The 288,358-nt window shown below is 38.9% G+C and overlaps 4 protein-coding genes and 4 long non-coding RNA genes across 15 annotated transcripts in view; 5 read left to right on the forward strand and 3 right to left on the reverse strand.

Moving 5' to 3' along the window:
• The window catches only part of PDE4D (phosphodiesterase 4D), a 491,756-nt gene extending 480,325 nt beyond the window's left edge, over positions 1-11,431 (forward strand). For all 7 annotated transcript variants that reach the window (XM_086867128.1, XM_086867130.1, XM_086867129.1 and 4 more), the window contains 5 exons: positions 661-760; positions 4,487-4,641; positions 5,164-5,286; positions 5,752-5,934; positions 6,492-11,431. In XM_086867128.1, the coding sequence (XP_086723254.1) occupies positions 661-760; positions 4,487-4,641; positions 5,164-5,286; positions 5,752-5,934; positions 6,492-6,902 (972 nt within the window). In that variant the 3' untranslated portion in view covers positions 6,903-11,431. The remainder of the gene's footprint in view (positions 1-660; positions 761-4,486; positions 4,642-5,163; positions 5,287-5,751; positions 5,935-6,491) is intronic.
• Positions 11,432-36,915: 25,484 nt separating this feature from the next.
• Positions 36,916-171,349, reverse strand: RAB3C (RAB3C, member RAS oncogene family). The gene is made up of 5 exons (XM_086868285.1): positions 171,224-171,349; positions 161,065-161,292; positions 106,216-106,334; positions 57,138-57,262; positions 36,916-45,117 (listed from the first exon to the last, which is right to left on the reverse strand). The coding sequence occupies exons 1-5, from the start codon at positions 171,245-171,247 to the stop codon at positions 44,930-44,932; spliced, it is 684 nt and encodes a 227-aa protein (XP_086724411.1). The 5' UTR covers positions 171,248-171,349; the 3' UTR covers positions 36,916-44,929.
• On the forward strand, positions 103,571-106,966 carry LOC111941498 (uncharacterized). Its single transcript, XR_002870051.2, has 3 exons — positions 103,571-103,643; positions 106,409-106,571; positions 106,762-106,966. It is a non-coding gene; the product is annotated as an uncharacterized LOC111941498 (long non-coding RNA).
• A 43,097-nt stretch (positions 171,350-214,446) lies between the features above and the next one.
• Positions 214,447-218,380, forward strand: LOC147648511 (uncharacterized). The gene is made up of 2 exons (XR_015280646.1): positions 214,447-214,892; positions 215,021-218,380. It is a non-coding gene; the product is annotated as an uncharacterized LOC147648511 (long non-coding RNA).
• A 13,724-nt stretch (positions 218,381-232,104) lies between these two features.
• PLK2 (polo like kinase 2) lies at positions 232,105-238,565 on the forward strand. The gene is made up of 14 exons (XM_086868290.1): positions 232,105-232,925; positions 233,358-233,465; positions 233,636-233,752; positions 233,943-234,072; positions 234,368-234,455; positions 234,731-234,826; positions 235,051-235,249; positions 235,347-235,494; positions 235,912-236,009; positions 236,645-236,768; positions 237,016-237,256; positions 237,358-237,487; positions 237,576-237,686; positions 237,802-238,565. Exons 1-14 carry the CDS (start codon positions 232,701-232,703, stop codon positions 237,991-237,993), a joined length of 2,007 nt encoding a protein of 668 aa, XP_086724416.1. The 5' UTR covers positions 232,105-232,700; the 3' UTR covers positions 237,994-238,565.
• Positions 237,108-242,217, reverse strand: LOC111941347 (uncharacterized). The gene is made up of 3 exons (XR_002869969.2): positions 242,128-242,217; positions 237,867-237,939; positions 237,108-237,242 (listed from the first exon to the last, which is right to left on the reverse strand). It is a non-coding gene; the product is annotated as an uncharacterized LOC111941347 (long non-coding RNA).
• A 1,145-nt stretch (positions 242,218-243,362) lies between these two features.
• Positions 243,363-243,926, reverse strand: LOC147648512 (uncharacterized). Its single transcript, XR_015280647.1, has 2 exons — positions 243,870-243,926; positions 243,363-243,430 (listed from the first exon to the last, which is right to left on the reverse strand). It is a non-coding gene; the product is annotated as an uncharacterized LOC147648512 (long non-coding RNA).
• LOC147648513 (uncharacterized) lies at positions 243,910-267,379 on the forward strand. Of its 2 annotated transcripts, XR_015280640.1 has the most exons (6): positions 244,030-244,763; positions 245,497-245,589; positions 248,565-248,778; positions 251,009-251,078; positions 260,232-260,267; positions 264,544-267,379. XR_015280640.1 is itself a non-coding variant. In XM_086868320.1 (4 exons), exons 1-4 carry the CDS (start codon positions 244,578-244,580, stop codon positions 264,759-264,761), a joined length of 510 nt encoding a protein of 169 aa, XP_086724446.1. In that variant the 5' UTR covers positions 243,910-244,577; the 3' UTR covers positions 264,762-267,379. The 2 variants fall into 2 exon arrangements, 1 of the variants encoding a protein (XP_086724446.1); XM_086868320.1 differs by lacking the exons at positions 245,497-245,589; positions 248,565-248,778 and having other exon boundaries at positions 243,910-244,763.
• The last annotated feature ends 20,979 nt before the right edge of the window (positions 267,380-288,358 follow it).

Here is a 288,358-nt window from a genome sequence, read left to right on the forward strand (position 1 = left end):
TATCAGCAGAGCTTTAGCCAGTGAAATGGCAATATCTGCCCAGTGCCACTGCTGGTCTGTGCACTTCTGAGCCATTCTTGATCAGTTTTGAAAGCATTTGCATCTTGTGGGTGCTTCTGAAAACAGGGCACTGGGCTCAGTGACATTGCAAGTCCATTGCAGTCCTCTTTTCCTGTCTTCCAAATAATCTCATCCAAGTGGAAAATCAGTAAATGCTAAGTGAGATTTGTGTAGTCTGTCACTATTTCCTTTAGCATTATGTAGGAGATTTGCATCTTTTGAGTACAGGACAATACACAGGAGTCAAGGTGAAATATTTAACTTTATCTTGTGCTATAAGTTAGAAATCTGTACTTAATTGTCTAATAAAGGTGGATTTATTTACAGACTGAAGCTGAAAATACTTCAGCAGTGACAGAATTTAGTGATGCTCTCTGTATGAAGTACGAATCAGTTTATTTTGGCCAAACTTGAAATATTTATGAAATTCTACATAATGATTTCACAAAGGGTTTGATAGCTTGTGTGTAAAGTCACTAGAGATCATGGTATATTTCAAATGTGTTTTGTTTGCTCACATCCAGATTCAAAGTAGAGTCCTTTTTATTGAAAACACTTTTTCACTGGTTGGTGATTCATTTCTGTTTCATTATATTCTAGGCGGTATTCACTGATTTGGAGATTCTTGCAGCAATTTTTGCCAGTGCTATACATGATGTAGATCATCCTGGGGTTTCAAACCAGTTTCTTATCAACACAAGTAAGTTTGATGTTTAGTGGTTTTCTCAAAAATTTGTTGTGAGGTTTGCACATAGCAACTGAAAAATACACAGTTCATTCCTTGCTTGCTTCTAGTTCTAATTTTTTTCTCAATAAATACATACATGTTTATATTTAAAACCTGATATTACTTTGCAGTTTTTGTAACCTTAGAAATAACTTACATTGTACACTCTAGCAGGAATTACTAAGGTATGAACTATAAACCTGGCATTGTTTCAATGTATTGCATGTTGTCTCTCCTGGAAATACAGTTGCTTTACATTAAATAGATAAAGTTTTAGGAAGAGAATGAAGGAAGATTCAAAAAAACTAAACAAACAACAAGACAAGAGTTTATGTGTTTATACTGGAAACGTATGAAATGACCAAGGATAGATATTCAGAAAGCAGAAAAGCAAGTTTCTTTTTAGCAAACACAGTCAGGACAATCTCTTCCCAGATCCTGTACTTGGCTTTTGATTTCTCATGCCTTGTAGACTGAATTTCCTCTCCATGTTTCTGAAGCTATGATAAACCTGTTCATTTTTTTTCTGACCTCAATGTCATCTCCAAATTTGAAACCCAGTGTACTTCTGCATTCCTCAAGGCTGTTGTCTGCAAAATTGCTGAACGTCTATCCACTCCTTATTCATCTACTGAAAGAAAAACACTGTTAACTTTATTAAACCTGATCATGACATATTTACTCAATGGTTTGTTGTCCCAGTGGCAACCTGCTTGGGTTTTGTTGACTTATGGCGCTATTATCAGTGGATAGCACTTTGTAGGTCAGTACAAGTTCCATCATACTATGTTATTTCTTCTGCACTCTGACAACTTCTCCTTTTATGGTAAGTGACCCAGAAGTACAGGGTTTAAATAATACTAATATTCCAAGCAGAGAAGAAGAAAAAGCAACAGAAATGGAAGCATACCCAGTGCTGTGTATTTGACCCATCTGGTTGCACATTTATAGATACTGTCACTTCTGCATATGGGTGAATCTATTTCACAATGTTAAAATAGAATGACCTCAAATCAGCAGTAGAATTTGAAAAAGGAAGCTCCTCCTCTGACTCATTGCTGCTGTTCAAATTCAAATAATATTCAAATAAGACATGCACTTCAGTTTAGCCTGCACTTTGTTTTGTTTGTCTCAATGGCCTAAGGGCCACCCTATAATAAAATTGAATTTGATGACTCATCCACATGGAAGAGGATTAATATTGACTGGATTTTTTTGTCCCTTACTGGGGACCAGTACAATTCAGCAGTGCAATAAAGGCAGAGAGTGAATCAAACTTTGTGCAAAAAAATGTTGATAATACCTGAATTCTTAAGAGTGGGCATATGTAAGTAAAGCCTTTTTTTTACTTGTTAAGTCAGAAATTGAGTACCAGTTTATATTGATGGCTCCAAGGTTTTATGAGCAAATCAATGTATTGTTCAGGTTTAAGAGGGTTGGCTTAGTTGAAGGGACAAGTAGTGGTGCATAAAGCTTTTACTTCTAGTTAGATAGATTGAAATTCAGCTAATACAGGAGTCATACTCATGCTCATAATTACCAGCTCAGAAAATATATCATGTTTTTCTCCATTCAGCTTTTGATAAAGGAGGCTTATGTGCCAGTCAAGTAACAACACTAATTGAAACTGCTGTTGCAAGGCTGAAAGAAGGAAAAAGATTTTGTTTCTTTTAAATTGTTCTGTGTACAAGGAATAAACTGCAGGAACAGAGACAGAAAAGGAGAATTTAATGTGTGTTTCTCAAATCAGAAATTTTCCTAATCTCTAGAAGATTCACTTCCATCTAATTTTGTTTTTCCAGTGAACCAAACAATGTATTAAGATTTCACTAAATACATATTTCACTAAATATAAGAAATTTACATTTCACCAAATATAAGAATGCATTTTTAAAAAAACCATTATTGACTTAGTTACTTAAAGTATGTACATACTTGCCATATTTTCATCTTATTTTTTACAATAAGTCTTGGGATTTTTCTATTCTATTCCTATTTAAAGTCTATTACAGAGTTGTTACCTAAACTCTTGCATGCTATTAAAGAACAAACAAATATAAAGTGTTTTGGCATCAGAGGAGATGCTTATTTTACCACTGTAACTCCGTCCTTGCAGAAAAATATTCTTGAATCTTATAATATGTAACCCAGATTACCAAGGGGGAGCTTTCTTCCATTTTTACATCAATTTTGAAGTTGAGTGAATTTTAGCTGTGTCTAGCTCCAGCTCTTCCGAAGTATTTTGGCAATGTGGAGTGTTTTGCAGTTGCAGTGAATCAGAAGGCTGTTAGAAAGGAAAATAAACTAGTGCCTGTTTTCTGCATAGGAAAGACAAGTATGCAAGCTTTGTATGTGTCCTGAGAAAGACAATAGAGAGATCATTTTACAAACTTGCATTCTTTCTACTTCTGTTGTTACCAAAGGTTTTGCTGCCTTTGGGAGAAGGAAAGGCAGAGGAATGCTTTCCTGATTCAACAGATTGATTTATTCAAGACAGGAGAGGAAGACAGAAGGAGAATAGATAATGAGATTAATGAAACCTGAGGATCAAAGCTTTTAGAGGTCTCCCATTGAACCAGAGACATTTTAAAACATTTCTGCTGCAAAAGAAGAAAAGAGGACAAAGAGTGGAATAGACTGATGTGTGTCTAGACTTAGGCTAGAACAGCTGTAATAAACAGAAGTTAATGTAGCACATGAAAAGTATGATTGCTTAAAATTATTTGAGTTTTCTTTGTGATAGATTTATTTACAAGTTATATCTTAAAGCATATGCAAGCTGACTGTGCAGTGTTCCTGGGTTAAAGCTAAAGCTGTGCAGAAAGTTTCATACCTGCTTCGATTTTTCAGAGCTGTCTGTTCAGCAGGTCTAAGCTGACCTTACAGGTGAGCCTTAGCACAGGCATGGCTGGGAAAGCCTGTGTTTCTCTCACGGCCACATGGGGTGACTGAGGTAAGGATAATTCCATTGGTCAAGACAGCATTGCAGGCAGCATCAGGGACTGACCAGGCTCAAACACAAGGCAGCAGGCAAGGCCACTGCCTGCAGTTTCACACCATGTGACATTACATGAGAAAGACAGAAGGGTGGCTGTTCCCATCCTACCAGCCCTCAGTTGTCATGGACTAATGACTGTACGCCTAGTTCACTAGGCATCTGAGCGTCTTAGATAACTGCAGAAGGACATGATTTGAAAACCAAGAAGCGTGTGCTCTGCAGCAGACCTGCAGAAAAGCCTCAGCAGAGTATTCCCAGGTCAAAGTGCTGAAAAGCTGGGAATATTGAAACAATAGAATTTTAGGTATTTTCGAAATTTAGGATGGAGAGAAGCATGAAAAAGACACCGCATCGGAGGGTGATTTAGTTGAGGTGTGTTTATGCATATATTATGCATATAATATTTTCTAAGTTACCTCATGCAGATATAAAAAATTTATTCTGAAAATCACCTTTGTTGTATTTTTTCAAACTTGCCACATGTGTACATGCATCATTGCAAAGCCTTTTCTTTGTTTTGCTCAACATACTTTGCCTTGACCTAGTAAGATATTCAGTCAATAATTCTGTAACTTTCAGGGCTGTTATTAAAAGTTTATCTGTAAATCTTGTTATGCATGTAATGAATTAGAAAAAGACCTTAAGGGATGTGTTAGAAGCCTAGGCTTAAGTAACATTCTGCCCTGCAATTGTTATTGCAGATTCTGAACTCGCCTTGATGTACAATGACTCATCAGTACTGGAGAATCATCACTTAGCTGTGGGTTTCAAGCTGCTACAGGAAGAAAATTGTGACATTTTCCAAAATTTGACCAAAAAACAGAGACAATCATTGAGGAAAATGGTCATTGACATTGTGAGTTTTGAGACTTCTTCTTCCATAGAGCTAGTACATTGAATAATAAAGCACAGAAGCATTTTATGATAACATTTACACGTTATCCAGCCCGTAAACAATGAAGTGGAAGTTTGAAGTTTTGTCATGACTTACCCAAACATGCATAGTGGATTCTTTTAAGATTCAATAACTTCCAATAACATTTCTAGAAAGTATACAATTCTTTCTCAAGCTGGTTTTGTACTGACATGTATGCCATTCTACCATCACAGTTAGAAATTTGCTACTGAATTAATAATGAATTTGAGCTAATCAGTCCATTCTGAACAATGCTGAGCAATGATTTTTTCATATTCTTAAAATAACTGCTATGAGAATGTACTGTTATGAACCTACAGGACTCATACCTGTATCATGGATTCAGACACAGAAGCTATGGATTCCTTCCAAAACTTTTGATTTATACGTTTAATTATTTTTCAAAGAAACTCCAGTAGTACCATTTGCATAGTGTTCATTTTTTGTTTGTTTTTTTTCTAGGTACTTGCAACAGATATGTCTAAGCATATGAATCTACTGGCTGATTTAAAAACTATGGTTGAAACTAAAAAAGTGACCAGTTCTGGTGTCCTGCTTCTTGATAACTATTCAGACAGGATTCAGGTAAGGAAATGATTTCTGAAGATGATCACTTGTATTCCATATGAACATTGTCATCCCCATTCTCCAGCATGGATTTGAGCTGTCTCTTTCGCACCACGATTCGCTGCTTCCCTCTGTTTCCTCCCAGGTCTAAGTGACATGGTCTGAGTGACTCCCTGGGAGACTAACAAAGTGCTAGGGTAGTTCAGGGCTAAATGAGGCTTCGGCCTTCCCTTCAAATTACCAAAATGTGATTCCTTTTCTCACAAGGATTTTGTGACCGTTAGAGTAGCAGAAGCCACATAGTTCCTGGCTCTTACTGCAAGTCTGAGAAGCACACAAGCACTTAAGTTTTGGCTGTTTGGAATAAATCTTACATTACATGTATTTTCAAGCTTTCGTTTCACAGTCACCAGAAATGTAAAGAAAAAAAAAGAGCTGCTTTTCTTCAATGTAATAACACCACAAGTGTTCAATCTGTTCTAGGTTCTTCAGAACATGGTGCACTGTGCAGATCTGAGCAACCCTACCAAGCCACTGCATCTCTACCGCCAATGGACAGACAGAATAATGGAGGAATTTTTCCGTCAGGGAGACCGGGAAAGAGAGAGGGGAATGGAGATAAGCCCCATGTGTGATAAGCACAATGCATCTGTAGAAAAGTCACAGGTAACTGATTTGATAAGGCAGTTAAATCTTTTAGAAGAAAAGGATGGTACATAGTTTTGTTTGGAATGATTTCTGAATTAACTTTTTCCTTTTCTTCCCCTTGAGTTGATTAATTCAGCTCCTCAGTAGTAAGTGAGCCAAACTGAGACTTTTACTATGAAAACATAGTGCATGGCAGTATGTTTGCTGAAGGGATTCCATTACTATCCTGACCTGAAAAGCAGCATACATGCCAAAAGAGATTATTGTACATTGGGGTTTCCTTCAAAAACAGAATTAAACATCAAGCAGGCATGTGGCTCACTAGATGCAGTGGAATTGTTTGGAATGAGCTGTTCACTTGAAAACAAATCCCTTTCCATGCTCTTATCCAATATCCTGAATCAGACTTTTGAAAAGTAAGAGACCTTATCTATTATGCAAACTAGTATGGTTTCCTTTCAGCCACCTTTAAGGGTAATGTATCCTGTGTCCTTTCCTAGTGTTAAATTCCTCGTACTTCGCATGACTTACTCATTTCTCTGTGAATAATCATATTCTTGTATTATTTGAAACAGGTGGGTTTTATAGATTACATTGTTCATCCTCTGTGGGAGACATGGGCAGATCTCGTTCATCCAGATGCCCAGGATATCTTAGATACACTGGAGGACAATCGAGAATGGTACCAGAGCACAATCCCTCGAAGTCCCTCTCCTGCACCTGAAGAAAAGGAAGCGGGAAAGCAGGGTCAAACTGAAAAATTCCAGTTTGAGCTAACACTGGAGGAAGATGGGGAGTCAGACACCGAAAAAGACAGTGGAAGTCAAGTGGAAGAAGACGCCAGCTTCAGTGACTCCAAGACTCTTTGTACCCAGGATTCAGAATCCACTGAAATTCCTCTAGATGAGCAAGTAGGGGAAGTGGAAGAGGAGGATAACCAAGCAGCAGAGCCTTGTGTGGTAGAAGAACATTCTTCTGACACATAACAATGAAAACACAGTCTCTTTCTCTCTTGCTCTCTCTTTCTTTTCCTCTTCTCTGTTTTATTTTGTTTTGTTTTGTTTTGTTTTGTTGGTTTTTTTTTTGTTTGTTTTGTTTTGTTTTTTGTGGGGGGTAGAGCTGGGAAAATTTCACTTTCTTTTTAGGGGGGGTTGGTTTTTTTTTTAAATGTAGGTAATGATTTCCAAAGTATATATCACATACTACAACAACGTGGTCAGAACTTGGTGTTGTCTGCCAGGATGATTGTTGATCAAAACTGAAGTTGATGACTCAGTTTGGCACTCAGGAATATTGTAACCAGAATTTGCACCTCCATGGTGTCAGAAAGCAGGGGGAGAGCATCCATAAATTACATTTTAAAGAGGTCTCTATTTGGCAGATTCCACTAAAGAAAGCAAATGCTTTCAGAGGAGTACCACCTGCCAAATGAATGTTGTTATGCTTTGATAGTTTTTGAATTCATTGTATTGTATTGTAAGATACTGGATAATGTTCATCTTTGGAGGAAACAGAAAGAAAAAACATTGAGGTTCTGACTGAAAAACAAATTCACAAAAATGTTGGGACACAAATGGGTTCTGTTATCAACATGAAGATAAGCTGTGAAAATTGCATAATTTTCTAATTTCTAATCTTCTGAGACATGACTGAAAAAAATGTGACCCAGTGGGTTGCACTAACCTCTCCATTTTGTATAATATGCGAGAGAGATCTTTTTTAGAGCTTACTTTTATTAAATAAACCAAGGTATTATATTTAAAAAGAACCACTTTTATCCACCACTGGTTATTTTTTTCCAAAGAGTAACTTACAAGTTTTCAGTACAAAATCTGTACTACACTGGATAATACTTCTAGGGTTTTTTTTCTTTAATTCTCTCTCTTTTTTTCTCTTTTTTTTCTTTTTTTTTTCTTTCTTTTTTTTTTTAATTTTTTAATTTTTTTTTTGGCACCTTAGAATGTCATGGTAATATTGAGCTGTAAAGGTATATTATTTTATATATTAGTGAGTTCCATGAATATTTTTTTGTGTTGCATAAAACTTTGTCAGTATGATAGTTTTTATTGTTTATTTTTTTTTTTTATCACAATTTTCCCAGATGTGTTAGTGGACTTATATAGTGATTTTTCCCTCCTAGTGGCCTGATCCTGCCAACTCTGTCTTATTGAAAGAAGTGGTCCCAGTGATACCACCTGGGACCTCTAACACTGGGATTTACAGGACCAGAGCCTGTAAAAAGAGTAATGAATTGTCATCACTACAAAAGCACCTCTTTTGGTATTCTAACAAAATTTTTTCCTCTGAAACATGGTTTTTCTGACTGCTTTTGTCTGGGAGCTACAGACTGCTAAATCAGAACAGACTAATACAATGTATGAAATATTTGTTCTGGTAAAAAAAAAAACGTTAGTGTAGTATTTCCAGTTTATGACTCCCAGTAACTTTTAATCTGGGTAGCTATCTAGTTAAACCATTTGCTAATCTGAGAGGTGTACAACATAAAAATAATGATTAGTGTTATTTTTTCATGTCTTTGTTGCAAGAAGAGCCAGACCAGTCTTGTCTTTTTATATTGTTATATAAATGAGCAGTGCATCATTGGAGTTGCAGTTTTCTCCACACTATTTCAATCTTAGATCTTTTCATCCTTTATCCAGTTTGTGCTAAGGGAATCCTACCTTTCAGTTTGATTGGTACTGAAAGCTTCCATAACTTGGAAAGCTAAAGGGAGGTAGGAGTTCATATTTGTCATTTTTCAGCTGTTTGGCGACGTGGAAGAAGAGATTTTATTTTCTCCACTTTACTCTTCATTAGATTTGTAGTTTTGAGTGTAGAAGATGGGAAATAGTTGCCTAGCTAGCTCAGGAGGCTAGCAGACTCCCAGGCTGTAAAATTCTGTTAAAATGACAAGGTAATTTCTTAATAAAAGGTGACAGCAGCAGCCATTATTTTCCCCTTGGATTTTTTTGTAGCAAATGTGCAGATATGAATGCAGGTACTTTTAAATTAACAGAGATCTGTAATAAAACCTGTTTTAAACCTGAAACTTATAATTGGCTAATCATTCAACTTTTAAATAAAATTTGCATTCTTCTATATCCAGGCCATATTTTTTTTTACCATTAGACTCACAGGGCCTTAGCACAGAACATGCAGAAGGAGTAAAAGAATGAAGATAACTCATGGGGTTTTTTTATGTTTTGACTTTTTTTTAATTCTTTTTTTTTTTTTTTTTTCACCATTTCTTGCTGAACCTGATCCATCTAAAAGTCCTTTCAGCCCCCAAGAGTGCCTGGAACCTCAGTAGCGGAAAAGCAATATAAATTCCAGAATAATCAGTAGGACCTGGAAGGTTGTTTCTGCACTAATTGAAAGTAAATAAACATAAAACCATATTGTGAGATATCCACCTGTACATGTGGACAATCAAATCATATGATATCGTTTCTTAGAGTTGGGGATATAATGCACTGTACAATCTTTTTTTTCCTCTTTTGCCAAAGTGTGTTTTAGCATTGTACACTGCTTTAAAACAATACAATTTACAAGTGGCTTTATGTGTTGTGAATATTTTTGCCATAAAAAAATGCAGTGAGTGCATATTGAGTGGGAGGAAAACAGAAAAATCATCTTGTTTATAAAAGTACACTTTAGCTTGCAAGTTGCTGTACTCCGTAATGCTGTATTTAAATTCTTAAATTGTTTTGTGTCACTAAAAAAAAGATAGTGAAAGAATATAGATAGAACAAATAGCATTCAGAAGTTTAAAAACTTGAATGAAGTGGATTTTATAGAAAGCTTTGACAGCTCTTTTCAAATGCATTATTTATTTTTTGTGCCATGCATTTTTCTCACCAAATGACCTTACCTGTAATACAGTCTTGTTTGTCTCTGTTTACAACCATGTATTTATTGTAATGTACATACTGTAATGTTTATTGTAAATTATCCGTTCTTATTATAACATCACCCTTGTCAGGGTGGTGTTGCTGTATCTGGAAACTCTTGGTGAGAGAATGACTATTGTGTATACATATTCCTTGTACATTTCTTCTCCTGTAATATATTCAGTGTCACCACAGAGCTCGTTTATGGAAGATTCAAGAAAAGTATAAAATACATAAAGATATATCGATTTAAAAAGCTGCAGGTCTTTGGTCCCAGGGCTGTGCCTTAACTTTAAACAATATTTTCTTGTTTAGCTGCATTTGAAAAGTAAGGTAGCCTTGGGGCTGGGGCTGGGCATTTATACCATATTTTTAGTTGCTAACCGATGGGGGATACTCTTATGAGCTAATACGTGTAATACTACAATAAATTTTCATTCTTGACCCTGCTGGAAGTTCAAGCTTTTGCGGACTTCTGGTAATGTAATTGTATTATCTCTGAATATCTTTTTACAGCCTGTAATTGGGGATTATTGCAGCCATTTTTTGTTCCTAAAAAAGATAAATAATTGATGCTGCATTTCAGTGCTGAAATGCACTGAAACAGCTTTGGAAAGCATCTCTAATAAACATTTGATTTTAATGCATATTGTGAAATGGAATGATCAGAAATAAGAGGGTGTAACTCATACACTTTTACAATTGTCTGTAATGTCTCTTCTTTAGTAGCACAAATGATCACTGTATAAGTAGAATCCATAGTAGGATATACAACTTCAGTCTTGGAAATGCTTTCCAATATTAGTGTTACAAGTAGCCAAAGTTTATTTTATATAGGTGTAGCTAAAGCTTTGTGCAGGTGTGTGTAGCATAGTGCACTAGCTCTACAGAAGAGCAGTAAACTGTTAGATGTTTTAATAACACTTCTATTAGGTTTGCAGGTTGGACTGAGCAGCTCTTGCTGTTTGACTTGTCACATTGCTCCAAATAACTCAGAGCTGGTATCACTGAATTTGCCAGAGTGAGGTAAATACCTCTTCTGCTTTTCAGTGATGCATAGCCCCAGTAACTTGCGACTTATTAGTGAAAGGAGAGATTCTTTTCCAACAAAAAAAAAATGGAATCTCCTTTTTGACACAAACTGTAGATTTTAGCAGCCCTGGCCCAAAGGAATTCGAATGCTTTTGTTTTATATGGTCTAAAAGGGACACTAAAACAACAGAAATCCTGAACAATTTCTTGCTACTGTTTTAATTCGGTATTTTCTTTGGGGATGTCTTGAGAGTGGCAACTTGTGTGAACATTGCACATGGCTATTCTTTCACTGGTTTCTTAGCCTCTCTTACAGCCTATGGGTTAGTACTGTACATCAATACCTTCATATGAGATTTTATATGCAATGGAAATAAAAGCATGTGTTGTTTCTGCCTAGTTACTGTATTTTATTTTTTTTTGAATGTTAACTTTTTTTACATGCATCCCATCGTTTTGAAAGCTTAAGAGAAAATACATTTCCAGAATAATTTGATTACTGTATTTTGTCAGAATAGTGTTTCTCATGGATAATAAAAAATAAATGTGAGCCAGAAAAGTCAATAAAATATGGTGTTTCTTAAGGAACCTGATCCACAAACTTGTGATGTGTAGTTATAATGGAAAGGCGTGCAATCGTGGTTTTCAGGAAATTATGCCACTGGATCGAATGGCTTTAAAGAAACTAGATGTCTAAGGTTGTCCAAAGGAGCAATATGCTGGGATACCACAAAGAAACATAACCAAACCAAACCAAACCGAAAAAAGTGTGCCACAGTTAAACGTTGCCACAATCTCTGTTCCAAATGGATGATTTAAAAAAAAAAAAAATTCTCTTAAAAATAAAATTCATAAACTATAGTGTTTCTTTGAGGAAGAAATATGGTCTTAGCATGAGTCTAAATCTTAAAGTGGATTTCAGGCACCTTTTAGGTGCCTGGTTTTTGCGATCAGTGTGAGATTTTGTGGGACTCTGCTTACATGAAAATAGTTCCTGGTTGAATAAAAAACAAACAAAAAAAGTCTATGTTAATTTTTTTCCTTAAGTCTCTTAGATCCTTCTTTGGGTTTAGGGGTTAGTTTGCAAGGAGAATGAATTCTTAGGGCTCCATTTTATTTGCACCTTTGTGTCAGAAAATGCTGCTTAGTGGTATGTGTGGAAGATGAAGGATGCTACAATGGGTGGGTAAGTTAGATGATGTCTGTCACTCCTGTCAGGCTCCTCCTTGCATGTTTCCAGCTGCCCTAATGAAAAAAAAATGGCTATTATTTTACGGAGGAAGGAGTCTCAAATTATTGTTGGCAGTACTAAAACCTTTTCAGTAAGCAGATCAGCTACCAAAGCTGTGCATAAGCCTGAAGCTGTCAGCAGTAGCTCACGGCTTCCTTCCTGCATCCTCTGGCACTACTTTGTCAGTGTCTGCACATGGAAATAATGGATCAGAATAGAGAAGTTTTAGAGCAAAACCAAAATGTATCCCCTGCTTCAGTGCAGACAGCTGCTGCTGTAGCAGTTCAGTGTTATTTATGAACAAATGACTCTTCTATTTCCTAACGAGACAAATAGTCTAAATAGCTGCAGCTTTGTTTGCTTAATCTCTCTGCAACGTGGAAAATGAAAGTCACAGCTACTAGCACACGTAGTGTTTACTGGAATGATCAGTCCAATTTCTCTCCAGCTGTGATTAATTTAGCTTAGGTTTTTCCAGGAAAAAAAAAAAAAAAAAAGTTCAAAGATGTTATAGGAACCTTTAGTTAGTTCAATTTAGTTTAGTCTGAAGAATAAAGAAAATCTCTAGCTTCCTCCTGTCAAACTGGTTGAGAAATCTACTAAAATAATAAAGGGGAATAGGAAGTCCAAACAGAAATCAGAATGACAAATTGGGAGCAAAACCTGAGCAGGGAGAAATAGTCACCAACTAAAATAATCTCATCAGAGATATCCCATAGTTTCCATATGGACATTAGGAGAGCTGAGTTTGATTTTTGTCTCAATGCCCTGGGTACAAAGCCACCTTTTTGCCTTTGTGCAAAGCAAATATTTTGAGTTCTTTGAAGTTACTGTGGCTATAGTAAAAACTGTTTATGTAGTTAAGATGTATATATACAAATTTAAAAATTGCTCAATGCAATGCAAAGCTAATCTCAGCTTTAAAAATGTGGGATGACTGTCTCTGATAAACAAGCCCTTAGTATGGGAGATGTCACACCTGAGTAAACAGCCCTTAGTGAAAGCAACAGGGAGAAGACATGGGACTCCAGATAGTGTTAATTATCTAGTGCTGATGAGCTGGGCAGACAGCAAATACTGAGATCAGAAACTCATCATTCGTATTACTTCCATTCGTACCCCTGTCCTCTGAAATCCATTGAGTTCAGATGCCTTCAACATAAGCATCTCTAATATGCAGCAAAGACCATTTTTTGTTTATCTGAAGAAGTCTGGAAAAAAGAGGTTTTGCAGCATGCAGTAGTCAAACTACAGTGGCATGTTTGGTACATGTGTAGGACTTGGCTAGCAGCAAATGCCTACGAGCTTTCATTGCATGGGGCTAGGCACAGACAGTTAAAGTCAGCTTAAAATCCTCAGAATCCTCTAAAAGTTGAGACTCCAGAAATCTAATTGCCAAATCTCTTAAGAACTTAAGTTAAATTTGTTATTTTAACATGTGCTGGTTTTTTCTGGGGTAGAGTTAATTGTCTTCACAGGGGGCTGTGTTTTGGATTTAAGCTGAACACAGGGTTGACAATACAGAGATGTTTTTGTTATTGCTGAGCAGAGCTCACACAGACCCAAAGCCTTTTCTGCTTCTCGTATTGCCATGGTGCTGAGGGGGCTGGGGGTGCCTGGGAGGTTGGGAGCAGACACAGCCAGGACAGGTGACCTCAACTGAGCAGAGGGAGATTTCAGACCATGTGACATAGTGGGGGAAGAAGGAGGAAGTGGGGATGTTTGGAGTGATGGAGTTTGTCTTCCCAAGTCACTGCTGTGTGTGATGGGGCCCTGCTTTTACCCTTCTAATTCCCTCCCAGTCCCATTTATGGGGAAGCAGCTCTGTAGATCTTGGTTGATGGCTGGGGTTAACCAAGACAAGATCTCACTGGAACCTATCAAAAGTGGTCTGTCTCAGGTTGCCTTGAAGTGCAGTATGAAACCCAGGGAAACATGTAAGTGAGGAGAGAGAAGGAGGAAATGTTCTAAGGAAATGTAGTGGGGGAAAAGGACAAAAAAAATGTTTGGAAAAGAGATTATTACAATCTGGCTCAGGGTTTTGACATTTCTTAGTGGGGATGCAACCTCCAACTGTGTCCTCTGAAGTTCTCCTGTGCAGCAGGCATATGGGCCTCCACACTGAGAAGCAGTGCACGGGCTGGTGAAGTGAGGGCAGAGAGGGAGAAACATGAGGAAAGCAAGAAAGAAACCCTCACTCAAGGAGTGGCTCAACCAAACCCACTGCTGCTCTGGGGAAGATTGATGAGCTACAAGTCACAACCAAAACCCATCACTGAACTATGTCTGCTACACACTGATGTTCTGTGCAGTTGCTCCTTGCCCATGTAGTGGTGCAGCCAGAGTCACGGCTTAGTGCTCATTGCTCAATGTGGCACGCAGGCTGTGGTGTCAGCTGCTCTAAAGTCATTGTAGAAGCAGATATCCCTGAAAACTGCCAGTGCCCTGAGGCTGAAATGCACCCCCAAAACTCTCACAGGTGCTGTCGAGAGCAGGTGCCCCAGAGAGCCAACTCCTGTGGGGTGCCTTGGAGTATGGCTGCCCCCTTGCTTGGGGCCTGCCAGCAGTAGCTGGCACAGTCTGTAGATTTCAAAGGCTTTTAAATCATGTTTTCCCAAATGGGAGTGGGGTGCTAACATCATTTGGAGCCCCTGATCTGCAGCACTCAACAGCATAGCAAGGTCAGGAAAGATGTGATCCACAGATAGTGTCCTCAGCAGGGGCACAGGATACAAGCTGTCTTCTAGCACCCTCCTCCACAGTCAGTAATTAGTAATAATGAACACCATTATTATTCAATTTATTCATTATTCTGTCCAAGCTGAAAAAGCCTTCAGTAGCATGACTTCCAACTGAACTAGTTATAGTTTGGTGTCTTTTCCCTGCAGGTAAGTAAAATAACTCTCAAGTTCATGCTTCATTAGAAATGTTTGATATCATTGTCCATTTTTTCCTCACCAGAATTCCCTCCATAAATATTAATACCTTCTGGTGCTTCTCCCAGGCCTGCTGCTGTCCAGGGAGACTAGTGGGGACTCCCTTTAAAAATATGTTGTTGCAGAACCATTCATCCTTTGTGTCTGAGTAAGTTGGCAACGAGCCTCAGATCCCCTGGTCTGCCAGGTTTGCTGGTTCCAGTCTCCACCAGCCAGGAGGAGTGTGAGCCCTCAGCACTGTTTCCTTGTGGGATGGCTGCAGCAGCAGTCCTGGAGCTCCTCTGCTGCTGACAGGCTTGCACAAGCTGCCAGGCTGGAGGAACTGTGCATAGTGGTGCAGGATTTTTCTCTGACAGTTTTGATGTGCTGCAGAATCCTCAGGGCTTTGTGCTTGGAGAGTGGTGGGAATCACAGCCAAGAGCAATGGCACTGTTTTGTGGGGATGAGTCGGGGGGGTGTGGCACAGCAGCCAGGGTGATGTGTTGGGGTATCCCTACTGTTGTTTCCCGCAGATAGCCTAAAAACTTGGATGGTCTTTTTTAGATAAATTTGAACAATTTTATGATGCATTTCTGCAGAGTCCTGCAGCTCTCCTTGTAGCTGCAGCTCTCCCTGGCATCACTAATGGTGTTTATTTCCCTAGGGAGCAGACATTAGAATTTGGCTCCTTTTAGCAAAAGGTATCCTCGTGGTGGTACCCAAATTTTCCTCTGGTGCACAGGATTCAGGAGGAATGGAGATGAAATCCCAGTGCCCTCCCCTCCCCTTTCAGTAGCTACCCAGCAGCAGGCAGTGCATTCCCACTGCTTTCTGGGGGGACAGGCGGTGCCCCCGCAGGGACCCTCCATGCAGGGGTGCTGCCACCTGCATGCCACAACCCCAGGCTGCACATCCTGCTGCTGTGCTGCTGCCACGGCACTGCACAGGAGCAGCTTAGATAGTCACTGACCAATGCAACGGGACTTTTTTGTACTTGTAATGGGAGGAAAACACTGCTTTGGGCATATGCTAATTTTTACACACTCATTTCAGTACAGAACAGCATGCTATTGTGAAAAATAGATCAGAAAACATTTTGAAATAGATTTCCTATCCAAAACCCCATGCTGTATTTCCAGGTTTTGTTATTGGACTGTTTTGTATGTGACTTGATGGTGTTATATAGAGACCACTGTGCCTCTGATAAATTGAAATTTCCTCTAGCTGGATAGAGCTTTGTATGATTTAGAAAGGAAAAGGGAGGGAATGGGGATTTAATTTTAGGCCACTGAAAATCCAGCAGATCTGAAAGCACTAGCAAGGGTATGAATCATTCCTTTCTTCTCTGTGCTACTTCAGATGAACTGCTCTTATGTTCAGCTTCATTAATAATTAATAGAGTGGGGAAGCAGGGCCGGGCCGCATTATCTTCTGTCAAAGCCAAAGGGCATGTCTGCAGATCCACAGCTGCTCTTACACCAAAGCTCTGGAAAGGACAGCTCAGTGTGCAAGAGCAGTGAACACAAAATGTGCTTCTTGCTGTAGCTAACAGTGGTAGTTGACAGAAGGTGAAGGCACCATACAAGGTGAAGTGAAGGTGACATGAAGGCTCTCCAGGAAGAGAAAACAAACACACAATAGGGAACACAACCTTGACATCTGCAGCACAGCTGGCACAGCAAGACAGCCAGGCTTCTTAGAGGAGAGAGAAACATGAGATTTCCGAGAATCTCTTAAATAACAGATAAAAAAGCCTGACTTTTTTCATGAGGCAGGTTGCAACAAAATAAGGACTGTCTGTGTCTTGGTGTCCTGCAGCCTCCTGGACTCACTCTGCAAAGGTACCTGGCTCTGCTGCCTGCCTGGTCCCAAAGTCCCACTCAGATCTATCTCAGGAATGGCTGATGCAAGGAAGTGCACGAGGGCATAGTCCTGGCTGAGGAATTACATTACAGTGCCTGAGCACAGAGGGAAACGGTGGATAAAGGGATGCTGGGAACACCTCTAGGACAGCAGTAAAGCTGCACATCCAGCAATCATTGAGAGAGAGGGGCCACAGCATAATTAGAGGGTGAGGGAGGAGCCTGAGAGTGCTGTCACACTCCTGGCGCAAGGAGGAAAAGAGTCCTTGGAGGGACGTCTACAGGATAGCTTGTGTGGAGTAAGTCATGCCCTGGAAAACAGCTGTAGTGAACACTGGCATGGCAGATCAGGATCCTATTTTAGTCCCTCTACAACTTATTTTATCATCTCTTCTTACCAAGATAAAGTAGCAACTTCCTCCAGTACTGAGGGAAATTAATGTCTGATTACTTTGAGCAATTATCCATGTCAGGATGGTGGGTTGGTTGCTTGCCATCAGTTAACAAGCTTTATTTCAGTAGAGGTGGTTGCACATATCTGCAAGTTATGGCTTTCTGAAAAGCTTTTCCAGTACAGAAATCACTAATACTTAAGTGAGCTTTTGAAACTAGTTCCTTAAGGAGAACTATTGTGTTTCTAATCTATGCTTGGTGTGAAAAAGCATATAAATGCACACAGATAAATATAGATATAGATATAGATATAGATATAGATATAGATATAGATATAGATATAGATATATATACAGATACAGATACAGATACAGATACAGATACAGATACAGATACAAATACAGACACAGATACAGATACAGATACAGGTACAGATACAGATACAGATACAGATATAGATAGAAATTAGTTGAAGAGAGGAAATTCTGTGTGAATGTATGGATGATTATGTTTCTCTAGTGCAGCAGCTGTGCTCTGCAGAAAACAGAAGCCCTCCATAGCCCATTAGTGGGTCTGCCCTTGAGCCATTCCAGCAGTAACCAGGAGTGAATGTCTGGTCAGACTGCCTATAAGAAAGGACATCCCTTGCAAAAACGTCAGCAAGAGGGAACCTGTGAATGTTTATTGACAGATGCAATACAAGTCCTGCAGGCTCTGACTGACCTGACCTTTGCCAGGAGTAGAGGCTGCAGAGAGGAGCTGTGCACTGATGTGGATGGTCCCACAGCTCCAGCTCTGCTGCAGGGGGGCAGAGGGCTGGGGCATGAGCACAATCCTGAGGCACCATCCCCCTTGCTTTGGATATAAGCAGCAAAGTGCACATGGCTTAGAAGGAAGACTTAAGACAGTTCTGTCGCTAAGCACAATTAGTAACAAACACACACAGAGGCATGTACAAGCTCAGATGTTCCACAGATATCTATATCTGTGTTACACGTGAGGAACACAGCTGACATGTTCCTTAAGAGGGCTCACAGTAACAGAACCACGGGGAAATCATGCAACAGATTGAACTCTGCCTGCACTTTAAAAGCATGCTGTGTACTCCTACATTGGGGTAGACAGGAAAGTCTCAAGGCTCAAACAGGTAGTGACATTTCAATTATTAAAATAATTGAATTTAAAATTGACACTTAGTTAGAAAAATAGAGTAATTTCACACTGCCATTGGCTCAGGGCTCACTGTAGCTGCAAAAAAAAGTGAGATGGCCAAGTGGTCACAGAGGTTGGCTGTGTAGGCTAGAGTGGGTGATAAAATACTGCCTCCTCTTTTTATTTTTTTTTTTTTTTGCTTTTTTAAATTTTTTTTTCTTTTTTTAAAAAAATCTAAATGTAGAGAGAAAACAGAGCTGTCTCTTGTATAAAAACAGAACAAAATTGCAGAATTCTGTCGCTATTTATCTGTGGGTTTTGTTAATGACAAATTTACAGTAAGATTTGCTAGGGCCATCTTAAAAACTCTAAGTCAAAACACGAAATCTGCATCTGTTCATCTCTGTTCCTTTGCAATGGTCAGTAATTTTCTTGGAGATCCGTGGGTGTCCTGTATAAGCCTGGAGCTTGCAGCACCAACTGTGGTAAAGAGACTGGCACCCCTATCCTACCCTTCTCCAGGGACTTACTACCAACATTGCTGCCCAAAGCCATGTTTACCCCAACCCACTTTGGCTCAGATAATGCATATTAGCTGTGGCACCTATAACAGAGTGCTTTTTTGTCCTGCCAATCCTGTGCTATGAGCAGAGGGCAAAGGCCTGCCACTGTGGCTGCTTTAGCAAGATATTAATCTTTCTAGCTTACACACTCCCATTCACAGAACTGTTACCTCCTTTTCCTGCCAGACACTGAAAAAGAGATTAAAAATCTCCTCCTCTTCCAGTAGCTGCGCTGCAACGAAACTCACTTCCCAAAGTGATTCTCAGCCTCCAGGAGGAGGGGAGGAACTGGAAGAGGTTGCAGTCAGAGGGTCTACAGCCTGAGTCTGACCACCCTCCAAATCCACTTCTGTCAGTTCTACAGAACCAAGCCACTTGCCAACTGTATTATAAGTGCAGTTCATAATTTTCACCACATTTTATTATCACTTCTCACATCCTTCCTCTCAGTAACTCTTTGCACTCACAGCTTGGCAGAACACCTGGGTCCTTTCCTCTTAGACTGGAGCATTCACTATTGTTTATCCCTGTTCCCATGAGGCTTCTTTCTTTGTACTTATACGTCACCGTCTCGATAGTCTCACACTATCATCTTCCTTGGTTAAGCACTGTGAAGGTTGTTCTGCTCTCTTTGCTGTTGCTAGGGTGGGACAACTCACCTCTGCCACATTATGTTGTTTGGAATGGATAACTGAAGTGAGAGTTACTGGTGTGTAACAGACAAACATTCTTCACTTGGCTCTGATTTTCCCAAAAACAACCTTCTCAGATGCTCCTTCTTGATGGATATCTTTCAACAACAGGTATTTTCAATCATAAAGTGCATCTTTAATGCTGCATTAAAAATAAACCCTTGCAACATTTAAGCAAAAGGATTTTGGCCCCATTCTCTCATCAAAGCATAAGCTGTTTCACTGCAGATTGCAGGAAGTGCTTGGTTCCTTCTGATGACTCTGGATGAAGTACACACAGAGCATGTGGGATCTCTGACCTGCCTCCTGCACCCCTTGGGAGGGTACTCTCTCCCAGAGCACAGTCTCCCACAGGGAACATTGCCCATGACTCAACCACTGCTACACAAAGCCCAGCATCACCGATGACACTGACGCTGCAGGTGGAGTTGTGTGAAGACACAGAAATGTGCGCTGAAGCAACTCATGTTTGGTGCCTGCTCCCTTCCTGTGTCACTGCACAGGAAAGGCCTCTTCACAAACAGCAGAGATGACGCTCATCAGAGAGTGTAGCAGCCAGCCCAGTGTGAATGGTGTGCTGTCATCACACACTCACACCCTCCCTCCCAGGTAGATGCTGCATTCACACTGAATCTATCCACATCTTTGTTCAGGATGGAGAGGGAAGGGTCACTGTGCATGTATGCAGGCTCCCTGCTGTTCAGAGAGCAGGAGGCCGTGGTCCATCAGACCGAGGAAGACATCTTGCACTGAACCACCCAGCAGAGTTTTCCTCTGCTTGGAGAAATGTGATAAAAGCAACAACCGAAAAAAGAAGGCAAAAAGCTGAGCTCGACAGAGGTCAGCACAGTAGAAAAGTTAAACAAACTCAAGTGCCCAGGTACAACCATGGGATGGGTCAAGGAAGCCCAGCAGTGTAAAAATTTTTTAAAGCCTGGTTCTCAGTGCCTGGTAATCCAATTGATAAAGGATAAACCTGGCCTCAAACTCATGTTTTGAGCTGCATCTGTGTAAAGAACATCTGCCTGCAATGAAACTATTTGCATTTTTCTGGAAGAGACAGGGCAGAAGTTTACTACTCACTGCAAATATACCTGTTAAATCTAAGATTATAGGATTTGGACCATGCTTTGAAGTCCTGTTTGATTCTACCTCTCCTCACACTGCACTTGGAGAGATAGCCACAACCAGAAGTGGGCTGAGTGGGTAAAATCAAGTTTTGATGCCCACATGATGCCTTACTGTGGGCTGTCCAGGTGGGAGTGGAGAGGCTTCCCCAGAACCAGGCCTGCAAGAGTGACTAAGGTGAGTGGTTTGTTCTCTTTCTAGAGGGAAGTTTGTGTCTGCAGGCAGTCAATTCAGGCTCACCCTCTAGCCTGGCTAAGGGGTCCGTTGTCTGGGTCTGAGCAAGTGATTTCATGTGGCACCAAAATGTAGGTGGGGCCACTGAATTGCTTCCGAGAGCTCTTTACAGGAATGTTTCAAGCAGAGAACAATGTCTGAGGGCAGTGGGTGACCTGGACACAGGGCATCAGGCCCTGACCAAAGCCTTGGTCTGCGCTCCAAGGGGAGGGGTCCTGAAAAGCAATAGAAAAGTAAACAAAAATTGAAGGGCACTGCTGTGCAAGCTGTCTTCCTCTGGCTCCTGGATAAAGCCCAGGGCTTTGCCCTATCCTGTAGAGGGATCTCCCAGCCAAAGGAATTTCCACTGCAGACTGAGAAGTACCTGGAACATGGGGAAATGTGGTAGTAGCCATATTGTGTCTGAGAGTCTTAGTGCTAGTCCTGGTCATCTTTCCAGGATTTAATTAGAGACAGTGTTGAAAACAGCATGCAGTTCTTTGCTGCTGAAATGAACAGGCAGCTGCTGAGCTGGTGGAGATCACTCCACCAGGTCCCCAGGACACTCAAAACTCACACCTGATACAGAGCAAGGCACTCCTTCGGGAATCCTGTCTCTGAGAGGATTCTGTCTGCCACACAGGAGAAGAAAGCAGAAAAGATAGAGGATGGCAGAGAGACAAGATATTCCATTTTCCAACAGGGATGTAGAAAAACACTGACTGCAAGGCACAAAGTTCTTCCCATAGTGTCTGTCAGCTACCACTGTAACAAAAAAGTTTGCTGACCTAGATCAGAGTCCAAGTATTAGGATGGGAATTGTGCAGCACAAACCATTGAAAAAGCTCTTGTGTATCTGTTCAGTGAGCCACAGCTGTGTGAACATGGATGTTCCTCCTGGGACACTGCACACTGTGCCCTTCAGTGTCCGGTGTGCAGCCATTCAAAACTGCCTGAGGGCCATTTCAGGGAGCTGCAGCATGTGGAGGCTCTACTCCAACAGCCAAACCCAGATTCAGCCTTGACAAATCCCCATCTCACTTGCATGATACACAAAATCCAATCAGCAAACACACTACCTGAACCAGGCATGTAAAAAAGCACAGATGCTGGCTGTGAGTCACCAGCTATTCCTGACTTTGATGAAACCCCTGATACGCTGGCAACTTGTTAATGCCAAACCATTGGAAGCAATAACTGATACCTCCCATCCTCTTTTCTCACCTCCAACTTCTGAAAGGGTATATGTAGCATGCCAAAAAAAGGGAAAATGAAACAAAGCTAATGAGCTCATGTCTTTTTATAGGTAGGAAAAACAAAGTAGTGATGTTTTCAGCTTTCTCATTGTGACATCAGATGATTATGGATATCTGTATAGAATCAGCAGTGGCAGGGCAAGGCAAACAGGCATAAGATTGTTTGCCTGCACAGGTCATGCACAGCTCTCAGGTGATTGTGTGTGATTCCCATTAAAGCAGTGTGAACCAGCTGGTCCCAGGAAAAACTGCAGCATCTCCTTTCCCCTTTTTTCCACAGCGTATGGCTATCAGTCTGACCATGGCAGAGTTTTGCCTTGGGCTGTTCATGTCCAGGCCACTTGGTGCTGGCCAGACCCAGCTTCCCTCTGCTGTGGAGAAAAGATGATTCCCAAAGCCCCTTGTAGCTGACATGCATTGACCAACCTCACAAACCCTTTTTTCACAACAAACTTGGACTACACTTCCCATAGCAGTAAGTACATCTTGACCCAGGCTTTTAATTCAGCCACACAGAAGGTACCCCAGTATGACAGCAAAAATTCTGCCAAAGACTATTTATTTCACAACTTTTCCTTACAACTCTGGAAAGTTTTGAATAGATGGAGAATATACAAAGGGATGAGGTTAACACACAGATTTAAGTTCCTGCTTCTTTCATGACTTGATCCTATGAACAAGCATAACCAAGAAGATATTTTGTTTTGATGTGTCCATTTTTCTTGATACCCTGCAAAAGTTTGAAGTCTCTAGCTTGGCCACAATCCTGTGCTCCACCCAGCAATTTAAGAGGTTTGGAACAGAACAGGGAGATGAAGCTGACCTCTTTGCCCCATTCAAGAGCAGGACATGGTTAGGTCTGAATCTGTGCTGTCACCTGGCAGAACCACTGTAAACCAACGTGTGTGCAGTGGCTTTTCCTTCTTCAAAAACAGGTGTGATTCTTTCCAAGAATCATTACAAACTAGTAAGCTGTTCAAAACACTGCTTAAAAGTGAGACGTAAGCAGAGCACTGTTCTTCCTGTACCTCCTACGCAGGTGCAAATTGCATCTAGCTCTCCTATAACTAGAATCATAAATGTACGTTGGAAATTTAGGCTCCTAATGAGAACAACAGGAACCAGAGAGTGCGTGCTGTAATTTTAGCTCATTGCCTCTATTGAATCACCTCCGACGCAATCAGCATCACATGTTGCATTAAGGAATGGCAGTGCCACCTGGTCATAACATAATTTAGTCAATTGAAAGTAAAAATCTTGCTATGTAGACGTCATGGGGCATGTGCAGTTACATGCCTAAAGGGTGTTTTTTTCTTCTACATGAAGCTATGCAGGCTTAGAAACATGAAGAGTTTTAAATGCCTGCCACGGAGAACTGATTAAAGCTTGCTTTCAGGAAGCTGATGGCTGTAAATTCATTTATGAAAGAAATTATTTTCTCTAAGAACTGAAAACATGTGCTCTAATGTAAAAACAAGCTGAAAGCCAAAAATATGTGCATTTGTGGGCTTGAGAGGCTTTTTTCTTCTTCCCTTTTTTTCTCTGTTGATATCTCCACCTTTTAGCAGCTCCTGAAGCAGGAAGACATGTAAGGTTTTCCAGCCCAGCAGTCAGCAGTGGGAAGCTGGGCGCATTGCCTTGAGATGTGATTTGTGCTTCCTGATGTACTGGTCAATGTTGTCATGCTGAGGAATATAAAATAGCCCTGACCCATGTTTGGATGTGCTTGTGGTGATAAAACTAGCCTGTACTGCTCCAGGAACTTTAGCATTTTCAACTTGAGAATGATAGTGTCAGAGAAAATTATTCAGTGTTTTAAGAGTGTTTCATGCCCTTATTCAAACTGTAGTTTTTTGATAGCATAGCTGGATAGCAAGTGAATCATAAATGCCTGTTTAAAGAAAGTCTCTAGTTAGCATGTCACATATGAACCAGACAACATGTGAATCCAAATGCTGAAAGCCAGTGACGTGATTTGGTGGGGAAGGAAGCTGTCAGTCCTGGTGAGAGAAGCACTCTAGATACCAAAATTGGAGGCAGGAACTCTTTGTGGCTTTGGTCATTAAGATAAGAAGAGACAGAATCTGCCACTCTCCCCTCATTTGCTTACATGTAGTTACTCACAGCAGTTTGATTGAAAATAGAGTATCTTCCAGTATTATATTCAAGTAGTTGGATATTTTTCTTTTAGCTCTTATTCCAAACTGCTTTATCCTTCTTTTGGAGAAACTGCCTCTCCTGAAGAGACTTCTTTCTCTAGAGGGCAATTTTTGCCAGAGCTGGACTGATAGGCTTTCCAGCTGCAATATAATCTAAATAATATAATCTAAATTAATCATCATCTTCAAAAGTGAAATTTGCTTATATGCAGGAGCTCTTTCTGAGCTGGCAAGAAAGGAAAGCCCTCAGGTGTCTGAGTAAGGGCACAAAGGTGCTACTGAGGACAAGGAAGTCTCAAGTCTCTGTACTAGACATTGTCCAGGTTTCCATGCTGAGTGAGGAATCAGTCAGTGCAGATGTCACAGTGCTGCTTAGCAGCCTATTAGAGCAGAATTTATTTGTATAAAGAGTATATGAGCATGGCTAACACCCCCCTAAATCTGAGAGAGAAGAGATCTCTGAGGACCCTAAACTAAGTAACAGCACAGTGACAGTGTGGTCTCCTAGAAAGCCTTGCTGGAGTGTGCAGGAGGGTCACAGCTAAGCATATACAGGTAATGCTTTGTTGTAAATGCAAAATGGTCTTGAGGAAAAATGTGGGTGGTGCACGTACCATTTGATGCAGCAAATAGACCTTTGAAAAGTAATACAAATGTGGTCGCTCCTGGTTGACCAGAGACATAATATAAGACCACCAATTGCTTCAGCTTTTTAAAAAATAGTCATGGACACCATGTACATGGACACCTGTCTGGAAAGCTGCTGACATGATACTCATGTCTTGGTCAACACAAGAGTAGCTGAAGACTGAATAGGTAAAGGAGCATGAGGTACACGAATTACTTCTTGCAGTCATTCCTTGCTGTTACTGAAGTCCTTCTCTTCCTCTAAACCAAGCTAAAATGAACCTGATTGCATCAAACCCACCTGCAATTGTCCCTCTTTGCTTTGGCACAGTTTGGAGAGCTTCTTCAGAGTTCAGCTTTTGATCTCCTCTCCTCGCCTCTCCTCTGCTCGCCTCTCCTCGCCTCGCCTCTCCTAAATCTTAAACAAAAATGCCCCCCAGGCACACCCACAGATCTCAGTGCATAAAAATAGCAGACTGAGAATTTCAATGAATAAGGATTTTATGGTTAGCCATTGCATCACTACCGTGTTCTGAAGCAGGAAACACACCTACTGGCCTGTACATGCTGGACTTTGCTCTACATGCAGCAGCACTAAAATGCTATTTTTGAAAATAACACACTGTGAACATTGCAGTAGAGAGTTTTGAAGTTTTATTGAGATACTCATGTCTAACATTGATTAAAAGGTAAACCAGGCTTCACACATTTAGTAAGTACTCTTATGTGTGCTGTACTGTGCTAATTGCTATTACTTGTTGAACACATCTATTTATACAGGCTGCTGCTTTTCTCTTCCTTTTGTGTAAATTCTGACCTTTTTGCAGGAGCAAGGTAACCTTTGTTAGCACATTGTAACAGCAGACTTTAATTTCTATTGCTCTGCTGATCCAAAACTATTTAAAGAACCCCAAAACTAGCTGGGAAAAAAATCATGTAGGAATGTAAAAAAAAGGGGAGTGCTTGGCATTCAACAAATACTTCATTAAATCATGTTAAATTATATCATTAGGTTATATTATATATTGCTTTTTTGTTTCCACTGTGGCCCTATGAAAAGCGTTTGATGGGCCAGAGGAGCACAGCATAACAGAATCTGGTTCTTCTGGAAGGCTCTTCTGCATTGCTGAAAGGTGAAAATGTGACACACTGAGAACTTGTTCTGGAGATATTAATCACAGTAACTTTAAAACAGGAATTCCTCCTGTTTTAAACCTGAAAATAGTGGCATTTTGATGAGAACTAATTAGCTTTAATACAGGTATAACTTTATTCTCCAAAAGCCTAAAATACAAATTGAGAAAGAGGCTTCAGCCTGGAGACTGAAGAATCAAAGAGACTGTAGAATATTTGTAAGATTGCAAGCAGATACTTGAAATTACTTGTATTTGGAGAGTCATAGCCTTGTTTTCATTAGACAATTGCTACTTGAAATTCTATCTGATGGAAGCTGGGAGCGGGGAGCAGGAGTGGGGGATCTGCTTGTCCATCTAGAAGGATCCAGAACAAGAATCAGCATTAGCTCTTCTATCTATGGAAATATTCATGGCCAGCTTGGATAGGGTTTTAAGCACCCTGGTCTAGTGGAAGGTGTCCCTGCCCATGATTGGGCAGGGATGACACTAGATGATCTTTAAGGTCCCTCTCAATTCAAACCATTCCATGATCTCCATGGAAAGTCTAAGATATTTATTTTTCCTCCAATATGTCAGTGTGTGATTTAATGTTGACAAAATTTGGGGGAGCTAAGAGTAAAACCCATGAGTCCAAGGATGTGATTTTCCACTAAAATGACAAGAAATGTCTCTCACTCTGTAAGGCTCCTTTCCATCCAGGATTTTGCTGGGGGGGACTGCTGGCTGAAGACTTTCTATCAGTGCCCTCTGGCCATCAACAAAGGCATTGCTGCAGAAGCAGATTACAGAGATCCTGCTCCCATTGCAGATGTTACCAAGTCCAGCATATGTGTATGTCTCTCCAAATTCTCTGTACCACTGGACCATGTTGCAGTATTCTGTACATTCTCATGATCTTCTACATTTCTGGTTCTGCACCAAAGTAGTCTTCACCCAGAATTAGGACAGGCAGCAGGGGAGCAACTTACCCCATAAGAGCACTGGTGCTGTCCCTGGGACTGGTCTGCTGTACCAGCAGGCTTACAAGGTCCCTCATCAAACACAGGTGCAGAAGAATATGGACATGAATGACTACAGGTCACACAACATTGAACTCTGATCAGCCTGCCCTCCCCGTCCTACAAAGCTTGACTTCCCCTTGAGAAGGGCACAAGGGCAACATCTTCTCTTGTTCAAAAAGAAGCAGCAGCAGAACTTCCTGGTAGGAAAGATAAGAGGCTTTCATGGTCTGAAATTGCATCCATGTTCTCTGTCTCAGCTTTTCTTACTGATTTCACTTTTCAGTCAATGTCTGCAAATTTTCATTATCTCTTCTGAACCTGATATTTCTTAATTCTTATATGCCATTTCTTCCATCCAACCACTTTATAAATGGCTTTATTCCCTTCCGGAGGTCTCAGTAAGGTCTAAGTTCCAACCTCTGCCATGCAGCCTCATACAGTTGAAAACTCCTATTCCCTCTGACACTCAGGACCCTGCTCTGCTGTGGGACCTCCTCAGTCAGTTTAAACTGAGAAAGTGAGAGAGGGTGGGAGCTGTAGGAGACACGAGAACCAGGGTCTGTTTGGAGCAGGGATGAGTTTTCCCAGGCTGCTCTTGTCCTGCTAGGAAAGTGTGATTTTCAAAACACCACTCTTTCTCTGTCAGACACTCCAATCAGAGACAAAGCCTTGGCCAGCAGAGCAAGCAAATGACAGCCAAGACAAGCAGGGGCATAAGAGAGAGAACACGGGCATGGCAAGTCCCTTGGCAGGTCACAGCAGCCCTCCACATAAAAAGCCACTGCAGAGACAACTCATGCCTCAAATGAGTTGCTCTGCCTCCATTTCTGGGTTTTTATTTTCCTGGTTTTAATGCTTCATGCTTTTGTGAGCAGTGATTACTGCCATTGCTATATAAATTAGAGCTGAAGTACTTCTCCTAATTGCTTTCTGCAGGCATATTAAGGCAGAATACTGTGACCTGAGAATACAGACCCTGCACAGCAGAGCTGTCTGAGGGCTCTATGCTGTGCCAGGATGTCTCCCTTGGGAAAAAAAGGATTATAGAAGGAGTCACATCTTTAAATGAGAAGTGATAGGAAAGATTGGGAGGGAGAAACTCATGGCTTTAGTAGGTTTTGCATGGAACATAAATTCTGCCCACCACGCTCCCTCCACGAGCAAATTTTTGGGTACCAGTACTGGCAATGCCCTTCCCCTCAGCCATCCTTCTCTTCCACTTAGCCACAAAGGACAAGAACACATATTCCTCCCCCAAATCCCCCTGAAATCAGATTGGCATTATTTCCAGAGGTGATGGCTCTGTAAGGCAACACTGGGATTCAGGCTTTGCGTGTGGCTCTGTCAAGAGATGTTTCTGCATTGTATGCAAGAGAGGTTAAGAGGGCACAGCACCAGGTACCACATGAAGGGAGCCTTTCTGTTCTTAGCCACCCTTCCTGCTGAGCCATGAGACTGGGGCTGGAAAACCTGCATGGCTCACTAGTGAGGGCAGGAGAATTGTGTATCGTCTGTCTGAACTGATTGTCATCTCACCTTGCCTTCTAGCTGCTTGGGGCACATTTTAGGTGTGGGGAATGAGAGCAGAGGATCAGTCACTTCTCCCATGGAGGAATGGGGCAGGAGCCCCCAGTATTTTAGGAGGTGTTCAGTTGAGATTTTGCAGCCAGCTCTGTTCTCTCTCTCTCAAAGCTATAAACTTCTATTTAATGTAAATGCCTGCCCAGGGCCTCCAGACCTAGTGGCCTCCATATCTGAGATCTCCACAGTCTGCGCTTGGTGAAGCCTTGGGCCATCCTGTCCCTAATCTCTCCACATCCCCATGCAGTGTGCTGCCCAGGTGGAGGAGCTCAAGTCAGGAGCAGGCCCACTTCTCCTGGGCAATGAATTAATAAGAAACACTTTTGGTGTCCCTGTTCTTTCACTAATTGTGTGCTATCCTTTAAAACTGAGATTTGGGAACTTAGCTGCATAACAAATGTTTGGGAAAATGTCAACATTTTTTCAGCGTTCTGAGGAGCTAGTGCTAGAGCTAGGGTTTTAAAAGAAACTTTAGAAAGTATGAATTGCAGTAACATCAAGTGAACTAGCTGTAGAATACATCATTTTAATAGACTGTAGCCTCATGTACCTCATGCCTGCCATATGGCAAAGCAAAGGTAGTTCATAGTGTGCTAAACCAATACACTGAGTAGAATTTCCTTGTTTTGCTACCTTGGTGAATTCTCTTCCCATGTTATGTCAGGACACCTTTTCCACTAGAAAATGAGATGCTTTAAGTTGCAAAGAAGGGCAAAAGGTGTTTTCTGTTTCACCACTGGAACCAGCTCTTCCCTACTGCTATCCTGGGATCAGAAGTTAGGGACAAAGAATGTTAGGGAGAGACATGAAACCTCTGCTCACACAACCAGTACAATGTGCATTAGGGGGCTCCCATTAAAGCTGTGTGTTTCACCCTCTCTGTGGCTGCTGTGGGTGACCCTTTCTGCCTGAGAGAAGGAAAGCCCCGTGCCCAGGCCACAACAGGCTGTGTGTCCTGTGCAGCAGCAGCTCCTGCTTCTGGCTGAAGTGCAGGACCTGAGCAGGACAGCCTGTTAGGGTGGCCCTTTGAACCCATCGGGAAGTGCTGGCAAATGCAAGACTAATCTTTTGCCTGAAAAAATGGAGAATTTGAGTAAGCTTCAAGCCTATCAATGCTCAGTTGTTTCTGGCAATGGAACTATAATTTCTTGCCTTAGATTTGGTAAGAAACGATTAAAGAGTCTCTTGGCACAAATCCTCCAGGGAGTTTCTAGCCCTTGGTGTCTGTAGAAAGGCTGATAATGTGGGAGGTGTCATAAGCAGATGCAGCACTGTGGTGCTGAGCTGAAATGGGAAGTTGCAGACCAGCTTGCCCACAAGGGATAAAGGGAGACTATCTTTGACTCCTTTTCTTTAGAGACTTTTTTTTCCTTTCTCTTGAGAGCTGACAGCACAAAGTATTTAAGGTATTTCTCCTTCTTGTGCTTTCTGTCCTCCACCTAAGCAGCAACTCATAACACACTAAATGCACATTTCATGCATATTTCTTGGAGCACAGACAAGAAACCCTGTGCACCAGACAATAGAAGGGATGAAGCCAATATATTATATGGTTTTTGGGCGCCTATTTCACAGCTTTCCCGGAGTCAGACTCATGTTTTGCGAAATTGCAAGTATGACAATACTGAAGTCTTTAATTAAATGCAGAGTTGAAAAGTGTTAGCAGCTGCCACCAAAATGTGTGCTGCGGGGGGAGCAGGATGGGGCACGTGTGGGGAAAAAAAAAAGCAAAAAAAACAAAAAACAAAACTGGAGTGGAGCAGAAATCTTTCCCACGTTTGGACCCTCGAAGGAAGGTTGAAAGCACCAGATAAGTACACCTGCCAGGGATCCATCAGCCTGCAGCGAGCGAAGAGAAAAGCCTTGTCGCCACATCGTGGCCAAGCGATTTCTGGCGTCGGTAACACAGCCCTCCTGCGTCTCTTTCTGAGCAGGAGAACGGGGAAAGCTAGGCACACGTGTAAAGGCAAGCTGCAGGGAAGGAGCTAAGGAGACGCTTGCTGAGTGTGAAGGAGCACGGCAGCCGCAGCTGCGGGGCTCAGGGAGCTGGGGAACAGCTCCCTCTGCTCCTCCGGGACTCACTCATCCCTCTGTCCTCCCGGACTCACTCACTCATCCCTCTGCTCCTCCCGGACTCACTCATCCCTCTGCTCCTCCGGGACTCACTCACTCATCCCTCTGTCCTCCCGGACTCACTCATCCCTCTGTCCTCCGGGACTCACTCACTCATCCCTCTGTCCTCCCGGACTCACTCACTCATCCCTCTGTCCTCCCGGACTCACTCATCCCGGCTGCTCCCCGGGACTTGTCCCGGCTGCTGCTCCCGGATTGGGAACCGCCGGGATGAGCTTGGCCAACGCGCGTGTTTATCGGGCATGGTCCCTTTTGTTTTCAGAGCCGCCCTGTCCCCAGGATATGGTGACACTCATCTGTACCGCCTGCACACGGCTGTGGTGGAGTAAGGCACAGGAATCATAAAATAGTCATAGCATCAGTTAGGCTGGGAAAGATGCTTAAAGTCAAGTCTAATCCTTAACACAGCAGTGCCTTGTTGACAATAAACCTTGTCCTCAAGTGCCATATCTACACGTCTTTTGCAGACTTTTTGCACTTTGCTGGTGCTTCCACCACTTCCCTGAGCAGCCTGTTCCAATGCCTAATCACCCTTTCAGTAAAGAAATCTTTCCTACTGCCCAATCTAAACCTCCCCTGCACAACCTGAGGCCATTTCTTTTTGCCTTGTTGCATGTGACGTGTAAGAAGGGGTTGACCCCCACCTTCCTAAAAGCTCCTCTCATGTACTTATGGAGAGCAATGGGGTCACTTCCTTTTCTCCAGGCTAAACACCCCCAGCTCCCTCAGCTGCTCCTCACAGCACTTGTGCTCCAGAGCCTGCCCCAGCTCCCCTGCCCTTCTCTGGACTCACTCCAGCCCCTCAGTGTCTTTCCTGCAGTCAGGGCCCAGAACTGGACACAGCACTCCAGGTGTGGCCTCACCAGTGCCCAGGACAGGGGGACAATCCCTGCCCTGCTCCTGCTGGCCACACTATTGCTGAGCCAGGCCAGGATGCCATTGGCCTTCTTGGCCACCTGGGCACAGCCTGGCTCATGTTCAGCTGCTGTCAACCAGGGGTCAGGAAGACAGTCAAAGTGCCTGTGCACAGTCACTGTACACAGACTGTACACAATGCTGCCTGTGCATTGCAAGCTCTCTGAGCCCTCACTTTAGCTCTTGTCCTGAACTGGAGAGCAGCTTCTAGGGATCAACCCCTCTTGTACTTTGACTGTTGCTTTGCAGGGGAGGAATGGGATAATGCATAGCCAGAAAATGCAGGCAGGCTTAGTTCAAGCCTGACATTCAACTATAGAGAAAAAGGTAATGATAAAAGTGGACTCGTAAGATGGGGTAGCTCAACCTGTTTACCAAGCTGAACAGCAGCCTGGGGTTAAGTGAGTGGTTTAAAAACTGAAACTATTTCCCCAAGAAAACTGAAATGACAAAAGACTGCTCCCAAGGCCAAGTGCTCTGCTGTGTGACAGGTGACAGGTGACAGGACAGGTCCCTGGCAGGTGGTGGGGAGCAGCTGCACTGCACAGCACGGTGTGGCTGCAGCATACACACATTAGAGGGCTATCGAATGCAATCATGAGCTGCACAGAGAGGCACCCACCGCTCCTTCCCAAGGGGTGGAGGGAAAGGGGACTGGAAGGCAGCTGGGGGAGATTTTAGCCTGTAGCATCTGTTAAAATAACACAAAGGAAGGTACTTGCTGTGAGACCAGAAAAGATGGTGAATTGAAAGATATTTCTGGCATCTGATTTTCATTTAAGTGCAAAGAAAAGGAAAAAAGAAGGAAGAAAAGCAAGATTTTTAGATGAGCCTGTCATTACCAGCAGTTGAAAGTTATGCTGAAATAACACAGCTAGTTTGAAAACTGGCCACGGATCACAGAAGTGGATCACTGGCATGGATCACAGCAGAGTGAGGCTTCAGCAGCAAGTTCTTCTGACCAGCCCCTGGGATCTCTGTTCCTAGGTAGGCACAGCCCAGGGTATAGGACTCACAGCAAGGTTTGCAAAGTGCTTGTATCAGGGCTCTGACTAGACAAAAACCCTTGGACCCCTAAAATGGACAAAAGGACTAGGTCATTGTTGATTTATTAACTTCATTGCTATTCTTGAAGAGTATTGCCTTTACACCAAGACTGTGCAACTCTCATAGACACACCCTTGTTTTTCCCTTTTCCCATACCTTCTTTTAGCACTGCAAGACCATTTGCTGTGTGATTCCCCAATGTTGCACTGAAGCAGCACCTTTGAGAAAATGCATTTCTCAGAAACCTCATGGCTGGATCATGAAGGGTGGCTGAAGGCAAACAGACAGCCAGAAATTTGACTGTCCACAAAATCATAATTTCCATTGCTCATATTTGGAAGTAGCTTTGGATGGTGTCTGTGGTCCCCCAAACCATCCAGGCCCAGCTCCTTTTCCCTGTGGCTTGTCTGTCATGATCATCATGCATGTATGCTGTGGCATTGAATTGTTCTGGTTATGTGACCTCATTTAAAAAAAAGTTAAAAAAAGAAAAGAAGAAGAAAAAAAAGAAGACTCACTTCCCAGAATCCCAGCACCAAAAAGTGAGTTTATCTTTCCTTTTTTCTTTGGAATATAAGTGGTGAATGGAGCAGAAAGAGTCTGGTTAGCACTGAGACACGAGGGTGTCTTACCCAACCCACCAACGAGCCCAGGAGTACAGGAGAAATGTCTGTTGCCAGCACATCTTCAAAATGTAATTCTGTGATTTCTACCTTTTTTTTTTGTTAGCAGTTGCCAGGCATCTGCCATTCTGAGTTAGTGATTTGTGCATTGTGGGACTGTGCAGATACGAATTATCTTTAGCCAAGATTGGTAAGGCAAGAGAGAAGGTTTGGTAGACTAAGAAATTGTTTCTGGCTTCTTTGAAATGTAATAACAAAAATATTATCTGCTAGGGAAATAGGAAGAAATCCCTCATCTAATGGTTTGGGAATCTCTATTACTACATTTCTAGAAAACAATTAGTAGAAACCTGAGAGTCACACGAAGAAGAGGAATTAGACAATTTTCAGACAGAAATTTTCATCCCAGGACCAGATACTTATGTCCCCTAATACCATGGTACAGAAAGTGTTCATGTAATAAAAGCAGGTAGCAGCCAGACTATTGACCAAAGGCATAGGACTCCTGAAATGAATGAATGGCTGTGTCTGAAATCCTGTGTTTGCTCAAGGTTAAATGACCTCTTGTAGACTTGACATGTACTTGACACCAAGTACCTCCATCCTGGTAGATGATCCCCATTCCCTGCAAGATAAAAGGAAGCTATTTTACCAGCTTGTCAGTAGTAGTAGTGGAGATGTTTTTAAGCTGCATAGACACAAAGCAACATTTGTTCTGTTTACAGAGTAACTGTTACAGAGTAGAACTTGGTGTTTTTCTGCTATGCCAGGTGGCATGTGGATGATGATGTGCCCTCATACAGCAAAGATTCCAGAAACTCATCTCCCCATTGTTAATTACTGAAGTAATTATGAATGAAGAGAAACTTCAGTTTGAAGTGGACTTCATTTTCCACACAATTTATGGTGTTGTTTCCCAATAGAAATAAAAGAGATGGCCCAAAGGCAGGTTCCACCTAACACTGAGCAGATGCTGACGGAGCTGATGGCTGCAGGGTATGGCTGGCTGGGCTGTGTGCATTGTGCTGCTGGCCTGAACCAGGGCTGCTGCTGCTGGGGTCAGGGTCTAAGCTTTCTCCTGCTTGGATAGGTATTAAAGAAAACAGTAAAAATGAAGATACATCTCTTAGGGCAAATCTTCTTGAAGGAAAAGCAGGGCAGAGTTTTTTAGTCCTAGAACCTTATCTTAAATAAAATCCCTGGAGTCTGGTTAGAGGCAGATATTCTGTGTGACACCCCCTGATATTCTATAGCTATTCACAGGTTTATTTTCTAACCACAGCCATTGATTTGAAACAAGAGAGTGTAGACTTGCTGGGGCCTCAGAACTCCTGTAGGGGCCCCAGAGTGAGACTGCTCTGCTGTGAGCATGCTGATTGTCTGCACCTGGCCAAATTGTTTTGTGTTAGCTGCACTGCCTCAACAGGGGTGATAATTTGGCAGTCCAAGGCCACTCTTCACATGTGCTTGAACATGAGGAAAAGGCTGTATCTCCTCAGGAAACCATGATGCTGCTTGTGGAGGCCCCAGATAGCCTCCCCAGGGGCAGCTGTTGGGAAGTGAAGAGTGTAATACCAGAGTTTATAATTCTCCAAGACAATGTGTTTTGTCTTCCTAAGAACTGTGAGTCTGGGTGGGCTTTGGACCTTCCACACCATTTTTCCACAGGTGGAATGGTCTCTGGTCTCATTTTCCATCACATTGCAGTGGGCTGCAGAACAGTCTGGGCTAACTCTTAGGCTTAGCCAGGGCTGCAGTGACTTTTCATCCTGCTGCTTCTTCAGCACCTCCAGCTTCTCCAACCCCAGTGGAGTGTTAGGACCAGACCAAATCCCTCTGGCTGGGATATCATGGAGAACAGGACCTCATACCAGCTTCCTACTGTCTGTGGCTGCTGCTGATGGCCTGTGTTCACCATGGTTTAAAGCAGATCCCTTTCTTACATGAAAGAGTTAAGCTGTAAATCTTCTGTTTTACAGTTAATTTCTTCAGGATCTTGCATCAGTGCCAACAGATAAACAGATGTACAAAGAGACTTCAGATTTTTGAAGGCACCGCTGTTCTTCACTTTGCAGCTCAAGAGCTGCACAGATCTACACAAAAAACAACTAACCCTCAGTTTCCCATTACCTTGCTGAGTCCCCTTAGTTGGGTGTAAGCCAGAGTTTGTCTTTCTCAGCTTTGGTGGATCACATTGCTAAGTCACCCACTTTTCCCTCACTGGAATATTCTGCCCGTTTGACCTCTTACACAAAGCTGGGAATCTTTTCTCCCCCTTTCCAGCATATTTTCCTTCTTCTTTTGTTTTTTGTTGGTTTTTGGGGTTTTTTTAAGTTTCAGCATGTTCAAAATAAAATCAATTCAAAAATTCTCTCTTTCCAAGGCATCCGTCAGAAATTGCCTGCTTTTTCCCTGCTGTCCTTCCCCTCTTAGACCTCATTTTCTTGTCTTCACTCTCCCTAATACACAGAGTAAGTATGTTAGGGCCATTCTCAGAGAGCAATGGAATGAGAGAGGTAGATGGAAAAGACACAGCATATACCAATATCTGGAAGGATTTTCATTCTCAGACATGATCTGAGGACAAGAGTCTGTGCTACAAAGAGATGCTCTATGAGTGAGGGCAGTGAGCTGCACAAATAGACACTTCAGGAAAAACCTGTCCAGATATAGGATCACAAACAGTAAGCAAGGAAGCACTCCTTGTGCTTAGGGAAAATTAAGCAATTACCATGAGATATTTTGCAGATGAGATGTAAATATACTAGAAAAAACAGGGGGGCTTGGCTAGAACACAGTAGAACAGTGAGAAGGGACATATGCTAAAGGAGTTTCTAGGTGGACACCTGCTGGCAGGAGCTGGGGAGGACAGGGGATGGTGCAACCTGATCAACAGATTAGGATTCATGTCAAAGGAAAATAAATTCAGGAGTCACAGCAGGGTTCAAACTAGCACAAATGTGTGTGTAAGTGCTGGAAAAAGCAATAACTGGACAGTGATACGTCATAGTTTGTGTGAAATAACCATTCACCAGAACTGAGATGGACCAAGAACATTTGGACTAAGATTACATGATCAACTAAGAACAGCATCCATGAAGCCTATATAAGGTTTACAAGTTTAGATAGTGAAAAATCAAAAGAAAAAACTTTGCCCTATTTTAAAGGGTCAGCACAGAAGCAGTGAGTTTTTGCTAGGGAAATGTCTAAAAAATCTTTCTCCTTCAGACTGTTAAGGGAAAGCCTCCAGTGAATTCTGGAGAATTTATGCAGAGCTACAGTCACCGGTGCTACTGAGGGGATATTAGTGAAATGAGTTATTGCAGATGTGGTATCTTCATTGATCATTTAGTCAAAAATGAAGGTATTCTTTTCCAGTTTTAGTAAGTAAAAGGAAATAAATGAGGAGAGGGGAGTGGGATGTAAGACCATGTCACTACAACTGAGATATTCGTGAATATAGTCTCTTGAATATTTATTTTAATTGCAAAAGGAAAAAAAAAAACTTTCAGCAAAAAAATTAAACAAACTCCACTTGGTATACAGAAGTCACATACAAACAGAATATCCAATGGAATACACATGGTCATTACATTTGCACAGAATTAAAACTCTCCATGTGGATAAAACTTGTACTGAACATTCAGACAAGAGCTTCCATGGATTTATGGAAAAGATTCACAAAATTTATCACCCAGCAGCATTTTTAGCTAACATAATTTTTTAAAACCACAGTAGCTATATTGCAGTAAGAGTCAGGGGAGAAGGCACAGATTGAGTCTCACCCCCTCCTGAAGGTATCCTAAACACGTACTTCAATTTTTCTTCAAGAACAGTTCAGAAAACAAGTTGGTTTGAGAGAACCAAAACAGCTATATGTTATCAAGGTAAGCATTTATTTTCATGCATGCAATCACATGTCTATGAGGAATTATAAAAAAGCTAGGTAAAATTATCTTCCAGCCCTTGAACTGTCAGGTCACTTAACAATAAAAAGTTTAGGGAGTCCTGTAGCAGACTGTGTATTTCCATTTTAGTGGTACCCCATATTCCGACTCTTACTTTGTTGCTCAGCAATAATAATGCCAATAATTTCCTTTTAATGTTAAGCAATCCCAAATTTCTACCTACATACATTTCCATTTCACTCTGGTCTATATAATTTTGCAGAAGTTTTAACGGCATTAGGTACAAAAAAATTTTTTTAAGGACTTTTCAGGTCATTGCAAGTACTGTCATGTGCTACTTAATGCAATTTGGCTACTTTGCTTTCTCAGAGAATGTATTTGATGATATCACAAAGGAAACCCTTGATACTGGTTTCCAGTAGGCCTTAGAATTTCATTCTTTTACAGATCTAGCAAATAAATAGAAAACAAAACAACACAACGACCAACCATAACTTATTCAACCTCTTAACATTGTCACAAAAATGCATCAGATCAAACTAAAAATCTACTTATGTACTTTTTAGTGTGGTACTAACGAATATACTCTTTTAGGAAAATTATCTGGCAAAAACAATTCCCCAATTCCTCCTCATGGCCCAGACTCAGTGGCCTGTCTCTGTTCAGAAAATTCTCAGTGCAGATGACACATGCCTTTCAAACTGAAGATTTAGCAAGAATTAACAGAATGAGCTTTTCTTCAAGGTCTGTGGGCACAGCTGGGAACCCATGGCAGATCAGTGATTCAGAGTTTAAGGTCCCAAATGTATGCAAAGATATTGCTGAGTGCTGATGGCCTTGCTTATGGTCTTAGTGAATTAGAACTATGCAAGGAAGCAGGAATAAATAAATTACTGGATGTCTAATTTTAATTTAGATTAGGTTAGACTCTGGCCTGCAATTTTTTTTCCATTTGTACCTCACTTTATTCCTAATACTGAAATTGTTGAACTTTGAAAGCCATGTGAAAATGAAGTGAAGAATGTGGATCAGTATCTTTAAAGGGGTATCTTCCACTTTTAGTATCTAGAGAAGTTAAGAAACTTAATTGTCAAAAGCGACCAATTAAGGTCACTACTCTGCTGTGCTGCTGACTGTGACCTTGAAGTTGTTTGCAAACATGTTAAACCAGGGCACCAACCAAAGTTTGACAAGTCATCTTCAAGAATATTGGATATCCCTATTTATTACTTCAGGTAAATATTATGAGTTAACTGTATCAGATTAAAGAAAACTTGTCCACATGATATTATGCAATATAGGCAGACAGAGCACTTAACAGACTCTAAGAATAAATAATTAACTCACCATAAATGCTGAGCTCTACAAGGTTCTTTTAATGCTTCTAGAGAACATGCTTTAAAAAATATAGGCAGGCAGTTTATAAATGGTTTTAAGTATTTTCTGACTGAAGGCCTGTCAAAGTAGTGTTGGTGTAACATGACAATTCCCAAAAAAGGACATTCAGAACTCTAAAAGTAAAATTGACATGCACTTGCAGTAAACATACAAATATCTTTAACCATAGTCTTATATATGAAAAATAGTTTAGGTTACTTAAGAATATTCTTACACTACACTGGTAAAGTGTTTACTATATAATATTTCTACAAGACGTGTACATTTACTAAAAATCTTAAGCCACACAGGCATCATCAACAGCTTATCACACAAACATGATGCTTCTCCCTTTCACACAAGTTTATATACACTGAGTAAATAATTAAATATTGCACTTATTGGCCCATGATTCCTCAGTCTTGAGGTATTAGAAAATAGAAAAAATATCAATTTTTATAACTTTTTTCTTCATGCAACATGTAAGACATTTGAAATTCACAAACGCTAGTACATAGGTTACACATGGTGACGATCCAACTGAGTCACAACACATCTGACATTACTGACAAAATACCAAACAGGACTTACAGCACAAACATTTCATATATCACTAGTTGCAGGTACATGTCAGAATTACTCAAGGAAATTTATCACCAGATGTGGTAAACAATTTCTATCTAACTTTCATTTCTGTGTGTTATAGGTGAACGTGAAGTTATGTGAAAATCAGGACTTTTGCTTTCCCCCAGATCAGATAACAAGTACCTTATTGTACAAATGACAAGCCATCCACCTCTGCTGGAACCATGGTTACTAAACCTATGGTCTTCAAATTTAACACATTTGATTTCCAGCAGAAATGACAATTTAAGGATAAATTTGGGCAAGGTGGCACAGAATATAAACAAGTTACAGGGGAAAATGAATGAGTGTCAAAGATGTACAATCATATATATGTGCATATAATATGTGTGTAGTCACAAATTCTGCTTCACTGAGCACCCATGGATAAACAAAAGGAAAGCAAAAAGAAAGCTTAATTTGCAAAGGTGAACTACATTTACTCCTAAATAAAACTGATAGAGTTCATTCAAATAATTGAAGTGCACTGCCTTTTTAAATGAGACTGGACAAGTGATCAGCCTTGGAGAATCTGGAATCAGAATGTATGGATTAATAGTGTGAATTAACACAACTTTTTCCCCTGTTGGCATAAGTGAAGATATGATGCTAAACCCCCTGGGGATGTATCTATGAGGCTTCAAACTCATGGTTTCACATTGCTAAATCTGTCATGCTAAAAAAGAACTAAGCTCACACATTGTGAGTCTATATGAAACAGGCCAAGGAGGAATCAGTCTGTCATCAGAACTGAAATTTAGCTGATGCCCATAAAAATGTAAATAATAAAAATTACTTCTTAAAAATAAATACAGAAAAGAGTAGCTCAGGAGGGGTGGACTTCGTAAGGGGGTTTCTCTTGGAATGCAATTGCAACATCACTAGTCTGCTCTGAAGAAACAAACACATAACCACAAAATTCAGAATTTTTGCTACTTTTTTTTCCTAAAAATAGCAAATTTAAAGCATTCTCAAAGTTAGGATCAAATTTCAGCAATTTTATGCATCCTGAAATCACTTCATTTTTGAAATGAAGATGCAGGTGTTACAGCTGAATATACAGAGCTGAGCAGACTGGGAAGAAAATTTAATCTTTCAGATTCGTGCTCTGGGAAAGGCCACACAGATGTAGTTGCTCAGGTAATTTCTGTAGGCGTTGCATTAAGTATAAGCACAAAGGAACAAACAATTCCAGGTAACAGTCACTTACAAAGCTGTTCAGTGAGAAAAAGTACTTTTTGACAGAAAATTAGGCTGGTTTATATTTATTTTAAACACCAAATGAACAAGTCTAAATAAACTAACCACCACCACCAAAAATAACAGACACAGTATTAAGTCAGTTGCACTTGTAACCTGTGAGCATGAACTCTTGAAAGAATCAAAACCGTGCACCTGACTGTTCAACCCAGCAGGGCTGGATAGCTGTTTGGCAGGTTGGTGCCAGAGGCACCTCAGGAACCAGTCAATCCCCATGTTCCTGGGTGCTCCCTAGGTATTTTCTGACCAGTAGCTTGAAGATGCAACAAGCAACACATTGTCAGAGCATGATAAGGCTAGTGCCCATGCACAGGATTAGCCTGCTGCTATTAGCTTTAGTCTAGATCACAACACGAAGAAAGGATTGTGTACTATTAGTTCGGCTTCAGCTGGCACTATGGAGCTCAGGACTCTGCCTAAAGGCATCTCATCTCTCAGAAATTTAACATACTCTCTGTATCAACTGCTGTATCTCACCAAGTGGGTAAATCTCAGCTGAAGGGGGTATCTATGGCTGGACCAATGACTTGCTGTGACATTCAGTCTTATTTCTATGTTGAAAGTGACAACAAATTAATGCAAGGTGTGCAAGAACTTTTTCACTAATATTTGTGATGAGGCTGAAAGTAGTTTTGTTTCTGCTATCCCAGTTTTCATCTAAGCCTTCCCCTCTTCCAACACAAAATATCATGCTTTGTATCCTGGTACCTGAAGGGATTGTGCCACACTACTGGAGAGATCAGGAATATAACCAAAACCTGCTTGTCTCCTCCAGGAACTCATAATCAGTGACTACTGGATATATGTGAAAAACAAGGCATTGATTGTTTAAATTTAAGCCCTTGATCAAGTTGTGAAAACTACAGTTCTATCATGTAAGTCAAGAGGAGTTGAACCAGATTGACACCGGCTGCTATTGGATATTCTATTCCATAGGAGGCCAAGGCATAATTTTAGATAGAATAAAAATTCTAACACTGCTAGTCCCCTTCAGAATTCTTGGAATATTTAGGGAAGGCACAGTAAGTTACTTCTCAAAAGCTTTTCTACCTTTACACTTTGTCTATGAAAGGCAAGTTCTAGTTGAGAGAGGTACTAGATCATGATGCTCATGATCTAAATGTGACCAACTTTATAGCAGAAAACTCAATATTACTGTGAAGCATGGGACTGCAAAAACCAACCTGTGATGGAAAAATCAAAGCCTACTTTTCCAATGGTGGGTAACCCAGACTGAAAAGAAAAAGCCTTCTTGAACTTGTACACATTTTCAGTTTCAGAGAAAGTCATGACAGGACAAATTTGGTTTAATGGGACCACAGCAGGTCATCCTTTCCAACCTTATACTCAAAACAGTGTCAGCTGAGAAGGCTGAGTGGTTTTCCCAGGGTTTTAGACAGTCTGATCTTTAAAAACTCCAAGGATTTTATTTGAACCTTTTAAAAATTAATTTAACTCTCAACTCTATGACAATGCCTGAGTGTTAGTACAAAGTTCCAAGGAGATTTTAGATAACGACTCATTCTGCTGCTGTATTTCAGATGAGCTTTTTCCTTTTAACACATTTTTAGCACTCAAGGAGCAACACTACTCTGACAGCTGCTTCCTCCAGCCACCCTATCTCATGCAGAAGGCCAGATATGTCTGGAGGCCTAGCAGGTTAGTTGCCTCAGAAACTTTAAGCAGAGGTTCTCCTTAGATTTTGCTGTTACTCTTCTGCCCAGACTCCTTATGCAAAATGAAAAGCAATTAATTAATCCCATTTACATAAAGAACTATTTATCTACCACTCAATTTGTTTAAAAAGATATATGCCAATAATGTATTTCTACCACTTATTAGAGTCTAAATGGTCATAGACACAGACAGGGAGGGTCTTAAATTCATTGTAATAGGATACAAGCAAAGTGTGGCTGCTTGTTTTTCAAGGGACACCTTGAAGTCTTTTTTCCTTATTGCACTGTGCACAGGAGATGACCATTTCACATCAAACATCTCAGAGCAAAGCTGGAAGAATACTTGCACTTCTAGCCAAGCTGCATGATTCAGGATATGCCCACGATCCTTGACAACGTGATTATGTCTCTCCCCTCCTTGCCTGAGATGGTTCAGATGAATAATACAACCTAAGATTTGTCTTAAGAACTTGAGAGCTGAAGCTGGATTCTGTCTCAAGGTTTTCCTGCTCCTTCTTCTGGAGCAAGAATCACTGACATAACAAGATAAGCATGTAAAACTGCCCAGCAGACATCTCAAATGAAGTATGCCTAACTTTGTATCGCTTTTGTTTTTTCCAATCAGCTGGCACCAAGTGGGTGAAAGGGTACTAGTGAAAGTCTCTTAGCACACATAGCATTAAGACACGATGTCTTAAATGGGGGAGGGAAAAAAACAAACATCCTGGAGAGAGACAGGATCATGGTTTGGATACCACATACCACTTCTACCTGGATGGTCCTCCACTCTAAAAAAGGAGGGTGCTTTCTCTTCATAGAGGGAAATCAGCCTCCATGTCTACTAGGGGGAAAAGTACTTAAATAAACTAGCTAAGAGGACAGACATGGCTTTAAAACCCAGACTGAAGACAGCAGACAGCATTGATTCATTTAAATTAGGCATCCCAGGTAGTACCCTTCTAGAATATCTATTTTACATGTGTCTATATGCCTTGTTTGGAAGTAACTTTTATTGTGTCAAAGTGTATTCAGATTATTTAATCAATTTTTAAAAAGCGGCCATTTTTCTCTTAGTGTATATCAGGAGTTATATAAATTACCTCCAAAAAACATAAACTGTAAAGAAGGATTTCTTTGCAGTTGTTGAGACATTCAATATACTATGTGTTAATTCCTTTTATTTTTCAGATTTTCCTCATTGCTGACAGTTTAAAAAATGCCAGCCTTGTCTTAAATTCTGTATAATTGGAAAAATAAAATAATTGGTGCTTCTTCAATTATGTTGTTTAGTTAAAAAAAAGTCACTGTGATGCAAGTAAAGCGGTTGTACAAAGTACTTCAGGATATTCAGGAAGAAACTTCCACCAGTTTCTAGCGGAGTAAAAACTGTGAAATACAACTATTTCAACACTTTATTATAAATGAATTTCTGTACTTTATTCTGCTATCTTCACATTCTTTTGATGATCTTTTCAATGTATTCAGCCTAAGATTAGAAATGTTGACAGTTTTTTATTACTCCTAAAGTTTTAAAAATCCCAATTCTCTTGCCAAAATAAATAGAAAAAAATGAGTTCAAACTTCAGTTCACCGACACCATCAACATTTCTGCAATAGTTCTGAGCAAAATGCAGATATTGGAAGCCACTGTGGTGGTAGCTGTCTAGTGACTGAATGGGAGATGAAATTCCTGAAAACTGAAGCACACAGATTTGACAACAACGTGACAAGGCAGCTTTTGGCTATGAACAACCAAACAAAATGGATTTGGCTCTGTCAGACATAATATAGGATTGAGTGGTTAATGTCTCATGCAGGCAGAAATGGAAAGAGCTAACTAGCATTCTACTACAGGGATAGGTAAGACTAGGATCTCCATAATAATGGATTGAGAAATTAAGTCCAGTTTCAGAAAATTATTAGCTAGACATGCAGACTATTTAAAAATAAATACACTAGCTGTCCCTACAGGATGAGGTACCTAATATCTCTGAGACTCTGGACTGAATATCCATATCCAGTTGGAAATTCACAGGGCATTTTGATGGCTTTGGGCCCAGGATCTATCTTCCTTCAAATTTTGCAGTTTTCAGTCAGACAGGACGTGTAATATAGTGAGTGTAGATTTGCCAAGGCAATGTGCTCCAAGAAGTGTCCCTTGTACAAGTGATCTGGACAGAATGAGGGATTAGCTCACTACAGAAATACTTCTAAATTAATTTTCAATCATGAAAATACACAAATGGCATCAGGAAGTTAACTCAAAACACCCTGACCACTACCCTAAAGTTTCAACTATATAACTTAAAACCAATGAAGTGAGAGACAATTATAGGCAAACATGGTCTGAGGACATGGTACCAGCTGAAGTGTGACATAAAAGAGTAAAAAGAAAAGAGAAATGAATATATACCCTGCATGCAAAAGCCAGGTTCTAAAATATAGATAATCCTTTCAGATTTAAAACTGCTCCATCCCCATATGCATATCCAAACAGCTGATGATGTAGAACAAGAATGTTCTCCCAAACAAATCAGTAAGACAGTATAAATAAACACATATAGACCATTCATAAATACTCTGTTGGCAATAGAACACACTGGAGCTGCCTTTGCTGCATTAGCAGCTGCAGTTGGGCTGCTGTGGAGGAGGGGTGTCCTTTAGCTGTGTGTTCTGGTTGCTGGCAGCAATGGTGGGATTCGTCTCCAGACTTTCTGACATTTTGTCACAGATGATATCCACAAGTCGCTCAAACGTCTGCTTGACATTAATGTTCTCCTTGGCACTTGTTTCAAAAAATTCAAATCCTAAGAAAATAAACAACATATTTATGTTCTAGGGATATTTCGGTATCTCAAATAAATATACAAATTTCTCTTGAGCAAAAGACATTCAGAAAGGAAGCATGTGAGGGCACAAATATGAAAAAAGAGCAGTTAAAATTGTAATACAATCAGAGTAAGTACACTAGTGCTGCTGGCTTTATACAAGGCTGGATAAAGTCAGGACCACTCCAAATATATTCCCTTAGAAAAATTCTACTTTAATGCAGTTTAATCTGTTTCAGAGTATTATTTTAGGAATGCCCTATATATACAGCCATTGGGAACAAGTAATCTGCTGCTCCATCTCTAAATATTACATCCCTCTGAGCATTATTCAGCTGGAAACACCAATTTCCATTGTGTTATTAAGGTGGTGCGAAAATACAAAATAATACTTGGAAAAGTACAGATAAAGAACCAAGCAAAACAAGAAAAGATTTTTTTGCAATTTTGTAATTACTAAAGACAAACAGGAATCCATGGGACCAAAGGAATTCCTAACTCCTCAAACAGAACTGATAAAAAACCCCAGAAATGCACATAAGGAAGAAAACATCATAATTTATACAGAAGGACTTTTTATCTGTTCATTCCCAGTGATTATCCCAAAGGCAAAAACCAGAGTTATCCTTAGCCCTTAAGGGACACTGGAAGTTTTTATGGAGCAGAGACAGCTGTTCGAAGCTCTCCAGTTTTCCTAAGTTCTCTTCTCTGCTCCCATTTGTACCATGTCTCACCTCCCAGATGTGTCTCATTCATCTAGGCCAGGCTTGCAGCTTGGCAGTCAGGCTACAACCTAGAAGGCTTCTGCCAGAGCTGGGTCTTTCCTCATGCTTGTTTCCTTTGCAAAGCATTTGTGTTCTTTAATTTATTTTGTTGTAGGACTTTTCCCACATTTTTCCCCAGTTATGACATTGCTGACCCGTTCTCTGATAACTCACAATTTTCTTCCATTCCTGTCTTTCCACTACCTATGGATTTAATATTGAAACAATTGCCTTTGCATAACTATTTTTTTTTCTTCTGATTAAATCTGAATATTAATGTGCAACTACCACTGTCATTAATTATGAGAAAAATCCCTGTCAGAAAATTTAAATTACTTGAAACTTCTGGTAGAAGGACAGAAATCTGGTAGAAGGAGAGATATTTGTGGGTCTGGTGGTTTGGTTTGTGTTTTTTAATGTTTTGTTTTATTCTGTTTTGAAAGGCCATGTGAAATTTAAATGCAAGTACTTTGGTCACACTAGTTTTATGTATCCAGTATGCTATCAAAACAGAATGCAATCTACACATTCAGTCCTATAACTGCTTTCCATGCAGCTTTTGTAATATGAGTTCTACCTTAGATTTACTGCAGATAATTATATTTAGCTTGGCATGATAACCCAGCAAGAAGTAATAAGATACGTGCAAACTCAACTCTGCTCTGAATTTTTTTTCATATTTTAAATTTATGTAATGTGCTGGACTGAAGTGTCACGAAGTACTAAAATATCTAAATGTATAGGAGCTAAGCACCAACAAAAGCTAGGTGCTTTCATGGGGAGTTGTGTTCATAGGGAGTTTAGATAACAAGAGTTACAAATACTATACAGGGATTTGTTTGGTCATATGACTTCTGTTAGTATCAGGAAGAAGTGTAAGAGTGAGAGTAAGCTCACCAGTATGAGAATACATTGGCATAAAAACCTTTCCATTCCACATTTCTCCACAAAGCAGGAAAACTGTGAATAGTAAAAGACCTTCTACAAAAATTACATACAGGGATACAGTTTGAATCTCTATGATATTGCTTTAGTTGAGCTTTGCTCACACATTCCTTTGTTCTAAACTAGAAAAAAAATGGGGAAAGCCAGTGTAGCATCACTTGCTCATGGCTTTGGCCCTCCTGCAGACCTCCATAGAGGAGAAAGCTGTTCAGATAATTTGAGAGTTTCTTGGGGAAAGGAAGATCCTCCAAAATTTCAGTATGCTGTGTTGAAACCCTGATGCAACTCTAGCCCCACAACACAGTCAAGAATCTTCCACAACTCTTAGTGTCTTCTCCACAGGAAGGAGGAGGAAAGAAGCTGTTCCCCACAAGCAGAACCACAGGGCAGAAGAGCTGAGTGACAACAGGGGAATGGTACACCAGAGCTTTGGAGATGATAGGAAGAACACTGAATCCTAAGGACATTTAGGAGTGGAAGAGTTTTTGCAGTTATAAAGATGGAATAATGAGCATAATCATGAAATAGCAGATATGATATCTAGGTAAGAGATCTGTACAGAGAAAAGCAGAAAATGAAAGGAAAAGAGTCACAAAGAAGAGAGGAGGTGCATGTCAAGAAATACTGTAACAAGTATCTTAAATATAATCAAGAAAACAGACCCACTATTATAGTGAGGATGTTTTGCCATAAGAACATCATGAAAAACTTACAAAGCACCCATTCTCCAGGTCAAATGGAAAGTTACAGTGTCAAGCACAACATAATTGATTCAAATAAAATACAGCTGTGGTGATTTCTGTGAAATTTTAGATATGATTTTGATATAAGAAGGAAATAGCAGTCTTAGCAGTGGTGTAGTTGCATATCATGCTATGATTCCATCACCTTAGATATTAATTGCCTCAACCTTCTAGGCTAGGCTTTGCTGCATAAATGAGACAATGATCAGACCTGAGAGAAAGTGGCTGAGCACCCAAATCCAGTTATTTACTGGAACAGTACAGGTGGGAATTTTGGACAGTCTTGGAAATCAGTCCAAACAGCTCCTGCTGTGTGTAGGCCTATGATAGGTGCTATTTATACGCTCGAATGTGCAAATAAACATCCATCTTCCCAAGAAGAGAATGGGGCATATATGTGAGCTCCTTCCAGGCAGTTTCTGCTGTAAAACAGATGCAGCTGCACATAGGTAAGATGGAAACTGTTCTAACAGGTGCAGAAATGGTAACACAGAAGAGTCTTTTGAAGTCAACTAAGACAGTTAAGAAAAGGTTTGTGCAGTTTCTGATAATTGCCATCAAAGCACTGTGGTATGTACAGAACAAGTAGGACCCACTGGATTACAAAAATTCAGCAGAATAGGAGTTCAGAACCTCATCTGATGCAGCCAAAAACACCATTACAAAGACCCGTGCAAGAGAGGCTCCTGTAGCCACCCAAAAAGCAACTGACTGTCCTGGGCAAGGGATTCAATTTCTCATGTGAGTGTTACCTTGTGAAAGATACCCAAACAAATTAGATTGGTTCGTTTGGCTGGTTTGTTTGTTCAACCAAAACCCTGACTGTGAAACAGTTTCAAGGAGTTATGCAGCACTTTTCCTAGCAGAGTGTGCCCGGAGTCAGAACTTGAACTCTGTTTGTTTTCATTCTGTTACAGAATATTTTGTAGATCTTTTTTCCCCATGACACCTCCTTCTCTCCTGACTCATCTTGTAATTATTTTGCTAATGGCTCTTAGACACCCTAAGCTTCATTAATCCCTATGTATGACAGCCTAAGTTCTATGACTTTAAGTACTTTCTTCAGGGCTTTTTTCCACTGCTTACTATTAACGGAGAGGAAACATTTTCCATGAGGGTATAAGTGTGAAGCAAGGCAGCTATCTGATGATGCCCAGGGAAGCAGACCTCAAAGAACACCATGCTCCCACCACCTGTGATGATCTGTACTGCTGATGTGGATGAAGCCAGGCAGGGGAGATTATTGCAAAGACATGACAAGCCCAAGAGGTAAGTGGGTAGGTAAGGCAGAGCAGAGTTGAAACTCAAAAATCCAAAACATAGAAGTGTTGCCTGAACATACGTACAAAGTGTGTGGTGCATGCAATACGATATTTAAATGCCTATTTTGTGTTTAATTTTATTTTCCTTTGATGATTCTTTCCCGCTTTCCCTACCACTGACTCAAAGAAAGCTGGCAAGCTCTTGGCAGCTCCTACAGAGCACTACAGCAGCAGAGCTAGACAAGGCACTGCCACGGTGCTGTTGTTCACCTGGTGATCTACAATGAATACAGAGCAGTTAGATGGCTTATCTGAATCACACAGCCAGAATTAGTGACTTTGTACCCTCTCTGTCTCACATGTGAGCTGGCTCTGTAGAGGCTCCTTCATGACTGCTCATTAACACTTGCTTATGTCTGCTTTCAAAACAGAGGGAAGAAAAAACACCCAGAAAGCAGAGTCATATGCAAAGAGAACATTCTGCACCCTCTCATCTTCCTGCGAAAATGTGACATCAAGAGCCCAGGCTAGACAGCAAATTTTAAGCACATTTCCACAATCAATACAGACAAGACCTATGCTGATGTTTCACCAGTTGATCAGGAAGGCATTTTGGTTTCAGTGTTTGACTACAACAAAGACAATTTAATTTATCACCCCTGATGTTATGTTTTACAGATGCCCATGAGGGAATGTTCTCTCAATAATTATCCTTCTAAACTTTCATGAAGACAAGCTTGAACTGTGGTCCTTAGTGCTGCTTTTGTAGTTGTCTTGTTCAATCCAGAATTGTGAAGAGTAGTAGGAGACTGCAGCATAAGAGCATGAAATGGCTGCAGGAAGCTGCTGCCTTTGTAAGAGTGGGATGTAAAAAGCAAACTCCAGGAAGCCATGGGAATTAATAATTTAACAATATCACTTTATATAAAGGAGTTAGTAAGGCCTTATTTTCTTGGAATTGCATCCTGTGGGCAGTTCTGAGGGGGCAGTGACAGGCACTTACCTTCTTGCCTGCTATAAATAGTGCCTAATAAGTTTTGCATTCACATTGCCTTGGCTGTCAGTCAAGGCAACTGCAAGATCTTTCTCCCCTGCTCAAACATCCACTTCCTCAGAACTGTCAATATCTTCTAGTCAAAGAGAGGAAGGACACACATGACATGACTGCAAAGGTCATCCCTCCTAGGAAACAGGGCTGAAAGCAGCTGGAGACCATTGCTGTTTTTCAAAGTATCTCCTACATCAGCAGCTATCTGGGTATGGCAGCAGTTCTGGTTTGCAATGCTTTGCTCTCTAGATCAGTAGCATGGGATTTCTCCTGTCTTAAAAAGCTCAGGTGCTGGACTGTGACAAGAAAATTATTGAAACAACATTAAGCCTCAGAACAGGACTCTGTTATCTCAATGAAGAGCAGTGCTTTATCACCATTCAAGACAGTGAATTAAAAAGAAGACATAGATTATTAATAGAAATGTTAAGGTATTTATCCACTCTTTAGCATGGATGAATTTATTAACAACAAAGGTAAAGGTGGCAAAATGTCAGCTGTGCCAAAATGGACAGATCCAAGGAGCAGTTACTGGTCATGCTTTAGCTAACATCTCATTTTCCAGTCTTTCAGAACAGAAGGTTTCATATAAATTCCAGTTGTACTGATTTCCATTGCACTTTCCGTAAACTTTTTTTAATGAATGAATTTGGGCAATAAATTAGATTTCTGGCAAAGATTTTTTTTTGTGTGTTTGCAGGAGACATGGGTTGAGCAAACTCTTGCTCCTCATTAAATAACTTTGCTGTAATGCAGCTTTCTGTATGTGAAGGCAATGGCAGGTTGGCTTTTCCCGCAGTAAAAGAACATCCAGGGAGACATAAGCCTGTAATTGTTCTGCCAATACCCTGTCTGCGTTGTAACTAAACAAAAGACAGGTATTTGTCAGTGCCGTCAGTCTGTCTCTTTCTCCTGGAACTAACATTTGACCATTAAAAAGAGCTAAAAACCAGTGAAGGATGGAAGTTTGAGCAGGCATATTGCAGCAGATCCCAATTATTTTCATTTTTAATGCAAAGTTAGATGCAGCCATATGTTCGTGCTCTCTAAGCTGTGGGTGACCCTGCCTTGTGCACCACAGCCTCCAGTCAGGCACAGAGGCAAAAGAGAACTTGCTGTTCTAGCAAACTGTGTGCTGAGGTGTCAGTTCCCACTTGGTTCTTGATTTACATGCCAAAATTACAGCACTAAAAATGCCTCTTCAGTTCAGTGCCTAAACTCACAGCTGCCTAGTACCCTCCACATGCCCACAGATGCCTAATGCGAGCGTTACCCCTGGGCTCATACTCAAGGCAAGTGAAGGTGTGCCCCAGTCCTGCTGCTGGGGAGCTGCTGCCTTGTGCCCCAGCCCTGGAAGGATTGGAGAAACACTCATGTTCCTGTTCCATTCAGCAGCAGGGCTGCTCTTGCAGGCTGGGTCAAGACCACATACAATTGCACCCTCTGTAAGCCCTGACAACAACACTGACAAATGTCCCACTTTCAGACTTACTGGCATGCTAAATAGTTTAATTTCAAGAAAGGCAATCACAGCTCAATCATGTCTCTGTTGTCTCCCTGGAAAAAACATTACCTACATAAAAATATGAGCCAAGAACAAAATGGAAACCAAATAGTCAGGGAAAGATGAAGTAAGAATTTTTCTTCTTGTTTTTGGTGGAAATTATTTTCAAAGCGCTGGGAATCAAGAGGAGAGAGAGAAAAAACATAAAGTAGGAATATGAGAAAAAGAAAGAAAAATAAAATGAAGATTGGGAGGGGTGGGGAGGGAGGGAGGGAGGGAGGGAAGGAAGGCAGGAAGGCAGGAAGGCAGGAAGGCAGGCAGGAAGGCAGGCAGGAAGGCAGGCAGGAAGGCAGGCAGGAAGGCAGGAAGGCAGGAAGGCAGGAAGGCAGGAAGGAAGGCAGGAAGGCAGGCAGGAAGGCAGGCAGGAAGGCAGGCAGGAAGGCAGGAAGGCAGGAAGGCAGGAAGGCAGGAAGGCAGGAAGGCAGGAAGGCAGGCAGGAAGGCAGGCAGGCAGGCAGGCAGGCAGGCAGGCAGGCAGGCAGGAAGGAAGGCAGGAAGGCAGGCAGGAAGGCAGGCAGGAAGGAAGGCAGGAAGGAAGGCAGGAAGGCAGGAAGGCAGGAAGGCAGGAAGGCAGGCAGGCAGGAAGGCAGGAAGGCAGGCAGGAAGGAAGGAAGGAAGGAAGGCAGGAAGGCAGGAAGGCAGGAAGGCAGGAAGGCAGGCAGGGAGGAAGGGAGGAAGGGAGGGAGGGAGGGAGGGAGGGAGGGAGGGAGGGAGGGAGGAAGGAAGGAAGGAAGGAAGGAAGGAAGGAAGGAAGGAAGGAAGGAAGGAAGGAAGGAAGGAAGGAAGGAAGGAAGGAAGGAAGGAAGGAAGGAAGGAAGGAAGGAAGGAAGGAAGGAAGGAAGGAAGGAAGGAAGGAAGGAAGGAAGGAAGGAAGGAAGGAAGGAAGGAAGGAAGGAAGGAAGGAAGGAAGGAAGGAAGGAAGGAAGGAAGGAAGGAAGGAAGGAAGGAAGGAAGGAAGGAAGGAAGGAAGGAAGGAAGGAAGGAAGGAAGGAAGGAAGGAAGGAAGGAAGGAAGGAAGGAAGGAAGGAAGGAAGGAAGGAAGGAAGGAAGGAAGGAAGGAAGGAAGGAAGGAAGGAAGGAAGGAAGGAAGGAAGGAAGGAAGGAAGGTCTTAATGGAAGAGATTGCACAAATGAGAAGAAAAAATATGGAGATAAGGTGTGTAGTTACACCTCTGAGGGGTAAAATTACTATCTCTCTGAATGGTAAGATGTGGAGGCACACTGAAGTCACAGTCACTGCTGACCATGACACATAAAATATTCAGAGGCCTTTGCAGGTTCCCTGAATACTGTGAGGGCTGGTTTCTGCTTCCCCTTGCAGAAGAGAATGTGAGAGCTCACACAGAAAGGCCTGTTTAATTTTGTTTTCTGACATTGAATGTTGGCTTCTAGGAGAAATAACATGCCAGGATAAATTTAGAAAGCAGGCAAGTGAAACCTAGGGCATGCTTAGACATGATGAGTGCCCCTAGCCATAGTTGATCCTGGATGGCAAAGCATATGGAGAACCTGAGAAATCAAAGAACACATAATAAGTTATGTCTCTAATTAGCAGGCATGGCAGAATGTCCCAAATAAATGGAAAAACTATGTAAAACTGCATATGCAACTATCCATTTGCCTATGCAGTTACTCATACTCTATTCAAAGGTCTGTGCACACCTCTACCTGTTAATCCTTAGCTGGAATATAGATAACAATATCAATGTATCATACACACCGTGAATAGAAGAACGAAGACATCAAGTCATCAAGTGACATGTGAGTCACTTGTTTTATTTCTCTTCTGACAATTGATACCAAACTTTTGTGAATGTATGAGTTTTGCTGAAAGGCACGAGAGCAATGTCTCAGAAAACTGTGTGAGTAATTCAGCCAGCAAGACTGCATACATTTTGCTTGTAAGAAATTCCAACTCTGTTTTACTAAAATGCTTTAAAGCATGTAAGTGCTGACTATATTTCTATTCACCCCATAGCCAATCCATGTATTGCTCAGAGCAAATATTTGTGAAGACAAAAAATATCATAAGAATTAAATCCCATACCTTTTTTTGGTAATAATTTGTGAATTATTTGAAACTTCTTTATATGTGATTGCCATGATTACCAAATCAATACTAATCTTGCATTAATTATTTCTCTCTATTGGCTGGTTTGTGACATTCCTACACATTCTTGGAATGATATTTATATGAGGAAAAGTTATGTGACTTTATTTGGTCTCATCTCTTTTAATTTCATTTTAACCTTAATCTTTTAATAATGCTATTGTGTTAAACAATCATGAACTGATTTCTGAGTAAAACACTTTAAAATAGTACTGAATAGGTTGATAAGGAATGACTAATGTATGTCTTTGTGTCTTTATGCCTGGAACAATTAAATATTCTGGGAATTACAATATGGAGAAAAAAGGAGTATGACAGAGCTCTCTGAAACCCAGAGAGGTACAGAGCAGATAACAGCAAACAATTTTACACTTTAAGAATATAACAGTGAAGAAAAGCCAAATAAAACTATCAGGGAGTCAGTTCAAAGGATATGTATATAACAAATAGACTGCATATTTAAAGGATGTTATGGGTGGTATGATTCTATATGGCTTTAAAGACATTATTCTACAAATCCACAGAAAAAATCAGAAAAAGCCTATTGAATATATATGTATTGCATATATACAATATCCAACAAATGTAATTTGCTATGGTCAGAGAAAGTATCATTGCCTGTTTGCCAGTATACGTCTTTCACAAAAGAGCTACTACACTGCTTTTAGCTATGATCCATGATGGTATTGCCAGTGTCATGCTATTAACAATAAATATTAAAAAAAAATCTTCAAACAAACAAGACGGATTCTGACCTCATAAACATTCTGTAATTTTCCTTCAAGGTCAGGTCTGGGTTCCTAACTATTCCTTCATTCTTTTATGAACTTTGAGTAGTGCCATGAGGAAAAGTATGCAGGGGTACCACAGGATACTTGAGCAGTTGAGCAGAACTCCTCCTACAGTAATGAGACCTATTGCTTGTTCATTTAAACCCCTTGTTTGGCTTACACTTGAGAAATAAGCCAGCACAGAGATTTAAATAAATTAATGATTACACCTTTTAATAAACTTTAAGGCCACACTTTTCAGAGTGGTCAGGAGCCAAAAGAAGGCCCCACTTTCCAATAACACTGTTCTCAACAGAACACCATGTTTCCCAGAGGGTTAAACGCCCAGTGCTCTTTTAGATCTCTTGAATATTCACCCCAGAAGGTGCATGTGTTCATTTTCTCAGTGACTTCAAATAAACAAGAGCTGAAAATAAAACCACACTTGAGAACAGAGGGTGTCACAGTGTAGTTTTTGTACAGCACTCATGAATTGTATTTGCTTGTGTCTGTGATCAACATTGAGTTCAAAGGGCCCACAGTTTTAAAATGTCTGGCTGGACAGAAAAATCTATATTGTTATTTCTAAAACTTGTCTGTAAGAGATGTTATCAACTCACTGCTAGATAAACAAAAGACAGTCCCATGTCTGTAACACAATGGGTGCCCTCCAAACCAGCCAGCAAGGCCAGTTCACTTACTGCAGTTAAGGGAAAGGCTTTCTTTTGCTCTTCCTGACACCACCTCACCCCCGTCTCTGGGCAGATTTAAGAAATGATTGCAGCTGTACATGTAAACATTTGTGTGTGCAGTCTGACTACAGTAAATGACTGGATGAGAGACACAAGTTATCTAATACAATAATCTGCCCTTGAGATAGCCACAGGATATATATCTGAGAGAAGAAACCCCCTGAGTAGATAAATATGGAAATAGAGGATAATCTTCTTCCATAAAGATTGAATTTTAAACCCCAGGAGTTAGAATTTGCTTTAAAGCCTGAAACATGAGTTTTGATATCTATCTCATTACTCTTTTTTTTCTTTTTGTCAAGCATTGGTTATTACATCTGGGGATTATTGACTGCATGACATGCAGAATTCCTTCTTGTCTTGATAAATTCATGACCTTGGGGATGCCTTGTCAATTCACTGCATTAATTTTTTTTTTTTTTTTTTTTAATAGGCATATGGTTCAAGGAATAGAAATTCAGATTTGTTATGTGACTTTAAAAAAATCTTCAAATTCTATAGTGAAAATTTATGGTTGTTGCTAAGCGTTTCAGCACCTTGTCAAAATCTGTAGTAAAAGTATACAGTTATGGTTTTGGGGTCCATTTGTGCCATGAATGCATTTTCCTATCTCCCACTACAATGAGTAAATATTAGAAACGGGAATAACAGATAGAGAAAAAAATATATAAAAATATGACATGGTATTTGTGCAAAGATAAAGATCTGCTGTTAATCGTTTTGTTGTAAGCACTTGGAGAAACTCAGTTCTTCAAAAATATTGAAAAATTTTCTGGATATAACCTTCCATTAAATATTTCCTTTCCTAAATCTTTCAAGGACTAACTCATAAAATAAGTAATAATATAAATTATATATTAGCGATATATTATAATTAATTATAATAATCATATTAATTATATACTATATCATTTTAATTTATTATTGATAATTTATTATAATTAACACTAATTATTACATATTATAATATATATCATATTATATATAAATAATAAAAAGTAATATTTAATGTATTCTTTCAAGGAGTTCTTTTACACATATGCAACACTTATTAAGATAGGTGCAAAAGGAAGGTATGTTAGTCTGATAAAATTTTTTAGCAGGAAAGGTATAAGTACAAAAATGTATGTTTCAAAAAACAAGGCCACTGACCTATGAATATGTATGACTTAAGAACCACCAGCATGAGATTAGATCTTCTCTTAAAACATCCTTTAATCTAACTACCTATATAGCAATCGTGACAAGGAGATCTTGGTTACACGTATTTTGACCAGACTGCACTTTTACCACACATATTTTTAAAAACAATAACAAATCCATGCCCATAATTTACGATTCCCTGTACATAAATTGACCTCTAACAATGCCAGAGTTTGATTTACACATCTGCTGAGCTTACTATCCAGAGATCAGAAAATTTGAAGGAAAAAAGAGGCTGCGTAGTAGTACTAAAATGATGCTCTTGAGATTTTCCATTAAAGTTTGGCCAGTGTCAGTTCAAAAACATTTCATGGTATGAAAAGATAACACTATTGTGTAGAAACAGAAACAGCAAAGGTGCTCACAGCTTGGCAATTTTCTGTGTGTACAGAATTTGCTTCCCAGAGGGAGACTTTATGAAACAAGTTCATATCTACAGTTCTGTGAATGCGCAGTCGATCAGTGGATGAAGTGTTAGCAGTGGGAGTTGAGTGGGTCAGCAGCACATTTCTGATTTGGATTATTGGTATTGCTAATCATAACCCAAATCTACTCAAGTTGCAAAAAGGTCTAGTAAGCTTTTTCTGCAATTTCTCTCTTTTTTTTTTTTTAATTTCCTTTTCGTTTTCCCTTTTCCTTTTTTTTTCTTTCTTATTTACTTTTATTTACTTGTTTCCTTGCTCCATATCAGAAAAGGCTGTAGAAATAAAAGGGAAGCAGTGTGTGACTATTCCTTTACAATGAGTGTGTCATGTATTTACAAGTACGGTAGCAATTAATGAAATTAATTTGTGCGTTCTCACAAGCAATCACAAATCTTTTGATGTGTCTTTTCTTACCAAGTTGCTCTGCTAAATGTTTTCCCCTCTCAGTGAAGATTACCCGCTCATCCTCCATGTCACATTTGTTGCCAACCAAAATAACCTGGGCATTATCCCAAGAGTACGTTTTGATTTGAGTTGACCTTAAAAGAGAAAGGGAGAGAGAGGAGTCAAAGCAAAGCAAATTCCCCTTAAGTCAATTTCAAACATAGTTGCAAAAAGGCAAAAGAGACAATACTTACTTTGACAACTAGGATAACATGATTCTGTTTAATCACAGATTTCAAATAAACTAAGCACTATCTGTCAGGTATTATTATTACAAAGACAATATCAACACAGGTTTTACTTCTGCTTGCTAAGAGTACTATTTTACCCTGCCATCTACATTCTTTCTATACTTTTAGAAAGAAGAGATGGCTTTCTCTCATTCTCACATTTTGATACAAAGCTTATAATCCGAAAACAGCTCTGAAAGAAAATCAGCAACATATTCATTTCTTATCTCTTACTTTATGATCAGAATGTAAATTTAGCAGCAAAACTTAAAAAAATTTCAGAGCTAGTCTGTCCTCCTTCTGCTGTTTCTCTCCAGCACATTCCTCTGCAGGTCTTTGATCTACCTTTTTTTAATGCAGTTGTGCATTAAACCATGGGAAGGGGCTGAGTTTGAACTCTGATTCTCCTTCCATTTAAATTATACAAGACTTAACCATAACTGCAGCTGAATGGAAGTACCTCAGGCCTTGAAACACCATAAGGAACGTGAGTCCTGGTGGTAAAACAGCTTACAATGCTCTCTTTGAATGTGAGCAGATAATGGGTGACTTAGAACCATACTCGTGGTACCTCTCAGTTGCTGCCTGCCACTATTCTCAGATCTGCTCTGTAGAAAGAAAGCTGGTTACCACCTTCTGACTGGGAGCAGCACCTACCCTTGAAGGTAACACAGGATGCAGGAAACTTACTCCAAGCACTTATGCTTTCTTTGTATTGGACTTGTGACTATGTCTGGCTCTAGGGTCATATTTTTTGCTGGGATATGGATATCTCTTCTGTCTCCATAGGATCAGTGGAAAGAGAAAAACACAGAGAGAATGCCTCTTTCTGCCAGCCTTTCCCACATCATTTCCTCCTTCCCTTCCTCCCTCTTTCCTTGGACAGTACAGGGTGCTTAGGAAAATGGCAATAGAATAGAAACTAACTTTAGAATAGAAACTAACTTCTATAACTACACATTTATGGCAAGATGTCTTGGAAGCTGGTCTGCATAGGTACTGCATGGGTACATTCACTAGTGACCCCTTCTCATAACAAAATCATCATTCTACATATTGAGGCCCTGCCTGCAAACTCTTCTGTTCAAAAAAAAGATCATGATCTACTCTGACAATGGATTCTAGTGAAAGACAGAAAATGGATCAAATCTCTCCAACTAGCTTTGCTTACTGCAAAACCAGAGGGATGACCATGGGCAAAAACTTCTATAGCTATCATTGTGACCCTGGGTCCAATGCCATTGCCTACAGGTTCCCTGCATGAGTCAATGAACCTCTAGGCCATGTCTGATGGGTTTGCAGTGCCAAGCAGAGAAATTTAAAGAGAAGGATCACTGCCTTTAGGAATGTTTCACTTTATCACAGTGACCAAAAAGAACATGATGCAAGTAAGTCCCAGACATTTTGTGCTACAGATTGTTCCCTTGGGCCTGTCCTGATCTTTTCTTCAAGAAGTGGACACTGTGCTATTTTAAATCTGTTTTAATAGTAATTTGAGTAGGTGTAAGGTACTGTGATCAAAGAGAAGTCAGAGTTGCCCATACACTTATATTTTACTAAAGATACCATTTCTCAGAATAAAAGGACAACATGCATTCACTTTGGCAGAAATATCCTTTTGGAATCATGCTGAGTGGTTAAGCAAAGTGGTATTATTATTGTGTTTTTTAACCAGAACTACATTTGTCACCACAGCAACTTTGCAAGTATGAGTACTTCAAATGTCAGAGTATGTTAGTCCATTAAGGACTCTCAAAGGGCTTAGCTCTGAACAATTATTAGTTGGGAGCCAATTTACTCCCCTTATGTCAGCAGGAAATCAAATACATTTCAAAAGCAAAATATACAGTAAAGATATTAAGCTTTACAGAAGGAATTACTTACATAATCTGTAAAGTTGAAATAAACTGGTAAAGAAATACAGCCTGAAGAAATATCATCACACAACCCTAAAGAACATTCATTCAGCCATGTTTTGCAGACTGCTTATAGAACTTTACACAAGTTTCTTTCATTAACAATATAAGGTCCCTTCATTTTACTGCAGCCAGATGTGATTGTTTTTTTATTCTACAACTACAAATGTCAGCATTCAAATTCTTCTCATTACCAAACCGACTTATTTTATCCATAGACATTTTTTAATCTGTCTTGCTTTTGTCTCATCTTCTAGTTATATTTTTTTAAGTAACAAGAAGAGATCTTACAAACAAACCCAAAGGTTTACATTTTGCAAAAGACTCTGTAGCGCAAAAATATAACTGTCTGAAAATTACTCAAATGTATTCACACCAAACACCACACCAGCAGAAGCTTGATTCAAAGGATATAATGGGCTTATCACTGATATGTTTTCTTTTAGACATATGGTATCACTATTGGCTTCTGTAGGTTTTGATTACCACAACTCTCCACTAAAGCAAACACCTAGGTTACTTGGAAAAAAGTTTTGCTTGCATATATGGCCTATGAGACTTGTGATTAATCCAAAACACAAACAATGGTCCTTGTAAAGAACTTCAGCCTCAGGAAGACTGAAGACATGAAAAGGCAAAGATGATGTTTGCAGTAAGCTGAAAAGGACAGTTCTTGTTCACTCTCAGCGACTTGGTGTATGTCAATAGTAATTCACCCTGTAAATCTTTCCCTTTCTAGTTTTATGGTAGGCAGGCAATCTGCACCATGCTTGAATTTTTATCATGTATAGACTCCAGAGGGGCAGATTAATGGAGGAGTGCAATGATCCATTACTTTACATGATCAACACCATGCTTTTTCTCCCTGTACTGCAATTCTACCCTATCCCTTGTTAGAAAAGAGCACTTGCTGAATGCAAATAAAAGCAATTCTATTGGCTTATCTTAAAATGGTGACATCTTCAAAGAACTTCCCAGGCAATAGTGGCAGGGGGCCTGTGTGTGCTCTTGGTCAGCTTGCAAGGAATTCTGCACAGTGTGACAGAGTGGGGTTAAGGAACACACAGCCCCAGCTGGCTGAGGCAGCTGAGATGCTGGAAGCCAAGGTAGATAGCACAGAGCAATATGGGGGAGCTGCTCTTGATGTTACTGCTGTGGAGACCAGACTGTGCACATTAGATCTGGTGATAAAAGCTTATCTGTACATCCAAAACAAGCACAGAGAGATTATGGCAAGAGAGAGAGAGCCCAAATAATATCCTGGCACTGGCTGTTCTCAGGCCTATTGCAGGAAACATCAGATTATCCAAAGCCTATGTCTACTAGCCTGGTGGAGCAGGAGTGCACTAAAGAAGGTTACCAAATTAAGACTTAGAAAAAGACCTGGACACCACATCCAGTTCCCTTCCAGGGTTGTTCTAAGAAAGTCCCATTCCCACTGTACAACATGAAATCCATCCCTTCAAGTCAACACTGGAGGCTTATTCTGGCCCAGCTGCCAGAAACTGAGGAGACTGGGATCCAGGGGCAGCTACTGGGATCCAGGGGCAGGTGGAGTTTATGGGCACAGGTGATGGAGGGAGCCACAATGTGTACATCTGCACAGACACATATTCTCATGAGTGGACCTTGATGCTGCGCTGCTTCAGGGGAGCAGTGTAAGGATGATGATGCACTTGGTGTTTGTGGGAGTGCTCTGGATGGTCCTGGGTGTTTTGGCTGCAATAAGTGTGTATATGGTCATGTGTACATGCATATATTTGTGTTGTAACTTTTTGAGTTATGTGTACATGGCCTGCTGGGAGTAGATCTTCAGCCTAACTACTGGTTAGATCTCGGGTACAGAGCTGCAGCAGCCTCTCTCCTCTTAGTCAGATCCAGCAGGATATATTTTCCCCTGAGTTCAGGCTTAATTTGGCTGTGCCTGGGTAACACTGCACTGCATCCTGGAGAAACTCCTACAGAAGACAAACCTATTTGCTGCATTCAATATATTTCAGGTTGTACCCACTGCTGGCATACCTTGAGTTTACTCCGAATATCTCTTCAGATGATCCCTTTTAACTAAAAATCATCTATGTCCAGGAAAAATATTCAAATAACCTGCAATAATCTCTAGAATATTTCTACCCACAGACTGCATGGAAGGCAAGCAAATATACCTAGTAAAGACATGTCCATAGGGTAAGCATACCAGGAATATGAACTGTTACAGACAGTCTCAATCTATTCTCCACTCTTTGGACTTCCAAAGTCCTCCAAGGATACTTCCCTACCATAGAGAGGCTTGTTTCTACAGGCTTTTTAGATTAATTATGTAGTAAGCCACATGCACAAACAGCAAGAGAAGCACCCTAACAAAAATGCTCCAGAGGGGGCTATGTAAAATATTTATTCCAGCAAGTTTGGGAAACATGTACTTCTTATATTTTGATTCATGAAAGGAGTACTCAATGAACTAGGGTGCATCATCTTGCCAGAGAAAAAAAAAAATTAAAATCTAAACCTATGGAAAAAACTTCATACAAACCAAAACCAAATTAAAGAAACCTCTAGCAAATTGGGGAGAGTGGTGTGTGTGTGTATGTTAAAGTTACTGTTATACTGAGTCCACTGATTAACACTTAAAATTCTCCCATCTCTGTCTACAGCATGGTGACTGCAAACTCCATTAGCTGAATTATTTGAGGTCACAGTGCAGTGGTGGGATCTGAGGTGGAGCCCATGTTATCTATTCTTTCTGTTTATTTGGTGAGAGACAGTATTAGAGAAGCAATTGTGAGTTTAAAAAGGTTTCCAAAAGTTTTTGGTGTTCCCAGATGAACGTCCTGTCTTTATTTGCTAGTGTGCCAAGTGTCCATGCCTCTATGAGCAGGAAGGGTTGCTCTCCAGCTTTGTCAGGAGACATCATTTTCCTTCTGTAATTGAAGCAAGGAAAGGTCTCTTTCCCCCTTTTCCCAGTCTCCATCCTGTGATGTGGGAAGACACACCACTGCCCTCTCCAACACCTTATACAGACAGGCATGGTAAGGGGAAACTGTCATTCACATACTTTCAGAAGATGGGATCATGCCACGAATCCTTTCCCACCCTCCTTGTCTGTGAGGAGCTCTGACACACCTCCCATTCAGGCCTTTTACACAGTCTAAAGTCTCCTTCATATACAACCAAGTGTTTATTCTACACTTCAGTGTACACCACAGGCTCCTTTCTTTTTCCCATGCCCTCCGTGTCTCCTAAATATGTCTCCTCTTACTATCCCCAGAAATACTGATAGGTTATGTGCCTTAAGAATACCCCAGCATCTTGCAGTTTACCTATTTCCCCTCTCTCTCATGCTTATCTTTCGGATGTGATGAAGATGGGGTATATGTAGGATTAATTCTGTACGGCACATTACATGACTGCAATGCTCAGTCTTGATGGCCATTTGGAATCTGGCTCTGTACCAGCTGCTCTGCACTGGGTGCTTAGACCTTGCTGCAGGCAGGGCAGGGAGACAGGTGGCCTCAGGCTTTTCATCTGTTCTCCAGTAAATAATCTAGTATTAGTGGGAGACAAGCCATTCAAAATACATAAACCTACCAATCAAAACCCCAACTCAGCTCTCTGTCTGGGATTATGAAGTTAGTACTAAGGTTAAAAATTTGAAGCTGTCTTAGCAAAAACAAGACAAAGGGTCTTGGTGTGCTTGAATACTAAACTTTTTGTGGCCACAGTTATTTACATAGCAGGAATAGACTAGAAATTAATAGTAATAATGTCAGTAATAATAAAAAGAAAATGTTAAAATTTGCCAGATTTTAATAAAACTGATGGATAACTAAAGCCATACACATAAATAGAACTATCTTTAAGAAACAGCTCGGGATCTTTCCTCCTCTACTGACAAAAAAAATCTGGAGATTTGCAACTTTTGAAATTTCTCTACGTGTTTCATCTTTCTGGTGTGCTCTACCCGTAAGCCATAAAATCACCATGATTGTAGCTAATACAAATACTTTCATCTCCTGCATTTATGGACCCCTTAATAATTATTGGAGCCATTACTGAAAACGGTGGAAAGCAATGGATAAGATAAATATTTATCAAAATAAAAAGCTGATGTAGATGAACATGTGACCAGAATGAGGAAATTGCACCTCAGTCATTCTCAAGGAGCGTTTCTATCCAGAATTCATGATATATTGGATTTGTGATGTTTATTTTCAGTGATGGCGCCGGCATCCACTGACTGCAAGTGCTTACGAACATATGATAGAGAATAGGCAAAGACATCCCAGAAACACAGAAGTATTGAAAATCGATGAAAAAGGAAAATGAAAGGGGGACAAAAGTGGGAAAAATAAATTTACTCCACCCTTAATATTACAAAAGAGCAAGAGGAAAAGCATCTAGGGAAAAGTGAATGTGCTAAGGATATATTTAGTATGGGTAGCCAGGTAAGCAGAGTAGTTTGAGCTAAAGATTGGACTCTGGGTGGCAGGATGCCCAAGAAAAGTAAACCTGAGCTACTCTTTTCATATCAAAAGGCCCAGGAACCTGTGGTGTAAGGCAGGTGACTGGACAATCAGACACAGCAGGAACTGATGGCCCCAGACTTTTGAGAGCTTAGACTCCGAGGGTATAAAAGCCCAGAACATCTTTATTAGGAGTTCCTCCTCAAGGGCACCAGCTCAAGCTGTTAATTTTTACTGAAACATGATTAAATTATTTCAAGGATACAGATGTCTGAGACTCTGTTAAGGGAAAGGTAAGAGAGCCAATGAAGAAACCTGGTCTGACTGTGCAAGTGTGGGGTGTGTAGGGAGTCAAATGGGGCACCTGCAGGGTCAGTGGAGACACCTGCTGTGAAGAGGCTTTGGTCCCAGCCCAGGTGGGGCGGGTGTAGCTCCTGGGTGGTTGGACAGGAAAGTTTCCTTTACATAAATAATAGCAAAAATGGGATACATCAACCCTTCCATGCTTACAACAGAGCAGGATATATGAATATTGCTTAAGACAGACTGCATTTGATGTGTCATTTGTTGTTTATACAATACTGTGTTTTCTGTCTGGATTGAAGGGCAAATGAAGAAAAATGGCTTATGATTGTGAAAAAACCACTGATATTGAAGTAACCAGAACAATGCCAATTATTCACCACTTCTTCTGACAGGCTTTATCTTCCTTCTGCAGAGCCAAAGAGTGCACATTGTGCAAAGAGAGGCTACATGTTTAACCTTTCCTTGGAGGAAGACAGACTGATGATGCAAAAGCTTCATGACAGGTACGACACTAACAAATCTCTGGTTCATTATCAGCCAGAAAGTTAGTCAAAATGCACATTACCCAGAGCATCACAGGTTTTTATTGTTCTGGTAAGAACTGCTTCTACTTTTTAATGAGAAAAACCTTCACTACAAACTTCTGAGGCTACAACTTCATTTTAGAAAACCACACGTTCCTTTTCAGTTTTGACAGGCTGTAAAGATACTCAAAATTAGTCCGGTTCTTTTGGAGAGAAAACCAAGCTGATCTTTAATATGTGCATTTTTATAACCTTATGCAAGGAAATATGACATTCTGTAAAAGGTTTAGACCCCTAAAAACAAAAAAGAAGATAGAAAGCAGGGATAACATCTAAAGATGTAAGAGCTGATGTTCTTTGTATGTTTATGACATTTTTTCTTATTTATTCTTGGTGACATTTCATTACTATAACTGTAATGTGGAAGTATATGCTTACCCAGTGATGTCCACTGTGGGTCTGAATTTAGTAGAATGCAATAGGAACTAACATAGCATTATAATTACACAATTCTGTGTGGTAATTAGGATGAAAGGTAAGGCATTGTAAATATTCATCAATCAGAATTGTCTTTCTAGTCAGCCATCTCTAGCTGTTCCTACTCTGCCCATGGAAGTGCCTTCCCATACCGTGTTCTCTACTGAATACTTTATTCAGTTGCATTTCACCTTTCATGTAATATATAAATAGTTTTTGGAAGAGTCCATGTATTAGCTTTGGTGCCTTTTCTGTAAAGTGTTATTTCAAACAAGAGTGCCAAGTGTCTATTATTGTCTGAAAATTATTTTCTGACATTAAAATGAAAATCCATTGGATAATGGTCTGTGATAGCAAATTAATATGTTGTTGGCAACAGACATTAATTTTAAACTCTAATTTTTATGTACTCCTCTTTAGCTGGCGTTACAATGAAGGACCAGAAGCCAACAGGGAATACTCAATTCGTGTTAATCAGACTGTAGATGTCCTTAGCTTTTGCATCTTCGGCACAATCTTCACAAACTGCTCTGTTGGCAGCTGTCAGATACTGTCAGCTTTCCAAGTGTAGTAAGAGACCAGTATGAAATTACTGCATTAATACAAATTAAAAAGACTGTGCTCTAAGTTAGTATTATACTCCGTATCCTTCCTCCCCAGTACCTCCTGTGCTTGAGTTCTGATGGTCGTTTCTTCAGCGAAAAAGCCCTGCAGGTGGGGTGTTTTCCTGAACCTGCACAGCCAGCACACCCCGGCCCTAGGCAGAGTAAGGTCACTACACACAGTACACCTGACACTGCACACACTAGAGATTGTTTTGTCACAGACAAAGGGAATTTGGGGGGGAGCTCACAACCTAACCCAAGGCAAGGTGGGCTTTGGCTGAAAGCATGCAGAATTCATAAAAGAGAGTAAATTCCGTGTCAGTCCATCACATTTCTTCTTTTTCTGGTGTGTAGTATATACGGGTTTTCCAGGTTTTATTGTTTAGAAAAGTAGAAGGGATCTTTACAAAAACATAAATAATAGATTAAAATAGTGTGTTAGACACTAAAGGCAAAGAGATCTTCCAAGCAACTTCATTGTATTTTTTTTTCAGGATAAAACAATCTAAAGTACATCTCAATATTTAATTCTTATTCACAGGAGTACAAAAACCTCTTATACAGGAAGGTTTACTTATGGGCAGACCAACTAATATAGCACATTTTTCACAGTAGGACACATGTTAATGAAGAGTTTTTATGTCATGTATAATGCCACAAGCTGTGTCATATTGTGGGAAGTGATTTAACAACTCGCCACACAGACAAAAGGCTGTACATTTTAATTTTCTCCCCACTGAGAAACCCACCATTAAATTATCATCCTTCAAAGCTGCTACCACACATGCACAGTGAAAACAATCCAAAAAAAACAGGGGTTTGAAAAGAGATGGAAAAAAGTCTTTATAGGAAAATAATATTCATGGAAACAATAAAAGGCAAAATACAGACTGCACTTGCACATCTTTTGATTATCCCCTTGTTTTCATGTTCCAGATGCTTCCATATAAATGATTCTGTTTATCACCAATTTATGTTGATTGCCCAGTCTGTCGCTGGAATTCCAAGTAATGACCCTAATCAATCCAGCTGATCCTAACTCTGGTATTTGAAAAACAGAGCTATAAAACAAGGGACTTAGGAAGAAATTTACTAAAACAACTTCAGTATCTGCTTGAGTATATTGCACTTTAAAATAAATGAGCAATTTTCTGTCACTTAAAATATTTTTCCTTGGCATTTTGTATTCTTATATACAAGAATATATATATATATATATATATATATATATATATATATATATATATAAGAAACCAGATACAGACAGATACATATGGGTACTCATTTTCTCCTTTTCATTCTCTTAGTGATGGGCTTTTGATAATTTAAAAAAAAATATAGTTAAGCAAGCAATACTGATGCGATCTTTTGGTCCTAGATTCTTATATCTAACACCTTCCTCTTCACCTACAACAGTCCCCTAACCCTGGACTGCACTGCCTATCAAACAGCCTACTGCACTAGGATTACTGACTAGTCTCTCATCTCTAGCCCCAAAGAGCACCTACCCAACAGTGGCATTTTGGGAGCAGTGAAGTTCTTAAAGGCATGGTCAAGTTCTTTTAGTTTCATACCAATATTGGGAGTTCTATAGCAAACATTGACATGGATCACACATGGTTATTTATTTTTTCCTCTTTTCTTTTAAATGGAAAATCCAGATTCATATTTACAATATATAAGGCAAGCATCCACAAACAGGACATCCCTATTTTAAGGAACTTCTGATTAAACAATCCTCAGGAAGCCTGAGTTGACCCTGACTTTTTGCTGTCAAATCTCATTATGAAATGCATTGCACATTTGTTATCCTTAACCCCTTTCTACCTATTTCTTGAGGAATGACTTCCAAGTTTCTCTCACTTATCAAATTCACTTCTTTAGGTTCATTTCCTCTGTTGTTTTGGCTTTCACTTTTTTCAAGTTTAAATGAACTCTGCTATTACTTCTCTTCCATCCAGGTGTTTTAGATAATTTCAGGTTATATTTCTCATTTGGTATTTTGCAAGAACTCTTTCAGAAACAACTCTGTGTAATATACACATAAATTGAGTCCTGAAATGATTGTGTTTAAGTATTAGAGATGGTGTTGAAACAAATCATACCTAATTGTAATTACTGAAAAATCTTGTCAGGTTATTGAAGCCACCTGTGATAAATCATCATGACCTATCCTTGTAAAGGATTCATGTAGCCTGCAAGTATCAGGGCAATTATTGAAAAGAGAGAAAGCATTGTTTTACTAAAACATCAATGATATGTTTCTTCCATTAATATTCTTTTACAAAATTGATATAAATCCTAGCAGCATTTTGTCTTTAAGGTTATTTAGCCTGTTATCCTGGAAGCGGAGCAATAGAAACATTCAGAACTATACTGAGACATTAAATTTTGATTCTCCCACTGTATCCTTACAACCGTATCTCTTTGGAAGTAATTTCCCTCTCTTGCTATACACTTGCAAACACAAGGGATTTGAGGTCCGAAATTTTGAAATGTAGCCTAGTTTTCAGTTGAACACGTGAGTCTCTGATTTTGTCACAGATATCTGGAACTGAATTGGCAAAATAGCAACTATCTAGCAAATATCACTGTTAATTGATGCTAACTGATTAACTAGTGGAGGATGAGTTACACAGTTCTACTGGGGTGTTGTTGGGTTGTAGTTGGGTGTTTTTTTCCTTCAAGGTCATGAGTGTAAATTTTTAATTTGTCCGATCACATTTTTCTGTTGGAGTACTACTGACCACAATTCATTCTGTGAGGGCTGCCAGTGGCCAAAGAAAACAGTAAAAACCATTTCCCTGTCGACATCCTGTCTGGCACAGGGTGGCAGGATTGTCCTGCTGACTCACACTGCTAGCAAGTAAACTGCAGGTTTATTGCTGCTGACTCACAGAAGATGGAGGGAGATATTAGACTTCAGATTTTATTTCTAGGATAAAAAGTAATATTTTTTTTTTTAAGGGGAAAAAAGGGTTGTGTATTCATTTAGAATGTTGGTAGTGCTGCTACGTGATTAACAAATGAAAAGATTGGGTTTATAGATACATATGGGTACATACATATGTATCTCTTTGCCTCTTAAGCCCTAGATAGTATATATTTGAATTTTCCCCTCCATCACAGTTATGCAAACAAAAATATAGTACTTCTCCCTGATCGCAAAAATCAGATTTTAAAATCAAATCCTGAGTATTGCAGAAGTTAACAGCAAGACATGCAGGTATAAACACAACATTCTAGTAAAACAAGGAGATTAGATGTAAAACTTTTTAATACTCTTGAAAACTGAACACTGGCATTTCAACAAGCTAGAGCCCTCTCCTAGGGCTCATACTGAACTTTCAAAAATTAAAGTTTATTTCACTTTGCCTGTGAGGTGTTTAAAGCGTACTGTTTGAAGCATGTTCACTAACATATTTCAAAGGTTACAGCTTCTTTCTGGTAAAAAAAAAAAAGAACAGTTTAGTTATTTTATTGGGACTTTATAATTGACTTCAGTGGGTAAACACCCCTCTCAGAGGACACAACCATGTTCATTAAATAGGTGTTTGGGTAGACAGTAATTTTGTATGGAAAGATTACAGGACAAACATCAGAAAGTCATCATCAGTGGAATTGCTCTGTATTGTGGAGTAGGGTGAAGTAACATACTGAAGAAAAAAAGAATAAAAGATTTCCTATCCATGGCCAGAAATGAAAGTCTGCAATTTCAAACAAGTAATTGTGAATGAGTTGGTCACTAGGTCTTTATAAGGTATGGAGAAAAGGAAGAAGATAAAATGCAGGGCTTGGTTTGTGGCAGACTCCAAGGTCAGTTGAGTACAGCACTGTGTTTGTGGCTGAACTGTTGAAGGGTTAGCACCTTCTGCCATCCAGCCTCCCTTCATCACTTGATCCCTTTGTCCAAAATGGTGCCTCAATCACAGTGAGTGTGTCTGGGGGAATAACCCTGTGTTTTCCTACACTTAGCAGCAGAAAGATTGAAAGGAAAAAGCAACAAATCTGAAAAGCCTGATGGTATTAACCACCAGGTCCCACAACAAAGAGAGGCTTTGGCTGATTTAATCCAGAAAAATTCCTGTATTTCAATGAAGCTAAAATCTGCATAGCAACATTTGAAAATGAGGTCTCTGTTGTTCACAGATGAATGGGAGGTTACAGCAAACCTGGCTTCATTTATACATGCCTTTGTATGCATCTGCTGGGATTAGAGTAAGAAATCATTTGGTATAAAACATTTACATCTCAGAAACTTTAGATAGCCCTCACTGTCTTTTTAGCAATGTGTGCTGCTCTGAGCTCATTTAACCCTGTAAACATGGGGGTCACAGAAGACAGACACTGACTGAACTGGTTACTTCCTGGCTCTGCCAAATTTTACTGTGGTCTGAGGGTAGATTTCAAGATTTAACCAAGACAGCTAAAAGGTCACCTCTAGATTGTCCTCTGAAACAAGGGTTTAGTTGATAGCTTTGCTCACAGACACAAGGTGCCCTCCATGAGTAGGCTTTTGTTCAATGGATTGTGGATTTACAGACAGGAGAATTGCCAGTGGGACACATCAAGGCATGAAGAAAAGATCAGTGGTGCTCTTTTAACACACACACACACACAAAAAAAAATATCAAAAAAAGAGAAGAAATTTCAAGCAGGGTGTACAGTCTCATCAAGGCTTGTGTTCAAAGACACAAATGATGACTACTGCTCTGAGACAGACAGTCCATATAAATGAATTGACGCAATCCAAGGCTAACCTGAAACACAGATGTGGGAGGTTTGGTAGGGGAAGCATAATGCAACTGAACTACTACTTCAATTGCAATGCAATTGAACTACTCTCTTTTCTTGAGAGCCACAGAGGCCCTGGGGGAGATGCAGAGTACATTCAGAGAAACAGAGCTGGTCTTCTGAATCTAATGCTTCTCATGGCAGCCCCCTGACCTCCAGGTGAGCATTGATAGCTTCAGTCTTCCACTTGGAAAAAGAAAAGATAATTTAAACAACAAGGTTTAAATCAATATCATCCTTTCCCATTTGTCACAGAATGCTGAATAGATCAATCATTCCATAAGCAAATTTTAACTTCTTTCTCTGGACATCTGGCAGGGGAAGGACTTAGAATGGAAGAGAGGATGTGACTGAAGAAAATTATGAGTTATCTGAAAGCCATTCAGTTGAGTAAAAAGGGATGAAGAGATACTAAGTGATAATCAAATACCTTTTCTAACATTTGTGGTAGATAATTTCCAAAGGCTCTGAAGTGCCTTACTGCATTTAAGCAATTTCAAAAATGAAGGTAAACCACATTAAAAAAAATAGACTACTGAAAGTGACACAAAAGGTCCTATTAATTTTCTGAAAATTACAAGTTACATATTTATGTATCATGTGTGAGTGAGCCTGAGAGAAAAAATAGATAGCCTTAATCTTACTACATCATGGAACAAATATGCTGTATTTTTTCTTAATATAATATGATTTCTAAATTAGAAAATATTTCCTCCCTCTCCGCAGTTTTTCTTCAAAGGTTTTTCTAAAATTTTTGTATAGCATTAGAAAATCCTCATTGCACTCTAAACAATGGCTGCTTAAAGAGAAATCTGATGAATTACCAGTAATAAGCAAAATGAAAGATCTAAAGGTAGAAGACACCACCTAAAAATTATATAAATTCTTAATATAACCAAAACTCAGTTTGCTGATTCACTTCCCACTTAGTCACACAGTGCAAAGATAAATATATAAAAGCAAGATAAAGTAAGAACGTGCTCTCAGTCAGGAAGAAGAAAAAAAAAAAAAAAAAAAAAAAAAGCAACCTTGAATATAAACAACTCACCTGAAAAGAAGGGAGATACAAGAAGGAAGTAGCCGCTACATTGCACACCAAAAAGGAGTTAGGCCTATGGCATATATATAAGCAATATGCACAAAGCCATCTTTGGCTGCTTGCAGAAGAGAGGCAGGGGTGCTGCAGGAAGATACCACAGAATCCTTATATGGCAAGAAGACAGTGTGGCACAGCATGCAAAGCAGGATGAATTAAATGTGCTGATTAAACGAACAGCTTGCTTCTTTTACTTCACTGAAGTTCAAAGCTTTCTAGCCAACCATTTTAAGCATACCTAGCAATCAAATAAGTGACTTATGTTATAAAAGCCTCATGCAGAGAAACAATAGGTAATGCACAATTGATCCCTACAGGCCTCTATCCCTCACCTTTGTTCAGGGTTTTAAAAAGAACACGTAATACTTTTAATGCAGGTATAAAGGCTGAAAGGCTGAGAGAAGAAGAGAAGAGAGACTGTCCACCACATCAGTGTAAAAGGAAATTGAGGACAATGCCCTCTATCTTGATCCTGAAAGATGGTACAAACAGCTTTTCTCCCAGATTATACCTCAGGTACATGCACACTCATTCCTTGAATTCCTCTTTTCATAATTGAAAGATTAAGCTAAAAGATTAATGGTGAAACAGTCAGTGTTGCTTGCCCTATTAAGTGTCAGTCTGCAAGCATCAGGACACCTGGGCTCTTATCCTGTAAGTAACAGGGTCTTACTGCTTCCTGCAAATTCATGTCAGGGAGTAAGCTGGCCCAGATAGTCCCTAGCCCTCACTGTGAGGAGCAGGAGGTCTAACAGTTTTGATCAGAGACGTCAAAGAAAAAGCAGACAAATCATAACTCTTCATTCTCAGACCGGGGAAAAGAGGAAGAGAAGTATTTTTGTTTATAATCTGAAGTATTACTATATAAATCACTGACAGATGTTAACTGTAGTATCCTAATAGGATTTGGTTTGGTTGCAATGTATATTGTGCTGCAATACTTCAAAGTTGATGACATTTCCAAAAGAAAGGACATCTAGAATCTGGAGTCATACTGTCCTGAGCTGTGAATTTTGATGCTGAGTTCTGCTAAACTAGCTTGGTTCTTCAGTTGTCTCAATATGGATTTACGAATCCATCTTTGAACTACCAATTAAAATATCATATAACAGTTAGAGCTATGCTCTGCTAAACCTCTCACAGATGGAGATGACATTAGATGGATTCAAAGAGTAAATCATCCCTCCTTTTAATCTTGCCCACAAGCCATGAGAAGAACTGCAAGCCCCTCATTTTCACACCTTCCTGAGGGTCTTCAGCATAGTGTGTGATGATATCTGGACATGAAATTTCCACGTATTTGACCTTGAAATGATCTTGACATGATCTGGCTCAGTCTTTAAGTAGAAAAGAAACCAAAAAATTTTGGGTTTTAATCTGTGATAGGGGTTGGGTTTCTCTTTCATACTTACAGATTTTTTTTCCCATAAGTTACTAAGGAGCTAACTATTGGGTACTTAAGAAAAACAAAAGAGTAGCCAAACTCAGGGGAGAGGGGAGGGATACCTGGAGACTTAGGCAGGCAAAAAGGATGAGGCCTTGGGAGCTGCTAAGGCTCTTGCTCTGAGTGTCAGAGAAGGATGGGCAAGCTGTTGTTTATTACGAAGCGAGTTCGCTGTCACTGCAAGAGTCCAGTCCTGTACTGCCTCATCCTTTCTGTGGGAGCCGGGCTGCTGCTGCCACCTCTTCGGCTCTGCTCCAAGATTTCTCTGCGCTGCGCCCCTGCACCACCTGCCTGCCGACATATCCTGCCGTTCCAGCCACAGCTACGGAGCTTCTCATACATCTTGCTAACACCCCGGGATTATTGCTCATTCCTGCCGGCCCAGCTTCTTGTTTCTGTAAGTCCTGCAGGGGCTCGGGGATCGATGCCCTAGGGGTTTGTGCAGCAGAGCCTCTCCCCCGTCCCTTCCCCACTGGGCCGAGGCGCCATTATCGCCATTTTCCGAGGGGGCCATTATCGCCGTGCCCCCCGCGCCCGAGGCACAGCGCCCCCTGCCGGCGCGGCGGAACCCCCGCGGGAGCAGCAGCGCCCCCTGCCGGCCGTGCCCGGAGCTGCAGCAGCCTAGCAAGCTGTCAGAGTTCCTGCTCTGTTTGGTGTTAGTGCTGTAGCTGTTGTTTGTTTGCTTTATTATACACACTAGTAGAGAACTGTTATCCCTAGTCCCATATCTTTTCCTGAGAGCTCCTTAATTACAAAATTATACTAATTCAGAGAGAAGAGACCATTTCCATTACAAAAGAGAGTCCTGCCTTCCCTAGCAGACACCTGTATTTCAAACTAAGACACTCTGAAATCCCAAATAACTGCTAGTTTGGAATATTTCTGTTATAATATTTCAAAACCCCTCACATTTCTTATATGTCAAAATCTCTCCAAACCTCACATCTGATGTGAGTCAGAAGCCTGGATTTGCAACACGTTTCATTATTCTAATAGTAACCTCCACACATTTTCCCAATCTGTCTTTTGTGAAAAAGCAGCATTATATTATCCACCTTTAAATCTCTGCAGATAAATAACCCATGTTCCTTTATGTTCCTTTTCAATGAATAGCCAATTAGCACGCTAGGACTGAATCTATTACACTAATTCTTACTGTTTTACTGGCATCCTGTGTTTTTCCTGTATCTTGTGTATGCTAGTGTGCATGTTTCACTCAGACTCTAAGGTAGAAATTTTAATTCTTTTTTTTTATACTAATGTGCAGTGATTAACATAATGGTATGTCACACACTCCATCAAACCTGATAATGACAAAGAGAGCTGCAAACACTGAAGAAAAGGCCAAGGACTAAGCCAGACTGCAGGTTACAGCAAAGCACATGAGAATGCAATATAATGTTGGTTTGTAGCTGTCTCATTATTAGGGGCAAATAGGAATAAGAGGGGTAACCAGATGGAGGGAGCAGGAGGGATATGGGAGAATTTGCTGTACTGACGCACATGAAGAACTTTGGCTCTTGTTCACTTCTATTGTGTTTATGGAAACAGGACACTTAATGAGTATTTGTAAATGAAATAGTTATTACACCTGAATAGGAAACAAATCTCTGCATCACAGAGAAAGAGTTGTGCTAAAGGCTGAATATAAGCTATGTAGGGTGCTTATGCAGGCATCATAAAATGCATAAAATAATACATACACACACACACCCCAATTCATAGCATTCTAAAGTGCTGGTAATAAAATAAAAGTAGAATGTAAACTCTTGATATTTATTGTACTTTCAAGGATGCTATGTCTGGTTCTGCAATAGAATAAGAAATATTATTTATTAGGTCCAATAGAATAAGATTTCTTTTGTACAAAAACCATGATGAAAAATTTATATGCAGTTGAAGTAGTCTAAAGAAATTTATAATGTTCAGTAATTGCTTTCCTATTAGTTGTGAACCACTTGGTTGACACAGTTTCTTTGGACTGCTAAAATACGTAAGCTTTTAAAAGAAGTTCAAGGATTTGGACACATGAAACCCCAATCACCTAGCCACTTTTTTCTGCCGGAGGTTTAGTCTAAGAGACTAAACATTACAGATATTTTCTCAGATATTTTCACTCACAGCCATATATAAACTTAACTGAGAATGAACTATGGATCTGGGCTATAAGCTGGTTGAGCTGCTGTGTGGTCCTGCTGAATTGTGTATAGCAACAATATAAAAGAAGAGCAACTAAAGATAGGTGATGCCGGGAAGTAACATCTCATGCTACTACAGATGTTTGTGCAGTAAACCCAAGCAAATCAGTAAAGTACAAGCCCTAAAATGCTGTTATTGAATAAGAGCTGGATAGGAAACAAAAGATGAAAGGAAAATCAACATTTAATTTGGTGAAAAAAGAGCAGCAATGTCTCCTATTTTACTGTGAAACAGTAAAAATAACATTGTGAAAAACAACATAAAATGAGAGCACATGGAAAGTCCCTGTTGGACCGTCAGGATGGAAAATGATTGAGACATATCTGCATGAGTGAAGGAACCAAAATGAATGGACAGTCACAGGTTACTAAAATTGAGTGTATATAAATTTAAAACATGCACATTAGAAGGGATAATCTGTACTACTAATCTTCTCTAATGAAGGCTAAATGAACTACAATCACTTAGGAAAAACCTCATTGCAAGGTGTCTAAAAAAACCTAGTGTTAAATGTGCTGCAATAGTTAAATGACCAAGCAAGATTCTGGCTTAACACAATTCTGCATAACACAATTGAGAATACTAAAAAAAATCCTCTTGCCCAAGGCCATTAGCCAATTTCATGGGTTTGTCGGCAGTGTTCCTTTGGATGTTTTCTGTTGGTTTATTTATTTTTTTAATTTTTGTAGGAGAGAGCCACTTGTATCTTTGATAGTTTCTTTACATACAAAAAGTGTGCTCAAAGCTGAGGTCACAATAAAAATTAAATAGGAGATATTATTTTTTCTCACAGTTCCCAAATGTCATAAACCCAATCTATTCCCAAAAGTCCTTACACAAAGAACTCCTTGCATTTTCTTGGAGGTCAAATCTTCATATTTGGAGGCGAGGGGAATGTTTGTTTTGGCTGTTTCTCTGTCTTCTATCTTTAAATATATAGAATAGGCTTCATCTTGCCTAAACTGAGATATTTAAAATGTAAAAGCCCAGTAATTCCAATACATAAACTTTCTTGCAGAAACTTGCTCAGAACAAGTTGCTCAGTTCCAGTCCCTCTAGCACAGAAAATTATAAATAAAAACAGCCTTGAGATAGAAACAAGACTCGAAAAAAAGTACACTGTATGACAGATATGGAAATGGGAATTTTTCTGTCCTGTGAACTGTTAATGTCCTATGTGCCTATAACAAATGATTGCAACATTTGCATTTACTTTTGGTTAGAAGAAATTAATTTTACAGTTTCACTGACAGAAATATGCCATATTCATTCTGAAAACTGTTCATCTATTTTTCAAGTTTTCAAAATGTACCAAAAAAAACTATTCTGTTGCTTTACAGTGGAATGATTAACTAAGTAAAATGCAGCTGTCTGGTACTTGGATGAAAGACTGGTCTGGGATTTCAGGTGACTTAGCTGCAAGCCAGAAATATGTCCAGTTTAGGGCATGTGAGCACAAGCCAAAAGTCTTAATTAAGCTTGTTGTAACTGATAGATGGAAATAACAAAAGAATAATATTTAAATGTAGAAGATGAAAGCCAAAACCCAATAATTTTATCCAAGACCAGCACATAAATTTGTAGGCCTCAAAAAAAAAGAGGATTTAATTTTTTTTTTTTCCAGACTTCAGCATTTTACATGGAATTAATACTTTTATTCATGCTCAACATGTAATTTTCCCATTAAATCTGATACCAGTTGCCATACAAAAAGTGAGGATGTCTACTTGGGTACATAATTAAGTAAATCAAGGTTTTTCTGACAAAAATAGATAATAATAGATGTTTTCAACCCTTCCATAGCCAATTAGTTCTTACAAAAACCCAAAACACTGAAGGTACAATTTTGCAAATAACTAGATTAATAGAAAAGTATATTTAATAGTCTTTGAATCCATACATGACTGAAACATCATGTTCTCTGAAGATGTTAGGAGGGAGAGCTTGAGCAACTCATGAGGTTGGTCAGTGTCTTCTTTATCTATTTCTCACAGGTAACTATGGGGTCAGAGAAACACAGCAAAATACATCCTGCAGGGACTTGTTCAGTGTCAGAACACTTTTAGGGTGCTTTAAAACAAAAAACAAATGTAGTGGGAAAAGGTCCTTCTGATCCAATTGTCGTGTAAGCAGACAAAGTACATTTTGGGTTTTTTGAGCTCAACAACCCTTGCCTATATAAATATTTGTAACAATATTGTGCATTTTAAACATATCAGTTTGTATCCTACCTTACTGTGGCTTGACTTCCGACTATTCAAGGCATCCAAGGTCTTCTCTGTATTTTTTTAAATACACTGACTCAATAAAATTAACATATGGATGTTTCTCTACTTATGACTTTAGATCATCACAATTACAATACTATTTGCACCACCCCCTGTGCATGCTGGCAATTTTGGTATTTGATTTTTATATAAAAATGAATTATTTGGTCAGATGTCCATGTTTTTCAGTTTGGATAATACAAATTATTCTACTAATTATGCAAAAAATCATGGTATCATGGATTGGTTTGAGTTGGAAGGGGCCTTAAAAATCTTCTAGTTGCAACTGCTCTGCCATGGGCAGGGACACCTTTCACTACATCAGGTCGCTCAAAAGCTGATCCAGCACTTCCAGGAATAGAACATCCACAGTCTTTCTAAGCAACCTGTTTCAGTGTCTCACCATGTTCATGGTGAAGTATTTCCACCTAATATCTCAATCTTCCCTCTTTTATTCTAGATTAATTTCCCCTTGTGTAGTCACTATACACCCATTTGAAAAGTTGCTCTCCTGGTTTTTTATTAGCTCTCTTTATGTACAGGGAAGTTGCTGAAGGGTCTCGCTAGAGCCTTCTCTTCTCGAGGATCAATAAGCCCAGCTCTCAGCCTGTCCTTGTAGGAGAGATGCTTCAGCCTTGTGGGTCTTTATGGTCCTCCTCTGGGCTGTTCCATGGTTTCTTATGTTGAGGGCTCCAAAGGTGGATTCAGCATTCAAAGTGGGGTCTCACCAGAGCAGAGGGGCAGAATCCCCTTGTTGTAGTCCACATCTGCATGATTCTTCTGTTCATGAAGCCATTTATTCAGCATGGGAACAAATTCAGATCCAGAACAGAGAGCCCCGAACAGAGGCCAAGCAGGGGTTTTTGAGGGACAGAACTCTTGGGGGTCTCCACCTTTGAGGGTGGAGTTCAGGGTCAGAGACCACTAGAAACACAGCAAGGGAGAAATCCCCAGGGACTGAAACCCAATCGGAGCACCTGGGCCAGCCTTCACAAGGGGTTTGGGGTGGGACAACATCATCCAGGTCTCACATGCCCATCCCCCAACACAGGGGGTCAAAATTCACCCATGGCTTACAGCCATGCCTCTCCTTTCACAATGCTTATCTGAAACTCTTTGCCTCCCTGAGGCACTTCACAACATCCCCTCCCTTGCCCTGTTAGCCACACTGCTCTGGATGCAGCCCAGGATACAATTGGCTTTCTGGGCTACAAATGGATATTTCAGGGTCATCCAGCTTTTGGATGACCAGCTTTTCAGCCACAAGAATCCAAATGTCCTTCTCAGGGCTGCTCTCAATCAGTTCTTCTCCACTCTCTACTCATGGCTGGAATTGCCCTGACTTAGGTGCAGCAGCTTGCACTTGGCCTCGTTGAACTTTATGAGGTCCTTGTGGGTCCACTTCTCTGGAATATCAGCCTGTCTTTCTGTGTCACCTGCACTGTTTAGCTTCTGTCACCTGCAAACTTGCTGAGGGTGCACTTGATCCCATTGTCCGTGTCACTGATAAAGACATTAAAGGGTCCTGGTCCCAAGACAGCCCTGAGGGATACCACCCATCATGGGCCACCACCCGGACATAGAGCCATTGACTGCAACTCTTTGGCTCTGTCCAACCAGCCAAATCCTTATCCATGAAGTAAGTCACCCTTCAGACCCATATGTCTCCAGTTTGAAGATCAGGATATTGCATGTGACTGTGTCAAAGGACTTACAGAAGGCTAGGGAGATGACATCTGTCAGTCTTTAGTTGTTGACCATTGCAGTCACTCCATCATAGAAGGCCCCCAAATTTGTCAGACACAATTCTCCCTTAGTGAAGTGGTGTTGGCTGTGTCAGATCTCTGCATTGTTCAGTATGTTCCTTAACACTGCTTCCATGGAGATCTGCTTCATGATCTTCCCAAGTACTGAGTTTAAGTTCACTGCTCTGTAGTTCCCTGGATTTTCTTCATTTTTTTAAAACATTTTTTCCTTATTCTGGTCCCCAGAGATATACTTTGAGTGCTGTGACTTTTCAAGTGTGATGGAGAGTAGCTTGGCAACAACATCAACTAGATTACCGGAGTTGCCTCAGAACTCTGGGATGCAGGACCTGTGTCCTTGTAGTCATTCAGTTTTATCAACTGGAACCAAAGCCGTCTTTCACTTAGAGTGAGAGGGACTTCACTCCCCCAGTTCAGGGACTTGAGAGACATAGGAAGCCTGACGGTCAGTGAAGACTGAGGTGAAGAACTCACTGTCTCAGCCTCCTCCATATCTGTAATCAGCTCTCTTCTTGTTTATCAGAGGGAGTACAGTCTCCTTGGTCTTTCTCTTCTGACCTGTGTAGTCATAAAATCCCTCGTTATTCTCACATTCTTTGCCAAGTTCTGTTCCAGCGGCAACTCAGCTTTCCTTGTCCCCTCCCTACACATCTGAACCATATCCCTGTACTCTGCCCTGGTCACCTGTCCCTGCTTTCACTGGCTGTGCATATCTTTCCTATTCCTCAGTCTGAGAAGCAGGTTCTTACTCAGCTATGACTGTTTCCTGCTTCTCCACTTGATTTAGGGAACAGATAAATGCATAAATAAAAAATATCATCAGTAGGAGGACTACAATATTTTGAAATTAATATTTTGATATAATATATGCAGACTTTTTCCCAAATTAATTTTTAAGGATATTTCTGTCTAGATCATAACATTGCTACACAGAGAAACTTGTGAAGGCAAAACTGATAGAATGATGAGTGATGTGGCACCAATGTCAAGTCTGTCATAACTGGTATGTAAAATTCTTTCAGCATTTTGTTCAAATTATCTTTGTTAAATCATGAAGTTTTGCAGACCTAAAGAGTATTGCTCAGAGAAATACACACTAGTCCAGGTATTGTTGTCCTGCCCACATTCATCACACATCATTGTTTTATGATATCCCTTGGTAAAAGCCTTTGAAATCAGTCACCTCAAAGGTTTAACATTTTACCAAGAATTTATGTACAAAGTATGACCATTTTATCTAGTCTCAGTCAAAATCTATTTTTATCAATGCATTTAACCCATTCATATCTTTCTGCGAAGAATATTTGCTAATAAAAAATATGTCTCTCTAAATTGAATAGATTTGAGGAGCAAACTGTTAGATGGATAAGAAATTGGTTGGATGGTCACATCCAGAGGGTCATGGACAAGGAGTCCAAATACTCATCAGTGACAAGTGGTTCCCCCAGGTGTCTGTACTGGGACCAGAGTTATTTAATATCTTTATCAGCAGCATAGAAAAAGGGATTGAGTGCACCCTCGGAAGATTGGCAGATGACCCCAAGCTCAGCGGTGCTCTTGACACATCTGAAGGATGAGATGCCATCTAGAGGGACCTGGACAAGCTGGAGAAGTGGGCCCATGTACAAGACCAAGTACAAAATAGTGCACCTGGGCTGGGTCAGTAGCTGGTATCAGCATAGGCTGGGGATGAACAGATCAAGAGCAGCCCTGAGAAGACCTGGGGGTGCTGGTGGGTGTGAGGCTGGACATGACCCAGCCATGGGCACTCACAGCCCAGAGAGCCAAACGTGTCCTGGGCTGCATCCAGAGCAGCGTGGGCAACAGGGTAGGAAAGGATTCTGAATTAATTAATTAATTAATTAGAAATTAAATTTAGAACTTAAAACTTGCTCTCAGGTTAGCTAGGAATGATTACTGACACTAGAAAGGCACTCTGAAAATGGGGTGTCAATTCCGTTTGTTGTTGTATTAATGATCTGGATGACAAAACAGGAAATACACTGATTAATTCTGTAGGGGCCATGCTGGAGGGAAGTACCTGCAGGAGTTTCAGTGAATGGGATCAGAATGATAAGGGTTTTGTTAGACTGATGGAGCGATCTGAAATCAATGAGGTGGAATTGAATACAAGTGAGTGCAAAGTGCTACCTTCTGGAAAAAGAGAGAAAATGCATAAATATGAGCTTTGAGATAACTGACTAGATGGTGTTTCTAAAGAGAAGGAGACTGGGGCAGCAGTGATCGAAATCTGAGTGTGGGTTACAGTGTGACAAAATAAATCTAATGCCTGACAGAATTAAGAGGTATTATAGAACAAGGATTATTCATGCTACTCAGCATTTTCTGGACTTTTGCTACATTTTAATGCCAGTCTTGGGACAAATTAGGAGATTATAGAGGATAGAAATGAGATAGAACAAAGGACTGGAATCTTGGGAAATAAGAATAATAAAGTATTATAATCTTAGATTATAATCTGAATTTAGAAATTATGATAGATTAATAACAGTTGACAGTTTTAAGACATTTTAAAAAAACTCCAATCAGATACAAAAAGAAAAAAAGTAAGCTCAGAAGGATATTTTTATCCTGAATGTCTACAGTTGTTTTGGGTTTTTTTTAGATGGAGCTGTGAGCGATCCTAAATCCAAACCAAGTATGGCAAGGCTAGAATTCACTACTTTTAACTATAGCATCTGAAAGCCTAGACATCCAGTGTTATCCAGGTTCTTTGAGTCCTTCCTCAGTCAAAGCAAAGGCACAGTGCAATCCTCAGTCAAAGCAAAGACAGCAGTTCAATCCATTGTATAATCACCATAAACCCTCCCAGGTTCTTATTTTTCTTACTTGATTATCATAGAGACTTGGTGACATGCTTGGACTAAAGCCTAAATTAAGAGAGATTCAAAGTTAAGAGAGATTGATTCTATTATTAAAAAAACCCAGCACATTATATTGATTAATCATCTAAATTTACACAGATCTGGAGGGTCAAAGACAAATGAATGTTGATTAATATGCAGAAAGTAATAATTTAGAAAGTAAATACATTTTTAAGAGTTTGAAGATATTAGATATGAGCAGAGAAAAAATTAACTTTGGACTAGAAATATAAATAGAGATGAAAAGTGAAAAAAAACCCCATCCCGTAGTGACCTAGTACTTACCACTGGAAATTGTTTACTGGTAAGCAGCAAAACTTTTCTAAAAGAGGAATTTACTGAACATAAAGTGCATTTTTCTGTATGACCAAGATAATAAGCAGTTTTTAAAATAACACAATGATTCCTGTGGCCAAAATGTGTAAAGCCAATACAAGACCTAAAGAGGCCCAATGAAATAGGCAGAAAAGTTTCATGCTGATTGGTAAAAGACGTAAAATGTTGGATTTTGCATTCATGATGAAATAGGCAGAAAAGTTTCATGCTGGTTGGTAAAAGACATTTTACAGAAGAGGCAGAGAAAAAAATGTGATTTTTTTATAAAATGAACATGAATTAACTTCACTGCTTCTCCTTGAACTGTGCACCTTGCACTGAAATTCTGCACATCTTCCATTACAGAGGTAGATGCTTCTGAAGGTCACCTTCATTAGAGTTACCAGAGTGATATCAGGTCTTTATGTTTACTTATGGCAGTGGCTTTCTGCTCCTAATTCTGTCAATAGAAAAGTAGTCATAACTTCCTCCCTGCTGTGGTTTAGGTTCAGTGCCCTCAATGAGACTCTCCAAAACTACACACCACTGTCTCTTGCATCCCTTCACCTCCTGCTTCCTTCTGCAGTGGGATGGAGTTGGGAACTAGAGGCACAAAAGGCAAAGGTTACAGGGTGAGATAAGAACAATTTACTGGAAACAGAAATGAGGTGAGAAAGTTAACAGGAAAAACAATACTAATGACAGAGAGTATAAGAAAAGAAACAAATTCCCTGGGAAGAAACAAAACTGTAGCAAATAATAAACAATACTGGTCAGCTACCTCCACCATGTTTTCTTAACCAGATGGAATCTCTTCTCCCCAGAAGAGACTCCCTCAGCAATGACCTGAGCTCATACAGAATAAATTCCATGTCTCAGCTTTGCCCCTCCTGGATACTGCAAAAAAACACCACAAAAAAACCTTTGTCCTGGCTGGAACCAGGACACTTTCAAACTGAAGCTTAAGATCATCTTGGTGTTACAAACTAAATGCAAGGCATGGAAGAACAGTGCATTCACTCATTATTGAATTGAATGTAGCTGTAGAATTGAATTTAGTGAATTGCCTGTTTCCTTCATTTGAGACTCTCTGTCACGGGGAGTCTAAGCTTATTTATATAGGTGGTACAATTGGTCACATTTCAGATAACAAATTAAATTTCCAAAAGCTAAACCAAAAGTGTGTATCACGCTTCAGGGAAGTGTATTAGCAATAACTGAAGACAGATAGACATTCTTTGATTAATACTAGTATAGGATATGATTAATAGATTAGTAGACCAACAATGCTGTAGACCATTATTAAGTCCTCCATTAAAAATCAGCTGTAGAGTTGATATATTTTCTATTGATCAGAGCAGGAGCAGTTTTCATATTGCAGCAATTATTTTGTTTTACTTTAGTCTGTCATCCATTTAGGAAACTCTAAACTGCCCGTGTGGTAAATATGTAAATAAATAAGGCAAAAGGAAAATAAAGTTGAACATGCTTTCTTTAAAATAGTGGGAATATTCAGAGTGTCCTCAGCCAGGTATAATGTTCATGGTTTTTTTCCAGATACAAGAAGATATTTTTGCAAGAAGTTTTTTTAGTGCCTGACACATCTCCTTTACTTTATACTCTTCTATGTTCTACTGCCATGTATTTTGTGTTCCAACCCTCTCAAAGACTTACTGTCTCAGAAGAAAATATAGCTTTACGACAAAAAATGATCTTTTGTAACTTTTGCAGAAAATGTTTTAATGTTTGTAGATGTACTTGTAATGTGCAGAGAAAACTTGCTAAAATAAGTGTTCTGTCTTTACATGCAGATGTGTGGAGCAACTACATAATGCAATAGAGACACAGCAGTTTATGCACTAAACAATATTACTGAATATCATTTGCCTCTATTGACATATCCCCACCGCTCTCCACGGGCTAGAGAATCCTTCCTAGTATGTGTAGAGAGCAGAGAACAAAGGAGACAATAATGACCTGACGCCCAGGTACCCAGAAATTCATCCAAAATTAATCTGCCATTCCTGTAAAAGCTGTTTGTTCAGGAGCTGCTTGGCACCACTTAAAAAAGCTCTATGAATGTGCTACTGAGACACCTGTATTAAAAGTTTAAATATTAACCAACTCCTATTTACTTTTGTTGTCTCTTTCATCACAGTGGAAACAAAGCAGCATGTGGTGTCTGTGTACATGTGCGTGTTCAAGTTCAAGCTATACCTCAGGAAATGAAAAAAGCATTCAGCTTCACAAAACAGGTAGAAGCGCAGCAGAGATTTGAAAAGGATGGGATTGGTTACCTTGGAAACAGGTTTGAATACTTTCATCAAACAACAAGATGCTCAGTGTTGACCTATTTCCAACTGCTGTATGGATTTAAGGTGGAACTACATATGCAAAGTTTATAGAAAAAGGTCTTCCTCTCAACACTGAATCTTTATTTACTGATTAAATGCATTACTTTGCTTCCTCTATACCTCCAAGCCTTTGAAGTGAGAAAAATAGTTGAGAACAGAAAAGCAGAAGTGAAGAAGAACAGCATCATCTCCTCAACAAGAGTTTGTTTCCAATGTATGTGAAGCACTTGTGAACACTAAAAACCTTTTGGTCAAGATATTATCTTCTTTCAAATAACTACTTAATTAATATAGGTAAAAAAATTTTTTATGGAAACAGCCACTCCCCACTGCATTACAAAACTTTAAGCTACAGATAGAATTCCTGAGATACATGCAGATGTTTAGCATAAGTTTGTCTTCCACCATTTTAGCTCCAAAAGCATATTTTATTTTTGTGAGAACTGACATTTTAGATGACATTTTTTCATGAAGCCAAATACAACTGGCAGTCAGATCTGTGAAGACCTTGAGTGCAGTGCATTAACAGCAGAAGGATAACTGTAACTAAATCAATCTACCTTCCTCATCATATTCTATTAAACTTCAGGATATAGGAAAACAGAAAAAGGATCATTATTGTAGGGTTGATAAACACACAAATACAGATGGAGAGCATGTGTATGGCACCGTGTGTTACTAATTTAGACCCTCCTAGATAGTCTGGATATCTAAATAATACAGTGCAATGCAGCATCACACAGAGACATGACAGTGAATCCCAGAAGCAGTTATATTGCCTACCTGGTGCGTATATCAATTACCTGTTCCAAACTATTTTTGGTACATTTACTCTATACTCCTTGGCATCACAGAATGCCCAAGCTTTCCAAGCAAGGCAAGGAGCAGAAAGAAAGTAAAGCAAAAGAACTCACCAAGTTAAATTCAACTGGACCTGTTGAATGAAGGAAATAATTGCAAACTACACAAAGTAACTTCATATCATCATACCTAATGATAAGACAATCCTAAGAGTCATTGCTAAGGTCATCATATATATCATATTTTCTGAAGCCATACAATTTTAAGTAATTTCCAGGGAGAACAATGGATTTGTGGTAGGCTATGTTTCTTGCTAGGAAATACGTTAAAGGTTATATTTTTGCACATTCTCTTTAAAAATATCATAAACCTCACCATTTCCTTCTAAATACTTGTTCTTGAGACTGTGATATTGCATGCAACTTTTTAAAAAGGGGGATACCTTGGCTGTTAAGGTAAAGGTCTGAAAACATTTAAAATGCAAAAAAAGATATTTCTGAACCTCAGCCTATGGAAACAAAACAAAATGGAGTCCTTTGCAAGCCACACAATCCCTTTCACCAAAAAGTGTTTTCAGTTTTAAGTGAGAATAAAATACTTAATTCTGATATTTCACACCAACTCCTCCTCCCTCTTCGCTTCAGATCTTACTCAGGTAATAATATTCTTTTGGAGGTATAAAGACTCTCAGACAGATTAAATTTGAATTTTTTTTTAGTTTGACCACAGATTCAGAACTTTCCCAGCCCAGTGATGCACCCAGCTGCTGGTCTAATAGGATGTGTCCCTATCTGTGCACAGGGACCCACCTGTCTTTAAAACACTGGGCACGTATCTGGCAGAGCACAGTTTAAGATTATTATCTTAATAATTTATTTTATAGAGCATTTATTTCTTTGTCCTTTTTCCATATTTACTGGGTTCAGACCAGATAATTATTGATACTCTTTCTCAAAAGGTTTGAAAATCCATCATAAAAATCATTCATATGGATAAAGTGTCAGCAATTAGGCTATAATTTCCTTGCAGTTCATAACGACCCAAAGTTCAATTGTCTGGTCTGCTTTTCCTGTTATATATTGACATATAAGCAAAAGTACTATATTTTAAAGCCCTCATGGTCATATGCATCTATTACTCTAATTAAATGTTTCACTGAAGATTAGCACTTTCTTTCTGGGAACATCTATCAGTGCTGTATACATGTATGTAAAACAGAATTTTTTCAGGCTCTGAACCCACTCTGCCCTAGACTATTTTTTTTTCTCATAGCTCAGTACAGATTAGCAACATCAAAAATTATGTTGAAATATATCAAGGAAAAGTGATACTGCACAGGCTGCACATCAAAAGCATAGTTACTTCAGCTGAAGAGATTAAACCAAATTATTTCTTCAATTCTAGACAGCGAAAAATTCCACTGCTAATTTCCCAAGTACTCCTTGAAAGCCATACATTATTTCAAAATAACAGGAAGCACTCTTCATGCATTCCTTACATCATTCACATCACACTCACAACAGTGAGGTATGCCCAAAAAAATTGAACAATACTGGTGCTGATCTACAAAAGACCCAAGTCTTAAGCTTGTGGAAGGAAAGTGGCCACATCCTTTTGATTACCATGAAAAGCAACATGCTGGCTGCAGTTTTCTTAGATGCTTTAAAACCCAGTGTCTCTTTAATGTGTGTAAGACACCACATGTTTGGATGTGCTTTGCTCAACACACTCTCCAGTGATTGTTGTGTTGCAAGCTTATATTTGCTAACTGTTTACTAAGTTACAGACACATGATTACATATTGTGGTTAACTAAGTGAATATTCACTGCTGCTACAATGAATAAATACATGGAGCAAAGGAATAAATGTCTGGAGAAAGAAAACAGGCTCAGCCCCACTGTATTTTATCTTTCTTTTTCATCTCCATAGTTTTATATGTCAGGAGGCATATATTTTGACTTTTTTCCCTTTGAAAATTACATTTTTCTTTATACCTTTTCTGGAATTCATCTACACCTTGATTTAGTATTGAGCCTTATTCCATTGAAATCTAAAGTTATGGTGGTGGCCTCAAGGATGCTGCCAGTCCAGCAAGCTTGGCCAGTCTTGGCATTGCCCTGGCTGAGCAAAAGAACTCTTGCAGCTTCTAAATATGACAGCTTGCTCTGGCTTAAAATTGTCCCTGGTCTTCAGGCTGAGCAGCACTGCCCTTTTGCATCACCATGAGCAAAAGGTGCACAAAATGTGCACTGCTTGTCAGACATCCATGGGGACATGGGAGTTTCACAAAATGGGGAGTGTCTGGAATTAGAACAGGCAGTGTTTCTGCCCACCAGAACTTTATTTCTCAATTCTCTTTCTCCAGAAGAGTGATTCTTACTATGTTTTTCCTATCCTTCTTAAATACAGTCTCACTATTCTCTCTTAACTCACATGCCATCCCCTACCCACATTCTTCAGACATTTAATTTGAGCCTCTGATTTTGTAGTCAGGCTTCTTTTTTATATAGCCATTTTACCAAAAGCCAGAGCCCAACCAACCAATCTCCAGCCACCAAATATCCTGGTTTACACCTTTACGTGAGTAGGAATTAACCAGAAAAAAACCACAACAAAATTGTCACCTGATAAAACAGCAAAGATTCCACCTAAATTTTTTCATGTCTTTTGCTTCCCCTCACCCCACCCCAATTTCTCCCTTTCTTTAGGTGCTAAACAAAACCAGAGGATATTCCCAGTATACTTCATTGCTTGGGCTTAGAAGCAAATGAAATACTTCATGGTAAGGTATTTACACATTCTTTACAGATATTCTCTCATTTCCTTAGATTCCTGAGATTTTTTTATGAATGCAGAATTCAATTAAACGTAATAAATCATGAAATGGCAAACAAAGGAAATGCTAAGAATGCTGATTAAATGTTAATTATTAAACAAAAAATACTCCAAGCATTCATATTTTGCAGGCACTCATTTAAGAAGGATTGGCTGATTCCATCCTTGATGGCCCTAGTTATAGCTGAAAAAGTAAAAGCAAAAGATATTTAAGATCTGATTTTTAAGTCTGGAGGACTTCAGCTCTCTCTACACCAGGCTTTTATGTGTATGGAACTGGCCATGACTGTGAAAAAGAAAAAATAAAAAAGGAGAGCAACCAATGTAATGAATCAATAGTTTTCAATTAAGTCAACCTAGGAAAGTGCAACAACGCCTTCAGCATAAACAAAAAACTCCAGAAACCAATACAATGAAAAATGAAGGTTATGAAATCTGTATTGAATGATTGACTTAATAATGCTGAAAAGTGAATCTAAACATTTTTGTTGTTAAGTTCTTCCCTTCCCAGGATTCTCAAGCAGAATGTACTAAGTTTGTTCTTCTGTTGAAATATTACCACATAAGAAAGCAGTGTCACTTTTCTGGGAGTTTTTAATTAGTACTAATATAAGTAATCCCTAATAAAAAACACTTAGATGTATTCAAATATCAGAATGGTTACTTTATCATGCCATTCACATTCTTATGGATTTTACTGCTAGAAAATTACTCTTTTTTTGAAAAATTGAGGTCAAGATTTTAGTCCAAGCTAGTCCAAGTCTAGAAGAGATCACTGTTGACTCTGCTTGACTATTAAAAAGTGAATAAGCATAGAAAATACAGAAACATACTATACATGTATATACATCACAGAATAAGGTAATCATTTGAGTATTCTACTGAACAATAATCAGTCTACATTTTAATTCACCTTGACAGGTCTTGCAGCTTGTAAAGCTTAATTTTTATTCATTTTCTCCAATATCTTTATTAAATAAATCTATAAACCGGTTTCAATATATTGTATATTGGTGAGAATGCTGCACACCAGCAGATTTTTGCCTTTAGAAAGGCAAAGATCACCTGCAGGAAATAAAATTGTGACAGGCATCTGTGCAATCTGTGGGGTACTACAATAACATCTTAATCCAACATGTGCATACAGTGCAACTTACACTACAAAACACAACATGAGTTCTTTCTGTCTGGGTCAACTGCAAGAGAAGCTAGCAAACTCTGTTCTGGGGAATAAGGTAGCTCCAGATGAGGAAGCTTTAGTCTGGAAGCCATAAAAGCAAACTTAAACATTTCCTCTGTAATAGGACAATGGGTTAGAGAAGACAGTGTCCAGCTGTCCTCACTTTGGATTTTTTTTTATATTTCCTCATGGAAATATAAACTGCAGTAAGCTACACACTATTTAACACAAGCCTTTGCGTTCATCACCTTTCAGTAACTCATGGGATGAACACTAGTACATGAAGCTGTTCCCTCAAAGCAGTGTGTGTTATTATTGCCCAAGGAGAAGAGCTGACAATGTTCTTACAGCAGGGAGCTGCCCAGACAAGTGGGGATAGCTGTGCTTTTCCTGCACTTCTCGGATAACACAGTTCTCTGTTGTTTAGAGTTGTGCTTTGAAAGTGCCTAATAGCTGTCCACACTCAGGAAACACTTTTGTGGAGAAAGGACTGCCATTATCAGCTTCTGCCTCGTGGTATGAATGTACCAGATCAATATTGAAATATTCTAGTCTTTTGTTGCATTGTTTTCAAGATAACCTTCACACTTAGAAAAGCAAACTCCAGAGATTTATTATTTAAAAAAAACAGACTGAAATGCAAAAAGTTTGTATCAGAAACTTTCCAACAGTACAAGTGTTCACAAGTGGGCTCTGGCAGACATTAAGGAAAACAGAACAATTTCAAGACTTGTTTAAACATATTTTACAAATCTACTTCTACTTTATGAAGTGTTCACAGCCTTCAGAATTCTTCTTCCTAGCAAAAGCCTTTTTCCTTCCACCTTTGCCCTTTCCCACAAAGTCTTTCACCAGTTAATTGAGGAGGGGATAAAACCCATTTTTGGAAGATGCTTCTCAAGATGTTGGTGTTCTGGACTCAGGAGAAAAACTAACACCAACAAAAACAGAGGATATGGAAGATAGCCAGAAAACAGTGAAAAATTATTTTTAAAGTGATATTATAGAGACCAAGGAGGGAAATCAGCGTGAGGGCATGTATGAATTATATAAAGATCAATAACAGAAATACCAAACAAAGACAAGCTTCCAGCAACCATTCCACCGTGATTTTAGTGTGTGAGCCTGCCTGCTTCATCCCAGTCACAGTGGGTGCTCAAACTGCCTCATTCCACAGCTCTCACTCAGCTCTCTCTGATTAATAGCATTTTCTGCTTCCCACAGGTCCCTGCAATATCTCCCGCAGATCTGTGATCTCCATTCCACTGCAAGTACTGTGACCCTCAGCAAGAATTTCTGCCCTTTACCTGCTGCAGAATCTGGCTTGGGGAAAGCTCAGAAGGATGTCTGATTGCATTCCAGTTCTTCTCTACAAAAAAAGCCAAATAAGCCTACTCTTCAGCGTTAAATACCAATCTGGACTAACATCTTTGCTTCTCCTTGGTTGACTTAAAGGGCCTATTTCTTTTTTCAGATGCCTTCTTTAAAAACTTATTTTCTGTTCATTTGGGATTTTTCCATCTCCTCCAAAAATGAGATAGGGCCTCAGACCATTCACTTTCTCTGTCTGCACTCCCTCTTTGCTGAGTAGATCAGCATCACTTTTTGGAATCTTAGAGAGAATCACAGTTTTGTCACTCTCTTCCACAATTCCCTTCTTCCTCCTCCTGGCACACTTCAAATCAAGCTGACAGGACTTGTAAGCTCTTGTAAGCTCTGAATAGATTTCCTTGCATGACTTTATTGGGAAAGAGAGAATTGAACTGGAAATAAAACAAACTCAGCTTTAGCTCAAAGCTTGCAGTTTAGATAGTCTCATAACACAGCTTGTAACACATCCCAAACTTCTTGAAAATATGAGTCCTGAGAGTTCTCACTTTTGGGAAAGCAAATCGAAGACACCTAATTAACTATTTATAGTTTAAAACCTTAACTTAAATGTGAGGAAAAGATTAGGTTTTGGATTTTTAATAGCCCATTGGATTGGAAGATTGGTTTACTATGGTAGATACTATGAAAAGCCCTTTAACTGCCACAGATAAATGCAGACTTTCCCTCTAGCCATCATACCCTTGCTTTTGTTTATATATCTAAGCTGTGACTGCAGTAACTAATTCAGTAGAGTTTCCATGGAGACTAGAAAGTCATTTTAAACACCCATGACTTTCAGAATATAAATCTCTCTTAACAGATATTGTATTAGTTGCTAGAGGCAACATTTCCTAATCATTCCCACTTACTTCTCTATATTTTGTAGTCTACTCACTCAAATATGCATAGACAACAAAACTCTGAGAAGATTATAAAAACCAAAAAAGCATTTGTATTTTAGATGAACTACCAATACTGATTTCCCTTGATCTACGAAGGAAATGTCTTTAAATCTGCTCAGAATTGTGACTTTAGCTTCTATGCAAAGAATTGAGCATTTCTAGCTTAAAAGCTTAGAAAATATGAAGATTAAAAAAGGATGTGCTAAATAAGGAGAGAGGCAAAAATGGATAATTTCAATTTATGCATCTAAAAATACAATACAAAAGTTATATACTATATATATTTGACTTCTACATATATATATATGTCACATATAATAAGGTAAATGCTTATTATTTTTCTCAACTTTACCACAGCTTACATAAACAATTTTAATCTATTTATTTTCCTTTTTTTTTTTAATTGCAAGTGCAGAATTCTTGTCATTGAGTCTTAATGGTGTGTTTGCTGATCCTCTCCAAGCAAGCAAAACTGAAAGGACTGATACTAAATATTACATCAAAGGAAGGTTTGCACTGCCGTCCATTCTGGCTGGCTCATATTTTGTTCTCTCCCTTTCTCCCAGAGGCCGTAACACTCAGCTCTGTTATACTGAAAGGACTAATGCTAAATATTACATCAAAGGAGGGTCTGCATTCCCGTCCATTCTGCCTGGCTCATATTTTGTTCTCTCCCTTTCTCCCAGAGGCTGTAACAGTCAGTTCTGCTACTTCCTCACTTGTAACAAGTGAGCCGTAATGCACAGGCTCCTCTCACTGACCAGCACAAGAAACTGCTAGAGTCTTGCTCTTTTTTCAGAATTGTTTTGAAGCAGAATGTGCTTCATGCTTTTCCTTAATTTTTGCTTTCTCTAGTACACTTTGCCTCTGCTAATGTACAAGAATTTAATATGTTCAATTAATAAGGATTTGTTAAAGAGTTTTTCCCTCCAGGAACAATAGGAAAAAAACCCCACCTCATGACACATGAGGTAGTGACAGATGCTAATTCTCTTGCTTAGTCTACATCTTCATGCTTTAAGATTTTAGCTTCTATATTTTTCAGATACTGTATTGCATTAGTGTGTAACTCTGAGCTCCATATAGAGTGTTTGTAAGACCTCTTTGCATTTTGGACAGACAAAACAATCCTTGTAATCCTGAGAACCAAGAACAACCTCTGCCTCAGGCCCCAAAAGTATAAACAAAAGTGAATTTGGGAAGTGGGGGGAGTTAACTGGGGATATATGACTTCATTACCTGAAGCTATAATTGGAGAATTAACCCCTGGTATGCAAATAGACCAAATTATATCTGACTGAAAAACTCATGACCATTGTCCATCTTGGGTGTAGCCCCTTGGAGAGGCTTTGTGTCTCCTTAAAAGTACCTGAAGGCCCTTCATTAAATATAACTGCTTTTAACTTTTTAACTTTGGCATCTGTCTCTAGGTAAGCCTGTTCCAGGCATCATCTAAATGGCCCATTTTAAAAAAAAAATTGGGGATATCATGAAGATATGGAAAAATTGAAGATGTCATGCAGATTTGTCTGTCCAATTTTGCCTGAGATCAGTTTTGTCAGTATTATGGTTTTCCAAGGGAACTGTTCTGTCTGAATTGCTTCTTAATTGATATAACATTTTCTTTTCTCTTGCTGTGTACAAAGCACTGTAAATAGAGATGTATCATACGAGTGGGAGAAGGCAATTGAAGATAAAAAAACATTGATTTTTTCTTCTCCTTAGAGTTCTTCATGATGCGAACTTATGGCAGAGCATGTTTGCTACAAGTAGAGGGAAGCGAAGAGCTCAGGAAAGCCTTCCCTGCTGTGAACAATGGACAGGTACAGCTTTTCTCATGTTGTCATGGGGAATCAACTTTTAGTTTGAATTTTTAAAATCACAATGGTATCAAGAAAGAAGAAAGGATAAAGTCACTACTGCCCTTGGCAGAGTTAATACTAATCTGCTGTGCAGCAGTATCTGCTCTTCCAAGTTTCCTTGCTGCTTCCCAGAGTTGTGCACAAACCAATGCCTTCTACTTCCCTCTTCCCAACTCCAATAAAACTATACCTGTTAGCCTCCTGCTGAAGTAATGATGTAGAGATTAAATACTTCACTCGTGTTATCACTGAGCTGTCACTGCCTGAACCTAGCCCTAAATTGCTGAAGCAATGCATGCTGCGTCTAATCTCAGGGACAACTGCATAACTTTGCAAGAAAAAATTGAATGCAGAACTGAGCACTGCACCTTGATATGGAGGTATGGATGAGGCAATTTAATTTATGTATTGGAAACATTGTTATTCCAGACTCTCCCTGGGACATCTCAGATTGGTCACAGGTTTCTGTGGTGCTGCACTATTATCCAAAGGCAACTGCAACATATTCAACCACTGAGGTATTTGGTGGCCAGCAACAGAGAAGGATTAAAGCAGAAAGACACTCCCTTCTCTGGTCTCTATGGGGTATTTTAACACCATTTTGTTACCTTGAAGGTGCAGTTTCTGTTGCGCATTCTGTAAATGTATCTCAAAATATCTGGATAAATTCAGCTTTTAAAGTATGTTTTCTGCTAAAGCATATTTAATAAACATCCAAAATCTTGGCCCAAACAGCAGGCAGGTTTTTTTGTCCTACTTAAAGAGAATGTAATGCCTCTTGTATTGTGGGAAATACGAGCAAGCATCAGGTAGAAGTAGAAATTTTAACTTGGAATGAAAAGATTTTTTCCCTTCCTTTTGCTTATTTTATAATGACTTTAAATTCATAAATCTACCAATTGAAATGTTTCTTTGTCTTTAACATGCTTTCACCTGACACTAAGAGGACAGACAAGTTTTTTTAGGGATCCTTGGCAGAATGATGATGGTACTAAACTGTAGTTACAATTAAAGCTTTATTTTCTTAATATTTTATTAATTAAGAATGTTATGACTAGCATAACACAGCACTACAAATGAAATTAGGAAAAAATCTACTTAAAAAGGGGGCTGAAAACCTTCATTATTAAGCATTCATTACAAATGCCTTAGTTTAATGGTCAAAGCCTTGCAATGTTCTGATGAAAGACAATCTCAATCACCTAACTAGCATTTGGATATGCTTTGAAAATAACCACTACCAGCAGGTTACGTTGTTGTGTCACTTTGTAGTTTATGTTTCATAACAAGAAATTAACAGCACTTTTTGACCAGGGGGAAAAATTTCAATAGAAGTTGTTGTACCCCCCCACATATACACTGTATCTCATATAGCTAATTTACTTGCACAACTGCCAGGGCTTGACACTTGAAACAGGGCATCTTGAAATCATGTGCAGAGGAAAGGAGGGGAGAGAGGGGCAGAGGTGAGAAAGTTCATAAGGGAGAAGGACTCAGTTAAACTTCATACTGCCCACAAAATTGTACACTGCTTTACTACTGACTCACACAGTCTTGTTTCTTTGAGATTTTGTACAAAAATCATCCTGGCTGCATGAATGAAACTGCAGTCTTAATGATACTGAGATATCCCAACCCACAGAAGATATCTGCAAAATTTAAACCCCAAAGCAACAGCTCCATCAGCAAATCTCAAGCTTTGACTGTGGTAGAGGGATCATGATATGTCTCTGAAGAGTAACAGATTCAGAACATTAGAGTACTGAGAAAAGTGGATAATCTGCAGCATCAGATGAGAGTGGAAACTGTTCAGACACATTACTAAGTCACTGATTGGACTCCTGTTGTTGGCTGGAAGGAGAGTTTTCATTTGGGAATGCTGAGCAACTGTATAACTCTGTCAACATATATTCACAAGGAGATAAGAAGAGTGTATTAGTTACTGCTCAGCCAATAAAAATATTATTGCCACAAGATTTTATTACTTTTATTACTAACAAAAGTAAATATTGTGAGTGGATTATAATATACTAGGGTTTGTTTCTTTTACTATTGGCAGTTTGTAACTATAAACTGGACAGACTTGCTAAATATTAAACTCAGCATTTCATATACCTTCTTTAGCATACTATTATATTCTACCAACCCTAAGTTTGTTTATCTTTCTGATAAATGCTAGTAGCTCACCACTAGCCTGTCAAAGGTATTTTCCACTTTAACATTTTGAAAAATAAAATCATTATCATAGGAAAAAACAGATAAAACTGAAAATCTCATTAAGAATACCTTAGCATAATCTAATTAATGGATGGAAGTTCAGCACAGCATCGTTCAGATACTTATCTGATCATCTGGTTTGCTTTTATTCACCTCAGTGATCATATCTGAAGTAGAGCAGGATGTGGTACAGATTGGAAGACACCTCCTTTATTGAATAACAATTCTCTGAATGGCTGAATATTTACGTTACCTCATCAACCGCACAATAAATCTTCACAGTGAAATTTCCAGTCCAACAAAACAAGTTTATGGGGATAGTTAAGCCAGAGCTCTCCTCTTGCCACATGTACGAGAGAGAGGCATAATTTCCTAGTTTGCCATGTTTTCCTAGATAATCAGACAGACCACCACATTTCTATGACTGAGGAAAAGGGTCTTAGGAAAGGAGTGATGCAGCTATCTTTACCACAGACCAGGTACAAAAGAGAGAATAAATCAATCCCCAGAACTTCAGCCCTTATCTGCAGGGGTGGTAGGTATAGAGAAGGTGCAGCCACACTCATAATGTAGCAGCAAGTCTGCAGCTGGTGCTAACAAGGAGACTGCAATGTGGTGGTAATTGCTCATGTCTAGTTATGGCCAACAGCTGCCCTAATCAACTAGCAAGCCAGCTGACACATAGAGGTATGGATATACAAAAAGTTATTTAAGCAAATTAGGTCCAGTGTAAGTCAAGGGTGACTTAATCCTGAAGCATGTTGCTGAGACAAGCTGCATTGAGGAGCTGCACTCACCAGTTGGTGACTGAGTAGAACCTGTGTGTGTGATTGCTGTCAGTAACTTACTGACTGTAATGCCTGAGCTCATATTAGAGGGAAAAGAAAGACACAGTACACCCTGAGGGAACTCTGTCAGTATTTACTCCTCTTTCTCAGAAGAATTCCCACTGGCAGCATTTGTAGGGTTTGATGCACCTGAGGACAGCTGAATGGACACCCTGATACGGGACAGCTGTCTAGTATCTAAGAAAATGTCACGTCTACAGTGAAGGAGGTTCAAGGGAGCAGTGCTTCTACAGAAGCCTTTAGTCCCACAACAAAATGAATGAAAGGAGCAAGTGTGAGTAAGAGCTAATAAGACCAAGGACCACATCCAAAAAATTTCTGTTCCACAAATGTGTTCTTTCTATGGTTTAAGAGTATAGAAATAGAAAAGAATGAGGAATGCCATAAAAACATCTGTCTTTCCTGATCTACTGTTATAACTCATGAATTAGTTTTTGGACAGTAAACCTACAGAAAATATTTTCTCACGAGGTTTGTACTTTTAAGTCAAAGGTTTGCTATTTTCAGACACAAACCACCTTGATAAGCATTTGCAGAAATTGCTATTTGTAACATGCATGTTTAAATTCAGGGTTTAGTAGGATGCAAAATAAAAGTATCTTTATCAAAGCAAGTAGTTCAGGCTAGAATGATGTTTAATCCTAACATCAAATGTTATAAAAACCTTTAGAAAAAAGCCTTTAGAAAAAGAGGTGTTTGTCCCTTTTCATGGAGAGTTTTCCTAAAGCCATGCATTGGCAGAGTCAGTGATAAGAGAGGACAATACTTTACGGCATGTACAAAACTTTGAGTCAGCAGTGCCCTGGCAGCCCTGGGTGCATCAGGCACAGCATCGCCAGCTGGGCATGGGAGGGGATTGTCCTGCTCTGCTCTGCTCTGCTCTGCTCTGCTCTGCTCTGCTCTGCTCTGCTCTGGGGCAGCCTCTTCTCAAGTGTGGGAGCCACAATATAAGACAGGTATCAACCTATTAGAGAACATCCAAAGGAGGGACAAGAGGATGGAAGTGAAGCCATATGAGGAGCAACTGAGGTAATTTGGTCTGTTCAGCCTGGAGAAGACTGAGGGGAGACCTCGTTGTGGTCTTCAATATCTTCATGTGAGGAAGATGAGGGGCAGACACTGATCTCTTCACCACTGTCACCAGTAACAGGACCCAAGGAAACATCATGACACTTAATCAGGGGAAGATTAGTTTATCAGGAACAGGTTCTTCACACAGAGGGTGGCAGAGCTTTGGAACAGGATCCCTGGGGAAGTGGTCGTAGCACCAAGCCTTACAGAATTGAAGTGTTTGGACAATTCTGTCAAGCACAGGGTTTTATTCTTGGGGTGTCCTGCACAGGGCCAGGAGAAGGACTTGATGATCCTAAGTGGTCTCTTCCAATTGAACATATTCTATGATTCTATGACTTTATGAAATATTTGGGATGACACAATGTTTTTCTTTGGTCTACCATGAATAATCTTCTGAAAATTACAGAACTGCTGCGGTGCATTTTTGTTCATTATATATGATTCAATTACATCCTTTATTGTTAAGTTGTACCCCACGCCCCCCATGTTAATACTTCGGTCCCAGTTGTGCCCTCCTACCCCAGTTGCCAATCCACCCTGACACCTGCCCCTTGTTCCCGAATGTTCCCTGTTCCCCCTCCCACTGTCAGTCCTCCCTTGTGTCAACGCCTGCCTGGACTGTCCCCTTTGGAATTCCCCTATTCCTCCAAGCCCCATTGGCCCATGTGCCCCACTCTCCCCCACTTGTGTTCCCCATTGGGTTATGTATTCTGTAACCCCACCTTGTGCTCCTCCCCTAAGTCTTCCCTATCGGTTTATTATTGGTGCACTGCCCTTGCTCCTTCCCCACACATAAGTTGCTGTACCCCTGTATCTTTTGTCTTTACTTCCTGGAACCTTCAAGAGAGTAAATCCCTTTTGGAGGCCACATGGAAGACCTCTCCCTCATCCTTGTTCCTGCCCTCGACGCTGTACAGCCAGTGCCGTAGAGCATAAACCCTAAGTTACCCTGCTTTCGAGGAGCAGCCCACTCTTGGCTCGGTGCCGGGAGCTGGCTGGGGAAAAAAATCCAGCTTTGTGTAGAACCGTAAAAAAATCCCCAAATTATCTGTTTTCAAGATTTTCTCTCCTTTCCATACTAAATACATGCTTCTTTTCTCTGTTAGGAAAACTGAATTGCAGTATGTACTCCTCTTCAAATATCCAGGGCTGTGCCCTGTCCTTCCATTTGAAATGTGGGGATCCTATTTTTTTGGTATCTTGGGAAGCACACTGTGGAAGACACTGGAATAGGTCTTAAAACTGGAAAGCATGTGGGCAGTTTGAGCTAGCACCAGTTTAGCATTTGTGAAAAAAAATTTGATGACAGACTTGAGGGACAAGATGTCACCCTAGAGAACTGTTTGATGTATGCAATTTCCTACAACAGGAATTCTGTAGCAAATTATGAGTGAAAAATGGCTAAGAAAACTGATCTGGAATACAGAGTTCCAAAACATTTCTTCCACAAATACTAACTTTTTCACAGTTTTTTTTAATAATATTTTTAAATTTGAAAATTTATTTTTCAGAAAAAAAACCATTTAGTTTTCCACTGGTCTTTGTACTAGTGAAGATAAAAGTGAAAAGAATTTTAGAGTTATTTTATGCATAACAAAAGTGCATTTTCAATAGAAAGCATTAAAAAACAAAATGGTAAATTTCATGTAATTGCAACTACTATCAATACTTCAAATGGCAAAACCCATTTTTGTTATATTTTGTCATAAGTAACACCATTTCTCTTGCCCCTTACCCATTGTGCCCAGATGAAAGGAATGAAAGGATAATATCAAACTGTGACAAATTTCACTCTGTTTTCCATAGCATATAATTTGCATGTATCTTGTTTTAAGTAGGAGAATGACATGAAATTATCCACCAGCGTGCAACTCCTTGCTCCTCAGTGGCTGAAAACTATGAATATGTCAAAAGCAACTGAAGGGAATCTGCTTAAATACATGTTGGTATCAAGCACAAGTTATTTTATATCTATGTGTGTGTGTGTGTGTGTGTGTGTGTGTGTGTGTGTGTTTCAATACAAGTTGTATATACATTTAACACTGTCTGCTCCATCTGAGTATTTTTTCCCAGCTGGCTCTCAGCTGTGTGGCTGTGCTGAGGTTGCTGGCAGCCCCATGGCAGACACTCAGCCTGTGTGTAGGTCACAGTGGGCACAGTGCCGCCGTGTCCAGGCAGTGTCCCCAGGGACAGGACTCCCGAGGACACGCGTGGGCGCTGAACGCATGGCACGTGTCTGCCCTCTGTGCTGCAGGACCCCATCAGCTGCTGCAGGCAGCTCATGCTTTGGCAAAGAGAGGTGGAGGCTAAATTTGCCTAAAGGAACCTTCCAGATTTGTTCCCTGGTATACAGCAGAGAATGGGTTTTTCTTAAATGATAGAACTAGGTTCAGTATCGAGAGGTAAAAGAAAAGTAGTCTGTCTGTATATCAAACTTATGTGAAGCATTAACATTAGACTGAAGTTTTAGATGTAGAAGGAAGAAGTTTTGAACATATGCCCTTTAGAAATGTGTGCAGCAGTGCTGACATTAGCTTAATGGCTTAGTTTGCTTTGAGGACTCCTTACATTTGCCCGTAACATGCTAACATCCTTTCCAGTTTGTTTTTTTCTTTTCTCCAAGTGACTATGAAAAAAAATGCCATCATGTCTCCCATTATGACAGAATACATAAATACCCAATTTCTAATGCACTGTAGCAGTAACTGCCAACTTCTAGTTCAGTTGAGGTGTTGAATGGACAGAAAAAGTTCAAAGAAATGAAAGAATTTTTTCACTCTGTTGTTGCAGAATGACAACTACTACTGACATATCTGGTAAATCCAGTAACCAAATGCCATGTGAAAGTGAAAACTTTTGTATTTTTCATGCTTTAATTCTCAGTGGTATCTTGAATTGATAGTAGCATAGACTCTGTAAGGTTCTATTTTAAAGCCATCAAAATGATACCTTGAATAATTTAATCAAGATATGTATATCACAAGAACACAGCCCTTCACACCCCACATACATTTCTAGTAATGGCTAAAGTAATACTGTACAGCTCAGGATGTGCTCTGGTGTTATCTTACGACATTCCTATGGTCTTTGCCTAGACCTACTTTTCAATAACTACCTCCCATGTGTTATGGGCACAGATGAAGAACACAAAATCAGTATTTAATTCTGTTTTTAATTTTAAATTAGATTAGTTTTCATGCTGTTCTGAGTATATTGGTCAGTACTAAATTCTGCAAATAATTTTTGTCAAAATAAAGAAGTAAACACAGTGATAAGGTTCTTAAAATCACTAATTGTCTGCTGGGAACTGAGGCTCTGTCAAGTCATAAAACAGTATCCTCTGACAGATGATTTCTTCTCAGAGATAATGGTCTTGAGCAGTCTGCAGCAGGGGAGAAGGGGGCAGTTAAAATGACACTTTAGAAAAAGAAAAAAAAACAGTAAGAGAAGTACCTTTCATGGAAGACCCTGTGAACTCTTTAAGATGTGTAACCATAATCTTTCCAACAGGGACGTTAAAAAAACATACATCATATTATTTTTCACAAATGCTGATTTTTTAAAGGGTGAGGGTAATCAAAGTGTTTCCTAGCATACTTTCCTCCCTGCTCCCATAGCCAAAAATGCAGGAAAAACTGATACTGTACGCCTTGACAGGTTTACAAAACATAGATCATCAAGAGCTCAAAGCCTCTTAGACTCCTTCAGCCTTATGTGTTTCCTGAGGAAGCATCCCTGAATCTGAGATTTCAGCAGTGTGAAATTCTCAGATGTTAAATTCATGCACAAGGGACCCCTCTACATCAGTGTCTTCAGCAGTCACCAGACTGTGATAAAGATATTTCTGGACAAACATTTGAAGCTGGGACATTTTCAGGTGCAGAGGAGCAACTCAGAGTGAGTGTAAAAAACTATAATACACCATGTGCTCTATCCCCATCCATCCTTCAGACCTAGAGAAGTTTCACATCTAGGCTTTCAACCTGGAACATAAAATTTCTGCCTTTTAGATCATGTTTTAGATACCTGCTGTTTCTGACCTAAGTAAGATACTGCATAAGAAACATGCTGAGTATAAGGTTATTTCAATTCCTTCAAATTAAGTCATTAGATGTCTAGAAAAGGATTTGTAAAAACAGGTTTAACTTCAACTCAGAGACATTTATTTCCCTGGAACTTCTAGAACACTGTGACACTACAGCTGAACTAAAAAATATTCATTAAGGGGGCTTTGAGCCACTCTCAACTTTCACCTATTTCCCCTTAAAATTTAATTAGAAGGAATTTCTAAAGAAAATAGATCCCATTAAGTCACTTTCTTGAAACATTTGGATGCTGTCTTAAGAATTGAGCTAAATGGAAAGATCTGGTTATTTGGTTATACCCTTTTTCTACTTTAAAACCCAGGCAAGCAGAAAATGATGCCCTACATCTGATTCCTGTTTAAAGGAAATACATCCATTCCCAAAATCTTCACCTTTTTAGGATGGCATGACCAAAGTGCATTAAGCTATTTTAAGGTAAACATCTTGCAGCATTAGCTGCATTGCTGAAAGTAAAAGCCTCTTAGTAAAGGCAGCTTCCGACTCTGAGGAGAGTTCCGTAGGAGAACTGCTGACTCAAAGCCTGCTTGATTTGCTGTTTTTGCTAGCAGACAGACTTTCAGCACAAATGCACTCTCTCTGAAATCATGGCTACATACTACATATATAGGTGCTAATTAGATAAAATTATGGATACTAAATTTTTAATGTAAAATGTTAATAGTAACATTTGTTATAGAATTTTTCACAGCTGAGTAGATTTATGCTGACTTAGATATGAATCTAGAGGTACAACCATTATTCATCTCTATCTGTAGTTAAAAAGGAAAAATGTCAGTCATATTTCAGGCTGCAAAAAAATACCTTTTAATACAAAAAATCTTCCCAACATACATTTTAAACCAGTCCTTTATCCAAGCCTAAAAGGTACCTGTAGATTTATTGTTCTGACTACAGTGCAGTTTCTAGATCAAGTCTTGAAGCTGATGTGATGTGATTTGAACTTGGATTTGACCTGTTGTGCATATATGTGAAATGGCTCTACTGCTTAGAGAGGCATATTTATCACAGAGAAAAGCACTTTCAGCCCCAAAAGGACTTAAAATCTCCTGATCTCTCCTCCCATAACTTTCAGAAAGACACAGATACCTGCACATAGCCATGCTTGCTTTTCTGCAGCATTGGTAATTGCAAGTTTTCTTTAACTTTTCTCACATTCAGAAGCAAGCTGTGCAATTACTATCAAAATTGAAGCCAGGGCTGATCAAAATTAATTATGAGCTGTGAGATGGGAGTAATGAAAAAAAGGAAGAACAGAAGAGCAGCAACTGGGCTTTGACATTAAAAATACAAATAACAGGCAAATCTATGTCTTATCCTGACAAGTGAGGCACTCAGCATATCTGTCATTCCTTTCATCATGCAGATGACTTCTCAGTAGCTCTCGACGCATAATACTGCAATCCCATCTTTCCACCAAATTTCTGTAAAAGCTGTCAACTCTTTGTAAAATGCCTAGATAAAAATGATTGAAAAATCATATTTCATAATGACTCTACTTAAGAACTCCATAGCTTTTAAATATTTTCTTGCTTCATTTTACGGTGACTTTCTTCTTTTTAATTAGCATGAAGCCTAGTTACTTTTTACCACGAGACAAAGAGTGCCAAACATAACAGATCTAGGAGACTGGAAAACAAACAGGTGGGAAAATTAATAATAAGTACTTATATTTACACTTGCTATAAAAGAAGTCTTTGTGTTAAGGAAAGAGAGATAATACATGGCATGCCATCTGGTTTGCCTGGAGATGGGACAATGAAATTTTCAGATCACAGCTGGTCCTAGACAAGGCATTATCAACCCAGTGCTAGAACAGAATCAGCCCATGGACGATGAAAAGCAGGGCAAAGCAAGAAAGTGCTTCATCTGGCAGGGCCAGGAAGCAGTGCCATTGGCAGTCACATCTGCAGGTTCAGCTGGAAGACTGGTGTACTCCTTGATTCCCTGTTTTTGTTAAACTTCTGCAGCAGCATCTATGAATTAACACTTCCAGCTACCTCCTGTTAGGTAGGAGACTGCTTCACACTGTTGAACAGAGCAGTACTCAAAAATGTGTGACAGCAGGTACTTACACAATGTTTCCAGCTTGTACAACATGGGCAAAACATCTCTTTGTCATAACAACTCACAGGGAGAAAAGGTTCCTTCCTCTTGGAGTATCAAACTCTACTCGGACACGTCCAACTGTCTGAAGATAGTTATCCAATTTATACTACTCATGCAAGCTTATAGATTCTCTTAAAAATTGAAGGAGTTGCTCATAAGAGCAATTTGGTGTACAGGAATATAGACAACTCGATGGAGAAAAGATGGGACACAGTCTGGAGTTGCCGCTTTCCCCTGGAGAGCTATGAATGACTACATCCCTGGTGCTTACATGCTAGGCAACCCAAGATCCTATTTTACTGCAGTGGCGTCAAGCTAAGGTTTTCAGTTATTATTTTCAGAGTGGTAAATGATGAATCTCATCTTACACAGACTGCAAAAAATTCCAGGTGTTGAGAGGGAAAGTGCTCCATGGGTTCTGTGACACCTTCTACCACAATAGTAAGTAGAAGAGTATGGCTAAACAGTGCCAGTACTGAAGGTGGGGATACTGGTATCAGCAGCTGAACATGAGCCAGCAGTGTGCCAGGTGGCCAAGAAGGCCAATGGCATCCTGGCCTGGCTCAGCAATAGTGTGGCCAGCAGGAGCAGGGCAGGGATTGTCCCCCTGTCCTGGGCACTAGTGAGGCCACACCTGGAGTGCTGTGTCCAGTTCTGGGCCCTCAGTTCAGGAAGGATGTTCAGCACACTCAGAGGAGGCAATGAGGCTGGTGAGGGGCTTGGAACACAAACCCTGTGAGGAACAGCTGAGGCAGCTGGGGTTGTTCAGTCTGGAGAAAAGGAGATTAAGAGGTGACCTTATCACTCTCTACAACTTCCTGAAAGGTGGGTGTAGTCAAGTGGGGGTTGGTCTCTTTCTCCAGGCAGCACCTGACAGAATGAGGGTACACAGTGTTTAGCTCTGCCAAGGGAAATACAGGCTGGATATTAGGAAAAGGTTCTTTATAGAAAGGGAGATAAAATACTGGAATGGTCTACCCAGGGAGGTGGTGGAGTCACCATCCCTGGATGTGTTTATAAAAAGATTGCACTCAGTGCCATGGTTTATGCACCATGGCACCGAGTGCATGGTTGAGGTGTTAGGGCTGGGTTGGATTTGATGGTCATAAATGTCTCTTCCAACCTAGTGATTCTGTGATTCTGTGAAAGAGAGAAAATTCTTTCTCTTGGATGATTTAATGCTGTGGAACAATTTCTGTTAAAAACAGGCAGTGCAGCATCACTACTTTTTAAGTTTGAAACATGTTTTTGACCTTTTCTGTCCTGAGAAGAGTACACACCAGAACATATCTTAAAATAAATTTTAAAAAGCCAAACAAATATAATGAACAAATTACACAAACTCTGAACAAAATCCTCTTTCAAACACAGTTGTCCTGTGGATACTACATGCAAGAGAGCATGTGGAGCACACATGACAAATGTTATTTGTAACACTCAGAAAACTGCTAGAAGGCTCCTGTATATTAAAATAACTCTTAAAGGGTAAAAAATATCACTGAGGGAAACTCTGGCTTTCCTTTTATTTTAGCATTATTTAAAAAAGCTTTAGATTGTCTGGATGCTGACCGACCCATGGGTGATTAAAATGCTATCTCCGCTTTTTTGGAGACATCTGGACATTCACATAACAGTAGGTAAATCAAGTTCCAGCCATTCCAGGGGTTCTGCTGTTCTGACAGAGTTTGCTCATTTTAACATTTGATTTGCAGGACTGACAGAAGAATGTATATCCAGCTACAGATAAAAAATTAAAAAATGACCCTCAAACATGGTATCAAATTTTTTTCCATAAAGTATGGGAACATTTTCTGGTATCTTAGCCATTAGTCTCCACATTAGCATGTTTCTGGTTTTAGTAGCATCAATAATGTACATGAACTGAAATTACGGAAAACACAATGGTTACAATTAATTATATGCACAAAAAATTTAAATATTCATTGTCTTTCCTGACTGAGAAACCACCCACTACCATATATTCAGGTAGAGGAAGCTTGAGCATTTTATCTGAAAGTAAGTTTTCCAATACACTGTCACAGGAGATAAGTGATATCACACATACTCTCTGAGCATTTATTTAATGTAAATTCCAATTTTTACTTACCAATCCTGCACAGCATTGAAAGAGTCTTCATTTGTGATGTCATACATTAAAATGAAACCCATTGCACCCCGGTAGTAAGCTGTGGTAATTGTTCTGTACCTCTCCTGGCCTGCTGTGTCCTGAAACAAAAATAAACAAAAATTTTACACTGCACATAAATTGACAATTTTTTCTTTTTTTTTTACTTTTACAGAAAGAAAGCTCTGGAAATAGGAGAACTCTGCATTGGATCATAATAGGAGGGACATATCAATTCTGTCATGAGGGGAGAGTGGAGAGCAGCAGAAAGCTTGGCCCCCTGTCAGTGCACATATCCTGGCTCATTAGTGATTCATTTTATTCACCCTGAGAGCTGGGTAAGAACTTTCTCTTCTGCTCCTGCCTTGTACCTTCCCAGTGGGACAGAAGTAAAATCTGGATAAAATTCTGGAACAAAACAGCATCTTAAGACCTTCATTAAAAAAACAGAATGGTTCCTGAAGCCAGGAATTATCTTGAACAAAAAGCAATGTCTAATTGTTCTTCTCTTGTGATTTTAATCTACAGGTGCTTATGTCAACAAGCATCAACACACCTTTCTGCTGACAGGGGGAAAAAAAAAAAAATAAAAAGACTGTGTGGCAGTGCTTTAAAAACAAGGATCATATCTGGCAATAAAAAAGAAATTTGCTATCAGTCCCTTACCTCAACCAGTTTTCTACCTAATCTTAGTTAACTGTCTTTAAAGCAATAAATGTAGAAATATAAATCTTATCTCCTACTCCTTGCTTTCCTTATTTCTATTCAACTTTTCAGGGTAGCAACTAGCTTTTAATATATTTAATGCAGTGTCTAGGATGGTGTTTAGTCTAGAGAAAAGAAGACTAGCAGCAAATCTCATTAATACTTTTATAATTATAATATAAATATTTCATGACAGGTGCCAAGAGGACGGTACCAGACTCTTTTCAGTGGTGCCCAATGATAGGATAAGGAACAATGGCCATAAACTAAAACACAAAAAGTACTACCTCAGCTTGAGGAGGAACTTTACACTGAGGGTGGCACTGGAACAGGCTGCCCAGCAAGGTTGTAGAGTCTCCTTCTCTGAAGACACTCAACACCCACTTGGATGTGCTCCTGTGTCACCTGCTCTGGGTGACTCCGCCTTGGCAGGCGTTTGGACGACATGATCTCAACGGGTCCTTTCCAACACTAAGTATTCTCTGATTCTGTGATACAACCACCTATGTCTGCACTAAAATTGAGACACAACAGCAATAACTGAAATACAGGAAATGCATAACTATTTCATGTTCTGGCATAGCTGTTAAATATTTTTAAGCCATTAATAGCATTACAGGAGACATACGTCAGTGCAATCCTGTAATTAATGGGTCATCTGGACATATTTAATTTTAACAAACTTTGAAAATTAATATAATTATTTGCAATTTTTTTAATAGCTAGGAAATAGATTAGTTTTTATCCTTAGATTACAGATAAATCTGTTTCATTTACCTTCCCACAAAGAAGACTAACTAGTAACAAACATACTTGATACGTTTTCTGAAATAGTTTCTAGGCTATAAGTACTTCCTTCAAACAAAAGGACTCTGAACTCCTGTGAATGTGGGCCTCCATTTCTGCATATGTATTCATTTCATAAACTAATAAAATAGGAAAAGGAGATTTTACTTGCAACAGAAGACACGTTTAGATTTTAAAAAAAGGAAAAATCCAAGGTTGTAATGGTTTAGGTTTGTCAATTTGTGTTTCCTGGCCAATGTACCAAACAATGTAGTGGGTTTTAGCACTGGCTAAAATTACTAGCGCACTTACTCATTTCCTGCTGTGAGATATGAATTAGGAGGAGGAAAATCAATGAGCAGGTGGATCAGGCTGCAAAGATAGAAGTGTCAAAGACAGATTGGCAGCACAAGGGAGAGTTGTTCCTAGCTCGATGGGCCCATGACACCTCAGGTCATCAGAGTAGAGATGCCACCTATAAGTGGGCACGAGACCGAGGGGTGGATCTAACCATGGACAGTATTTCCCAGGTCATCCATGACTGTGAGACGTGTGCCACGATCAAGCACGCCAAGCGGTTGAAGCCGCTGTGGTACGGTGGGCGTTGGTCCAAATATAGATATGGGGAAGCCTGGCAGATTGACTACATCACACTGCCCCAAACCCGCCAAGGCAAGCGCTACGTGCTCACAATGGTAGAAGCCACCACAGGATGGTTGGAAACCTACCCTGTGTCTCATGCTACAGCCCAGAACACCATCTTGGGACTTGAAAAGCAGGTCCTTTGGAGGCATGGTACCCCTGCGAGGACTGAGTCAGACAATGGGACTCATTTCCAGAACAGCCTTATAAACAGCTGGGCTAGGGAACATGGCATTGAGTGGGTGTACCATATCCCTTACCATGCACCCGCTGCTGGAAAAGGGGAGAGCTACAATGGACTGTTAAAACTACCTTGAGAGCATTGGGTGGGGGATCTTTCAAAAGTTGGGAGCAACATCTAGCAAAGGCCACCTGGATAGTTAACCAACCAACTGAGCATGCCCTGCCTCGTCTGAACCCCTGTAGATGGAGACAAAGTCCCAGTGGTACATGTCAGGGGTTTTCTAGGGAAGACAGTCCAGATCAATTCTACCTTGAGTACAGACAAACCCATCTGTGGAGCTGACTGCTCAGGGACCAGCGTGCACATGGATGGAACAACATGATGTGCACCTCAGGGAGATCAGATTGTTGGGTGAGAACTATGTGTAAACATCACTGTTCACTGAATGTCACTGCCCTTGTCTGTATATATGTATATATGTGTATATATATGTATATGTTTACTGTATGTGTTTGTAGAGTTAGAATATTTATTAGTTTTGGTAATAAGTTGACAATATGGGGATAAGGTATGGAATGTCCTGGGGTGACTTTATGATGCCGGTATCTCCAATTGTCTGTTCTGCTTATGCTGGATGTTAAGTTCTGCATAGGACTGCTTCTGAGAGTGAAGGGGGGGAAAGAAGCTGCAGTTTGTTTTTAGAAATGGCACTCACTGCCCTGCATGCTGCTCTGTTTGCTCAGTCTCTAGTCAGTCCCTCCAGGGCTGGAAAGTGCCAAAGCCCAGACCCTGTGGGACACAGGTGTGAGCTCCCAGGGCTTTTCTGGGTTTTCAGTCCAGAGCAGTTTTAAACAGATCTAAGGAAAAAAGAAAAAAACAGTTTGGGAAACTTCTCTGCCTCAGCTGGCTAAAAACTAACAAAAAGCAAAGGAGAGCTCTGTCCCTCTGTCTGTCCATGCTGCAGACAGAGCAGTGCAGAGCAGCATGTGGGGCAGTGAGTGCTGTGTCAGAACACAAACTGCAGCTTCTTCTTCCCCGTCTTTGCTCTCAGAACCAGTCTTGAAGGTGCAGAACTTAACATCCAGCATAAACAGAACAGACAGCTGGGGATACAAACATCATAAAGTCACACTGGAACAAAAGTCATTACTGAAACTAACAACATTAGGTGGAATATATGATTCCTGTTCATCCTGGATTACAGTAGCTGCTGCTTTGATGTAGTTTCAGTGATTTAGGATGGAAAGCTAAAGTGGTTAAACTATAGCAGGTCTCATATGAAGTTAGAAGTTATGAAGTTAGGTTACGTCCTTGTGGGAAAGGCCAGACAGACCTAAACTTTTTCTGCTTATGCAGAAACTGCGTAAGCAGTTGAACTGGCTGAGCCTCTGCCAGCTGTGGTCTGGAACTTGGAAAACTGCTCCCAGATTTTCTGGTATGCCTCAATATTAAGATACTAAGATATTAAGATGTGCACTAAGCCTGTGCATCTTTCATTGGTGAAAAAAAAAAAAAGCCTTACTTTCTTTTTTTTTTTTTTTGTTTGTTGGTTTCATGTTTGGTTTTGTGGGGGGTTTTGTTGTTGGTTTCATTTATTTGATTTATTATTAGACAAAATATCTCCGAGAGACAGAAGCAAAATATGGCCCACAGCAAGCATTCAGCCTGTACAGAAGAGAAAGGATTTTCAAACAAATTTTATCAGTCTATCTCCTTGGTTTTTAGTCAAAGACATGCTTGATTAGTATGTATCATAGTATGACAAGCAGGAGGCCACTCTTACTGAAGACAATCTTATTTTGCTCTGAGGGGTTTCCACTGGAGCCCACCTGCAGATAAGAGTGAAAAGCCCTAGCAATAAAGCCATTAGTCAATGATGCTTTCTGTCCAAGACACCAACTATTTTCTGTGCAGTGTAAAGCCACATAGGGTAGGCTTAGGAACTCTCTATTACAAAAATAAAGAATGAAAATAAAAAATAAGTTTAAAGGATCAAAAATCAAAATGAAAGTTCTTAAATAATTTTACACAAAAGAGCAGGAAACTGCAGATAAAGATCCAAACACAGATTTTGGGACAGAAAATGTTTGTCTAGACCCAAGCAATGGATTTGTGTCAGTCAGGGAAGGAACCAGGTACTTGGAGGTGTTCTCAAATTCTTATTCATAATTCTAAAGTCATAGCTAATGCTATGCTAATAGGATGATAAAGAAAAGATTTTCTAAAGTGATATTTCAGTATACATGACATAGACTGATGACCATTTCATTAGTTCCAAATATAGATAATCACATTCCTCTTGGTATTATTTTATAATTACTTGCTATGAGGAATCAATTAAAAATTTAATAGGCCTAATGCAAAAGTTATGCAGTAAATTGTTTATGATTATGTAAGAAATTAACCCAAATATAAATAACCAATATGTCAAAACTTCTGTGTTCCACACATTCATAAGCATGTTCTTTGTATGCAGACAAGAATATCTTCATAAGTGCCCTAATAGGTCCTTTCATGTGGCCATTAAGGAACTTAAATACCTTTTGACAGGAGAGATAGCACACTGGTAAAATCAGCTACTTTAATATTAAATATTATATTTTATTACACTCATTTTGTTTATTTGAAATGGATAATACAACAGTGTACATGGTCTTTCTGTTTATTAGCTTTTATTCCTATGGAAGAACTAAGCAGAAAATCACTGATTTCCATATTTTATCATATTTATAGTTGTACATCACTATGATTGTATCCTCAGGTACTGTTACATACTTGTACTGGAAGTAAACCTTTTCCAGTTCAGCTAGGGCTACTGTCTGCTGCTATGTTATCTTAGTCTACTTGTTAAGACCACAGAATTAATCTGTCTTCTTAGATTTAAATTCTAAAATATATGTGTATTTGTATTGCCTGATGTTTATTTCTAAGCAAACTAAACAAAATAAGGCTGAAGAATAATAAATTTTGGCCTATTACTGACTGGCATTTTAAGCAAGGCAGTTCATTTTTATCTTTGCTGAACAGAAAACAAGACACATAGATCATGCTGGCGACTTCCTCATTCAAGTAGCTAATGTCTGGTAAGAGCAGATGATTTTTCATTAAACGAGTGGAAATGCACATGGGAATGAATGAGGGTGAGGGAATGCTTTATGAAAACTACCACACACAAAAGACAAAAAGAGATATAAAACTACCACACACAAAAATCTCAGCATCTACAAGAAGTATTTACAAATATTACGTTCGCTTGCATAAATTCAATTTTTAATACAGCTATGCTATTCCATTAGCTTCTGGTTAGCTGATCCTATTTTTGTGAATCTTTTTTAGTAGACATCAGATTTTAATTATTAAATGACATTATTATATGGTTTAGTGGTCACTGTACTTTAGAAATTGTCCATTTTCTGAGCACTGTACATAGCACACTGGCTAGTAGACCACAGTCTTGAATTTTTGGAAGACTGATACTTGCACAGATTTCCTTTTTTGTGTTTTAATGCCTCTAGTATACTTTGTTGGGCTTATTTTCTTAACTATTTTTTTCACAGAAAATAGGAATTAGTCATCTGCAAATATTTTCATGTTCCAGATCCTGATACGTATGATTTCATATTAGAAAAAATAATTGTTTTTTGCGAGTGATTCAATAGCTAAATGGATGAGTAATGTTCTTCAGTGATCTAATGATAAGTAAAGGTCTTGAAGAGAGCACCTACATCTGTAAACAGGGCAAGAAAAATGGTAACGGTATGGATAGAATGCAAAATATCTGGTTCTACCTCTCGGAGAAGATAGCAATCTGGTAACAGCCATCTGTGAAAGTAGAAACACTTGAGGACAGGAAATAGCTGACTAAAGAGGAATCACATGTTTCACACGAATTTAAGAGTTTAGTGGGCTGGAAAGTCTCAAAATACAAACCAAGGTTCTGATAGTAATCCTAGAGATACTACTTAGTATCTAAATTGCAAAGTACAGTTATCTAACTCTACAGAAGTAAACCCCTCCTACTGTCAAATCCTGCTAAGCTAGACTTAATCAAGAACAAGCCATACCAGCTTAGACTACAGCGGTATTTTTGCAATGGGTTAAATCAGACATTTGAATTCACCTGCTGTGTGCCCCTCCCTCATCCTCTCCTAGCACTGCACCACTGACAGAAACAGTACTTTATGCAAATAACTTGCAAGTGGGGTTGCTCATTATTAATATAGGCAGTTCTGAAGGTGAAAACAAAAAAGCATTTGGCAGCAAGAACTTTTAATGAGCCTGTCATGAGAGTTCAGCCTGAAAAACAAAAATTTATTTTTTAGCATGCTTGAGTGACTCGACTCTGTGCCTCTATATTTCTGTTCTGTATGCCAAACATACAAATATCTTTTTGACATCCACTTCCTCCCCACAAGCTTTACTCCTATCATAATAAAGCTTGTTCTATGTGCCATAAACCTGGCAAGAGTAGAGGAGGATTTCTTGGATGGTGTTTATATCTCTGCTTCACATCCACACCATTTGAAGGCAAGGCAAATAGAAAGATAAAACTAGAAATGTGAGTTGGGTGAATCCTCATTTTGCTGGCCAGATTTTTCTGTTAAGGTAAACAAAACTGGCCAAGCAATCAAGAACCTCAGCTGCCTAATGAGTTTCATTTTTTCTTTCCTGCTGTTGCTATGCAGAGGTTATTTATATACTCAATCAAAGAGACTCTGTATTTCTCTAATTTTTCTGATCTCCCCTCAGGTATTTCTGAGGTCTCAGGAAAAAAAAGGATAACAATTAAAGTATGACAAACCATAAACCCCCTACCAACCAACTGACAAACAACAAAAAAAACCCCAAACCCCAAATATTCACCCCCTTCAGAACTAACAAACATAAAATGAACAGAAAAAAAAAAAAAAACCAAAAAAACAAAGAAGTTATTCAAGGAGGGGTAAGAGATGACCTCTGTAAAAATCCTCTTAAGATGAGAAGAAAACCCAAAGCCTGCTGTTAACCACCCAAGAAGAGCAGCTGTGGGTTTATATCAGAAGCAACTGGGCAGGGCACAGACAAAGAGGACAGGGAAAAAGGCTGCTGGAGCAGGAGGAGCTGATTATCCTGGGAGCACTGTTTCTCAACAAAAAGCACTTTCAGCAAAAAAGTGTTAGGCACATAGAAGCACAGACGGATGAGCACTAACAACAAGGAAAAGAAAACACAGTTCAAAACACTTATTTTAGCTAATGTATGCACAAAAGATGTAACACAGTGTATTGCCAATTCAGTCTTTGCTTATGTACCTCTTCTCTGTCAGCAGCTCTTTCCAAATTTCTCATGGCTTTGGTTTCCCTGGAAGTCTGTCTTTTATATTTATATATATATATATATACATATTTATAAGTGTATAAGTATATGAGTATATCTGTGAATGCATACATGTGTTTGTAGAAATATATATATATGTGTGTGTGTGTATATATATATATATATGCACATAATATACATACACGTATGTAGGCATTTGGAAAAGCCAGCTACTGAGTTTGCCAATACACACCTTCTAACCTTATGTGCTAGTCCATAGAATTCACCTCAAAATCACAGCTGCCAATTTCTTCCTCAAACAGGAGAAATGCAGGAACATGGCAGGGCTAGTTGGAAATATCTGGGGTTAGAGCAGTGGGAAGAGGCATTATTTCAAATGTGGCCAGCAAAAAGGGGCTTGGAGGGGCTGACCTGGCTGGACAAAGTTACAGTAGAGCCTGCACTGAGACACTGGCTCCTAGAAAGGTCTGGGCTGGCAGTGGAAAGGTATTTTACTGCCAGATTAACCTTCTCTCACTCCATCTATGAAGCTGCTCATTGCCCCTGAATTTAATGTAATTTACAATTATCTGCTCTTCTCCTTTCCTGTTCTTTCTTGTCTCCTCTTTATTTTTAAGATTCACATAATATGGCCATTCTCTGCAGTTCAGCCATCATGCCTTCCTAATGCACAAAGTTTAGGAAAGCAGGTAGCACTGACTTGTTTCTAGTCCAGTGGAACTTGATCAGAGTTGCCATCAGTTCTGGCCTCAATTTTTGAGCCCTGCTGCCATTTCAGTGCATTCCCCCCTCTTTTTCCACCACAGGCTATAGCTTTCTCCTGGTCCTGTCTTCATTTTGACTGTCATCTGTCTTAATTTGCTGGATGTGAGGATCAGTTCCTCTTGTCCTTCTTCCCCAGTCTTTGGACACATGTTGAATTAGTAGAAGTTGGCATTATCCTCAAAAGTAAAACAAATTAAATTAGTCCTTCATATTTTAACTAAACTTCATGTTAAATCTTTAGAAGAATTTCTTTCTGGAAAGGCTCAGATTTTGCTTTCAAGATCTTTTTTTTTATGTTTTATGAAAAGTGTTACAGCATCCAAGGTTATATACTGCTACCAAAACCACATAGTGGAAATAATGAATTTATAAAATCTAATTTTCACTTCATGTAGGATTGATTGCAAGTATATTTTGGGAGTCACATTAAATGGCAAATGAATTTTGGAGTGCAGCTTGTCACTACATCTACAGAAAAAAATGAGATAATAACTTTCTATGTGTTATATTTTGTAATATTTGTAAATCAGACTGTAAAAATTTCCTCACATTTTTCAGAAAAATAATGAAACAATGAGAAACCCATTCTGAAAAAAATTAGTTCTATATAATATACAATAGTTCCATAAAATCTGTGACAAGTATCTTTGTTTTACAGGCAGTAATTAGCATATGGGAAGCAGCACCTGAAAAAATTGGTATCCTTAGTTTTGTCATTTCTTGTTTTTTAAAGCTTCTGCTCCCAGTCCTGAGATCATACAAGAACAGCAATGGGGTTTTTTTTTCCTTCTTTTTAAATTTTATATTTAGGGACCAAAATGTGTCCTGGTGCATAATGGAAAAGAAAAACAACAAAAAATCCTTTTAATATAGACCAGAATTAATGTATTATCAATAATTTTTTACTAACACCAAAATAATTTCAGAATGCTGAATTCTGGAAAAGCTTGAGAGGATCAGAACAACCTGCATTTCAACAAAAAGAGGAATAAATATCTATGAAAACATTACAAGGAACAGTAATCTTAGAAATCACATACTTAGCTGCAGACAACCTTCAGACTTGAGAGAAAGTGTCCTTAAGCTCCAGAAGTGTACTTGGTAATTTGGACACTAAACACTAGGCATCACTAGTGGGATGAGTGTATTTTGGAAAGGCCGTTCCTAATGCCATGAGACCTATGCCTATTCCTATTAGGAAAATAAGAAGTAGAGCTGTTTCATCCACAAATGAAACGGGCAGAGGCATAGATGCCGTTCATTTAGCAGCAAGCAGAAAGAAACACTGATCTCTATTAGAAGTTAACAGACTTAGAGTTAAGTTGAATCCTATCATATAAACAAAGAACAATGTTGAGGGATAGTGGAATGCCAGAGTACACACCTCGTTTCTGTACTTTGATGATATAAATCTTTTTCATTAACTGCTTCTCTCTAGAACTTTTTGTTCACAAAATAATAACCTTTCATCTTTCTCTTCCCCTTGTTATTCAGTGCTATTCTGCATCTCTAACAGCTTTCTCTATTAATATTCATTACTCATATTTAATTAACTTACCCTTGTTATTCAGGATGAATTGGGATCCACAGATAAAAAAAAAGTTTGACCAACCATTTTGATAACAGCTCTATCTTAGTGGCTCATTTCACTAAAAAATTTGCATAATAGTGCCATCATATTACAATATTATGCAAATCTTTGTCCAGTGATTAGCTAACAGTACCTCTTGGCTAATGAGAGCTATGAAAATAACTCTTTCCTCATGACAACAGTGAGCTTAGCACATTTTGTTCTGGGCCTTTTTTAGAAGCACAGTATTATAACACTCTAACTCAATGAGAAAAATGACCTCATAGTGAAAAAGATATTTTAAAACTATAAACCAAGCACTCTTGCCAGAAAATCTCTCCCCACCTCTACTTTTTCTTGTGATAAACCTCTGTGTTTAAATCTGCAGTGAAATTTCTCTAATTTGGAAAAAATTACAGAAACATTCCTATTAAATATTAATAACCTTCCAAATCTCCCCAGGAGTAAATGAATGCACTTCTAGTCAGAATATTAAGCTTAAAAAACATATTTAAAGGCTCACTGGAATTACTATGAACTTGTACTTTTCTCTTTTTTTTTTTTTTTTAATTTAAAATGTATTAATAAAAAAGAAGACAACTTGCAACACAGAACCAGATACATTTTACCTACTTTAAGTAAGAAACTATAATGCAATATTTCTGGAAGGGCTCAGGCATGGCAGATCCATCATCACCAATCCAGAACTTATATGAGGGCTGGTAAAAGAGAGATCTTTAGAACACATGCTGAATAAAAGCACTGCACTACAGTGTGGTCAGCACTACAACAGTTTCTTTCTACCTTGGCAGCAAAATGCTGCTTTAGAGCTGTCTGGAAGATTCCTTGTAGGAGGATATATAGGTAACTTCTGTATGCTCTTTCTATGTCTGTGGCACCAGTGTTTCCTGGGACAGGCATAAAGATTCCTAAGGATAATCCTGGAAGTTCCCCATTCATCACACCTTAGGCAGGTATTTTATATTCTAAGGCTCAGCTGAAAAAGCACTTAGTATTTTCTGGAGAACTTCACCAGTGATGTATCAAAAGCACAGAATGCACCATTCTCTCTCCACCAAGAGTTCTTCCATGTATTTCCTAGGACTGTTCCCTCCACTGACACAGAGCTATTGAGAGATGTATTTTCAGAACAGTCTCCACCAATCTCTTTCTTCCACTTTTAACTCCTTTTGTTTACCCTTTGTTTTTTATCCCTTTTTTACTGCACAGGACTCTACTGTGGCTTTCAGACAATTATTGACACAAAGGTGATTCAAGGAAGACCAAGAATCTGGCTCCAAGTCTTTTGGACTTAGTTCTAGTTCTTTCAAAGCCAGTCTTGAATTACCAAATCTTGCAAGATGCTGGAAAACACCCTTTCCTTACCCTTAATTAAAATAACCTTAATGTTAGTTTCCTTGTGGAAGAATTAAGAGGACACATTCTCTATTAAAAGAAAAGATACTTGTGTTATCAATATGCTGCTAGAATTATCTATTCATTTGGGGAAACTAGATTGAAGTTACAATAAAAAAGTCTCATCAAAGCAAGATGGAATTCTTTGATACACTATAAGCACTCCTAAAATCTTCACTAAGGAAAGGAAATTTAAAGATGCCAAATAGAACCAACAATTTAATCTACTACACTATGTGAGAGTGGGGTTTTGTCCAAAAGTATGTTATTTACATCCAAAACAAAAGGACGTGTTCTCTTGCTTGTCAATAAATACGTCTGAACTATGGCTGCATATCAAAGGGTCATGCTTAGAACACTTCTCTGTTGTCCTGGTATTTTATGAAAGACATGTAATTGAAGACCGCACAGGTTATTCTAACAAGAAAATAGTTATTTAGCATGAAAACATGTCAGCAGCTGACAGTGTTTAATGCACACCCACCAATCATGTTTGTTATTTTGTTATGGTTTAAAACCCTAAATTATTAAAGAGTGAGTTGTAAAAAAGAAGTTAAATATGTCAGGTGTGATTAATCTATGAATCTTGCATTATTTCAAGTACAGTACCCTTACATTTGCATTCTCTTTGTAGGGAATTCTGGCATAAAGTGGCTTAATTAAATCAGATATCATCTAAATTGCTGTTTAATTTGGCCCTTGGTCTCTCTTTTTCTTTTAGGTCAGACTGTTTGAGAGCTGTGTGCCTAGCATATGCATAAGCATAATTAGCAATTTTCTAATGACTTTGTTATTTTAAAATCAAACTGGAGAAAAAACACAGTCTTTCCAGAAAGCATAACTGCCAAGCCTAGGAATGGAAGGAAAGGGGAAAGAAAAAGGCAAAGGCAAAAGGAATTTCATTCAGAAGGGACTGTCCCTTGAAAATTTCAGTTGGAAGAGACTGTCCAACTGTCTGACCACTTCAGGGCTGACTATAATCTACAGCATATTTTATGAGCATTGTCCAAATGACTCTTAAACACCAACAGGTTTGGGGGTATGGACCTCATCTCTAGGAGATAGAAATATTCAAGTCTCCTTTTCTAGGAGAAAGAAATATTCAAGATTTTCTTCAATAAACAGCAGTAAGTGAAGCAAAGAACAGGTATCAAAGGTATAAAGGTTATTAACTAGGAAATTCTCCTCCTATATTTATATTTCAAAAAGCACCAGGCAAACAAAACAGCAGCAAGATCTCTACACTTCAAGGAATAGCCTTTGAAGTTTTAGAAGTGTCCATGGAACCTGGCAAGAGAATATAGACTGATTCTTAACAAAAAAGTATGTCACAAACAAAAAAGTATGCCACAAATGCATAGGCAGGCTTATGCACTTTGATAAAGAGACATTTGCAGAAATCTTGATGAAGAGAAGTAACTTTTATAAGGAATTCAAGTTTCAGGTACTTTGCTGGATAATGACTAGAACAGTAATCACATTCTGGAATCAAATACTAGATGAGCAAACATTTCTCCTTGGATTTCTAAGAAAATCTAATTTTTTAGACATAGGTATAAAAACAGAATTGAGGGTTATACAAATTTATAAAATTAATATTTTGCATTTAGAACTTCAGAAAAAAATGCAAAGCTGCTAATTCTTTATAAGTGATGAACCTTTTTACCTTTTATATATGAATAATGAATAATAGTTTGCTGTGACTCAGGCGGTAAATAACAAGACCCTATGGAAAGAAAAAGATCATATAAAAAGTTCATTATGTTACTGCTAAATTAAGTGAAGAAATAACAATAGCACTTGGAATTTTTTACGCAAGCTTATTTCACTGGGAAATGCTAGACTACTCAAATCAACTTTTGCTAAAGTTTATGTGTATGTGAAAAATTTCATTACAGCAGGTAATTGGATCAAAGTGCATCAAGGAATTACTAGCCAAAACCTTATAATAACTCCCTCCATAAATAGGGCATATACTGTAGACAGGGAGCAGCAGAATCATAAAAACATTTCCATGTTGCATATAGAAAACATGGCTATCCCAGTCTGGTTTTGGGCTTATATTTACAGGCTTATGAAGCGCAACATCCACAAAGGCCTGAGATGCTGTGTCACTTTACACCTGAGAATTTATGCAATTATTTTGATGACTCACTTCTAATGTTTCACCCAAAAATTAGAGATCAATTACAAATTACAATTTTAGAATCCAAGCAGGTAGATTTCTCAGTTTTCTGAGGAACTCACAGTGGTTTTAATTTCACAGTGCTAATTTTATCTTCCTTTGCCTTATTTTTTAAGCAAGTGAAACAGTTAATTATGGAATCAATTAACATGAAATTTTCAAGCAGAACACAATTAGAGAAAAAAGTCTCCTTATTTTGTAGATACATAGTTACATCATATCCATTCTTAATTTCATTTTTGGTAACAGAATGTATATTTAAAGACAGAAAAACCGGATCCTTAGTACAGAATGAATTAAGCTTTTAGAAAAATCCAAAACCATTTATGCTGATATAAGTAAAGGGGTAGAGTCCTATTCATACTGAAACTGCAATGTCACCACAAGAGTTCAAATCAAATACTAAATCAAAACAGTGAGGAGATTTATACTTGTCAGGGTAGAAGACCTGAGTGAAATGCACAGTTCCTTCCTAAATATTCTATAATTCTTATATTTATTATCAGGCAGAATGATTATGATAGTATATTTGAAGTCTGGAATGCAAATATTTCAATAAAATAAGATGTGCTGGTAAAAATAACCTCTAGAGGTAGGATTTAGATCATATATGATGAATTATAATTAGTGTTATTCTTCAGCTGTGATTTTTGAATGACAGGTGTTCTTTCAGAAATCAGAATTATTCTGTCTTAATGCAACATAAAGGAATAGGAAATTACTGTCTAATGGAAGCAGAAAAATGACCAGCTGTGAAATCTGTAGCAAGTATAATTATAATCAGAGCTACATTAAAGCACTAGCTACTTCAAAACCAGGCATTGGGCTTATATACAGCCAAAGAACATACTAAAAGCAAACTGAGAGTATATAACTATCAAAGGGCTTTGCTGCCTGCAGTGCACCACTGACTACACTGCAGTAGTGGATGTCTGATCACAAGAATTCTGCTTTAATTTACACATTGTGATATTTATTATGTAATTTAAAAAATCAGCAAAATTTAGGGACACCTTTCTGAAAGCCACCATATTCTACTACAGCTCTATCCCATTCTTCCCAAGAATAACTCTTATAGCTCTCACATAATAAGTGATTTTAGAATAGCAGTAGTAGTAGTAGAAGCAGTAGTAGGGTTTCCTAATTTCTTAACAATATAGGCCCAAAGGTGAGTGTTGTTGTGTACAAACAGCAATTTTTAAGTATATATGTGTATAATATGACCAAATGTGTGTAATACAAATCATACATATTTCACTACTCCTATTGTGATATAAAGAGATGTGGGTTTTTTTTTGTAAAGTTGCCCTATGTATTATGCCTTTATATTGGGGAAGAAGAAAGAAATCTTTTCATATTGCAAATTTGTGCCTACAGTCACAGAATTCTTACTGACCTCCTCAAAGCATGAGGAGAAGGAAATATACTTCACCATAATTGTTCCTTTATACATTTGCATTTCATTAATTATAAACAAAGAGAGGAATTACCTAACAGGAGAGCTAAATTCAGGAGCGTGAATCAGATCTGCAAGCATACTAAAATACTGGAATTATTTTGGATTCATATATTATTTACCAATGAAAATCAAATATAAAGTTAAATGTAAATGATAGCAAATTAAATGAATCTTTTTCAAATACAGATTAGACTAAATTATTTGAAAAGCCATGTCAGTGAATCCCCTGATAGAGCAGCTTTTAAGTACACTGCAGAGAACACAATCCAGGTTCCTTAATGATATCTGTCCAGGCTTATTTCACTGTAAAAGACACCTTTTTTGGGTGGACTTGTATTTTTCCTTGATGCAAACGCCTTCTTTGCTGCAACCTGAGTAGAATGTCCAGTAATATGTTCATTGAATATAGCACTGACCAGCATATAACTGGAAATTGCATTATTAGACATTAAACCACGTGTTCTTTGATCCTAGATAAAACCTGGAGATTTTTTTCTACCCAAATTTGATTAAATTGTGGGACATGTTATTTCATTGTGCAGACATAACTGAATTATCATCCATCAGCTGACAAAATGCTTCTGTGACTGAAAAGGCAGACTGACAGCCAAAGGGGAGACTTGAATAAAGATCAAAGTGAGAAACAATCCCAGAAAGGAGGGTAGGGGCCTTTTCCTAATATATAGTTTCTACTATACTGTGATGGGGGAAAAAAGTGCTCATTTCACATGTAAGCATACTCAGAGTGCTGCTTTGAAGATAATTTGCCAGGGCTGTTTATTAGGGGGCTCCATACAGGCTCCCACGGGTCTGTGGTTCAGCCTACAGCATACACAGCTCAAACAGAAGTTATTAGTTTTCCTAAACCTAACTGCTTTGGATTTCACAGTCACATTTACTGATGAGCAGAGGCAACAAATTAATATAAGGAGCACATTATTTTTTTCCCTTTTAATCTTCAGTGAGACGCAAATGTGATCTTTGAGACACATGATTTTGTCTAAGATGGATGTACTACAATCTTTTAGTTTCATGTCACATTTTCTTTGATGCCAGGTACCATCAAAGTTACTGGAAGCTGCAGGAAGTATATGTTCACCAAAATTACGTAACTAAAATTCTCTAATGTACAGGAGCTCCTGAGTACTTTAAGTGCTAAGCCTTCAAAACTGTGAATGAGGACAGCTCTGTAATTCATCATTAGATGTTCAAGAAGATTGGACAGGTTCAGGTGGTTCCAGCATGGATGTTTCAGAATAAAGTACATGTACTTTATTATGTAATATACAGAAGATATAGCAGATTCAATCAATAACTAATTAATACTAATTAATACTTTCAAATCACAAATTCAAACAAAATACAATTTAGTCACTTCATACATGCAAGAAGGATCTTCATCTCACAGAACAATTTAACTGAACTTGGAGCAAAATTACCAACCACAAAAATTACTCTCTGCCCTCAGATCTTTTATTGGACTTGCCGTATGCTTATCAAAAATAAAACTGGAACATCAGAGTCACCCTGTATTTTATCAGAACATCTTGTGAATTAACAAGTCTTTGGAAACACTGCTGAAAACAACCCATGAAATCCATTTCAATAACGTGTACCACAGAAGTGTTTAGTAACAAATCTATTATATATAACTATACATTATATATAAACCCTCCTTTAAAAAAAAAAACATATACAGATTCAAGCATAAAAATGTCAATTCCATTTTTTATAGGATAATTTAGACTAAATCTTACCAAAGAAAGCATACAGGGCAGAAATACAGTGTTTAAGATGTTTCAATCTATGACACCTAAACAGGTATCTCTCTACTCTGCTGAGCATCACCCCAGGATCCAGGCAGCATGATCAGGGCTAGTGAGTGAAGTCTGAACTGACTGAAGTGTGGCAGGAAGCATGAACAAGGGTCATGACGTACTAGTGACAATAAATGAACCTGGGTCCTGACTGGTGACATAAGATCATTCATACTCCATCATGGTCTCTTATTAAATCCTCATTAACTAACTAATCTAACTTAATTTACAAAGTTCAGTATTGTTTTGAGGTTGGTTTGTTATGTATTTTGTTCTTTAATTTGTATAACAGAATGCTGAAGACTAAAGCTAGAAAAATATCTTTAGGCTGCATTTTTTCTTTCTCAGTGCCCAATACAACTCCTATACTCTGCATTTTAAACATGCTATGTTTCCCCCTCTGCCTTCTCTTTGACTCTTAAAGCTCCTTTGTGTATTTATAACCTGTTCATCTGCACAGAACAAAGAAAGAGGCAAACTGCATCCAGGTGGAATGTTTGAAACACGGAATATCTTGAAAGAATTATCTATGTAGAGTGACATAGAATATTAAATCCAAGTCCTCTTTTAACTGTTCCAGTTTTTCTCTTTTCTTCCAATTTTCTTTCTCAGAAGTGACTATAACCTTATATAACATTCATTTGCCCTTAAAACAATAAAATCTGCTGTATAGTGTCATTCTATGTCTTTCCTCATAAAGAATTCGCGACACAATGCCTGATGGCAGGGAAAAAAAAAAAAAAGGATGCCTCACACTATTATATTACTTATATTAATTCTTAGAGATGCATAATGGGTATTTCATTAGTACAAAAAAAATTCTAGTATTATTAAAAATTAATTGACATAGGGATAAGGACTAGATTTTATGAAAGATACAGTTAAAAGTGTTTACTTCTGTAAATATAGATAACTTTTCTAATCAGTATCTTGTATTACCCTGTGTTTTGTATTTTATCTACCACACAGAAAAAACTTTAAATTGGATCTGTGTCATTAGGACACAACAGCATAGATACTGTCCTCTGACATTTAGTATATAAAAATGCACTCTATATCAATTCAATCTATAACTTCACCAAAAATTTATATTAAGATTATATTATATTACATTTCAAAATTTTTAAGAATCAATCATGACATCTTTTCCAATTAAAAACCTATCCCATTCAAACAGCTTTTTTTAAAGTAGGAAGAGGGATCATAAATGCTGCATATTTTTAGGGGGATTCTCGTGTGTTTCAATGAAAATCAAAAGAACCATTTACCCAAGTTGCTGAAAATTGAAAATTTAGCATGAAAATTGGTATCTTCAGAAAGTAATTGCCAGCCGCAGTAGTGACGATGCGTTGCAGAATGAATTCAAGACCTATCAGCAGAAGGGGAGTCTGTAAACATCTTACTGCTGAGGCTTTCTGGTTCAGCTCCAGTGCAGTATCTTAGACCTTCAGGCCTGCTGGAAGTTACCCTCTTCATTTTCAGTACCTATTGACCCAGCTGGCAGCCACTGCTCCCATGTGACAATGCAGCATTTTTCAGTTTGGGTATGGCCAGCTGGGTGCTCACTCTGGCTGTTCACCACACATCACTGCACTGAGAGAAGAGCTGTGCCTTGCACATCATCAGAGCATAGCCAGCTTCTGTTTACCAGACACTGCACTGCATCCACTCCCTTGTGCATACTACTCTGCTCTCATCTCTTTTTTCCTGTGTCTGCTTGTACTGTGCATGAGGCAGCTTCCTTAGCTCTGCCTTTAGCCCTATCCCACCTGCGTTTTTTTGCTACACCCTTCTGCTATACTGCTTGCAGTTAGTCATTGACCTCCCATAATCACCCGCTGTGAAGTGTCCTGTTACCACCTCTGACAGCATCACACTGAACTGCTTATAGCCAGAGCTGGGCACACCCCTGGAAAACAGGAAACACAGTACGGCAACTACTGCAAACAAAGAGCAATACTATAATTATGATTCACATTTTCTGTGAAAATGTGTACAATATGAGTCATATGAAGTGGTGCTCTGAAAGTGATCTAATTGTGAGTTGTATGCTCTCTCCAGCCCCTGCTGAATGCTGCCAGAAGGCAATCTATAAATTACATTAACATACGTAATGTATACGTACACAATGCGTAGCTGAACACAAAAAAGGTGGTTTTATTTGAACAAATTCTCCACATTCATTAAGAGCTGTGGATATAGCTAATAGGTAGTTGGATATTCAAATACATGTTCATGTGCTTTGTGGTAATTTAGTTAATACTTCAGTATTTGCTATTACCCCTTTTTTTTAATTTTTTTTATTTTATTTTTTGTAGCTGCATCACATAGATACATGATTATGACCTCTCTCCTAAAACCCAGGGACTATCAAATATCTCTTCAGTTGTACCTCTGCTGTGTGGACATGTATGAGAGTGAATTCAAATGTCATTCAAATCCAGACCTTTCTTGCCTGGCTAACAACATATGTGCCCACTTTACCATTTTTAATACTTCTCCTAGTGATGTAATTATACCTGTGTAAAACTTGCCCCTACTGTCTAGGTCAAGCATACTTCTTGTTATTGTAAATATATTTGGAAATCACAAACCAGGAATGCAGGTAATTAAACCCCAAGGAGTTTCCCATAACAACAGCTTTTCACGTGCTGACAGTATTGAGATAAGCACAAAACACTGCAGCTACTGCCACTTTTCTCACAAAAGCCTCAGTTTTGTGATGGTTGTGGTGTCAGTCACCATTTTATATGGTAACCTCACAGACACAGCTCTGATCCAGGCAGGACATAAAGGAGATCAAAGCCTGGACAGTCCAATGGCTGAAGACTGTTTCCACCTTTCAGGAAAGACTTCTTATCTCTTGACTCTCTTCACCCAGTGAATGTCCTCTCTTGTCTATGGCCATAGGTATGCAGACAGACATTGAAGGAGACTTATGTCTTCCACAGATAAACACAAGACTTTTCTCCAGAACCTACAGGTTAGAATTTTTGCATGAAGAGAACAGTGGCACTGACTCCTGGCAGCAATGAGCACTGAATTTGACTCCCATAGATTAGTAGTAAGCTGCTTATTCAACCTATAGATAAAGAACATAGAAGCCACTTAAATCTAGCAATGTTTTAATGCATTTTTTTGAGTTAGAATAATAGATTTCTGAGCTAGACTTTGCTTACATCTGCTTTTTAAAAAATCTGTTGCCAATACTGGTACTATTTTATATAGCCCACAGAGAATTCTGGGAATCAAGGAAAAAATGAAATATAATAAATATAATAAAATTATTTTGCATGTCCAATCCTTCAATTTATTTTTAACCATTTAATACCTTTTTTTTACCAAATCTATGCTCTCCTCTCCATGAAAGATTGGACTAGATGACCTTTTGAGGGTTCTATGTTTCTATGCTATGACCTGTGTAATAAATTCATATAAATACAAACACTAAATAAAATGGTGATCGACCTCTCTGCTGCAGATTAACAATACACAGCACGTCCCATTATCTACATGCTGGTGAATTGCCACTGAGTTTTGCATAGAGTTCTTTCATAATCTCTTTATGAAATTTGCAATGTTTTCCCCACAGCTCACATGTGCTACTGTGCCATGGCTATTTAAATTTAGAATAAAAGCAGAAGGAGCCAGTCCCTAGTTTAATCAGGAAAAAAAAAAAAAAAAACAAACAGAGTAGATCTTGAATATTTGACAGTGCCACTAGCTTACAAAAATAAAAAAATAAAAATTAAAAAAAATTAAAGGAGACCAAGATTTTAACTGTTTACAAAGACATGAGTTACTGGAACTACTGTGTTGTAATAGGACATTTGAACTTCCAGTTCCAGATAAGTGTTGAAATTCTCAATTTATTCTTTAAATATACTAACTTCTGAGCTGAACCTCTTCGTAAATTATAGAAATATGAGTAGCTCATAAAATACCTATTTGATTTTTAACACTAGGAATAAAAAAGCCCCAAAACCTGTATAAAAGGTAAACTCTTAATTCTGTCCTTTTTCTTATTATTTTGTGTAGGATTTGTATTGTTTTCTGACCTGTGGTGGAAAACCACTTCATTAACACACCAAGTACTGCATTGCAAGTTTAGCCTGAGCTAAAGTTTCTTGTCTGTATACTTGTTCTAACAGTTACTAAAAGATTTATTTCCCATTTAGAAAAAAGTGAAAATTCTGTGATTTAAACCATACAGCCAGCATATGTCTAAGAAGCACTGACCAAGTCTGCTGCAACTGACCAGGTTAAAAAAGAATACTTACCTCTGTTGAGAGTCTACTATTTTTCTCTTTGTGGAGGCCCTAGGCACTCAGAGAATTTTTAATTATTTTTGTTTATAAACATGGCACAGGCAGACATCTTATAATTTAATTTCCTTCTTGTCATGAGTTTTATATTTATATTTGCAAGGTTTTATATTTATATGGATTTCTAGGAAGATTCTCCTCAAGCCTGTTGCAACAGATGGATCATTTTGTAAGGGCTGTAGAATTAGGCTTACAGTACCTCCAGAATAATATTGATGACAAAATGAAGCAACACCAACTCCTTTGCACCTCTTATTCTTTTCAGATAATTTAATTTCTCAAAGGACACATCAAATTAATGTGAATTCTAGCAGAAATGCACACATTTATTTTAACTTTACTTTCCTAATGAATTTTTGTAAAGGGGATAATGCATAAAAAATTTGCATTTACATTTGCATTGGTCCAACTACAAGGTCCAACTACATATTTTAATTAAAATTTTAATAAATCAATTAAATTTAATTTAATTTTAAGTAATTTAATTAAAAGTGTCGAGTACCACTTATTTAGTGTCTATTGTGTAAATCACTAAAGAAATTATCTTAACACCAAACACTTAAAGAAAGAGCCTTTCATGTCCATTAAACTAGCCATATATGATAGGACAGACATCAGAGAAATTACTACTATTTGTAGCCATATTCTCACATTATCTATCCTGAGAAATTCATCTGACAAGAAAAACAGAAGGCACCTTTCCAGGAAGAAATTAATATATCTGTATCCTGAACTAATACAAAAATGAGGTCAGGGTGAGCAGAGACAAGAACCAATTTCTTCATGCTTCAAGGTATCTACACAGAGCTTCCTGCTAAGGAGGAGGAAATTATTTAGACAGTCTCCTTTAAATATGGGTGATTTATTCCAATTCATCACTTCCTCAAAAGCTCATAGGTAAAAATCTGAAAAATTCATGAAATTGTCATGCTTCAATTTCATGAAAAAACACATCAACACAATTCTCAGCTTTAATATTAGGGTAATTTAACTGAAATATCAGAAGTTCTATATTTCATTTTATGAATGAAATCGTTATCTAAGGAATATTAAGATAACAATATGCATGTTAAACTTTTTTATTTTTTTTTTGCTTTGAGGGTTTTGGCATTTTTTGTTTGTTTGCTTGTTTATGGAGGGGGTTGTTGTTTTCGTTTTAGACAAAACCCCTGAAGGTGATAAACAATTTCCATTATACCTCAGTATGGAAAATATTCATCTGCTCTGCACCTGTCTGTGTCTCAAGGATAGTGACAAATTAATACATTTCCACTGCTTTCCTTAATAAACTTAAATACCGAAAAGGTAGTCTTTTGGCATATTATAGTTTGATGTTTAAATGAAGTATGTTTAATCAAGACTTGTGGAAAATACATGAAGTTATCAGAGGAACTGGATTCTGATAGAAATTTTTGTCTTTTTCCGCTACGTTTTAGGAACTTCTGAGTTATTTGCTAATGACATTTATGCTTCTACAACTATAAGAGAACACATAGAAGTATAAAATTGATCCAGACTCAGAACAGGCACCTAGGCAAATTTTCACTCAATTACCTAGAATGTACCTTTATAGAAAGTAATTTGACATCATGATTATACCTAACTTGCAGAATAGCAGACATTATTGATTTAAGATGAGAGTAACTTGGGTAAATATGATATAAAGCTGTTGCATGCAATGGGATCTCAAATATTTATCAATTTAACAATATTTGATATTATGAAAGTTTATACAAGATCAGTGCTTTCTATATGCAGTGGTGTGGTCAATACTCATTGCTGTGCACAGAATACATTGTATTCTCAGAAATCCACAGTGCCTGAAGTATTTCCCCTATGCAGAAGAATTATATGTTCCATTTGAAGTTGGTCTAAAATAAGATCTGAAGTGTACTGATAATGCTTAAGAGCTCATCCATATTAAAAGACTGTCTTGCACAGGTCCTGCTGGGCCTGAAAAACAGAGCTGTAGAAGAAATATTAAGAACACTTATGGCCTTGCTGCTATGAGAATACAAAGGCCTGAAGGTCTCATGAATAGGTAGTCAATTCATAGATATACCAATGTAAACACTCCTCCACACAAATTTGATATACTTCTTGTTTTACCTCTTAAACACTGACATCCTCTGATTTTCATCCTCAGTTACTGTTTGAATTTGGACTTGGAGGCTAGCTAAAAACACAAATTAAGCTGGCACTTGGGGATGGGAAACTTTGAGTGTCATTTTCCTCCAACTTGAGCAGAGGTTGTAGGAAGAAGAAGCAAGAGTAAAAGTGTGGCCAGATCAGAAAGAAAACCTAGAAGGTCAAGCAAAAGAGTTATGAAAGGTCTGGCTAGGTGCACAAGCAGAAGTAAACACATGCTCTAAGGCAAGACAGAGTTTGAAGACAGGTAAAACAAGAGGAATGCCAGCCACAGAATAACACAGGTTCCCCAGATTGAAGCAGACATGGCAGAAGAAAGGCTATGCAGTCACCCAGAGAATATGCTGCAGAAGCCAATATACATGTCAGGACAGAGCCAAAGATGGGAACAATAAAATAAAATCTGAAAAGACTATCAACTGACAGAATAACAGTAGAGAACCACTGAGATTCCCTTATACATTAGCAGGGAAACAAAGTCAGGGGTACACGCTTGTCTAGACTGTCAGCTGCTTAGGATGCCAACTGAAGCTATCTGAAAGGCTGACAGTGTCGCCCTGAAAACTTAGCTTTTTGAGCTTGTTGACATAGTTTCTAAAGACTTTCCTAGGACAGTAACTGTAAACATAGAGAAGTATACATTCTTTCTGATACACATCTTATGATGGATGTCTCTCACGGCCAGTGCAGTGAGAAAGTGTTATCCTGACCATCCAATCCCTGGCCGTGGTCAGAAATCTATAAATTGTGAGAGAAGAAATAAAGTTTCTCTTTCCTTCATCATACTTTGAGCTGTGTCTGTGTGACTTAGTTTGTATCCAACAGCAACATGACAGCTGAGTTAAAGCCTGATGGGCAGTCTTTAAATGGCACACAGCTCCACAAAGTGTTGTAAAATTATTCTTCTGAGAGCTTATTTTTATTACTGTAATAGAACAAGGATGTTCTCTTTATAGAGAACATCATATCCTACTATTACATTTACTTCAAGGAATGATGCTGCTTCCTCTTAAGGTCCATACACTGGCTTTCTTATGGAAAAAGAATGCCCCATATTAATTAGTCATTCAAAAAGACCTCTGGGCCATCAGATGCAAAAGATTAAGGGCAAAGAAGCTACTGGTTCATTGGGACAGCTGGCAGCACAAAGTCTGCAGAGAAGTCTGGTCCACAGAAATAAAGGCAAAGTTTCCACTAACTTTAAAGTTAGCATATGCCTTGATGATAAACTCTATGAAGCAAGAATTGCATATGTCATGATGTTATTGCAAAATTGGTAGACAGAAAATGCCCAAGTAGTATTGTACATTATAGGTTCACAGTAGGTAAAGTTATGGCAGTCAGGTAGTAGCCTAGAGAAGCAACACTTCAGTCCATATGTTAACCAGCTAAGTTAGTAGAATTCATTATGAAGAAAAGCAAGGAAAAACTGTCACAACTCTCATGTGATTAATCCCAGCTAAAAAAGTCTGTTACTTGCCTTAAATCATCAACTATAAAATACAGTTAATTGTGAGAGTTACACTCCTTAGTTATGATCTTCTTGTTTCATGTACCATTTAGAAGTTGCAACATTAAAATTCTGAGATTATAGAAGTATAGAGATTAAAAGTGTTTTATAAATCTAGATTCTCATTCTTCCTGTCCTGTGGGACTGTAAGAAGTGAAGAAATCTAATAAATACTGTATTTCTAAAATGCAGGCTTTTAAGATCTTATCTAAGTCATATCCCCTTTATATGCTCAAAAGAGAAACCTAAATTTAACACAGAAACAGAATGAAAGTATCTACTGAAGGGTTCTGTAGTATTTTCTGCCTAGGATTCAAGGGAACATGACAGACAAAACAGAGTATGGAAATTCTGATACAAATATGTCAATAGGGACCTATGATTTATTAAATCTCAGTAGTTACTCTGTGGTTTGAATCAGATTTGCTGTCTTGATAGAGTAGTGAGTTATTTCACCTGAAATATTTTCCTTCTTAATCTTCTAGCTATAACCCAGCTGATACATGATCCTCCTCCTACTGCCTCCAGCAGGAAGTCATGACTGTGAGAGAAAGCCCTTCCTTCTCCCTGCTGCCCAGGAAGGAGGTCTTGGCACTTCTGTGTCAAACCCACCAGTATGAGACTGTTGCGCTCTACACCAAGTTAGGAAATCCAAACTTGTTCACTTTGTGGGTTTGCAAAGTAAGGCAAACAAAACCATCAAATGATCTTTGAGACTTTCAGTCTTGGGTATCCAAAGAATTTTCAGGATCTGCTGCTTCCTGTTAATCTCAGCCACTCACAGGACATGAATAATTAGTTTTACCTTCCTTTATGCCAGAAAGACAACTATTGTAATCTCACTGTCCACAGAGACATTAATATTCTAGTAGAGTTATTCTCTATTTTTCCATTTAAACTAAAGCATAACAGTTCACAATGGGGATGGCCATCTGCACATGCAGAGTTAGTATTCAATTCTGTAATATATTCATATATTAATTAAAAGATTAGGAATTTCCTCAGTTTTTAATTACTGATGAGCAGATCTGGAACAATAGTGAAAAGAGTTACTTATAAACAAGTTACATTTAATCTGGTTGGCATGCAATTGCTCCTGTTCTCCTTTTACTGCTTCTTCCACAAATGCCCTTGAACTACTTTTTTGGGGGAAAGAAATGTCATTGCTATGAAAAAATGCAGAACCATAGGAATATGTGTAGGGAAAGTTTACTTATATATGAACTATGATGCTGTTCTCTTAGCTATGTTTGTATCTTCAGTCAAGTCTTGATTACAAAATAACCATTTAAGGAAAGCAGAACTGGAAAAAACAAAACAAAACCAACAAAAACACAAAACAAAACCCAAAAAAAACAAGGTGAAACAGAAACAAGCCTACAAAAGACTCCCCAAAAGTCCCAAAACCCCAAAACCTCAACAAAACCAAAACAAAGTAAAACAAAAAAAAACCCCAAAACAAACAAACAAAAATCAAACAAATAAGATACCACCCCCAAAAAAAACCAAACCAAAAAATAAACAAACCACAAAAAACCACACCAAGAAAATTCCAAAATCTAAGAAAAAAAAAAAAATGCTCAGAAAGAGAACATGCACAAGATTACTAACTTCAATAACTTCAAGCACTGATGTGGACAGGCTGGATCAATGGGCTGAGGCCAGTGGTGTGAGGTTCAACAAGGCCCAGAGCTGGGTCCTGCCCTTGGGTCACAACAACCCCAGGCAGTGCCACAGGCTGGGGCAGAGTGGCTGGAAAGGAGCTGGGGGTGCTGGTGGCAGCAGCTGAACATGAGCCAGGCTGTGCCCAGCTGGCCAAGAAGGCCAATGGCATCCTGGCCTGGCTCAGCAATAGTGTGGCCAGCAGGAGCAGGGCAGGGATTGTCCCCCTGTCCTGGGCACTGGTGAGGCCACACCTGGAGTGCTGTGTCCAGTTCTGGGCCCTGACTGCAGGAAAGACACTGAGGGGCTGGAGTGAGTCCAGAGAAGGGCAGGGGAGCTGGGGCAGGCTCTGGAGCACAAGTGCTGTGAGGAGCAGCTGAGGGAGCTGGGGGTGTTTAGTCTGGAGAAAAGGAGGCTCAGGGGTGACCTTACCACAGGAACAACCTAAGAGAAGGTGGTAGCCAGGTGGGGGTCACTCTCTTCTCCTAGGTTAACTAGGAACAGGAGAAAAAACATCCTCAAGTTGTGATGTGGAGGTTTAGACTGGATATTAGGAAAAAATTCTTCATGGAAAGGTTGTCAAACATTGAAGCAGATTTCCCACTGAGCAGATTGAATCAGCACCTCTGAGGATATTTAAAGGACATATAGATGTGGCCCTAGGGGTTTAGTTGTTGACTTGGCAGTCCTGGGTTAGTTGTCTCAATGATCTTTCCAGCCTAAATGATTTTATGACTCTGTGACCCTAAAAGAAGGGGCCAGAATTACACTGACAATTATTTAGGAATTCAAGTCAATTTTTGAGGTTTTTTTTCTAGCGGTGATGCCTCACACAATGTTTGCCAAACAGAGAGTGAAGGTCACTAAGAATATACCTGAAATGTTTGAAAAGCAGATAGTGTCAGTCAAGGAATTAGATTTAATGTAGCCCACAGCACATCTGCTCATAGTGATTTAGGAACATCAGTTTCACTAAGTATCCAGAATGCATTCCACCTGTTTACAGACAGGGTTTATGCAGAATATATTTCTGGATGAAAAAATACACACAGATTGCAGCTTTTGAAAGACATCACTGGTCTGGTTAGTGTTCTTGAGAACGTTTGGCATTTTAAAATGGGGGATTTGCCTTCTGTCCCCAAAAGACCTTTTTTGCAGCATTATCATCATTAAATGCCTCTACCTCAAAACTAACTAGCATAGATGAATCAGCATGAATAATGCTGCCTTGATGAAAAGCACTTTTTGCATCCACTAGTAAAGGGGAAACCTTTTAAAAGTTTCAGAAAAAGAAAAAATAATAGTTTGCCACCAATATAAAGATAATATAGAAAAACATCTAGAGTGAAAAAATGAGGTAAGAAAGCTGAATACTTTTAATTCAAAGAATCCCTTGTACAGTGGAAAGGGAAGACAAAGACCATTTTTAACTGCTTTCAAATCAACTAAAAATTATTCTGATAGTGTGAAGAAAAAAAAGCCCTTTTAATCAGAATAACTATTTTTTTCAACAATTAAAGTGCTTTTTATTTCTGGGCCAGTGATGCAATCAGAGATCTAGAATACAATTTTGACTGATTGCACTGATTGCTCCTTGCTCTATACATGCTACCACAGAAAAGTTTGCTGACACACTGGGAGAGGTTTGGAAAATATTTTATATGAAATCATATTTTCAGTTGTAATAATTAAATAGTGGCATTTTCAACTACATAAGCCACTACGAAAGACAATGTGAATCTAATTTTAAAATACCCTAACCTGAAATAAGTCTACAGGTAATCCTTGTTAAATAAGGAGTCAAGAAAGGGAAGTAAATGGAATCTTAGCAGGTCTTCAACAGCCAGGGCAGGTGGCTTAAACTTTCTCTGCTACTGCCTGTACATTTACAACTCTTGTGTTGAATCCCTGACTTCTGAAGTCTTTGGGAATTCTGTTCCTCTTACCTGGTCCTCTTTTCTTTAAACACATAACCAACATAAGTATTGTAAAGAGGGACTGGGTTTTAAAATAAAAATCACGATTGCTGCAGTTGAACAAGCACCTTCCCAAAAATGTTTTTGAAACTTGTGAAATAGATTCAAGTGTTTAATCTAAGTGAAGATGAGAAGAGAAAAAGTATTCCAATTTTCACGTCCACATCAGGTAATGGAAGAAGCAGTATCAGAACACTTGCTGGGGAGGGATGCAGGGGACAGTGCTCCCACAGATTCTTTGAAACTGCCATTATCTGCACTCTATATTCAATATGCATATATGCACTCTATATGCATAATATAGATATATAAGTGTATATAGATATATAAGTATATATAGCACTAATATAAGTGCTATAAATAGCACATCATTAAACTTTCAGGTAAATGCAAAACATGTTAGAAAGCTTTTCATCTCACATTACAGAAATGTTGAACTTAGAAAGAAACCTCCAGACAGAAACCAAGTGAAAAGAAAATCACTTCTACTTCAAATTCTGATGGAATGGGGCAATATAACACCCAGTTGATATTTTTTTTAATTCTTTAGCTCCTGTGCAAAAGAACATTAATAGAATTATAAAATATCATCCATATTTCACTTTGAGTAGAGAATAAATTTTTGTTCACCTCCACTAAGATTCTCCCGAGTACTAAACCCCAAATCCAAACACGATTAATTAAAATACAACAAAAAATGTCCTTCTGGAAAGAGGTCTTCTCTACTCTGTAAGGACAAGTCAGTTCAAAAGGTTAAAAGACCTACCTACTGCATCAAGCAGACAGCTGGAAGATCATTGCTAAAGAAAGCCTTACGCACAGGACGAACAAGCAGGTGGACAGCTGCTTCTCAAAAGGAAGTGACAAAGCAGTACCAGGCTTTCTGACCTTCTAGCTAATGAGCCTTATCTGACAGATCCTTGTGTCTAAGCTTGTCTCTTTCTATTATTTTATTCTGATATTGCTTACCAATACAGTGACATCATAGTGTTTCAGCATGAGTGACATGGTGATCTGAGAAGGTACTTAGATTTTTATCTAATTTTCAAATAAATAAGACCAAGTTAGTTACTAAGAATTGAGTGTCTCTGTATGACATACATCATATAGGACATACCTCTGACTCTTACAAATTTCGGCTCCCACAACTCTTTCTACTCTTCTTCTTTATCGGTTTTCCTGTCACAAGCTGCTTTCTATCCTTCTATCTGCTGGCAGAGTGCCACATGCTCCCCACTCAGAGGTTATTAGTCCATCAGCCTTGACTACTGCTAGTGCTTCCTGGGTCCTCCTTTCATCTCAAAAGGAAAATGAAGGAGTGAGACAAGAACTGCTGGTGAAGTCAAGCTCTTCAGTACTGCAGCACACAGCAGAGGTTTTCTCAGGACAACCTGGACTAAGTTGGCTGACTCTCTGGATGCTATGTACCATCCATACAGGACACACATCTTGGCAACAAATCTGTGATTTAATCTTAGGAACCTCAGATATTGGTGGGTATACAGAAGAATTCCTGCAATAGTGTTGAGTCAGAGTTCAGAGAGTAGCTAGCAATTCTGTACTGTTACGGCCAAATTCAGTATTTGCTGAATTTGTTAAATTCAGAGCACATTTTGCTGAACACATTGCACCCACTCTTTGCTGAACACTTTTGTTTTTCATATGATTAGGCACACCACTATTACTACTGCTCCCTGTACACATAACCATGGCAGCCGAAAATCAGAGTATTTCATTTTAATATGCACTTAAGTCATGCAGCAAAGAAATGGAAGTGGTACTAATGTCTTGTTAGTGTAAACCAACTGATGGAGCTTACATTGATAATATTGGCTTTATTTTATCAATTTTATTTTGTTGTTTTTATGTAACCTTTTGAAAAACTACTGTTTTCCTGCAGTGTAAAATCAACTTCTGTTGATAATATTGATTTTATTTTTTTTTACCGTAACAATTAGTGATGTAGTACATCTCACTTATAATACCCCAAAAGATTCATAAAGTTCATAAGACTCATCTCCAGTGTACTTATTACACAGATGTCAGAAGTATATGCAGGAGTATAGCCACAGAAAGCAAAATTTAATCTCTCTGTGTGTATCATGTCACTACAAACCTAACTGGACCCATCAGAGAGTGAAAGAAACAGAGCTTACTCCTCCCACATAACAATTTTGATCTGATTTGCAGAGTGAAAATATCATGGCTTTACAGGACATGGCACATAAGAATCCAAGAGACTGATCTGCTGGCATACCTGTACTTTATCCACAGGAAAACTGTCTGTATAGCATAGCTAGAACCAAGACAAAGGTACGTCTTAGGATATTGTTATTACCTAGCAGCATGATCATACATAATTCATTTCTCTTTAATCAACAAAACTATACCAAGTAGTTCTTATAAATCTTTAGTCAAGTGTAAATAATATACTACCCATAATTAGTCTTCCAATTTTACACAAATTTATTACAAAATTCTAAGCACCACAAGAATTTAAAGTCCAGAGCAGCAACTATTTTGCAGTAAATCACAGCTGCAGATTGATCAATTAAATTATCTTCTGTGGTTAATTGTAGGGCCATAAACTATTTCAGATTGGAAGGCTCCTTGAAAGATCATCTAACCCAGCCTTCACCTCTATGAAGGGTCATCTCTAAGAACAGATCAGGTTGCTTAGAGCTGTAATCAATTGGATACTGAAAAACCTCAAAAAATAAGGTTGCACAGGCTCTCAGAGAAATCTCTTTCACTACTTTACTGTTGCTTTTGTGGAGAAACACCTTCCCTTATACAGAGAGATCTATTTCCTCCTGGTGGAATGTTGATGGCTGGACTTAATGATCATAAAGGTCTTTTCCAACCTTAACAATTCTATGATTATGTGACATACAGCCTGATACCTCCTTACAAGTATGGGAAGGATGCTCTGAAGTCCTTCTGAAACCTACCACATTCCAACTAGCTCAGATCACTCAGTTTCTTCCTACAATGGAAGAGGTCCAGCTTCCTGGGCAGTCTGGAGACCCTCTGCTGAACTTGCTCCAGTGCGTCATCCATGGGGAAGATGGGAAAACACAGTATCATGAGTGCAGGTTAATGAAGAGGGTTCTGCTCCTGCTACTAAATTCCCCAATGCTACAGAATTCTTCTATAAATTTTCTAGCAGCATCAATGGTGAATATAGTACATATATTATTAAAGATCACACAGCATGTATGTGTACATATGTGCTTTGTATAAAGGAATTTAAATTAACCAAGAGATAAAATTAATTTTAGCTGTTAAAAAGATACAATTAATTAAAGATAGCTAAGGAAACCAGTTCCACTTGAACCTAAAGGACTTTCTTAACCACTGAAAGGCAATCCATACTAGATGAGGCTCATTCAGCACCATACTCAGCAGCACTATCCCTTGATTTTGCTGTTTCAGGTGATAAAAACAACTACTTCCCAGTTATCAGCAGCCTTGCACTAATCTCTGTACATTGCTGTCCCAAGCTCAACAGTGCCATGAAATGTCCTGGGGCACATACCACTGAAGCATCTGCACACCAGGTTTGTTTCAGATGCTGCCTCCTTGAAGACAGTGAATACATAAATTTACCTGTGTCATTCACAGTTCACACAAACCATCATTCCATACCCCAATGAGAGGCTTAATAGAAAAACCAAAGAAAACTGTGCTTAAAAATTGAAATAATTTTAATATGACTATCTGTGGCCTTTTACCTGTGTTAAGTTCCCTATTTAAAATCCAGACTCTGCAAATGCAGAGATCCAATGAATATCAGAAGTGATAGGAGGAGGAAAGTAATGAGCTAATTACTGAAAAGGGAGCAGACTAAATCAGCTACTCCTAGTATCCATCCAAGGGGGATGATTATTGCTGTTCATTCCAGTTAATTCCTACCACTGCGGAGTGTGGCCTTTAAGAAGGAAAAACATGAGGCACAACAATCATGCTTAGCTTAGAGTGACGTGCCAAACTAAATTGAATCACACACCAAGAAGTCTTGAAAGCCAGAAGGGAAAGAAACACATGAAAACAAAGCAAAACATATGAATGCAAAATTACTGTTTTCTAGAAAGAATGAGCTTTTCCAGTTTAGTAGCTGCCCTTTTCCACAAGTATAGGCAGAGACTTTTTTTTTTTTTAAAAGCATGGACCCAGTTAAATTACTTCTACTCTATGGGATATCTTTGGGAATTTTGCTAGAAATTTTTTACTATTTAAATAGTCCCTTAATATGATGTGGCATCAAACTGTGATTTTAAGATACAAGAATGATATTTATCCCTATGCAACAAGCTAGCACAAAACCTACACACAGTTTTGCTACTCCAAACTTCTACAGGATCCATTGTTTTACTGTTAGGATTGCCATTTAGGATTTCTCTACAGCAAAGATCTGGGAAGAAACGTTACTTTAAGTAAAAGTTATCCAATTTTTTTGTTAAGCTAGGTACACCCTGCTCACTGAATTCCCCATTTTAAAATAACATTAGATAATAACACTGCAAAGTTATTAAGTTATGAAATACTGCAATTAAAAGCCCAGTGTAAAGTAAGGCAAAAATCACAACTAATTTTGTGCTGAAACTTTTAATAAATTTATTTGCAAGCATATAGGAAGGCCATATATGCTGATTTCTTCACAGATATTCTGGGAGCTTGTGGTAAGAAACAAGGAAACTCAAGAAGCAAGAGGAAAGCTGAAGAATTGCACTCTTCCTCTGTAATCCTGATGCAAGTTATGGACATTCGTTTGTTGTTTGTCAATATTCTGGGGAAGACACCACTATTCACATTATTGCCCAAAGTACATTTGCAGCAACCACAAGGATAATTTCTCCTTATCCAGTGTAAAAAGAAGTTACATTCATAGAAAGAAATAGTAACAAGAGAGGGGTCACTTAAATATTTAAGGATATTCTAAGAGGAGGAAAAACTCCAACGTAAGCTTCTAACCCTAATTTTTTTCCTCTCTTATGTCATCCTACTGTAGCTCCTATTTCAACTTTTTTTACCTCTTTTTGTGAAAAAAGAATGTCTCACCTCAGCCCACACTACAAAAATAGGTGATGTGTGTACAAACAAGAAGACTAACAAGTCCTGGAGACATGACACTCAGCTGTGAAAAGCAGGAGGTTTCTTTAGCCTGTAAGTACACCCTTCACCTAATTGTATTCCTCTTCCTTCCATCCTCAAAAACTCTGTAGGGAACCCAAAGAGCAATAACACTCCTCACTAATAATGGCAATTTTTTATGGCAAGGTAATTTTTTATAACAACAAGATAGGAACACATGCACTCATCTAACATCAGTATTCAGATATTCCACCACAAATCAGACACTCCCAAAATATCAATAAGAAATTTTCTCCTATTTTTGAAGGTCCTTAGGCAGTATTATCCTTATCAGAGTAAAATGTAGATGTTTTCTTTCTACATGTTAATTCTCATGATTTTTTCTCTATGGAGACTCAACAGTACACAGATGATACTCAGTGCCCAAAGTAACCAATCACAGGTATCCCTGCACACAATTAATGAGGGTTTCTGAGTGGTTGGACTCTAATAACATTTCCAGGGCCTTTGTCATAATTAACTACATGTGTTACAGGCACATGGGTACAAAATGCGATTTGAGAACAGGCAGCTGCCACTAGGAATTAGTTGCTACTAGAGAGAGATATATTTAGCCATGAGATGAACTGATGGTAACATTTGAAGCTGAATGATTTTAAATGTGGGCCTCTTTAGGGGGTAAATAATATAGTGTTGTCTTTCAGTCTGTATTTACCCAAGTGAACTATTTTGTCATAGTATTATTTGTGTGAGCAGGAGGTTGCAGAACTGAGAGCTAAAGCTGAAAATTAAGATTTTCACTTGAAAGTGATTTCAGTTCTGGAAGTTCCTGACAACAGGAAGGAGCACAAAGAACTGAGTTTCTTCTGAACACATTCTTGTGATTGGTAGAGGGACGCATCCTATTTTTGTGCAGATAAGCAGCATACTGGCATGGAAGCCAAATCACAAAAATTACTTATGACTCCCCTCTTTGAAGAACCCCAGAAATAATTTTGAAAAGGGATGGAAAAGTACAGATTTGTGCAAAAGCCTGTTAAGAGACTGAAAGAGACAAAGGCAAAAAAAGATTAGGATCACATGAAGCTCATTTACTTAAGTCATATGCTGCAAAATCTTGGCTTGGGTTCAAGGGAAATGCCTGGCTTTTAGGAAATAAACGATTTAAAATTTATAATGCAGAACACTACAGAGGACAATTAAATTACAGTCCAGATAATTAACAGTAAGAGGAATGGCAGTAAGCATTACACAGTGTTCTCTGACAAATACAAACAAATGAGAAAATGGATGGATGAGCAGAATTCTATTGAGAAAACTAATTACATATCTTTTTCCTATGCTATGATTATGAAGCACAGATTCCTGCCCCCATAAATAACAGGAGAAAACAAAGAAATTCTTGCCATTTTGGTCTAAAGTTCTTTCCTGATTTAATGTATTGCCCCAGGAGACCTTTTGCTGCCTGGCCCATGTCCCATTGGGATCCATGTTGTCCTTTTCCAAATATGAAAACATACACATTTGTAGAATATTTTGGGAAAAGAAGGCAACTTTTAAAAACATTATAAAAATGGCCAATCAAAAAGTCTAAGAGATTTAAAAAATCATGCAAACTCCTCAGCAAGTTGTTTATAAGGCACTGGGTCACTGATTATAAAGTAGCTTTTGCTTATGAAAAATCATGCTCAGAAATACTCATAAAATATCAAATTTGAAGAAGTACAGCCTCTTTCTCCATAGGAAGAATTAATCACAAACACGTAGTGGCATGGGCATTGGGATCAAGTCAGCCTTCTGCAGACAGCACCTAGCTGAATGGTGCTTTTGACACACCTGAATGATGGGATGCCATCCAGAGGTATTACTTGGACAGGCTTGGAAGGAAGGCCCATGGGAATCTCACAAAGTTCAGTAAGGCTAAGTGCAAAATCCTTCACATGGGCCAGGACAATTCCAACAAATACAGCCTGGGCAGTGAATGGATTAAGAGCAGCCCTGAGGAGAAGGACTCGGGGGTGCTGGTGGGTGAGAGGCTGGACATGACCCAGCCATGGGCACTCCCAGCCCAGAGAGCCAAACGTGTCCTGGGCTGTATCCAAAGAAGTGTGGCCAGCAGGTCCCAGCTGGGGCCACCAACATAAGAAGAATTTGGATCTGTAGAAGTAAGTATGGATGAGGGAAAATGATCAGGGGTCTTGAGCACCAGTTTGTGAGGAAAGGCTGAGAGAGCTGGGGTTGTTCAGCCTGAAAAAGAGAAGGCTTTGGTGTCTCCTTATTGCACCTTCCAGTACCTAAAGGGAAGGCATAGGTCACATAGTGATAGGACAAGGGGGAATGGCTTTAAACTGAAAAAGGGCATATTTAGATTAGACATAGGAAATTCTTTACTTTGGAGAGAGGATGTTGAGGTACTGGAATAGGTTGCCCAGAAAAGCTGTGAATGACCAAACCCTGAAAGTGTTCAAAACCAGGGTGGATGGAGCTTTAAGCAGCTTGGGCTTCTTAAAGGTATTCCTCTCCATGGCAGAGGTGCTGAAAACAGATAATCTTTAAGGTCTCTTCCTATACACTCAACCCAAAACATTCATGACTCTATAAACACTTTTGGAAACAATAAGTCATCTACAGAAGATTTTAAACCTATCAGCCTGAAACAGGTATTACAACCTATCTTCAAAGGATTGGAAAATACAACCTCACACCAAAACAAATTGGTGTGTATTTGTAAAAATATAGCATCAGCACCATTTCCTGGACCAAAAAGCATAGATTTCTTAGAATATTCTGCATTCTGCTGCAAAGGCTTCCCAATAAAAATCAATTATTAAAATAAAATTCAGACAATCTTTTAGTCTCCATAGAGACATCAGATCAAATAATCAATATACCTCTATTTTTTCCCTAAAATGGATACAAGCATCTATACATACACAGTGGGATTAGGATTTATTATTTCACATGAAATTTCTGCCTTGATGGCTGTGCTTTTTCTCAAACCAATTCTGAAAAATTAACAAACAGAATTAGTCTATCCACATCATTAGCTCTAAACTTTCCTGAGTGATACTTATTACCATTATTATCCATCCTAGTATTACTTCTGCAAAAAATCATTTTTTTCACCACAGAGTGAAATTCAGAATGTGAACAAAGGCACCTGGTTCTAATAAACAAAACAAAACAAAAAAATCCATAATATTACTAACTATTGGCATCATCTCAGCAATGGCATCCAGCTAAAGGAGGCTTCTGCATGCATAACACTGATTTGTTGGTTCATGTGTATCTCCTTAATATCATTTGTAATATTCATAATCTTCCCAGAGTGCTCTAGTGGTCATTAATCTACAGCACACTGATTTTTACAAAAATTCTGAAATTAATTTCAAAACTAAAATTAATCTCTCATCCATTAGCTGTTCTTGTTGTAAAAAGCCTCCTTTTTTTTTTTTCCAGCTGATAAATGTGTGATTCAGACATCAAAAATATAAGCATATATTTTACTGTATTTATGACCACTTCTTTCTCTGTATAATAGAACACATATTTCCAGAGGAGAAAATTTTAGATGGAACTTTTGCTGTAGAGATGTATTTTAGTACAGAACAAAGCATCTTCTGAAGATAGTTATTTCTGGCTACCAGTCAGAGAGCCATTTTAGACTACTAACTTCAGACAGTTACCTAAATTTTAGCTTATTAAGACCTTGAGTTTCTGATTTCACATCTACATTACCTCCCTTTCCCCGGCTTTCTAATCTTATACCTGGATCTCCCTCTAAGGAAGCTTGTTTGTTAACTTGGTTCTTTTCACTTTGGGGGAACACAGAATCAACTGTGTACCCAATGAAAACCTGTCCCTTTGTGTAAGTTACAACTTTAGAACAGATTAAATGAGAACTTGCTACTGTATACTTTTCTGATGGATTTTTTGTTTGAATTACTCAGAAGTGAACATCCTCAGGTTTGGAAGTTCTGTCCATAAATTTATCAGATTTAGAAATATGAGTAGAAATCTCATCATAGGTTCAGGAAACAATTTAGTTGTGTAAGAGAAAATTTATCTGATATAATAGTTATAAGTCAACTTTGATATAAGGTGGCTGTTGACTTAATCACAATAGTGACAGCACTAATGGCTAAGTTAGATTTACAGGTGATTTGGTTCTAGATGAAGTACAGTCAATCACTTGAATTAAGACTTCCAAGGACATTAAAAGCTATTAAATTTATTTTGTTTCTCCCTAACCTACTCAAATACCAGCTACAAAATCCCTTTCAGAAACAGAAAACAGAGCCTATTAATCTTCTAAATGCTAAGAGTCTGGCAGGCCTTGAGATACAATTTGGGTTTCCAAGGGGATGAATCACAGTGATCCAACATTATCTCTCTCAGTCTTGGAAATGATTGCCATTGAGGAAGATTTTTTCTGTTATTAAAAGCTGTATTTGAACCAAACCGTATGAAAGAGTCAACTACATTTAAAACCTTTGTACTGACAAAATCCACAAGACATTCAGAAAAAAAAAATCATGTAATACTTAGGCTTGTAGTTATAGTTAGTGACACTAAACAATGGAAAATATACTAATGGACATTTTATACGGATAAAAATTTGTAGAATAAAAGAAACTTCCATCATTTAAATTTCCATTCTAGACAGGCTATGTTCATATCTACACTAAAGAAGATATTTCAATATAATTGGATTTAACTGTATGCTTCCAAGAAAAATACCATAATAGAAAGTGAGCACTGCTTTTGAAAACCAGAGTTCCCACACAAGAGACATACACTCATTTTTGTCTGTTGAAAGCTATATTTGGGCAATTCACAAAATCAGACTTTCTTTTACATGATCAGAAAAAAAAATCTGTAAGGAAGTGAGTTCCCCTGGCATACAGAATCCCATTTTTGAAGACCTTATGTACAAAAGGGAAAAAACCCCCAAATTTACTTTTGCATTCAGCAATTTATCTGCATTAGTCTATAAATTAGGGGAAAACTACTGGGTACTCTGCATGTTCTCACTGTATTGCATGTAAGTAAATCAAGTAAAAACCCCAAAGGTCAGATTAGAAACTCCCCAAACTTAAAAATGCAAGGATGGTCATGCTGTACCCTGGTGTCACTTTGTCATTTTTGAGACCTTTGGTGTGTAGTATACTGTGTGCTGGCAACACTGCTTTGCACAGTGATTGAACTAAGGCAAAATTGTCTAAGATGAATGTATGTAGATCATTGTCAACAGAGACAGCCCCTAGCATCTTGCCAGAATATATTTAAAATACAACAGTCTCCTTCCTGATCTACACTTAACTCAATCTTGCCTGAATATCTCCCACTCTTATAGAAGGTATTAATATATGTGTGTGTGTGTGTGTGTATACATATATATATATATATATTACACTCATTTATTATGTTTGGAAATATGAAAGGAAAGTCATGCAATATTATTTCACTTACTAACTGGCAACACAAAATGAAAAATATCACAGTACTAGGTCCCAAGGGCTGCACAGTGTTCAGAGTGAACCCAATAGCTTATACAATGGAAGAAAAACTAAGAGCTCAAGAGAGAATGATCATTGCAAGTTGGGTGGGAGGCAGTAATGCTTCTAAGTTTTCACAGGGAAAATAGGGCTTTCCAAGTAAGGTTTAGCCAACTTATTTTTCTAAGAGGCCCCACAAGAGTTTTTATTTCTAGCCAAGTGCACTAGGCTAGTGTATTACTGTATTTGTGTACTAGCTGAGGTAATCATGTAAACTACTACTTTCCCTCATTTTCCTTCCTTACTTACATGTGTGAGACTGTATTTTGTATCTGCATTCTTTCCACAGACCCTGTCTGATTGTCCTACAGGATACCACTGGCCCAAACAGGAATGGCAAAGAACCACTGCACTGGAGCCAAGAATTTCTAAAGGAATATCTGAAGGAAGTGTGTAATATCTTACACTTCAAAAGAAGAAAAAAAATGTAATAATTTAGCAAAAGAAAGCTAGCATGGAATCTATCAGACACTACAAAATAAAAATCTAGCTCTTGGCAGTATTTAAAAATGAGAATCAAAGCACAAGTATGACCAGAACATTTCCTGGAATCCATCCAGTTCCTGATTCTGCATCCTTCACCACAGTGAAACAAGAAGACTGCAGTCCTGCTCTGCCTTACCTTCAACCTCTTCTGTGATCACTTGTGAACTACTACCACACAGCTCTTAAAAATCCTTGTTGTAAGGGACAGTCAGTCAAATTTCCTATTTCTATGGATCCCGTAGTTTTTGACGTATTGAGACTCATTTGTATATAACAGAGGCCTGAGCACTAAAATAACCATGACTGAATTATCTTGCACTTGTCTAGCTAGGAAATACAGCTTCATATAAAGCAGGGAATCTTTTCCTGAGAGAAGGCAAAGAATGATGTGTTTTGTGGACAATACACCTGTACATATGGCTAGTCTAGCTGGGTCAAATGAAAAATATTATAGCTAGTTGGTATCTTCTCTAATCTAGTGTTTATTAAATGTTTAGGGAAAATTGCAACAAGGTGGATAGTCCTTTTTAATATGCCTCCAATCTCCAACCACACACAGCTCTCCCATTTCCTGAGCCACAAGTAGTTTCTGTGTCTATAAATACTTTCAGTGAGTATCTCTTAACATGAGTTTTCTCAGCCTTCTTTTAATTTAAGTAAACTTTTACCAAGGACTGCTATTACTTATCTTGGTATATGGGACTGACAAAATTTTTATGAATTTCGGGTTTTCTTCTTTCTATCCATTTAAAATCACAGGCTCATTCTTCTCATGCAGACTGGCTATTATGATGTCTGGTTTTAAATAGGATAATTCTTTAGAGTGCCTTAGCCTTCCAATTAGAGCAAGAAAAAATAATTTAGCTCTAAGTATATATAATTTTATTCTCCAGAGCTGAAGTCCAGTTAAGAATGTTATGTACAAATGCCTTCTATCATTCCTTCTTCCATGCACAAATGCCATCTTCTATGATTGCCTCTTCCACTTAGCTTTAAGGTTCCTGTTTCTGCACAGTCATAATGGCATTCAGAATGTTCAGCATAGAGGCATTTTCCTGGACTATCTGACTTTTCTCTAAGGTCTTATCATCCTTCAGGCTGCTAATTACGATCTTGCTTCAATTTTGACATTCATTTTCACAGGAATCCTCATATACGCTTCCATCACATCTTTCATTTTGTTTTCTCGCTTCTCCTCTAATTAGCACAATACGGGCTATTCCAGCATTTCCATTTCCCTTCCAAAGCCACTATAACCCCCCTTGCCATTATATGATTTTTTTTAAATGTTTTTCTGCCTTGATAGATTCCATACTACCTGCATCATGGCAAAAGACATGTTCACCCTCAGCAGCTCTTTACTGAGTTTGTCTACCAGACACATCATGTCCAAAGATCAAACTGATTTCCTATTGATCACTTTAGCTTCTGTTGTGATTCTGCTACATGCCACCAGCTCTACCTTATGGGATGCAGTTAGCTACTGACACTATTTTGAACCCCTTGTCATGGGGTAGCTTTACCTTTAAGATAGCTTTGGGAGCTAGGGAAGTTGAAGCTGCTGGGGCTGATGGGAGTCTTTTCTCCTGACCAATTATCGATCATTTCTGAGAATTGGCAGTGGTTTTAACCACTGAGAAATGAGATCAACTTGTGAACACCACCTTAAGATGTAAAGCCAGAGGCCTCTTGTTTTCTCTGGGTTTCCTGCCTCTGACAAGGTAACAATGCTCTGTCTCGGCCTCCTCCCCCCTCTCCAGGCCGGACAAGGCCGCAGAGGGCGGCGGGGGGGAGAAACGGAGCCGGAGCCGGCCGGCCTGACTGGGTTTCAGTTTCTGCTGCTGGACTGAAACCTGACACTATGAACATCTGCAGCTTTCCAAGACTTTAACTCTTTTACTACTTGGATGAGACTTAGAGATTACTCCTTTTTCCCAGAGAGACAGAGATAGAGAGAGAGAGACAATCAACATGAAGAAGACATCATAAAACCATCAAAGACAGTGAAGAAAAAAGTTAAGTTTTAGATGGGGAAGAGAGAATAAGGAGATGCTTTATAAGCTTAAATATTTTTCTGTTAAAGCTATGGAGATGGACAATAGTGGTTTGAAAAAACTCCTTTAATTCATGACAGAGTATATTGGGAGGAATGGAGTGTTCAAAGTGTGGATTTTGAGCAAAAGGTGGAGTAATTGTGATACAGTGAGGAGCTGGAACAGAGAGGGGAGAAGTAATAGCTGAAGATTTGAGGCCACTTGAGGCAAAGAGAAAACTTCTGTTTCCAGGAAGCTCACAGAGACAGATGAAGAGGACTTTTGCCTTTGAATAACTCATTCTTAAAATGACATCCCTAGACTCATGGCCCATAACACACCTCAGAGTGATGTGAAATGGGAGGAGTGAACTCTGATGACAGATTTCCGGGCAGCTGACAGTAGAAAAATAGAAAGCTTTAACAGAAATAGTTTTCTTGTGAGAAACTTCCATAGATTAGCAGAAGAGAACTTCTGTTTCTCTACAGAGACTGATGAAAAGATTCTAGCAGGAATTGGAGACTGTTTAAACACCAAAGTTTATTATCTCTATGTTGTCATGTAAACAAAAGGATGGTTGAGTAGTGGGAGAAAAAAGCGTTTTCTGGAAGTTTTATTTTAATTTTCTTATTCTTGTAGTTTTGTTAATAAACTTCCTTTATTCCTTTTAAGTTTTAAGCCTGTTTTGCTCTTGTTCTAATCCACATCTCACAGCCAGAAATAAGTAAGTATTCTAGTAATTTTTTAGTTACTGCTTTAAAACCACGACACCCCTCAATAAATTCAACTGCCAGAAGAAGAGTGCTATGAAAAGAAAGCATTATTAATATCTGACAGATGAACATTCTGAAAGGGAGTTGGTCTAAATAAGAGCAGAAAAAACATTGTGTCATGAAGGAAGAGAAGCAAGACAAATACCCACCTGATTCCTTTAGGTACTCTATACGAGACTGCTACCCTATTCAAAATATCATTCAAGCATACCATCAGGGAAGTAGCAATTGTGAGCATTCAGAAAGGTCCAAGTTCCACTTTTCAGTCAAAAGCCTCAGAATCTTTCTAAGTCAAACCATGAATGCCTCTGTCTGTTATACAGATGACCAGTGTTCACTTGTTACAGGTTTTCTTTAGCACATTGACATCATGTAAATAATGGGCCTGCTTACACATTTTTTTTCTTATCTAAACTGTTTCTCAATGGAGGATTGTGCATTTTGGACAAAATTAAATGTATTAGTGGAAAAAACCCAAACCAAACCACAAGCTTTATAAAAAACTATAGTACGAGTCTTGCCTTTGTTTCCTGGAGTAAAAAAAAACATTATTTGTCTATTTCCTTCAGTTCCTCTATGCAACAGGGTACAGTACAACAGTACAACAGGGTTTTTTCTTTACCTGTTGTCAGTTTGAACTTCTTTTTCCATATGAATTATCTCCATTGCAGTAGATAATGAAACAGTCCCATTTCCTCTGGAAATAATTCACTAGGCACATGCAAAAACCATATTAACTTTCCTTGGATGGTTAGTAGTAATCCCTTTGTTTTCTCATATACCCAGATCATGCCTTTATTCCATCGCTGTTAACTAAATAGCTTGTATTTTAAAAATACTTTCTTATTCTTGTTCCTGAAGTATCCAATTTGATATTGTTACATTAAATTCCAATTCTATTACCTGACACTTGAAAGCTAGTGTGGGGATTTTTTATGTATGATATACTGATCCTCTTCTGTACTGATAACTTGTTCTAACTTCCCATCACTTACAATCAGCATATACCTACTATGTATTAAGTTTACTAGCTATTTGCATCCTAAAACCTTTACACAATGCATTTTAAGTCTGATGTCCTGTCCTGTCAAAACAGCTTCTCATTAGCTTCTCAACCACTCTTCTTTCCAGTACTGAAGTCAGTGCTCTCCAGGAAATGACCTTGATTCCTTTTGTTCATACAAGTACAGAATCTTACATTTACACCCAGCCAGCTGAGATGCTCTCACACTTCAGCTCTCACATTTTTAGTTCACTGTTAGCATACGTGATGTTAGCATAACAAAATGTAGAATTCAGAACTCTACAAAGAAATTGCACCTTAAGTAAATTGCACCAATAGCTGTTAAGAAGTCTTGTAAGATGGCTAGAATTTTAATAACTTTTGGAGAAGAGGTCAGAAATAAGCAGTCCCAAAAGACTCCAGGACATTGCAGAAAGTAGTGTCCTAATTTTAGGTGAATATAGAATTCTGAGACATTACATATCCAGGTGTTTTTTATTTAGCTCAGCTGATTCTGGAATGCTTCATTATGATGAACAAATATAGGCCTTGGTAGTCAGCATCACAAACCAAACCATCCATAAAGGAAAACCAGAAACCCCTATGAGAGTTTACTTCATATTTGTTTTTCTAGAGTGTGTTTTATTTCCAAATAAAATAAACTAAACTCAATAGTATCTAATCTATATGGAGCAACAATGCCCACCTAGTATCATTCTTGCTGTCACAAGAGAAAAATTACTTTTCCTGTGGCAGATCGACATTCATTTTTCTTTTTATAAATACACATAAATAATAACCTGATGGCCAGAAAAGTAAGAATTTTCTGTTTATATATATAGCTACCATCATATATATATAGTGTGTGAGAGAGAGAGAGAGAGAGAGAGAGAGGGAGAGAGAGAGAGAGAGAGATGCCATACTAATTTTTGAGTAAACAAGTCAGCAAATTACACCATTGACAACTTCCATCTGAGTTATTGACTGAGTTCATTGAGGTAAAATTCTCTGTATTTATCAAACTGCAGTTAGTGAATAAATAAAGTCGTAAGCAGTAAAAACTGAGGAAAGAATTTATTTATGAAAAGTGAGTAATAAAACAATCTGGGTTAAACCAGAAAAATAACAAGACTATTACAAAAGAACAATATGTTTACTCAGGAAAGATTAAAGGAGATTATCCTTCAATTACACTGAAAAGAAAGAAAAGTGGAAGAAACAGTTTCTCTAATACAAAAAAAATGCACCCAATATACTGTTTTTCCTTATCTCACCAAGAAATAGCGATGTAAATACAGAGCTAAATTCTCCAGAGTTGCTGTTTAGTTTGAGATCATAATTTCACATATAAAACCTGCATGCATTGCCCGTTATATATATAAGCTACTACAAACATCCTCTTGTGACACAGAGACCCTGAAGGCTCTGTGTTCTTACAAAATGCACCTAAGCTTACTTCCTGAACAAAATTCAAATTGACTAGCATTAAATAAAAATTAGTTCCTTCTGTGTGACCCCTGTATCCTCCCTCAGTCACTTGTGTCCCTTTCAACCCAGTAAAATTTCAGAATAACTTCAAGATGTTCTAACACAGCACGGGGAAACAGCTTGCACTGAGCAGCAGGAGAGGGCAAAAGTGAGCTTTAAATACTAACTCTACATTTGCATTTCCATGGTACTTACATTATGGCTCCTGTCCAAGGCTGTGGTCCTGTGATTTCAAAGCACAACTGCACAGCAAGAGGGAAAACATTTTGCTCTAATCTATAACATGAATCTTATTAAAATTCAGTGAAGAGTCTGCATTGGCCTTTTTTTTTTTTTTTTTTTTTTTTTCTTTGTAGATTCACTGCAACTGTATAGATGTTATAAATTTTCTGCTAAAGTGGTTCATGGGACCTCAAAGCATAGTTGATTTTTAGAAATGCTGTCAACATTAACTTAATTTTAGAAACAGGCCTAGTTTTACTGATTACAATGATAACTTAGTATAAGTTATATTGACAGTTTAAAGTATACTGTCAGATTTCTCTGAATTCTGTTGAAATCTGCAAATTCTGTAGAATTAAAATAGCTGATTTGTTTTTTAAATTTAGTCTAATGTAACTGTTATTGATCCAGATCCCTGTCTCAGCAAAATCATTCCTTTCATTATTTTTTTTCCCACCTGGGCTCCTCTCTTGAAAACAAAAACAAAACAAAACAAAACAAAACAACCAAACAAAAAAAAACCTAAACAAAAGAAACCCCCAAAAATCTTGATATTCTGATACACATCTATGAAATACTCTCCTATCTTCTCTTTCCTTTTCTCATCACCAGCTTTTAGGGAGCCTATGTAACATTTATATGATATTTGCATGTGTGCAAATGCTGGTTCATGACAGTTCTTCCACTGGTATATGCTTCCTGACAGTCCCAGGCTGGTGACTTGCAGATCATTATGTGGAAGGCAAAGGCAGCTTAAAAAATATTATACCAGAAGGTGTATATATATACAGGTTAGGGGGAGCTGCAATTCCTTGAAGTGTGGCAGTTTGATGATTTTTTGGCCTAAAACATGGCAGGATGCAGTTCCCTGGAATCCAATGAAGAAAACTGTGTAAGACACACTATAAAAGTGTTCTGGAAAGGATCTTACACTAGTTCAAGTTTCTCTTAAAGAATTCCAACATAAGCTTCAACTTAAACAGTAAGATAAACCTTATTTGGAATAATTATGCAAAATGACACCTTTTCTTTTCAATTAATATATGCCTTTGAATACAGATGTAAAATTTTTCTAATAACAGAAGTCTTCCTCAAAGAATATTTAAAGTCCAGCAATGTGAATTAAGCATTGGATGGTTTTGTTAAGCACGGGACTTTAAAAAAGAGTGAAATTCTTTACTCAAGACTCTACAGAAGACTTTTTAAAAACTGTTGGAATATTGAGAAAAATAGTGGAACATAACACAGGTTGCAGTTGCAGAACTGGTATTTGCCTCACATTTCCTCTCCAAACTATTTGAGGCCAGGAATTTGCAACCAACTTTGATATACATTTTTGAACAAACATGCAGCATCAGGACACAGGGCTGCCTAGACACAGTGCTGTACTTATAGTCACCATCCTTTTTATTGAGTTGGGTTTAAAGACAGTGCTTAAAACCCTCAAGACAGGCACTTTTTAATAGTGATAAAAATGCCATGCCTCATAAATATTTGAAGAGCCAGTACTGCATTTTAAATAAATGGCATATGAATTTTTAGAAGTACAATCACTGGCCAATGTGGCCTGTCCCACAAGAAGTATACAGCATGTGTTCTTTGCACTGAAGTCTGAACTGAATATGCCTTTTACATTGCTGCTACGGAAGATTGAATCCTGGCTCCATAGCAGAAATGAAATTATTGTTGCAAGCTGTCGTTTTTAATGGATGCATCTGTATTTTTGCACATTGAGTACTTCCCAAGGCAGCATGTATTGCAAAAAAAAATTTAACGAGTACAGTTCTGGATTTTCCAGTAAAGGACCGTAGTATCACATCTAGCACTTCTGTAGTGTGATTTTGTAGTGTATTGTAGTGTGTGAAGAAATAATACCAACCATCACATACAGTATGTCATTTTGCCCACCATTTATGGTTCCTTAATTCACAAATTCTTGGTCCCATTTTCACTCAGATTTTTGGTGTTTTCTATCACATTCTGCCTCATAGTATAAGCAGTGGCAAACTTCAAATATCTTTCCAGTCTCTGCTTGTATTTCCCTCTGCTCTGATGCCTTTAACATTTAATACATACTAATTTTTTTTTATTTTTATAATTCTATAGATTATTTAAATTACCAGTATGTAGTAAAGTTTAGAGAAAAGACAAACTGTCTTGTCTCCTTTTGGGTAAGCAGTATCTCCCCTTCCTAGTGTTCATTACCACTTGAATGGCTGAAAGTGAACTATTCAACAATTTCTTTCTTGGCTACCTACCTGATGGAAAATTGTAGTTGAATTGGATCCATGGGTGCAACTTTAATATAAACAGAAAAACGAATACAGAATAAGCAGGGCAAGGTAAAGACGGCACTAAAAATCCTAAAATTCAGGAAATATACAACTTCTGAAATTAACTAAGACTTCTTTAAAGCTATACAGAGATTAAAAACTCTTGGTGCATCTCTGATAGATCTGAATACAATAATTCTCTCTGTTCTGTAATAGGCTTCCTTTGACTGCACCAATTTTCAATATCTGTTGTTGGCAGCTCCAAAAGCTATGAAAAATAAGGGTAAAAAATTAAGCAAAAATAATGACTAATAAATTTCACAACTATTTCTGAGAAATAAAGTAGACCAAATATAACTTGTACATAAGTGGAAGTACTCTCAATGAATATGTAAGAAGCATCATTTGAAATAATATTGCAGTATGAAAATAGGGGCCTACCCTAAAACTTTCAGGCTCTTCAGTGATTTATATTGTATAGAAATAAGCAAAAGAGGAGAAAAAAAACAGTTCAGGCAAACCATATCCAACTACAACTGGATAACATTTACATGTTGAAGGACATCTTAAGATGAAACAAAAGCTTCCCACAATTTCCCCTTGTTTAAGATAACAGGAAAAGTCCAGAGATTGCATTCTAACTGTCAAAATTACATTACATCATTAACCATCTTTTCTTGGGACGGGTTCCTTTAAGACCTTTTAAGAGACCAATATTTGTGAACATATTGCATTGCTTATCACAGTGGACAGGTCAGCCCCATCCATGTCTGCCTGGAGCTGCTGCCCTCTCAAGCCATGTCTGCAACAGCAACTTAAGTTATGACATCAAATATTTCAAGGCTATCAAATTTGTCTATTCCATGAAACTGCCAGCATGTTTTGTCACATGCTTTTGACCCAGGCAAGCACCAACAGTTCCTGGCCAGAGTCCAGGGCTTAGCAAAGGACTAAGAGAAAAAGAACGGACTAAAGAGAACTTTGCCAATACCAGATCTGGATGTGTCCATTCTTATTCAGAGACTGAAAGAATTTAAACATATGGACAAAAACTATTCCATACCAGCTGAATACTAGTGCCAAAGGACAGTCTTAGAATGTTTCATTTACTAAAACAGCTGAATCCATAGAAATCACAAATTCCAACACTGGAACAGTGCCCCATGGAAGTGGTAACTCCACCATTTGGACAATGGTCTCAAGAACATGGTGTAACTCTTGGGGTGTCCTGTACAGGGCCAAGAGTTGGACTTGATAATCCTGATGGGTCCTTTCCAACTCAGCACATTCTATGATTCTACATCACTCTCTTCAAATCACTTTGTCTGATGTATTGCAGTATACACACTTGATTTTCACGTTGAGATGAGGAAGTTTCATTTTCAATATTAGATTTACTATCCTCATCTTAAAAGATTGTGTATTCAAAGCAGCAGCTACACATTGTCACCAGCAACTGAGAAAGGAAGAATAAAATATAGTTTGCAATGGCTATCATAGGAATTAAAAACACTCAGATGAGACAGACATAAGAAAGTCAGGATCTGAAAATCCTGTGATGAAATACTTGCATAATTGCTATCCTCTTTCTCCACATGCTACTCCTACCTCCAACTTTTATTGCTTCAGCTTTCATTATTTTTGTACTGGACTAGTGTATTTAGTGATTATTGAACTGACTGATTCTTATAGCCCCAGTCAGTTTTTCTGGGTATTTCTGCAATATTGCACTGCCTCTACACTTTTAAGTTATTGCAGGATACCCCAAAGACTTCACTATCAAGGCAATTCTCATGCATGTTGGTGCTCCTACAGACCCTTCTACCCCCCTCCCCTGCCCCCAGCCTATTGGTTTTTTATGTGAATTCTATTTGCTGCTAAAAGACTGATAGAAAGCTTGTAGAGAAAAAAATCAGGTGCCAACTATTTATCGATTTTTTAACAGTTACAATAGTTTTAGTTATTGAATGATGACGTTGCATTTTCTCAGTCAGCTTATAAAACCTAGTCCTCACTTAGTCCCTAAGCCCTGTGATGATTTATAGAAGCTATTGATGTGAAGGAAGTAACATTTTGGGTATCAAATGAAACAGTCACAGGCATTTCTGAGAACAATATGCTGACACAAGCAGCTCTTCTCTTCTCTAGGGGGTTATCTTTCTATGTGATTATTGCACCTAGTCCTTGAAGCCTATGGCTAGTCCCAGGGAAAAGCCATCTAAGCAGCAAAAGGCAGTGCAGTGTTCCTTTTTGATATTTGCTCCAAAGTGTACAATCAGATATGGCTGTATGAATGAAGCTGTAACTCTTGTGCAATAAATCGATCAGAGAGGAAAAACTTGATACTTTATTCCTCAGACAAAATTTGTACTGAAATCAATTTGAAATCACTGAGACTTCTGGTCAAGTAAATTTTAAAAATGAGATGAAGATGAGGTATGGATAAACTGTCACTTAGATGTGTTGACCTGACTTTGCTAATTTTATGCTTTCTTCTAAGAGCCAGTATCTGGAATTTATTTTTCCTTATTTTTTTCTCCCTATTCTGTGGTTTATTTTGACATGTTAGCTAACAAATTCTACTGTCCAAGTAAGCCTATAATTTGTCCATAAACTCTTACTGGCTGTTATTTGTATTATACCATTGACAAAAGAATGCAAAGCTTTGTAGCACCTCAGCTGCAGATAGATTTCAAAGCTTCTTATTTTTATTTTCTGATTTTCAGACCTTTGAGCTTTTAATAATTTAAGTTACAATGTATTTTTGTCTGAATTAATAGAGAAAACATTTTTTAAAAATTCAATCTAAGTTTGAAAGTAAGAAAAATTTATAGCCTTCTGGTTTCAGCTCCTTCCTTTAATATTACTCAATCAAACCAAATGGAGGAAAAATATATTAATTTTTATTATTTTACACTTCAAAACATCCTAAAACCCTTTAATAGGTTTTATGCTGAGTCTGTATGTGCTGCATACAAACTTCTCTTTACAAAATTTTTGTATCATTTCAATGGAGAAATCAATACCTTTTTAGGTAAAGTACATTTTTTTTTTTATTCCTGTCTTCTAAAAAGTAAGAGACATGTTAATATTCTGTCTTTCTAATGTCCATAGCAGATTGTCACACTTATAATGTGCTGTGAAACAAAATTTCAGGGCCAGATGGTGGTCCTATGACAGGGTAATGTGCTACCACTAATCAATATACCACTTGAACTCTGAACTGCTTTCAATTCCAGTGGTAAATATTGTGGAAAGAAGACGTTTGGTTCAGAAGGAAAAGAAGCAAATGTTACAGTGGTCCCAGCAAGGTCTTTCTGACCATTTTAAAATGACATTACAGCAGGAACTAGATGGAGCACCATCCTTCCTGAAAAATTCTCACTTGAAAAATGAAAGAAGACAGTTCAAGAATAAGACAGTATTGCCTCCAAGCAAGAAAAACCTTAAGACTTGCAGGGCATCCCATTATGTAAAGACCAGCTACCTCAATCTGATAACTCTTCCTAGTTCATCTGTGATAATACACTGTGAATTTTATTATTAAATAATGACCCTGCTTCCTTGAGTGCCCACGTTGACTTTAAACAAACTTGTAGCCTTCACTGGTAAGCATGTGAGAATCTTCTTCTGGTGGAATCTGCAAGCTCCAACAGGTTTCAAGTTGAACACAAAGAATCTTGTTGAAAGTACTATTAAACAGGAACATTAACCTAGAAGAATATGTACAAAATTCTAACAGGAAAAACTGTATTGGATTGATTGTGTGTCTAGATAGGGAATTTAAGTGACTTAACAGCATTACTATTTACATTGTTCTGCATTTTATTGTCAAGCAAGAATAGCAGAGCAGCATTATTCCATGTATTTCTTCACATAAGTGCATGACAAAGTAATTCAGTTCTGATTTTGTCATTCAAAATACATTTTAAAGTTGCATTTCCAGTCTACTGAGTTTACAAAACTGTGAGATTTTCAGTAATATTTTATTTCAGATATACTGAACATCAGTTATCACATGATGCCACCAAATAGTTGGTCACTGATTTTGAGGGAAGTGTTATAATTTCATGCAAGTACTATAACCTCATGATTCTACTCAGATTTAACATCAAATCACAACTCACTATGATTCACTCAGTATGATTTTATATTCTATCTAATATAACCTTTCATAAATTAATAAATGAATAAATATGAAATGGAAAGAATATTGCAAGAGAACAATTCATTTTAGAAACTTATTTGCATTACCAATAAAAATAACAAATTATAATATAGACACAAGTCACATATACAGACAATGCCTATTAAGAACAATTCTGCTCTGGTTATAACTTAGGAGACAGGGTAATAGTGCTCTATTTCAGATTTTATGTGCTAGAATAACTTTCTGAGATTCCTTACTGATTTTATTGAAGGTCTCAGAGGTGCAACAATCAAAGGATTTACTAGCAAGCTTAACTGCAACACAATGCTCCAACACAGAACACTCCATCTAAAAAGCACAGACAGCTATAAGTGAGCTGTTGCAATTTGACTTACTTTGGCAATGACAAGGCCTTTTAAGAATTGGCATTAGAAATTCAGTGAAAAAAACAAACAAACAAAAAAAATCCAACCACCAACAAAATAAAGATGCAGTGCTGGCTTGGATAAAACCCTTTTCTATGAAAGTGTAATCTGAAGTCTTGTCTCTATTCCTACATCCTGGCACATGACTCTTCACAAAGCAGGAAGGTCTCTTCTATGCTCTGAGCCTCTGCTTCCTCTTTCCTGAGGAGCACTGGGTTTGTTTCAATCACTTTGGTTGCAAGTTTTTTTGAAAAGAACTGTTCGGACAGTTTGTTCTTAACTTCAGAGCCTGCTTGAAGTCTGATATTAATGCCATGCAAATTTTACTAGAACTGGAAGGAATGCAGCTGCTACATCCCATCTATGGCAGTGACCTGAACACATATAGATCACTGGACAGCTTTGAGCTAAGCACGTTTTTGTGACATGGAGCGGCAAAAGATATACCGGTGTCAAACTAACATGACAACCTTGTAAACTAACATTGCTGCTTTTGCTAGGAAAGATATGAACAATAAAATCTACTGCAATGGTTACTTGTTGATTAAAGGAAGAACTGTAAAAACTGTAATATGAACACAGTATTATTGCTCCATTATAAAAAAAATAATAAGGTTATGTCAATGAGATCTCCAGCATTAAACTACTAAAATGAAACCAGCATGTTATTGAGGTGATATTTTTATGTAATATTCATGTGATATATAGGTACCTCGCATTTACCACTGTTATACTAATCACAATAGCTTAAAATAAATAAGCTTAAAAAGGTTGAGAGGCAAGAAGAAAAAGCTTATGTTTTAGTTCCTAGAGGGGGAGATACCAAGGGCTGAAGCCTAATGAGATAAAGTCTAGAGAACCCTGGGAAATTCTCCACTGTACTATATTAAGAAAATATTCAATTTATTTGATGAACTGGTCAGATTTGAACCAAGATTTTCTGAGATTTAATGGCTGTCCATCATTAAACAAATTTTAAATTATTTGTATTCATAAGAAAAAAAAAAAGAAAATCTGAGGTTTAAGGCTCCTACAAATGTCTAACAGAGGCAACACTGCTCAGAGTCCTCAAGCACGCCAGGAAGTGCTGAAGCTTTAGCTCCACATTACTAAAGGTCTTGCTATTCTTCCCTCTCCTTTTAGTATCACCCTCTCACCCAGGAATGAGGGGTGTAAGCATCAGTGAATCTGTCCTAAATCCAACTGTATCCTGGGGTGCACCAGGCACAGCCAAGCAAGGGAAGGGATTGTCCTGCTCTGCTCTGCATTCCTCTGGCCTAGAGGAATTGTGGCTTCGGAGGGAATAATGCCTTAGAATTGTAGCTTTCATATTTTTCAAATTGTATACTGCTTTAGTGTATAACTCTAAAACTCTTTATATAGAATGTTAGCTATTGTCTTCACATTTTGGTCAGACAAAACAATTCCCTTAGGCCTGAAGCTCAAGGGCACCAAAAGAATAAGCAAAAGTGAGTTGGGGGAGAGGAAATTGGGGGTATATGACTTCATTACCTGAATCTGTAATTGGAGGATTAATTCCTGATATGTAAATGGACCAAACTTGTATCTGAAAAAAATCATGACCATCATCCATCTTGGGTGTGGCCTCTTGGGAGGCTTTTGTCTGCCCAAGATGCACCTTTTGAAGGCCTTTAATAAACACCAGCTTTATCTCTCCTAACCTTGTCTAGCCTCTGTTCTAGGTAGCCACTCCGTGGCATCATGCCCTGGGCAGCTTCACCTCAAGTCCTGTGTGTGGTTTTGGGCACCACAAAAAGGACACAAAGGTTTTAGAAAGCATCCAAAGAAGCACAAGGGTCGTGAGAGGTCTTGAGGGGAAGCCAGATGAGGTGAGGTCACTTGGTCTGTTCAGCCTGGAGGAGACTGAGGGGGGGATCTCATTGCAGTTATAGCTTCCTTGTGAGGGCAAGAGGGGCAGGCACTGATATGTTGTCTCTATGATCGGTGACAGAGCCCAAGAGAATGGCATGAAGCTGTGTCATGGGAGCTTTAGGCTGAAAATTAAGAAAAGGTTCCTCACCCAGATGGTGGTTGGGTGTTAGAAGAGGCTCCCCAAGGCCTCATGGGTGGTCATGGCAGCAAGTCTGCCAGAATTCAAGAAGTTTTTGACAGGACTGTCAGGCTCATGAAGTGATTGTTGTGTTGGTCCTGTGCAGGGCCAGAAGTGAGGTCCCTCCCAGCTCAGGATATTTTATGATTCTATGAAATAAGTTTTGGCTATCATTTCATTTTGATGAGAGGTTGTGAAAAAGGAAACCTATTCCCTGGCATCTCATTTTTCCCACTGGGCATTTTTCTACTGACTCTAAGGTATAGACAAGGAATGAGGGAGTTTTTATGCCTGGGTAGAACTATCTCTTTGCACAAGTTTCCTTCTTCAGCAGAAGATGGAAGATGTTTCAGGTGATCAGGATGACAAAACAAAAAATTACACCTTCTATTATGCATCCATTGTTATAGCTCCTATATGAATTTATAACTTTTTAAGGGAAGACACCAGACCCTAAAATTTGTATTTCAAGGTACTTTGATATAGCATGTATCACTTTCAATAGTCTTTAATAGCTCACTGCATAGATATTAATATGTTTCAACCTGTATTATTTCCAAAAGGAATTGAATTAATGGTAAAGAACTGTAATTCAATACCTTTAAAATACTGTTTACATTCTAATATTCAAAATAGAAAACTATACAAGAAATTATTAACTGCTATTTCATTCCTATGCTCTCTCTGAATATGTAAAGGTTATGGCATTCAATGCAAACCTTCAGTTGTATAAATGCTATCAAAACTACTACAGTTTGCTTAATTCACAGAATTATTTTTTTAGCTTACCCAAATCTGTAGCTTAATTCTTTTCTCATTTTTGAAAACTGTTTTTACTTTGAAGTCGATCCCAACCGTGCTTACAAATGCAGATGTAAAGGAATCATCAGCATATCGGAACAAAAAGGAGGTTTTTCCAACACTGCTGTTGCCGATAATGAGCAGTTTGAACATGTAATCAAAGTTCTGGTCAGATGTATCTTTCTGGCCATATCTGGAATCTTGAACGGATGCCATCTGTAATTCAAAATAAAAAAGAAATATCTTATTGTCTCTTTTATCTTAAAAAGATAGATTTTATTGGAGTTTTTCATACCTGGTATCAATGAAACTCAAGAAGAATATCTTCTTGAAAGATTAGTCATGTGTATGCTTCAATGTGAACTTCAAGAAATTCACAGAGATCTAATTTTTTTGTGATTCTTGTATCTAGTAGTAGTTCTGGTAGCAACAGAGGATGTAAAAATGACTGGTAATTGTTACTAAAATAACAACAAAAAATAATTCTAAAAATCCAGGACAGCTCTTGAATATATCTCTAAGAATATTTGTTTTCAGAAAATGTGATGAATAGATGGTGAAAATGCAGTGAAAGTTCATTTGTATGAGAGAAGAGACCAGTTCTTCATTTTGACACAGCAGGTATATTTCCAAACAGAAGCTTAGTAAGTTTTACATCTAATAAAATTCTTGAACCATTTATTTTACTGTAAATATGTTGCTATCTTTTGCCATGCCTATAAACTTACTCAAAGCATTTTTCATTTACCATCTTTTAGTTCTCATACCATTAAATAGTGAGTATATACACCTCTGAAATACTGTCTTGATTTTTTTCCAATACTAGTACATTTGTTATGTTAATGCAACATCATCATAATTGGCAGTTAGAGTAATAGAATATTAAGGTTTGGAAGGGGTGTTAAAGATCATCTAGTCCAAATCCTGCTGCCAGGGACACCTCCCACTAGATCAGGTTGTTCAAGGCCTTATCTTCTTGGTTTTGAACATCACCAGGGCGGGGGCATCCGGATACAACCTCTCTGGGCAATCTGTGCCACTGTCTCACCACTCTCACAGTAAATATTTTTTTTCTAGTATCTAATATAAATGTCCCCCCTTTTAGTGTGTGCCCATTCCTCCTTGCCCTGTCACTCCAGTTCCTGTCAGAGAGTCCCTCTCCAGCTTCCCTGTGGGCCCTTCAGATACCAGAAGGTGTCTGTGAGGTCCCCACAGCCTTCTCTTCTCCAGGCTGAACAGCCCCAACTCGCTCAGCCTATCCTCACAGGGAGGTGCTCCAGTCCCCTCAGCAACCTGCTGGCCCTCCTCTGCCTTGCTCTAACAACTCCTTGTCCTCCTGCTGGGGACCCCAGAGCTGGATGCCGTGCTCCAGGTGGGGTCTCAGCAGAGCAGAGGAGCAGAATCCCCTCCCTCAATCTGCTGGCCAATGCTGCTTTGGATGCAGCCCAGGATTTCCTTGTGAAAAAGGACTGTGGGCTCATGGTGAGTTTTTCACCAGCCACCACCCCCAGGTCCTTCCCCCCAGGGCTGCTCTCAATCACTTCTCTGCCCAGCCTGTGGGTGTGGCTGGGATTGCCCCAGCGCAAGGTCTAAGACCTTGTACTTGGCTTTGCTGATGTTTGGAGTGGCCCATCTCCCAACTGTGGTCCTGGTGGATGACATCAACGTTTTGAAATTTGAGTCCTTAAAATACAGTTTTGAATCCATATAAAACACCTGAATAAACACAGATTACTGAATACTGTTAAAGAGCAACCTATTTTGATCTAGAGACTTCAAAGATCGCAGATTCCAGTTATAAAAAGTACACCTTAGGCTTTCATGAAAATTGCAGAGATTAGGGTGAAAACCTGACCAAAGTTCTACCTAGGTTGCTCAAAAACAAATGGCAAAGATAAAGAACTTAGAATGTCTCAGCTGAGTTTTTAACAAAAATGATCAAGTATTTTGAGAGCCTGTGAAAGTTTTTTGAATATGATTACTGTAAGAACAACACTTTTGCATGCTCATTTAAGACGAAAAGATAGACACCATAACCTAACATAAAGGCTTACAGAAAAGCAGCTCATGTAAAAGCTTTCTAATTTAGGCATCTCAGAATGCATTTGGGCAATCAGAAAGGACAACTGGAACCAAGGTGACAGCTGTGCACTAACCCACACTCTCAGCAAAACTCCAGTTACTGTATAATTGGTTTAGATAATTCTGCTATCTCATAGCACCAAAAACATGACAGCTTCTTTGGGCTACTGAAGAGGCATATAGGAGTGGGGACAAAAAGTTCTGAAAAAGACATTGGAAGTAGCAAGTTTTTACTAGAAAATTTAGTGTCAGATTTATATTTATATATTAAATATATTTGATTTTATATTTTATATAAATTTGATTTATAGCAAAAACTCAGTAGGGAGTGTTTGATTTCAGAATTTTATTTCAGAATTACCTTCTTCATTAAATTTAGTATTGGGTACCTACACGTTTGCAACCTGAATGTTGGTATTGGGCTTAATATTTATTCACTTATTCAACAGGTATGCAAGAAAGAAGCTTTAGAATGAAAAGCTGGATAGTATCAAGCATACACATTACTAATCTTTCAGCTTTATTATCTCTGTTGAAAAGACAGAAACTTTCATTACTGTCCCGTATTGTATAACTATTTGGGGGTATTTTGCTTCTTAGAAAACAAGAAAAAGGAAATCAAATATTGATTTAATTAGTCTTACTCACAAGTCACTACAAAGCAATATAACACAGGACATGCTGATATTGCATAGAGTTTGCAACAACAAGTCAATAAGTTCTATCAGACCAAAGGCTGCAGTGCCTGTGGGTGTCATATGTGTGACCACTATGTCTTGCTACAGCTGCCTGTTCCACTGCCCCTCTGGCTCCCCTCTGTTGTGCTGCAGCTGAAAGCAGTAGTTACCCCTTGTAGCAAGGAGGAATATCATATTCTTTCCTGACTTTATCTCCTAGGAAGCCTTTCACATAGCTTCTTCAACCAGCTTAAGATTTACAAAAAGAGGTTTAAGCTTTCATCCATTTGCTGCTCTAAGTTCTATGAAGCTTCCAACTCATCCCCATGTACTTTAGTGCCTAACACTTCAGAAACAGCGTGATTCAATGAGCAGAGAAACCAGGAGACCTGGATTCTAATAATAGTCCTGCTAAACCACGTACATTGTGTAGCCTTCCTGAGTAATAATGTGTTTCCTGTGGATAGTTTTAAATACAGACTTTACCCACAGAAATTTCAGTGTTCCTCTAAATTATGTGCAGTTATATGCATTACTCATGCAGCAGTTTCCTTAACATTTCTGAAAACAAAAAAAAGTAAAAAGCCCAACACCTTCACTGTGCCATAAACTTATGGAGTCATTACTTGCAGTATCATAGGCAGAATTACAGGCATGCTGAACATAGACTCAAAGCTGTTTTTATTTCAGGGGCAGGAGTACGTCTGCTTATTACAGGATGATAAAAAATGCCTAGGAAGGGCATAGGAAGGGACTGATTTCTCCAAGAGGATTAGTGAGGTAATAATTGAAACTGTTTGGAGAGACTAGCTTAGCAAACCAGTCTCCTAGACTACTGATAGTGATCCTTTCTCCTATCCAAAACCCAAATGAGCCCACACTAGTGTAAAAAAACTCTGTGGAGTTGCTGAGTGTTTGCCATTCTGCATTTTGCATTTGCTAAGACTCCCCAAACTCACTCCTTCTGTGGCAAGCAAGGAGACAAATTCTTCCAAGCACAATCCAAATTATGCTCACAATCTAAATGATACACTAAAGGAATATCTGTATTTCTGCTGACTGTAAGGGAAATACAGATGCTTGGATCTCTTGAACTTTTTGAATAAGCCTGTAATGCCTCTCTTTCTTAAATGCAAGCTGCTGACTTAAAAATTAAGTATGGAATGCACTGTAATCCATTTCCCAAGGTATTAATATGTCAGTTCACTCCTGACAGTACTTGTCCCTACAATTGGAGGTCTTTGTAAAATATGAAGAAGATCATGATGATGCTATGTTCTGCCTTTGGAAATTATGCTGGAAGCAATCACTAGTAATACTGTGTTCCCACCTATATCTAAACACTTCATACATGGATGAGAACCACATAAACCTCACAAACGTTAAGATATTTTGTTTCCAGTAAAGTAAAATGCATACCTTTATTTTGACAAGATATCTTATCTCAAAGGTTAAATGGATATATTAAACAAGCATTTGTTTTCAACAAAACACACTGAGTTTTCTCTTCAGTACAATTTTGCCCTTATTTACTAAAATTGAAGAGAAAATCCACAGTGTTATTTTCATTAGCATCAAAAGCAGACTCAAGCCATTTCCTAGAGGACTTAGGACAGACTTGAGAGTCGACTGAGAAGTCTAAGCTCAAGACAATGAACAGAAAGCCTATACACAGGAGATCTCAGATGCTAGCTCCTCATCAAAGCCAGGAGTTATGTTGCCAATTTGAATATAGTGCAAAGACAAACAAAGGATTGCTTTGTATGCTTCCCTGCTTACAGCACATCTCTAAACTCCTTAAACATGGATTATTTAAGGGCACAGGCAAGTTTAATAATTAAGCAGAATTTTCTATTCAGACCCATGTGCTTTCTAAGTTTCATGCTTAGCTATTTCCTTGATTCCAAAAGAAGAGGTGAACATAGAGCAGGGTTAAGAACAAATGCCAGAACACTGTGTTTGAAACTGTGTCACCTTCATGATCATAACAAAACATTTGCCAATGTGATTCTTTAGGCCTTGGCAGGCCTCATTCTTTGGCAGAATCAATTTGAACAGCTTTTTTACTTCAGCAGCGCAGGGTGCTGTGACCTCCCTGGCCTGCACGCAATTTTAGTTTGTACTTACACGCATACCCCATTCTGCATGCTTAGTGCAGGATGATTTTTCCCCTGGAAAATATGGTGCAAAAGGCAAGAAAACCTGACATTAAAAACACTGAGATTCATTCCTTCCCACCTTTAGCAAATTTGTTGTTTTCTTTTAAAAATTCTGTTAACAGACATGTCTTAAAGGAGAAAATTGGCATTAAGTCCAAAGAAAATGTCTTGCTTCTATTTACAGTGATGATAGATAGAGACTGATCAGCGAACTTAAAGCTGTTTCAAAGTGCAACACTCTCTTTCTGTCTAGTGTTGTTACAGCCCTCCCTGAAAAGGACCTCAGTTACCCCTGAAAGTGGGGTAACTGAGGTCCTTTTTAATAGATCACTTCAGTCAGATGAGAGTGAAACAGCACTGACTGACCAGTGTTTATACACACATAGTTCCAGTGGAAAGAAAAATGTTTCTTTCCTATATATAGGGTATAAATATTCTTCTATTTATTCTTCTATCACTTCTATTTCTTTCTATACTGCAGCTGACTTTAGCTGATGTCTTAGTAAAAATGGAGTTTCCCGCATATACAGTCTTTTGCAAGGTGATCTTTCTGTCTTTTGTAAAATATATTGAAACAGTAGAATACAATGGAAAAATCAATGACTGTAACTTATTAAACTGTATGAAGGATGTTCAAGTGAGTGACACTCACTGCACATAATTGTCCTTCAAGTATAGATCAACTTACATCATCAGAGTAGTTAAAATGTTACCAAAATCCTTATGTATAAGAACACTGTGACCCAATCATGAAGAATTTAATTACTTTTGAGGTAAAATATCAGACTAACCTAGGGACTGGATTTTAATCTTCTCTTTTAGAGGCATCCTATGACTTTTATTTTCTTCTTTTCTACATCTTGGGCAAGCTGCTTACTCTCTTGTATTTTTGGTGTGATCTCAACAAACACATTGATATCCAAAGATGAAGACCACAGCTGATTCTCACAAATCTTTATCATTTATTTTTTAACCAATTAATAAGAATTTACAGAGTTCAATAGACAATGCACTGGCCACTTATTTGGAATTTACTGATTGCCAGCCATCTGCAGAGCACAGCTTGTAAACTAATGTACTTGGCAGCATCAGGAAAGGCTTATCTGCTTCAAGGTATTATGAGGTCAGAATCATGTATATGTGTAAATGTATCACAGCCCAATTAGAAACATGTAGCTAAAAATGCAAAGGGTTTTTTTAAGCAGAACACTGAAATGTGAACTTGGGGAATACCAAGAAGATACTGAGATGTGAGGTCTAAAACACTTCAAGAAGCTCTACTTGCTTCATATCAGCAAAACCAGCACGTATATGGCCACACTGCCAGGAGCTGCCCAGGACAGTAGAATGTAACATGAGTAAAAAAGAGTTTTGGCAAGGCTCTAACACCTGGATTCTTGTGTTGAGCAAGCAAACTATCCCTCATTTCTCTTTTTTTAACGTAAATTTACTTTGTCTATGAAAAGGGTAGCTTAAGAAACATATTTCTAATTCCCACTCTAGGTATCATGCAAAACACCCCTTCTTCAAATAGTGGTAAAACCTAAGATAGAACTGAAAGTGGGTTAGTATAAAACAGGATGTTAGGAGGCCACCAAAATAGTGCAGCTATGAAAAGAAAAAATAAAAGCTGTGTCAGCCAAGGTACTCCAGGAGAAATAAATTCGGATTTACCAGGGAATATGAAAGAATGAAAATGAGATGGCTAAAGCCTTCTGCCATTTACTCTATTTAGTACAGCACGCAGGGTCATGAGACTAGGAAAGACTGTGTACCTTTGTGTTTGCCAGAGAAGCTGCATTAGGCTAAGACACTAAGTAAAATACTAATGCCACTGTCTAGGGCACTGGTGAGACAGCATTAATGACAATTCTGATCAAGTGTGTTCCCAAGTTCAAATGGAAAAACACCTGGAAAGGTTAACAGGAAGATCAGAAGAAAGAAGAGTTTATCTCATGGCAGAAATAAAAATTAAACAAAATCAAACAAAACAAAAAAAACACAGTAAACAAAACATGAGTTGTTTCTCTGGCTAGTAATGTGGTCATGATGCAATGAGAACTATTTGGACTGATGTATACAGAAGCATTGGATGTTATCAATAGTATAAACTAGCCATGAGTGCCTCTAAGCTGGAGGTCAGTAAGTATCTAACCAGCAAGGGATCAAGCTTCCACAAGGGGGAAGTGACAGAAGAAGGACTACAGACTCCAGATGCGGCTAGACCGGTTAACTAAAAGGTGTATATAAGTTTCTCTGTGGACTTAGTGGCTTGGCAGGCTCTAATACTCCAGTGCTTGTCACTGAATGAACTAACACTGACTTATTTAGTCATTTATGTCTAAGTGTCATTTAGTCATTTATGAGTGATAAGAGCTGAATTGCCATGAAAACTCCTGTATCTAATAGCTTTGATTGTCCATTTTTCATCAGAATTTTATCATAACTTCTTTATCATAACTATATATCTGTAAGCAGCATTTTGGCTTGTTATTGCCCTTCTCCATTGTGTTTGGATGTCTAGACATACCTATTGTAAGTGACAACAGGATATGAAAAACTAGCAATTTTGTTTTTCATTTCTTTCCTTGGAAAAGGAGATAATTTACAAATTATTTCCCACTTCCTAATTTTTTCTCCCCTCAGCCACCATTGAAATGATCTGATGTCCTGGCAAGTGGAAGAAAGTATCTCTAGAGATCTAGCATTTTCTACAATCTGCCACCCACCCTTAATGTCCATATGCTCTAATAAACACTAAAAACAGGTTATCCAAACTGCAGTTCTTTTTGTAATTTGGCAAAGTGCAGCTGCATTGAAGATCTGCATTCTACAATCAGACAAGGAGTGAAACTAGAAGCGAGTGAATTGGTGCATGAATCCCTGAGAATTTCCCACTGAACCTGCACTTTTGAAAGTATCATGAAAGCCTTAGGGACATTACTGAGAAAGATATACAGACCTCTCAAGTAATTCAGACCAATTCTTAAAACAATATGCAGAAACTACACAGAATTCAGTGTTTCACAGTAAAGAAAGTTCATCACTTTTGAACTAAAAATCCCTCCATACCCATAGGCACTCCTAAAAAATTTTTCTCTTCGAAAACATGGCTAAAATAATGAAAAATAGTAAAATAATGAAAAAATTGTGATCCAGATTCAGTTACATGCAGCAGATGACAGCAGCAAACTTTTACACTAGGCAACTCTTTCCTGGAAGGACTGTTTTCCTGGTACTTGTTGGCCTTTCCTGTCTTCAGAGATATTACATGAGCTTGAGATTGAAACAAAGAACTCACCAACGTAGAAAGATGGCAACAGGACTCAGGCCCTTTTTTTCATCCTGCTAAACTGTTTTAATACTTTAGATTTCTTTTAAATTATTGCATGATGGAAATGTAAAAAATTAAAAGCTTTTACTCTCTTCCGAGTTGTTTTTGATGGGATCAAAAGACATGCACTTTCACTCTTACTCTTGCTCTACAATTCAGAGATGGTAGCTCTGTAACACTGTTACAAATTGGTGTGCGGAAAGAAGCAACAGAAGATTCGTTTCATGTAATAGAAAATCACATAGCTAAAAAAAACAAATCTAGCAATTAGTTCAGCCAGTCTAAACCCTGTTTGAACATGGTTCAACCGTCCTAATGTGGGAAAACAAAGGATTCTGCAGAAGAAGAATCCACAATAGAAAATTGTTTTACTGGAACCACTAATAAGAATAATATACAGGTATGCTGGGAATAATGTAAGTAGAAGAAAATTCAAAAAAAACCAAAACCTGCAGAAACTACAACTGAGAAACAAACTCAGTGTTCCAGACTGCATTTTCATATATTGGAAAAATACAGATGTGTATTATTATAATTTTGAATGTGATACGCTTGTAGACACTGTTTGACCATGTCAGCAGTCTTGAAAAAATGGAATTTATTTGGGGTTTTATAGCTTTCTGCTGTCTCTCTTCATTTTGAGGCTGCATTTCTGCTGACTTTTACTCAATTATGTTCAACAATAATTCCATTTGTTCTGACAATCTGGATAAAAACCAAGAAGCTGTTCTCTGATTGTCATGTAAAGATTTATTCTTGTTATTGTTTTTTTAATTTCTGAACTCTCCTTTCTTTAGATTCTGTTTTAATGTTGCATTACTATTTTGTTTCCACAATTATTTAAGAACTTTGGTGAATTTAATAACCTGTCAGATATGTCAAATATAGTGGAAACCACTCTACAGTTATCTCCCTTTACTAGCAAAATTTCCTTTAATGAAATGTTCTCCAAAGCCAATAGATAATAAATGTGTCTTCAGTAGACCAACAAACGTGAATAAATGGAAAATACCGCATAAACATTTCTGACACATACATGTAGCAGGCAAAAGGTTGTAGATCTTCCCTTAGCCTGAATTGTATTACTGCCCAAGTAGATACCCAGCATGAAAAACATTAGCTAACAGAGTTGCAGTTCATAACTTAAATCATAACAGACTGAAAAAGTGCTCTTTGCGCTTGATTGTTAAATGATTGTTACCAATACGCTTTTCTACTGAAAAACGAATCATATATTCAAATGCATTCTGGGGTCTCCAGAGCTCCTGTGTGGGATTACAAAACAGGCCACAATTAATAACTGAATACAGTTCACCAGCAAAAAATGTTTTGAGACAACAACCCAGAAACTGCTAAAAACTCTGCATAACATAACTTGTATCTGTCTGGCATCTGCTGATGCAGTGCTATTACATCTTTCCCTACATAATAACTGCTGAAAAGGGGCCCCTCTTTGCTACCCCCAGCTCTAGCCACGAGCCACCTCTCCCCGATGTCGGCGGACAACTGCTCCATGACTACACAGGCATCGTGCCAACTTCCTGCGCACCTGGGCAGCACTCGGTACAGCTCATCATCCAGCACCCGACAGCCAGTCACTCCCCGGAGGGCTGCGACCGGCGCTCCAGGGGCACTATCTGAAAAACGCCGTTCGATGTGCCCGAGTGTGACTCGGACCCGCCCGCGGCCCGGCTGCCCCCCGACGTGCGCTCCCTCCCGGGGACACGACCCGCCGCACACGGCCCAGTCCCTCATACGCACGGGGAGTCCTCACCCTCCACCCGCAGCAGCAGAGCCGGCCCGGCGGCCCGGGCGAAGGGGCTCCTGCCCCGTCCCGGCTCTCAGCTGCACCGCGCCCGCCTCACCCCTCGCCCGGCTCCGGCCTGGGGACCGACCTGCATGGGCGCTTCGTGCCTCATCGCCGGGCGCGGCCCCGCCGCCCGCCCGCTGCCGCTCGCTCCCGCACGCCGACAGCCGCCGCCGCCCGCCCGGGCTCTGCCGGCAAACCCGCGTCGAGATCAGCACCGGAGCTGTCCCCGCTCCGCCCCCGGCCCGCCCCGCCCTCGCTCGCGTGTCCTCCCGGGAGTCGTAGTCCTTCTGTCCGGGTCCCCCGCCCTCGGCTCTGAGAGAAGGGACTACAGCTCCCGGGGTGCTCGGCGCCAGGCCGCGAGTGGGCGGGGCCGGAGCGGGCAGCGCGGCGAGCGTGGAGCTCCGCGGTCTCTTACCGGGGCCGCAGAGGGCGGCGGGGCCGGGGAGAGGGGGCGCCCTGGTGGGGCGGGGGCGCGGCGCGCTGTGCTCGTGCTGAGGCGGAAAGCAGAGACGGAGCGGGCGGAGCAGGCACCGTCGACTCGGCGGATGCGCTGCCGTCCCGGCCCGACCGCCCGCAGCCAGGAGCAGCAGCGCCGGCCCGGGGAGCGCAAGCGGCGCTCGGGGAGCCGCTGGGTGGAGCGGAGCGGGCACACGCGGGCACGGCGGAGCACAGCGCCCTCTGCGGGCAGGGGGAGGACGCGCCGGCATGCTCCGCGCCGCGGGGCCGCCCCCGCCCCGTTATCCCGCTCCCTCCCCGTTATCCCGCTCTCGCCCAGTTATCCCGCTCCCTCCCCGTTATCCCGCTCTCGCCCCGTTATCCCGCTCCCTCCCCGTTATCCCGCTCCCACCCCGTCATCCCGGTCCCGCATTCGGGCTGGTCCTGTTCTCACGGCCGGGCCCCGTGGCCCACAGCCAGCGCTGGGGCTGAGTGGCCGAGCGCCCTTCAGCTTGGGGACTGCTGGTCAGCACAGCACAGCACTTGCTGTGCACAGTGACAGTTCCTGGGCTGTCTCCTCACCTTATCCCGCTGTCCTCCTTTCTCCTGGCTTGCTTGGCTTTTGTCCGATCGTTGACAAACAGGGTCGGGCAGCTCCGCGTTGTGCTGCTGAGCCATGGCCATAGGCCCACGTGGACATGGGGACATAACTTCTGAATGGTGGCAGCCGTTTTTGATGTCTGTACTGGTGTCATTATGAGGTGGTGCTTCATCACTCAAGAAGTTTCAAATACCTGTCTCAGCACTTTTTGCATAACTTCATCCTCTAATGCAGAGTCCATATTTACCTTGGGCCCAAATGGACAGGTCTATAGAGGGTAGAAAAACGTATAAAGGGTGCTTGAACCAGATTTAAAATATGGCAATTCTGCTCTAATGAAAGTGTGAAAATGGGTGACTCTGGGAATGTCTGCCCAGGGTTTGATACATCCCAGGCAGATAAAAGGGCAGGAGAAGGCAGCAGTGTTGGCTGAGGCAGCTGTTCTGCAGTTTGCCCTGTGGGTTATTCACTTTACATATGTGGTATACACTGCATCAAGTGGAGCACCCATAGGAGCTGTGACACAAACAAATCGTGTCACAGAGACATGAATATGCATTAAAGTGTATGTCAGAAGAAATTTCATTCTAGCTTTGCAAGTTTTTAATTTCATTTGCAGCTTTTTATACGTACCCCACTATAACATGAAGATAGGAAGTAAGTACTTTTCAAAGACATCGTGCATTTTTTGGAGCTCACCCTTCTTTCCTGCATGAAACAGAATGTTGCTCTTTCTGCCATTGTAGATATCTTGAATTTGCTTAGTATTTTAGACCCACCTGCATGGGTAGGTCTAAAAGAGTCACTTTTGGGTTTTTTTTAATGCATGCAATTTATTCTTAATTAATGCAAGCAATTTTGTCAAAATTACTATTGATTTGAGGTGAATACCTACCAAAAATCATGAGTAACAACCCATTTCCCTCTAAAAACAGGGCACATTATACGTGTTATCAATTGCAATTAGGGAAAAAGCAGAGAGCATTTTTCTTCTATGAAAGCTTTGTTTCATGGGGTTTTGCTTTTAGAAGATATTATAAATACATCACATAATCCTGAATATATATTAAACTATAGTTTACCATGAAACATTTCTCATTCTGAAATGTCACTTTAAATCCTAGCTGAATAGATATTTGAAACAGTAGATTCAAGAATTCAGAGAAGTTTTTGATTATGGAATTTAGAAAATAGATACAATGGATTTACTATTATATTAAACTTTTAAAGTAGATTTACTGCACATACATTAGAAATTTTAGACTTAAATGATGCCAGGTTCCTAAATTTATCCCAAGATGAAGATCCTCCACAGCTTTCCATTTTATTTGCATTTATCTTAGCAATGAAGTCTTGAAGCTGTCTTTCACCCAAAAACTCCATACAGGCAACTACTAATGGAATATAAAGCTGTTACTTCTACGTCATCATACATCACTTTGTAAAGCATGGGGATTTTTTTCTTCTAGTGCAAATGTTAAAGTCAACAGATATATGCATAACAATAATTTTTCTTATTTTCAAATGCTTAAAAATGCAGAAATAACACTGATTTTGTACAGTCATAGAGTGGTTTGTGTTGGAAAGGATCATCTGGTTCTAACTCTCCTGCGCTGATCAGGTACTCCATCTGGTACACCAGGCTGTTCAGAGCTCCACCCAGCCTGGCCTTGTCATTTTGCATTGTGTGTTGGTTGAAGAGATGATACCGAGGTAATTTTTTATTTCTCCATTTTTGTTTTTATGTTGTCTGGCAGAAATTTCATCTTTTTCATTCTGTCTTCTTCAGAGGCTTTTGAAGATGGGTATCGGAGAGAAATGGACCAGAATGAAATAGTATAGTGCTAGACACAAGCAAGCTTTCTTATCTCAAGCATGGTAGTCCAGTGGCCTGCTGTGATGATAGTCCTAAATACTCTTGTCCACAGAGCAGTGTATTCATGGGTCAACAGTTTCTGTTGATTAGTAATCACTGAGTCATAATATATTAACATTTTTGAAGCACAGTGTACGTGAAGCTCCCTTTTAAACCTAATTTTTATGAACTAGGTATTTTCACCTAGGTGAAATAACCTAGGTTAACCAGGTGTTAACATAGAGGGGATCCAGTTTAGTAAAATACCTTATTCTTTTAGACAGGTGAAGTAGAAACATCAGAGAAGTAGTCATGAATATCAATTCAGATTTTCAGGTATACTGATTAAGCTACTTCCTTTTCATTTTTTCTTCCAACAATTACATTATTTTTTATTTTGCTCATACCAAATGAGATTCACAGAAAATTGAAACTAAATTCATGCTAATTGAAGCTAAAGGAAGTAAAAGAAGTATTAGTTTTCCTTAGGCTATGGCAAAAAAAGTCATTCAAATAACATAAGTCATCACAAAAACTAACCCATGAACACCAATGAACATGCTGCATGTAAGATAGTTCATGGAGTCAATCTGACTTATGTGGATGTAGAACACTGTGATTTTAGGACACTTTTTAATCTTTATAACACAGCTTGGGTTTTGCCCAAAACACTATTCTATAGCACATACAAGATAAACAATAACTTTCAGATCTACATATGCAACGTAGGAAAACTTGAAATAATGAATACAAATAAATATACCAGGAGTCAGATGGTTTGTAACCAAGTCAGTTGTTTTGAATGCATGAACTCTGAAATGTTGGACACATTAACAAAGCTGTTTCTCAATTTTGCACTAGAGGTCTACATACGTAAAGATAACACAGATGCGATGTAACTTCACAAGTTCAGTGCATCTATTGGGAGCAAATATTCTCTGTGCTTTCAAAACTTTCAAAATGTAGGCCATGCTTGAGATGTGAGATTCAGAAGAGAAGAAATCCGAGTTAATATGGAGAACAATAAGGTAAAGACAGTTAACTGATTATCATAGTTCCTTTCTTGTAATTCTTAGATCACCATACAAATCTTTTCAATTTTTGATTTCAGAAAATAAAGGTTCTTACAAGGTACATAATTCTAGCCATTATGAAAGATCACTACCACTTGACAATGTTTTCTGTCATGTTCTCTTCCATAAGGTCAAACAGCTATCTTTTTTTGCCCTGACCTTTTAGAAAACAGTATTTCTTCTACTGCAGCATGCAATTTGACTTATCCTAGGATTGGACTTTGGATGCAGAGAAGAGAAAAAAAGAGAAACACAAGTATTTCACAAAGCAATAAAGGTCGTTCACTCTCACTCAGTTTGTCATGTCTTCAAATTTGCCTTATGATTGTAAAATGTAAATCTTGGGGTATGTCTTCTTTAGATATTTCTTTTTTAAAAAAATAGTATGAGTTCTTTTGAATAGGTAAACAGGAAACACAGAAAGCAAGAATATGGTAATTAGAGGCATCAGAAATGTTTCTTTCCCATTTTTCACATTATTTCATCAAGAAGGCGAGCATAAATTAACAAATTACAGTTCTGAAATTAAGCTAGAAACTGATAGTGGATTTGGCACTCAGACAAGATCTGTCTCACACACAGATCTCCAATACACAGCCATTGAAAAAAGTCTGTGGGGAGTTCTTGTCAGGCTAGAAGACAGATAAAGTACATAGAATCTTGTCATGGGGTAAACCATGTTGTATTTGCAACAGATGAAGATTCTGCACTGCTGTATAGATGCTTGGGTTTGTGACCTTGGCAGACTCTGCAAATACTTAAAATCCCAACAGACCAGACTCACACGTCAGGCTGCATGGCAGCACACTGCTGATGCATGAACTGGAGATGCCACAGTAGGGAATGAGAAAGCAGTTGCTAAAAGAACAGGTTTGATGCTCATCACATGAGACTTGACAAGCCTGCATTACAATGAAAGACAAGTGAAGAGTTCTGTAAGGGATTTTTTTTTTTTCTTCGTATTCTTATTCTCAGAACAGAAGTTACTGTTGGTCTATTCACTATTAAACTTTGCAACCACTAGAACTGCAACATAGAACTGAAATGCAATTTTCATCTTGTGGATAAAGGACCAGCATAAATCACCACAGTTTTGCTGATGTTGATGTTTGTTGATGGAAAAGAGCATTGGGTTAATCTGTCTTTCCACTGTTGTTGCCATGGCTATTGGGTCACAGCATCACAAACACCGTCATATTTCATGCATCCTCATAGTCTGCGTGCAATGGTTTCATTGCTGTGTAGAAAAGGGAGAACTTGTCATTTTCACTTTCTATTCACAGCACCATGGTCTTGTCTGCAGTAAGGTCACTCAGGTCAAACAGGCATTTCACACTTCTCCCTTTAAAGGCATCTCCCTATGCTGTGTGTCCCGGGGGAAGAATGGAAACATCTGATTCTTGACTCACCACCACCTAATGTAAGCACTCTTACCACTATGCATCTGCATGTCCAGTGACCTGCCCAGGCAGGGGAGAAAAATTCCACCTGCAGCTGAAGGTGGCAGTAACTTGTCTTCTGGCACAGATTTTGGTACCAACTCTAACTTCAAAAATCTTAAAAATATCTGCTCAGCTATTTCATGAAAAAGGGACTTAACACTCTGCAAAACATTCAAGAGGAATTCAAAGTGATTTATATTCATCATCATGGGCAGATTGTGGTTAAAGATTATAGAAATTATGGAACTAAAGTCCATGCTTGGAATTGTGCATATACCTGTAGAGATATTTACTAGCAGTGCATGCACAGTCAAATTTAAAAATGCATTTGAATTACATGCCAAATATATTGCTTATGTAATGCTTTTGCAACAGGACTTCTATTCATGGTGAAATGTCATCAGCATAAAATTTCTGTATGTCAGAAGAATGGTTCTTGTATTGAGGATGCAATTATATACCTTTATTCAGAAGATCTGACCTAGACAAGAGGAAGCTCTGACAGCAGAATAGAGCATACATCAATTTCCATAAGGCAGAGAAATTCTTAAATATGGCCAACAAAATAGTTTTGTCAGTGCCACATCACCAATCTGAATGACCACTGGATGGCATAGATGGCTCAGTGCTGACAATAGCTTAGATCAATCAGATGATCAAGAAAGAGGGGTTCTGGGACTACAGCTCTGGTAGGAATTTTCACAGAGTTTGTCCTGTCAAACAATTTCTGCATTTCCAAAAGAGTTGCTAAAGCAGCACAGCAGCAAATGCTGTGTAATGAATTTACATGTTTAAGGTTTTGCAGGTGGTCAAGGGAAGTAGCAGCCATAAACAATGGGGTTAGGCTCTCAAACCAAGTAGTATGATTTTTTTTCCTACTCTTAATGACAGGTTGATCGGTTAAAGAAAGAATCTGACCAATTTTATCAGATATGCACACATTCAGTGAGATGTGCGGATGCTGTGTTCATTCATTTTGCATCTGACTTGTCTGTCTTCCCTCAGTATGGTGTTAGCATAAAGTTCCCAGTAATTAATGAAAATTACAGAAATAGATACAGTTCATGAATTCTTCTACACTTTACTAGATTTTATTTTGAAAGTTCCTGCTATAATAACAATAGACAAGTAAAAAAAAAGGTGAAAAGAAGAAACAGTTGAAAGAACTACATATAGTCAGCTTGTCTATTTTTCAGCCAGAAATATAAAAATTAATGAGGAAACAAATATATTCACATCTAGTTCTAATATAATTTAATTTTTCTTGCTTTTTCTTCTCTGATAAGCATTTCAAGACAGAAACACAGTTGCTGCTAATGATATCATGGTGATTTTATCAAGTACTTCCCATGAATACTCTGCAGCTGTGTTAGAAGAGGCTGTTGTGGCAGGAAACAACCTAATAGCTATTTTTGGGTCCCTTAGCTATGCATGACTCAGGAAGAAAAAAATCATTGCTTGATTTTCTATTCTGCATAGGTACTTAAAACACCAATCATCAGACTACTCAGACATCAGTCCTCTTTCATCAGGGATATTAAGAATAAGCCTCTAGAGGTCAAATGTGAGGATGTAATTTTGTGAGATGCTGATCCCCTGTAGGTCTCATTAGCTTTCAGTTAGAGGCATCCACCTTCTCTCAGATTTGAACACTTAGGCTGAAAATCAAAACCAAGGAAGGAGCTCCAACTCAGCCTTTAATGTCAGATCAACTTCATAATCATTTTGAGTCTTTAAAAGCAGGTAGTAATTTGTTCACCAGGGTAGAGATGTTGAGTGGTTGGCAGATTCCATACATGATTAATGACATATTGTCTATCTCCATTTTACTCCATATTTCCAAGTTAAATGCTTCCAACAGTTCCCTGTCCTCCTTGTTATACATGCAATATATTATCATGCTAGGGAGCTGACAGTAGCCTCTAGCATTAGGTCATCATTAGTTCCATTAAAGGGGAGCATTTCCATTGTTTCAGAGAAATCATCACATCCCATCTCAAATATCTGCAACTGCCTCTTAATCTATTTGGTATATTCATATTTTGGATGTCTCTTGCTTTTACACATAGCAAAATTGTACACATCTCAACAAAATGACAATTGAACACTAAGGGAAAGTTCAGCCATATTATCTTGGTTTAGCTCACTGTGCCTGGAACTCCTATTGGCATGCTCATTTGGTATGCAGGGCTGAGGGTGCAGAGGAATTAATCAGGAAGGGAATTAATCAGTGTGTTTTCATAGTCTGTCCCAAGTGCTCTGGAACTTGCAAATTGTGCAGAAAATGAGAACATAAAGGCAGGTAGATAAAGACAGGATGTGTTGGATTAATGTTTGCAAATGAACCCAGATCTGTCATCATGACTTTTGCATAAGGTACTGAGAAAAATTCTGGCAGCTGGCCATAGAGTGCACAGTTAGATATTCACTGTGGAAACCATTGTGTCATTTTAAGACATTAAACAGGGCAGGCCAGTTTCCAGTTTGATGATGGGTCACAAGTAATTTGATTAGCTGTTCCTCTGCAGTAGCATTTTCTAGAAAGGAGTAACAGACAGTCCTCAGGGAAGGATCCCTTACCCTGCCACAATGCAGAGAAACTCTCACTGCAGCCAGCTTCCACACTTCTCATTTTTAACCTGCCTAACTGAAGTCAAATCTGCATGCATTCTCACAAGTGCAATCAAAATGCCAAGCTGCTTGTTATGGAACTGTAAGCACGGCCAGAAATTCACTTGTAAGTAGGCTTGGATTCTGCCTTTCCCACTGACTCATTGTTGGCTTAAGAAAGTCCCTCAGCCCCTGTTTCTTTTCTTGTAAAAAAAGATAATATTGTTATCTCATCATAGTTGCTGTTCTGATAGGAATGCTAGGAACAGAAAAAAAAAAAAAAAAAGTTGGAAGAAAAAACTATGACAAAATTCATTAGATTGTATTTTTTGAAAACTGAGTATATTATGATCCATCAAAAGTGAGATACTTAAAAATAATGACAGAAAAATAAGTGGACAATTACTTCTAAAGAATATATGTCTATATATGATTAAGAAGAGAAATTAATTATTCAGTTGAAACTATTCTCTGAGAAACTTCTGCCCATGTTTCTGATAACTGTAACGAAATGCAGAGGAATGACAATTAATGCTGTGCTGGCAATAAATTTTAATCTTTCTTTGGATTCTCTAGCATTCACTGGTATAGCTTTTCAGACAGCGTTTTGCCTGCTACAAGTAAAAATATTACTTAAAAAATTCAAGACTCTAGAGAATATTATATTGTTTAATATTTATCGAAGTCTAGCTATTTGCTCTGCATAGCAGAAGGAAAATTAATGTCTTTATGACTCACACAGTTCAAAAATTACCACTGAGATGATCTGGTTTTAGCAGGCCTGATGGTTTGTGTTTACATTTTCTTCTAACTTAAGAACCACTCTTTATGTTCTTGGTTTAGGTACACTCAGAAGGAAGGATTTACTTTAGGCAATACCTGCTTCCTTGGATTTTAGCTGAATCCTGCATTTTGGTCACAATAACCCCCTGCAACGTTTTAGGCTGGGAACGGTGTGGTGGACAATGCCCAGGCAGAAAGGGACCTGGGGGTGCTGGTGGCAGGAGCTGAACATGAGCCATGGTGTGCCCAGGTGGCCAAGAAGGCCAATGGCCCCTGGCCTGGCTCAGCAATAGTGTGGCCAGCAGGAGCAGGGGGGTCATTCTACCCCTGTCCTGAGCACTGGTGAGGCCACACCTGGACTTGTGTGTCCAGTTCTGGCCCCTCAGTTCAGGAAGGATGTTCAGCACGTCCAGAGGAGGCAATGAGGCTGGTGAGGGGCTTGGAACACAAACCCTGTGAGGAACAGGTGAGGGAGCTGGGGTTGTTTAGTCTGGAGAAAAGGAGACTCAGAGGTGACCTTATCACTCTCTACAGCTCCTGAAAGGTAGTTGTAGTTGGGTGGGAATTGGTCTCTTTCACCAGGCAACAACTGACAGAATGAGAGGACACAGTCTTAAACTGCATCAAAGGAAACATAGGCTGGGATATTAGGAGGAAGTTTTTTACAGAAAGGGTGATAAAGTACTGGAATAGGCTGCCCAGGGAGGTGGTGGAGTCACCATCCCTGGATGTGTTAAAAAAGACTGGATGTGGCACTCAGTGCCATGGTCTAGTTGAGGTGTCAGGGCATGGGCTGGACTCAATGATCTTGAAGGTCTCTTCCAACCTAGTGATTCTCTGATTCTGTGATTCATCTGGTTAGAAACACAAAACAAGGTCATATGGCTCGAGTTTCAAGAATATGAAATGCAGGTTTGTGCATGATTGTCACACTGTTTTAGGAACAGCAGAAGCACGACACTGACTCTCTCAGACGGGTTGCACAAGAGAGCAAGTTTTGTTATTCCAGATCTTTTATAGAGAGGTCCGAGAAGGTCCAAGAGGTAAAACTCTCATTGGTCATTAAACCAACACATCACCATCATTGTACAGTTGGGAACAATATGCCTTGACTGTTTCTTACAAATAAACAGCAAGGATCCAAACAACACCTGCCAAAGTTGTTTTCCGTCTCTAAGACCTGTTTGGATTCCTCCTTATGATTTCCCAGGCCACACTTCTCAAGGCAGTCTGAAAAAGTCATGTGACTTGGTTTCACAGAGCTTCACACTAATGCCTGAAGCCTAAAAATCTCTTATTTGACCATTGTCAGTTCCCACACATGATAATCTAATTTACCATTAGGATGGCCTTCATAATTACTCACCCTGTGAAATTACTCAGCCTTGTAAAGCAAAAACATAAGGAATGTGGTAATGTCAATTTTATTGTATTCATCCAGTGTACCAGATCTTTCCAGCCCTATGACAGCTACCCTTAAATATATTATAAGTTCTGTCAACCAACAATAGCAATGAATACTCTGTTATGGGCATGCAGGCAAAGCATTACATCAAGAGCTATACTGTTCAAATATGTATTTTTAGGGTGGTCAGAGTGCAGTGTCAGACATCAATATACAGGAAGGAAAAACGCATTCATGGGACAAACAGATGCTTTTATGCACTGGTCTTTTGAAATCGTTCCTCTGAGCTCTAATGGCTTTCAAGAAGACAGTGCAAAGACTCCCTCTGAACAGAGCTGGAGAAAGAAGTCACCTGTTAGATCCAGATGGCCTTTATTTTTTACCTAAAGAAATATGACAAAAAAGCCATATATTTTATATTTTATTCTAAAACTCTAGTGTCAATAAGCTTGGAGTGTAACTAAGCAGGAAACTTGTTTTCCATGTATTTTTAAGCCTTTTAATTTCACTTCTACTGGAAATAATTAGAAGACTGTGCTGGTTTTGCATTAATTGACATTTGGTGAGGAGAGAAGAAGCCACCCACGGAGATGATTTTTCTGAGAGGGGCTGCTAAGAGATTTCTCTGTGCCTAGCAAAAACTAATAGCTGGCTAGCTCTGAGAATTGACAATCTATTGAACCACTTAGACTGGGTCTACCTCTGTGAAATTCACATTTTAAAGACAGGCAAGCCCGGGAAATCTCTCTTGGCTTCCAGCTTTTGAAGAAGCCCATGTGGCCTGGCTGAGATTTTCTGCCCCCTGAGGGGTGGTGAGCAGGCTTGCTGAGCCCCTTACTGGGGAGCCCACCGGGCCCCTTCCAGTGGGGCCAGGCCCCTTCCCAGCAGAACCCATTGGTCCTTTTTCCATGGCCCTGAGGACAGGAGGAGCTGGGGGCCAGGAGCAGCCACTGCTGGCCCAGCCCGGGAGCGGCCACATGGCCAGGACTGTGGGGCCAAAAAATCAGCATGACCAGAACAATGGCATGTGGCTGTTGCTACCTCGGCATGGCTCACAATGAACTTCTCTTATTTAGCTGCTTTTAGCCAGCTGTGCTGCTGAGGGAAGGACAAAAACAGCAGCAACACCTTTTCTTCTTTCTGGCGCTCCACATGAAGAAAAGCACTGAGTGGAGCTGGTGGCCAGCACAGCTCGCACAGGGTCAGCAGAGACTGTGAGACCAGCAGTGAGAGACACGGGGAACAATCTTCCCAGTGCACAGCCTGGATGAAGATCAACCTTGCAGCACTGCAGGACTCTAACAAACTGTTTCAGTTGATAAAGCCTGAGAACAAATGAACCTATGAACACCAATTCTCTCCTGAATCAGGAAAAGGAAAGGGTGAAGACATATAAGGAAAACATGGGCCACTGAGTAAAGGAGGAGTCAAATTCTAGTTAGGAGGGGATTGAGGAGATGCCTTTGTCTTGGGCTGAAATTCTCTTTGTAAGGTTGTGGTGAAGATATATCTTTGATATATCAGACTTTGTTTTTTCCTTGTAATTCATGAAGTGCATGAGGGGATGCAGTATCCACCCACAGCCCATGGGAAAAGGGCTCTCGTGCTGGAGTGTGTGGATGCTGAAAAGCTGTAATCCAATGAGAAACATGAACACTGAGAGATGAGATACTTTGCCCCAGGGATAGAAGAAAAGCCTCTGTTCACAAGATAAGAGAACTCTTGGGATTTTTTATGCTAGAACAGATCATCCTTAAAATAGTACCCCATAAGTTGACAAGTCCCATGAAAGCAGCTTTGGGAAAGCTGCAAAGCATGGGAGGGACTTTCACACTATGAACAGGTTTTCCTTTCCTGGGTGGCTAATTTGCTATATACAGCATTATATATAATGCTGTAGCATTCAAGCCACGGGAGAACTGTTTCTTGTGAGGAAGTCTCCATGGCATGGTGAGAGAAACTCCTCTCCCTTTAAGAATTCATGAAAGACTCCTGTAGAGGTGGTAACTGATAGAAAAATCCCAGGTTTTGTCTCTGTGTTGTCAGTGGGAAGGAAAAGAGGTTGTGGGCAGGGGCGGAGAAATGTTCTGAAGGTTTCATTCTGATTCTTCTTATTTTTTTCTTAGTTCTGCTGTAATAAATGGAAGTGATTCATGCTAACTAAATTGTAACTATTTGGAAAGTTATTATTAGAAGCAATCAAAAGAATCAATGTTACAAGGCAGATGCACCCCTTTACAGATGTTACATGTTAAAATTGAAGTACAGGATGCAGTTTGGAAGATAGGTGATGTCCTAAGGTGAAATCGGCCTTGAGATGGACAAAATTAGAACGACTTTAGGCATAGGGCCTAAAAATCAGTAAATATAAGACTGATTAGTAGACTTACATAACACAACGCTTAGTACGCACGTGCAAACCTGTGAGGTTATTTGTCCTCACAAATAACCTTTGTCCAAAAGACCACCAAAAGAAGACTGAAGACCCGCTAACAAGAAGTGAAGTGTGTGCTGTGAAGAATAGTGACATAAAATCAGAAAAGTCTGAAATAGGAGGAAACTTACAGGAAACATTAATGAATATGTATAAGTATACAATATATAAGTTTAGATTGAAGTGCTTTGTTTTGTATGTGAGGCAGGGTGGGGAACCCTTTCCATACCCTGGTCGGTTTTGTACGTGAGGTGGGGTAACAAGCCCTCCTTGTACCCCAGTCAATTTTGATTATGCTTCTATCATACTTAATTTCTGGTAAATTATATATATAAATTGTATTTTTTTGCTAAATTTTGCTACATTGTATTCTTTTACTAAACTATAGTCTTTCATACTGTGTTATTATTCAATTTACTAAATTGTATTCATTTTTAATTAAACTGCTGTTAACTCAAGAGACCTAGCTGTCAAAATTCTGATTTCATTTATAACACTGCTAATAAAGTTTTCTTTATACCTTTTACATCTTGAGCCTGCTTTACCCTCCTCATAATTCATATCTTGCAGCAGGAAATGAGTATATACTTCTAGTAGGTGCACTGGCAGCTACTAGATCTTTGCTACCGCTAAACACACTACAAAGGCTAAACCTATTATTCTGCCTGGGACCTACATCCATGTAAATTCTGTCATGGGTACTTGGTGACTTTTGCAACATTTGCTTCTCAAATGGGAATAGTTCCACTGAACAGTAGGTTTTACACAGGGAATAAACATAATGGTGTTTTCTAAAAGCAATGCATCAGGAAGTGAAAATTAGAGCAAACAGAAGCTCCTATTCTACCGAGGAAAAGCAGGTATATCAGTCAATACACTGCATGTATGTAGCAGCTCTTGAGTCAGCCATGCCAAAAAGCATTTAAGAAACTGGCTTTTCTGACTTTAGAGTCAAGATTTATCACAGAGATAAATCTTCTCCTGCTCCTCTTCTTCAGTAGGAAGTTGCTATATAGTCCATTTGATTTGCAGCAACAATATTTACTGAAAGAGGTGGTGGTCATAGGGAAGAATTTCAAGAAGCCTCTCTGAGCTGCCTCCACAGCTCAGGAAAGTACACTGGTGCAGTGCCCAGACTCTGAATAGCAATGAGACTGAGAAACATGTATTTCAGCATCATGAGCAACTGAGGCACTGGAAATTCATGTAAAAATGGACAATCAGGGGAAACTGATTTTCTGCAATGACTTCAGGCAGGAGCTGATTGTATTTGCCTTTGTGTATGTGGATGAGAGATGGAGGAATAATAATAATAATAAAAAAAAATAAAAATAAGAAACTTCCTTTCCCAGAGATTGGTGAGCAATTACACATATTTTCAGAAGAGCTCTTACAAACTTTTCATGACCACAGGGTTATTCCTTAGAAGAATCTTTAATGCTTTCTGGAACAAAAAAATACCAGTTGAAACTCACAACAAACATAGTTTATAAGTACCACACATCATAAGTAAAACCATGTCAGGTTCAAATTCAAATACTTACACTAATGTCCCATGCTTCATAAGACCTTCCCGTAAGAGAACAAATATGCATATGTTCTTCTTTGTTCCTGCAAAGCTATTTCAGACTACTTCAGCTACCTGAAGTAGTCTGCTTTTCCAAAGATCCTGGCTACACACTCCAGGGTTTTAACATGCAGTCTATACCAATATTTCACGCTCTAGGCAGTGCAGACAATCTTGTTGAGGGCTGAGCAATAAAACATACTTAGTAGTGGAGCATAGTTGGCAAAGGCAGAATGAGTAACTACTTTCCTTCAGCAGCTTTGGCCTAAATAGTAAACTCCAGCTACAGTCTCTAGGCTTTCCTCATGAATCTTCCAGGTCATCTCTTCCTGACAACTACCTTCAGTAAATCCTTGGTAAAAGCACTGAATACAGTCAGAATTAAATTCTAAAGGTATATTCAATATGGGAGATTTTTCTCTGTGCTAACCAATTGCATATAGACCACATATATGTTGTTTTGAACAGACACAGTAGAAGTTTTAATTTTTATTTTTATTTCATATCTGACTACTGCAGTTACCAATTTAAGTGACAGAAGTCAGAGTTGGCAGCTCTATGTTATACAAAACTAGAAGTTGTGCAGTATTTATCCTTTTTTTAGCAGAAGCTAAATTCAAAAGTAGAAAAGAAGATCCGTAACATTGAACTGTTTATAGCTATTTTTCCTGTATGATAATAATATAGGTGTATTGTGTACCTATTACAATCTCAACTGCTTGAAGACAAGAAGATTAAGCTGTAGAGAACATCAAAAATCTTCCATTGCACACACAAGAAAAAGCCATAAAAGAAGTCTGTTTTAAGGTAATAAATTAATGCTTATGCTAGATTAGTAAAAATATTGATTACTATTAGTATAAAGCCAGAAATATATTTCAAAATATATATGTAGGCATCACACAATTTTTTTCTGAAATTTTTGATAAAACAAAGACAATAAAAGTAACTATATATCATTTAAACTGACTTCACTTAAAGAAGGAACAACTGGGTACACAAATAAAATCTATGTTTCATTTCTTCTAGAACTGCTTTGACTAAGGTTATAATTATAGATGACTAAGGAAAAGGGGTGCTCATTTTGGGTAAGAGCCAAGCCATTACACCATGATAAACATGTGAGTGGTGCCAGCATATTTTTGTCACGTAAAACCTAGTTGTTTTGAGGAAAGAAAGACTGGAGTTTATTTGAGCCTCATGGAGCAACTGCAGGAAAATTGAGTTTCTTTAGAACACTTTAAAACTCAGTCTTTATCCTCCACATTCCTTTCCTGCCTGCTTCTTCCTAGAACTCTGGTAAGGGCTGATGTCACATCTGAGCTGGCTTATGTCATGATACAACTGTTTCATATTGCTCACAGACTTTTCTTACTCCTTTTCCTCTACCATCTCTTTCTGCATTTGTGTGGTGGGTTTTAGCGCTGGCTAAAATCACCAGGGCACTTACTCATTTCTCACTATGAGATATGGATTAGAAGAAGAGCAAAACAGGCTTAAAACTTAAAAGGATTAAAGAAACTTTATTAACTACAAGGACTACAAGAATAAAAAAAAGCCAGAATAAACCCTCCAGAAAGCTTTCCTCCCTCTGCCCAACTTTTTCCTTTCCCAACTGACAACGTAGAGAGAAAACCTGAGAAACAATTTTCTTGTGGCTTTTCATTTCTATGAATAGCAGCCGCCCAGGCAAAAATTCTGCCATTGTGACATTTCCTCCCATGTTCACGGCCCTCCTAGAGGTGTGTCCATGGGCCATGCACTCAAGGGGTATTTTAAGGATTCAAAGGCAAAGGTTCTTTGCAACTGTCTCTACAATCATCTCCGGGATCAGAGGTTTGCTTCTTCTCTCCCTGGGGGCAAGGGGTCTTCATTAACTCTCATCTCTCTCTCTCTCTCTGTTCATGCATCTCATGGGATCACAGCTACTCCAACATCTGCTTAGCTTCATCGATGGATACCTCTGCTCAGACCTACAGCTTGAACACTTCATCCCCCCAATACTCTTTCATTAATTAAGGAGATATTTTCAGGATATTATTGTCCATCTCCATGGCCCTACCAAAAGAATATTTTAGCATCATTCGGCATCTCCTCACCCCTCTTCCATCTGACTTGACTCCCTCTTTTACTGACCTTGGTGTTTTCATGTTGTCTCTCTGTGTGTTGATCACTGTCTTTTTCTCTCCCTTGAGAGAGGATCGAGGTCTACAGGTCTATTCTGTAGTGAAAGGGTTAAATCTTGCCCTTTGGCAGGCAGTCACAGTGTTGGATTTCAGGCCTCGCTGGTGCCTCCCTCAGCCTGGCAGCCGATGGGAGGGGTGGACAGTCCTTGGTCTGAAGCCGTCAGTGGGGACTGGGGTGGGGGTTTGGGTGTTGGCGAGCGTCAGTGGGGACCAGGGTGGGGGTTTGGGTGTTGGTGAGCATCAGCAGCCATGGCCCAGCCCAGCCTGGGGCTGGGGCCCCCCCATGACCTCCATCCCCTGCCCAGGAGCCGCTGGGGCCCAGCCTGGCCCCACCTCCAGGCCACACAGAGGGGGAACAGGGCTGGCCTCATTAGAGCTCTGCTACCTTTCAAGGCTGGAAAGAAAAAGAAAGAGGTTCACAGGCTTGGGTTTTTAAAAGGTGGTACTCACAGAAGTGAACCTAATTTTCAATGGTGTGAAATGCTGTCAGTTCTCAGAACTGGCTGGCCATTGGCCTGTCTCAGACACAGAGGAAGCTCCCAGCAGTTTCTCCAAGAGAAACCACTTCTGTGGGTGTTTCCCACTTCTTTCCCTAAATGTCAAACCAACGCAATTTTCTAACAGGAATCATTTGCATATACTTTCAAATGGATACTGGAAAAGCTGGCAAGTCCCTTCTCAATGATTTCCTCTGAGGAAACAGTGTCAACAGCATAGATCTCATGTATTAAAAAAAAAAAAAAAAAAAAAAGAATTAAACAGTACTGGATTATAAGTGCTGCTTCTTTAAATGTTCTTCTTTAAATGTTCTCTCCCAGCATGAAGTGAAAACGTAGCTTAATTTAATATGCTTGAACACTATGAAATACTTTTCTTTATATGCATTACCTTAATTCTCAGAAAGTTAGCAAGCAAGATCATTAATATATCCACCTATCATTTACCCCATGCAGTCAGAACTGACTCCTCATATGTAATTATGTCCAGCAAATATATTTATCTGTTGTCTGCCTTGGATGGCTGAAACTTACCTTCTAATGCTGTATCTCCTTTAGCAGACTCTCATAACTGCCAAAGGGAAATTAGTTGGAGCAGTGAACAAGAACATATTACGCAGGTAAGTAAGCTCTTGGCTTGTGCTAACAAATATAATTTATGGCACTATAAAATGTTCTCTGCTGAAGATATTTCCTCCAGAAACTGAGACAACCTGAGGAAAAAATCCATGAGTATTTGAATCTTACTATCCTTCAATGATGGCCTGCTCCAATTTCTTCTTTCTAGGATCCTGAATATGGTGTTCAAATACTGTAAAGCACTGATTTTCAGAACCCAGTTTGACAGTCTGCTTTGTTTGCACATTTTCACCCAAGAAATCTTGTCTGTATAAGGTGAGTGAATGCTTAGTTTATATACTATGTATAAACTATATCAGCTTGCCTATCTAGTGATGGAACAGTGGAACAGGTTGCGCAGAGAGCTGGATGGATGTCTCCTAGAATCATAGATTAACAGAATATACTGAGTTGGAGGAGACCCACAAGGATCATCTATTCCTGGCCCTGCACAGCATCATCTCCAGGAGTCACACCATGTGTCTGAGAGCATTTTCCAAATGCTTCTTGAGCTCTGTCAGGCTGGTGCTGTGACCACTTCCCTGGGGAACCTGTTGCAGTGCCCACTCACCTCTCTTCCTAATATCCAGCCTAAACCTTCCAACACAACTTCAGGCCATTCCCCAGGACCTGTCACTGCTTACCACAGAGGAGAGATCAGTGCCTGCTTCTCCTTTGGGCATTCTCTAATAATTTAATATCTTTCTCATACTATGATACCCAAAACTTCCTCCAGCACTCCAGGTGAGGCCATCCTAATGCAGAGCAGAACAGGACACTCTGAGATAAAGTATTGAAAGCTTTAGTGAAATTCAGATCACATCAACTGTCTTCTCTTGAAAAGCTAGGTGGATTATCTTCTCAGAAAAGGAAATAAGATTTGATGAGCAGGACTTTCCTTTCATGAAGCTCTGACCAATGACTTCTTTGTCTTTCAGGTGTTTCTCAATACCTCCCAGGATGATTTTTTCCATGGTTTTACAGGGCACTGAACTGAGACTAACAGAACTGTAATTTCCAGGGTTCTGTTTCTTGCCCTTCTTGAAAACCAAGTTCTGCTCTGGTTATGAGCTTCCAGTCAGCTGGGATCTATCCAGATTCCCAAAACCACACAAAAATCATTAAGAAAGGTTTAGCAATGACATCAGCTAGGTCTTCAAGGATTCATGGATGAATCCTATCAGACCCACATATTTGTAAAGATCCAGTCAGAACAGCAGATCTTGCACTGTTTCAGGGTCAGCTGGGACCATTCTCACAGTCATGGTCCTCCAGCTCAGGGTGCTGAGACCCCATTGCTCTTTCATCCATGTTGAAGAAAGAGGCAAAGAATGTGTCAAACACCTCTGTCTTGTCCATGCCCCTGTTTCTGAGGTGACCATCCTCATCCTGTAATGATCTTTACACTGTCTTTTGCCATTCAACTCCAATTGAGATTTGACTGCATGAATTTTCTCCCTACAGTGGTGAGCACTCTCTATTATTCCCATGTCACCTGACCTTGCTTCCATTGGGCAGACAACTTCCTTAATTGCCTTATTTCCAGGAGAACATTGCTGCTCAGCCAAGCTGGCCTGCTGCCTCACCTGCTTGACTTCTGACATTTGGGAATTTCCTGCTCCTGTGCACTAAGGGGGTGATGTTTAAGAAGTGATCAGCGCTGACAGACCCCCACACCAGAGAAACTTCTTCCCAGGAGGACCTTATTAATTCCCTGGGCAGCCTGAAGTCTGCTTTCCTCATGTCTAGAGTTAAGGTTTTGCTGGCACTTTTCCTCAGGTCAACAGAGATTTTAATCACGTTGTGGTTGTTGTGGACAAGATGGTACCTGTCTCCACTTTTTTCACATATCCACCCTGTTGACAAGCAGCAGATCAAGGACATCATCTTTCTGCGTCAGCTACCTTAGGACTTGTTCCATAAATAAAGTTGTCTTCCAGTTTTTTTGGAACCTTTTAGCTCAGGTTGTGTCACCTGTATGACACTCCTAGTTGATTTCTGGCAAGTTGAATTCCCCCAAAGGGACAAGGGCCTTTAACATGGAAGCATCACTTATTTCCTCAAAGAATAATTCATTAGTGCCTTTGTCCTGGTCAGGAGGTCTATAGTAGACTCCCTTGATGACATCCAGATTCTTTGTTTGCACCTTGATTTCTATCCAGCAGTTCTCAACAGTGCTGTTGCCACCTGTGAGCTCCATACATTCTACCCCTTCCATTACATACAGTGCAACTTCCATGCATCTTCTGCCCTGTCTATCCCTCCTGAAGAGCCTGTAACCATCCAACAGGGCACTCCAGTCACAGGACTCATCCCACCGGGTTTCACTTATATCAGATCTCTGGGAGTGGTCCAAAGTCTCAAGCTCCTCTTCTTTGCTTGTCTCTTGGATGCATTAGTGTAGAAACATTTCCACATGTGGTGCTTTGTAGCCAAAACACAGTGAAGCAAATTGAGGTTTACCATTAGTGCTCATTTCCTCAAGATTTGGCACATTTCTCATCACTGGTGAGCCTGGTTTTGTCTTTTTCTCCCTTCCAAGCTAGATAGAGCTCTGTTGATGAGCCTCTCTAGCTCCTGTGCTAGCGTCACATACTTAAATGAAACCATGACTTTCCACTTCAACTAAGCTTTTCTAGACACTAAAAATAATTTGTACTGCTTCCTCATGCTACTTGATCCTTCTTTGGTCAGAGACTCTTGAAGGCTAGAAATACTTTTTGGACAAGATTTCTCAGAATCTTAATCATCAGCGTCAATGGCTGTGAAGATGCCTTTGGCATAATTGGTCCCTTGACTTCTCATATGCTTCAGTTACTTTGGTTTGCTTGTTATGAAGAGATTATTCTCTTTACAAGGAGAGTTAAAAAGCATATGGCACTCCGATTTTGAGCTACTTCATTCATTTCTTCAGATAGGTGGCTGATAACTTCATTTCATGTTCATAAAAGTCGATAGTTTTTCCACCAGTTTCCACAAGCCCTGCATGTTATTGTTTCTGAACAGCATATTTTTAAATGGACTCAGGACTTGTTTTCTTTTACTTCTAATCAGCACTGAAGAATAATTTTACAGAATTCATGTTATTCACATTGCTTTCCCTTTGAAACCAGAGATCTCTTTCACAAGGGATTCATATTTAACTCATTCTGTGGCTTTATTTGAGTTAGCTTCCACTTAGAAATCCCCAAATGCACAGAAAAGAAAATAAGAGCTTCCCACAGCCTTCCATTATATTTGACTCAAGCTCGATGTCCAACTTGTTTACATTGTTTCAAATTAAACACTTGCTAAACCAAAGCCTAATCTTCAATACAATTTTAATTTATCTGCTAACTTTCACTGCATTTTAGCTACACAGCAAATCTTTTTATCTTGAAAATATACCCTCAAAATACTCAGGTCTCATGGCAATTAAGATCAAAAATAGTGCTATTTACACCCTTAAGTTGCCATATGTTACTTTCAAATACTCATGTTGCTCTCTTCACCAGTACTTACTTTAGAACATTTTCCTATTTCATATTCAGAGTTCTGTTGGGGTCAGAGGTACAGAAAGTAGGACCTTATCTGTGGTGCCTGTCTCTGGCACCCAAGAGAGCACTGAGTTTAGCATAACACCATGGAGACAGCTTTTAAAGTTAAGTAGAGAAACTGGGAATGTGAGTGTGTGAGGTAGATAGAGTTTTCTTTAGTCACTGGGTGAGAAAATTAGAGTTTAGAGTTTAAGCTATTTTAGAAAACAAGGACAAGATGGAGGACTTAGCGTGTTGTCACTTTCTTCTTCTTCTTACTTCTTCATCCTCTTCTAAGGGTTTTTGGGTAATAATGAGTGATTGGATAAAGAATGCAGCAGTGCAGCACACAGGTATTGGGTCATTGGATCACTAAGAAAAATAACTTACTTTTACATCTGATTATCGGATAAATAGATATATAAAGACCTTGAAGTTACCTTTGTTATCCATTTTGCACCTCTCTATCTTAGTGTATGTAGCTCCTTGTGTTCTGTGTATATGTAATATAGATAAGGAAAGAATAAACAACCAAGTCCAAACAAGAGAAAACTGCCCCTCTCATCAATCTCAGTCCTGAGGAAAAGAACCCAACCACGAGTGTCACCACAATAAAGGTCTTTGTTATGAGTTTATGAAAAGATCAATATTAGTACTGTGGCACCACATTATATTTTAAATACACAGTGAGGTAGCTTTCTAACTTTCCTTTAATACCACAGTTTCTTCTAAGCTTGGTGGTGAAAAGGCCCAAGTAGCAGCTCTTCTTCCATCCCATGCTATGCAGCCAGGTAGACATCAAAGGGAGTGGACATCTGTGCCTCTTGCATCTTTGATCTCTTTGAGATATTAATATTTCACTTGAAGTTCTTATTTGTAGATATTTCATGCCATAATATTGTCTCAAGAGTCAAGAGTTATTGGGGTTTTGTGCATGTCTATGCCCTGTGACCAATTTGGGAGTGCTTTTCAGCTCTCCTTTCCAATAGCTATGTTGCTGTAGCTGAATGGGATCAAGAAAGGAATTTCAACACAGAAATTTGTTGTTCATGGAAAATCAATGGCATTAAACTCTAAATTTGGAAAATACATTAATATATCATCCAAGGCTATACTCGCTGGGTTTCTACTTTTCTTTACATGTTTTAACTGACTAGTTTAGCAGCAACCTAATACCTAACTACCTGTCTTCTATTTCTTCTCTTGTAGTTGGTGTGGTGCCTCTTTTCTCCTTTGTGAGTAATTACTGTTCTAGTGAATCTTAGGAAATTGATTTTTCACAAATGCATTAGCAAATGTTTTCTGGGTTTATTGATTTCTTACTGGAAGTTAAATGTGCACAGGGAGTTTTACCAGTACAATACTTGTTACTCCATCTCCTGGATTAATCACTAACAAAGAATTGAAGTTTGGTTTGGAAAAACAATGTTTTGGAAGAATGTTTTTCCCACACCCATGTATTCACATATGTTGTCATGCAAGCAGCTCCCCCTCCCTTCATCATTATTTCTTCACAAACACAAGGACATTCTTCATGCACTGATAACAGTTATATTTTTTATTTCTGTTAACTTTGACAAACTCATCTTTCTACTGTCTATTGTGCCTTAAAAGAAGGTAAGTACACCTTTTATTAAAATTTTTTATCCTAATTTTCTCATCACAATTAATTTCATAACTTTAAAAATGCCAATCCTGCCTAGTCCATTCTATCTTTATTCTTTTTCAGTTATTGATTTACTTTCTTTAATTAAACACTGATTCTTGCCCTTGCAGCTCAAGCTTCTACATAGTTCTGTGCTCTCCATACTTATTACTTTCTTCCCTTGACTTTCTTCTGACCACAAACCCTGACACAACTTCAGCTCCCTCCTAGCTGAATTTCAGATCTGAGTCTTTGATTCTGCCTCTCCCTTGTGCCCTTTGTAAGCCTCTCAGGCTTCTGGGCCTGTGACTGAATTAGCCACATTATCCAAAGGTGTGTGACACAGTAAAACTTTTGAATAATTTCTCACTGCAGGAAAATCTAGGAATTCAATTACAGAGGAACAGGCAAAATGGTGTGCACAGTGTTTTCTCGGAAACACTCAGCCAAAATAGTTCAGTACAAGCATTATGCAACAGGACATTAATCACATTGTAGCTCAAAATATGCTTACCAGGAAAACACTTAGTGCATGTTTTTCAACCTGAAGTGTATCTCAACAATTCTTGGAAAAGAGAGTCTCTTTAAAAAAGCTTAATTTACATCAGATTCTAACTCTCTGTAAGGCAGTTTGACCATCCATTAAACAATGCTGAAGTGGTCTGAAACATAAAAAATTTGAAAGGTAAAGATGATCAGCTCCATTCTGTATGGATAATCCCTTTATCTTTTTCCTTACACTGATCAATAATTTCTAATATAAGACAAGGAATTTGTTTACAATAGAAAACCATTAACACTTCAGAACCTATCATTTTAGCAAGCTAAAAGACTTAGAAAATTAAAAGATAGGCTAAAAAGATTATATTCATTTGATCATAAAGAATTTAAACCAAACTCATTTCCTACCGTTTTTCAGAGCACTGCCTGGTTTTGTTTTCCAACTTGCATCCTGGCAACAACAAATACACCATCATTTACTTAACAGCTTTTGTTGATCTTTAGGGACTTTGTACAATGGTTTGGGATTTGGTGGGTTTTTTTAACTGTTCATTAAATATGTTGCTTAAAAGACTGTTCAATTAAATGATAGCTTTATCAACAAAGAGTAGGCATAATATTGCTAGTGAATGCAAGAATACAGTTGTGTATGAAGCCATTCTCAGTAATTGTTAATTTATGTAAATTTGAGCCCTTGGGGAAAGAATATTAAGGAAAATTAACTTCTAAAAGAAGTACCTTAAAGATGAGATGTCAACATAAGTTGAAGAGTCTGACATGAATTATAAAAGTTCAGTTCTAGCAGTGCTGCAGTAATTTGAAGAGATAAAGACTGGGAGCTTGTAAATAAAAACCTTTCTATTCTTTCCTTCCTAACAACCATGGACTTCACAACACGCAGTAAGTTTTAAACTGCAATTTACACTGAAAGGGTCTAGCAAGATTATCATAAAAGAGTAATCAATTTTTTTATCACTCTTTTAATTTTTTTCTCCTTTTGTAGTATTTTGTTTACTTACAATAACATTAAAAAAAACCAAAAAGAAAAATAATAAGGGAAGTTAAGCTACCCTCATTGCTTCACAGCAAGTTCTGCACTTGCAGGAAATGGGACTAACAGCTTATTCTGGCACTGCCAGACACCCACATTTTAGGACAGCTGTCAGCAGCTTCTAATTTTTTGTGAAATTCTGCTAAATTTTTAAGTTTTTGTGGGCAGGAAGTATCTCAAAATAATGTTACACTTTCCTATTGAAATGTATTAAAAAGCTGGTGTCCCCCAGTAACACTGTGATGTTGTCAAAATTGAATGTTATCTAATAACAGAGTTATCTGTAAAGTTCATGAATACAGAATATGCTTAGCAGCAGCATTGTGTCTAGAGGAAACTATCTAGGTCACAAGAATTGAATAGTTCTACTTTAATTTATATCTAAGAGATCTAAAATTAGTTATAAAAGAAAACAAAAAAGAAACAAACAAAAAAACCAAACAAACAAACAAAAAAAGAAAGTGTGTGCCCTTTTATCTGGGCCTTTGTCCTACTAGCTATAAAATGGGAATGGAGTGGCTAAATTCTGCCAGACTCTTTTTAAGGGTTTTTGTTTGGCTGGTTTTGGTTTTTGTTTTCTTTTGGTTTTTTTGGTAATTTTCTCAGGTTCATGTAATTTGACAAAAACAAGAACTATTGAAAAGCAAGAAGAAAATTCATTATATGGTCTTCAGGGCAGACTAACTTGTGTGCTATAATTACTGCTTGAAAGATCATTAACTGAGTGCTGCCTACACCTATCCTATGCAAAGAAAGTGGAAAATACACATGCAGTCTGAAACAGAGAAGGTTATCATAAAAACAGCTACACAAAGAGATTGGATGATATTGTAGAAACAGCCTTAATTTTTCCATTTTGGGGTATATGACATGTATGTATTATGTTTTCTGGTACTCATTCCATGCAATTTGGTGTTGTAAATATTCCCATATATATACATTTGTACAAACTGATTTAGAAAAATAAAAATCCATTATGATAATGGATCCCCAAAAAGACTTTTATTTACAGAGAGTGAATCTTGGTCCTTTCCTCTTGTCCACAATGACAACCATGCAGCAAATATTTTGTGCAAGTGTTATATGAGATACTGACACCCCTCTTCTAGGAGAGCTTGTCAGACCAAGATTGGTATGTTTCCTAGTTTATGTGCCCACCATTAACATGCATCACCTCAACTTGTCTTAAAAAAAGAATCCAAAGGAAAAAAGGAAATTTGCCCAAAACTTCAAACATCCTTAAGCTGTACTCATTCTTCCATAGGTTGGACTTATACAGAAACACTCAGGGCAGGGATAAGGACCTAAATGGAAAGGGATGGAGAAAATTATCTCAGGCTTTCTTTCACAGCACCATGTCTCCCTGCAGTGGAAAATCACAGCAGAGGCAAGACACAGATGGATTTTATAATGATATAGAAAGAATGAATAGTCCACTCCATCACCTAGGGGCCTGAATTTTCATCAGGCCACATTGACTCGATTTTCCAGGAAAATGTCCCTCAGAAGGTCACAGACTGATAAAGCAAAGAAAAAAACACAAGAGCCGCCTCCGCCTTCATTGAGGTATGAACCTCAGGAACTCTGTGTCGATCTGCTGACTTCCCTCCAGGCACCAAAACTTTTGAGCTCACAACAAGTTTCACACATGGGTTTTCCACATCTGATCATCAAAGCTGATGTGCCAAAGCTCCTGCACTGAGTGGCCAAGGATTTTGTGTTGACCGGCAGGGCTGAGGCAGGAGCACTCATAATCCTCCAACTCTTTCATGCCCTCCGTCCAACTATGCCCTGTCATAGTAATCTGGGAGAAAAACAGGAGAGCAGCCCAGATATTTCAAAAATGTTTTCCCTCCCCTTTTGCAAATTCATATATGCAAAGAGAAACATAATAAAAGGAAGGGAAAAGAAAGATTAGGGTAGAGCTGCACTGCACAGATGTACATTGCAGTGAAATCAAAACACTGATAAATATCCTGGACCATCATTTTTTCTTGTGCAATTAGGAAGTTTGAAAGTATCAAAAGCCTTTTCTCTGTTTTTCTTTTCTCCCCACAGATAAGCATTTTCACTGACACTCTGCTTTCTGTTCAGTCAGTGAGTATGTCTGAGCAAGTCAGTTCATTTTGTGGTTTCAGTTTTCTTCCTATCACTCTGCGAAAGTAGTAAACATTTTATCTTCCTTGCTAATCACCCAGTATATGGTGCATCACATTAATAGGTGAGTAGAACAAAAGGTTCTCTTTAAAATACACGCTTTTGAAAAGTGTAAATAAGGACTATAGACTAATGAAAAACAAAGCTGGGCACACAAGCACAGAACAGTTTGTTTGTTTGTTACAAAGCTCTAAAGCTGGTAATCTCTAAGAGGCTCTCCACATTAATCACTCTGTTTACAGCTCACAGTCTGTACACCCTAGACAGGATCCTTGATTCATTACATCTTCTTAGAGTGTACTGAATAATGTGTTTCTTGTCCTTCTGAAACTTAGTGTCCTTCTTTCACACAGATCTGGTTTCTTCTGTGGTGGTGTTAGCACAGAGAGAACTGATTCCATTGTTCATACATTACAACATTCCAAATAACACATAGCTCTTCTGCTTCTTTTTGTTCATCTGAGTAGCTCAAGAGCTCCTCTGATCTTACCAGCCTTTCAAGGTTTTGCTAGGCTATTTCAAAGGGATATTTTGATCCCTTTTGAGCAAGGTGTGAGTTGTCATTAATTCTTCAGTTGGGATCCTATTATTTTAATTTTTGTGTGACTGTTATAACATCATAGACCACAGCAGTGATAAATAACTTCAAGAGAGACAAACACATTTAAAGAACCCCACAGGTGACAGCACCAGGTTTTCCTAATTGTCCTGTGTGGTGTTGTGAAAGAGGCAACAGGCCAGGAGTCACAGCTGCTCTCCAGGAAGCAGATCTGCAGAATATATGAGACTTTTTACAAGGCAAAGGATCATATTTCTTCTGGCAACCACTTTTCTCAATATATCAGTGTATCTCAAGTCCTTCTTTCTAAGGGCTGAGAGCTGGAGCAGCATCATATGCTGACAATACAACTTATTATTTGAAAAGAATCAAGCACAAAAAAACTCTGATTCCTACTGGAGCTCCGGCAAAGTAGTAACATAAATAATTGTAAATCACATTGTGAATCCTCTTTCCTGGGAAGACATCAGAAAGAGGCATGAAATTACTGTTACACTTCCATCTAAGTACAAACAACAAATATTTTCAATTCTGAGTTCTCTTTTGTGGCAGATCTAAATTTACTTTGTCTGTTTGAACTGGGGAGGCACATACATACAACAGTGTGGCCTATGTTGCCCTGTTGAGGCTTCTGCCACCTGGGTCCCAGGGTCTCCTGCTTTTTAGACAAGGTGCCTTCAGCACTAAAACCAGTAGCAGTAAAAAAGATCAATTTCAGGATTTCAATTTAAGCAACTGAGAAAATCAGATGAAGATAAGGGAATGAAAATACATACCTGAGTGAAGGGACTTTAATTTCAAGGGTTTTTTTGAGTAACACACCAGCTGAGAAGTGACCAAATCCTCTCACAGGTACATAATAGTGGCAGTCTGTACGTTGCTTCTCAGCTGGGTGGTTTATAATTTCCCCCCTAGGTGTACTAAATCTAACCAGAGGGATACTTTATGGTTTCTCAGCTCAGCCAGTTTCCTAGACGTGAAGGGCCTCTAGTGGCTGATGCTCTCCTTATTTTAAAACTAACTCATAACTCAGGCTTTTAAGGTATTAAAACATCAGGCATTTAAGATTATGCTTTGTCATCTTTTATGCAGTCTTAATAAATTATGGTAAAAAGATACTGAACCATAGGATGCTGATGCTATTCTGCATGTGACAGAGCACTATGGAAGGTCACAGTCTTGCCATTTAAAATCATCACAGTATTTTTATATATGCGTCTCCCTTATATATTCTTCCTGTGTCCTTAACATCTGTCGATCACACAGAGTTGTAAGACGTTTCTTTTCAGAAAGGTCAGAAAAAATGAGGCTTTTTCTTTTAAGAGTTGACAGATTCCTAATTGAGCTAGCTTGTGAGAAACAGAGTAAGAATGCTTTACTTGCACTCTGCAGACATTGCTAAAAGACAGTTGATAGCACTTTATTTCAGTATAGCAGAGAAAGGCAAGACATAGGAAGTTTGAAGCTCAGGTCAGCAAGGCTCAAACTGAGAATAATTAACAGAAAGAAAAAATAAACTTATTAAATTTAATTTAATTTAACTAATTAAAATTTAAGGACATAATGGGAAACAGAGAATTCCAGGTGGTGAAAAACAAGCATCGACACTGCTTGACTTTCCGCATTATACACATTAAGCAGCTCAAGGAGAAGTTAGTTAAGGCTAAAAGTATCATCACTAGGTGGAATTCTCTGATCCATATTTCTAGGACAGAGGAGACTAGATGACTTCCTCTGGACTAAAAAATCATAAGGAAATGGCTAGTGTTGTTTGAGATGCGAGGTCAGTAGTAGAAAGAGAGGAAGAAAATGAAAACACTGGGGACACAAAACAGATAAACCATCTGTCTGAGAAAGGCTTCAGGATGTTGTTACTGGATGGTAGACACTGTTATATGAAGTGAAGGGCATTCATTTCATTTTGAGACAGCCCATAGGACTCATCATCCCGAGATACCAAAGTCAACAGATCTGATGTTAGTGTGTTGTAGGTCAAAGAACTCATCTCTTGCCATTACAATTGACATTAAGATAAGAGATATAAGCTCAGCATTTCACACATTATGATCTTTCTTGACAGCTGCTCTGGGGCAGCCTTTGAATGAGTTGAAAGTGTATGAAGAAACCAGAAGCAACAAGAAACCAGTAACTGGCTCTGTTAGCCTTGTTTTAAATGTTCCCTTATTTGCAAAAGGCTTTTTAGTTGAAAGCTGTATTGGGTTTGTATGTCAGGGTTTTGGTTGTGGTAGGGGGCTACAGGGGTGGCTTCTGTGAAATCTTCCTCCATTTCCCCTGATTCAAAGCCAGCTGACTCCAGGACAGACATGTCACTGGCCAAGTCTGAGCCCATCAGAAATGGTGGTAAAGTCCCTGTGATGACACATTTCAGAATTTTTTAAAAAATGTTATTGCACAGATGTAATCGTGGCCAGAGAGGAACAGGGTAACAATATATGAGAGGAACAGCCCTGCAGACACCAAGGTCAGTGCAGAAGGAAGGGCAGGAGATGCTCTGGGGCCAGAGCTAAGGTTCCCCTGCAGCCCGTGGTACAATGATGAGCAGCTGTGGCCCTGCAGCCCAAAGAGATGCAGAGATCCACCTGCAGCCCACAGAGGAGATCTACATTGGAACAGGAGGATGCCTGAAAGGAGGCTGTGACCCTGTAGGAGGCCTGTGCTGGAGCAGGGTTCTGGCAGGGACCTGCCCACCCATGGAGAGAGGAGCCCACACTGGACGACATATCCTAGTAGGAATTGGGGTAAATTATGACCCCAGGGCACCCACACCAGGGCAGGCTGTGCCTGAAGGTCTGCACCCTGTGGAAGAAAGACCCAGATTGCAGCAGTTTGTGGAGAACTGTTGACCATGGGAAGGATTCATACCGAGGAAGTACATGGAGAACTGTCTCCCATGGGAGGGACCCCATATTGCAGCGGGGGAAGGACTCCTTCCTGAGCAGAGGCAGGGAAATGTGATGAACCGACCACAACCCCCATTCCCTGTCTCCCTCCACCACTGGGTGGGAATAGAGCTGGAAGGGAGGGAGGGAGGAAGGAGTGGGAGGAAGGTGTTATTAAGGTCTTATTTTATTCTAATTATCCTGGTCCAATTTTGTTACTAATAAATTCAATTAATATGTATAGTCTTTTTTGCTGGTGACAGCATTTGGTGAGTGATTTCTTCCCAACCTTGTCTCAAATTACAAACCTTTTGTTATATTTTCTCTCCCCTGTTCAGCTGCAGAGGAGAGTGATAGGCTTTGGTGGATGCCTGGTGTCCAAACAGGGTCAACCCACAACAAAAGGGCAGGTGAATTTTAACCATTATTACTTGTTTCTGATCAAATGTTTCGGTCATTCCAGTACAGGATTGCTCTTTTCTTCTTAAAATGAGAAATAATCCTGTTGGATACAGTACCTGCTAAGAAACAGTATGTGCTTTACAGATGACAAAGGTATTATGGTAGCCACGATGTGAAATCCTGAAGGTTTCAGTAAAATTCTCTTATTCTTAAATACAATTTCTTTCCAATAAGCACAATCAAAATGACATGTTGGACTTACATGTATATACACATTCAGATAAATTCTCTTTTTCTAATCTGGTAGCTGTTTGTTGTGACATTTTTGTCATTTCAGCATGGACATTTTCCTGTCCTTTTCTGCATGTCTGCTGAATTAGCAGTGTTCTTTATAGAAACTAAATTACTAGCATGGCTCTTAGTAGGAAACACAGCAATTGGCGGAATATAGGGGATATATTAATCCTATACCTATTTCTGGGATTTTAAATGGCTAATGCTCGCTAAGTGCACTGTTAAAGCAAGCCACTCTGGCTTTCCCTTGCAAATGCAAGGAAAATAATGTCTTGTAATAGTCTGGTTCCAGGGAAATTGATGTTGCATCTTCAAACTGATCCAGAGGGGTCCAGACAGCAAATACTGTCAGGGACATAGAAATTGTGAGGAAAATTGTGAGGAAAAACAAAAAAATATATATTCATTTAACCAAGAAAAGAGTGGAAGACAATTCAATATTCTTAAAATATTTGAAAAGCAAAAATTATAAATACTTCTCTGTATTCACCAGAAAAGGGCTTGGGAATGATGGGTTTATACTGCAGCAAACTTCTGAGCACAACAAAAGCTCTAATAGAAAGGCTAATGAAGCATTAGTAATACCTATCTGTAATAACCTGTAAAGAATAGCCTTGATGTCATTGATTCTCTTCCTAATAGCAACAGATCCTTGTTTAATGTTACCAGCTACATCTTTGCCATAAAGTAAAAGTTTGAAATGCACCCTACAAATGACACTGTAGACACACATTAAAAACATCACTATTTCTCTCTTGATATCTTATTTTCACCCTTAGGAGACATTTGCAGTATTCCACACCCAAGACATCTCTGTATTCCTCCAAAGGGTGACTTACTAGTTGAGACTGGAAGGGAAGAACCCTGAAGGTGCAGTGTTCAACCAGGATTAATCTTGTCATGGAGTGAGAGATACTGTGAAAGATAAGCAGTAATTGACCATCCTTTCAATCCCTGATCTTTAGGCTAAAATCCCATATTTTGTGATTTCTATGCTATACCTACTTTTCCTGGAACCAGAAAGCTATAGTGGATGTTTATTTAATTTGTCTCATTTTAGTATATAAGGGGGGAAGAATACAAATTTATATTTGCTTTTGGTAGTCAGACACATTTATTTTTTAAATTTAATTTCTAACCCAGTTTAACTCTGTTGGTTTTATTTTAGCATTATAACCTCCCACTGAAATGAGATGTTTGCCTGAGTACTCTTTGCCTATGATCTGAAAGCTTGAAAAACTCTGCTTATTAAAGTGGGTTTTCATCAGTGTTGAGATTTTTGAAGCTTTAACAAACTCACTCCATTTTTCCCTTACCCTAAAGGAAGGCACATACAAAAGGAACAGTTGGAGCCCCACAGCTGAAGTACCCAATCTAGGATAGAGGTCAAGCTATATATCACATTTTGACATAGAATATGAGCAGATAATTTTAACTCTGAGTCACTTTGTAACCTTTTTAAAAATTGAGAAAAACAAAGTTTGAACTGTCTTCAAATGCTCTATTGAAATTTCTATCCAACAAAAACAACTAATACTCTTTTGTCCAATATTTCCACAAGAGGAGGAGATTAAAATTTTATTTATGTCTTTCAGCAGCAAACAAACATGTACCATCTGTAGATGTAAATGTAGGGAAGTCTGGGGAATATGCAAAATTTAATTCAGGGTGAATTAATGGGAGCCCATTTTAATATCACTGCCTCTTCTCCATATGCCGAACAAAACCAAAGAATGTAATTGGCACAGTTGTCCTGCCCACTATTCATAACAGTGCTCCTGCAAGAGGCTGGAATTCTTTTAAACATCTAGAATCAGGGCAAAGGGCTCATGATCTGCACTGAACAGTTGTAGCTGTTATTCCAGCTCTCAGGCAACAAAAGCAAACGTAAATCTGATGAGGAATCTGGGTCATTGCTGGGTTTAGTTAAAAAAGAAAAAATCCCAATGGAAATAAAAGATTTGAATATTTCATATACTCTCTAATTGTGTTTCATAGTTGCCAATGACTTCAAAGTAATCAGAGACTTGGAAGCTGCTTGTGAATAAACAACTTAGCCATTGCAAGCCACAGAGCTCTGCATCAGGAGTCCATCTTGTATCAGCAAATCCACCAGTTCTTCTGGGCTGAGTTTTCCCTGCTGGGAGCTTTTCCTTTCAAAGCAAGCTCAGACATAAATATTTGCAACAATTCACTTTTTTTTTTTAGGAGAAAATAAGGAACTTTTTTCTTGAGAGCTGCAGATCAGCCTGCTAAGTATAAGCCAAAGTAATGTCAGAAAATAGATATGGTGTTTGCACCAAGGATGTTTTGGGAGGATGGGCAGGGATTGATAAACAGTGAATTCCTGCCATTAGAAAAGGACTAACAATAGAGGTACCACTAATGATGCACCTGTCTGATGTTGGGAGGTAGCTGAATCACGACACACTGTAAAAGAAGATCTAGCTTTCTTTTTTAAACTGATTGGCAGTGTGAAAATGCCTGTGAATGGCTGATAATTGGCAAGACTAGGGTGCTGAGAAATGTTAGAAACAGGAATTGGGAGGCTGTTGAGGCCCAGGAAAGGTTATGGTGCTCTTAAGAGAGAGATCAGTTGCAATTGAAGGCCTTCTCAAGTATCAACTCCTAAAAAAGGGGCATGTGGGAGACCTGCAGCATTTGAAAGGGTTTCAAAAGGATATGTATTCTACTCTTTAATTTTCCAGTTAACAGCATATTTTGAAATAGATTAGACTTCAGAATCTTCTAGCAGCTCTTTCCTGATTATTTACCTATTTCTTTAATTTAATCAAGCTTAGTAAGGCACTAATTCTGCTAAATGAAACAATGCATGACGAACATACACTGCATCATCTGTAATAATCCGATGATAAAACTTTCATTTCCTACCTAATTAAGACCATGCAGGTAGCCTGGTTTTCCCAACCAAAGATTTCTGTGTTTGGATATCTTCTGTTCCATATGTGGCAGAGGAGGTGGAGGCATTATGAACACAAGCTCAGCATCTTTTTATCTGGGACCTAAATTTTTAGGCACTGTAGAATTTTTAGGCACTCTGGCAAAATACTGAACTAGCTAATAAAATAATGGCATCATACTGAAAGTTAAGTTTCCATATTAATTTATTGGGTCTTTCTTCTCTCCCCTGATTTGTTTATTGCATGCAGACAGCATGCTTTACTATGTACAAAGTTTGTTTAGACAATCCCTTTTTCTTTCCTTCAGGCTTAGCTGCCCATTTTTTGAAGTAAACACTGGACTACATCATACAATTTGACCCTAAAAGCCCCAGGTTGAGCAAATTTCACCTATACAGGATGAAAGCACCAAATCAAGGTGTAGGTAAGGATCCAGTATGAAACAGTGGATTATTTATAAGTGATTTTTTTCAGAGGTCAGCTGGAAACAAGATATCAGATAAATGCTGCCAAGTATGAAAGTTGCTACTCAAACCACTTCTATCGAGAAGATTAGGTAACTGCCTGAAATGGCATGAAGACCTTCCTTACAACTTGTTCCTTCAGGATAACCACGAAATAGAAGTATGAGAAGGCTATATGGCACAGAGCCTGTCATGGTCAAGTGGGAAGGGGCCCAACTTCTGTCATTGGATCCTTGATGGTCCCTGCACACATCCAATCTCTCCCCTTGGGAAAATATCCAATACTTCACAAACTTCCATTTCACTCTCAAACCCGTCCAAGTGGTCCTCAGTCATATGCCTGTTGTTTTTGTGAGGAAGTGCTCAGAACAGCAAAAATCAATGCCAAACACTCCTCAGTAACACTGGGGGAGTATAAACTCACATCCACGGGGCCCTGAATGCTCACAAGCTGTAAAATCCTATTGAGAGAATTCACTGTATTATGACAACAAAAATAAACCCTACACAGCTGAGTGTTACAAGTGTTACTCTTGTTAGACACTGACCTTCTTTGATTATATATCTTCTGCTCTGTAATACGGCTTCAAAACCTCTCTTTTCCTTGTGCTCTCCTGCCAACTGCTGTTTCAGGTGTTTGCCACTTTCAGCAAGTGATCTGTGAGGCAAGTGCTCCCCTCTCTGCCTCCTTCCTCTGGTAGCTTTTGTACTAAAAATCAGCATTCTCTGACAACTCCCCAAAGCATTTACTTTCTGCATTCCGTGCCCCATGTGGAATACAAACAAGGCACCATACCCTACCTGAATGGCAGAGCTGTTTGCCCACCAAATGTTTAGTTCTTCAAAGGAGAGAGTTTGGAGCAGTTCTGAATAAGATTTCCAGCTAGTAAAGACACTTTAAAAAAAAAAAAAAAAAAAAGTAAAAAATAAAAAAAAAAAAAGTAAAAAAAGTAAAGAAAAGCTAGTAAAGTCGCATGTGGTGGGTCCTCTCCCAGCATTTAAATCATTTAAAGTTTGATAAAAATAAAAAAAAAAAAATCAGCTGTAGGTTATGTGCTGCTTTCTTAACATGTGAAGACAGCACAAGCATCACAATGTAAGACTGACACAGTAACAGTGACATCTGACATTCTAGTTATACCTGAACTATATATGACATATTTTGATAGAAGAAATTGCTCAATTTGGAAACTGGTTTCACTAAGTCTACTTAAAATAAGAGACAGTTCCTCAAGGAGTATTTGTATCAGAAAACCAGGGAAATATTTTGAATTTATCCATGTCTTTCTTAACTAGTTTCAACTACAACATAAATTAATAAAATACATTGTACTAGTTATTATTCAAAATGGAGGTTGTCTAATTCACAGGAAGACCAGTAGAAAGACAAAGTGCAAGCCTGGCACTTGTGAGATACAGATTTATTCTCTTGCTTTGCTACACACTTCCTTTCTACAGTTTGGAAAGTCACATTCAGCCTTGCCTTTGCACCAAAAAGAAAAATGAATTAATGTAATATCTCTATCTTTGGTGTTGGCTTTTGGGGCTTGGGTTTGAATTTTTTTAATACTGAAATACAACAAAATGCACAAACTTCTCAGGACAGAAGAATATGCAGTTCAAAACATAAATATAGTGTTTTCAGTTGTGAAGTATCAATATTCATGCTTTAATTTATTGTCCATATAGGAGAAATATGATCTCCCTCTGTTACCATGCTATGAGAGCACTGAAAATTCATACCATGATTACCATCTTAGAGAAACAACCTGCAAGAATAGAGTGAAGGAACCCTGTGAACAGGATAAAAGGCAGGAATGTGAGCACTCCAGTTGAACTAGAAACCTCAATGTAATGCTGTTTCTTCCCTGAGAAGATGAGCTGGTGCAAAGGCAGTGAATCCATAAATCAACATCTGTAGCATGGAGATATCTTCTGAAGCACTAAGCAAACCAAGGCTTCTCACATGATTGAAAGCTGTCTTAAACAAAGCCATTTGTGTTAAGTCAGCTGTTCCTGCCATCCAGAGAGATGAGCAAGCTTGAGAAGTAGGCCCATGTGAACCAATTTACACTGAGCAAGGCCAAGTGCAAGGTTCTGCACCAGGGTCAGAACCCTGGTATCAATATAGATTGGGGGAATAAGGGATTGAAAGCAGCCCTGTAGAAAAGGACTAGAAGGACACTGGTAGACAAAAAACTGGATATGACCTAGCAATGTCTGCTTGCACACAGAAAGCCAACTGTATCTTAGATTGCAGAGAAAGGGAGGGGATTCTGCCCCTCTGCAGTGCTCTCATGAGACCCCACCTGCAGTGCTGCATCAGCTCTGGGGTCCCAGCACAGGAAGAAAATGGACCTATTGGAGCAAGCCTGGAGAAAGCCATAAAGATGATTACTGGGAAGAAGCATCTCTCCTAGGAGGAAAGTCCAAGAGCACTGGGATTATTCAGCCTGGAAAAGAGGAGGCTTGAGGGAAACCTTGTTAAAGTTTCTCATTACTTACAAGGGGCTGCTAAGAAAGATGGAGATTCACTTTTTAGTAAAGCCTGTTGTGATAGGACAGAATGTAATAGTTTTGAAATAAATAGGGTAGATCCAGACTAGGATATTAGGAAGACATTTTTCACTGTGAGGGTGATGAAGCACCCTCAATGGGACTTTGCCCAGAAAGGTGTTAGATGCCTGGCAGTGTTAAGGATCAGGCTGGACTAGGCTCTGAGTATTTGAAGGTGTCCCTGCTCATTCCAGGGCAGTTGGACTAGACAATCTTTAAAGGTCTCTTCTAACACAAGTTGCTTTATGATTCTGTGCCCAACTACTACCCTGCCACAAAACACCATTAAAAAAAATATTCTTGGATTCAACATCATCCTGCAGAGACAATCAACAATTCATCATGGTGCTGGACAGTGTGAAAAAAAACCACTGTTTTTGCAACTCCCAGACAGTCTGGAAAAACTTTCTGAATGTTATTGCCATGTTAAGGAAACTTTCCTGTCTGACCATCCAGGAGCCACTTTAGCTCCCTACACACCCTGCTTTCACATCAGACAGTTTTGTCACTCAGCCTCAGCTTTCCAATAGCAGAATTTTATGTGTCTGGGTCTTTAAAGTAATTTAACCACGGTGCAACAGCACGATAACCTCCCAACCTGGTATTTCCAAGGAGGAGCCCTGAACAAAGGAGACCCTCAGCTTTTACCCTCACAGTCTAAGTGTGTAACAATCTGGGATCCTAGGCTCCTGCTGTGCCTCTGAGTGTCCAGTCACCTGGCTGGTCCCGTTGCCCTTTGTTCTGCAAAGGGTCAGTACCTCTTCCCTCAGGCTCTGGCCACCCAGAGCTCAATCTGCAGCCCACACTGCAGCTGCACACCGAGCTACCTGCATTAGATGTATTCCACAAAAGGCAGCATGGCAATATTGATGCAAGAATAAAACCAGTGCTGTTTATGCTCAAAGCTAGATTTATATTTTCCTCACAGCAAGATTCATTCATTCCAAACCTCTAGGCTCATCTTGAGAACAGAGAGTGCTGTTGGCTATAAGTACCATTCTAAGTTTTTGGCTTCTGGGAACTAGGCTTCGGGAGAAGGCAACAGATAAACCAGTTTTGAGACATATAACCTTCCTGATAGGTGCTGCTGGTAGTTAGAAAAGTCTGCTTCCCTCTTCCCACAATCTCATTTAGATAGATGCTACAAAGTCTTTGACCCAGTCACTTTGAGATATGGTAAATACAATCTCATTGTATCTTTGATTTTTCTTAGTATTATCAAGATAATCAACTTATGTACTTGGGCTGCAACAGTAAAAACAATCAAGCTACTCTGGAACAGTCACTGATACAGCCTGTATCTTTCTCTCTGTGCTTCCTTCATTACACATAGTCTATACAGAAGACAAATAGAAAGCTTATTTTACCATGTTTATTTCCATGCAGGGTACACACTAATACTGCGAACACAAACATCATCTCGTCTTAAAGATTATGAGTCACTTCTGCGTCAAAAGAAGAAAAAAACCCATGTATTAGCACATTCTGAGAAACAAAGCACTTTAGAAATTGTTAGATTAGGATTTAGATGTAACCAGAAGTACTTTCCTTTTTTTTCTCCAAGGTTCACTTGCCTGAGGAAAATATTACAATCCTTCTTTCCTTCTTCAAAGTTTTTATCAGCCCAAAGTTCTTCTTTCCTTCTTCAAAGTTTTAGTAGCCCAATCTAACCGAGACTGCACACCACTATGTTGCTAAAAAAAATACCCTCCCCCAAAAAACAACCCCCCCCTTTCTGTAGCAGATACCACCTTCCAACTTATCTGCTCACCACCTCTCTTTCTCTATATGCCTACTTTGCATGCATGTAGTAATTATTAAGTTGCTAATTGAAAAAAATATTAATTGTACTAATTGACAAACATATAAAATACCCTTAATAGGCTCCATATAGAATTATTATATTGGAGGCATGTTGGGAAGGATGAAAATTTAACAGAAAAGTATTACAGATATGAATACTTAGCAGAAAGTTCTCTAGAAATGAAAGCAAGCTTCAATATATAAAATATGTTTTTAGGGCCAGTTGCTGCTGCAACAGCTGAGAGAACAAAGGTTTAGTCGAGTTGGAAGGTTTAGAACAAAGATTTAGTTGAGTTGGAAGGAGGTTTTTATGGCTAAGGTCCAACAGGTTCAGTAGTCTTCAAACAAAGCATGTTTTCTACCAAGTAAAAATGCATAGGCAGAGAAAAAGATGTTTTTTACCAAAGCAAGAAGAATTTTCCACTGCAAAATGAGTTTCAAAGTTTAGCATGTAACTACTAATGATGATTGATTAGTCACTAACATAGTATGGTAATTTTAGCAGTTTTGATAGGTTATATGTAAATTTAAAGGTATTGTGTATGATGCTGATTGGTTGCTATGTATTAAGATGCTCAGCAAAGAAAAATATATAATGCATTGTAACCAGAACTAAAGGGGTTTCAGGACACATGGCTTGCCTATAGCCAGCAGCTATAGGCTGACCCACCACCCCCAACTGCTGTAACCTTGTCTATGCAATAAACAGCATTTTAAAGAAGAGCTATCTGAAGCCTCCATCTCTCTGTCAGGCTCTCACAGAGGCATGCTGGTGGGTAAGTCTATGTTACTGTTAAATATTATATCAGCTCTATATTTAATCAAGATTATTTATCCCTTACTAAATAAACTTAATTTATTAAAAGATGAAGTTGCAAAAGACAGGTCTGTATGTTTCAGCTGGCAATCAGTAGAAAAACACAAGTGAGCTTAGCAAGCCCAGGAAGAGCACCTGCCTGAGATGCCTCCTAAGGCCAGTGTCATGTGGCAAATGACGAAACATGCTTGCATCTAAATCTTTAATGCTTGCACAGAAAAATCCTTGATTTAAATTATGTATTGCATTTAAGAGACTAAAAGGAGCAGGAGGCTTGCATGGATGAAAAGAAGCTCCTGTCAAAACTCAGACATAAACATGGGATATATATGAAGGGGAAGCAGGGACATGCCACCTGGGATGAATATAGAGATATGGTCAGAATATGCAGAAATGCAATGAAGAAGACCAAGACCCACCTGGAATTAAATCTGGCAAAGAAAATCAAGGATCACAAGCAGGGTTTCTTCAAATTGAATTATAAAGTGGTTTGGGTTACAGGAGAGCATAAAGAACAGCTAGTTCTAACCCTCCTGCCATGGGCAGAGATATCTTCCACTAGACCAGGATGGTGAAAGTCCCATCCATCTTTGTCTGAACACTCCCAAGATGGGACATCCACAACTTTTCTCAGCAACTTGTTCCAGTCCATCATCATCCTTGCAGTAAAAACTGTCTTTCTAATATCGAATCTAAGCTGACCTATTTCAGTTTAAAGCTATTCCGCCTTGTCCTGTCACTACACTACACTGCATGCCCTTGTAAAACACTGCTTCCCATCTTTGTTGTAGATTCCCTTCAAGTTCTGAATATTACAATTGGATCACACTGAAGCTTTCTCTTTTTCCAGGCTGAACAATTACAACCCTCACTCAGTTTTTCCTCATAGGAGAGTTGTTCCACCTCTCTGATTTTTTTGCAGGCCCTCCTCTGGACTCGCTCCAACAGGTCCATGTCCTTCCTGTGCTGGGGACCCCAGAGCTGGACGCAGCACTGCAGGTGGGGTCTCATGAGAGCAGAGGGGCAGAATTCCCTCCCTTGTCCTGTTGGCCACATTGCTTTGGATGTACCCTTTTTAAATATGGGTACAAATGTTTCATCTTTTCCACTCACCTGGGACTTCACCATTGGACTGTCATAAATTTTCAGATGTGGAGAGTGGCTTGGCACCTACATCAGCTGTTTCCCTCAGGGCTTTGGGATACATCTAATGGGGTCCCAATCTTGATGTACGTTCAGGTTCTTCATATGGTCATGAACCTGATCATTACTTACAGTGGGAGGGACTTTGCTCCCCCAGTCTCTATCCTTCTGTCCATCTACTTGAGAAGTGTGGGAAGAGAGGTTATCACTGAAGCCTGAGGCAAAAATATTGTTGAGTATCTCAGCCTTTTCCTCAACCTTGTTACCAGTTTTATGGCCTTGTTCAACATGACTCCTTCTGTGACCTTCCTTTTCTGGTTAACATACCAATAGAAGCCCTTCCTGGTATTCTTTCTGTTCCTTGCCAAGTTCAGCTCCAGCTTTGCCTTCGTCTTTCTGACTCCATCCCTACACAACTGTACTTCATGTCTATACTTTTCCCAGGACATCTCTCCTAGCTTCAAGTGCCTGTGCCTTTGCTTCTTTCATTTTAGTTTCTCCAGCAGGTCCCTACTCAGCCATACTGGTCTCTTTCCTTCCTTGCCCAATTTGCTCCTGGGGATTGTTAGCTCTTGCACTCCATGCATTGCCACCTCTGTTCCACTCCCTTATCTGAGGGCAGTCTCCCAGGAGATCCCACTGACTATCTCCCTGGAAAGCTGGAAGCCTGCCTTCCTAAGGTTCAGGGACCTCATTTTACACCTTACCTGACCCACATCCCTCAGGACTGCGGACTCCACCAGTGCATGATCGCTGCAGCCCAGCCTGCCTCCAGTCTTGATGTCCTCAGCTGGCTCACTGGCACTGGTGACCATCAGGTCCAGAAATGCAGCTCCTCCAGTAGAGCTGTCAAGAAGCTGTGTTCCATGCATTCCAGCAGTCCCTTGGACTGCCTACTGCTCACAATGCTGCTTTTCCAGCAGATGTTGGGGTAGTTGAAGTCCCCCAGCAGAACAACGTGAATATGATGCCTCCTGTCACTGGAGCAGGAAGGCTTCATCCAGAGGCTCCCCTTGGACAGGCAGCCCATAGTGGATGCTGGCCACAAGGCTTCCTTTTTTACTTTGGTCTCTGATTCTTACCACAGGCTTTCAATCTGCTCATGGCTGCTCTTCAGACTTTCCACACTCAATCCCACTCTTGATGTAGCGGGCAACCCTTCTGCCTCCCTGTCAGGATGAACATTAAAGTTATTATTAATTATCAACAATAAAGTTATTATTAATTCCTAATAATGCCTCTGCCTGAAAGAAGACCATATGCCAGTGACAATAGTGTGGGGTTTATTTGTTAGTAAATATGAGAGAGAGAGAGAGAGAGAGGGAAAGAGAGAGAGAGAGAGAGAGAGAGAGAGAGAGAGAGAAATAGAAAATAGGTGGGGGGAGGGAGGTAGGTACAGAAAGAGGTTGACAAAGACAGAATAAGGAAAATATCAGTACTCCATGAATCCCAGTGATGTTCCATTAATCCTCTCCAGCTGGTCTTCTTGGTAATGAAGGTCCCCCCAAAAAGCATAGAATCTGTGGGTTAATATACACTCAGGCCAAGTAGGAAAATCCAGGCACCTCCCTGGGGGGCAGGGGAGTTTGCTATGGTCTCTTACAACAGGCTCTGGGTGTTTCGCATCACATGCAGTCCTGTGGTGCAAGGCCTCAGGAATGACTCTGGGAGGCACTTTGGGGGGTCTTTGATGGATTAAGGCACGCACTCACTTGTCTCTCACCTGAATGTCCCTGGCCTTCCTAGGGTTGGGGGTTCCACAGCCAGTTTATGTAAGGGAGGATGGGCTCACAGCCCATGAGCAGAGTAACAACACACCCAAACTTCCTCCCCCCACCTCACTTGGGGCCCAATCTGTGCAAACCCGCTCCCAGCAAATGGGTCTGTGGCCTACGGCCTTCCCCACCCCAAAGCAAGCCAAAGATGATTCTTAGCACGACTGCTAAGAGTTTGGCTGGCATCCTTTTCCTTGTTTACTTGTTTGTTTCAGGTGACTGAAGAATGCGTTTTCCCTTTATCTAATCTCAGCAGTTTGACTTTCAGTCCAATGTCCCAGACATTCTTCAGGGAGGCATCTTTGGTTGTAGCTTCTTGTCGTGGTTTTAAACCACTAACTAAGAAAATTACTTACGTCTTGCTGTGAGATACAGATTAGAATAAGAGCAAAACAGGCATACAACTTAAAAGGGAAAAAAAAAAGAAAGTTTATTGACAAACCGCAATAATAAGAACACCAGAATAAACTTCTAGAAAAACCTTTCCATCCCCTATCTACCCACTATTCCCTTGTTCACATGACAACAGAGACAAAAACTCTGGAACGCTGATGGTTAAAACAGTCCCAATTCTTGCTAGTCTTTTTACCAATCTTTATAGAGAAACAGAAGTTTCTTCCTGTTAATTTATGGAGTTTCTCACAAGAAAACTATTTTTGTTATAGTTTTCTATTGCCCTAATGTTAGCTGCTCAGAGCTGCTATTATTAGAGTTCACTCTTCCCATTTTCACATCACTCTGAAGTGTGTGTATGGGCCATGAGTCTAGAGATAGCATTTTTAAGGATAAGTTATTCAAAGGCAAAAAAAAAAAGTCTTCTTCATCTGTTTCTGTGAGCTTCACCAGAAAACAGTTTTCTCATTGCCTCTCAAGGCTTCAAATCTCTCAACAGTTTTCTCATTGCCTCTCAAGGCTTTTAATCTCCCAGCACTTCACTATACTATAATTACTCTTTACTCAAATTTACACTTTGAACACTATTCCTCTCTAGATCCTATATCATGAATTAAAGGAGTTCTTTTCAGGACTTCATTGTCCATCTCCATAGTTTTAACAGGGAGATATTTCAGCTTAATTAAAGCATCTTCTTAATTCTCTACTTTTCCTGAAGCTTCTTTTGTTTCTTGTCACTGGTAGTTTATAAAGTCTCTTTTCATGTTGATCTTTCTTTCTCTCTCTCTCTGGATAAAAAGATTAATCCACAAGTCTCATCTGGGTAATGAAAGAGTTAAAATCTTGCCCAGGCTTTTGTAGATGGTTCTGTGATCTCTGCCGAACAGGAGCTGGAGCCGTCTGCGATGGGAAGTTCCTCATGGCTGCTCTGGAGCGTGTGGTCGCTGCTCTAACCCGCTGCAAGTCCAGGGCTTCTCTCTTTCTTCACTGGGCAGTTTCTAGTGAATTAGTTACAGCAAAACCTGCAGCCGAGCCAGAGATCGGCTCGGCCCGGGCCCGAGGAAAACCTTCCCCAGGCCCCCCCATCTCCCGGCCGGGAGACGGGGCAGGCCCGGCCCCATCCCCGCCCGGCCGCATGGCCTGGGCAGGGACGGGAGGCCTGGAGCTCCGCCACCCTCCACAGCCAGAAAACAAAGAGAGCCCAGAGAGCTCTGCTTTTACATTTTAAGGTAGGGTTCACAAGTTGATCCCACTTTTCAATGGCCTAAACTGCTGTCAATTCCCAGCAATGACCGATAATTGGTCAGAGAAAAGACTCCAAGCACTTCCCAGCAACTCCAACTCCCTTAAAGGTAAAGTAACTCCATGACACTTCTTTATACAGTTTTTGTTATAATGAGCAAAACTTTATATCACTGTTTGAGGCATGAACTATTTCAGTCTCTGAAAATCTCTTTCCTCTTCTATTTCTTCTAAACAGCCTGTACTCATTGATAGTCACACTCCAGTCATGGGATTCACCCCCTCAAGATTCAGTAATGGCAAGAAGATCATAGCTTTCTAGCAACATGATGTCTTCCAGCTTGCATTGGCAACTGCACCTCAGTTGGGCTTCTCAACCTCAGCTGGGCTGTCAACCATGTCACCTTCCTAGAGGAACATCTTTTAATCCCTTTAATATGTTTTCCTGATCTTTCCCTGTTGGTTTCTGTTAACTTGGGAGTCCTTGGCTCATCTCCATAAGTGTCTTCCTGTGTGGCCAGCACATTTCAGAGTCACTAGGAAGGAGACTCCCTAGTACCCTATCTCTCTAACCTTTGCATATCATCCCACAGATTGCCAGCGACAAGTCTGATATTGTCCCTTTCCCCCATCACGCTTGGTTTAAAGCTCTGCCAGTGAGCTCTGCTAGTTCCTGAGCAAAGACTCTCCTCTCTTACTGAGGAAAATGAGTTCAGTCAGAAAAACAGCATGCATGGTGCTGCATAGCCCATGCTATTGTTGAGAAACTCAAAATGTTTCCAGTGACATTTATTAATAGATTAATATTAATATCCAGGAGCCATTTATTAATAGATTCAGCCCATGTTTCTTTCTGTGTAGCTGCTTTCAAATGGAAATACAGAAGAGAGTATAACTGGTGTTCCAGATTCCCTTACCAACCCAACAATGACATAAGGAATAACAAGGAAAGTGTGGACTGGAAATTGAATGGAACATGGTCCCTCTCAACAGAGGTTGCAGAGAAGGCTGAGATACTGAATACATTCCTTCTTTCAGTCTTCATTGCCAAGGCCAGCCCTTGGTAATCCATGCCTCAGAAGACCAGGGAGAAGGTTTGGAGCAAGAGGAGGAAACCTCATTTAGCTCTGCAGGACAGGGTTAGATACCATTTAGTCAGACTTGATATCTACAAGTCCATGGGCCCTAATGGAATGCATTCAGGGGTGTCATTGACCACTCTCAATCATTATTGACAGGTCATAGCAGTCAGGAGAGGTACCTGAAGATTACAAGAAAGAAAATGTCACCCCAGTCTTAAAAAATGGCAAGTCGGAAGACCTGGGTACTACTGGCCAGTCAGTCTCACCTCAGTCTCTGGAAAATGATGGAATGGTTCATCCTAGCAGCCATCTCTAAGCACAGGGAAGACAAGAAGGTGGTCAGGAATAGTTCACCTGAACTTGTGGGAGTCCTTCTTTACTGTGAGGGTGACTGAGCACTGGGACAGATTGCCCCAAGAGGCTATGGAGACTCCTTCCCTGTAGATACTCCAAAGACATCTGGATGCATTTCTGAGCCATGTTCTCTAGGAAACCCCATTTGAGAAGGGAGGTTGGTACAGGTGACCTGCAGTAGTCCCTTCCAACCTTGCCCCTTTTGTGAATCTGTAGAGAGAAAACAGATTCTTTCTTTCTTTCTTAACAAGGCAAGCTGTAGTCTTCAGTAATAAGATATTGTTCATGTTTAAGCCTGCTTTATTTCTTATTTCTGTGGAGCAGCAATCTGCTGGACATCACATGACAGCTATGCAATATAGGGGGAATGTTGTTACTAGGAGTGTGGTTGACTACTGGAAAGTGTTCTTTGTGCTGTTAAGCTTTTATCGCTTCCAATTGTAATTGATAACAGATAAAAATTGGGAAGGAAAGAGCTGAGTAAACAAGCTGGAAACTGTTATTTTAAAATGCAGATGTTAAACAATATGAAGCCTGATAAGGAGCATTGTACTATGAATATTAGAGTATATCTCCTAACAACAGGTTCTTATGTCAGTGTCCAAATGTTTGCCTGATAAAAATAGTCTCTCTTCCACCTTAGCTTTCTTATAATGAATAGGATGTTTACTTTAGCTTTACTTTCATCTCCTGCCACTGATGTAGCAGAAAATTTCCTTCACAGGTATGCCATCTCAACTGCCTCTGTGCTGGCTGCTTCCAGGAGGAAAAGATGGGGGTGACAGACAGTTCCCAGAAAGTTCTGAAATCACTGAGCTCATTCTCCCAGGAAAGATGTACTTCTTAGTGGATCTGTCATGCTGGGATAAGTAGAATATTTTTTTTAAAATGGCATCATTTTGCTGCTAAGTTTTCAATCAAAACACAAAGAAACAAGCACAAAAAACAAACAAACAAACAAAAACCACATCAGGGTACTGGAGCTTTGACTAATGTTTGTATGAGGCAAAACATTGGATTCAATAGCTCACCAAAACTGGACACCCAAAAGCAGATGGTTATGCTCCAGTCCTCATTCTCATTCATAATCCACCTCAATAAACAGGACTGCACACGTCAAACTGTGATTATCTCCTCAGATAACACCTGTTTAATAACATGCATTAAAACTGCTCTGTTTTGACAAACAAGGGATATTGCATGAATATCACAAGCTTACGTTAGACAAATTTTGCCAATTTTACCTTTGTTAAGGTCATTACATGTAGAAATAGTTGTTGTGACTGCTGTGATTGTCTTGGGCCCAGATTAAAAGGTAATCCCTTTTAATGTCACCTACTCCAGTTTCACATGGAGACTCAAGACATGGAGTCCCTTAATCCACTATCCCTCTCCATCTGTCCATTTCCATCCTGATGCCAATATTCAAATATTGTGTCAGGTCCTCTAAGTCTTGCATGTATTTTTTTTCTCCTGGTATATCTTAAGCCAGATGAGATCTATTGGAGCACCAAATATGTTTAGAAAGATAGATACTCAGAACAGAACTAGAAGTTTGTCCTGCTACTGTATTTTGTGTATTAAGGAACTTAAGTGTGGTCAATTATGAGATGAAAGTACAGCTGTAACACCAAGCTACACCTTTTAATACCGATTTTTGTAAAAACTTCCTTTAGTATTCCCTTGTCCACATAATCCTTACTAAGAAAAGACAGTAATAAGTCTCAGTTTACATAGTTCATGTAAAGAGATGGATAACATCAGTTGAAGTCTTTAGAGGCACTACAGTTAGAGACGTATCTGACCCATGGGCACTGGGACTATTAACTGCATGAGAATGAGCCACATCTTGAGAGTAGAAATATACCTTTATTCCTCAGACCTGCCAACAAGTAGCTGGAAAGGCACTACCTGCTTTAGTGGGAAGCACAGTGTGTTTTGCCTCTCAGTGCAATGTTCCACTTGAATGTATACAGGTAGAACTGAGAAAAAATTAGAATAAAAGGTATTTATTCATGCCTTGAAATGGATTTGAATTCAGGAAGTTAAAGATGATACTTTGACTACTGTTAGTCATGAATGAGTGATCTCGTAAAGAATTACTGGCAAAGGTGTCAGCAAAAGGGGGCTTAATAAAGATTTAAAACCTGTGACAAAGTTAAGTGGAAAGGTTCACTGTATTACTTCACAGATGAAGAACACAAGGGAAAATATGAGTAGAATCAATTTAGAACAATTTTCACAGAGACCAGGGATGCAAAGGCTGAGGCATCAGCCTTTGGATTTAGCAGCACTTAATCATTGACTAATTTAACATTTATGAAAAGATTCAACAGGATTTACTATAAGCATAGCAGTAATGATAAAAATCTTTGATTATGATAATCATACTAGACTTACCATCTGGCATTGAAATCAAGTCATACATGCATGCACACAGACACAGAGAGATATGTATGTATACATCTATATGTACAAAGATACCTATTAAAAATTCCTATCGAGTTTAGTGAAATACTTAAAAAGCCTGTGCATTTCTCAGCTAGCAAGGGTTGAGCTTTGAGGACTGGGGAAGTGTCAGACCAGGCCTCACCATCAGCTTTGGCAACATCCTCCGAGTACCACAACACTGAGAGCTGGTAAGCTCTGAGAGGCATCCCAGAAAGACTGGCTACAGTCCTCTGTGGCCCAAGAGAGTTTGAGGTGCCTTGTAAAATTTCTTGCAATTCTTTTCCTCAGAGTCAGGATTAATGAGCAAGAGACAGTATTTTTGTTCAGACTCAGAGTTTTTTATCATTTCTTATCTATGTTACATTCTCACAGACTGTGAGTTCTTCAACACACTGAGCTAACAAACTAAAAGTGGAGCCTCAGTTCTCTCTTTGCAAGGCCTTTTGAGTGTAAATTACCCAATTAAAAAATGCCAACTAATTTATTTTTACTTTTAACCCAATAACCAAACACCTCTGTTCTGCACTGTGGACTTTATCACCCAATCACACAATATCACCCAAACCCACGAAGAAGGTGAAAAAGCAAGACAAGCTCAAGCCCTAAAACCTCCATCTTGCTACATATATATTACTATATCCCAAAACTTTAATTATATAGCTATTATATATATTATATACTTTAATAATCTGTATTTTCCACCACGTGATATAACACACTTCTATTCAAACTACACACCCACAATCTCAATTCTATCACTCAGTTTTGGAAGCCTTTCCCACAGCCTCAGGTCAAATAGAGTGTTCTCCTGTGAGTCAGTGCCTGTCAGCACAGAAAGCCTGAAATTCTCTGTGCCCAGGGTTCCAACAGTGCCTCAGTCAGAACCCCTGCCTACGAGGTTGTGAGATAACTGGCTTTAGTCATCAGTCAATCTGTACCCTGGCTGCAACCAAAGCCAACAATTTTACTTAGAAGTCAAATAACAGTAGTATTGTCCAACTCAGGCTACCATTCAGACAAAAATAATATTCCAAGGCTATCTGTTGGAAAACAGGAGTTTGTTAGGCAACAGAAATTCCCGTTCAGAATAGACAGCTTCTGATGAGCTCAAGGTGAGCAACCTGTCCAGGAGCTATTAATGAGGGAAGGCCTTACATGCAGTCCTGAAATCACAGAGTGGCCTGGGGGAGAATAAGTACCAGCACACTGTCAAAGGAACAGGGTGGGCTAACAGAGGTAATCAACATCTCTTTGGAACAAATAATGACAAGACAGGTTTTAGAAAATTAGTGGTAGCTCTGCCCTGTGTACTTACCCCCATGGAAAAAAAATAAAGAAGTATATTTGTCACATTGGTGGGAGAAGAAATATTGGTTCACATTTGCAGTCATGGCTTTCAAAAGAATTTGTATATTCTTTGGAACTCAGCACAGATTAAATTAATGTGCCTGGGTGAGTTTATGCAAATGTAGAGTTTTGTGGCATGCTTTAATGGCTTTTTAGCTACATGTTAAGGGTAATGTTAATGCTGAGCTTTTAAATGGTAGCTGGATGTATTTATGATGAATGCAGTACTTTTTAGGAAACAGAATTGCCAAGATTTATACACCTAGAGCTGGAGGTGAGCTGTCATACATTCCTCTTAGGAAACACTTAAAAGACATGGCAGATCAGCTGATTTTAAAGCCATTAAGTCCAACATGGGAGATTACTGGTAGGAGGCAATCTGCAGAAACATCAGTATGAATCACTATCTTGGGGAGTGGGAACTACTCTTTTGGAGATTTTCATACCCCAAAAGGGTGGGAGTAAAAATTACAACTATTTACCTTTAGATAAAAACCACAAGCAGCATCTCTTGCTATTCTTTTCTTCTCTTTCCCTTTGCATTACACTTCTTTTATATTTTTCTGGAAAAGCATTTTTCATTGTGCTTTAAGCAGGCTCTTGAGAGTTGCTGGCCACAGGTTGTTGAATTAGGAGGGAATGGAGCTGTGAGGAACCAGCCAAATGGTGCCAGTGTACATCAGTTCAGTTGCAGGGAGACGATGGGGGTGGGTCATACCTGTGGACCTGGAAGAAGCAATGCCTGAAGGAAAGACCAGAAGTTTACCTGGTCTGGAGCTCAACACAGCTATGGAAAGAGCATATATTATTAGTTATTCCTGACTCATACTGTTTGAAAGAGGGTCCTATTTAATGTCAAAAAAGAATATTTTGCACCCAGCCAGATGATCTGTCCTATACTTCCACTGCTCAGCAAAAGAACTCAGCCAATGTTAACTCCAAACAGTGAGAAGTTTCATGATTAATTATTTTATACCCTCCATGTCTGGTGAGCTGTGCCCCAGTTGCACTGAACATACTCTCTGGTGCAATGTAACTCAGATGTCCTAAGCAGATTGGTCAGCAGAACTCTGAAGGCACAAAGATTTCTCAATAGTTTGAGAGGAAAATACTTCTTTAAGTCACAAAGCACACATACAACAAAATGAAACTATAGATAAGCACCTTAGAACTTTAATTTCTAACAGAAACTGTCATTTGCTGTCCCTAAGAATGGACCTGTTCTTAATTCTCATAAGATCATAAAGTAGGTGACAGATTTTATTACCCCTGTAACTAATTTTAACATTAACAATTTTAAAACGTTGAGAGAAAGTGCAGCTGGTGAGCATTGTCATAGCTGTTATTTGGAGAGTCTCAATTCCCTCACAGGCACTGCTTTGCTTCCTTGATGAAATGGCTGTTCTATGAGGAACAGGATGATGCCTATAGACAAAGCAGCTGCGTATTTAGGGTTCACAGAACAAAAGGTTTGCCTGCTCCTGAGCCTGTTGCTGCTCATTGAGATGTGTCCTCTCTCACATCGTAATATTCTAAATTAGAATATAGAATAGTATATTCTATGCTATTCTGTAACTCATAGAATATTCTAGAGAATATTCTATTCTCCTTCTAAATCCATTGTAATTCAATAAATTCTGGTTGACACAGTTTAACAGGAGGACCATTGAAAATATTGTTCCTTCTCAAACAGCAGTGAGGGAGAAAACTTTTAGGAGTTACTTCAGGGAAGATGACTGATCAACCATTTGATCCCAAACTTAAAATGCATCTAGCTTAATATTTGGCATCACGTTCTTGCGAAGCAACAACTTTTCATACAGTCTCTCTTCTGTATTTATTGCATTGTTTTGCTCTTTCCACTGGCCATACTATTTGTTACTCTCCCTTCCTCTCACCATAAGTTTAATTTGCTGTTTGTTTCCGCATGTTCTGTTTCCTGATGTTTTAGAAGTCAGTTTTGATCTTTTCCTTCCACTCTTCTGTTACTTTCTCTCCAGTAAAAGATGGTAGTGCTTTTCAAACTTTGTCTCAGAGCAAAGTGAACAGATTGATGAAAGCAGGAGAGACCCCAAGGCTCTCGGGAAAGGTTTAGGCTGTGGAGGACGGTTTGAGAGCTGTCCAAGAGGCTGAGACAGGGAGACCATCTTAACCTAAGAAATCAGTGAAGCAGAGGATACCCAACCAAAAATCATGAGAGAAACACAGTGACTAAGAGCGGGTAAGACAAAGAGAAGAGGAAGAAAAAGGGAAAGGCATTGAATTTACATGAGAGAGACAAGTCTGGATCTAATGAAGTCCAACAAAGTCTCCAGTTCTTAATGCATATAGACTGGGGCATTTTCAGTTCCTGATCAGAGAAACTTGGAAACCTGCTTTGTTTCTTTCTGTGCAAAGACATGCTTGGGGACTAGTCTTACTGAAATCAGAACAACTCTGAATCATTGAGTCATCAGTGTTTGAAGAGACATTCAAGATCTTTCAGTCAATTGTTAACCCAGTAGTCCTGCTGGTAATCTCCAAACCACTAAACTTCTCTCACTACCAGATCCTGATGCCTCTTGAACACCTCCAGGGATGGTGACTCCACTGCCTCCCTGTGCAGCCTGTTCCAGTGCCTGACCACTCTAATAATGAAAAAATAGTTTCTAATACCTAACCTAAATATCCTCTGTCTCAGTTTAAGGCCATTTCCTCTTGTCTTCTTCCTGTAAGCACAGTTGAAGAGCCAGGACCCTACCTTACTACCAACTACCTTTCAGGAAGTTGTAGAGGGCAATGATGATTCCCCTGAGCCTCCACTTCTCCAGGATAAACACCCCCAGCTCCTTATGTTTCTCATAAGACATGATTTCTAGATGTTTCATGAGCCTTGCTGTCCAGCACTTTTTGAGGTGAAGGGCCCAGAACTGGACACAGCACTCCAGGTGTGGCCTCACCAGTGCCCAGGACAGGGGGACAATCCCTGCCCTGCTCCTGCTGGCCACACCATTGCTGAGCCAGGCCAGGATGCCATTGGCCTTCTTGGCCACCTGGGCACAGCCTGGCTCATGTTCAGCTGCTGTCACCAGCACCCCCAGGTCCCTTGCTGCTGACCTCTCAAGCCACTCCTGCTCAAGCCTGTAGGGCTGCATGGGGTTTGAAAACATTTGTTCCAACCACAAAGGCACTTTTTAAAGCACTCTAAGGTACTTAAAAAATAACTCTCACCACATTGTTTTCCACTTTGGCGTCCACTTTTGTGTTCCACTAGATGACCTCTTCCTGTTTTCTTGAGAAGCAAGTGTGAACTTCTTATCTTACTGCTGAAATAATAGTAACCAGAGTTTCTCATGACTGCTCACACTCTGCCTCTCTAAACCAGGATTTCCCTTCTAGAAGCAGCTATGTTTCCTTAACTACCATACATCTAACCAGAAGCACCATTACCAAGGAGCTCACTGGCAGTAAGACAAAATTCTGATTTTTTAAAAACAGGTATGTTTTATGCAAGTATATATTGGCTGATGTCCTTCATACATCTCAATTATCAGCTGGGTATTATTTGGAAAGCTGATCATGACTCTCTGTCATGACCATGACTCCACTTGACAATTAAGTGAAAACTGTCCATGTCTCTTTAAGTCAGGAGTTGGCTGATTCTATGAGTCTTAAATCTGTCATCTAACGCTAACAGTAATGAGATAACTAAGAAAAAATCAGGAAGCTTCTAGTGGTAGAATCTCTGCCATAAGAATCTAAATATATAAACCAGACAAGGGAGAGGTAATATTTTTCATAAACTTGAGTTGACATATCTAAAAAGAGGGATAGTACTTTTAGCACACCAGCCCTTCTAAAAGTCAAAAATAGAAGCAGAAGTTTTTAAAGCTAAATGCAGACTTCGATAGAAGAAACCTCACAGTTCACTGTGAAGGTCACTGCTATACCTTCACTGAAGGAAGTGATCTGCTTTACTGGAAATGAAAGTTAAAATTAGCTCAGACCCATCTCAAAAATCCAATAATCTATGTTGTGGGCCAAGCAAACACATCCTGTTTCTAAACTTGTATTTGCAATGTTCTACTTCCTTTCCAAAGACTCACCCTTTGCCAGATGCCAAACTTCTCTTTGCATTGCAGAACTGCAATAACTGCATGTATTCTTGTTTTTACCTTGTTGTAAGTTCTGTTGAGTTATCTTTCTGCATTATTTTGCATTTCCTCTGGGGCATTACTATGCACTTCAGACATGAAAGTGGGGTGTATGAGTTATACAATAAATTTGCTATGGATTATCTGGGCCAATAATAACTGCCTTCAAAACTCAAAAACTTCCCTATGTCAATTAATACAGAACATTAAAGGCTGACTGAGAACCCTCAACCCAAACCAGCATAAAATGTCAATTCAAAATAAAACTAAAGATTTGATAGAACTAAAATTTCCTCCAAATGTCCCCTGTGTTGGAAAAAAATGGTTGTGTCAGTCTGTAACCATGGAACTGAATTTTTGTGTTCCCTTTGGGCAGTCCTAACTGCCTCCTCTCAACACAGATGTGCAGAAAAGCATCTGCTGTGGTGCTGGAAGGTATACAGATTTTTTACTCCCCAGTGTGTATCTGTCAAGGCAGTGACAACACCCAAACAGATACCCCATGCTTAGAGGGCAATATTTACCCTTCTGGCTAGCTTATTTATCATTTTGCCAGCAGATTTTTTCTCATAGTTCTGTCTTTGTTTGCATTTGTCAAATATGTTTGCCTGTAGGCTTTTTTCCCACTGATGAGTAGCTTTATTCAAGGTACTGGCTTCCCTACTTTAAAAAGCAGATGTCCAATAACTGCCTGAGGTCTTTGGTCTTTGGTGGACCATACAGCTAAACTCAGGAAAAGGAAAATATGGCACTGGCCTACCTACCTTCCCTGGGTGGCTGATTTTAACAATAGCTTTAATCAGAAAAGCATGCTGGAATGAAAGGATCAAAGTGAAAAAAAAGCTGGAAAAAAAATCTAGTGGGATTTTCACATCTAGCTATTTAGGGCATCCTTTTTGTTCACTTTTCTTTTATCCATTCTGTCTTAAATATCACCTGCTCTCATTTCTATTCTGAAAGAGGCCAGCAGACCAAACTTTATATGTCTCTGTTTCCTAGATGTCTTAACTTTCCCTGGAGGCCATTGATCAGTGTATGACCTATTTTCATTTGGTACGCTGACTTTACTAATGACATGTTTCAACTCTTCAGATCAGCAATCAGAACAAGTGTAACTGAAATAAACTAAATTTAGTTGCAGCCACTTTTTAAATATTTACATAAATGTAGAAAGTATTTTTACCTGGAAAAACTGGAGATATCAATATATAACACAACGTAAGAAACACAGAAAATTTTCTGATGTAAGATAGGAAAGTTTATTGAAAAGTATTTGGTTCTCAGTTCTCCACAGAATTTCTGACATGCCTGTGTCATGTCAAAACTTCAATGGTAACATATGGTGTTAAGTCTCCTTACGACATGCTTTCTTAATTGTTTTTATCTTAGAGGAGTATATTGAAGAAAACTATTGTCGCATTCCGCAGCTTCAGGATCGCATCCAGAGAAGCTACAGTTACCAGCATGGGACTCAACCAGACAAGCTTCTGCTCAGGAAACCATTTATTCAGCATGGGAACAAACTCAGATCCAGAGACAGAGAGCCCTGAAGAGAGGCAGGGTGAGGGGTTTTGAGGGACAGAACCAGGGTGGAGTTCAAGGTCAGGGACCACTAGGAACACAGCAAGGAACACACCAGTCAGAACCCCTGCCACCCCACGAGGGGTCTAGGGTAGAGTTTCTTCCTGGGCTCACAGGGCCCATCCTCGGAGGCAGAGTTTTGGAATTCACACTAGTCGGGCTTTACAGCCACGTCTCACACTTTAACAATGCTTATCTGAAACTAAATCTTTGCCTCCCTGAGCAGGGGCACCTCACAATCTGTGAAAGATAAAAATTGTTCATCTAGTTTAATCAAATCCCAATGAGAAAGAGAGGACAGGATGCCCTTCTTTCACAGATGAGTTGGTTGCTTCACTTGCCTCTGACAACAGCAGCTTTCAGCCCACTTTTTTCCTGAGCAGACTCTATTCTGCTCTATTCAGGACTGCTTTTGGCACGTCTTGCTTTGGTAGCAATGAGCTCCTCTCATACCTATTGTGCTGATCAGGAGTGCTGTCTTATATCTAATTATGCAGTAACTAATTTTTCTGTAGACCCTCAACTCACCTACCTTCAACTCTAAATTCCAGAGTTTCTCTATATCCAAGAATTCTTTAGACATGCATTTTAGACCGTCTTGTTCTGTTTGGACATTAGCTGCGACTGCTGAGGATTAAGAATAATGACTGGTACTCCTGTTAGCCCAAACATTTGAATCTTTGTATCTGCTTTGTTCTACAATCCTAGTTAATTACAGAAAGTAAGACCAAAAAAAGTTTACAATCTCATAAATGTTCTCCTTTTTTGTGCTTCATGTTTATAATACATAGTCAGAAGTGGACTGTACATGTCTAATTACTGCCAACACGTGACTAAAAAACAGGTATGGTTGTTCTGGATAGAAGAGAGTGTCATGGAGACAGATAACCTATGACATAGACTCTTACATTATATATCTCATAACCCTATTCTTGTGTTGTCTGTGTTGTCTGAGCCCTAGTAACACTGGCTTCTGCCCTTAGGATTCAGGAAGCTGCTGATCTATCCACAGAAAGAAAATAAGCACTTAGCCTAAGTGGTAAGCAACTCTTCTGTCCTGTATCCTGCAGTACTTGAAGACTGAAATTGGAAAGGGGAAAGGAGATCAGGAAGGGAAACATATCAACTGAAGTACTGACCTCTTTGTTCTGTTTAGAGGATTTTGACTACCCTTTGGCATTCTTTCCATTAACAAGGAGGTCTTATGTGTAAGATATTTGGGCACTGAAAAGGGATAAATTAAAAAAAAAAAAAAAAGCCAACACAAAAGATTCTAGACAGTTCTTTAAGGGCATAAAACACTACTCCAATTGTTTCTCAAGTTTGAAGCTTAATGTCTCTAATACTGATCATGAAGCTTTACCATCCCACAGATCTTTGTTCCTTCTGCATGATCTATGCAGTTGCATAATGGGCCTAGCAGTCATTTATACAGGAGGCAAGCTAATTCTGGCCATAAAAACTCCATCACCAGCATGTGGTGTCTCAAGTCCTGGACTCACAAAGTTTTGAGCCCCTTAAATGTGACCAAGAAGCACCAGAAGCATTGGAAACTTTTGAAAAAATATGCTGACAGCAGACTGAGTGGCCACAATGTCTTGTGGACAGATGTTCTTCAATTAAGTAAGCACTTAGGAGAGTTCACATTGCAGAAAAATCCAGAATGGGATTCCTACAGGACACTTCATGAAATATTTTCATGTGTTTGTGGTCATTAGGTTTAACAGTTTCTTATGGATGGGTAATACAGTTTGCACTCTCGTTTTTTCTCAACGCATTTAAAGGTGGCAAACAGTGGCCATAGAGAATTTCATTGAAGGAAATGATGTATCTGACAGTATTCTCTTTTAAAACCTTTAAAGACAAAAGCTTTAGAGCCTACTTTTGCAGTACTCAACTTTGAGGTTAGTATAATCTTTGTTTTGGTCTGGCATATGCAAGAAAAAGCAGTCAAGCTGTGAAAAAAAAAAAAAAAGAGAAGAATAACACCAAGTGCAAACCTGTGGTCTGACTTCACTTTTAGAAGCAGATGCTGTATGACGGTGTTACTGTACTTTCTGAGGGCAAGGGTAGTGCCTGTAATAAAGCTGTGTGGCATTGTTCAACCCAGGCAGCACAGAGGAAGAATGAGAGAGTAGTGAGGGTTAAAAAGAAGATGAGTCTCTTTGACAATGTCTTCACTTGACACTGACATTTGGCTGGAGCTATATTATTTTCATACTCTATCATTGCACTGGGTGAACACCTTCAGAGCCATCCATCAATCTTGACCATGTAAGCATCTATGAAATTCAAAGAAATAGAGTTTTGTGTCTCTGGGGACCAAATATGGGATCCTATAACCACCACAACTGCAAGCTTGTCTTCCTGCCAGCCCCAGGAAACTTACACTGAGCAGGCAGGGAGGGAACCAACCTTGGCACCACCCCAGAAGGAACTAAAAGTTAGCACAGTCTGTGTGACCACTGCCCTAAACACCCTCCTCTTTTCTTGGGAGATCTTTCTGGGAAAACATATGATTGCCTTAAGCTCTTGGTAGTCTGCCTGCTTTTTAATTAGTAGATCACTTTGAAAGAAACCACAAAAGAATTTACATCTTTGGGAGCACTGCCAAGCTTCAAACAAAAAAAAAATAAAATACATTCATTATAACAGAAACAATTGCTTTGCACTATGTCTGCAATGATTTAAGGAGAGCAAATTGTATCATACCTGTGTATAAGAACAAACTATGACAATAAAATTCTGCAAGGGAAATGACACACTGAAACTGCATGGCAGCATCAGAGCAAATGTTTAATTCTATGCCTAGACAAGCTTTTGCATGTTTTATAATTTATTTGTTAAGGATGCCTATGCCAGAAACCCTAGAAATTAATACATTACTGGAAACACAAAAACAAGTGCCCTGGAGAACAGGAGAAGTGTGGGAAACAATAACAGAGAACATACAGATCCATATGAGGTGGAGAGAGAAGGCTGGTGTGGAGCTGGAAATTAAGAGGATAAGTTAGGCAATTGTCCTGGGGTGACTTTAGGATGCTTGTATCCCCAGTCATCTGTTCTGTTTATGTTACATATTAAGTTCTGCACCTTTAAGACTGGTCCAGAGAGCAAAGGGAGGAAAGAAGTGCAGAGTTTGTTTTCAGAAACTTCACTTGCTCTTTCACATCCTTCTCATGACTGTGCTGTCTGCAGCATGGACACTGGGAGAGAGCTCTCCTCTGCTTTTCATTAATTTTTAGCTAGCTGAGGCAGAGAAATACCCCGCACTGTGGATTTTCTTCTTCTTGGAGCTGTTCAGGCCTGCTCTGGACTGAAAACCCAGAAAAACACCAGAAGCTCACGCCTGTGGCCCATGAGGGCCCAGGACATGGCATTTTCCAGTGCAGGAGGGACTGATAAGAGACTGAACAAGCCAAACTACACCCTAAGACAAGGACTTTCTGAATTTGCCATTTCTTCAGAACACCGCAAAGTTCCACTGTTTAATATTATTAATTTTTTTCCATGTTTGCATGTACTTTGCCTATTAAATAAAAAATTTTTTCCACTTTTCTCCAAAGAAATCTTTCCCGGGTCAGTAGAAGGGAGGGTCTGCTTGAATCTGCTTTCTAAAAAAATCCCATTCGGAATTTTCCTCCCAAATTTGCCCTAAACCAAGACAGTAATAAATCAAGAAGAGAAATGAGACTTAGTCAATCAGTAAATACTAAAATGAAGTAAGATTAGCAATAGACTCAAGACAAGTCACAAACATCATGAAGAACTTCGTGTAAAAGTCCCAGTTTTAATAACACATTTCCTATAGGGTGATTTTCTAAAAGTAAGCCACTTATATGTTATATATATATATATATATATTATATTTATATATATGATACATATTCCAGTGAAGACGTTATTCATGGAACTCTTAAGTTTGTCCCATCTTTAAAAAGAATACACTTATTTTAGGACAGACTGCCATAACCTGTTTTAAACAGCTGAGGGCACTCCATGACCAGCTAAATGAAAAATATGGTTCTACCAAAACTAACCTGAGGCAAGAGAGCTAACAGCTAACCGGATAGCAGAAATCAAATGATGAGGTCAGCCAGGTAAAAGGTCAGTGTTGCCTGCCAAACCAGGTGTGGGCTGCCACCCAAATCTAGTATGAATTGTGTGTTTGCCTGTAGGAGCATACTGAATTGGCTTAGATGGAATTCTAGGTAGGGAAAATCATATGAGTAGCATTAAATATTCAGAAAATTCAGTTGAGAGTCAGTCTGGAAGTCACGTATATGGTGTTGGTCCTGGTTTCATATAAAGCTTTGGTTTCCCTGGCAAAATCATGCTCATGAACACAGTGACAAAGCTCCGTAATATTAATGAAGTTGGACATCCAAGATTTAATGTACTTCTTTTTAGAAATTTAAGTCTCTGAACACCTCACTTCATAATGTTAGGGTGAAAATAAGCAGTTCCTGGCAAGATGTTCTTCCCACAAGCCTGTAAACAGACTGACTGTCAAATTCCCATTCCTCATCTGAACCAGAGATTTATGCACACTCAGTCTTCCCAGACCCTCAGTAATATGGTTTTTATGAGCATCTGTATACTTGTGTCAAAATGGAGCTGTAGGAATAAGTGATTGCTTTTTTTTCTAGAGACAGAGACAGAAGGAATGCCTGAGGCCTGAGTTTGCCCTGTTTCTTGGCAGGGAAACTGTAATGCTGTATGCTGATTTGGCTACAGAGCTGCTGCAATCTTAGCCAGCTTGCAAGTAAGCTTCTTGTACAAGCTGCAGGTACATTTGAGCATTTTGCTAATGTAATTTGGAAGAAAATGTGGGAGATTACAGAGCACATGCCTTTTCCTCACAAGATATAAAAAGGTTGGCTTAAAACATTTACTGTAATGTCATTTTATCCAAGAGATCACCTTTAGAAGAAAGCACATTTGCTTTGTAAACCTCACAATAAATAGTACGGTAAACTTGGCACCTTGAGGTAAGTATTAGATAAATGCTCCCTGTGTGAAAGTGGGACAATCAGTCTTCGAGTAACTGCTGCATGGGGCAGTAGTTGACTGCCCCATGACTGACTTTTTTAAGTCAGAGGGAACACAGTTTAAATACTTCATTTCGGCAAAGTAGGTGAGAACAAATAGTGCCAGTCCTGCTTATCAGAACACTTTGTGTACCTGGCTTTAACCATTGTTTGTGTTCTCTTAAAGTCGAGCTTACCAATCTTCCCTAAACCTCTACCAGACAAAGCTTGTTTTTCTTACATTTGCTTTTTAGCATGTGCAGTACCACTTCTTCCCAGAGGAGGGAAAACGTGTACTTCTATTCTGCCTATTCCCCCTTCACCCAGAAGCCTTTCAGCGCACCAGACCAAAGCAATGCACACTAATCACGTTTATTATTTGTAACTGATTTTGCCAAAAAGAGAAATTTGGAGAAAGGTAAGGTTATGTGAGGGTAAAAATATTTTTCTCGGAAGCCAATGCCTGTTACACAAAGGGCTGAGAAGGCACAGGGCAGAACAGTGTCTGTGTATCCCAATTTTCCCTTTTTATTTTCACCTCTACCCCTATGGTTAATGACTAATAATATAAATGTTACCTGACTAGGAGTCAGTTAGGTGAGTTAGGAAGGCAGCACATGCCCTTTAAAAAGCTGCAGATGGGCAGAAGAAGAGTGTACACAATCCAGTGTAACACTTGAGCACTGTTACCTTCGTACAGCAATACCTATGGAGAGAAACAAATAAACAAATATTGTTGTTCTACACTTTTGCTGGTTTTGGCCGGCAGGACTTTGTGTCTTCTGTTAAGGCATGCATCCTGCTGTTGACACTCTCAAATAAGTATATTCTGTTATTTTAAGATGTGAAATGAGACATTTTCAGGGACTAACACTGAAATAACTTACAGAGTTACATGCTCTGGGAGTCGTTTCTACTAAATCAACTAGTCCTTGATTTTTACAGGCAATGAAAGCAGGTAGAAGTATTTTGTCTGCCAACAAGAAAATACTACTTCAGAAATATGTAACATACTGAAAAAATAGTGATTTTTGGCATTTTTGCATCTTCAGAATGGAGAAATGTAAAATTGTTTCACATTCCAGTATTTTTCTTCCAGACCACGCTTCACTTTTTAGCAATTGTCTGTAGAGAAGCCCTATACAATTGCCTTCAGGTGCCTTCCAACTTGATTTATTTGCTCCATATGAAGAGATTTTAGAGCTGACTGCTGTCAGACAGCTGTGGGGGGTGTCCCTAGGCACGGGCTCTCCTTACGGAGGGAGGGACACGGTAGCCCCTTGGCACTGGGGCATTCACGCCAATGATTTACACCATCTGAGCAAGCCCATGGGCCTCAGCTCCATGCGGGCCCCGTGTCCCTGCGGCGGTGGAGCTGCCTTGGAACAGGCGGGACAAACTCCTTCCCTTCCTCACGTGCAGCAACAGGCACGCGTTTCGGGGCTGCTCCCACAGGCCACAGCTCGGATCGTCCATCACCGACGCCCACGGCCCCGCACGCAGCAATCCTCGAGCGAGGAAAACACAGCTTACGCTGAAGCTCTCTTTGTCGAGCTCCCACACGGGACGGTGGCGGCCAGAGCAGCCTCCGCCGCTCTACGGATACAAGAGAGTGGTTCAGCCCCTGTCCGCTCCGCTCTGCTCCCGCCACACAGCCAGGCAAGGGACGACAGACCCGCACAGCCCGGCAACGAAGGGCACAGCAGTACAGCCCGGCGCTGCCCAGCTCTCCTCGGGTCGTCCCGGGGCGGGCCGAGCCGGGCGGGCGGAGCGGGTTCCGGGCGGGGGCCGCCCCTCAGCGTTGGGGCGGAGCCGCCGCCCGCTTTATAAAGAACGAGCGGGGCAGCTGCTCGGCGTCGCTGGCAGAGCGGGTGGGTCGGGTCGGGCTGGTGGAGCGGGACCGAGGCGGGCAGGCAGGACGGAGCCGGCGGGGCGCGGTGATGGAGCTGCTGCGGACTATCGCCCACCCACCGGGCGGCGGCGGTGCCAAGTGCTGCGAGGCGGCGGCGGGCAGAGCGGCCGGCGGCGAGTCGCGCAGGAAGAAGGCGGAGGAGCCGCCGCACCAGCAGCCTCACCAGCACGGCCACCCCGCAGCCGAGGTCTCCCGGATTATAACCGACCCCACGACGGGGAAGCGCTACTGCCGCGGCAAGGTGCTCGGAAAGGTAATGGCCGCGGCGAGCTCGGTGCCCTCCCGAGGCCACGGCCGGTGTGGCCAGCTCGCCGCCCTTCCCGGCGGAGCGCGGGGCGGCTGGCGGGCGCTGTCCCCGCGGGGCTGCGTTCCGCGGAGAGCGCCGCGCTGCCGCCCACCACCTGCCCAGCGCCGCCCGGGCCAGCCGCGGTGCGCCCGAGCGCCCTTCCTGCCCCGGAACCGTGCCTTCGGCTCGGGCGAGCCCGCGGGAATGACTTGGATCTTGCATGCGGGGAGTGGGGAGCGCGAGCCTTCCGACAGACGATGAACCCAGGACCTGTCCTTAAAAAATTGCCCTTTGTTAAGGAAGTTGCGCTTCTTGACTAATACATGAGCTGGTGAATGACTAAGTGCGGGACTGCATTTTTACCTGCTCTAATTGCCTTTTTCTCCGATGTCTCTCTAGGGTGGATTTGCCAAGTGTTACGAGATGACAGATTTGACAACAAATAAAGTTTATGCTGCGAAAATCATTCCTCACAGCCGAGTAGCAAAACCTCATCAAAGAGAGAAGGTATGTATGCATGAATTATTTTTTTTATTTTATTTTTTTATTCTCGAGCTTTTTGTGTGCTGGATTGCCTACCCCTTTTCATGAAATGGTTCTGATAGAGCTGGCTGCTCAACCTTGTGGAAGTAAGGCTAACAACACCTTTCTTCTTTCCTACTGTCTTGTCTTTTCAGATTGATAAAGAGATTGAGCTGCACAGAATGCTTAATCATAGACATATTGTGCAGTTTTACCACTACTTTGAAGACAGAGAGAACATTTACATTCTTCTGGAATACTGCAGTAGAAGGGTGAGCATCAACTGGGAGAAATCCAGTATTTACTTACCTGGAATCTGCAACTAATTTATATGTGCGATGTGTAAAAGTTGGTTTTTTTTGTGGCTTTAGTTGTTTCTCTGTGCACTCATTTACTTTTGCTTAGGGTGAATTTTGTGCATGAATTATCAGTGACATCTCTGCTTGTGTTTTGCTTCTGCAGTCAATGGCTCACATCTTAAAAGCAAGGAAGGTATTGACAGAACCAGAAGTACGATACTACCTCAGGCAAATTGTGTCAGGGCTAAAGTATCTTCATGAACAGGAAATCTTACACAGGGATCTTAAGCTAGGTAAGTTCTCCAGATTGCTAGCTTCAAAACACATTCCTCCAGCCCCATCAGCATTGTACCACTTTATCATTTTATGGTGATTGTTTAGTAAAATCAGCTTAGTCTGTCTTTACAGTGGGAATTCATAGTGCATAAGGGATGACATTAAGCATTCTTAATTTAAAATATTAAAAAAAAACCCAAAACAAAAAACTTGCCTAGTTTCTGGCTCTGAACAAAGTATGACTCAGCACCTGTGGCAAATGCATTCCTACCTTGCCAGAGATGGACTAACTGGAATTTCTTTGTCTGCCAGGTAACTTCTTCATCAATGAGAATATGGAACTGAAGCTGGGTGACTTTGGCTTGGCAGCGAGGCTGGAACCACTGGAGCACAGGAGGAGGTAGGCGCATCAAAAATGTAAAGTCTAGTAGCAAGTAAAACTCAACTAGTATGAAAATGAGAAGTTATGTTCCATAGCAAAAGCTACTTACTGCCCCTCCAGTATCATGAAGACGTAACAAAAAAGCATCTATGGTGTCAAAGCTCCTACAGCTCCTCTTTAGATGTCTTAAACTCCTGTCTGAACTTGAGAGGAAAACCTGCCCTATGAGAAACAGCTCCTTCCTCTTTGTATTTGAAATACTAACCAGCTTTCTGGTGTCTTTGATTTTTCAGAACAATATGTGGCACACCAAATTACCTCTCTCCAGAAGTCCTCAACAAACAAGGGCATGGCTGTGAATCTGATATATGGGCCTTAGGCTGTGTAATGTAAGTACTTCCCTGCCTTTGAAATGTAATATATCTATCACTGGCTTAGGACTTCGGTGAATTAAAAGGGGATGCAGTACTGGCTCCATTTACAGCCTTTCATACATGTGTAGCTCAAATGCAGAAATTCATCATGTTGAGATGGACAAAGCCTTTTTTTGTAGCTGTAGGTACAAGTATGGTGGGTGTGTAAAATAAAATAGTTTTCCTTTGCCTTTAAACAGGTATACAATGCTGTTGGGAAGACCCCCGTTTGAGACTACAAATCTTAAAGAAACATACAGATGTATAAGGGAAGCAAGATACAGCCTGCCTTCATCTCTCTTGGCACCTGCAAAGCACTTAATAGCTAGCATGTTGTCAAAAAACCCTGAAGATCGGCCCAGTTTAGATGAAATAATGAGACATGAATTCTTCTTACAGGTTTGTACTGCCTGTTATTAGTGTTGAAAAAAAAAAAAAACCAAAACATAAAAATTCACTCTGTGGTCTAAAAATCTTTTGTGCTGCATTTCCACAGGGCTTTACACCTGATAGACTGTCTGCAAGCTGTTGTCACACCGTTCCTGATTTCCATTTGTCAAGTCCTGCTAAAAATTTCTTCAAAAAAGCAGCTGCTGCTCTCTTTGGGGGTAAAAAGGATAAGGCCAGATACTTCGACACACATAGTAAGTTCAAGCCTAGAAACAGTCCACTTATGTCTATTGCATCAGTTTCATATTAGTATACATCAGTGAGATAGCAACAGAAAACTTATGTCTCAGAGCTTTTCTGGGTTGGTTTTGATTTTTTTTTTTTTCTTGGTAAGTATTGATGGTAGCCAGCCCACCTATGTGACCTTACATATGTGAATGCTTCTTACAGCATCCATGTCTGTATTGGTTGGCTGTTAGTTTGTAATGTCTGTTGAAATTTAGTCTCTTAAGTGATTTGTGTGTAATGGCATAATTTCTCTGGGAGACTATGGCAGGCTGAGAAGAAGCTGCTGGAGAGACAATTTGTTTTCTGCAGCTAACTTGTTATGCTTTCTATGATTCAATAGCACTTCCAGATTCAGAGTTAAGTATTTTTTTCCTGTGTTGCAGACAAGCTAGCTAAAGAAGATGAAGAAATCTACAAGCTCAGACATGATTTGAAGAAGACATCGATAACCCAGCAGGCCCCCAAACACAAGACAGATGAGGTATATGCCAGTGCAGTTCAATTCAAATCCAGTAACAGTTGGGTGGAGTAACTATAATTAAATTATATTTGACTTGGATATCAGAACTGGGGCTGTACACATCATAATCAAGCTTAAATGATTAGCAGAGTTGCTTTAAGAGGGCTTAAACAAGCATCACAAAGGTATGGTAGCCTTTGTAGGGAGACTATAAATTTTGGCTTTTGAGTAATTATAGTATCTGACTAGACTCCATTGTTTCCAGTGTGTTAACTTGTCTACCAGGTGCTATTTCTCAATATTCCAAATACAGGGTTTCAGTTCATGATTAACTAGACCTTTTTCAAATAAATTGCTGAAATCTATCTTTTACTATTTGGTGTTCAGACCTGCACACAGCTGCTCCCTTGCTAGGGCAGAAGAGCAGAGAACTGCAACTGTGAAATGCAAATTGAAGATCTAAAGAATGGAAAGACCTGGTGTGCTGCTTTAAGCTCAGTCTAGCAGCAGCTCTTTGTACTTTGTAATCTTGGTATATGAATACCAGTTTCCCTAGAATTTGTCATTTGTTGAGAAACAGGAGAGCCATGCAAAACTTGTGTATAAGCTTTGGCTTGTGTTATGTTTGATGTTTACATGTCTGACATCTCTTCTAGGAGATTCAGCCTCTTATCACAACAGTGGGGAAGCCGGGAGCATTGCCAGAAACCAAGCAGATTGGAGACTCCATTCGGATGATAGTCAGAGGAACTTTGGGAAGCTGCAGCAGTAGTAGTGAATGTAAGTGCAGCAAAATGTGATCTCTAAGTCTGAATCACACATTTATTTTTCTTAATCTTAAAAGATTGAAATAAACATCTGATTTTATCCTCTTACTTTTGATGTTGTAAAAACCAAAATTTTTTAAAAATTTAAATTAGAAATTTAATTTAAGAAATCATATTTCTTACAATATAGGTAACTGAAAGGTTTAGAATGAAAATTTTCTCTGTGTGCTCTTGCCAGTCTAATAGTCCTTCCTTTTCAGGTTTGGAAGACAGTACCATGGGAAGTGTTGCTGATACAGTTGCAAGAGTATTGAGAGGATGTCTGGAGAACATGCCAGAAGCAGACAGCAATCCCAAAGAACAGCTGACAGCATCCTTCCAGTGGGTTACAAAATGGGTGGACTACTCCAACAAGTATGGCTTTGGGTACCAGCTGTCAGATCACACTGTTGGTGTTCTCTTCAACAATGGCGCACATATGAGCCTTCTGCCAGACAAAAAGTAAGAATCATTACAAAGCCAACAACTCACTAAGGCAGTTTTAAATGTGAAATCCTTTTTTCTTATCACTAACCTCCTTATTTTCTTTTTATCTCTTTCAGGACAGTGCACTACTATGCTGAGCTAGGCCAATGCTCTGTCTTCTCAGCCCCAGAGGCTCCTGAACAGTTCATCAGCCAAGTAACTGTACTGAAGTATTTTTCTCACTATATGGAGGAGAACCTCATGGATGTAAGTTCAGCACCTTCAGGGTCCTGAGTTGTAAGAATACACTAAATGTGTGAACTGAGTGCTTAACATAACCTGTTCCCTTTCTTAGGGAGGAGACTTGCCCAGCCTAACAGATGTACGCAGACCCAGGCTTTACCTCTTACAGTGGCTCAAATCTGATAAAGCTTTAATGATGCTCTTCAATGATGGCACGTTTCAAGTAAGTGTGTCAGCATCACCAGAGAAAATGTCTTAAAATACTTTATTGTAGTAAAACTAGCTAAGTCTCAGAAATAGAGAATGTAGACAAACAGCAGCTCACTTCTCTTTTACAGGTAAATTTCTACCATGATCACACAAAAGTCATAATTTGCAATCAGAGTGAGGAATATCTCCTTACCTACATAAATGAAGACAGGATATCCACGACGTTTCGTCTGACAGCTCTTCTGGTTTCTGGATGTTCATTGGAACTAAAACACAGAATGGAATATGCTCTGAACATGCTGCTGCAGCGTTGTAACTGAAGGAACTGACTCTGTTAAACCAAATGGACTCTTGTTCACTGTGAATCTACAGTGGAGATGGTGGAGCAACTAGTATGTTGATGATGGATGTGTGGTGGTACGAAAACTGGACTGTCCAAGTGTGCTGGGCACACATCTATTAGAAGCCTAAATCTACTTGATGGACTAAAGTGTTGTGACAAGGAGTTCTTCGGATCATAGTTTTCCTTGCTTCATGTGTGTTAAAGATATATTTAGACTTGAACTCGGAGCAGAGTGTGTGTTTGCTCTGTAGGAGAGCATCTCTGATGGAGTTAAACTGTGAATACACATCTGGAAAGGGAGGGAAGGGAGAGAGCTCCGTTGTTGGGGATAATTGTAACAAGCAGCTTCTGGTTGCTTAACTGTGAACTATGGCCATACTGTTTTTTTCCTTATTTTTCAAAAATACCCACACTTGTGGCTGGCAAAGTGCATTCCTTGTTAATTTTTTTTTAATTTATTACAGCCTAAAGTGAAGTATTTATTACTTTTTTTTTTGACCTTGGCATTTTAAATATAAATCTGTTCGCAATAAAGAATGGAAATCTGAAGCATCATTTTCTATTCTTTCTCCAGTATAACTGAGTATGCTTTACATTGCATTACAAAAAATATTGCAGATTTGCTTTCTATATGCTCTTTTTAAGAAGTCTGGTACAGGTCTGTATATGAAGGTTTGGCAGGTTTGTCTGTGCCCACCTGCAGTCACAAGCACCAGCACAGCTCTTGTTAATTATAGCTGCAATCCTAAAACAACTGCTGATGGAGCCTACAGACTAATGATGTAGGCCTTGACAGTTATATTCCTAAGGGCTTAAAATATGGATCTCTTCAAGATACTACATCCCAAAATTGATCTTTTACACTGAAAAGAACTCTTTCTTCTGGATAGTACATAGGCAACTAAAGGACAAAGAGCTGTGTAAGTTCTCTGCTTGCTGTGAAAGCATTGCTCTTATTAATGGACTGAGTATCCTGACACCTGAAAAGCAGAATGAATTCACCATACCTATCACTTCCCCTCTGCTGAGCTTTATTTGGTTATCCTTGGTTAAATGGTCACTACAGTAGAGTAAAATCAAAAGGGTGAAAAAATTAAAAGGTGACAGTGTTAACTTTGGGCTCTATCCAGCTGATAACTTTTAAAAACCACCATTGTTACTAAGACAAATTGCAATTTACTAAATACACTAATTTTTCTGCAAAGCAGTTCACAGCAGCTGAAACCAACATAGGGATTGCTGCTTTCTGCAATCCTACTGCTTTTAAAAATCCACTTATGTGAGTAATGGCTGTCCAAAACTGAAGGTAGTGCCATTTGTCAGTTAAAACTATACAAATAGGTGCTATTATGGATAAGTCATGGACTCCAGGCAGGGGGAAAATTGTCTCACTTTTGGGCTGAGCTTATTTCTCTTAGATATTGCATAGCACCTGGACCTGTGTAAACACATGGCTGTCTTCAGAACTGTTACTTGATGGAACAGCAAGCACTTAAATTGCTTACTTGACCTATTGTTCCTATAACTGAATGAGGCCTTTTCTGAAAGGCATCACTTGCTGTCAGTGTATCAATCACAGTGGCTGAATAAAAGGAACAGGCAGAGTAATAAAACACAGACTAAACAAAGTACAGATGTCAATCTGAAATAGTGGCTTGCTTCATCTTGCAGCAAGCATATATAAATGTGATTTGGTTTGTTGTATTGAGTACCATACATTAGGTAATATTTATTTACTTCTCAAGTCTAGACAGGAAGACCCAATTGAGTTCTTCAGATGGATTCATTAATGTAACTCTAGGCACTTCAGTGAAGTTAAATATATACTTGCTATAGTGAGCAGAATTCAGCTTCCCAGCTGTCTACTTTCTTCAAGGGATAATGGCTGATTTCATTCCTGAGACGCCATAATTTACCTAATTCTGCTGCACACATACAGCTACCATTGTGTTCTTTTCCTTACAAAGTAAAATCTCCTTTTATTTATGACACAAACACACAGTTTGTGGGCATTTCAAACAAATTTACTAGAGCTATAGCAATTCCCATGGAAAAAACACTTTTTGTTCAACTGTGTACTAGTGAAAGTGAAAACCTTTATTCAGCTGCTATGATTTCTTTGGGTACCAAAATCATGCTTGTATGGCTGTAATTCAGGCTTGTGTAAGCAAATAAACCAGTTTTTAATGTAGAATATTTGAAAGTGTTTGTAAAGGCTCCAGGATGCTAGTTGTTTGTGGATGGTTGAAATACACCTTGCTAAAATAAGTTAAGTGAATCAGCTATTTGTATGCAATGTTTATGTTCACTGCTTGCTAAATCCTTATGTATCTTTCTGCTTAGTGCAGCTTCTTCTCTGTATCCTTACCTCACTTTTTATTTTCATAATGCAAAACAAGAGATATGTTTAGATCAGGTTAAGGAGAAATACTCTTTTCAAGGTACTTTGTCCTAGTCTCTGAGCCCAAGGAGAATTTTAAAAAGCCATTTTAAAATTCTTGGTATAAGAACTTAAATCAAGAACAAAGGTTCTGAAATCCTTTCTCAGGGTGGATCCTGTCTTAAATAAGATACTGTAGTGCACTACTTGGCCTTCTTTACTTAAACAGGTAACTCCCTCTTGTAATTCTGCATATAGGAAGATAAATGTTAGAAAGGCACTTGTCTATATCTTCTGTATAACAAATGTCTTACCTTCTCTTGAAAGATACGATATGGATTTTATGCTGGTCCAGCAATTGTTCTAATAATCACTTATATTGAAACCAAAAGAAAATACAGCATAAACTCTAGTTTGGGAGTATATGTACTTGAAAGGAAATGTGAGGACTAAAAGATTAGGTGAAAGCACATATGTTTGTCAGGTATGAATACTGGACACAATGAAATTTCATTGACAAGAAAAAAAATGTGTTGTACTTACACTTATCAAAACATCTTTATGAAGTTTGAAAATACATTTTTGCAAGCATATATACATGTATGACTGATACACTAATCTGCTGGTAGCAAACAAGTAAAGAAAAATATGCAAACAGGCCACGCTATTAATCCATTAACAAAATGCATTACCCACTGATGCCACAAGTAACTCAAGTATTCTAGGGCATTCTGTAATCTTTTCCAGGGGTCTGAAATTATTCCATTTCATTAAGTTGCTATATATAATACATAAGAGAAAAAAGAAAAGTTTAGGTATATGCTACTTTGCAATATTGAATAAAGTTCCCAACATTCTCCACTTTACTTAGGAAACTAGAAAAATATTCTGTTACTTTAAAGCTATTTCATTACTTTTGAAAATAACCATATCACAGAATGATCCTTCAGCTGCCCATCAATAACAGGTAACTTTATGCCTGATTAAATGGATTCTAAATGTAAATTTGAATTTTTAAAAATTATAGGTTTTTATAGATAATTATGAACTCCCATCTAGTGCATACCCAAGGAATCAACCAGAGTCATGCATGGCATAGGCCATTGCTTTGGTCTGGTTTTATAATCTTTATGCCTTATGAACATCAATAGTGGCAGAAATATCTTCAATTGAATCGCCACTATGTTAGACTAGGACATACAGTTAAGAGGTTAAACTCCACTTAAATGTACATTTAAATATATATATTTGGTAATAAATATCATGGATCATCATGGTATTTGGAAATTAGGATAATGGAAAGTAAAGATTTAGCCTCTGAGATTTATCCATGTAAATTAGCTTAGGTATGGGAACACAACTGATTTGAAAGATTCTGTTTTACTGGCTATACTAGCAAACATTGCCAATTTTTTTTCTATACTTTGAAATCATGGATAAAAACACCTCATTTTCTCTTGTCCATAACAAGTAAATGTGATGTGAACAGGAATAAGTTATTATCCCAACTGATATTTTTAGGCACTTTCCTGCTTAATATTGGAAGAAACACCTTAATCCTCATGATGAAAACATAAAAGTCTTAATGAAATCAGCATGAGGCATTATTAGTACCAAACTGACCCAGGTAAAGAGTTACTAAACACTTTTTCTTCAGAAGTAAAAAAGCAATAAGGTATTTCACAGCTCCCTCCACTAAGGATTCTGAGTGGAAGACCTGAATGAACTTACCTAGCACTTCGGCAGTTTGTAGCTTGATGTCTTTTGTGGCAGGCCAGAAACAAAGACTAATCCACTCTCTGCCTTCCTTACTTATATTGAATGATCATGAAAATGACTGCCCATTTTCTTCTGATGGTTTCAAAGGTTACATAAAGGAAAACGTAAATCAAGCATTAGCACAAGAGACTGGATGGGTGCATCAATGTCTCTCTATACAACGAGAATCTTAGGCAGAAGTGGACTTCTTTTTTGTATCATTCCCCACCCTGAGGAATAAATGCCAGGTCATTTAAATTGCTTGCCTGGATTTGAGATCTTTGAGGCTGATAACCTATCACACAACTAGGTTTTCCAGGACAAAGTTTCCAAAGTGCTAAAGTAACACAATTACCCTTTAGAACCTGGTCATCTAGGACACCATTCTTGTGGACCTTTCTTCTGAAGGATTGAATTCCCAGTATTTCACATCAAATGACCACAACAGCAATGGTGTTAATACCATGAATAAAAGAAGCTTTGAAGTCACCTTTTCAATCTCCCTGCCAACTCCAGAAGACCTCACCTGCTCCTGGTAATGCTTCTCTGGTTTCACAGACACAAGCATTAGAATCAAATTAATAGTAAACTCTGACAACTCATGAAAATTCTATATATATGACACTTTATGCTCATAAAGTAGGCTCTGATTCATAGCTTATAAGATTTTTTTTTCCTTATTTATTGTAAACAATAAATTTTAATGTAGCTTTATTGTTTTGGAATAGCCTTCACTGGAGGAATGAAACTAACAAGGCTTTTTTAGTGGGATTCTGGATCCAATGGATTAAGACTGCTGGTTCTGATGGCAGAAATGGGAAACATAATGCATTATAAAGTAGACTGTGGCAGAGGAGGAAAGGCAATGAGAGCAGGAGAAAGGAACCAAGGTTATGCCATCAAAGCAAGTTTAATCTTCTATAGAAAGAAAAAAAAAGCAATTTGCCTATCATCCTCAAGGCCAGCTTCTCATGCCTGCCGTTGCATTAAGTCATGACTAGCTGCAGTAAAATATGCATGAGGTGCAATAAGTGGGCAGAACAGGAAAGGCTGGACTTTTTAGTACAGGAAAATCCAAGGCAGCTGAGACAAACTCATGGTAATTTAAATGCCTTGTAGTATATATTAACTCAGGCTGCAACAGTTATGTTTGATGTTGCTTTACATAGAAAATTTTGAAAACTAGCCTGATTTTCAGATGCCCTTACCTCTGCTAATAATGAGCACCTGTGGAAATGAAAGTGGATGGCTTCTGCTTCCAATCAAGGTTAGATATCTCATAAAAGGACACAGAGCACAATAGTGTCAGGCAGTGGTTATGGAAAGAGGAATGTACGCAGAACAATTATAGGATTATTCAGTAGTATATGATGCTGTTTCTGTCTCTCTAAGCATTTGCTCTGAACTCATCCTCACATCTGATCATCTTCACTTAATGTCAGTTCCTTCTTGTTATTGTTAATTACAAATAATTAGAAGGTTAGCTAGGGAGGGTGAGTCGTGGCACAAGGGGTATGTGGGAAGATGGGTTTACAGTGGGGTTCTGGAAAAAGTGAGGGAGCTTGTAACACCAGGAGGAAGGGAAGGTGCTGGAGAGCCGTGACTCACAGGAGGGAGACCTGGGATGGAAACATGAGGGAGGGCGGGCTGGGGCAGGTGGAGGAGAGGATATTTTGGGAGGCAGAGGCCCCATTTTGAACTCTCCCCCGGAGCACCTGTGTTGAGGAAGAAGTGGTGGCGGCGGGGCAGGCGGGAGGACGAGGCGTGGCGGGTCAGCAGCCAGCAGGGCTGAGACAGGGCCGCGGCAGGCCCGGAGGGGGCCGGCAGCTGCCCGGGGATGGCTCTGGCTGCGGGAACCGGCCCCAGGCAGGGCCAGGGCAGGCCCCGGGTGCCCTCGTAGCAGGGCCTGCAGCGGGGAGCCTCCCTTCCTCTCACCTTCGCCACTCTGGACAGGGTCCACCACTAACCTGGGGAGGGGAAGGGAATAGTTTCTGGGGTAGAAAATAAAAGCGATTAGAAGCCACAGAGGATTATTGATCCATGATAATTGATCCATTGTCTGCCAATAAAAGAGGACTAAGTGGGAGCTCATATTTTTGGAGCAGGGGAGTAAGCTCCAGTGTTATCTCATGAGTTGCATGAAAAAAGCTGTTTGTAAGATGACAGAGAGGATGGCTAGTACCTGCTCTGCTAGTGGCAAAAGCAGGTATGGCCAGAGGTGAAAGACTGAGTATTGTGACCAGAGAAAAGACAGTAACAGGAATCAAGACACAGCAGGGAATGAGTCAAGTTGCAGAAATTCAAAATCACAGAAAAAAATCAATCTGGCCACATTAAATGGAGCTGAGAAGACAAGGGAGACAGTTGAACTTGCATATCAGCAGCAGCATCTGGGAAAGTGGGTCAAATGGAGGATTAGCAGTATGAAAGTGAAGGCAGTCGAAGCAGGCATCATACTCGCAAGAGGAGACAGGAGTGGAGCTGGACAGGTGAAAACAAAAGGTGTGCTGAGAGAGTGGATTCCCCTCCAAGTAATGAAGAAGGTGCTCTGTCGGGAGGCAGTACACTTATTACACACAACTTGCATCTCTGAGGAAATCAAATGTGAGGTAAGTGTTTAGAGAATTTTCACATTCTCAGTAAAACAAAGGATTAACAATGATCTGATCCAGTTAGATTAGTGGTGCCAGCACTGGGGACCAGTACTGCAAGACAATGCATAACTCTTCTGAGTCACTGGTTTCATTCTCACATGGGCTTTTATTAACTGCAAATCTTTACCTCCTGATGGATGGTTGCCTCATGTGAAATGAGTTGGTGGCTCATTCCTGTTCATACTGAGAAGGTATCTGCGTTACAGAAGTCACCACTGTTAATTACAAGCCATTTGCATTAATTGGTATCCTTGCTGGAAGTCTTCACACGGAAGAAGTCTAATGACTAAACAGCAGGCATGCTAGCTAAAACACCCTGTTTCCATGTAGTTGCTCCTGACTGGTCAGGGATTATGTGTAGTATTTGGGGTGGCAGTTGTTGCCTGGGATGTGTGATATATGGGTAGCCTTTTTAGAACCAACAACTGATTTTCTGAGCCTAAACTTTCATCAATGATGGTGATTTGTGACTTTGGTATGCTATACCTGTTCTGGACTACTACTTGCAAAGGAAAGAATTTCTTATATACTAGTACTTTACTATGGTTTATTTTCTGCCTTTTTGGTCATTACTGTTTTCATTTGATTGCCCATCATCTGCTTAATGACAAAGTAAACTTCTATTTTCTAATTTGTCCACAACAAATGAAATCAGTATCTTCTTAATAGATTACTTCTTTTGTTTCAGGTTTTCTTTTTCATATAGTTTCAGATGTAGAAGTGCAGTAGAAAGTTCCATTCTTAATTGTGACAAAGTAAAATGAAGAAGGAAACAGTGCAGGTACTGTACTGAGCTCAGATAGTCCTAAACATTTTGAACAGACAAGCAGCTGGTAATATAATCACTTTTCAGGAACGTGTGTGCACATTGGAAATACAATTATCAGAAAGGGTAACAACTTAACAACATGAAACAGGGATCTTCCCCCAAATTAGAGCCTGTAGCATCATTGTCTCTGTGATTTACAGTCTGGTTTCCTCTCTTAAATGCTGTATCCATCCAGTTCATACCTGAAGTGCTGTAGATCCCAATGGGGTATCTCTTCTGTATTTGGGTGTTCTTCTGTGGGGCCTTCCACTTCAAGTTATTCCTGAATAACATTGGGTGTAATGGCTTTCAGATAAACAACATTAGTACACCCATTTTACAAAAGACAGCACACAGAAGGAATCTGTTTATCAGCTTGAGATCCCTTTCTCCAGTGTTTCTCAAACGTTCAGAGCTTTTACTCCTCAGGAGGAGTGCTCAGGGTTTCCTCTAGGTCAGGTCTTGGGGTCTCAAATAAGCAACTTGTAGAGGAGGGAGCTTACAACTAGTGATGACCTTGCTTTTGGGCAAGAAAAAGAAAAAAAGCAACCAAAGCCATAGAAGCCATGAAGACATGGCATTTTCTCCTTTGCACTGATTCTTTCCACAAGCAATGGATTTATGCTGTGGACTTATTGAAATCAGAGTCTTGGAAAAACAAAGAGTGATCCTGTAACTATGTATCCAGTTTATGGTGTGCAGATAATAATTGGAGTATTGGTTTATGGTGTGCAGATAACAATTGGAGGATTCTCTTGTGCTCATAGTGTGACTTTTGAGGATGATGCTGTGTAGGGCCAGGACTTTGACTAGATGCTCCTTGTAGGTGCTTTCCAACTCAGCATACCCTGTTATTCTGTGTTTTCCTACAGTTGAGTACTGGACATTTTAATTCTAGTTATGCTCAATAGTAGAGGTTTGTAAATGTTTTTAGCTCATTTGGCCTCTTTTAAACTAGAAAATAGAGGGCAATGTAATCAGTGCATTGTCTAACACTTAAAAGGTCTTTAGATATTTTTTTATAGCCTTAAAAAAGACCGTTTTCATGTTTGTAGTTTCAGTAAGGTTTATAAAAAGGCATCACTGGATCAACTATCCAATGTTTCTAGTAGTGAACAGATGTAAAACAACTGTAAAACTCTAAGTCCTAAATTTCATGCTTTCAAGAATGCTTACAAAGTAAGATTATAGCAGGGTCACACAACAAGTAGAATAACTCTACCTAATATTTTCTTGGGGTGATTAAATCCCTAATATGAGTTTAAGTTAAATTTAGAAGAAACCTTATAATATTCCAAGTACTGCACTGCAAATTGCAGTACAGAATTTACTTATTCTCTGAATGAAGCCATAAAGAAATATAGAAATGTAAGAAAATTTTATAATTTTAGCTGAATTTGAGTAACTGGTTTAATATTAAGGAGTCTCTGTTGATGATGAATGCTTCTTAAAAATAAAGTTATTTAAATCAAACAGACATACCTTATTACATACATTAGGTGCTTATTATGGGTAAATCATGTTCTCCTGGGTAACCTTTAACAGTTCCACTGATGCCAGGAGAACTGCATTGAGAAAGCAAAGATGTGTTTGTTGTCAGAGATATCATTAAGTAAGGGCCTGAGATAGCAGGAATACAACTAGTGATGATTTCTGAGGGTAGATAAGAGTCTTTCTGAAGAGAAAGAACATAAGATCCCTTCTTCTGAGGGGGTTTCCAAGTATTTGCCACCAATGGCTGGTATCCCCTACAAAACCCTTCTGATTTCAGGAAATGTTCAGACAGGCCCAAGGTGGTGAGTTAGTATCTCTTGTTGCAGCAGTGTGAACTAATTATAGACACAGAATAATTGGTGGGTAGTAAGGAGGTGAGGAATGACAGAAGGAGCAACAATAAGATTATGTGGTCACTTGGCAAGGGATGGTGCTTGGTATAATGCAGTTAAGAGGGCTTGTTTGTTTGTTGTTTTATTCTAATTAGGGTGTATGTCCTATTTGCTAGTATTATTAGTGTGTTGTGAAAGATGTATTTCTTGGGAATGGACTTAAGAGAATTCAGGACAGTGAACTTGAATAACTACTCAGGATAGGCAGTCTGTGCATGATATGGAGGGAACACAGATTGTTGTTGGACCAAGATACAGGGCCTGCTGGCATTAGTAAAGAAGGGTACATAGGCCACCAAGCCACACACAGGGGTAACAAGACACAGTAAAGTGGTGGTGGCCCCATCTGACACCAATAAAATCAGGGAACTATTAACCTAAATAAAAAGCATGATCAAGTCCAGAGACATCACATGTGAGAAAATGTCTTCACGGGCAGAAGCAGATGGGCCTGAGCTCACATTTTTTTTGCTCCAAGCCTGTCAAGAGCAAGCATATGTGGCCCTTGTAGCTGTTATCCCAAGTACACTCTGACAAAGACAACTTAGTTATGGCATAGCTATATGGCTTCTGCATGGATCTGGCTTGCATGCAGGCTGTTTGGATTGGGCAGTGGTGATCACTCCTAGAGTGCCCATCTATGTAAAATTACTGGCCCTGCCACTAACTCTGAAATCTTCAGTTCTAGATCCTAGAGTATTTTCATGCAGTGTTTGAATTTGCAACAAATGGAAAACTCTAAACATGTCCTCTGAACTGCAGATATCCATTCCTGCATACCACCTGAGAGCATGCTACGAAGAATCTGCTTCCCCACTGCCATGCCAATGGCATAGCTTGAACATGCTGTGAGTGAGTTCTGGAGCAAAGATTCAAAGGCTGGCATGTGAAAATCTGAGAGAGCTACTATAAAACTGGCCACCTCCTGTAAGACATGACACTTGCCTTTTCTGAGCTAGGAAGAGTGGTGATAGCTGCTTGTACTTGACCTGTTTCATGAATGCTTCTAGTTTTTACTAGTCCTCCTAATTTTGGACTCTCCTTCCTTTTGTTTTTCCCCAGGATGAAAAAGTGACATGGAGAGCTTCTGAACTCATGCAGACTATAGTTGTCTAAATTCACCATGTGAAGTTTTGTATGATAATACAAATTCTCACTCAGCTGCAAATTCCTGATAGATCTTGTTTCCTTTCTGTGCTGGTTCCTGTACTAGGTGTTCTGATTCTCTCTTCAAAGCCCCCTGGGATGATTTAGTCTTTCTGGTACCAAAACACAGGTAACATGGAAGTTAGTCTATTTGAAATTGATTCCATTTATTTTTTTATTTTTTTTTTCTGCTGAAGGAATGTTATTTTATTCAGAAAATTTGAAAATTCTGGTTTAAAATTAGAAAAGGATTTTCTTTTCATGTCAGCACTGCATAGAATTTGCAGGTGTTCAAGTGTGAGTCCACTGGGAACAAACATACACTTCTGTAATCTGGCTCTGATTTATTATATAGAAAATATAGTTAACTCTTTATCTCTCAGTATAAATTAGGTAAATGCAGGTACTAAACATTGGGTAAAAGTAGGCAGTTACTCTGACATATAAGAAATCCATCTGGCTTTTGGTCTTGGTGTGAGAGTTTGGGGGTTTTTTGTGGGTTTTGTTTTGTTTTGTGTTTTTTGGTTGTTGTTTTTGTGTTTTTGTTTTTGTTTTTTTTAATTTGGTTTTTGGGGGCTTTTTTTGTTATTATCATTCTAAGAAAGACCTGGTCATTTAATACAGGATGTCCTTTTACTGTACAGAGTAAAACATACGAAGCATGACTCATACCCACCTCTTCTGTGTTTTGTCATCTAGTGTTTACCTTGTCATTTCAACTGATTCTTAGTTTGGTGTTTATTCCTTAGTTTTTGTAGCTTACCAACAAAGAGATCACACATCTCTGCTCAGAATGCTTGTGCCTTTGGCTTCTCCTTTATCTGAACTTGCTGGGGTTCCTCAGAAAACTCTGGGTTTGTATGCCTACCATGCAGTCTTATTTGCTTCCCTGGTTTCCTAGTATTTGCAGTAGAATTGGATCAGTGAAGATCCAGGCCACAAGTTAAACAATCTTGCCCTGTTAAATCTGGCATTTAAATGCTATGCACAGCATTATTCCATGCTGAATTGTGAAAGCATCTACGAGAGACCTGCATAGACATTCCTGGGTGCTGGGCAGCATGGTTTCTTTCTCTTTCTGCCAGTCAGATAATAAAACAAGCCCATTATCCCTTCACAGACTGGAAATTGTCTTCTCTGTTTTCTGTCATGCCTTGTCAAACTTCTCTAGTTACAGACTGCTCCAGAGTTATTAGGTGTGGGCAACAATCCATGGTAGTGGACCATGCTCATGTTACATGTTATTACGAAGTGTTTTTGCTTATCCAATCCACACTAGTACTTGACAGTCCTTTCTGCAAGAGAAGGACAAAATTGTTCTTAGAAGAAGGAAAGTCGTCATCCAGTAGGTGCAAATTCAGCATCTGAAGCCAGTAGAGAAACCTGTGGTAGATGTAACTGGTACATATCTGGTGTTGACTTGATAGCCAACATTCTGGTCTTTCTTGGTTCTCCGAGTTACTGGCACAGAGAGGGAAGCTGCTGGCAGAGTTTACGGAGAAAGGCTGCTCTAGGCAACTACTTTGAAGTGAAGTTTCAGATCTCTTTACCTTCCAGAAACCAGAAACACTTGTTTGCAGGTTGGGGAAAGTTGTCCAAGTCCTTGAGGAGTATGAATTTTAACCCCATCCTTCTCAATATTTCATGTTGATGAGTTTGACAAGCTTCTATGCCTGATTAGAACAGGTTTTCAGAGGTGTCTTGTCCTCTTGCTTAGTGTGGGGCTGTTCACCACACTTGAGGTAAACAACTGAAGATGGAACACTGCTCAGTATTTTAACACTTCAATCTGTTTCAAAGTTTTTGCCTCAGAGTACTTTGGACCTTTTTTGCTGATTTGAATATTTGAAGCAATTTTTAAAATTGTGTCTAATTTTTACATTTTAGTGTCACAAACTTGAAATAAACATTCACTATGTGATCAGAATAGTAATTAATTTGCCTGCTTGCCACGGACTTTTAAGCTTCCTTCTGTGGTAAATAAGCTGATATTTATTTTACTCCATACTTAGAAATAATAGAATGAGGAATTTCAAAGACTTCTTATAAACATTGCTTGAGTATTATAAAAAACATTGTACTAATAAAGCAACATTTCCAAGGTCAAATCTATTGTAACATCATGGTGTCTGTGAAGATACACATAATTTTCATGCTCTGTCCAGTACATGCACCTAGTTTTTAACAGTCTTAATCTTTCAGTATTACCCTGATGTACAAATTAATATTTTCCAACAGTAATGCAGGGAATATATTAGTAATTTTATTCCTAAAATACTTTTTTTTTTTTTTTTTTTTTAAGTAATAAATTACAGCTATTTATTAAGTAAACTACTTCATACTTTGTCTTTGCTTTTTAGGTCAGATCTCCACATTTGACAGTTTCCCTGTGCCAAACTGACATCAACATGAGTAATGAAGCATGTCACGGTAAAGTAATTCTTTACAGCAGCAATACCTATACAGTACTTTTCCACCTTCACTGTCCCATTTACCACTGTCTTCTCATGCACCTTTCTGTAAAAACAGTTGTGAACTAAATGAATATTGTATGCTATGAAATGCAAGGCTGTTTGTAATTTCCTGTAATTCATAGACATTAGTTTTGTTATAATTTATGGAGATAAACCAACCAATCTTCTGACATAAGTGGTGAAAACTAAGCAAAAGGAGCATAATTTTCTATCTGTCATACTTTCTACTCTGATTGTTTCAGGACTAGGATTACTTCTTCAGCAAGCCAAAACTGTGAAAAAAATCTAGGGTTTTAGTTAATCTTTCTCTAGACAAACTCCTAGTCATGAACACAGCAGATTCAAAGAGCATGCTACTCCTAGTAGCTGTATACTGTAGAGTTTCAATGTGAATTTAGCACAGTAAGGGAAATTTAGTAAGGAAAATTCTTGCTTTTGTATAAACTGGGGGTTGAAACTATCTGTTGCACTTGTTATGCAGACTACCATGATAAATCAAAAGAAAACTGAACTCATCTGTATTTACATCATAAGCATCTTGTTCGCCAATGAAGCTATTATATGTTATATGTTATTATAATTATATATTATATGTTGTTATAATAAGTTGTAACAACATAGATTTGACAAATAAAATGGCAGCCTGTTATATTTTGTTGATACATGGTGCTAGTCCCAGAAAAGCTTCTAAATACAATGTTTTAAGTAACTTTTTTGTTCCTCTTAACACAGGAATTCATAGATAAGTACACAGAAGGAACATGACTCCTTGAGTCAACCTATGGTAATCTCTATAGATTACAAATCACAAAATGGAAAAAATTAGTGATTTTATTAAATGTCTAAGGCTTTAAGTAGCTGGTACTGAAAATAAACTGTTAGCAAAGACTGTAGAGAGCTAGACTGGAAAAATAACATAGCTTTATATAATCATCTATAGACATGAAAAGGTGGCAGCAGGACTAGAAGGAGAAGTAAATACTAACTGCTCTGCAAATATAATTGCTATTTTGCAGAGGCAGGGGAAAACCATCAATTTACATGTACATTTAATCTCAACAGAGCACTGTGGCAAAAGGTTTTGGTTGAAGTGGTAAAGGCCTGCGTTTGAGAATTGCCTGTGAGAATTTAATTTCATTTACATTCCTCTATGCATGTTTAATGAATATTCGATCTTATTTAAAGTATAATGATAAATATGCTAACAGATTTTTTTGTTCTCCCCAAAAGTAATTAAACATCTTATTGCTGTGTTCTGGCTAACACAATGTGAATATCTAATGCAGGAGTGCATGCATTCTTTTATTTAAACAATAGTCTGGACACTGCTTATTTGGACTGAGACCAGGTCTGGCACCCAGAAGATCCTTGATCTTCCTAGTACTGCACTAGGTACAGTTCTTGGCTAGCTACATTGGAATGTCAGTTCCTTTACAACACAAAACAGAATATGAAAGAAACCAGGAAGGTTATTGTATAGAAGCCATTGGGCATCTGAGGCAGCTCTAAGCCAACTCACCTATGAGTTGGTAACAAAGGAAGCATTTTGCAGGTAGAGTTGTAATCTGAACTCTAATCTTGGGCTGGGAGCTGTTACGCTCCAGTTCTGTGCTGCCACTTCCAGTCCGTTGGATGCTGTGGAATGAGAACACAGAGCAGCTTGGGAGTTGCTTTCCTTAGTGTTGTTCATTGAGCTGACTTTTGATCACTTCCCAGAATGCAGGAAAAACAGCAACAGCAAAAAGTCAATCTTTCTATTTTAAAATTTGGGAATAATTTAGGCTTCTAATTTCAGAATATTTTTAAAGGGAGAGGAAAAACAAAGTGCTGTGTCTGTGACCAAGGCTGGCAGATTGTTTCATCTGGCTGCTTTACCAGTTCCTCAGGATTAGTCCCTAGTCTATTCTTCGGATTTCTTCTTTCTGTTACTAAAGCAATGACACAAATTTGAGATAATAAATTTCTTTGTCTCATATGTGTGAAGTTGAAATTAATTTAAATAGCTGCTCTAGATGAAGAGTTGGGAAATTAAATAGTTAATTTAATGTATGTCGTATTTTTTGAATTGATATTTAACAATTATCTTTGAAAAATTCCTTTTGTAAGAAGCACTTCAATTCATATGCAGTTTACTCATAAAACACATGGTGTCTCTGGGACAGATTTCAAGTACCATATGGGAATGAACATATTTTCTTTAACTTCTATTAAACAGTACATAGTGACTTTTTTCCTTGTTTTATTGACCTGTTTAAAAATACATTTCAGTATTTTCCCCCTGATTGTATTGTTCTTTTATACCCTTAGCACTGCATTTCTCAGATGACTGATTTGACAGTTTGGGAAAAGGATAGAAATTATCAACTGAAACTAACAAGCTCATGTTATTTCACCAGATTTTACTCTCTGTAGAACAATGTGAAAAGGATGACCCATTTTCTCCTCTTGCTCCGATTAAAAGCTAATACATCAAGACTCTTGAAACTATCATTAATTTGCAGTGATTTCTATAGGCCAGAAATGCTGCTGTTTATACATTGCATTCTTTGCAGTCTGCTACTTCTTCGATAAAGACTTCTCTACTTTGCTATAAAATTAATTATTGACAAAGATGGGAAAGCCTCATTGAAAGCAAACAAAAATGTAGTCATTTGTAGAGAAACACAAGTTATAAACATGGTCAATTTTTTTTCAGTGATCCACATGCAGATACACCCTTTAGCTGACAAGGTCAAAGCTCCTTCAACACTACTTGGTGCAGCGCACTATCTCCCACATCTGTGCGGTTCCTCTTACCCTCCCATTCACGTATAACATCAATAAAGTCAAATACTGTGTTTTCATCAGTGCTTTCGGTGCCTCACAGAAGTTTTGGAGGCCATGCCAAGTAGTCTATAGCACTGCACATGTTTTCTACATGAATTTTGATGGCAATGTTACCTAGTTGCCTACAGAAACTGTTGATGGTGGTCATCTTAATCCAGTTGACTCTTTGGTAAATTTCAGTGGTAAGTCTGTTTGGGCTCAGTACTTCTGGCACCTAGTAAGCAGTAGTAATTGCTGCTAACCTTTCAGTGGGAGAGACTGTGTGTGAAGTTTGTAAGGAAAATGACGCTGGCATTGTGCTTTTCCTGATCTAACGTTTAAGACACGGGGTGGAAGCTGTGACTTTTTTACTACTCTGAGATGTGTAGAACCTTTCTGAAATACATAATAATTAGGAATGAAATTTTACCAGTCCCTACACATACATGGCATGTTGATTCAATTTAACCTCAGGTCCATGCACATTCTGCATGCAAAACATTGCAGAGAGAAATAGGTAAAACAATGGAAAACCAGTGGCCATTAATCTGCCAATGTAAATACCCATTTCAAAACAACCAAGGTGGTGTCATGGGTCATATAATCTCCAAATATTCTCAATCTCTATACTAAACTTCTCACAATTTTAGATTTCAAATCAGCACTTCATCTGTGCTTAAACCAAATTTTTTTTAAATATACAAAATAACAATTCTGTGAAAATGTCTAGTTCCTTCCATTTAGATGTATTTTTATCACCATTAAATTTTCATTGGTGGTTTGGGCTTTTCTGTACTTTCTGCCTGCAAAAACATGAATGAAACATGACAGAAAGTTTTTCAAATACATGTCCCTAAAATAAAATAAAAAAAAGCAGCTGAAGAGACTCCTAGTAATATGAGCTGTCAGCATTTGGAATGTGATTTTCTTCCTGGCTGTAGACTATAAACCATTATACTCTAAATCTTTGAGTTCTATATATGGCTCTGTTCATTTTATGCTGATATGAACTAAAAGAGACACAAGTCTCTTTCTTTTTCTTGCCTGAATTTAAAGGGATGTTTGTTTCCCCTCAGCAGCATTAGGACAGCACATTTATCTTTGCCATGTTATCCCCTCTCCTACTTTGTCCTAGATACATGGAGATTTTGTCCTCAAAGATATCCTTCTTTGTTGTTTGAGGCACAGTGTTTTTACTTTGAGGTCTGTCACTTTAGACACTTATAGAAAGATAGATTAAAGCCTAAATATGATATAAAAGGCCTAAATATGATTGCCCAAGAGGTTCTTACTACCTGCCAGAGGCATCCTCTCTTTTGTCATTGCTCTCTGCCATACACTTATTTCCAGCTTTTTATAAGCAATATTCACTGAAGACCAGATTCTGATCTTCATAAATGCCTTATTTTAAAAATCGATCTACTGTAGAGAAAAGATGCTATGCTATGAAAAGGATCTAAAGCTGAACTTCTCAGCAACTAGATTTAGATACAGAAGATAGAGTTTAGACTATCATACTAAATTCCCTGGTATATGCTGTCTGAAGAGTAGATATTTGTGATTTAATTTCATGGATTTTTATGCTGTTATACTCTTAAGGCTGAAAGATAAAAGGAAATAAAATGACATTTAAAAACTTCTCTACCTGGGAAAATACTTCCAAAATAGTCGCTCAAAGAGGCACTTGTAAGATTAGAATAGTACAAAATACCTCTTGTGAAGGAGCTGGTTGAGGTTACTTCTCTGTAACCTCTGGATTTCAGCAAATCCTTCAAAGTTTATATCCATGCAGGGATTGCAGACTTTGCTCTTGCTGTCACCAGGCCTGCAAAGAAAATAAAAGTGCAAGCCTAATGTCCTGGATTTTTTTTTTCCTTAAGCAGAATGTATAACTGTAATTTTTTTGAAATGGATTCTCTTTATTTTCCATTTCAGATTGACATTCAAAAATATTGATGTGGATAGAGGAAATATTCTATTATGACTGTTGATAATTTATCCTTTATTTTTTTGTGTGTTACTGTTAATTTTTCCAATTATTGTTGAGCAGACAACAAATATAAGACCCAAAACCTGATCTCTTTGAACTCAATGCAAGATTCCTCATCATATATAAAGAAAGAAAACCCCAAAGCCCCCTCTTAAAATCTCAGATTCTTTCTAAACTACTACAAATCTAGAAACATTTACACAGATGATACTTATTTTCAAATCTTCTTGATGTAGAGCTACAGGGAGTATGTGACTTATCCTAACAAGTATGTGTTATTGAAGCAGCTTCCTTTTAGGGTTTGGAAAATGTCATCAATTTCTTAGGCAAGAAAACAATACTAGGGAGATGGTAGAGATAGGAATAGCTGAGTGAAAGTAAACTGTGTGGTCCTATTTCCTAATCAAGGAACTTGCCATGGGGGAGACAATTCAGTGATACTGAAATTGCAGCATAAATTAGAAAGGGAAAAGATACTCAGCCTGGCAAACAATTTGCCAAAAGATGTAGTGAGGCCAAGACTTGGAGAAGATTCAAAAGCCGCTTGGCTGTTCTACAAACATAATAATCCACAATAGTATGTTTTTTAGGGTAGATATAGGGATTGTTCCTTTAGAATATGAGTCAAATGATAATTGCCTGAGAGTGGAATGAAATGTCCTATTGGAGAAGTTATTCCCCCTCTGTCTGTAACAGGGTTTCTCAGACCTTTTTGTTCCAGTGTCTGGTGCTAGGCATGGTCTATTACAGGACATAGTCTGCATAATTTAATAATCCATGCTTATTCCTAGCATTTAGGACAAAGATAGCTCTGGGATGATTACTGAAGTATGTAAACAAACACTGTTGTATGGCAGTCTGGCAAAAAGACCTCAGGTGGTTCATCTAAGTGCCCACACTGCTAACTATGCACTGCTGTGTAAAGAAGTACAGCTATTTGAAGTGTTTAACAATCTCCACAGGACTGCTCTGTTACTATGGTACTATTGTATGATAGCAGAATGCATAAGTGTTTAAACCTCTGCAGAGAGCCTGATCTTGTCTAGAATCAAGGATACTTAACATAATCTACTACAGAAGGACTTCCAGTGTCTTTCCTATCAGGTAAAACAGCATAACACCACATTTAAGGGAAAGCTGTGGATACAGATTGCAGGATGTCATGGGGCCACTCATGCCACAGTGTCGTTGCTGTTTCCTTTCCGACAGTGTAGAGTATTTGAAACAAGACAAGGGCATATCTTATCTACACAGGAGAAACTTAGAGTGCTTTTAAGAAGCAACTGGTTAGCAGTTCTGTGTCTGCACCACAGACTGCAGTTCAGACTGCTCAGCCCTGCTAGACCAGGTAAATACACCTGTCCTGAAGTTTGTGTTCCCACTAGTAGATTGTTGAACTCTTTTATAAATTTAAATTAGAAAGTGATAGCAGTTGTAGGCACTGAAACTCCATTGAAACTCCTAGCCTACTGTTAGGTAATTAGATTTGGGCACACCTTTAACCCAAGCCAGTTATCTCTGTACCAAACAATTCCTGAATTTGGCAATAGAATTAGTCCTTATTATCCTTAGAACTGGGATGTGATCGTTACATTTGGAACACTGAGGGACTGCAGAAGTGAACTAATTTCAGCTGGCAAATTTCAGCCAGTTAACTTTAAGTTGAAGAATGTCCCAAGGTGTACAAAAATTAACAGAGTAGTTGCTTTAGAGTTAGCTAGTTTAATGGTGGCATGACTGTACTTACCTGTGCAAGGGAGACTTGCCTAGCGTTTTGCTAAAACTCTTATTAAAGTAAGAAACACAAGGAGAGAAGAAAATAATTGCCCTGGAGGTTTAACTACAGAGAAATAATCCACAGGGGAGAAGCTGTCTTCAAAGTCTGACCTTCTTTAGGAGAAGATCTGTCATATGTGATGCTCAGGATGTAAAAGTCCATATTTAAAAAAACCATGCAAAAGATTAAACCCAAAAGACTTTTGATATAAGTTAGAGCTTTTTGGGGTTTTTTTAGTTGGGTTTTTTGTTTTGTTTGTTTGTGGGGTGTTTTTTGGTTTAATCAGGTTTAGCTTGGTATGGGTCATGCTGCCTGAAATATTGGCAGAGTATTGATTAAAGGTGGTGTAAACATTCCCTGGGTGTCTTTCTGGAAGGACAACGTGTAAAAAGGCCAAAAAAGATATCCTATAAATTTCATGAAGATGTGAAAAGGCATCTTCGTCCAACTTTTGCTGTCAGGAGAGTATCGCTGGCCATTTGTTCAAGCAATGTTTAGAATGGTATGAAAGTGGTAGTCTGTTTAATCTTTGTATGGCTTTTCAAAATTCCTGTTTCAGTGATATTCAGTGATAAAAGACTCTGATAAAGGAAAAAAAAAGATCGTCTTGTATCAGGACTTAAGCATATGTTAAGAGCTATGATAAATTATAAGTTAAGACTAGGACAGTGCAGAATACTCTACTGTTCTCTAGAAATGATTTTGCAGGGTGTCTACCTTCCAGCTCAGCAACAGGCAGAGGTTTCTAAGCTAACTCCAGAACTGGATGCAGAATTGCTGTGTCAGCACAGCATTACACCCTAATTAATCAGCAGAGAAGAGTTAGGTAAATTAGCTCCAGCAGCACTGTACTAATGCAACTCTGTCTTCTCAGCCACATGTTATCTAAGCTGTGTTGGATCAGGTAAATGTTCCAACTTGTTCAGTACCTGCAACCTCATCCTACACTGCATCATGTAAAATGTCTATTAAGTGTCTGAATGCCAGCATCTTTGGACAAATAGCCTAGGTTTGCAGAAAAACTTAGAAACAAATAAAGTAAAAGACTTCAGAAGGAGCAATATTTTAAATATGAAACAGAAAATATTTAGAGTTTCTGAAAAGAAATTCAGTGATTTTTTTTTTTTTGCATCACAGATTTTACATTTATTTGTGCATAAATAAATATTGTATATATAATAAATATAAATTTGTGCATTTGTGTGGAGAGTTCCTACAATACATTACCCCATTCTATTCAGTTAAAATCCTCAACAAAACAACAGCTCTTCATCTGACCAAGCTGCATTGACTGTGGCCAAAGAAAGTACTTTCTGTCTTTTGTGAATACATAGTCCCTGCTGACATAGACCGTATTACATATTAAGGAAATTCAAAATAAGAAATTAGGGAAATTCAAGACCTGGTTGAATTACAGAATCTTTTGAGCATCTAGTGAGAGAAAAACTATTGAAACTCTTTTTTCTTTTCATTCATGGTTGGGCAATGGCATGTGTTTCCTAAGAAAGTGGTCACAACACCAAGCCCTGAAAGAGTTCAAGAAGTTTTTGGGCCGTACGCTTAAGTACATGGTGTTATTATTGGGGATGTACTGTCAGGACAGGAATTGGACTGTGGTGATTCCTGTGGGTCCTTTCCAACTCAGCATATGCAATGGCTAAGTCCTGTAAAACAGAAAACCCACCAGACTGAGGTTCAAATTTTCGATTCTTCATAGATGAGATATGCTGAGACATACTAGGCCAAACTGTATCCTTGATTTTTGATCACATTATGCACTGGCACACTTCGGAGATACATAGACATACTGTACATGAGCTTACATCACAGAAGACTCATGTCCTTGGTGCTCATTAGAATACGGTGGCCCATTGAATTATTTTTCAATCTTTCAAGCAGCAATTAAAATATTTCTTACATGCTTTTTCTTTTGCTTGTGTTCTGTTCCTTGTCTATGAATATAGCATCAAAATATCTAACCATATGGAAAAGTTACAAAGACATTACAGCGTTCTAGTCTGAATTCTAAAAGAAGTGGAGCTTGTGTAGTCTGCTTCTACCAACAATTTTGAATGTTTTGGCCAACATTTTTTGGTTTTAGTAGTGTTGTAGAGTATTTAGAGAGACTGAAGTCTTTCTTCCCTTATGAGGTAGTGGCTCAAGTATATGTTCAGAGGCAATCTTGTTCTCCCACTGGCAGAAGTGCTGCAGTGTTATAATTTTCCATTTTTGTTAACTGAAAATCAAATGAGCAACAAATATTTTGAAAGCAGGAAATGCATCTGTGAGATCATGCTTTGTCTTTGGAAGACTCTATCCACATTACAGGAAGCAATGAGCAGCCGCTTCTTTTCCATTCCTTACTTACAGAACTTGTTTTATAAACCCCAATATTTTCAGTACAGGACTACAATAAAGTTATCACTTGGTTCTCAGCACCTTATGGTTTGACACCTAACAGTCCATTACTAGCAATATCTTTGTGACATACACTTCCAGAGTGAATTAATAATTTAATATGAAGTTTTGATTTCTAGGTGTTGATGAATTGTTGACAGAACAGAAAACTGGAGGTAAGGTACTTGATAATGCATTATGCTGACAGGATATCCTCAGGCACCCACTCTCTGTAAAAGCAGGGAGTTATTTAAGAGGCTTTCTAGAATTATCATAGTTTGCTTTTTTGTCCAATTTTAACCAGACAAATTTGTTTTGCTTATACTTTGACAAGTTATATTCTTTGATATACTCTGATTAAATTACAACAGCAAGCTGATATTTATAGTCTCTTGTACTAGCAAAAGTTGGGAAGTTGAAAAATTTAAATATTTTCTTACAAGTTCTGTTTATAATTTTTTTTAAAAGGTTAATTATATTGTGCTTAAAATGGAAAAGTACTCTGTTCTGCAATGTTTGAAATGAGGAGAGCAATACTGAACCTCCATTCGAAAGAAAAGAGATAGTCATGTGTGGTGCATCCAGTAAGCATAATCCATAACAAGCAGTAATAACATTTTCTCATAGGAAACAAAAGCCTGCAGAATTTCTAGAAAAACCATTCTTTTATGAAATTCTATGACTGAAACTGATTCAGGTATCTAAGCAGCAGATTTTGTCTTTTTAGTACATGACAAAGCATGGCCACCTTTTCCTAGTTTGGATAAGCATATGCCCATTTCAGTTTGCCTGTGATGCCTCTTGTCTTCACATTTTAGGGACTACTCCTGTGGCAAGATATATGTTGTTTTGACATCAAAGTGCAGCTAGGGAAGATGTCTCGACACAGGGCTCCTTTGGGTATTGGGCACAACTCAGCACTGCAACTTCTCTCCTGCTTTCTGTCCACATGCAAATAACTAGGGAGTAACCCTAATCTGCGGACCATTTGCTTCTGTCACAAGGGATCATGGACAAAGAAAGAGGCCAGCTGCATAAATGCAGGAGGTGCAATTTTCACATGTCAATTCTCTGAAATGTCAAATAATGGACTGTCTGTCCTGCCATTCTGGACAGGTAGGCAACACCAACACAGTCCTAAGGGTAAATCCCAAGTCAATTGGTAATAGAAAGGCATTGGGGAAAAAAAAAATATCCTCGGAACAAAAATTTGCATAATAATAATCTTCCTTTTATTTCCTTTGAGCTTCTTGATAGTGATTCTGACATCTCCAGAAACAAAACAGATGAACTACTGGAATAGGGAGAGGTAGGAGTCATCAGCAAAATCTTGCCCTGTACAGGGTTAACACAGCCTGCTCTTGATGACCTCAGTTATACAGATCTCCTCACATATTGCCACTTAGATCCTTTCCCCATGACATTGTCACAACATATTAAAGCCCCCATCCTGCAAACACTTCATGCATGTGGGTAGTCAGAGTTAATCACATGCATGAGTGTTTGCAGGACAGCAGCCTGAGAGATTAAAATCTAGAAGAGCAGCCATATAAAATGACCTATTTTGAACAGGAAGAGAAAGGGACTCAACAGAAGTTCTTTATACCTTACTTGGATTTAAGGCTGTAAGATATATTATGTCTTATATTTTTACAAAACCTCTTTCTTTCCTATACCACCATATCTAAAAAGGCAGAAAAAGCTGAAATATGAAACTGGCACTTTGCCAACACTTTAAATCTGTTGATGTGGCCATGACAGGGAAACCCAGACACAGGAACAGCTGTCTGGCGCAGGAGTGTCCTCGACTTGCTCATTAATTGAATTCCCAAAAAAACATTTGTCACATGTTCAGAAAATTAGAAGTTGTGATTCTGGAATAGTAACACAATAAAAAATTTGGCTTCAACAGCCAAACAGCCTACTTAGCACCTGCTTCTTTTATAGGTTTTAGCAAGAAAGCTGGGACCAGACCCTTTTTGTTGCAGTGGTTAGTTCAGTTAGTATGCAAATCAGCTCCACAGCATAAAAAAAAAAAAAAAAGCTCCTTCTTTAATTTATTTCTTTTTCTTTATATATATGTGTGTTTAACTAAAAACCGAGGTACTTTGTGATCTGCTAAATGTGTTACATTTCGTTGCCAGACAAAGCACAATGTTGCAGGGAAGAAATCTAGGGTCTTTTTTCCGAGCAATTGCCCAACTCCTCTTAATTTCCCTACTATATCGTGCCTTTCTGAACAAGGCTTCATTTTCATGCCTCTTTTAGACAAATTCTATCTGACATCTTTAAATCCCATCACTTGACACTAATGTGGAGATGGAAATGTAACATACATTATGAAAGTTAGTTATGATGGCTGGTATAAATTCTTCTACCCTCATTTTTTCTGTTGTCTTTTCACAACAAAGGCACAAAATCAGAGTAACCGACTAACTAGCTAGGAGACATAAATCAGATTGTTGTCTAAATTTATGTACGCTAAAACAAACCACAAATGCTTTATTCAATCTGTGCAAGTGATTGGGGTCTGGGTTCTATAAGGACTATAACCCATTGTGTTTTAACTTAGAAATAGCTTTCTGTGTTTAGAAAAAAAGATAAATTTAACCTCTTTGGATGACCCTTCAATTACCACCATTAACTGCTGCAGTGTGGCATGAGCCAGTATGTAAGGCTGCCTCTACCTGTTCTAGGGGCTGAAAGCACTAATAACCATCGGGCTTCAGAAAATGACTACACTCTCAAATGTTTAGGTTGCTAGAAACTTCCTTAAGATCCTGTAACTCGTAACTGGGTTTAGTTCTTTGGAGCACAACCTAAAGATTTTTTTTTTATGAGTGACACCAGAATCAGCAATACTGCAAGAGTAACATTTTTGCCTCTGTCTCATATTTCATCTTGTAGTTGAAGACAGAGAAAAGAGATGAACAAATATATAAAAATGCATAGCAAAAAAGGATAACCAACAGTCTAACCAGCAGTCCAAAGCTTCACCAAATATTTTTTTTCGGTATCAAGTTTACATCTTGGGTAAATGCTGTGAATGCAATTGCCATTGCAGGAATTCCACTGTGGTTAACTTTCATGGGAATCAGTGTTGAAATTTGGATGTAGCACCTGGGGCATCTGTTGTAACTTGTCTTAAAAGAAAAAGCTGTTGAGAAAAATTCCTTTTCCATACACCATGGCTCTTAGTGCCTCCATGATGGCATGCAAAGTCGCCATAATGAAACCTAAGGGATTTCTCATTGTGTAAATTACAGTCTGGACTTGATGCAATTGTTTTATGTTATCCCTCCTCATAGCTTTCACAACTGGAGAGAAATGTGGGCGAAGGATTGTTAGACTGAGGTCCTTTTTGACTGAAAAACAGCATATGAGGTCTCTAGGGAGACACTATTGAGGTACAGTGATGATGAGAAAATGGATACAGCTTTTTTAATATTAGACATTTTCTTGGGCCCTCCTGGGATAAATTTTGTCCAGTGCCTCCTAATTTGTGCAGAAAAAAGTACACATTTCTATCATTCAGCCATAAAGATGTAGTGATAGAAATATGTGAACATGGCAGAAATTGTGCTACATGGAGAAAATCAGACATAAGCAAACAAATGTATTTTCTATGATAATGATGACTGAAAAAAAGAGAAGCAATTCTTTTTGAAAACTGTATAGATATACCAAATACAAGGGTTTTATTGTTCCAACAGTAGCCTTTTAAAAGTTCCAATTATTTGATTTATTATTGCACAATATTACAGGTGGATAGTTTCCTAGACAAAGGTATATTGGATTTTTTTGGACCACAAGTGTAATTCTAATTCATGCAAATTTGAGTCACAGCTACACATCAAAAGTAAAGCCTGTTTTCAAATGGTCATTGAAATTTAATTTTTTGAAACACCTCTTTTCCATCAGTAAGCAGTGCTACATTCTCTGGAAGCATCTGTAATTTATTCACTTGAATGACCTAATCATAATTCCAGCCATAGAAAACACAGTTAGGCTTTCATTGTTTAGAACATGTTGAGTATGCAGGAAGGCTCTGATGCTTTCATTTTGTGTCTTGGATGGGTACTGAAGATAACCACACTAACTAAAAAGTCTAACAGAGGCTACTGCTATTATCCCTGATACAGGTGTAGTCAAATATGTGTCTATTCAAATGTAAAGATTCATGGCATGACCACTCTGTATTTGCAGTAAAAATACAAAAAAATTGTAAATGTAAGTAACATCTCATTTTACTGGAGGTAAGTTACACATCTTTAGTTGCCATGTGAAAAGATTGCTTGGATAGCTCTAGGGACACTTCTTTAAAATCTTGCTGCACTATACACATTTTAATTATAAATAATGATTTAGTTTATTTTAAAAAGCAGTATGTAAATTATGTAATAAATTTGCCAAATATTCATTCGGGTACTAACTGAAGTCTCATCCTCATAGACAGTTCTACCGTGCACATCGCACTGCACAAATGGAGGACATATCTGAAAAGCCATGGATGTGATGGAGAGAAACATATTGCAAATGTCCTGCAGAAAGATGAGGCAAAAACCCTGAAGTTTTGTAGCTTAAGAAGGTTAAAGATCAAGAATTTTTCTATGTCCAGAATAGAATATTTTGCTCTCAACCCTTTATTTTTCATTATAACTACAGTGTGACCAGCCTGGTTTTTACATTGTCATTTGTTCATGTGTTTCAAGCATGATACCTCTGTTTAATTAGGGATGTGTCATTAGGAAGTGCCTAAGGGTGGTATGGTGGAGATTGCTTTTGAGACAAAACCCCTCTTCCCATTTGTATTGTATTGCATGCAGGAACCCTGGGGTGTATGTGTTTGCAGTAGAATAATAAGATGAAGGAAGTCTGTCCTCTTCCATTTCCTTGCCACCCCGGTATGGCAAAAGTAATAGACTCTACACAGCTAGGAAGGCTTGTGTGATGGGGTCCTTTCTGAGGATGGTGCTGGCATAGCCACCTCCTCTTCCTTTCTCTGCAGGTTCTAGCACAGGCAGAGAGAAAAGAATCACACAGACATGACACTTAATGGCATATAATTCAGGGGGAATATTAGTAAAGGTCAGTTATAGCCATTTTTCTGCTACACTTTTTCAAACTTCAGAAAACTTCAGGCTATCAGTTAACTTGGTTGTAGGTTCATGTAAGAACTACTTAGATCTGCTGGGTTTCCTTTACCTTTAAGTCTAATAAAAAGAGTGATCCAGTGTCTTGCATTTAGCAAACAGTGAGGAGTCTGAGCTGCAAAAATCAGTTTCTCACAGGCACAGATGGAGAATCAAAGCCCAGCCCAGTCTCTGTTTAAACCTTAGTGCATGTGTACACAATGAGAGTATTTGCACAGGAAGATGATCTGCTGTAAAAAATTATTTTAATGGCTGAGTGCTGGATGTGGCATTCAATATCTAACTTAGCCTTTTGTGTGCATCCTGCACTTCCTTTCTGAATTCAGTGAAGCATTTGAGTATGTTTGTGGTCTTTTATTTTTTTTTCAATTCTTTTAATATTTGGTTTAAGTGTGAAGGTGAGACCTGTGCTCAGGCTGAGACTTTCCCAAATGTTACACAGCAGTGAATTTTTCAAGCTGAGCTATAAGGCATAAAAATAAAGATTTTTTAGGAGAAGTCTGACACGCTGTTAAGGAAAGCAGAGCTGGAGAACTCTTACAGATTAGAAACACATCCAAATCGATATATATTTCTGTAAAGCACCAGAACAGCTTTGTACTGCATGTTCCTTCCTACCTTCTGGAAGAACCAAGGCTCTGCAATGTGAGAAAGGAATTCTCAGTATTTTAAAAATTGTTCAGACATGTCCTGGACCTTCTGTTAGGAAATCATACAGTCAAGTACTTACTAATACAGAGTGACTAACTCTCCACTGAGCTAACAGTGACACAGGCTTTGTGTCAAAGCTTTCACTGTGTAAGCATGACCTATCATTGTTACAATTGCCTGCTGTGAAATTTTCCCTATCACTTATGTTGCTTAATTATTTTCAACCATAGTTAAATAGGGCAGTTTCTCTGTCTGATATGAATATTTCTTTTCAGAGCATAATTATTCCATGCACTGACTGACCTAAATAGAGCTAAGTGTTTACCAAATGGATAACACTAAAATAAAGAACCCAGAGGGTTGCAGAAGAGCTCCTGTTGTCCTGATACTGTTCTTGTCAGCAAAAGCACTCATATTTCAAAACAATCCCTGGGTTAGAAAGCTGAAGCAGTTAATACACTGTTAATTGTTTATTGAAGTGTTGCAGTTTCAAAGTTTTGTAGAGTCACTACTTTTCAGTAGATGTAGCTTTGTTTTTGTTCTGTTTTTAACTGAAATCATGATATCTTGCAAGCCTGTGGGAATGTCATTTTGAGAACTTAATCTTTTGCAGATTCAGATATCAAAATTCCAGTCTTCACAAACATTCTATTGCTCACAAAAGGGAAGACATGCAGTTACAGAGATATTTTTTACCACAAGAATTTTTTTGTCTATTCAGACACCATAACCATAATGAACCTACTGTTTTGTGGTCATAGAGACATAAATTTTAAAAAGTGACTGAGGTTGGCTTCCTTTTCAGCATTGTAATACTTACCTTTCACACCAGATGATACAGGGGAATCCAAGTGCATATCAGTACTGTGTAGATGGTGCTCTAAACTCCTAGTGATGATATTCTTCTCAGGGTAGAGGAGCAAAAGATCCCTAGAGTACTCTCATGTGAACAAAGATAACAATAGTGTCTTAAATCCCATGAGTCACCAAGGGGTTTTAATTAGTGATCTCTGGCATTCCTCCATCCTCCAATGATCAGAACCTGACAGACGTTCTGATCTGGTACTTAATCTGATATTCCAAGCCTATTGCTTCAGGAATGCAGCATCATGTTCCAGTCTGTACATAGGGCATGGAGGCTAAATCATGGAGCCCAGGCCTTTTCTCAGGACAGATTGATTTAATGTTGAACAATCACTGAAAAAAGTGCAAAAAATATTTTGGGCACCCAAGGAAGGCACAGTTCACATTTACCAGGGACAGCCATACTGTCTTCCTACCCAGGAGTGTCGGCTTGTTTTCTTGTCCAATGAATCTTTATGCTCAGTATGGGCTTAACCACCAGAATTCTAGTCTTGTGATAATTCTGTAACTACAGATACAATTTTCCAGTATAACTTTTAAATGGTAATTCTGTGTCTATCCCACATCAGATGGCATATTATTAAAAAATCTGTGATCAGTAAAAATAAAATAATCAAAACCACACTGGTCTGATTTTGTTGTTAATTTCCACATTTACTTCAATAAAATTTTAACATTTTGTAGCTCTTCTAGACCTACCATATGATTGCCAGTCACTTCAGTGACTGAAGAGTGTCAAGGAAATAAATCATAGAATCATAGGATTATAGAATCATAGAACGGCCTAGTTTGGAAGGGACTTAAAGGATCATCTAGCTTCAACTCCTCTGCTATGGACAGGTACACTTTACACTAGACCAGGTTACTCAGAGCTCCCTCCACCCATTTCTAGGGTCAGAGTATCAAGAACATCTCTGGGCAGCTTCTTCCAATCCCTCACCACTCTCACAATAAATAAATTCTTCTTATCTAAATTTACTCTATTTCAGTCTGAGTTCTTGTTCTTTCATTACATGACCTTGTAAAAAGTCCCTCTACACCTTTCTTCTTTCTCTACTCCCTTTAGGCACTCAAAGGCTGCATTAGGTAATGCTGATGCCTTCTCTTTTCCCAGCTGAACAAACCCAGTTCTCTCAGTCTTTCTTCATAGGACAGATGTTTTTCTCTCTCATCAACTTGGTGGCCTCCTCTCAAATTCTCCAGCAGTTCCACATCCTTACAGAGCTGGATGCAGTGGTACAGAGGGGTCTCAGCAGAGCAGAGGGGCAGAGTCCCCTCCTTCCCCTCCTGCCCACACTGCTCTTGGTGCAGCCCAGGACACATTTGGCTCTCTGGGCTGTGAGTGCCCATGGCTGGGTCATGTCCAACCTTTCACTCACCAACATCCCCAAGTCCTTTGTTCTTCCTGTAGAAATACACACAGGATTTCTGAGAGAATTGAGATTAATTAAACACAGAAGAGTGAATGTCATGTTTCAGCATGTCTGAAAAAATATAAACTTATACTTTCCAAATATATAAAAACAATGTATATAAAATATATATATAAACAAATATATATAAACAAATACTTTTCTTCTTGTTAAGAAGAAACCATGTTGTTAGATAATTTCAAGTTTTTTCTCTTCTCATTTGAATTGCTTTCTTCAGGGACTGAACAACTGATGTTCATCAGTTCTCCCACTGATTTACTGTTCTGCTCTTCTGACACGTATCTTTAGGTGTCCTTTGCTGATAAATTATTAGATTAGTTAAAAATCTCACTCGGTAATGCTGTGCTCTAACCAATTGTGAAATGTCAAACAACCATATAAAAAACAGATCACTAAAGAGATTACAATCATAATTATGTTTGTCATGCCCTCACAAATTTGTTTTCCACCAAAGAAAAATGTGGGGAAATCTTTTTTTAGTAAAAGAGCAGACTTTTTATATGCCTATCAAGTGAGAATGCAGATTTTTAAGATAGCTCTGAGTGTTAAGAATAGGGGTCTATGTATGCTTGTGGTTAAATGAGTAATTATCTAGTGAAGAGCTGTTGGAAGAGCGCTGATATGCCCTGAACTTAGAGAGACATTTTAGTTCCAAGGGCCCTTGAGACTTCAGATTGTCTGACAGTCCTGTGAGACCAAGTGATCAGTGAGCTATAATGGTATCATGAGCTACTGTGGCCTTGTCACAAACTCAGGGCAATTATTAGGCACTTCATCCTTAAGGGTGAATTTTACATTTTTTTGCTTTATGAATGTTACTACATTTCTCTTCATATTACTTCCCCATTTTCTGTAAAGTGAACCTCTGTCTCCACCAGCACTTGTACTGTTCTGCAGACTTTCTCCACTCTGCGTTTGTATAAATGCTGGACATTTGTATGTTTCTCATGCTGTTCACACTGCTAATACTAATGTGGGAGTTCTATTTGAGAGAGTTTTGAAACAGATTGAGTAAACTCTGTTAAAGAAAAAAACCTCTATATACCCCAAAACCCTACCATGAAAGATCTTCAATCTGTCAGAAATGCTAAAACTGGCAGTTTCACTGTCTTGTTGCTATGTATGAAATGGTAAAGTCCTCTGAAAACTTTTTCCTTTCTTGAACTTGTAAATATGAGAGTTAAAACATACCATGCTCAACACAGCATGAAGCTGTGTAGGAAGCACAGAAGAAGCTCTAGGTGCACAAAAGTAGCATTGCACGATGCTCAGACACAGGTACATCTTGCTGGTCCTGTCATGTACGAGTACATTACCTGACAGAAATAACTGGAAGGCCTGCTATTAATGGCACACAATTTCAAATTTAAATGGGGTGAAAGGACTTGCCAGTCCAATAGATCTGGCGCATGCAAGAAATCCTATGGGCAAAGCTTGGAATATCAGACATTCTGCTGATAAACAACATGTCTATTAAGAACATCTTTTTCAGCAAAGTGGAAATACTCTAACCAAGAAGGCTGTTAGTCTACATTCTTCCTGTACAATAACAGGTGTTGGGAATTGTTCTGTACAGAGCAGGGTACTGTATCTTTCTAAGACCTTAGTACAAGCTAGATTGACATGATATGCTGTGAAGCTATCCATGTTGGGTGGGGTTCAGGTTCTTTGCGTGAACCTGGCTTCTGGCAGAGGCTTGTTTCTGATTACTGAGCAACACTGAAATGCTCTTTGTCAAAGAGGGTGACAAAGGACTATGAAGGGTAGCGTAGAAGGAAAGAACAAGAGTGACATAGCTGTACAGAGAGCCATGTGCTGCTGTGCTCTACATGAGGCCCAAAATTCACTTGAAGTCCCCTGTCAAATTCATATATGCCAAGAGTGGCTCATTGCTTAAAAAGTAGCAGGTAGGGTGCACACTTTAGGAACTTTGGGATTTTTTATGGTCTATGTGAAAGGTAAATTGACTTCATCCATTTTCATAGTGAACTCTGTCACAGGTGTGAGAAAATATCCTTTGGTAGACATTTCTCTCCCAGCTGGCTTTGTTGGCTTGCATGTCCCATCAGTGCTGTGGGAGAACATGTCCTAAAATTTTCAGCTGGTCCATTTTCTATCTCTCCATTCATTCTTGAAGTCCTTCTGTCCTAATCACATGGGAGGCAGGCACCACAGCCAGTTTTGCTAGCTGGCGTTCCCCTCCCTACTGCACTTCATCAATGAATGAAGCAGAATATATTGCAGCCATCAGATCAATTGCTCTCATGCCATGTTACCACTCAGTAGAGAGTTAATTGCAACCTTTGGCAAAAGGAGGACTGGGGAACCCAGCATATAAAGTCACACAGGTCTAAGTAAGGTCACATTCTGATTTAACTGAATTAATCTTTCACTGCATAGATCCAGGCCTTCATTTAAAAATTTGAGAGCCAAAACATCACCCCAGGCCTGATTCTTACATACATATTTGAATGCCATAAATATTGGGAAACTTTGGCTTTTATATACACATGACTGAGACTCATTCCCTTATTTCTAGTCAGCTGCGATTTGGAAAATTCATGCATTAGCCTGACACTAGTCACAGCCATGATTTTGTTCCCATGTTGTTGATGAAGCGTAGATCACACTTATTTATGAGATCTATACTTCTACATTTTCCTATAAAACCCTGCGATTCATTTCATGTGTATGACCTCATGTGCAAGCAAAAATTGCTTTTTCTGGCTAGAGTTACAACATAACATGTGGTTCAACAGGACTTCCACTGTAAGTGCTGAATGAGCTTTCTTTTGTTACCCTGCACAGTGTTTTCTATACCTATACAATCAAACTGAAAACCCATAGCTGTATCATGGGCTTGGTTGCACTGGTCTTTCCAAGGAAAGGATGGTTTTTGGTTGCAAAAGTGAAACTCTCAAATTAAGAATTTGGCTCTACTGCTACATGATGGCAGATTTTTTAACTTCAAAGACAACCTGGTCTCTTCAAGATATGTTATGAAAAACGACCCAGAAGATGATTTAAATATTTAATGATGTTTCTTTCTGTCCCTGTTTCAATCAGTCATTCTCTCACTGAGACACATCTTACGTTCAATAGTACATGAAAGACAAATTATCTGAAAAGAATTGCATCTCTACCAAAGAAAAAGATTCAGTCTCACAGGTACCCGGTTGTCAGTAGGAATTCAGAGTCCTTTTTGTGTGTTTACCCACACTGTCAGCTGAGCTATTTACTTAAGTTTTTATTTAAGGACTTGCAGAATTTTGGACCTCAACATGTCCCCCCACATTTTTTTGTCATACTATCAACATAGGATTTCTGGGTATAAACAATATGATTTCCAAGCATGTTGAAGTAACTGTTAAATTCATTAGTCCAGCATGAAAATGTTATCTCTTACAGACAAAAACTGGGTAGGGAGAGATTAGTAGCTTTTAAAATTTAACCAAGCATATATACTGAAAAGGCTTTATAACTTGTTCTGAAAACATAAAATAGTGGTGAATACTATTCAATGACTGATTTCTTCCTTTATGAGGAAATGGAGTCTCTCCCGGTTTTCTGATTATTTTTCTGACTTTCCTCTGTATTTTTTCCAGTATTTTGGAGCTTACACAAAACATCTAAAAACACTGGTGCCTTCTAGTACTTTGTTATTAATGTTCTACATAAGGTAAAATTCTGTAGATCCTATTTTCAATCAAGTTCCTACTTAGGAGCTTCTGATTTTTGTCTTAGCTCCTATCTTTTTTTTTTTTGTCTTTTTTTATCAAAGGCTAGGATTAGTAACTGATTTACTGATGTCTTTGGCATTCAAGTGAGGTTTTATTGCTTTTCCACCAAGATCATCACTACAACCCTTTCCTGAGTAACTTTCCAAGATGCCGCCACTCATTCTCTGCATGTGGTTTGCATCCATTGTTCTTAGGAACTGTAAGAGATTTTACTTCCAGTTATATATAATGTATTTTAATGAATCAGCTTAATTAGCCTTCAAGATTACACTGTGGGACTGTCTCACATAAAGGGACATTTGAAGACATTCTAAAATAAATCAATATAATGAACACTAATTACTTAAAGGCAGATGGTATTCTCTGTAGAGTTCTAAAAGAACTCACTTGTAAAATTGCTGATCTGCCAACTGTGATATTTAAATAATCCTTACACTGAATGCTCTGTTACCAGTGAATTAAAAGATAGCTCACACCCCACTAATTTTAAAAACATTTCAGGAGTGGTGGAAAGAACTACAGACACTATTAACTAAACAGAACAAAATAATGTTAAAATTTAAGATGATTGAACAAATTTATTACTATGATATGATGGCAAATATCTACCACTTCTTTTGTGTAGGAAATAATATTTAATAATTATGTCAGAATTCTTTGAAGATACTGTTGATGATGTTGTGAATTGGTTGGCAGAAATAATATTTATTTGGATTTGAAATAATGCTTTTGGCACAGTTCCTCTCCAAAATCTTTTAAGGAAACTAATATGTTATGGAAAGACATATCATCTTGTGGACCTATGATATATTAAATTAAGGAGTTAAGAGATAGAAACTGTGATTTTTCCAGTTGGATGCATTTTCTCAGTATACTCCATAAAAAGCTAGGATGAATGTTGTGTCATTTAGTCAAGAATAATTTGAGAATAGGGTGAATAGGATGGCATGTGGTGATCCAAAGAGTTACAGTAAAGTTCCATAATGAGTGGCTGTGTTGTAAAGTGGCAAATGAAACTACATGCTGAAAAATGGAATTTAATGTGTTAAAGGAAACAGTCTTGAAAAGCTATATATAATGAAAATCTTTGTGTTAACTAATGTCACTTACAAAAAAGGTATTTTGAGGACATTGTAAATAGCTCATTGAGAACTTCAGCTCAGTGTTCTATAGCAATCAAAGCAAAGAAAATCCTACATGAATAAAAATAATCAAACACACACAAAATATCTCTTGTAGAAATCTATGATGTACATATTCTTTGAAAACTCCCTATAGTTCCAATTACCTGCCCCAGTGTCCCCAAAATAGTAAAGAGAAATGAAAATACAGAAAACAGCAGAAAAGTAAGCAAGAAGTCCTATACATATATTGTCCAGCAGTATTTGACCTGGGAACAAGACATTTGAAGGAATATATATGTGTTAGTAAAATCACAACTGCCAACAAGATGGCAAAAAAATGTTATGTTCCCTCTGTCAGATGGAACTTTGAAAACAAGAGGAGGACATAGCTGTCCATATAACTTTTAGTTAATCTGTGAAGTTTGGTGCTGTAGAACAGTCAGAATGTTGGAAGATTCCATGCTTTCAGAAACAAGTTAGAGAAAACATAGAAACAAATCATCAGAAGCTATTAATCATGAAGACAAACAACTCTGAATCAGCAGTCCCTTAAACTGGAACTGGGGAGCACGGAGTGAACTGTCACAGTACATTTACCATGTTCTAAGGTTTGGTAGGCATTCACTCTGGGTCACTGCATGAAAAAGGATATGAGATTAGACTGTCATTTGTCTAACCCAAAGCAGTTGTTCTTATATTACACTTTTAATTAAAGCTTTCTGTATCATTCTGTGTATTAAATCCTCAGTTCAAATTCATATCAGAGTGCTTTCCAGGTGTTAAAGTAAGTCTTAGAGATCCCTTCCCAAGCAGTGTCTTCCTGGCATTATGAGTAGGAGCTCAGCTGTGCCATTAACAGTGAAAAATTAAAATTCTTCATCTGTTCTTTCAATTAAATATTGCTGAATAATAATTGAAAGGACCTGGATACATTTTAAGCTTATATGGGCACACATTTAGAAAGCTACTGTCTTGCATTTGTAGCTGTTCCATACATTGTGGGAGTTGGAAACAATCCCTGTGAAACTGGTCAGAGCTCTCTTAGAGTGCCTAGGGAATTTAATTATCTTTATTTCCATTTGTAAGTTCTACTGCAGCTATTTTCCAGACAGAAAATTAGCCACTGTCAGCTAAGTGCATGGATGCTGTATTTTATGTCTTCCATCTTTTCTAGCTCCAGGAGAGTCTCTAGATACTGTCTGGACTTTTCCTTTACACTCACAGCTGTGGCATTTATGATATTAAGACTGGGGATATCTGAAACTGCAAACCAAAGTTTAATACTGCTTGTTTTTAAAAAACTTTAAAAATAATAATAAAAAAGTGCACTAGACAGGTTTAGTGCTTAATTACAGCATCAAACCAGACCAGGGTGTACTCATGCCTGAGGCATCTGTGTACACTTTTGGGTGTGTTATGAGACAAAAGACTGATCTGGCCAAATTCTCTTTGTAATTCAGATTCTATGGGATGATCATAACATTTTTCAATTAGTACTGAAATAGGAAGACAGATCCTTCCACCTAAAGGGAGGTTTTTAAAATGGAGTTTCTATATATGTATTTGAAGTGATCCCAAATGGGAGCAAGACAAGTTGCTTCTATCATACTGGCTACATTAGAAGCAAAGAAATGAAAAATCTTTTTTAAAAACTTGCAGCACTGATTTTATGTGGGAATCTGTAAATATCTTCATAAACTAGCTCAGAGCTCAGTGTGCTTCATAGTCACTGTAGTGACTGAATCTAGGATGAGGGAACTTTAAAAATGGATCTTCGTGCATGAAGAATCTCACATTCTTCTGAAGATCTCACATTGGTCTCTGAAAATACTCACAGCCTGCCCAGGTGTCAGTCACTGTATGATGTACTTCTGTTTATCAAGACTGAGGATTGAAACTGAGATATTTAACAGATGAATAGTTCTCATCATTTTCTATTTAGAAGAGTTCTGGCAGAAATATCCACATATTTTCTTCCAAATCTTTTATCTACATCCTGAATTTCATGAGTGAATTTCATCTTATTCCAGAAACAGCATGTATGCTCTGTGATTGTATTTCCTATGACTCTCCTTGAAAAACACAGTGATTCCATTTATACAGGACTTAATAAGGAGTGACCAAATTAGAAATAAAAAAAAATAAAATGTTATATGCAAGGCCATAACTTTGATGTGTGATGGGTACACACATATTGCAGGGAAAAAACTCATGTCTCAAGATCACACATTGCTTTGGGTTAAACAACTAGGATCTGTTCCTGAAAGAAGCCTATGTCTTCTCTTTTGTCACTGTTCTCTGATACTGGGAACACTTTCAGGTTTTTGGGGACAGAAAAATACCCTGGGCTCCAGAAAAGAAGAATAGAAGAACTTACTTTAATTGAGGGAGTGGGGAATGGAAGGACGTTTGGTTAGAAATTTAATTACCAAGACTGTGTCTGTATTCCAAGACAGATAATCACCTGTCCATGCTCAGGATTTTCCCATAGAATATAAATGTATGAAAGGCTAGAGGCAGGTTTATGCAGGCTGAACTGGTAGGTTCTTGTTTTCTGACTTTATTTCTTTTAGAGCAATAGGATTTGCATTGTTATTATAGCTTCAAGATAGCATTTCAGCACTTGGAGACATATTTTTCTACTCCAAGAAACTTAGTTGGGGAGTGGGGGGTGTTAAGTTCCTCATCTTCATGAAATTCTTTTCTAGCAGATGGGAAACAGCAAAACAAGCCAACCATATACTGGGCTTCATCAAAATCTTCATGACCAGCAGCTTAAGGGAGGTGATTTCCCCTCATGTACTCTATTCCAGTATGACCCCCACCTGGAGTGCTATATCCAGCTCTGGGGTCCCCAACACAAGAAGGATGTGGAGTAAATCCTGAGGAGGGCCACCAAGATGATCAGCAGGCTAGAACACCTCTCCTATGAAAATAAAGGTGGGAGCCAGCTGGGAAAAGAGAAGGCTCCAAGGAGACTTTATGGCATACTCCAGTACCCAAGGGGAGCCTGCAACAAAGCTAGGGAGACTTGTTACAAGATTGTGTAGAGATAGGACCAGGGGCTATGGGCTGAAACTGAAGGAGTGTAGATTTATATTTAAGAAGGAATTCTTTCCTGGGTGTGGTGAGGCACTGGAGCAGGTTGTCCAGAGAAGTTGTGAATGCCCCCTCCTTGGAAGCATTCAATGCAAGATTGAATGGGACTTTAAACAACCTGGTCTAGTGGATGGTATCCCTGCCCATGACAGGGCAGTTGTAAAGAGATGATCAGTTAGGTCCTTCCCAGCATAGGCCACTCTATGATTCTATGATTTCAGTAGGAAGGAAATTGCACACACAAATTGCTGCAGGACATCGTATTCTGACTTAGATTCTCCAACTTAAATATTTGCTCCCCTTCAAACAATACTAGGCCTGTTTTTTAACAGTCTTTTGGGAAGACTTTCAACTGGATCATGAATTCATCAAAGATTGTATGAGAGCCTGAATGAAGAGTTGTTTGTCTTACATAAGAACTTGCTTGTGATAAAACAAATGGAAAAAACGCAGGGTCCTTAATGTATGTTCATGAGAATTGCATCATAATTTCACCCTCTGATGATTTATAGCCTTCAGAATACAGGTCAATGCAATTCCTACCCTACACTTTCCAAGAGCAAAGAACATGGGCAGCAAACGTGGACACTTTTACTTCCTGATTTTGATTCCATTTAATGCATTCCTTGGAGATATTCCCATCAGCTAATTTAACTGCACATACACATGCAGTTCTAGCTTGGGTAAAAAGGTGATAAAGCCCTAATAATTCCCAAAATATAACTTTGAACACTTAACTCAGTAACATCACCATCAGTTTTTCTAAAAATAGTTTTCAATATATTTTCTTTACTCAAGACTACTTTTTTTCCCCTGCAGAATATTTCTATTTATCAAAGACCCTTGACTAGTAATGAAAATATATTATGGTATAGGTAGTGGTGTGGGTTTTTTTATTTATTTATTTTTCAGCTTTCTATAATTTAAAACAAAATTTAAGGTAGTCTCTTTTGAAATCCTGAAGTAAAATGACAGCTCTGGGCAAAAACTACCCTAGGGCTGTTATACCCAAACTATTTCAGGAAGCAATGAGCAATTCAGTATACATTTTTTAATGGAAAAGCTGGCACAGTCTTTGGCTTGGTCTGCTTTTAAATCTGATATCCTAACTGACACAGCAGAAATCCTCATCCGGCTTAGATACCATCATTAAAGAAGATTTCCTTTTTCCATCAAAGCTTTTCATTCAGGAAATTAGAGTTATTTGTTCCAAGAAGTAGACTGTCCTGCCCACAGACTAGTGTAGACCAGGCAAGACCACCAATGTGATTGCATTGTGGGACAAGTTGGAATAAAAAATTTTAGAAGAGAGTTTGATACAAGAGGCACATGTGTGTAGTATCTCAAAAAAGTAACCAAATAACCAAAAGCTGCTTTACAGTCAACCTTGAAGAGTAATGAAGGAAAAATATTTGCCTTGTGTTCTCCCCTCTCCTCTTTATTCATCTTACAAACTGATAGTTATGCCACAGAACCGCCTAGTAGGATCTTGATGTGACAGTTTTGGACTAAGCTATTTTAGTATCTTCCTTTTATCATGACACTATTTATGATAACTGCTATCAGAACAAGAGTTCTTCACTGTTAAATGGTTCACAGTTGTTCAACTGGTTGGATGGGTCCTATTTGAACCTTCTCCAAACAAGAACATTTATGAATGTACATTTGAACAGAAGGCTCATATTGGACATTATGTCCTTTCCTTTTTTATCACCTAAGTCTTGGCATTATTTAGTTCTTGGTCTGTACTGTTTATAGGAAAATTCAGTAGTATTGAAATGTCTTCTGCTTCCCAGACGGAAAAAGGAATAAAAACCTTGTTTGTCAGACAGATAAAGGCAGTGTCCTTAGAGCTATTATAGAATTTGGAACATAGACAGGATTGCTAAAGAAATTAACTGATATATGTGTGATGTTTGACATATTTTGGGTTTTATTTCAAAGTTCTATTTATGTTATGGCCTAAAGGATGGAAATCCAAGTCCCACTGGGATAAGCATCCTACACAGTACAAGAGTTTTCTGGTTTAGGAACTTAATGTCCATGTGAAGAGTTCACAATCTCAATCACAATCACATTTCACTTTTGGAAAAAGAGATTAAACAGCAAATTCTGCTTTCCACTCCAAGTTAATATTAAGGCAGAGCTACACCACTACTAATTGTGCACAATTAGGGCAGCTAACTTGTTTTCTGTAATGACTTCTTGCAGCTATAATAATTTGCTCCTGTTTTTGTTGGCCAGTAAACTTGGAAGAATTAACAAGCCATTTAGTTTGTGACAGAGGGTGCAAACAACCCTACTTTATTTCCATTTTCTTAATAACTGCACAGTCATGCATTTTCTAACATTTAATATTGCACCTCGACAGATGTAATTTCTACATGTATTCATGGTTTTAACCTTCATATTTAAAAACTCACGTATTGGAGATATCAGCCACTTGTACGAGCAAAAATGGGCACAAATATTAAGGCTACTTGCCAGGAAGTCTGTAGCCTGTTTAGTTGTTGAGGTATAAAGTCAGGTATAAGTGTGGAGCACGGCCTAGTCCATGGTAGACCCTTCTACAACTCTAAATGTGAGAAGTGGAAACAGAAGTTGACAGAAATTTTATGTTTTGTAAGAACAGATTACAATTAATACATGCTTGTGCAGGTGTTCTCAGGCTGCAATTAGAAAACCAGAACAGAACAATGCTGCCACATAGAAATTTTATATTTTCTTTTAGAAATACCAGCAATAAAATAAATAATCATAGTTATTAGGTTAGTCTCAGGCATAATGGCATTTTTGAAACTAGCTCGCTTAAAATCTGATAATGCATTTCATCATGCTTCATAAAAAGCATTTATGAATGCTATAAACTAAAAGCTTGTCACAGACCATAACCTCCACACTGAAAAGTTTAGCTTATTCCTTTGTATTGAGTGCAGTGAGAGCACTGGCACAGTAACTTTAATCTTTGGTAGAGAAGTCATTAGATATTGAACTTGCCTGAATGCAGATCTTCAACTTTTTCCCTGATAACACAGTGACCTTGTTGCCTAAGTACCCAAGAGAGAGCTCTCTAGCCTCAAAGATTCAGATATCACATACATAGACTTAAAACCCCTTAAAATAAGGGGTTCAAAATAAAGTTCAAAATAAGGTTCGAGGTTGTTGCATTCAACTGCCTTTGGAGAATGGTGCTTGGTTCTCATCCCTTTGGAAGATTGCTGTTTGGCATGAGTCAAAATGATGCCAGAAGCTGTCCCACTAAAATAATGATATGGGTATGCCTTTGTGAGTACTCCCATTGTCATAGTTTTTCATAAACTGTGATAAGTCTAAAAGACAAGGACTGTAAGAAACAGTGAGGTGGAATTAATTTACCAAAAGTCTGACATATATAAGAAGGAAGTGTACAGCACTATTAATTTTTGTAAGACTACAGTCAGTGAAAAGAAGCAGACATTTTCAATTCATGATTCAGTTTTTCTTAAAGCATATGTGTAAAATAGATCAGATGAATTGTTCCTTAAAATATTAGAATGCATCCCCCTCCAGTTACTACAAGGAAAATCTGCTCATTTGGAGAAGGATCTCTGCATTGTTGACACCAAAAGTTAGGGAAGTTCAGAGGTACAAAGTTTTCAAGGGTGCTGCTAAAATATGTTTCTCTTAAGGTCCGATCTACATAAACAAGTTTCACCATGAGGATTTGGTAGCTTCAATATGAATAGAAAATAAATATATAATAACATATGTAAGTATATGTAATAAATATCTAGTAAATTTCATAGAATAACTACAGTTTTCCTAATATAATAATGCCTTATTTCAATGCATGATTATTTTTTCCATTTTGGTCTAGGATGAAAGACATTAGCTCTTTATATTGAGATGACAGCATATATCCTTAGCTTGTTTTATTGCTTAAGTTATCTTTGCTTAGCAGAAGGATTATAATTCTTCAAAGTGGAGAAGGAAACACTGATTTCCTCACGGAGCTTACATAACATTTCAGTATCATAACTACATTTAAACACATTGTCAAAAATATTTACAATTAATAAATATCAGAAGCACTTTAAATTGATTTAGAATGAAATAAAAAATATTATAGCACAAATTGCTGTATACAAAGGACTCTGTCATAATAATGGATGGATGGGAGTCACTTCATCTTCAGAAATCTACAGTGTAGCTGTCTTTGAGATCTCACAGCTCTTCTTGCAAATGCAGAAAAATAAATGCATGCAGAGAGTGATTCATCTCATTCTAAAAGAGATGTCTAAAATAATCAAGACTGCATTTTACAAGTCGCTGTTTCTTTCCTCCCACTACACAGGGAGTCCAGATGACTAGCTCTGATGTAGGTGGCTACAGTGTAGACATTTATAGTCAGATAAATTAATCCTGTTTCACATTTTTTTGAAGGGTTAGCCAAAAATGGGTGATCAAATACCGAATAGGATGCTGCCAGAGCTGTTCCACACATAATCATGAAGTGTTTCCAAACTAACATAAACCTTTTCCTTTTGTTGTCACAAATAAGAAACCAGGTTTTGAAAAAAGGTCAGGCCAGGTTTGTTATTTGATAAGTCCCCAGGGCTAAACAGAGAACTAGACTCAATTAGTTTTAAATTAAACAGTTCATTTATGTTACATATGTATATTATGTAAGAGACCGTGTTTATGTGTCAGAGGGAATGGTTAAGTAAAGATCTGGCTTTCTTACACTGATGGGTGAGAAGAGAACTGTGTAACAGCTATTGCACTCAGCTCTATGAGAATTTAAAAAAATCTCCTTTTCCCACCCCCCCCCCCCCCCATCTCTTAGGGAAAAGCTTGTCAAGAGCTGCCAGAACTGCACTTTACTGCTAAAATCTTCAGCTGCAATAAGAGGGAATGTATTGAGAAATTGAGAAAGGGTCTGGTGGCTTCACTCTTTCTCCACTGTTACTGAGAAATCCTGTGTGGCATAGAGAAGGTCCTAAATTATTACAGCAATCTTAACGCAAAACTGGCTAAGAGGAAAGATGTTTAAAAAGATGTCAGACTTAAAGATATTTTAAAAAAGAACTATTAATAATTGTGCTTTCTTCAGCAACATCAAAAAAGAGAAATGACACTGTACTTCAGCTTATGTTATCTTTCACTCCTGTGTCCACAGGCACCCTTCTCAAAAAACCACAATTTCTAGCTCCTGAAGAACTTCATTTGGAAACAGCAATTCTGAAGCATGCACAGAAGAATAAACCTGTTTAAGTTCTACCTTATACAACATACTGAACTGATGACAAGGAGTTGGAAGTAGCACAGGTCTGTGCTATAGGGATGGTGGTATTTCAAGATACTACTTTCTCTTCCCCATTACACAATCCAGAGTACTCAACAGGCTGTGCTGCATACACAACAGACCTCCCCCGAAAGAAATCCACGAGTTCAGGAAAACATTACACAGAAATAATGATTGCCTGGAGCAAAACTATTAAACTGTATTTGATCATTCTAAATTTATAAAAATAATACAGAAAACCATTAAATTTCCCTTCTCTCTCTTTTTTTTTTTTTTTTTTTTTGGCTCTGCACCAAATACAGATCTTATGTAATAACACAGAAGAGTCATGTCCTATGTGGCATATATGGCTAAAAATTCATTTGCTAATTTACACAGCTATTTTAACTCTCTTAATCCTGAAAAGAATTCTTTCACATTGGACTGTGTATGTTAAATCTTATGGTATATCTGTTAAACTAGTGACTTTTCCACACCTTTTACATGCCATTGGTGCCTTGTATGGGAACAGAATTTTAATATTTTCATACAAAGTTGAATGAGCTGAGTGGCATGCCTTAAATAAGGAACTGGAGCATTTTTAAACTAAATTTGCTAACCTAAATGCACTAATGATAAAAATGTGGTTGGTAGCTTTACAAGATATTAATTTTGCAGCTGAAATATCCTCTGAAAGGTTTCCCTTTCACTGTTAGGGCAAAGAGAATCAACTTTGATTCCTACTCCTGGCTGCCTGCTGTTTCAGCCCCATATATGTGGACAGTTCAGTCAGTTCCAAAAAGGTGAAAGGCTGAGGATCTACCCAGGAACACAAAAGAAGACTTGCTGCTGGGTCACTCCCACCTGCAGAAGTGCAAAAACCAGAGGAATGTTTTTTAGGATGGCTTCACTGATCAAATTCAACTCAAAACAAGCCTACTGGCCTTGTACTGCTGGTAGGATCTAAAGGCAGAATTTTGTGTGGGAATATGTGAGACTGTCTTGAAAGCAAGAAAGAATCTCAGATTGTTGTGGGTCTACTGATGCATGTGTCCTTGGAACCAGTTAATACTGTCTTGTCTGTGAAGTGATTTGTGATGATACCATGGAGAATGAAGAAACTGAGTGAGCCAAAAAGGGTAAAACTGCTATCAGATAGCAAATCTAGATGACTGTATTTGCAGTTAAATTTGTTATTCTACATTGTGCAGCTTTTGTCTGGGGTAGGGTTAATTTCTTCCGCGTGGCTGGCAGGGAAGAAGTGGCTGTGGTTTGGATTTGTGCTGAACACAGGGTTGACAATACAGAGATGTTTTTGTTATTGCTGAGCAGAGCTCACACAGACCCAAAGCCTTTTCTGCTTCTCGTACTGCCATGGTGCTGAGGGGGCTGGGGGTGCCTGGGAGGCTGGGAGCAGACACAGCCAGGACAGGTGACCTCAACTGAGCAGAGGGAGATTTCAGACCATGTCTCATCATACTCAGTGTGTAAAATGGGGGAAGAAAGAAGCAGGCACTTTTGGAGAGATGGAGATTGTCTTCCCAAGTCATGCTTATCTGTGATGGGGTCTTACTCTCCTGGAGATGGCTGAACACCTGTCTGACCATGGAAGCAGTAAACCCATTCCTTGTTTTGTTTTGTTTGTGTGTGTGGCTTTCAGTTTCCCTATTAAATTGTCTGTACCTCAAGTCACAAATTTTCCAGCCTCTACCTTTTCTCTGTGATCCTACTGGTGGGGGAGTGAGGGAGCAGCTGCCTGGTCTTGACTGCTTTCTAGGCTGAAATCACAACATAATATTTTAAAAAACCTGACTTCTGAATGCTACATTCTACAAAATGTAGATTGTCCTTGCTTAAGCACACACAGACAGTTTGATGGCACCTGGATTGTGGCCCCATCCATTCTTTCTTCTCTCTGTTTTCCTTCCTTGCTCTAAAATAGCAGTCCTGGGTTTTGTGCTTCAAAAAATTTATTTGAAATTAGTATTTCAGATAGTTGGGTAACACACTAAGCATAGTCCAGATATACTCACCTAGGAGGTAATCAGAGTCAGGGTTTATAAGCCTCAGGAGAGAAATACAGATATTTGTTTTGACCATAAAACTTCTCAATTTATCCCTCCCACAAGAGCAACTTTCTCAAAATACATAGATAGTTAAGCCATTGCATTGTTCTAGTTATTTTCTGCCAGAAGAGGTTTCCTAAAATATATTAATGAAGTGATGGATTGTTAAACCAGCTTGAACCTTAGTTTCACATGTCATTATAACTAGAAGAAAATTTGTTTTCTGGTCTAGTTAGATGTTAAAATTGTCTTTATCCTTACCCTTTGTTGTTGTTGTTTTGTTTTGGTGCTTTGTTGTGTTTTGTCTTATTTTTTTTTTTTTTTGGTGGGGTTGTTTTTTTGTGGATTCATTTTAAGTTTTGCAAAACTGAGAAAACTATTTTGAAACTCGAGTCAAAAGGATCCACTCAGACCAGGTAGAGGGGAATTACATTTTTGGTTCTGGTACTGGCCAACAAAAATCCCTGATATCAGCATTAGAATGTCACTGTGAAAATACCAATAAGCCACATTGCTCCAAATTACCACTCCTATACTACAAGAAATAGTTTAGTCCTACATTTGCTGAAAATTGCTTATGATTAATTCAAGAGAGTGAGGTCTCTGTGGTTCCTATCTGTATCCAGAGATATGTAACAATACAAAGTTAGTACAATGGCAATTATAATAATTTACAATTTTTCCTTTGGAAATGCATATTTTAAAAATATTTCTTAAATTTCATTTTTTTCTTTTTATACATGTAAGTGGAACTGGCCACTTGAATTATGAAATTTTTCTAATTCTGGGCTGGAACCTCTTTTAATCTTTGTCCACATGAGCGCTTTCAGGATATAAGTTTCTCTCACTGACAAATGTGTTTTTCAAATGTTCTTTGTCACTTCTTGTCTCTGCAATTTCTTAGAGATCCAGCTTCCCCCTATTTTCTGCTGTGTGCAGATTTGCATACCATATTACTTGCTTCTGGCAGGAAACTTAAAGGGAGGATTAATTCTCAACTTTTGTAGCAGGTCTTTAACTTTCTTCTCTGCATCTGCTCATGATGAGAGGCTTAAATGTGGAAGACAAAAGGATCAGGCCTCAGGAAAAGGCTGTTGAGACTTGGTTTCATTTTATGCCAGCTAATTTAATTCAGGGACCAGAACAACAATTTTCACTTCTTTCCTATCCTTCCCCCCCATTCATCCCACTCAGTCTTATGGCAAGCTAAATTATTCGTTAAAAAAGCAAAGGCTGTTGTCTGGATTGAGGTTATGTATAAAGAGAAATAACAATGATCTTGGAAAATCTGGAATTTCTTGTCCTGTCAGTACATTATTACACCACTTGCGTTGTTTTTAACAACAATTCTTGAAATAGATGCATGCAGTTGGATTCAAACTGAATCTAAACTTTTAAGAATGTGTTTCCTTGCGGTTCATGCTCTCCCAGCATGTAAATCCTTCTTAACAAATATTCTCTGCTGGCCTAATGCTGAAAAATACCTTGTTTTGGAAGTAAATAAAACTTCTAACATCTCCTCTCTGAGGACATAGCAAGATAGTTGGAGTACTTTAGCCTGAAGAAGAGAAGGCTCAGGGAGATCTTAGGACACCTTCCAGTACCTAAAGGTGGCCTACAGGAAAGATGGGGAGTGTTTATCACTGACAGCAGTAGTAGAATAAAGGGTAGTGTTTTTAAGTGGAAAGAAGATAGATTTAGATTAGCTATAAGAAGATAGATTAGATATATCTATATAATATATATATATATATATATATATATATATATATATATATATATATATATATATATATATATATATTCTTTGGTGTGAAGGTGGTGAGACACTGGAACAGCTTGCCTGGAGAGGTTGTGAATGCCCCCTCCCTGTAAGGCCAGGTGAGATGGAAGTTTGAGCAGCCTGGTCTACAGGGGGCTTGGAAAAACATAATCTTTAAGGTCACCTCCAACCCAAACCATTCTATCATGTGCTTCTAGATGAAAAGTTTTCAGCTCCTTTAGTACTTCAGAAAGCATTAGCTTTAGGTTTATTTTCAAGGTAATGCCTTCATTTTAACAGAACTAAGTAATATTAGTGTAATTCTTTCTTCTTTTGTTGTGTAACAGTGTGACTCTTACAACTGCTTATCAGTAAATAAAATCTGCTGTGTCAGGTGAGGGAGGTGTTTTTGATATGTACTATAATATGGAAACTAAAACAAAGCCCTGAAGAGGCAGAAATGCTAAAAGAAAAAAAAGGTACACAGCAGATAAGAGAGCTTCAGAAGGTGGTGAAAAAGTAGTAAATATAGTCAGAATTATTTCCATTAATTCCAGTGCTATAAGGTAATTTTTTTCCTACTCTCCTTTTTACCTGACAGTCAATCACAAGTGATGGTACTCAGAAAGCAATGCTGGAGACAACAGTATTGAGCATCTTCATTAGCCAGAGATAATAAATCTGGATATTGAGACAGAGAAAACTCTGTTGCGTTTGTAGGTATAACCAAAATCTGGAAAAAAATTATCTATGGGAGGGCAAGGATGCTTTCTAGGGAAGTATATAGAAGTGTTTTGAAAAGAACTTCAGAAAGTTCTACAGAAACAAAGTCCTGCATGTTCACAGAATAATTAGATGTGTCAGTATTGGCCAGGGACTGACTGTCTGGATAGTATCTCTGTGGAAGGGAGCTGGTGGACCTGGTACAGAAGGTCCTGGTACAAAGGTGGGTCAGCAACCAAGGCTAACCATGTACTGTGATGCATAAGCAAGAGTGAAGACACCAGGTTGGTTAAAAATACTTCCCTTTAAACTAGATGTGTAATTCTCCCTCAGAAATACCGGGCCTGTTATACAGCACATCCAGGAAAATGGAAAAATTCTGTCAGATGACCAGCAGGATGGTTAAGAGGGTGCTACATGTGACATGGGAACAGGCTGAAGGAACTGGAGTTGTTTAGCCTGGAGAAGGGAAAGGACATCCAGCACCAGACTTCCACAACCTAGAGAAAGGGGAGAAGGCAGAGCCTAACTCCTCTCAGAGCTGCACAGCAAAAGAGCATGAGGCAATAGCCACAATTTGCATCAACTGAAAGTCATGATGGATATAAAGGGAAAATAGTTCTTGCCAATTAAAGCAATTAGACACTAGACTATCGTCTAGTGCCTTCTAGTAAGCACTTAGTCCTTACTGAAGAGACCTTTGGACTAGCTGACCTCCAGAGACTCAAGCCAACTTAAATTTGTTACTCAATCAGTATTTTCTGTGGTTGCACAAAAGTGCACCCCTCTCTCTCATACCACAAAGTAGAAATGGCATTAGATTGTTCTCCTGGAGAAGCAGTTATCAGCATGGCTTAGAGCTCTGTCCTTGGAGATTCACTTCCTCTCACTGCTTGGCTGCCTTCCTACTATGCTCCCCTCACCTTCTTCCTCCCTGAGATTCCTCTTGCTGGTTGATCTCACCTATCTTACCCATAGAATTCTACCTTTGCCCTTCGCCTTTTGCCTCTTTTGCCACTTCCACATCTTTCTGGTTAAGTCATGGTTAGCTGAACCATTTCACAAGCAGTGTGGAAGCAGTTCATGGCAGTCTCATCTCGATGGCAGGGAAGCATAGCTCGTGTTGCCTACTGATCCTGGCCCTTCCTCTTCCAGTCTGTATCTCGTGTCATTGATTTGTTGCTCATGTGAAGGCTGGTATGTACAGACCTGTGCTACCTCAAGAAACAACACATTTGAGTAGAGCTCAGAAGTAGAGAGGTCTCTGAAGAAAGGATCCTATGTGTGGTGCTTTGTTAGTCAGGAATTATCTATACTCTGTTTCAGATTCATAGCTCAACTTCAATGCATGCTTTTGTCTCATGCCTTTTTTTATCTTTCCTCGCCTCGTTGCAATAAGATATTAACTATGTTCCTGTGTGTTACATTTCCTTCAATAACAAAAGACATTTTATATGCCCAGATTAATTTTTAATAAGTCAATAAGTAATGAAACTTCTAATTATTCTTAAAGAAATAAAGGCCAAATTTCTTCCTGTCTTCAGCCTTTAGATTTTCAAGTTAAAATGCATGACTGATATTTTTATTATTTTGACCTTTAAATGCTGGATTTTTTTAAAATATTCTTTTCAGTCTTCTTGCAACTGAACATAAGTATTTCAGGTTAGTGTGAGAGCAAGCTGAAATACAGAAGAGCTCGCAACAACATGCCGCATTCAGAGCTGCTGAAGTACATCTGCACCCACATGCCTTAACTAATTGCTGCATGACTTAGAAATCATTCCTTCTAAGGCATGTTCAGACAAAAAATGGAAATGTTTAGTCTGTGCCAACTTTTCTAAGTACTTGTTCCACAAAAAGACTTTACTGTGCTATGTTGTAAAGTCCTTGTAAGGCCTGCTGTCTGGAGAATTCTTATACTGTGTTGCAGGAATTCTTCTGTGCAGTAAATATTGTTGATGCTAATGTAGAAGAATAATTTCCAGCACTCACTTTTGGAGGTAAAGATGGTTAATGTCAGACAAAATCTTGTTAAGTATATGAGTAATGGAGTACCTTTAACACTCTTTAGCATCAGATATTATTTGGATTTCTAACATGGTAGTCTATACATAGGGGTGCAATGATGTCTTTAATGACATTGAGATTTTTTACGAACCTGCACAGGCATGGCAGAAACACAGATTAATTGGAAAACTGGCACTATCCCTGGCTAGCCTGCATTCCATGGGACATCTAACATGCAAACTGCCCACTTTCACACATGTAGTACAGCCCAAAAGATTGTAGAGAAAGCAATAACAGCTTCAGAGCTCTTGCACAGATGACCACAAAGGACACTGATTTCTGTATTTATTGGAATTAAAAGCAAGGTGACAGACTTACATGT

The sequence above is a fragment of the Cyanistes caeruleus genome, chromosome Z (assembly GCF_971803275.1).
Source record: "Cyanistes caeruleus chromosome Z, bCyaCae1.hap1.1, whole genome shotgun sequence".
Taxonomy (NCBI): domain Eukaryota; kingdom Metazoa; phylum Chordata; class Aves; order Passeriformes; family Paridae; genus Cyanistes; species Cyanistes caeruleus.

What these genes read in the sequence shown, in the direction of transcription:
- LOC147648513 (XM_086868320.1), top strand. Translation starts at nt 244,578, where the DNA reads ATGAAAGTGAAGGCAGTCGAAGCAGGCATCATACTCGCAAGAGGAGAC. An exon ending in GAGTAATGAAGCATGTCACG is followed by an intron (nt 251,079 to 260,231) that starts GTAAAGTAATTC and finishes TTTGATTTCTAG; the next exon opens with GTGTTGATGAATTGTTGACA. An exon ending in GACAGAACAGAAAACTGGAG is followed by an intron (nt 260,268 to 264,543) that starts GTAAGGTACTTG and finishes TCATCCTCATAG; the next exon opens with ACAGTTCTACCGTGCACATC.
- PLK2 (XM_086868290.1), top strand. Translation starts at nt 232,701, where the DNA reads ATGGAGCTGCTGCGGACTATCGCCCACCCACCGGGCGGCGGCGGTGCC. An exon ending in GCGGCAAGGTGCTCGGAAAG is followed by an intron (nt 232,926 to 233,357) that starts GTAATGGCCGCG and finishes ATGTCTCTCTAG; the next exon opens with GGTGGATTTGCCAAGTGTTA. An exon ending in ACACAGGGATCTTAAGCTAG is followed by an intron (nt 234,073 to 234,367) that starts GTAAGTTCTCCA and finishes TTTGTCTGCCAG; the next exon opens with GTAACTTCTTCATCAATGAG.
- RAB3C (XM_086868285.1), bottom strand. Translation starts at nt 171,247, where the DNA reads ATGAGGCACGAAGCGCCCATGCAG. An exon ending in GGCACGAAGCGCCCATGCAG is followed by an intron (nt 161,293 to 171,223) that starts GTCGGTCCCCAG and finishes TTTGAATTACAG; the next exon opens with ATGGCATCCGTTCAAGATTC. An exon ending in TTCAATGCTGTGCAGGATTG is followed by an intron (nt 57,263 to 106,215) that starts GTAAGTAAAAAT and finishes TTCTCTTTTAAG; the next exon opens with GTCAACTCAAATCAAAACGT.